The sequence below is a fragment of the Calypte anna genome, chromosome 11 (genome assembly GCF_003957555.1).
Source record: "Calypte anna isolate BGI_N300 chromosome 11, bCalAnn1_v1.p, whole genome shotgun sequence".
Taxonomy (NCBI): domain Eukaryota; kingdom Metazoa; phylum Chordata; class Aves; order Apodiformes; family Trochilidae; genus Calypte; species Calypte anna.
In genome coordinates, this window is record NC_044257.1 from 3,301,251 (window position 1) to 3,589,608 (window position 288,358).

The 288,358-nt window shown below is 38.2% G+C and overlaps 6 protein-coding genes and 2 long non-coding RNA genes across 17 annotated transcripts; 5 read left to right on the plus strand and 3 right to left on the minus strand.

The window, feature by feature from the left end:
• Positions 1-24,082: 24,082 nt before the first annotated feature.
• ESRP2 (epithelial splicing regulatory protein 2) lies at positions 24,083-69,360 on the plus strand. Of its 4 annotated transcripts, none has more exons than XM_008501286.2 (17): positions 24,083-24,211; positions 24,447-24,599; positions 25,493-25,621; positions 44,613-44,726; positions 46,592-46,706; positions 47,409-47,507; positions 47,629-47,683; positions 48,523-48,633; positions 49,442-49,574; positions 49,754-49,796; positions 50,311-50,612; positions 52,103-52,324; positions 53,572-53,758; positions 54,966-55,158; positions 56,140-56,317; positions 65,307-65,418; positions 68,004-69,360. In XM_008501286.2, the coding sequence occupies exons 2-16, from the start codon at positions 24,465-24,467 to the stop codon at positions 65,394-65,396; spliced, it is 2,106 nt and encodes a 701-aa protein (XP_008499508.1). In that variant the 5' UTR covers positions 24,083-24,211; positions 24,447-24,464; the 3' UTR covers positions 65,397-65,418; positions 68,004-69,360. The 4 variants fall into 4 exon arrangements, with proteins under 4 accessions (XP_008499508.1, XP_008499507.1, XP_030313766.1 ...); XM_008501285.2 differs by having other exon boundaries at positions 53,572-53,770; positions 68,004-69,351; XM_030457906.1 differs by having other exon boundaries at positions 48,526-48,633; positions 53,572-53,770; positions 68,004-69,351.
• Positions 69,361-86,485: 17,125 nt separating this feature from the next.
• Positions 86,486-151,892, minus strand: NFATC3 (nuclear factor of activated T cells 3). 2 transcript variants are annotated; one of them, XM_030457493.1, is made up of 11 exons: positions 151,600-151,892; positions 134,540-135,671; positions 128,469-128,631; positions 115,669-115,868; positions 114,365-114,537; positions 113,449-113,589; positions 111,383-111,438; positions 110,644-110,770; positions 107,861-108,913; positions 99,266-99,367; positions 86,486-89,962 (listed from the first exon to the last, which is right to left on the minus strand). In XM_030457493.1, the coding sequence occupies exons 1-11, from the start codon at positions 151,697-151,699 to the stop codon at positions 89,844-89,846; spliced, it is 3,366 nt and encodes a 1,121-aa protein (XP_030313353.1). In that variant the 5' UTR covers positions 151,700-151,892; the 3' UTR covers positions 86,486-89,843. The 2 variants fall into 2 exon arrangements, with proteins under 2 accessions (XP_030313353.1, XP_030313354.1); XM_030457494.1 differs by lacking the exon at positions 99,266-99,367.
• A 461-nt stretch (positions 151,893-152,353) lies between these two features.
• LOC115598928 lies at positions 152,354-187,291 on the plus strand. 2 transcript variants are annotated; one of them, XR_003988018.1, is made up of 4 exons: positions 152,354-152,556; positions 158,081-158,213; positions 167,965-168,070; positions 187,254-187,291. It is a non-coding gene; the product is annotated as an uncharacterized LOC115598928 (long non-coding RNA). The 2 variants fall into 2 exon arrangements; XR_003988019.1 differs by lacking the exon at positions 187,254-187,291 and adding an exon at positions 172,157-172,227.
• On the minus strand, positions 179,121-196,837 carry DUS2 (dihydrouridine synthase 2). The gene is made up of 16 exons (XM_030457637.1): positions 196,640-196,837; positions 196,103-196,242; positions 193,068-193,113; positions 191,369-191,460; positions 190,509-190,552; positions 189,843-189,903; positions 188,817-188,864; positions 188,392-188,457; positions 187,201-187,271; positions 186,664-186,750; positions 186,182-186,350; positions 185,379-185,500; positions 182,642-182,785; positions 181,397-181,484; positions 180,756-180,829; positions 179,121-179,620 (listed from the first exon to the last, which is right to left on the minus strand). The coding sequence occupies exons 2-16, from the start codon at positions 196,223-196,225 to the stop codon at positions 179,383-179,385; spliced, it is 1,473 nt and encodes a 490-aa protein (XP_030313497.1). The 5' UTR covers positions 196,226-196,242; positions 196,640-196,837; the 3' UTR covers positions 179,121-179,382.
• Positions 196,754-202,321, plus strand: DDX28 (DEAD-box helicase 28). The gene has a single exon (XM_030457636.1). The coding sequence runs from the start codon at positions 196,755-196,757 to the stop codon at positions 198,390-198,392; it is 1,638 nt and encodes a 545-aa protein (XP_030313496.1). The 5' UTR covers position 196,754; the 3' UTR covers positions 198,393-202,321.
• A 9,309-nt stretch (positions 202,322-211,630) lies between these two features.
• Positions 211,631-217,621, plus strand: LOC103535281 (dipeptidase 2-like). Its single transcript, XM_030457997.1, is given in 10 exon segments — positions 211,631-211,717; positions 211,719-211,768; positions 212,473-212,599; positions 213,062-213,191; positions 213,485-213,561; positions 213,770-213,857; positions 214,487-214,500; positions 214,502-214,563; positions 216,073-216,217; positions 217,436-217,621. Coding segments are annotated over 10 exon segments (966 nt in total).
• Positions 217,622-223,483: 5,862 nt separating this feature from the next.
• On the minus strand, positions 223,484-227,203 carry LOC115598923. The gene is made up of 3 exons (XR_003988012.1): positions 227,121-227,203; positions 225,597-225,771; positions 223,484-223,921 (listed from the first exon to the last, which is right to left on the minus strand). It is a non-coding gene; the product is annotated as an uncharacterized LOC115598923 (long non-coding RNA).
• On the plus strand, positions 227,084-273,202 carry SLC12A4 (solute carrier family 12 member 4). 5 transcript variants are annotated; one of them, XR_003988011.1, is made up of 25 exons: positions 227,410-227,652; positions 247,105-247,199; positions 249,262-249,393; positions 254,291-254,437; positions 254,998-255,052; positions 255,310-255,440; positions 255,871-256,112; positions 257,938-258,152; positions 259,059-259,223; positions 259,309-259,407; positions 261,430-261,487; positions 261,993-262,167; positions 262,430-262,548; positions 263,039-263,137; positions 263,396-263,515; positions 264,271-264,375; positions 265,226-265,394; positions 266,423-266,618; positions 267,291-267,460; positions 267,642-267,773; positions 267,868-267,975; positions 268,743-268,927; positions 271,633-271,766; positions 272,036-272,211; positions 272,934-273,202. XR_003988011.1 is itself a non-coding variant. In XM_030457452.1 (25 exons), the coding sequence occupies exons 2-25, from the start codon at positions 239,488-239,490 to the stop codon at positions 272,125-272,127; spliced, it is 3,189 nt and encodes a 1,062-aa protein (XP_030313312.1). In that variant the 5' UTR covers positions 227,568-227,652; positions 239,433-239,487; the 3' UTR covers positions 272,128-272,974. The 5 variants fall into 5 exon arrangements, 4 of the variants coding, with proteins under 4 accessions (XP_030313310.1, XP_030313312.1, XP_030313311.1 ...); XM_030457452.1 differs by adding an exon at positions 239,433-239,533 and having other exon boundaries at positions 227,568-227,652; positions 272,036-272,974; XM_030457451.1 differs by lacking the exon at positions 227,410-227,652 and adding exons at positions 239,449-239,533; positions 243,195-243,473 and having other exon boundaries at positions 272,036-272,974.
• Positions 273,203-288,358: the final 15,156 nt, after the last annotated feature.

The following is a 288,358-nucleotide window of genomic DNA, read 5'->3' on the forward strand; positions in this document are numbered from 1 at the left end:
AAATAATAACAGAGAAAGTTACATCAAAATAATATATTAAAACTTCAAAATTAACATTTTTTCAGATCTCTAAAATTTTGTTTCAGATTGGGTGTATGTTTTCCATTTAGATATAATGAGCACAATAGTACAAGACAGATTTTTTGTAGATGAGTTTAATTTGGGGCAATTTACACTTCAGAAAAGCCAGAGAAAGTGAAGGCTGCATCTCTTATATATCCCTCTAAAATGGATTTCCTTCTCAGTCTACAAGGGATTTATCTCAGGTATTACCTTAGTTTCAGACATTTATCATGGACAGCTTTCTTCAGGAGTTTAAACACTGTCTCCAAGTCAGGCTGTCCATTGTGAATCATTGAATTTAGAAAAGACAATCCAATGGGAAGCTAGTTTTGATGCTTATTTTGATGCTTATTATTCATGCTTTGCAGGTCTCTTATTTTTCACCCTCTTGCTCAGTATGTTGAACTGGGCAGATGCTGCAGATGACACACAGCTTTTCCACTTGAGCTTTCAGTTTTATATAACACACCTATTTCATTGCCTCTGGCATTGATCTCTTTTATAACCTACAATATTCACATATTCACTGATGATACATATTTAGGAAAGTTTTAATGAGCTGATGAATTGTCATTTTACTTTTTCTCAATCAACACAAGGAACCAGTGTGCAACCACAGATTGTGAGTCCACATCTGTGTGCATGCACATCCACTGTTAGAGATTGTGTATAGAGAATGTTTCATGTTGTTTCACAGGCTAAAGAAATTATTTTTACTAAAGCTGTAAGTTAAAGAAATTCATGTATTATAAAAGCAAGCAAATTCCTTAATTGTGTGAGGAGTTTTTTCCTGCATAACATTATTTACTGTCACTGACTTTAATATGACCACTCCCAAGCTTAACATTAAGCTTAACATTTTCAGAGGAACCAGAGGATAAAAATCTACCTAACTGGAAAGCTGGTTCCAACAATTTTTTCTTTTGAAAGAATTTCCAAAGATGTATTTTAGTCTGCCTGATATTTCTGATACCCACAACAGTTTCTTCATATGTGTATTCTATTGCCATGTGTATGTGTTTGAAATAAGAGATGCATCTACATCTAAATATATTTAAAAGTTCCAACTGCCAGAAGGAAATAATTTTTTATATTAAAAAAGGAAGGTCCAGCATGGTCACCTGGTCTGACTATGCATACACTGTACACAAGTTCCTGTTGGCTAATGAAGTATCATAAAATCTGTTTTTGTGTAGTAATAGCATGTAATAAACTAGAGAAAGAACAGGTTGCAGATAGCCTCTGCAGAGCATGTGACGTGCTACATGTTCATCTCATAGCTTGTTTGTACATTTGTACCTAAAAGCAGCTGAATCCTTGTGTCACCTTTTGCTCAATTAGGTTATTAGCTATTGTTATTAGGTACAAACAGGCAGAAATTTCTATTTCTAGAAATAGAAAAAAAATAGTATGGAGTTGACTAAATTCACTCTGAAGTGAATACAAAGCCTTCCTAATTAAGGTAACAAAGTATGTATAAGGTATGTGACAGAAAATGAGAAATTTTAATATATAAACTAAGTTTCTATAAACAAGAAAATGGTGAGAAATTAAAATTTGAAAATGCAGATTCTGATCTATTTGCATAATGTAAGGTTTTGAGATTTTTTGCATAATGAGATTTGCAAGTAAGAAAACCATTATACAAAACCAATGGTAGCTTCCTCTTGAAAGCATATAATACTTAAGGTACTAGAATAAAAAAGCAGTGCTGTGGAGCAAAACAGGAAAGTTTGGAAGTTGAGAACATCACTAATTTTACTTGACTTAAACTTTTGGGGGCATGATTTTTTTAACATGAGTAGAACAGACATTTTCAAACAGAAGAGATACAGCAATAGCACCTTCCCATTTCATGTTCTTAAAGCAGTCTATGGATATTTATTTAATTTACTATATTGAAATAGCTGTAGCAAATGAATTTCATGGAATAAGTAAGAAACAACACAGGGCAACAAGTCTAGTTATTTGCATACTTAGTAGACTTCCTGAAGCTGAAGGTAAACAGTGTTTATGGTATTAAAATTCCCTACCTTCAGTCTTTCTCTCCACTGCTGACTGGCAGTTTACTATAAGCATCAAAGTAACAGCATGTCTTAAGGGTGGATTTTAGCTTGAATACTAATTAATTTGAGCCGTGTTTTCTATGTTTAAGTGATAGTGAGAAATGCAGATTTTTCCATAAAGAAATAAACAAGCAGCACAATCTGGTGTCTAGCTGGAAATACTGGGATGGTGGGTGAAGATGTTTGTGGAGGGCTAACCTGATTGAGGCCTGCAAATGTAAAGTTAAGGTGGGAGCAAAAAAGAAAGATGTTAGCAGAACCTCTGGCTGATTTTAGCAGCATTTTTAAAATATATAATTTTAAACATTTTGTACATGACTAGTGTATAAATTTGTTTTGCATGCGTTCTGATTAGGTTTGGTAATGTTCTGGTTATTGCCAAAGCAAAAGAGAGCTGATTTTGCAGTCAGTCCACAGAAATGCTTAAGAGATCAGGAATTTGAACTATGGATACAGAGTTTTTTCTCTCAGTGAAAGAGTTTTCAAAGTTTGCTCTCTCCTCTCTCCTCTCTCTTGATTGTGATTGTACAGTTCTGGTGTGTGCACTCTTGCATTGCCCAAATTAGAAGATTACAAAATCTTGGTAATTACCACCCTGTAGAAAAGACTATTGAACAGTTTTGTCTTCCATGATCCTATTTACATACAATTCCATGAGAGACCATATGTGTAATAATTTCATGTCCCAGATCTTGGATGACAGACTTTCCTAGCACTTCCTACCTACGAGTCTCAACAAGAACAAAGCAATGTCAACAGAAATGTTCTTCACCTTAGTACAGGTAATAATTTTGAAATTATTTACTCTGTATTTATGTTAGATTATCTAGATTATCTAAAACCATGAAGCTTGTGTCACCCAAAAGTAATTTTGCATTATGGGTGAGAGTTAACAGCCTCAGGCTGCATTGAGGTCTCAGAAGCTCAAAAGAAAACTATTTTTTTAAGGGATTCCCTGTCTCTTTTATAGAGGTGTAAGATTTTGCAAATTTGGTTTCCCACTTTTAAAGCCTGTCTTTGGCCAGTTGTTTTGATCTCCTGAAAACGTCCCTTAAAGTAATAAGAAACCTTTATCTTTCTGTTAATGGGATCACAAGCTTTCCAGTGATTGTGACTGAACATACCAAACATACTTGCATGCTGACAGGTGGGATAACTATTTTCCCCTCAGGGCAGGGTTAGTGGATCTTGGGTTTTGAGTAAAAACATATCTGTTGGAGTGAGTAATTACTGCTGGGAGGAGTTTGCTAGCACAGCAGTTTTAGCCAGGCTAGCAATGAAGCTGGCTCTTCCCTTTGTGTCAATTTAGGATGAAAATTAACAGAATCAGCTGAAAAATCTTATGTCAGAATCCTTACCCGGCTGAAGAAAAATGGTTGGATCTTTCAAGTGTTTAGTTTCAGGTAGGCAGAGGAACTGTTAAGTAGTACATATTTCCTTTTTCACTGTGATGATTGCTGGTTTTTACATGTGAACTAGTGCATGTGGGCATAAAGTAGAAAGTAGAAAGAAAATTACTTTGTTCTGAGTTTTGCCTCAGGACTTGGTTTAATGTTCTGGGCCAGCCTAATTTCAGCTGGCTCCTGAGATCTCTAGACCTGCATATCTGCTGCTGGCTCTACTCACAGTCACAGGCAGGGACACTCCATTTTTGGTGTGTTGTTCACACCCATCGTCTCTACCTTGCTGGTCTTCACAGATGCTGCAAACACTCATGCAGCAGTTGCTGAATTTTTGCATGTTTTTGGACATATTTTTCAACCTGCCACATTAACCACCATAATCTGTGATGCTTATCTTCAGTGTGTTGGATTATAAATTGCAGCCTGAAGTATTTTGGTTAGAAAATAACACCAGTTCTACATTCTCACATTAAAAAGGATGTGGGTAGACAGATAATCCTGATTCTGTGATGGGGCTGTGTTTCATTCTCTCATTGACTCACTAAGGTAGTACAGGAGTTGCACCAGTATTAATAGGGTGTTCAAAGCAAAGAAAATTCCCAAATAAAAATGCTCACTGTTTTAATAACTGATATTTTTTCCTAAGCAAATCATGATGTTTTATATATTGTACTAAAAGGCCAGTGCCACCTTCTTTCAGCCACACATGAGGATCCAGATCTCCCTGTGCAATGGAGAATGGAATGTAAAGCCCAAAGACCTGCTGCCTGACTCTTGTTTTCTTGATCTTTAGTGGCCAAAACTGGTGCTAAGGGTTGAGTCATACTCATTATATCAGGGTATTATCACAAAATAATTAGACATCATGGTTTTGTAAGTTTCAGAAACCAAAATTTCTGTATAAACCTAAAGGTCTTTATGTTAAATTTCCAAGCTGATTTAAAAGTTAAAGCACCAAGTTTATGTATGTAAATATGAACAGTGGCAACATTTAAAAGACCCTTGCCATTAATTTGGTAATTATAAACAATGTAAACAATTAAAAGGCCCTTATAATTAATTTTGTGATTGCATTTTACATTATTAATATATAATGTTTCATATGTTGAATGTTCAATTTCATATATTGAGTATCTTTTGCATGTTAACTCTGCAGTATAAATTGTATGGCAGCTTTTTGGAAACAGGCATATCCCAAATTTTTCTTGCCTGCATTCATGAAAAAAGCAATGGAAAGATGAGCTCATGATGTTATGAGCAGAGAGTAGCATGGGAGCAGAGGCTGGTATATCATTTCATATGATAGAATTCAGTAGTCTGTAGTCTGTAGTAGCAGTACTACTATTTCAGTAGTATTTAGTATTCCAAATATGACAAGGTAACAAATACACTGGAAGGCAAAAAAAAAGTGCCTAATAAAGGGCAGCTAATATGCAGATACCTTAACTTGCAGGAGATGAACCATTAAAATAATAGAAGTCAGTTACAAGTTTTCACTGGTAAACTATATGACTAGGCAGGGGGGAGAAAATAAATAGCATCTAGACAGCTCAGTCTTCTCTGTCTCTACCCAAAGGCTTGAATGCTGATAGGAAATGTCAGCTTTGTTACAAAGCTACTATGATCCACAGTTCTTGGGTAGATAAAAAAAAAAACACTGGAATCTCAAAAAAAAAAAAAAAAAAAAAAAAAAAAGGAAAAATACTAGGTAAAATTAAAGGAGTTTTGCCACAGACCCCTTTGATCCATTCTGACTGATGATCATTTTTTGCTGAGTAACACTCTGTAAAGAAAGAATAGTTTTTTGTTGTTGATTTTTTTAATATATATACATCAATAACTTTACATGGAAGATCAGGACCAAATAAACATAATTCCTGTTAAGAAAAGGTTGTCTTTTTTTTTTCTTTGTGTACACACAGCTGCTCTATCTGAGCTCAGGGTTCCAAACCATCAACAGGGCCACAAGAGTAACTACAAATTAATTCAATTCTTACTCATAACAAAGGACCTAATGTCACCTTTGATTACACTTATCTTATGATACTCAATAAGATATGTAGATGAGCACTTCAGATTGTGAAAATCTCTTTTCTTCTGTACTTACCAGTTGTTGTCCAGACCTCTGAAATCACCTGGAAGCTTTTTTCCTATAGAGCTCAATTAAAACCTAGAGGTGAGCTGAGATAGATGACTGTCAAGCTTGTAGAGTGCTGTTATCAGTGCAGTGAGCAGCAGTGGTTTCGTACTGAATGGCCTTGTCTCCAATTACTGTATCATCACCTGTCTCAATACCCAGAGGGCTTATTCCCTTACACCAGTACAGGAGATACCTTTATCCTTAGGCCCATGAAGGAAAATGTAAGGAGTGTTACTATCCTTTGTAAGAAAGTAGGGGAGTAAGACACAAAGTAAAATAAAATTAAATACTTACAATGCAGTTCTGGCTTAGGTAGTTCAAAAGCAAACTGAGTGATGCCTGTCTTGGTAATTGGGGTATGTGTAGTTTGTCTTGTTTGTTTTCTTTCTAGGACAGATAAGGGGACTTTGTATTAAACCCTTCTGTAACTTTCCTGAGGTTCAAGGAAACTCTAGGTTAATGCTCTTACATAATATACACACAGCTTGCTCAGAGTTGTACAGTGTAAGTACAGTATAGTAACACATTTATAAGAGCAGTTTTTTAATATGAGCAAAAGGTGTAGAGTCTGAGGATTGCTTTCTATGACATAAAGAGTATTGGGGGTTCATGACATGTTTGGCACATAGAATCAAAGAAAGAACTTTGCTTGCCTCATCATAAGAACTAACTTTGGGTCTGAAGCAGCTGATTATTAATACTCTTGTCAATCAATCATTTGATGCATTGTTTTTTATCAGCTTTCCATCCTTGATTTGGTAACCCTGGCCAATCTTGGAGATCTTTTTATTGATTTCAGTCGGATGGTGATACCTCTTCTGACCAGCCTAGGCCACAGGGAAGTGTTCAGCTGTTCAATGATGCCATCCTTTTTGCCTTCCCAATCTGAAAAAATGGTTGGTTGGGGTTTCTTTCCTTCTTTTGTTTGTAAATTCCAAACATGTAAACAGAAACGAAACTTTAGAAAAGATTCCTCAAAGTAGAAAAGTTACAGACTTTGGGTTTCCAAGGTTGACCTCAACTACAAGCAAGGTTGGTGACTGCTTTTTATTCCCTGTATCTTGACACTTCATTTAGGAAGCTAAAAGATACAGTACTGTCACTGAAATTTCATCCCTATGAAGCCTTCAGTTTAATTTTTTTATGGTTTATTATCTATTCCAGTGTCTTATATCCAGTGCCTGAGTGCCTGTGACAGAGGTTCTTCAAGAATTATCCTCACAAAAAAGGAGACAGAAAAATAATCTGATTTTTTCACCACAAAATGCAGAATTCATCTTTCCTCAGCAAATTTTACTCCATATGACGACATGATCCAAGTCATTTGAGGCTGCTGAAAGTAATCAGATAAATTGCTACTCTTAACCTCTGAGAGCTCCTAAAGTTGTCCTGAGCAGTACTACGTATTAACTAAAAACAAAAATACTGGATAAACCAGTTATAATGGTACAACTGGAGACAGATGATGACTTCTGGTCATCTCCTGCTTCGAAAGAGAAGAGCACCAACGATGTATCTGAAGATTATTTTTTTTTCTGTACCTGGTAAGTACCAGTTTCAGTTTCATTCCTAATCCAGAAGATGATGATGCATTACAGGTCTGTTATATTTTGGAAAAAAAGGATGTATCAGGAAAATAGATCTGCATGCTCAACTTCCTTCAACTAAATGTTAATTGAGTGTCACTCTTTGGGGATTATTGCATATAATCATTCTTATGTATTTTATTAATAAAAGATTATAAGTAGCATATGTTGGGAGGGACCTCTGGAGACAATGTACCCTAACCATTCTATGATTCTATAAATATATTCAGTGCTAACATTTAGCATAAGATCATAATTTCTTACAGAAGGATGGTCATTTCCAAAACTGAAGAGATTGATTATAATATTTATTTTATTTATAATATTTATAATATTTATTTTTCAAGAAGAGCATTATCAACAGTCTGCAACTGCAAATCAGTCAAGGAAGTTAATCACTTCGTAGGTCAGCACATGCTACACAGTCCTGGGCAGGATTGTGCAAGGTATGAACAGGTACAGGCTGCAACACAAGAGTGTGAAGTTACAACCTAGAGTAGCTCCTATGGTGAACCACTAGAGGCTGCTCAATAAACGCAGCCCACAGCCTCACCCCCTAAAAAGGGTGGAAAATGTTACTAGAGCAGTTGACTAAAAGACAGGATGTTCTACCTTTTTTCATCCTTGGCCATCCTTCTGAATAACTGCTTGGACAAAAAAAGTGTGTATATGTACTTACATGCATTTTAAGTATGTATGTGTGAGTATATAAATATATATGCATGTTATTGGGAAAAGGGTTCCTAACAAATCCATTGATCTTTCTGTTCTCTTTGTTACATCAGCCACTGAAGTTTCTTCTCGAGCTCAGAGGAGGAAGATAAATTGTTTTCTGTTCACTGGAACTGCTCTCCCTTCAGTGGCTCTACCAACAAAATATTTTGATGTTTAGTAAGATCACACAGGGAATCACTTAAGGTATTCTACTAAATCCTGAATACCTGAATTTTGAAGACATTATCTTGAAACTTTCCAACTAAGAATAACAAAATCCATATAGGTGTTATGTTCTGATAACCAGAATGAACTACACCATAGAAATGAGTTGCATTTATCAGCATCTGGAGACAAATGCACAGGGAAAAAATATCAGAAGCAAATGTGGGCTCTCGAATAAGTTCCCAAAATGGAACTCATGTGAGTCCTGACACTTCCATCAGTCAATTTAGTATTTTTGAGCTGAAGGAACTGTACTGCTCAGAAGCATACTAATAGCTCAGTGCTGATTGATCTGGGATGTTAAATGTTGCAGTAAACAACAGCAGTTGAGAAAGAAACTGTTTCCTGGACATTAACAGGTGATGGGGAAGGCTCTATGGCCTTAGGCTGCTTTTGTTATTGAAAGGTGGGATGGGGAAGCAAAAAAGCTGGTTGCCTTGTCTTTATTTATTTATGACCAAATCTGGTTAACAAATAGGACAGCGTGTTTCTAAAATTACTATTTCAGGCATCAAATTAGAGTCCCTTCTTGAAAATCCACATTACTTTGTAGCAGACTGAAATCACACTTTAAGAAAGCAACTGTTCAGAATATGTTAGTGCATACTGCTATAGATGCATGGTAAGAACTACCCAAAGGAAACACCCAAGATACATATGTTCTCTTACCTGTTACGTTGATAAAAATCTGTCCTTCAGACCACCAGGTATTTGTGTTATTCTGGGAAACACACACTGACATTCTTGTCCAAGATCTGTTTCTGTCTCAAACATCAATGGTACAAAAAGTTTAAGGGTAGTGTTGTAGTATTGTTTTTCCTCAGTTGTTACATCTCTGCTTTAACAATGACTAAAAATTAAATGACAACGGAATATTAAAAAAGTAATTTGAAAGACCCAGAGGCTGAAATAGTTGCTGTGGGTATTTTAAAATACTGCTAAGTAGCTACAAGTGCATCACCTATTAAGTGATGAAGAGTTTGGTTGCTTGCTGTTTAATCTGACTTCATTGCTTTGTCTCCTTCTGTACGTGCATCTGAAGGAAATATGGTCAGTATTAAAATGATAGGGATGTATGTCATAACATTTTAAGTATGACACCTTAAGGAAACTCTGGTTTAGGTGGTCACCATTCTCTTAAAGTGACCCTATAAGAGTATAATATAATTACCATCCTGGCAGCAGTACTTGCAAAAGCAGCTGAGAATGAAGGCTTCTGAAAATTAATCTAAAAATTTACTTAACAAAACAGGCTTTAACCTCCCAGTGAAAAACACAAAATCAACTTTTATAATGTGTAAGTAATGAGGGGGATATTGCATTAGATAGTGTGTGTCTATGTTTTCTGACAGTAGGTGTAAGAAGTCAGCACTTCCTGCTTAGAATCTCTGGCAAGTAAATATTATTGTTTTCAGCAGAGAAAACTGTTCAAAAAGCAAAATTCATTCCAAGTCTGGAAGCATTTCCTGTATCTTTCAAATGCTTTTGGTAGGCCAGCTCCAACTATTAGTACATACTTCTGTGTTAAGTGGTTGCAATTCACACAAAATATGAAAAGTGATGGTTGTGGGCCACATGGGAGCTGAATTAAGTTGCAAATTCTGTTTGCCTTCTGAATCATATACACATGATACTTGACTGCACTGATGTACTAGAAGATGTTCAAGCAGAGGATCCCATATGATTCAGCTATAGGGAATAATGTTCTAAAGATGAAAGCTAAACTGAGCTTTGGCTATTTACTATTTAACATACATGATGTAGCTTTCTGTTAACAAACACTGCTACTGCTGAACTTTCCTATATATTCCTCTATGTTTTTGGAGCCTGAATTCAACACGAAAGACTTCTTTTTTTATTTTTTTTTCCCCCATTAAATTGCAATACTGCTTTTTCCTCCTGTCTTACTGGAACAAACTGTACAACTATGAAACTGCATCAGCAGTATGTTTGTCCTTTTCCCTTTGGGTGTACTGCACATTCACTGCCTAAGAACACTTTCAAGGTCACATAATTTTGGGTGGGTTATAAACAAAAATGCCTTTTAAGGAAGGGAAAGAATATCTATGGGCTCTTCAAGGCTTCTGTCTACAACCTCTATATTATTTAAGTCTTGTATCTGATTCCCACGTCATTATTAATGTATATAAACATACATATTTTATATTTAAAATTGGATGTGTCTATTATCCTGTGGTTTTCTTTGTAGTGCATATGAAGTGTGAGACCTATTACTGTTTGAACATGCCTCCTGTATTTTTCAGATACATCTACTTATTTTGACACTCTTGTTTGGGCTAAAAAATTTAAATTGGTACAGACAGACCTGGGAGAAAAGTCTTAATTGTTGGGTGGACTTTTACTGTCATCTTTCCAAGACATTAAGGAGAAGTATTGCAATTAACTTGAAGGAAGTGAAGAGAAAACGAAGACAAAAGATCTTGTGCAACTGTTGAGCACAGATTTCTTCTATAATGTTTCATGAAACAAAAGCAAGAATATCTTCATGTGAAGTTAGTAATTTAAGACTGACTTTGCAAATCTGAATGGTGTTTGATCACCACAGTGGTCTAGCAATAGAAGTCGTCTAGACAGAGCTTAATGTTACATCATTTCTACTATTTCATAACAACATACAAATTATGGATAAATTTTGGAATGAATCCATGGGAGAAAACCCATGATGAAATGTTGTTTCAGTTCATAGCACTTAACATTTGATTTGTAGGTAAGAGTAACTGCAGAGCACTGATAGAGGATACTGTGCCACCACCACCTTCCAGAGCATTTCTTAAAAGAAGGTCACAGTTTAATGGCAAATCACAAATGCATCATGATATTATGTTTACTTAAAGGCCTCCCACACTAATTTCAGCTTTTTTAGAGAATACTTCACTGCATGCCTAAGATATGGTGTGAATTAGATTAAATGGCACTTCTGTTCCAGTAATATAATTCTGCCCCTTAGTCATGGGCAAAGGATGCAGTTCTGAAATTTTCAAAATCAAAGTGAAGGCAACTATTACAAATAACTGAAAGCTTGCATTCACTGTATGTCTTACTGTGGTGGAATAAAGTGCATCCAATCTCTGCATAGGCACAGGGTACATCAGGCATAGCACTGGCAATGCATTCTTTATTCAAAATTAGTCCAGAGTCTAGGAAGTAGAATATAAAATAAGGGCAATAAACATCTTCTGTTCTTGCTTTAACTTTCAACAGGAATTCACCCATGTATATTCAGGACTAGTAAACAAATTTTTACAAGTCCCACTGGAGTCTTTTATCTCCTGTTTTCTATTGAATCTTTATAGCAGGAAGCAATAGTTGAACTTGAATATAACAATTAAGCTCTGTGCTGAATGCTGCCTTCATGACTGACATTTCTCTTGTCACAATGAAACTTCCTGAGGAGCTGTGCTAATGAGATTTTTTTCAGGAATGTGTTTTACATCACATCTGGGATCTTTGCATAGCCAGGGAAAAATTCAGTCGTGATCCAGCTTGGGACTAAAGCATTGTCATTGACTTGATAAACACAATTCTTTCAATTATTTTCTACACTTTTAATGGAAGCATATCCCCATTCCCTTTCAAAGGCCCTGTAAAGGAGATGTCTTGAGAACTGTGGCTACAGTAAAATTTCCTGCTATTTTCAAGTACAAAATAACCTGAGATTTCTGAATGCTCACAGAGATTTCTGCCAGCCCTTTCTTGTATCAAGGATATTGAATTGAGTCACAGGTACTACAACTGTGGCCATGCGTATGACACAGAGGAAGTAATGACAGAAAAGAAAAGAAATCATACACCCATTCTTTGTATTTCTAGTTCATAACCAATGTATGAAAAACAATTGCTTTCAGTCAAGCAGTTTAGAAGTAGTCCTTGCTATAATGGCATGAACTTCACTTTATTAGGGTTTTTAAGATGCAGCCTTATGCCAGGTACATGTCAACAGCATAATCAGGATGGAAAGAAATTATTAAGGGTTTCACAAGGAGTAACAGTTCCATAGCTTTAGTAACTTCAGAATGAAGCTCCCCAAGCATTGCTGAGAGTGGGAAGGAAAAGTATCCTAAAGAAGTGTTTACACAGAAGGAGCATGTCTCTCCCAGGCAATCTTAAAAAAGTGTCCTATGTACTGCTGGTAGAGAAGTGAGAGAGTCATGTTGAAATCAAATGTAAAAATATTAAGTGTATAATGGCATTAAAGCAGGTGTAAATTTCATCCTACTAAGGAACCTTTTATTTGAAGTGTCACTTCCTTTTATTGAGATAAAGTGGGCGACAGTAATGACTGTGTTCTGATTGATGTGCTAAAGGATATGTGCCTGATTTATACCTGTAATGCTGTTGTGGGAAACTTGTGGTCTATACAGACATTTGATCATTTTGGGTTGTTATATACTGAACTAATAATCTGAATTTTCAGATACTTGAGAGAAAGAGAAAAATATAAACTACGGTAAGATTGGAGGAAGCCAGGAATACTAAAAGAGAACAGATGAGGAGTCTGTCTTTAGCCCAAATTTGAAAATTCTGAGTGTGCATAAAGGTGAGGAATGAAAATTAATATATAACAAGGGATCTATGTATATATGCATGTAGCTATTCATACATATTTGTGTAAAACATGGGAACAGATATTTTTGGTGAGCTTGCAATCCAAACATTAGCATTACCTTGGTTGAAATAAGATGTATTTTGATCTAGGAAACAGATTAGGAAACTAAACTGTTATATTTTGAGTCCTTGAAATTTGATGTAGAAGTCGTTGAATTGTTTCAAACAGTGTGTAAATTAGCTTTATATATGTCTTCATCCTCTAAAGGCCTAAAGACATGAAACAAATCCTTGAGCTCTGGTTGTCCTTCATGTATAAACAATGCTTTAAAAATTATTGGATTTTGTCTCAATCTTAAGACAGTGGATCAAATAAACTTTTCAGTGTTTCCCCTCCATACTCATAATTCTTGATAAATGTTGTAGTTTTTGTTTTTCATTAAAAATGAGGGTAGCCACTAAGTCTTTGCAAGTTTGAGGACCTTCCTTGCCTCAGGGTGTCTTAACCATTGCACAAACTGCCATGCTCTATGTGAAGCCAAGTTTCCTGTTGAAATGTAACAAATATTTTTTTTCTTGCATAGTGAGAAGACAAATGTAGACTGAAGAGCAAATTTTATATTAAATAGTGGCACCTGACAATGAATGTTAGTTGCCCAAGAACCAGGAGCTGTGAGCCTGACTTACAGAACTGTTTGATTAATTATCCCTTTTCCTGAAACAGGCTTAAGACTTTTTGTCAGTGATCATATGACTTTTCTTCATCTGAGTCTGTATAATCCTGCCCACTAAACCCATGTATTACCAGTCCCCTAGCTTTCTTCTAAAAAGGGGGTTTCCTTTCCTACATGAGAGGAAAGAAGTCTGCCTTATGCAGCATATTGTCAGACAATAATGAAGAAATTACTGTATGACTCTGACTGTGTGTTTTGTAAATCCCTCTGAGCCAAATCTTGGGAAAGGCAACTAATCCCAGCAGAAGTGTATTGCTTCATGTGAAATTTCTGCAGACCTATGGAATCCATTCCTCCACCCCACTTGACCAGGCTGTTTGCATACTGGGGCTTTGGTTGGTACTATAGATAAACTGTGCAAATAGCTGAAACTGCCTGTTGTTTTACACCCACTATTTTTGTTTCACTATGTATATACCCACAATCTTTTTTCACCCCTATCTTTGCCCACAGTACTACGTTGTGACTATTATGGAGATTGCAATTACTTTGGAGCAATGAAAATGTATCTCAAATGCATTATTTGTCTCCTCTATTGCTTTTAGGCCTGTGCAACCCAATTGTAATTCTTAATAGTATGAATCCTTTCCCATTGCAGTTGAGCCTTCATCAGCCAATGTCTACCACAGGTTTCATTCTCTGAAGAGCAGATGTAATTATAAAGTAACTTATTCCAAATTTTTAATTTTCTATAGTTGTCTGCTTGTAAATATTTTGCTCTTTGAGAGATCATGAAGGAAACCTGCATTAAAATGCTGTTGATTTCTGCCTTTTTTTATAATTGCTGTGATTACAAAATACTTTCACGCCCGCTTGCTGGAGGGTTCTGATTAAGTTCCCACAGAATACAATTACGCACATCTACTCCACCTTACTGCTGTGGTAGAAGCTTTACTTTATTAATCATTGTTACTATCCACCCAAAGCTTGAAGCTTCTGTAATTTGTAACATGTTACCAATACTGTAAGATATAGTGGTAACATGAAGTGCCAGTCCTATATTACATTTTCTCTGCTGTTGCACAAACTCTCTCTATGGGCTCAAACCAGCCCATTTGCCATATGCAGTGGCAATAAAACAAAAGAAGGTTTTATATTCTGAATAAGAAAGGTAAAGGGGTAAATCTGTGAAACCATGAGAGTGATTAATCTGTAAAAAAATTTTTAATATGAGTGTTCTACATGCTCTAGGCATTTCTAGGAAGCTTAAGTTTCAACAGCACATTCTGTGCTTTGGAGTTTGTGTTTTGGTTTGTTTTTTCCAGTATTGGATGTGTGTGTTTAAAAATCGTTTACTTAAGTATACACATTCAAAAAAACCCAAACAAACCCAAAAAGCAAACAGAAAACTTCTTGAAATTCATATAACTTCTGAGCATTGATAAGACTGATGAATATATTAATATAATGATTTAAGTTGCAGATGATCCAGAAAAAGGAGATTGCAAGTGATCCAGCAGTTACACCATGCTGCTGCCTCGGAGCACTGTGAGGGTTGTTAACATGGAATGAACTCTCATCCTGTCTGCTGGAGCTGACAGTCTGCCTGCCAATACAGCATACATGTCAGCCCAGAGGGACTTGATAGGAACCAGCAGTTCATTTTCTTCTAGTCACAAAGCAGCCACGAATGGAAGAGCTGGACTCAAACTGATGAAAGGGTAGGAAACATATTATCAGTCTTGCTAAGCATTGAATACTTTTGAAAATACAGCTCATGGGAAACACTTCCCCAAAACCTTCTGTGAACTATTTAACAACAGCACAGACAGGTGCTATGCACTGGCTTTGCCAGATAGACAAGATCTTAAGATCTAGCTGTTTATGCTTTTTCACTTCCAATTATCTCTCTGGAGTATAGGAGACTGCTTTTAAGGCTGTACTATGCAGGAAGTGCTAAGTAAGTTCATAAAGGTGTGGCTTAGCTCCCTAGCAATTCCATAGTAACAGGGGCATAATAAGTATGCCTTAAGTAAAAGGAAATCAAAAGTTGAGAACACAAGCTCTTCACATCTCTTTGATTAAAGCAGCTAATCTTTGACTGAAGGTGGAGGGCTCCTCCTTGTTACCCCACAGCAAGCAGATTCTCATGGGATGAATAGATAAAGTCTTGCACTTTCCATACCAGTTCAAAGGAATGTTTTGAAAAATATTTTTTTGCAATATGTGTAATGAAAAAAAATATTGAATTTACACACTATTTTATCACAAACATAATAATGTTAAATAAGAGGAAAAGCCATGTATTATTCATTAAAAATCTCATCACCCTTTACAGGATGGCTCGTTTTACACTGTACTCTGAAAAGAAATCTCCACCATTTGTTATTGAGTCCTTTTGCCTTGCATTCCCTGGGGGAAGTTATGTGTTCTTTCCAGGAGCTGGTGAGCTGACCAGCACAAGTTCAAGTCTTACACAAGTCAAAGCAGATTGCCAGTACTTTCATCTGGCTAGCAAAAATTTTAATTTATAGACAGTGCTCCCTTCTCCAGGATTCTACACTGAAAAAGCACAATTTATTCGTACTGTAGATACACCCTCAGACATAGATTCTTGCATAGTTAGAAAGTAATCTAGAGATCTGAAGAGAGAGGATGAGATCTTCACAGTCTTACAACTTATCTGTGCAAAAGAGGTGTAAAAAGCTACCTTTAACAGTGATAGCCAGCTGGTGACAGCTGCAAGTGTTCAGGAGTAACTGACCATAGAAAAGTTCCATGTGCCCTAAAGCCAAGGATTCATGATACTATAAGGCAGCAGTACAGATCTTGTATTCTGTGAGTCACTCTTGTTTTTCCCAAAATAACTGTTTCTGGGACCAACCTCTGAAACAAATGAGGGAATGGATCCATCTTAAGGCATACCCTACCAAAATGAGGTGATAAAGTTTCTGTTTGGTTGTCACTGAATCAGACCCAGCTTTCTGAGCCTGCATCAGTATTTCGAAGCTGATTGACAGTGTAGCCCTGGAAGCAGTAGTGCTGAAGAATCAGAGGGGATGATGAACTAGGGGTGGGATGAGAATGAATATCTGAGGCTGGATTAATAAGGTATGCCTGAAATTTATGTCAAACATATTTAAATCTATAGCTTAAATGCAAACTTCATCATGTGTCACAGACCCAACCAACACTGAGCTATTTCCTCTTCTTCAATGTGGAAATGTTTGTTTATAGTACAGACTAGGATTCCATCAACCTGAAAAATAACTGAGTAGATTGAATTCTTTTGCCTCCCTGCTTACACACACACAAAAAAACATTACAGAATTGAAATTAAAGTTATGTCCTAGACATCCACTTTAGCCAGAGCATTATCAGTGCAGTCACTACACTGTGTAGCCACTCCTAGAATGTGCCAGGTGATGTTCTCTAACATGTGCCCCAGGCCTCTTTTTCTCACTACCATATACTTCAGTGTAGAAAAGGCAAAATCTTAATGTATGTTAACTGTGTCACACTGTAACTGAAACAATTACTTGGAAAAACCAAGGAATGAAAACAAGGTGACATTTCCTGTCAAACATGGGTGTGCCACATTAGCAGAGAGTTGTGGGAAGGAGGTGTGGTAGTACTGGCATTTATGGAACAGCTCTGTCATGGGACATTATCACAGCTCCAGCCTATGTGCTTGCCATGTGCTTGGTTATTATTGATGTTTATAAAGCAATTCTGTGGCTATTAAGTGATAAAATGCACTGAATTGCATCATGTATCATCTTAAAGTTAAAATTTCTGCACTCTAATAAAGGGAAGAATTTAGGCAGAGCTGTCTTTTTTTTTTTTTTTTAGTTTCTTTGTTTAAATACATTTACTGATTGTGCAATATATTTATTTGAGAACCTTTCCTCATAGCATTCTAGTATCAGCCAGAAGTATCAGTAAGGACACTACTTCTATCTTACTGCCACTGTATATTCCACATTTATCATTAGAACAAAGGAAGAATATTTGCTTAGCTGTGTTCAGAGCTTAAAGTGAAGAAAGGATTTGTTTAAAAGAAACAAGAATACTTATTTGAGTGAGAATCTGATTACTGACATAACTGTAACTCCTAATATAGCTCAGTATAAACTCAAGTCTTCCATGCAAGCAATTGCATCTAGAGGTGCTGTAGAAAAAATGAAATATGCAAAAATTGTACTTGTCTTATCAAGTTGAAATGGTGCAGTAGAAAATAATCTAATAGAATCTTACTAGAAATTGGCATATTAGTTCTGTTAGAGTCTGGTAGCAACAGACTTTTTCAAGACAAAGAAAGTAAAAACAAAAGCACCAAAACTGTAATAGAGGCTTGATTATTTGGGGAAATTGTTCTGTCCTTCTAACTGGGTGGAACAAGCTATAGAGGATGTTTGAAATCCCCCTGTTAGATCCTAAGTATGCAATAATTAGTGGCAGAATTGAAGTGGAGCATAATAAACATTATCAAGGTGAAAGAAAAATAAACCATTGAATGACAGGTTTTCTGTCATCTCTATTTTGGGTGCACATGCATTCATCAGTTTATCAAGCAAAATAATTTGACAAAATGTTTTTAAAACCTAAGTACTTCAACAGATAAGTAGTTTTGCTCAAATGTTGAATTTATATTTTACTTCTATTTATATAAGGGTGAGAAAAAGATGTGTATTATCATATCTGTATGCGGAATAAGTTTGATTCAATTATAATGAAGAAACAGGTTATATCAGAGCAGCTAAATCAAATGGGAATTGAATATTGTTGGAACACACCTTCATTTTATTTTAATCAAGGTTTTTAAGTCAGCTGAGAGCTTGTGGTACAATTTGAATAAAAAGCTAGAGTTTAGTGATCACTGCAGAGATACTCTTCATGAGGGCAGTATCAGCCAGGTGTCAGTAAAGCCTGAGAAAACGTAACTTGCAGAAATTAATCATTAATTTTGTCATTCATCCAGTTGTTTTTAATTGAGGGATTTGGACTTATAGTATATATATGCAATCTTTTGTATTCACTTGGTCATCACTGCTATATTGCAGGATTATCAACTCTCAGTAAGAGTAGCATGTAGATCTTGATTTAGTTAGTGACATTTACATTTCTTATGTTATCTAATTGTTTTTCATGTTTGCATGCAAGGTGACTGGTGTTGGGTATTCAAAGTTCCAGATGGCTTTAACTGTTTCACTTTGAAACATCATTGATCATGTGGTGCAGGGAACTTCTGAGAACTTTCTAGATCTGCAGTGTGAATGTATTTATGTGTGGGAATATGTGTGGGATGAATGTCATCAGTTCATTAAAGGAGTGAAAAATTATTTTGAAAAAGTTAAGGATGACTAGATTTCCTGTCTTGCTGGACTGGAAGGTCTCTGAGATGGTCTGTCAGATATAAAGTATAAAAGGGTCCAAACTGGATGCTTCATGTAGACATCAGGCCACTCTCATTTTCTGTTATGAGTTAAGCACTTGATCTTTTCACAAGGGGATAGCAAGTTTATCCTGTTGAGCTTTACACATGCAAAGTCATTTTAAATGTTATTGTTAATAAGATTATTTAATTGAATTTAAACAGTAGCAAATGAAAGCCAGCATTTTGGCTTTTAGCTGTTGCAGTGAATTGTGTTATCAATTTATGTATTATACCTCAGACTAGTAAAAAAGTGACAACTGCAATGAAAATTATTTTAGGCATATTTTAGAGACTATTAAGCTTCACACAAAGTGAATTTTCAGTCACAGGTAAGGTAGATAGAAAGGTTCAGGAAGTACTTGCATGTTCATCCCATGAGATAACAGAAATCCTATCACATGGCTTGTCTAACTCACTACAGCTTAAAGATCCTGTCTCAGCTAGTTGCAGTGAATTATTTTAAAAATGGCCACTAGGACAAAGTTTCATCAATGCAGTGCAGGTTATCCATGGATATTTGGAATGTCAGCCCTTGGAGGTATTGAAGGCACTGCTACACAAAGCAGTGGCTTGTTTGCTCTAATGTTGGCTGTAGTCCAGCTGTAGGCACAGTGTTGGACAGGAGGACTTGCAGAGGTCTCTACCAGCTAACATTTCAATGGTTCTAATTCCAGAAAACTGTTCAGTAATTTATTTGGAGGAAAACATTATTTCTGATGAGAGAAAAATCTAAATCTACTGTTAATGTTAAAGTAAATCTATAATAATATTAGTGAAAGACACTACTATGCATGCATGTTGGATCTTCCCATAAATCTGATTAAAAAGTTAATGCTTAGATCATCAAATCCTGATGCTTGTAATCTGGAGAAATCTGGCTAACAGCATACACCTGTGCTCCAATGGGAACTGAGCATGCATAAAACTTTTCTAGGATTAAGACACTGGATTGTCATCCTATAAAGGAGAGAAACTCTGTAAAATAATAAGAAAAGTAATTTCATTTTTATTTATCTTGGCTAGTCACCAATTTTTATGTTTTAATTTGCCTCTGAGTCAATAGAAATTAAATTCCAACTGATAGAGGATTCTAAGGGTAAAGCTTTCAGTACTGGTTGATAGAGCAGAGTAACAATCTGCTGGAAACCACCTTTCTGAAGACCTTTTGCATATTGCCTGGCTTCTGTGAATATCCCAGTGGAAATGATTCCAGGGTTTCTAGACTGAATTGTAATAATGACAGACCTACCTGGCAGACCAAAAAATCAGATCTCTCCAAACATCTGGACAGCAATCAAAGAACGCTGTTAAAGCAGTTGTTCCCATGCCCTTTCCCACTCGTTTGCTGTTAAAGAAAGGATGCCAGGAAATTCTTTACATACAGGTTTATGTTTCAGGAGTTACAAGAAGCTCCTCCTTCAGAAAATATTGCTAGAGTTACTTATAATACCATCCAGGAGCCAAGGACTGAATGGATATGAAATTTAAATATCTTTTCACATTTACTTACAGATCACCTACAGATCTTTTACTTTCTGTGCCAGCTTAGTTTGGAGATGGTGAGGCACACAGAGGATTTACAGCTATCCCTAATATGCAAACACCAACAATCCATGCTTATTTAATGTAGCATCTCTGTTTCTCAGAATCACAGAATAATTTTGGCTAGAAGTGACCTCTGGATGACATTTGGTCAAACCTCCCTCCTCTACCAGCATGGCTAATTTTGAAGATAGAGCCAACTATCTATCTAACTTCAAAATTCACTTTTCACAGAGCATTTGAAACCATTTTGCAAGGTTAAACATGGTCATAAATTGTCTTCCTCTATACTGATGAGTAAAATATTCATAATGAAGACAAATTCTTAATACCATACAAGTTTGCCTAAAAGATAGTTGAACTATTGCTGTAGATCTGAATATGGCCAGGATATTACTCTAGATCTCAGGTCTCCAAGTTTCATACTCCTTTTATTAGGCTATAACAGAAGGACTTGAGTGATGTGGACATCCAGTTCACAGGATTTTTAAATAATAATGCAGTAAAGATAAAAGGAGTGGTGGTGTTTTGGTTTGGTTTGGATTTTTGTGCCTTTGTTTGTCATAATTCATGAAACTGCATATAGTAAGGATAAAATTGTCACATTTGTCCATTTCAAGTACAATGCATTTAATGAGCTGATTCAGTGCTCTCATGTGATCTGTAAAATCACTCTATTCTCCAGTTTTGTTTGTTTGGTTAAAAAAAAAAAAAGAACAACAAACAAAGCAATCACTATAACTGGTCGTCTGTAAAACTATTCTCCACCCAGTTACATTTATGAGACCTTATCCTTGTATGGAGCCTGCAAACAAGAACATATATAAATATGCTTGCCAGGATTAAAGCTAAAGGTAAGCAATAACTATTTCAGCAAGACCTTGGTTACAAATTAACCTTGCTAATTTTCAGTGTACAAAGGCCTGTCCCACATGTTGATTCAGGAAGTGGATCCTGTTGCTGTTCCACGGAGACATATGATGTCATTCCTTTGATTTTTTTAGATCAGTAAAATTTCAGAGACTTGTATAATTAAAGGTTGCATGCAGAGAGATGTAGGGTTGTGGACAGACAGTGAATAAGGTGAATCCAGCTGCTTAATCTGATCCTTCAAAATATCAGAAATGCCAGAAAAGTCACAATTTAAATTTTCCTTTTAAAAATTTTAGAATATGTTTGAAGTTCATTTAGCTATAACAGTTTTGATAAATTAGTAACAGTGGCACTATATAAAATAGTCTAAGAGTAGAAACCAGATAGGTTTTATAGAAAGATATACTACATTTTATTAGCTAATAACTAATAGAATTGTGAAAAGCACACAGTCTTTTGGGCTTACTAGTGTTTGATACCATGCATAGATTTCAAATAACTTTTCAAGGGTCTTTGGCACTGATATGAGTAGAACTTCTTTAATTCGATGTGTTGCTTTAAGTCAATTATGATACTTTTTTCTTTCACACTAGATTCCCAAAGGACAATGTAATTCTCTGTGCCAATTTACTGAAAACTGTAGCAACAAAGTTTTATGTGTATTATGTGATCTTCTACATAAATCTAATTATAATCCATAGTTATATATATTAGGTCTATGAAATAGCACCCTCATGAAGGTAGCTAAACAGTAGCAGACTGGTACAAGTAAAATCTGTTTGCCTTTATATGTACAGACACTGCCTCCCCCCAAACACTTCTGTGATATGTGTGTGGAGGGGAGAAATGGGTTGGGATGAGAGGAACAGTTGTCATGATTGAAGTCACTGTATTTTTTCTGGTTCTTATTATGAACTGAAGAAATAAGAATCATCCCATACACAATGATCAGGCTGTTAGGCTGCTTCATTACCACTACATCTAAAGGATATAACTAACCAAAAGGAATATAAATGAGTTTTTATTCTACCATGGACTTCTAGACATGGATTGACAGAAAAGACATTGCTGAAAACATTATGAATATGTAAATATAAATATGTGTTAACAGATTAAAGTTTTCACTTCTGAGTGCTGTCCCTTTTTATAACAATGATCTCTCTGCATGTCTGCTTTTCAGGCAGCTGCACATGTGGGCTGCAGAGACCACAGCTGAGAGGCATTTATCAACTGTCTTGTAATGTTCAGTGAGATACACCTGTGCACTGTGAAGTTCTCTGCATGGCCTCTGCTAGGTAAGTACTTTCAGTATGTGAATTCTAAGATAATTAATGTGAGACAGCATCCTTGAACTGCAGTTTCCTTTCTTTGAAATAAATGGATATAGTCTTGGTGATGGTGTCAGCATGGGAATCTGTGTTTGCTGAAGGAGGTCCATAAGAACCACTATAATTAACCATTAGAAAATTAGCACGGAAGAGGGAAAAATGTTATATTTAAACCCATCAGATATTCCCAGTTAAATGTTCAGCTCTTCATTTTCTCATCATAGACATCAGTAGCTATATAGCAGCATCATTTTTTGTTAGGTGAAAAACATATTTCAACACAACACCAATACTGAAGTACAAGCTGAAGATTAAATAAGCAAATAAAATTATGAATAGTCTAATTTGCAGCATGTAGCCTTTAAGAATCATTAGTAACTTGTCAGATGTTATATAGTAACTATCAACAGGAAAAACAATAACATGGTCAAAACTGTTTAGAGGTTTCTTGATTTTCATTTATGCTTTAAAATAAATTTAGGCTTGACAGTGTCTTCAAAAACTGCCTCAGCCCCTAATGACAGAAATATTACTGCTGCTCCCATTGAGCAGCAATGCTCAGAGGAGTGCATATTTTTATAGCAGATAAACTAGTTGTGAAGTCTCAGCTGTGAAGTGGAAAAGAGGTACAGAGAAAAACTGCTGATCTTGGACTACAGCTAACACCCAGAAGATTGCTCTTTATTGAGCAGTTATGGGGTAGACATCACAGGGCTTTGTATTTCCATTTTGCAGAACATCCTAGATAGGTGGTTTCTCAAAAACCAAAATTGTTTCGCTCAGGCCCACCCTTGCAAGCCATGTGCAGCACATGGCCTAAAATGCAAAGTACTTTATGCCTGCAGTATTCTTTAAAAAACTCCTGTATAATACCACACTTTTATTAGACATTAACTGTGGCCTGGGAAGCCCCAAAACTCGTACACAGCAACGGGCACGAAAGGCAATGAGAAGCAGGTAGACTTTTGTGCGTTTCAATGCTAAGTCATGGATTGTGTTTTAGTAACTTAGTGTATATTAATCAGATTTAAAAAAAAAAAAAAAAAGGGTGGGTGTGGGTGGAGACCTGTGCTGAGTGCCCAGACCCACAGCCCCCCATATCCCCCTCGTACGCCAGCCGGGAGCCGCGTCTCTCCGCGGGCGCGTAGTTGGAGTGCACATTGCCCGCGCCCGACGCGGACGGGATCCCGCAAAACTGAAAGCAGGTAGAGGCACTTCCTGCAGGCACAATTAGCGAGAGAGAAAAGGAGTTTTCCTCTGATCTCCCTCAAAAACCAATCAGGCCAGATCAGCCAGGCGTTGATTCTCCCTCCGTCCCTCCTACACCTTTTCCAAAGGCCCAATGGCCTTGTCCCTCTGGGAGATTGACTAGAGTCACATGAGCCGCACCGAGGGCAGGTAACTCAGGAGAGGGGAAGGGGGAAGGAAAAAAAAAAAAAGGGGGGGGGGGGGAAAGAAAAAAGAAAAAAGAAAAAAAAAGAAAAGCAAGCCCAAGCCCAGGCTGGGCTTCTGCCATGATGTCAGAGGCAAAGAAACCCACAGCTTGCTAATTTCACCTCCCAATCAGCCCCGGAAAGGAGAGCACCGGGAACAGGTAGAGATGCAGGTTTTCTCCATTTTTTTTTTCCTCGAACACTCTTCCTCTTAAATAGCTCTTTCTCTCCTCTTGATATTTTGACTCCTCGTTCGCTCCTTTCTCTTTTGATCACTTGGAGGTAGGGGGTAAGCCTTTGTAGGATTTTGTTTGTTTGTGTGCCTTTTTTATTTTATTTTTTCTTTTTTTTCTTTTTTTCTTCCTCTCTTTTTTTGACCTCTGCTTTTGATTGTAGTTGTTTCCCCCTGTGGTCATGACGGCTTCGCACAGTGACTCTTTGGTGGTGTTGTTTGGGGCAACCGCTGGTGCATATGGGGCTAAACTGGGTTCGGATGAGAGGGAACTAATTCTCTTGGTGTGGCAAGTTGTGGATCTACACAGCAAGAAGGTATGGCTTCGACACCCGGGCCGAGGGCGCGTTCCCCGGGCGCAGGGCGAGGAGGCTCGCCCGGCCGCTCGCCGCCTCCCCGGAGCCGTTTGTTCATTTCACAAATGCACCGAGGGGAGGGAGCGGGGCCCCCGTGCCTGGAGGTCATTCACTCCTCGGGTTCACTCGAGAGAACGTCCTTTTTGTTCCTTTCTAAGCGAAGAAGTAACTTTTTTTTAAAAAAAGTTCAGTCGCTTCCACCCCCCTTCCCCATCCCACTTAAAACATCCTGAGCTTCACATTTTAGATGTGTACGGACTTGTGAAGCTTTAAAACATAAAAGCTGCCTCGGTACGCGCCTAACGTGCATGCTTTCCTGGGAGCTGGCTCGGAGTAACCGTTGGACCCTTTGCGGCCTGCTGTCGGAAATCTTTTTACCTTTTTTTGACCAATGTTTGGATAACCTTTAAGAGAATTCCTTTAACTTTTAGGCCAATTGGGAATTTCCTCTGTTTTTTTTTTTCCTAAAAACCCTATCATAAACAAGAACCCCTTAGAGATTAAGAGGTTTGATAAAGCAAACATGAATATCCGTTTCATAAAGTAGACTCAGCAAAGTGCCTTAATATTATGTGATCTTCCCTTTACAATTAACAACTGCAAAAAATCGGTGCTAGCTGCAAAAAGCGTCACACAAAAACCGGCTCCGATTCACCGAAGCCGAGAGCGTGGCCCTCTTGGGTGGGAGGGAAAAAAAACGAGGCAAAGTTTCGATTTGTGAAATCGGCAAATGCTTTTTCTCATTGCGATTGTTATCAGGACCTTTCTGATTTTTCTGCAGTCTGAACACGTTATCCAAAGTTGCTTCCTCGATTGTTCCTCACTTTTGCTCATAATTTCTCAAATGTTTTTAGGTAGGGACTCTGCATAAATCCCTGGTGAAAGCAGACAATTTGGACTTAAGTGACCAGTGTCGTGAAGTGAGTGGCTTAACGCCAGAGGGATTGGGCAAAGCTGAACCACTGGACCGGGTTCTTCAACAGGTGAGGAGCAGGGCTGTTCAGGGTGAAGCCTGGGGACGAGATTCTGTTGACTTGATAACAGGAATAATCTTCACTTTTTCATTTCATTTTGAAATCACTAGCAAGATTTTATGCTTACTTTAAAGCTAACCCAAAAGAGACCTGAACCATTTGCAACTGGAACCCTGTAAATCTGAAACTCTTGTATACAATACCAGAATATTTTAGGTGGCCTGGCTTCTGATTATTTTGATGGGTCTATTTTAGTCCAGATTTCTCTTACTCTAGGCTTAAAAGAGCAAGCTGATAAGAGCTCTACTTGATTTAGCACTGTTTAATTTGACAGTGCTAATCAAACTTTAAAAATGTAGGTACGTGTGTTTTAATCTACAGGTTCACTGATGACATGTGTGTTTAAAAACTGGACCTTTTTTTACTTGTTATTCTTAAAGTTAGCTGAAATCTTCAAAACTGTACATTCATAAAACATCATCAGTGTTCATGTATCACTCGAGGTGATACAGGTGAGCTTTTCAAGTTTAGTGGGTTATGAAGTGTGCTAGGTTTTTTTCATAAAATTTCTGTATTTTGCTCTTCGTCTCGCTTAATATTACACTAAGACAGTAAATCTGTAAATTTGCATGATCCTTGTGGTTCAAGAGGCCCTAAGTTACCTAAAAAAAACATAGTGCAAGTAATGTATACATACACAGTTCCTCAAAGTTTGCTTGCTTACACTGATTTTTTCTATATACGAAATGTGCTTGAATGGAAAAATACAATAGTGCATTTTTGTGTAACATATAAAGCTGGCTTTCCGCACCTTGTCTGAATCATTTGTGGGTGTGTTTCAGCAAGAAACTTGCTTAGGCAGTAGAACAGGTTCATGTTGCTGTAACTTCTGGTGACACATATAACTTGGCAGACTAGTTCCTAACCCTCTTCCATAAAGTGGTTAACACTTCACTCTGTAGTATCTCTGAAAACTGAAATGTGTGAACTTTGGTGTGTCTCTGAAAACTGTCAGTGTTAGTTACAGATGGCATTTATTCTATTTAAATTGTTTTTTCCAGACTCCAAGACCAAGAGGTAGTGTTTTCAGGTTTCTTTAAGCTTCAAAATAACCTATGAGAAAATGTGCAGCTGCAGGTTTGATCTTGTCCCAGATCTTGCACTAAAGACATCTGGAACAGTTTAGCCTGGTACACTCTGTTTACCTTTATAACAGACACACTTTAATTATGCTCAATACTTTATGAGAGATTGTATCTTATTGCTCTAAATTGCACTGTAGGTGGGTCTGCTTTAGCAAATAAAAGGAAATACAACCTTTGTGTGTAGGTGGGTAGAAACTCTTGAAAAACATAGTTTTGTGTTGGGTTTTTTGTTTGTTTTTGGTCTTTTCCTTTTTTTTTTTTTTTTGTATGGTGTATCTATACAACTAAATAGTGATTCTGCTGTCAGTTATTGTCTGCCAGTTGTGATATGGCCAGTTCCATCATTGGTCTTCTGGAACACACTTTGTGTAAGCTCATCTCCCTTCTCCTCTGTGTCCAGACTTCATGGGAGTTAGGAGAGAATTATTTCATCCTCCCACGTGCAATGGTGGCATTAAGCAAAATTCCATATCCCCTATTAGTAGGTCTGTTTCTGCAATTTTGAGAGGAGTTCATTAAATTTTTATTTCATCAAGTATTTTAAGGATGAGTCAGGTATTTATCACCACATACTTTTTTTTTTTTGTTCCTCAGTTAAGTGTTTGGGTTAGCAAAAGCACAGGTGGGTGAAGTGGTTATTTGAAAAGGTGGAGGAAAAGGAAGTAGACTTGAACCTTGATTTGAGATAATGTTATGTGAAATTAGCTTTCCACACCCACCTTGGATTGTGATAGAAAATTTGATGATGCAGCTAAAAGTTGCATGCTGTACCATGCATCTCAATCGTGTAACTTCAAGTTCCAGTGCCTGCTTCTGGCTTTTGCCTTGGGTTCGCAGTCTCTATACCTCAAGGGATGTGAGAATCGCTAAGCACAAATCCATTGTAACTTTTATCTGTGCTTCACATGTCTTTCCCAACCATTCAGTAGTTTTCATTTTGTGATTCACAACCGCTAAACAACAGATCGGCTACTGTGGGTCTGGAGTTTTTTCCATTGACCACAGAAAGCTGCCTTCTGTTGCTATTTAGTTCACTTCCCAGCAATAGCAGGGGTCTACCTTTCTGTGCTTAAGTTTTTGCTCTGCTTGTAACAGCACTTCAACAAGTGAGCATCATTTCTATTTTACTTCATGTTTGTAAGAGTGTTAGATCTCATGTGACTTACCACTTGTTTGTTTTATGAATATTCTGATATATTCTGGTATATTTTTGCTGTGTAATTTTACTAGGTGAGGTTTTGAAGCACAGTACCTCCAAGTGATTGAGCTGAGTGCATGTTATATGTATACATTTTGCTACAAGTTAAATACTGTACTTGTTCAGGATAACAAGCATTCCATTCCACAGATGTTAATGCATGTATGGGATCCAGCTATATTTTCTGACCAGTGTGATGCAGTGTTGTCACAGGTAGTCTTTGGATGGGGAGATCCTGGTAATGTACAAATATTAGGGAAATAGTAAGCTGAAGGAAAAAATGTGGTTTTTGGAAGCAGTCTGCTTGATGTGTTTAGCTCAATATAGTATTAATAACTTACTTCTGTTTTGAGACCTATAATGGTGAACTTATAGCTGCTGACGGAGATGTATTGTGGTGGTTGCAGAATGTAAGGGTTTGGTTTTTTTTAACAGGATAAGCAGGAGATCTCTTGTTTAATTGTGTATGTGGAACAGTCTTGAGCCTGTGGCGCAGGACTCTAACCATGAATTACATACACTACCTACTAAAGGGAATAGTGTCCTACTTTTCATTGTTCAGATCCCTAAATCACAGTACTGGCTTATTCAGCATGTTATTTACATTTTTCTAAACAACAGCTGTAGCTTTATGGTTTCCCAAGGTATTAAGGGAGAAAATTATATTCAGATTCCTCTCTGGAAACTTGCTTTTGAAGAGCAAAAACAAAATGAACTTTGCCTTTCTCTTGGCTCCATTACTCTGTCATCAAAAAGCTGACATCTTCCTGTGCTGCTCAGGTGCTAGCCATGTGGATTCTATGTTAAAAACTGAATACGAAGTTGAAAGAGTTGTTCCTTCCCATATGGAAAGCCTGGCTGAATCGGCATGACTTGCCTAGAGACACTTCTCTTCCCTTGTAAGGCAGTATTTGCATGTCTCCCTAACAAAGGATATGTCTAAGAAGAGCTAATAATTTTGGAGAGCTGTCTGTAGTATATAGTCGTAATTACCATTTTACTTTGAACAACACACATTAAAAGGGAGAGGTTTTAATGAAAGCTGAGTCTGCTTTTGGAGTTATTGAAAGCATCCAGATTTCCTCTATGGATAGACATTTAAGTAATAAAAAAATGTTTGAAAGCCTATCCTAGTCTTGTTCATCTTCGATTGCATTGTGCATTGGATGCATGATGTCAGTGGTAGATTTGTTTCATCTTCTTAGACACAGAAAGAAAGAGCTGAGTATTTTCCTCTTTCTTCTAAACTGTGTGCAAATTGAAAACCCTGAAGGGTTGTCACTTCGTCAGGTGATAGTAAGTTACCAATTCCCTAAAGATGCCTGTTGATTATCCAGCTGAGCTGCAGGTGCAGTTTATTTTCTTACATATCAAAAAATTCAGCAAGAAACAAGCTGGTTAGATGAGCATTTGGAAGCAAATGGGATGGGGGGGAGAGGCAGAAGAACCAGTGAATTCCTCTAACCTGATAAACCGGTTACAACATTCTTTTTTTTTAATTTTAAAAAGAAGAACTTGTTTTGCAGCCTCTTCTTCACAAAGTGGTAGCAGAAAGTTTTCGTGGTTCACTTGCCAGCTGTCACACCTTCATTTTGGATAAATTATTTTAAAATATTTTTTTAATATTCCTCTGGATCTTCAGACTGAAAAAAGCCTGAAAATGCAAGGTGTTTTTCTTCTTTGAGTCTTGTGATTGCTCTTCCAACTTCACTTTATTTGGTGACTGCATCATCTCAATAAAACTCCTGACAGAGTCTGTATTTTGGAATATTTGCTGGTCTGAGTTCTGAAGTTCTGGAGCAGGTGTTTGGCAAACCTTTGGCAAGTGTTACTGAGCAGGCTGTTCTCTCCACAACAAATACTTCATTTAGTTTGACAAGATTTGGCTTCAGCAGTGAAGCCAGCTTCTTTCTTGCCCCTGCACCATAGTTTGGCATCTTTTTGTTGTGTCACTAAAACCCTGTGAAGCTGTGCTGTAAACAGCATCAGTGAAATTAGTAGATAGGGTGGGATCTTCTAAACTGCTTTGCTGTCCAAGCTCACATCCCATGAAACTACACCCTTTGGTTGGATTTTCATGATCCAACATGTTTGGTGATACTCACTTAAGGTATTTCTGCCCCCGCATTGTCTTCTCAGGCTGCAGTTGTAGGAAAGATTTTTAGTGGTGCCTTTCACTAAGGTAGGTGCTGCTACAGGGACCTCCCTCGCTTGCATTCTGCTAATAGAAAAGTTTTGTGAGCCTCATATTAAACTAGAGCAGGGCGTTGTTCTGAGTTAAATACAGCTCTGGTTTGGAGCAGTTGTCTGATGTACAGTGTGGCACATTAGGTGTTTTTTCTCAGGGTAGCCTATGGCACCAAGATGTGGACAAGCAGAGCAGGTGGAAGGAGAGATGTTTTAAAACAACATGAAGCAGTCTGCATTGTGAAACCATGGCCTAGGTTTGGTATCAGCAGTGACAGATGAGGATTTCTTGACAGACACAAGGTGGCCTTCAGGTTGTCAAGGCAGACAGGTGATAAACTCCTGCTGTGTCTATGTAGCCTTGTGCAGGGTTCTCATTACATATATTAGCATGGAAAAAACTCCCTATTTCTGTTGATAATTTAACCATTGATTATGTAAGTTTGTTTGCCTGATATTGTAATATTCTCAGTCTTCATTGTGGGGCAGCAAGGATGTGCTAATGTTTCCTATAGCTGCAGGCTGTTACAGCATGCAATTTTTTTCATTATCAATGAAAATAGATGGCTAACTCTTGCTTCAGAATCCTAGTCCTAATTCTGTTCTTAAGGAAATAGGCAAAATATATTTTCCCTTATAAATTTTCTGTGCTACCCAGCTCCCACTACATCATTTTAAACACTCAAATCTGTTCTCTCAAAAACAGAGAAGAGTTTATAGCAAAAACAGTTTCTCTGGTATGTAAACAATATATATATATATGAATACATTATTATACATATGGAGATCATGTGAATTGTTATTGGCAGCATTTATGTTCAGCCTTTTATATTTAGGTGCAGCACACTTCTGAATGAGCAGAGAATTATGTCTAATGCTGCATATTCCTTTTATTTTACAAGCATAAATATGTGATTGTGTTGGCTAGCTGGTTTATTTTCTTCTCTTAAAATTAGAAATGCTAATATTGATGAGAAGTTAATTTGGCCCAGTGGATTGAGGATGAGCATGAGTGGACTTTGTATGATAGGAGATGGTGCTGCTTGCTCTGGTGAAATTAAACAGTAACATTAGATCTCTTTCTGAGTGGGGGTGGATTAGTGTACACGGGAAAATAAACTTTAGTATGACGTGTCCAAAATAGCTTGATATACCTGTCTTCACACAAAGTGATGCTCTGCAGTGTTTGAAAACTGTGCCACCAGCATATTTGGATGTTCTCACAGCTATAATATTAAATCTGATTACTTGAATTCTCTTGAAACTATGCTTTCAGTTTTTTAAAACTCACTGGAAGACAATTAAACTGAGGGCAGTAGCCTTTTAATACAAAAATTGCTGGGTTTACATTATCCTCAATGACTTTGAATTAATTTTCTCTAGGTTGCTTGAAGTAGGTACTGATAAAGCTCCTGGAGGTGTGTTAATTAACTATTGTCAGGGGTTTCCACAGTGGCTAAGAAATAATAAATGATGAATAAAGGATTTATATTGTACCATTTTGACAGCAAGTATATTTGTGGTGCTTCTACCACTTCTTAAATGTTAACATGGAAGCACTTTAGAGAACCTTGCATGGGTATTCTGGATTGTCTGTAAACCTCCACTGTTTCCTTCTTGCTCTTGTAGCATTTTATCTGGTTCTTGTCACACCCTTTGAAAAGGTTGCGCAGTTCTTGCATCTCTATGTTGCTATACTTGGAGGTCTTCTTCCCTGTAACAAAAAACCAAAAAACAACCCAAGAACTTGACAGTGTCGAGTTACATGCAGAAGCTCTTGCATATCCAAGTGCTGACAAATGAGGGCAACATCTCTGTCAACCTGTTGCAGTTCTTTGCTGAACAGTTAGGTTTAAGAGTGACACATGATGCTGGAATTGATGTTGCTAGCAAAGCAGTGTTGTGGCCAAATGTGAAAATGATGATGGGAGATGAATTTTTTATTTTGAATTTTTTTTTTTTTTTATAAAGTAACATAATGGTTGTCTTATTTCTATGGTTAAAATTGGAACTTTTGTGTCTCCTTATTGAAACATCAACAGTAATTCTCCCTCTTCCTTGCATTCAGGTTTTTCTTTCTCCTGTCTGCTCTGGAAAAGTTTTTTTTCCTTGTAATAGTTTCCACTTTGAATAAAAGCTGCAGAGATAGCATGTTACTCTTATCCTTCACGGCCAATTTCTACTAGCTACAACTTTATTTCAAAAAAGGAGGAAAATACTGACACTCTAGGAGATAACTTAAGGTGAATGTCGTAGGATGGTACTGAATAAAAAGTCATGATTGCTTTACCAACCATTTTTTAGTGTTTTTCTCTGATGTGTTTAAATGATCTTTAAACGGTTTACAAGTCACTCCCTTATACCTTTGCAAAATAAGGTCTGTTCTTGCTTTGTGTATAAACAGATGCTTTACTAATCTGTCCCTCATTCATTAAAGCCACATGCTGTGAAGGTAGATGAGAATTATAAATATTACACAAAAAAGTATTGGAAATTGAAATTTAAATGTTCACCACTTGTAATGAGTGACAAAATCAAAACCCCACAGCCCTGCCACTTCCCTCAAACTTCCATTTAAAAAGGTTAGGTTTAGTTTCCCCCTGCTGCCTTTCTTTATAGAGATAGAATGGGCAGAGAAGGACAAAGAAGTGTTGAGAAATAGATAGTGTTAGCACTAAAATATTGGAAAGAAACTTAATTTTAACATTTAGAAGGTGTTGTATTGTTTTCCACACAAACTTGGCTCCTGTGATTATTTTGGACAGATGTTAAAAGTTTCTACTACTAGAACTCCAGGGCGGTCTTGGAATTGTGTTATCATTCTTACTGAATTGAAATAAAATTAATTAGCCATGTTTCCATTCTCTGTCTCTAGTTTTAGAGAAATTTAGCCTTTTCAGCATTATAATGAATTGTGTAGTCATGGGCAGGGTGTGAAATTAAATGACTTTGCAGAAACTAGGGCAGAATTACTTTCCCTTTAAGTAATTCTATTAGAGTGAATTGTACTTAAAGGACAGGTGTAGTAGCCAACTTGGAAAATAAAAGTGCAAAAACCACTGGGGAGATTTTGCTTTGTAAGTAGATCTTTTTGTTGCTGTAAATCTTAAAGCCTGAAAGTTTATTTACGAGTCCTTTGCAACTTAAGGGAGACACAACATAGTGTGTATAACACATCAAACCTCTTGAATTAAACAACTGTTGGTTGGAGAGGTCTGCATGGTTGTGACCTGGAAAAGCCATAGCAGTCACAAGAATGAGTGTAGAAGTTTTGATTTGGTTGGTTACTTGATGTTCATTCTTACAGCAGAATTAAACTGTTACTGTCTGAACTTCTGCTTATGGTAAGCATGTGTTATGGCACTGTATAAATAAGAATAACAGGGGAAGAAAGTGCTGCTTTTGTGGTATGCCTAAAGAAATATAAGAAAATCTAAATCAACTCCTTCTTCCTATTAACCCCAGCCACTGAGCATTGGTTACAAGGAGCTATGTGGCTTCCTTCATATTCCAGATGACTCATATCAAGTGTTTTTGGGTTTTTTCAGTCATAATGGAATGAAATTCTTTGGAAACAAGAAGCTACCTGAAAGAGAGGATGTAGCTCTGTAAGAGGAAGCAACATTTAAATGATGTCACCAATAATGTCCTTGTTCTGTATTGGGCAGGTCTGAATCCCATAGAGGGCCAAATGCAAATTCTGATCTTACTGTGTTCTCTTTTTTTTTTTTCTCAATTCTGTGTGCGTGGGGTTAGTGCCCTAATATGTGCCACTAAAATTTCAGAGATTGAAAGCAAGCTGATCTAGGGATCTACTTCCCCTTCTTCTTTATGTTTGTGTGAAAGTATGTTGAACAAGAAAATCTCCTTATTTCTGAAGCAGAGTAGAGCTGGGTTATAAAAGTGACTTTTTTTGCTGATATTTGTAAGGTTTTGAGCAAGAATCACTTGGATTCTTATATTAGCAAAGATATTTCATGGTTCTTAAGGTTGTTATCCAGTAAAGTCCATGACTATGATATTCTTACAGGGTAAGTTTAATGGAGAGGCAGGACTATGAAAGAATCTTGAGGGAAACCAACTTCTGGATGATAGATAGGTATGCCTGCTTTCTCTTTGTCTCCTTTTTACTTTCCCTGGTTATTACTACAAAAACAACCTAAAAACCAACCTAGTAGAAAAAAAATGCTTTAATTTTGCAAGTATTGGCTCTTCTCCTCCATCTGGTTAAGCTTGCACTACAAACAATGAAGTAGTGTTGAGTAAATAGAGCAGTACCATGCATTACAGTCAATAGAGCCAGTGCTAAAGATCACATTGCTAATGAAAGTTTGTCCTTGAAACAGAGGTAGGTGTGAGTGGGGGAGGTATGGAACACTGAGAGAGAGCTTATGCTTATATCAAGATTTTAGGGAATAATTCAGTCATGACATTAATTAAAACCTAGAGTTTGGAAAGTATGTTCAACCTTTGTCTTTCAGGCTGTAATGACTTGCTCTGCAAGTTCAGCTGATAGCAAGCAGCCTGTGAGGAGCATGAGGCACCATTGTAATCCTGCTTGAAATGTAGGTAAAAGGTTGACAGAGTATGGATTTTTTTGCGTTACTAATATTTAGAGTTTCCTTTTGTTTAAAGACAGCCTCATGAATAATATATGTTAACAAATGCTAAGGTGTTCTGCAAGATAAGTTTGGTTTTGGCTTTGTTTTTTACATTATTTTGTTGTTTTTGATAGCTAGTGGCCTCCCTCATACTTGTTAATTTGAAGGTAAAAATTTATTTTTATCTCAGTGCTTCCTTATTTAGCAGTTTCCTGATGCATCATATAGTAGTAAAGTAAGTCCAGAAACAGTGAAATTCTTAGCTTGCTGGGCTGGGGTGCTTTATCTTTCACAAGGCTAACTTCAAGTAGCTTATTTGTGGAGTGCTCTGAATATTTCAGCACTCTCTTATTAAAACAGATTGTGCTTTTGAAGATAAAAGCTGTGACCTGATTGCTGTGACATTTAGATGGCCTAAGCCATGGTCTTGCCTTTTATGCTTAATGCATTGCCTGAATTAGATGCTGTAGATACCATAGCTGAAAAGCGTGCAAATAGTCTGGGGTTGCAAACTTCCATCTAAGAAATAACTAACCCAAAATGATCATAAAATTCTAAAGTGGCCTTGCTTGGACATCTTTGTCTTAGAAGACAGTTAGATTTTTGCATTTTTATGAGGCAGAATTATAACTTTTAGTTAGCTGTTGTTTGTTTTGTTGCAAAAAGACCTAGGCCAAATTAAAATGAGATAAAGAAAGAAATAATGTGGAAGTTTCAACCTTAAAGACTGTTTCAAAGTCCTGAATCACAATGATCTGTTTTCTATGTTCTACGAACAGTTATTGGACAGGCAAAGCATGACAACTGTTGCTTCATTTCTGTATTTCATATCTTACCTCTTCCTGAACCATAGTAAACAAACCTACATTTATTCAGCAAGTTAACTGTAGGCAACCCTCACCTAAGCTTAGTTTCCAATCCCTCTAATTCTGAAGGTATATGGTGAACTTTAAAGTACTTTCTTTGTTTTATTGAATGGGAGGCTGTGATAAACTTGAAGAGCACCTTCCATTTTTCTCCTTGTTAAGTATCTTAAATGGCTTTACAAATAATACTAAATGTTAAATAGCTTTACAAATACAATTTTGTATTTTTAAACTACTAGTTCTTTTAAAGATTTGCAGTTGGAATTCTATGTCAGAACCCCAAGCACTGGATAGTTGAGACCTTAGCCCTGTTGCTTTTGTTAGCTCATACCATAGCTGCAAAATAATTACTTTTTTTTTCTATATGAGATAGGCAGCTTATGTCTGTGCAGACACACAAAATATATGAAATTGTTTTGGAACAGCTGCAGAAACAGCAGGGTGTATGGACCTCTATTCAGGGAAGAAAACAGAATTACAAGATTACTAGTTAGTAAGAAGCAATGCAGATACTTGAGGAGAAGACAGTCTCCAGTGTTTGAAGCTCAGTGCCACACCCTGCATCTCCTTCAAACTTGCAGATTCCAAAGTTGGATGGAAACCCTGACTGGATTTGGGTAATATGTACATATCTCTCACTGTTGTACATCTGTGGTGGCCATTGTGACTGATTGGTTTTTCAGTTTAAATAACTGAGTAAATTAATACTACTACTAGGGACATAAGGTGATACGGAGCCTGGCTGGTGATATTAAGCAGTTGTATTGTCTATGGCATGCTGGAAATGAAAACCATGCTTTTGTCCAAGCTAGTCCTCAATCACTAAATCTGGGGCATTAGTGTTCAGTAGAGCAAAAAATTGCTTTCCTCGTAATAGGAGAAATCAAACTGGCAATATGGTTTTTGAACATTTCCAGTCAGTGGGCTTGGATTGCCCCTGTCATCTTCAGTGAATTTCCCCTGCAAAGAAAAAAAACACCAAAGGACAATTTCTTTGTCATGTTGGTATCTGAATGGTATGAATACAGTAATTTTTCCTTTTTTTTGCTAGAAGGAAAAAAAAAGTTAGCTGCAGCTTGTGGCTGCAGTAACTCACACTTTTTTCTTTCTATTTTTCCATACAGTGATCTCAGTACAAGGTCACCATGTATCCATTATCACCCATGTGGAATAGCAGTTAACAGATGAACAATGGCAAGGGCTTACTATAAGGATTCTCTGTTTAAAAAGTTACCTAGCACAATAAAGGGTTATCATACTTGTAAATACTGCTGAAATGCAGTCTGTGCACCTCCCAGTTGTATTGACATGCTTTAAATTCCTCCATTGCATGGATAAGGCTGACATTATCACCAGGATTTGAAGAGTGAAGGAGCAGAAAGCTGCCCATGGAGAGTATTGTAAATAATTATGAAACCCTCATGGCTGTGGGGTCTGAGGCATGAAGTCCAATTGAAAATATTTCCCAAAGTTGACTGGTCATAGTATGTTGTGTATATTCAAGCTTTGTATAAAAATCCATGTTTTTTTTACTCCTGAGATTTCTTAGGCGCTGTTAGAGCCTTTAAGTCTTGAGAGACTTCAGGGTTGCTGGGTGTTTGTTTTTCAGGGGTGCTCCAATCTTGCTTATATTTTGGTGGCAGAAAGTTATGTTAATCAATTTTGGCTGCATCCTTCCCTTTCCTCCCATCCCAGGTGGCAGGTCCTTCCTCAAACACACACACATGTATACACTGTGATGGCATTGATGTAATGGTATTTTAGCTACACTAAAAGTAGGCAAAAGAGAGAGAGACCAGAGAATCACATCATATCAGGTGTTGGAAGGGATTTATGGGTGTCTTATAGTCTAACTAGAAACTAAGATCAGCTAGAGTAGGCAGCCAAGGACCATGCCCAGTTGGGTTTTTAATTCCTCAGAGGAATGAGACTTGGCATGTTCTGTGGACAGCCTGTTCTAGTGTTCAGTCACTGGAGCTCTCCTGGAAACTGCACCTGCAACTGTATAATTGGTTTTGGGTGGTCTCTGGCAATAAATTGTAGAGTACTTCCTGTAAAATCAGTCTTTGAGGCAAGGACTGCAATATCTTTGCTTGTTGAAGCAGAACTCGGAGTAGAGAGTCTGCAAAGAGACCTTTTTGGGGGACTGTGATTTGTTTTCTGTGCTTCTCTTACCTGATAGAAGACAGGTCATAGTTACAGGCAAAGAATGACCCAAGCTAAAGGCCTAAAGGGCAGTCTAAAACTCTAATATAGCGAGTTACAGGAAAGTCTAATAAGTAGGAGTGGGGCTTTTTTAGCACAGCACTGGGTATTATACATGTTTATAAACAGCATGGCTTTGGTCAAATCACATGAGATGTTAATTTCAAAGTGGTAGCAATATGATGTTACAGTGTGAAGTATGTGGTCTCATTGCTAAGAGAGCTGCAATTAGAAAAGTTTTAATGTCTCTTTTTTCAATCACATTGTGAATTTCAATCAAATTCACATATGATGAAGTGTGAGAGCATCCATGAGAATGAATACTGTTATTTCTGGATTGAAAAAGAGTTGCTTCATGTGGTTGCTACTTAAGATGTTTCCACAACATAAAACACTGTATGTGTGTGAATCTAGAGATCTTAGAGTATTATTGACTTGTAAATTCTATTTGATAATCTGTATGATAGACTATGAGATGTAGCTCTCAAACTTCAGGGTGCTAATAAAATGTAAGGAAGTTCAGGACTTAAAGGAAATGTTGAAGAATGTAGTGAATTGAAATTTAGAAATAATTTTATAAAATTAGAAAGTCTTGTAGTTAGATGTGCAAACATGAAAGTTCAGTTGATGAGCTTTTTTTGTAGTATAATTTGGCATATGTTAATGCATAGTTTTATATATGAATGTGTACATAGGGATACATGTATCTGTATATTAGAGCTGCCTGCCTGTAGTGGTTTTTACACTGCCTTCCATGTTTTTTCCCTTTTAGTTAATTGCTGGAGGAAGTCTCTTAAATAGGTAAATAATTTGCAAAAGATCTAGAATAGATTGCGAGTTTCTACTTTGCATGGAGATGTGTGCTGGTCACAGTAGAAACTCTTGATTTCTTAAAATCAATACAGGAAAAAAAAATCCCCATGTAACTAGATTTCCAGGTTTAATCAAAAGAGATTTTACCAGTTCACATATGTGTGCCTCATGAAACTTTTTGTCTCAGACAGTGTATTTTACAGATCAGTGTAGTAATAGTTATATGAATACTTTCAGCTCAAAGGAACATATTAGAATATGTGATCCAAAATAACTTTTCTAAGTTATTCTTTCAAGTTTTCCATTTAATAATGACTAAAAGATATCACTCCTGAATAAGGGTTTGGTTTTTGGTTTTGTTTGTTTGTTTGTTTTGCAAAAAACTTATCTAGAATGCTAAGCCTGTTCAGATTTTTTTGACAGGCATCTTGCAGTCTCTAAGTTGGGCTTAATGTGTGATTAGTCTTCCCATCTAGGTGTAAAGATGACCAAGAACTCAAAATGAGCACTTTTTGATACTCTGATTTGGTAGAAATTTCTTCATGTATTTTTGTAATCACCAAATTGTTACCTCTGGGCAACAATTCTATGATAGAATCATAGAATGGTTTGGGTTGGAAGGGGCTTTAAAGCTTATCCAGTCCCAACCCCTGCATAGGCAGGGACACCTCCCACCAGCCCAGGTTGCTCAAGGCCCCATTCAACCTGGCCTTCAACACTTCTGGGGTTGAGGCAGCCACAGCTTCCCTGGGCAGCCTGTTCCAGTACTCACCACCTTCACAGAAAAGAATTTTTTCCTAATGTCTAACCTAAATCTCCCCTCTTCAAGTTTTAAACCATTTCCCCTTGTCCTCTCACTACCCCCCCCCCCCCCCCCGTGTCCAAAGCCCTCCCTCAGCTTTCTTGTAGCCCCTTCAGATATTGCAAGGTTGCTCTGAGCTCACCTGGGAGCCTCCTCTTCTCCAGGCTGAACTACCCCAATCCCTCAGCCTGGCTTCCCAGGGAGGTGCTCAGCTCCCTGAGCATTTCAGTGGCTCTGCTCTGGCCACCTTCCAGGAGTTCTGTGTCCTGCTTATGCTGGGGACTCCAGAACTGGACCCAGCACTGCAGGTGGGGTCAGAGCAGAGCAGAGGGGGAGAATCACCTCCCTTGACAGGCTCTCTGTGCTTCTTTTGATGTAGCCCAGGACACGGTTTCTGGGCTGCAAGTGCACACTGATGGCTCATGTTAAGATTCTGGTCTACCACCCCCTAGTCCTTCTCCTAGGTCTGTCTGTGTTTCTTATTTTGAAACGAGTTCCCCACAGAGTGAGGACCATCCTTTTTGCAAAGCATATTGATAAATCTAGTAAGTCATCTTTCTACTTGGGTACAGATCCATATCTATCTTAAGCATGGGCTACAAGATAGGTTTCTTTCTGGATTTCTATGGTATGTTTTAGCATAAAATTGCAGACTTTGTCAAGTTGCAGGGATGCCTTAAATTCTGAAGCTGTGTGAGTAATTTTGTGTCTTGTCTGGTCCTGTTAGCTGTGAGGGGTCTGTGAGGCTAAAAGAAGCAAAACAAGAAACTTTTAGTCAATAAAGGAAAGGATCTCATTTTGAAGATGCACTAGGCACCTGCTGCTGGAAGCTTAATGATTAAGCACCCAAATTTATTGTTATTTTTTGGAGGTGAATTTGAGACAGAATCCCCCAGAGTACCTTGGGTGTTTTAGAAATGGTTCTGTTGACAGCATGGATGTTTTCTGCAGCAGAATTATTTCAGTATTTCATTACTACATCAGACACAGATATGACACAGATGCAGTGGCCTTTCTCAAGGAGGAATGCTATTTTTAGTCAGGGAAACGGGAATATCCAAATAACCAGAGGTTTATTTTAGTGCCTCATAACTGTAGAAAGAACTTAATGAGGAATCTTCTTGTTTCTCTTAAGTTTCAAGACTTTGTTCAGTTAAGGCAACACGAAAGGGGGCTGTGTCATTTCAGCCACTTGGGATTCATTTGCAGAAAACACAACAGTTTGTGCTGGCTTTGATCCAACTTTGCTGCTGGGGAAACATGTCTCTTCGCTTTCTTTGTACTCTCAGCTACATGACCAAGAGCCTGTTCAGCCAGTTTTTCAAACTGGTGCTCAAACTTTGTCCTTCCCTCTCACCACCTTTTCTCTAAGAACTGTTTTAGATTTCACGGAGGTAAATGTACAGAGCAACTTGCTTGACTCTTCCTCTTCTCTCTGGTCAGCTTTCAATCTCAGTATTGAATTATTGAAAGTATTCCTTTAAATATGGAATGATTCATCAGCACTCTGTTAGAGACTGATGTGATGGAATAAGCAATAAAGGGTGGAGGGTGATGCCAATACACTGTGGTTCTTGCAGTCAAAATGAGGTCTGGCTGCAAGATGCAAGCAGTGGTAATTAACCACCCTGTGTAACTCTTGCTATGGAGTGAGTAGATTAACAGGGGAGACAGGGTGTGTGAGCTTGGGGGAAGAAGTTGTAAGGTGGGGCAGCTTTGCATGCTAAACTGGGGGAGTGCTATGGAGGGCAGCATGAAGATGAATGACAGCAGGGGTAAATAGCTGAGATGGTTTTTATTAGTGGAGTGAAGGAGATGGGGATGGAATTTATGAAATGACAGAGTTGTGGACAGGTTGTTCATCATGTCGGACAGAAAAATGTAATGTAAATCTGGTACTGGTCCTAACTTGTCCTTAGCTTGCCACATTTGGGTGTATTCTGGTTTGAGTTTTTTTGAGGTGCTGCCTGAAATTTGTAGTGTGAAAAAGGAGACTGAAGCTTGCTTTTCTGCAGAAACAGTGATTTGCCCAGTTTATATTTCAGTGTTACTTGTAAACATACCTGCACTGGTTGCTTTAACTCCTTTTGATACATATAGTAGGCTTTATCTGTTGCCTGAAAGTTTTGAGCATCCAAACTATAGTAACGAGCTGATCCAGAGCTATGTTTTTTATACTTAACCTATCCAGAATTTGGAGACATCTCATGCAGCTGAAAGAAACCAGTTCAGGCTAAGCTCTAGTATCTGTTCCTCTGTGGCAGTGTTTTGCTCTCTTCTCTTAGATGAATCTTGACATTCACACACTGCTATCCTGTTCCTCTCCTCAGGTAACCCATGTGATAGCCATGCAATTTAGGGTAGGAAGGATTATTTATGTCTCTTAAGTATTCTTCCCACCCTTCTTCTGGCTCCTGCTGGAGCAGTACACCCCAAAGTTTTAAAAAGATGGTTTTAAAATAGAATTTTCTAAATAAGCACTCAGCAAGGCCTGCCCAGTGGTATTTTCTCTAAGGCATTTTAAGCTGCTAGCCTACAGTCAGAAAAGAATTGATTTGACAAGTACATTATCCCATTGCTAGGACTTCGCAATATTGAATGTAATCACTGATATCTAATAAATTCCCTGTAAAAATACTTAAGCTCCATTAGAAATAAAAGCAGGTGGTGCCTCTCATGCCTTCTTTAAACCTCAGTACACTTTGAGTATTGGGCTTCTTTTTGTTCTTATGTAATTGTTCACTCGATGTCTTGTCACCAGGGGCTTCTGGAAGTAGCTGTGTTATGTATACATCTTTTCAGCTGTATGTCATGTGGGAAACACTACCTTTAAAAAAGTGAATATGTCAGTGGAGCAGTCTTAATTTTTACCAATTTGACTTACACTGTTTGGCTTGAGTATGTCCTCCCTCCAAACAAATTTGTTGTTTTCCTTTCTAGGTTGGTGAAGACTTTTGAAGTAAAACTCATGTTTTATTTGTAAAGCAGGAGACTGCATACTTTTGCTGCTTCCCTCAGATTTTGTATGTTGGATTGCTTCTTTTATCTGATCAAAATAGGTCCCTAATTGCAGTCTTGATATGGGCTCTTGTGCATCTTCAGAAGCACAGGGTACAAAGTTGAAGGTTTGGGGAATGTTTTATTGTTGTTCATCAGGAAGACTCTGATCCTTTTGGTACCAATCCCTGTACACCTTCTGGAGGCTCATTCCTAGCACCATGTCCAGTCTTTTTTTTTACAAATATTTGCTCTTTACTGTGCCTTGAATCAGAACAAAAAGAAATAAGGTGCTGCATTTCGTAAGGAAGCAATTCTCCTTATTTCTGTTATTGTGGTGAGAATATTTGTTTCTGCTCTGTGACTGGGGCAGTCCCCAGAACTGCATTTTTAAAGTGGTTCCTTTTTAGTCCTCTGGAATTCTTCTTTTTCTGGTGTTTACACATCAGCTGAGGTATTTTGAGCACTCTCAAATCTCAATTTTCTGACTTTAAATCATCCTTAAACAATTACTTGCTTTATAGCCTCAGGTTCTTCAAGACTTCAATTTGTGGTAGAAACATAACCTGAACTAGGAGTCAGGAGGAAACTGGCTTTCTGAAATAGCAAGACTTCGGGTTGGTTTTTTGTTGTTTTGTTTTGGGTTTTTTTGGCTTGGTGTATTTCTGGGTCTTTTTTGGGGTGCTGGTGTTTTGGTAGTGTACAAAGAATTGCATTTTGAAGGGTTTATTTTGGGGAATATTTAAAATATTTTCTGTTTGATGCAAAATAGCTTCATTTTATAGATTCATTTGTATGTATATCTGTATATATTTATCTGCAGTTTAAGCAACTTTACAAAATGCTTATTTAAGTACCTCTTCCTACAGAGTTCTGCCTCTAAGTTTTCTGTCTTGTTACGGAGTAGACACTGCTACAGCATTTCTGAACTCAAAAAGGTAGTTGAGCACTGGTTAGATGTCCAAGCATAGAAAAAGGCCTGACCTGGATCTGAGCAGTTATTTTGAAATAAAGCCTGGGTAATCATGTCTTTTGCTTCTACTAAGTCACATACAATAGGTGATCTCTCCTTGTGGAGTGTTACCTTGGGGAAGCTGATGCTTCAAGTTTTCTTGCCACAGTGAATACTGTGTAGCTATGGGACCAGATCATTAGAACATCATCTATCCTCAGCAACCTCTGCACTATGAAAAGTGTCACGTGTTGATAAAAACCAACCTCTTTTCCTCCCATACACAGGCTACAAGACAGCCCAAAAATATTGTCTGAGTTTCAAATCAACTTGTAATTTTCTTTTGGGGGATGGTTGTTTTGGAATTGTAAGCTACTGCTGAGAGCAGTGGGTGGCTACTGCATCATGTTAATTAGTGCTTTGTTTGTGAGGTGATGTTTTCCTGGGAGGGGAGTAGCATCAAGAGGGAAGCTTAGAATAATTATTTGTCCCCTTGAAAGTTAACTAACAAGCTACTATTTACTGATTTGATACCTGCAAGTACAGTAATGCATTAGTTGACTATTACGAGCAAGGAATTTAACACCAGTATGCAGTCATAAAAGGCCAGAAGCTGTTGAATAAGGATTGAAAATAACTTTGACCATGACAGATGGAGCCCCTTCCTCTTGGGAAATAACCTAGTGGGGGTTATCCATCCTACAGGTAGGGAGTAGTTTTGTTTTATCTGATAACATAATCTTGGAACACTGAATTGCCACCAAGACCTTTCATTGGTGTGGATCAGACTTGAGTATAATTTCACTTTTGAATGTGTTGAGCCATAATTTATTTAGCTTTTTTTAGCATACAACCTTTGAAACACTAAAATCTTTATGGTTATCTCTTTTCTTTTTGACATTCAAATTAAAAAAAATTAAAATTAAGGACATAATTGAAGTCAGAGATGCCTTAGGTGAAGAAAGGCTATTGCAAAATCAGTACTGATTTTGAAACCTTTTTTTCTCTTTCAAATTTTCATAGCTTTTATTATAGTTAATTAATATTTTGAATGTTACCATTACAGTATTATGAGTTTTCATATGAGCTCTGTTATTCCAAAGGGCCAAATTATTTTATCTTCTTTAAAAAAAGAAGAAGAAGAAAAAAAAGGTTTTGTAACAATGATAAATGCTCATTTTCTGGAGTTACCTGTATCAGTTTGTACTCTGACATTTATCTCTTTATTTTTCAGTTTAGTCAGCTGGTATCCAGTGATTTGAAAGTACTTGGAAGGAGCTCTTACACACTCTGCAGTGATGGCCAGTTACTCATTCGACAAGTCCTCCACCCAGAAACATCTAAGAAGGTGAGATCAGAGCTGATGCAGAAAGGCAAAACGGGGTTTTAAGGACATCAGAGATTTGTAGCAAGGGAAAAAATTCTTTTAGGATCACCAACATGGTTCCTCACACAGCCCTAGCAAAGTTTCTCTAAAATAGCTTATGTGCATTTGAGATGAGCAACAAAATTCAACCTTGGGAACTGTAGTATTCCAAGAATATTTAAGATTATCCTCTCCCTGTCTCAGTGCTGAGTAGCAGAGAAGTAGTTCTTGGCACTTGCTCTTGAAAATGAGTTACAGTATGTGAGGACTCCCAGATGAGCATAATGAGGAGGAAAATTAAGAAAGACAGGATAGAGACAAGAACAGTACAGGTACTTTGAATTCAGTGTCTCAAGAAATGGAAACAATTGTGCAAATCTAAGCTCAGCAGAGGTGACAGAGCTTTGTTCAGGCTTGAGTTAAACAATAAGTTCTGTGCTGAGCCATGGGTTTCTACCAACATCTGAAATTGGTAGGAGTTGTGTGTCAATGTCCTGTATAAAATAAACACACAGGCAGTGACTTGCTCTAGAGAATGGCAGTGGTTTGTCATCCACATTTATTTCCCAGGAAGTACTGCTAGAGTTTATTTGCTTCTCTCACATGAAGCAGCAGTTTCCACTTCAAGTTCCTACGAGGGCTTAGACCAGGCTGGTTTGCACAGGGAGAAGAATCTTGCCTTTGTGCAGGGTGGAGGCTCTTGAGTTAGCCTGTTTGGCTGGGTATGCAGGAACCCCACAGGGATGGGAGCTGCTGACATGGAAGGAGTTGACTGATCAGTTGTATTTTTATCTCTATATAAGGATATTGGCTCATGCTGAGTTTCTGCAAATATTCATTTGACATTTGTGATATATTAAAATGTAATGTTGTGACTTTTCATGAAAAGTGCACACTTATATAAGGAAACAAGAATGATATCTAACATTCAGGCATGATAGTACTGGTATTTTTGGTGGGTAATTACTTCCCTCTGGAATAGGTGGACTAAACCAAAAGAAACACTACAGTGTGGCAGAAATAATTGTCTGTACTAGATCAAGGAATGTATCTGATCAAGTGCTGAGTTTCTTAATACTGCATTTCTTTATCTTTTTTTCTTATTACCTTTTATTTTGTGAGAGTTTATTTCTCCCTGCGTGTGAAATGTTACTAAGCCTCAGACCATAGCTTTTGCTTTTCCTAGCCTTCTAAGAAATATTACCTTGTGACTTTTCTTAATTCTTTATTTTGAAAGATGGGTGCTGTTTGGCTAGACTGAAGTCAAACTTGTGTATAGTAAAACAGATGAAGAGTATGAGAGAGAAAGTAGTGAATTAGACCTCAATTATTTTTTTATTTATTCCTTGAAAAAATAAACTAATGCCTAGTGAAGAGCTGCTTAAAAGTTTAATAGTATTATATAATTAAAGTTCTTATCCAATGAATAAATGTCTTTGGGTTGCTGGATGGTATTTTTTGTACTGTGGCAATATTTATTTAAACTTTGTTATCAAGAATACTGCTTTTCAGTGTAGCCACAAATGTTAAAATACATTAACTTAAATGTGAATATTTATAAAACAGCAAAACCTATATATATAATTTTTTTTTCTTCCTCAGCCATCTTCTCTAGCTGCTTTGTGCCTCTCAAGCTATTTGGGTTTGCTCATATAGAGCATCTAGAGCTAATTCTGTAAGGCTATGGAATTTGAACTGTGTTGCAAAGGGACTAAACTGGTCTATCACAGACAAGCCGATGACATGCAACTATGTGCTTTTTTGAGACTGTCTCATTCAGTCCAAAAATATTAATCAGAATTTAAAGGAATGGTTTCTACAAAACAAACTTTTTGCCTTCCTTGTAGAACTTCCTGCTGTCAGACTGCTTCTATTCCTTTTATGATCTACGCAAAGAATTTCACACTTGCTACCCTAGTTCAGCCGCCGTGAAAGATCAGACTATCAAGACCATGGCAGAATGTATCCTTTTGCTGTAGCTTTTACATCAGAATCCATTACACTTCCCTAGGATTTAGCTCTGATTGTTACAGGTTTTATTCTTCTCAACGTGATGCAAGTTGTGAAAAATCATGGGAAAAATGGAAGGAGTTTTTGCTTCAGTGTGTGTTGGGAGGAGTGGCTCTGCTTGTAATTTTTCATTTTTTTCAAAATTTGAGTCAAACACAGAGTTCTAAACCAGATTTAGTAAATCCACTTAAGTAAAACATCACTTGTATTTATATCTTTTAGTTATCAGTGGCCTTTTGAGCACCAATTGACATGCAAGCTTCTACTGATTGCAGGTAGTAGTACTTGTTTTGTATGAACCTGACTGAAATTAGTTCAAAACAAGAACACACACAAAAAACCCCAACACCCTACATCTAATTTTAGGAGGATTGTTGTGATCCAGATGAATGTGGTTAAAGTGCAGGTTTTTTGAAGTGAAAGGAACCTATTCAGTCTTCCCCCCCACTGTTAACACTGAAATGATGCAAGCTATCAATATTTCTCAGACTGTTGACTGTTAAAGTGAGTATTAACCAGTTTATGAGCAGAGTAACAAATGACCCTGCTAAGACCTGCAACTTTGAGTACCAGATCTGTTAATATCAGGAAAGCCTTATGACTTGTTTACAAATGGTTGTGCAAGTCTGTTATTTTCTGTAATCACCTGTTTAGATCTAGGCTTAGGGACAGATGAAACAGAGGAGGACTTCGGCGTGTGGCAAGTGAAAACCATGGTGGCTATCGTTTTCACCATGCTCTCTGAAAGTTGTAGTAAGTGAACTATTTATACAGAGTGCTGAAGTCTTTCCTTTCTGTAAGGATTGGCAGTGGTACTGTCATTCTTAAGTCATCTCTGACCCTGGTTATATTTAAACTTCCTGTTTTGTTGCAGATCGCATATTTACTGAGCCTGAAACTGTGAAATACAAGTATGAAACAGGTCCTTGGTAAGTGCCCTTGTCACATTGGCTTACAACCAAAGATGAGTCTTGTGTACATCAAGGAAAGCTTGTGAATATTTACCCAGTGTCACTGTGGAAGTAGGTTGGTTCCTGAGAACAGTATCAGTGTATTTCAGTAGCCTAGTGTAGGCAGACCATAGCTGCTCTCCTGAATGCTGTACTTTAGTCTGTCTTTTTAAAGTCACTACAAGTTAAATGCTCATTGTTCTCTAGTTTCTGTTTTGCATGGCAGTGAGGCTAACTTATCTTACCCAGTGGTGAAGAAATATTTGTGAACTTTCCCTAAGTCAACAGGAGAAATGGCTGGTGCCCCCTATACACGGCTGAACTGGAGGGTGCTTCTGAAGAGTGGTCTGATATGCTGCATTGCATATTGGTGTTCAGGGAGAGAGGAAACAGAGTGGTTCTTTGTTTTCAAGTACATTGCAGTCACTCGAGAGTGAACCATCTTAAGCATAGTAATACATGTTCAAATTTAGGACTGGTTTGTAACCATCTGTATTGGATTGTTAGATCTTTCAATTGAAACCAGTCTGGTTCCTTATTCACTTTGAAACAGTCTTTCTACCTTTTTTTTTTTTTTTTTTTTTTTAAGCATTTGCAGTGTGATGACAACAGAGTGCACCTTAGGCATTTCACATATAAAATGATCATCCCACTTCTCCTTTCTTTATTGAAGTGTGTAACAGTTATTTGAATTAGAAGAGTCTCAACAGCAAAATACTCCTGATTTACAAGTTAAATTTGGTGCAAACTGAGGTTTGGTAACATAATAAAACAAATAAATTAAAAGCTCACTTTTGCTTTTTCTTCTTTCTTTGCAGTAGTAAGTCTGAAACAGTGGACAGTGAGACAGTAATACGTGCCAGAGGTTTACCATGGCAATCTTCAGACCAAGATATTGCTAGATTTTTCAAGGGACTTAACATTGCCAAGTAAGATAATAAGAATTTGTCTTGCTTGATCACTTTGTCTTTATTATCAATTTCTTTTACTATTTGTTTTACACACATCTCCCACACCCCCAGTGGAGTCTTCATTTCTACTGTCTTTCCCCACCCTGGCCCCTTCCTGACACATGGTCATGGTATCTGAACAGGTTTACTGGTTTCAGGTATGCAAGAGTTTTGAAGTGTTATCAATTGAAAACCAAATTAAGCTCATTTATTTCTAGTATCTAAAAGGAAAATCTGTTACTGCATTACTCAATAGTCCAAGATACAGCAGAAAATTTTATTTTGTTTCAACTCTTTAGTATTCTGCTACATCTCCAAAGAGGCCAGATTCAGAAGCCTCCAAGTGCTGTTTGGAAAAAAATTTCATATGACTGTGATGTGTATACCTCTGTATTTATGTGTGTATATATAGAGGGACCATGTATAATTTAGCACATTGGTCACATAATAAATATTTCTGGTTCTCAGTAGTGAGAATTGTTTTTTTTTTAATTTACTTGGAGGTCTGAAGACATACAGATATGCATGTCTGAGATGATAGGAGGGGCTCACAAATGTACATCTGCATGAAAGCTGGGAGTGTGGTGAACAGTAAGAGACCTAGGGTCTATCTGAAGCACATTATGCAGTATAATTTGTTAAAAATGAAATTAAATTCTGAATAGTAACAGTTTCTTTTTCGGTGTGTAACCTTCATGTTAAAGTCTGATTTCTATACCAGTCTTCCACAATTGTTTATTAAATGCATTAAATATCCAAATATGCTTTTGTTGGTTTTGCCTTCCAGAGGTGGTGTGGCTCTTTGTTTGAATGCTCAAGGAAGAAGAAATGGGGAGGCATTAGTTCGGTTTGTGGATTCTGAGCAGAGAGATCTTGCATTGGAAAGACATAAACATCACATGGGTAGCAGATACATTGAGGTAAAAAGCAGTGAAACAAATCTTTGGAAAGCAACCTGAATATTTATGCAATTTTAAATAAGAACAAACTTACTTGTGTTTTGCCAAATAGTTCAGCAAAATAAAGAGTGTGTGTTTTAGCGTTGAATGTTGTAATTTTCAAGTGTGATTTTTAAATTTAATTTTTGTTTTAATTTAAGGTTTATAAAGCAACTGGGGAAGAATTCTTAAAAATTGCAGGAGGTAAGTGATGCTGGAGTTCTGTGTAATTATTACATTTCATAAGAGTGTTCTAGTTGATTTTTTTTTTTTTTTTAATTTGGCTAAGGACACAAATAGATAATGAAGTAGTTTTTCCTGTTTTGCCTTCTAAGAATACTTGACCCTGTGGAGTTCTGGCTTCAGGTAGTTGCATGTAAGCTGTGAAAATTTGGGCTGTGATGTTCACAGACAGGTCTTGGTGTCTGGGAAGAAGATGGTCCTTTGCAGTGGAAGCATCTGTGTGCCTTGCATAAGTTCACACTAATCTCGTCTTTGTTTCAATTACACTAAAATGCAAAATCCTTTCAGGGAAAAGGAGGTTCACTTCCAAATAGGTTACTGCAAGTTAATAGTGTTTCAGGTCTTATTTGGGTCTGTTCCTAGCTACTTGCCTGCAGTGTTGCTCCTTAGTGCTATGCCATTCCTGTGTCCTGTGGAACTGACTGACTGGTGTCACCATATGTTGTTGGCTGATTGGTTGTTATCTTCCTACCAGGTACCTCCAATGAAGTGGCCCAGTTCTTATCTAAGGAGAATCAAGTTATCATCCGGATGAGAGGCCTTCCATTCACTGCTACTCAAGAAGATGTCTTGGGCTTTCTGGGGCCAGAGTGCCCAGTCACAGGAGGGAAAGAGGGACTTCTCTTTGTCAAATACCCAGATGGCAGGCCCACAGGAGATGCATTTGTGCTATTTTCCTGTGAAGAATATGCACAGAATGCACTTAAAAAGCACAAAGAAATACTTGGGAAACGTTACATTGAACTCTTCAGGAGCACAGCAGCAGAAGTCCAACAGGTTGTAACTATGAGCTCTGAAACTCTAAGCAGTTAAATCACTTCTTCTAACACTTGCATGCAAATATATTGCAGATGACCATGACATCCATGGAAATCTGTTATATGTTAAGTTCTACAAAGGGCAGTATGTGCTTCCTGATTGGCATGGAAGATGACACAGCATCATTTTTTTACTGCCACTGTTAGTTGTGGTTTATTTTAACATTTCTTAGAATTGTAAAGTAAAAGGGAACTTTTATGAGGTTTCATCTGGTCTTTGCATAACCACTTGCTATAGAAACTTAATGTAGTTACTGTTTTAGATCTGTCATTTACCCTTGGTACTGTGATATGGAGATAAGAAAAATCAAGGATCTGTTGTGTACATTGTGAAACACCCTGGTCTGTCACAGAAACCCAGAAAGTCTTTGCTCTCACTTTTGCTAGGGAGACCTGGATAAAACTTGTTTTCTATCAATTATGTCATTAATTCTTCCTCTATGACAGCTGTCCAGGGTGACATCCTAATTTTTTTCCTGCTTGAGCAAGAGATGACATTTTTAGGGAACTACAGGCTGCTTGTTTGAGTCATTACAAGAGGTAAAGCCAGGTCTCATCTACTGAGTGTTAATACAAAGTACTTGCAATATTCTCCACACAACTGAGGGAGAAGGTTTCTGAACTGCAGTGTGCTACAAGTAAATCCTTGAAAAAAGGCTTCTTTTGAGACAAACTCTCGAGGATGAATTATTATTGACAAAACTAAAGCTTTGTAACACCTTTTTTGATTCTTCTTTCAGTAGAATGTGTTTTGGTTTTGTTTATGACAATCATCACTAAATATGTTTTTCAGTAGTAGGCTCCAACAGTTAATTTGTTTCCTTTGTCATTTGGGAATGAGTTGAGAGAATAAAATGTTGAGATGAAGGTTTTTATCCATTCATAGTTCTTACCCCTTTTTCTATTTCTTTTTCCTCCCTCCTTCCAGAAGCCCCATACTTGGAGATGAGCACTCAGGTTAAAAAACAAGGGCCCTCACTTTACCAGTCAGACTTTATGAAAGAATCAGCACCAATATTTTTACCTACCTAGTTATTTCAGGTCTCAGTTCTTTTAAAATGACTGTTGTTAATTTACCCTAAGAAGAACTGTATGTGACAAAATACTGGTTTATTAGCACAAATTTAGTTTTCAGATGTTGCTTTTATTTTGGTGGTAATCTAAAATGAACTGTAATCTGGTTTTCATTTTTTTTCATGACAATATTAGCTCAGTTATTAGGGTCTAGAAAATTAAATTCTTAAGACTTTCCCTCTCACCTCTGAGTCTGAAATTTTCAAATGCCCAGCTGGAAACTGTCTACAATAATTTAAGAAAGTTTTGGGGTTTGGTTTTTTTTTCATGTTGGAAGTGGTTTTATTTAAATGAGCAAAGTAGTATCGTGATAACTGGTTTGTGCTTAGACAGCTGATGTGTAAATATCTATCAATGTGCTTTTTTTGCCAACAGGTACTCAATCGATACATGTCAACACCTCTAATTCCCACTCTCCCAACTCCTATCATTCCTGTCATACCCCCACCATACACCATTGCCACAGGTAGCATACGTGACTGTATTCGGCTCAGAGGTCTGCCTTACACTGCTGGTATTGATGATATCCTGGAATTTATGGGAGATGCCACAGGTGATATCAAGCCCCATGGAGTTCACATGGTCCTTAATCAGCAGGTAACAGTGTTTGACATGGGAGGACCAACTTCCAGTGATTGAAGGAGGTTAGAAGTCAGGGTAGCTTACGTGTTCTTGGCTGTGCTTTAGGTCTTCCATAACCTGGGCAAAATACTGTGTTCTGTTTGTCTGTCTTCTCCTCCCCTTTTACATACACTGTTGCTTTTCTTTCTGTATATGTATGCCTAAGACCAAAGAGGATGAAGTTTGTTATTTTAAGGATGGCTTTATTCTAGTGTCTTAAATATTCCCTCCTGTTTCAATCAAGTGCTGGAACTACACAAGACAGAAATGCCTTGGGTAACATAGATCCTCTGTCAGCTTCAAGGTTTCTGCTCAGTGGTAGCTGTTTTCTTTCATTGGTATTTGTGGGAAAATTAGGTTTTCCTGAATTCTAACTTGATTAGAGAAGTCTCAGGTTTTAAAGGAAATTGATAATTAAAAATTGATTTGAATGTATTTTAATGACATAGTCATAGTGATGTTTTTTTCCTTACTGCATTGTTTTAAAAATAAACTCCATTAGACACAGAAATATCGAGCTACTATAGTAGATCTTGCATTTGGTTTTTTGTTTTTTGTTAAGAAAATGTATAATATTTTATACATACAACAATGTCTGTCTGATTGCAGGCAGAAAATCATACCTGGAAACAAATTTTTAAGGTAGCTATGGCCTTTACAAAAGCATGTCTAGAGCTTTATGATGTTGTATTGTTACACAAAGTAGTTACAGTGAAGGCAAAGCCAGACTATTCTTTAGAGCTTCACAGCAAAAGAATAAGAGACAGTGTTAATGTGCATCAAGGAAAATTCCAACAGAGTGAATAAAAGAAAGGAAAAAACATCTCAATGAGAAATTGGTTAAGCACTCAAACAGGTTCTCCCAGATGCTGTGGAATCTCCAACCCTGGAAATGTTCAGATTTCAAACAGAGAAGGCCATGAGTGGCCTGATGTAAAGTTAGTCCTGCTTCAAACAGCATTTGGATTAGGGTCCCCTAAACTTTTGTTTCCATGCTAAATTATTCTGTTTCTTCCTACAGATAACACAAGTAGTGTTCTGTTAACTGGGTGCTGGTTACATGAGTCTTGCCTTTCTGCTCCTAAAAATAATTGTTATTAGTCATTAGTGCCAGATGAGAAAGAATAAACTTTTAATAGATATTTGGTCTTGGTACTTTCTGCATTTCTTATGCTCTGGATTTTTAATAACACACAGACATGATTATTCCCCCCTTCCACCAGGGACGACCATCAGGTGATGCTTTTATCCAAATGAAATCTGCTGACAAAGCCTTTATGGTGGCTCAAAAATGTCACAAAAAAATGATGAAGGACCGATATGTGGAAGTATTCCAGTGTTCAGGAGAGGAGATGAACTTTGTTTTAATGGGTGGCACTTTAAATCGTAGTGGCTTATCCCCACCGCCATGTAAGTTACCATGTAAGTCTCCAATTCTTCTGCTCTCTGCTGCTAAAGGCTGATATGTGGTAGGTGCTGAAGCTTTGTGGCCTTTCACCTTTTGACTTGGGTTTTGCCATGATCAATAATCATCCATGTGTGTACATGCTGAGATTGGAATTGTTCCCTTTGGGCAATAATGGGACTGATCAGAGGCATTTATATTGTATTTTCGGTGGTGAGTAGAGGGCAGCAAGGCCTTGCCAGAGAAATTGTTGCACACTTTGCTTTTTATGGTGTACTGTTCTTCTGAGCTCTGCAATAGACTTGCCTTTAGTGAAACCTACTTTGAATTAGGGTTTTTTTTTAAAAGGGGGAGAGATTCTGTATTCTAGCTGACAATGAATGCTCTTGCTGTCTTGCCTTTAGAGCATTGAGAAGGTACTCTATGGGCTTATTTTTGAAAGGAAACATCCACTGAGATAATATGCTAACAAACCATAGAGTGTTGAAATTGGATTTTTAAATTTTAAAATTTTATTTAAGGTTGTAGTGAACCTTAGTGTGGAACTATGATGGAACTTTACCATTCTAACTAGTCTCACTTCCAAGTCACCAAGCACATACTCATGTGAACTTGCAAAAGAGTAAAAAGCTGCCAAATATAGTATATAAAAAAGCTAATTTGCACACCAAGCCAAGCTTAATGTATCTATACAAATCAGGTGTTTGCTCATCAAAATGTATTGGACTAGTCATCATAGTAGGATATTCTTTTTTCTATTTGCTGTATCCTAAAAATACTTTTTCAAGTCTCAGGAGGGTTATACATGAAGACTCACAGTCAGCAGTTGTGGATGCCCATGTGTAGCTAATATTATGGTACTTTAGTCCCACAGAGTACACCTTCTGTTAGAAAGGACAGAGTTTGTTGGTGTGCACGCCTGCTTTCTCTATGCACATGGCTTTATGCTTTCTTTCAATAACTGAAGTTCCTGACTTTCCATTTACGTATAGACAAGGCTGCTCAGCAACAAGAGCTCTCAAGAAAATGCCCCAGTTGTCACTCATGCTGGTGTAGCAGGGGTCTCCAGGGCAGAGGCTAGAGAGCAGTCTTTGCAGAAGTGTTCATTAATCATGTCCAGATGGTATTGATCACATTGGAATTAATAACTTCTTTCCTATAGCAGAGATCTCCATTCTGATTGCTTGTTGCTGTGCCCTGATTTTGTTTCAGGTCTCTCTCCACCAGCCTATGCTGCTTTCCAGACAGCAGCTGTGATCCCAGCTGAGGCAGCACTTTACCAGCCACAAGCCCTCTTGCCAACCACCAGGACTCCCCAGGCCTCTGCTGCTGCTCCTCCAGCTGTTACCTACTACCCAGCTCAGGCTGCTCAGCTTTATATGAATTACACAGCTTACTATCCCAGGTAACACTGGTCTTTTTGCTGCTTTTCTTGACATTTCATCTCAGTGGAGCAGGCAGCTGTGCAGTGACCTGTGAAGAGCTCTTGGAAGTTGCATTTCTGGTGATGATAATCCTGGGAACTTGATGTTCATCAAGCAGAGGCAGTAGCCATTTTAACTGATTCTCTGTGGCCTTGTAATAAAGCTCAGCTTTTCTGTAGTTTCTGTTTGCATCTCATGATAATGTTGGTCTAATGTTTAACTGTGGTTTTGGCACTGGGGCAATGTCATCAAGGAGGTGCTATTTCTAGGCCAAATGGGGAGCTGTGCCAATACGTGCCTCTACCCTCATCCCTTAGTTTGTTCTTGTACTTAGAATACTGTTTCCATACTGAAAGAATCATCATAAATGGGTCCTCGGTTTGATTTCCTTATATCAGTGAGACTGAAGGACACCTTACATATGTAAGTTGAACAGACCTCCATCTTTTCCCTTCCCACAGACAATATCTCTATTTGTGTCTGTAGATTGTTCATTGATAGATCCTAGGCTTGTGAAAGTAGCCTTAATACCTGGTAAATTGCTGTACAGGCCCTGACCAGAGATGCCACCTCCCTCACTATTTTGTGACAGAATTGCCAGATTTGGGCCTCTGCTTGCTTTTTTGTACTGTGATACTTCCACTTTTTTTCTTTAAGGTTTTATTAACAATCTTAGAACAAGTCATTGAACAGCTATTCTTTTTTTCCTCCACTGTAAAATAACAAATGACATTCCTTGACTTCAAATTTTAGCTATTTTCCTCTCTCCACTTTCTCTAAATACAAATTATCAGATGCTGAGGAGAAGTGAAATCCACAAAGCAGTTCACATCGGGTCCGCTCATCTTTGTCATTTTGGGGCTTATTCCCAGATTTACACTTTTGGTTTAATCTTTGCCTATTCTGAGTGTTAAAACCAGTGCTTTGGTTTTGTAACAATTCTGCTCCTGTTTCTCTTTCAGTCCTCCAGTATCCCCTACCACAGTGGGGTATATTGCAGCTCCTCCTGGAGCTGTAGCTGCTGCCGCCACTGCCACCCACACTCCGATTCTGCCCCAGCCTGGAGCATTGGTCCGTATGCAGGGCTTGCCATATAACACAGGAATGAAGGAGATACTCAGTTTCTTCCAGGGGTACCAGGTTAGTATGCAGTCCTTCTCCTTGATTCTGTGTTTGGATCTCAGAGTAATGATCAGTGGGGATCAAGCTGAGCAAATGAGTGCTTTTGGAAATTGAACTTGCACGCTTGTATATTTAATGGGCAGACTGAAGTGTAATATCCAGCTTGCATTATTTCTTATATAATATACATCCTAATTTGAAAACAGTGATTTAGTACCTGGGGCTATGGTTTGAGTTTGGAAAGGGAGAAAGTGCAGAGCTCCAGTGCTTGTCAGGCTTCCAGAGGAAGGGGAGGGCTGCCAAAAGCTTTCAGAACTGATGGATTTTTGGTTGGAGCTTTAGGTAGGGGTCAGTCTTTGACCTCCAAGACTTAAGTGTTAAAGTCTGCTGAGAGCAAATTTCTCGTACAAAAGGCTGTGTTGTAGGTCTGGTGACTTGCTTGCAGAAGAATTGAAACAGTTGCCCCTGTCAAACACACAAGAACTAATTATTTTGGTTACAGGCACAAATATTTTCAATTAAAACTGCATTGCACTGCAAACTAAAGAGAAACTAATTTTCAAACCATTTTATACTGATGGCAAACATTCTATATAACTTCATATAGTATGTGCTGATACAATACTTTATCAGTGAACAAAGACATACAAACATTTTCCTGAGGAACATTAATAAAGAAAAGGTACCATGTACAAATGATTTCTCCAGCAGCATTTACATGAATTCATGGAATGGGTCTTTTCATGTCTTCTGTCTTTCACCTTGGAGCATATTTGATATGTATCCTTGTTTTTTTATCATGTTTGTTAAATGGAAAGATAATTGAATGTGGTATATTCTGGTGAGTATTTGACTTCTGTGGATAACAGCACTTGCACAGATACTAAATCTGCATTTTTAGTACTACTCAGAAGCCCTGACTTAAAAATGTCTTGGTGGGTTTTAAACTACTAATCAAGTTAAAAGACAACAGATTTTTTTATTTTAATCCTTCAGAAATCTTTAAGTTGGATAACAGTGTTATTGCTAAAGGATAAGATGCAGATGGATTCTTTGTAATGCATTGCAGATGTTAATATGAAACATTTGGGCATGATATGATTTCTGTTTTGTTCTTTTTGTCTTTAAGATTCTTAAAGGATGGCAGTGGGCTTTAATTTTTAGAGGCAGATGTCTGCTGTGTAAATTAATGTAGACTGAGAACAGATGCTTAAATGTATGTTTTGAGTCTTTGGAAGATACAGTACTCTACCTGTTGTGGCTTCTTTTCAAATGTTACATTTATGTTTGAAAGTGGTTTTGCATACTTTTTTTTTCAGTGGAAATATTTGAAAGTTAGCTTATAAAATGAGTGGACTTTGACAAAAATTAGAAGAAAACTAAGCTTCCTTGTATTTTAGGACGTTTTCTTCAACAGATATTTCCAGAGTTCAAACCAATTTCAATTGCTTCCATGATTTTGAGACAAACAGTAGTAGCTGTTCATCTGTTGATTAGCTATTGATACTTGACCTTTTTTCTTTTTCTCTCTTTTTCTGTTTTTGTTTTTTTTTTTTTAACTGAATGTGGGTATTGGTGGATTAATGGTGGGTGTATTAAAGCCTTAAGTGAGGAAACTTATTTTCTAAATGGAAATTCAGCCAGAGGTGTAAGCACACCTTTGAAAAATGTGACCTGAAGATGTCTGTGCATGGAACATGTCAGGGACAATGTCTGGTAGCTCTGTCTTCAATTAAATCTTCAGTTTAATGAATCTGGACTTTGGGTCTAAAGCTGAATTTGCCCTTTGCCTTGTTTCTGCATTTGTTCAGCAGCTCATAGTGTTTGTATTGCACAATTAAATGTTTCAAATTAATAGTATTTTTTGTGACAAGGTGAAAACTACATATTCTTCTGCTGCAACCACCTGTCATCATCAGTCACTGTTATTAAAATTATCACCTCTTTGGTTTCTTTAGAAGATGTTGTCCAAATGAGATCGTGTTCAGTATCTTATAAAGGAGCCAAGGAATTATTTTGAATTGTTCTTGGGACCCCGCATGTGGTAATGCTAGTTTTATAATTGCTCATTCCTTCAGAGGGAAAAAAGAGGTGGTGGCTTACTGTCTTGGGACAATACTACGGCTCTGGAGCATCACTTAAAATTTTTTTCTGTTTTCTTCCCCTTTCCTCTCTCCTCACATTATTTTTTTTTTTTCTGCTGCTGCCCAAGGATTTCATGCATGATGCTGCTTCTCATTTATAAAGTGAGCCCCTAATAATTGTCAGTGGTTTGGGAATGGTTTCAATCACTGTATAACAAATTGATGTTAGTATTCAGTAGGCTTCAGTGTTGGTATTCTGGGATCCAGATTGGAGATGTTGAGATTGAAGGGTGATTTTTGTCCTTGTATGCCTTTTGTCTGAAAAGAAGAGGTTTTAAGTTTTAGTTCTTTCTTCTCTTTTCTTCTTCAGTCTTCATGGGCTCTGTATATTGCATGTGTGCACATGTTGCTACTTAAGTGAATTAAGTGAAAGCACCTTTCGTACCAGACCTGCCTCTTAAGAGAGATTTTGCTTATTATGGGCTTCAGCAAGCTGGTCTCGTCATCAGTACATGCTTCTAGTAATAAGTAATGTAAATATCTGCAGAGCAGCATTTTAATTTTTGTGTAGTTTTATCAACACTAGCCTCTTGTTTAGTGGTTGAGAAGCTTGATTTGTTCTTGTAGTTCTGCCTTCCTGTTCTTCTTGTTGAAAATTCTTTCCACTTTGCATACTTTAATGTATCTTGCATTAAACAGTTTTTTAAAAACTGAAGTGTAGTAGTATATCTTGCAGATGGTAATTTTCCCCATCATCTCTTTCGGTTTTGTTTTTTTAATTGTATTGCAATGCAACAGGACCATTGATTTGATTCCTCATATACTTGATAAATAGCTAAAGGATACTTTAAAAAGCAACAACAAAAGCCAAAACAACCCGAAGGACAACAAAGCCCCCCACCATACAATTTAGGACAATGGGATGGCAGTGGTTGCTCTGAGAGGTGCTAAAACATCAGCTGCTCAGCTGGAGTTTATGTTGAAGAAAGGCATCTGTGGATTGTTAAAAGAAACTTTACTTATAATTTAAATAGTATATGATTGTGAAGAGACCCTTCTAGAATCAAGAAAAATATTTCATATGTCATATCTTATGGGGGAAGTGTTTGATAAAGTAGTGCAAAAATAGTAACTACATGCAGTAGACTTCTCAGTGTTATTTTAGGCCGCTGCTCTGTACAATTGTAGAGGCAGTGAGAGAAATCAAGTAAATAAGGAAGGAACAGGTGGAGCAGTTAGGTGATGGATTTATGTGAAGCTGTTTGTGTGTGACAGAAGCATTTCTTTAACCACTATCAATGAAAAATATGTCTAGCCTCTGAATAAAAACCTAATCTGTTTTTCTTCTTATGAGAACACAGTTTTATTGCTAACACTTGACAGACTTGGTATTCTGACAAGAATTAGGTTTATGTACAAGTAGATGCAATTTAACTGTGCCCATGGTCTTAGCTGACCAAAAGCTAGTTCACAACTGCTCTCTTAACTGGGATTCAGCTTTAGTAGAAGTTGACTAGTTTCTTGGAGGCTGGCATGAACATAAAATAAACTCCTGTCTGCCTAAAAAAGATCTGGCGGTTTAGTCTGGAGAAGAGGAGGCTCAGGGGAGACCTCCTCACTCTCTACAACTCCCTGAAAGGAGGTTGGAGCCAGGGGGGGGTTGGTCTCTTTTCCCAGGCAACTCTCAGCAAGACAAGAAGGCATGGTCTCAAGTTGTGCCAGGGGAGGTTTAGGTTGGATATTAGAAAGAATTTCTTTACGGAGAGGGTGATCAGACATTGGAATGGGCTGCCCAGGGAAGGAGTGGATTCTCCATCCCTGGAGATATTTAAAAAGAGACTGATGTGGCACTCAGTGCCATGGGCTGGGAACCATGGCAGTAGTGGATCAAGGGTTGGACTTGGTGATCTCAGAGGTCCTTTCCAACCTGGCTGATTCTATGATTCTGTTCTTAGAAAGCAGACTTGCTGTTTTGGTAAGTTGTAGAAGTATAGTGAGATGTTCCATTCAGAACTAGTAATAAAATAAACTAGGAGAAGAGTAAGATTTGGGAACCATTATCACCATCTCAGCTTTAAATAAAGTCTCAAATTTGCTGAAAAAGACTAGGATGGAAATGAATGGGCTTCTTTGTGTATGTGTTTTTATTTAAGAAAAGCTTAAAATAAATATTCTTTAAACCCGTACTGAGCTTTAGGTGCCTTTTAGCTGCACCTAAATAGAGCTTTTGCAGTATAATAATCCTCCAAATCTTCAGAGACCCATAATTCAAGGCTCATTGTTGGAGAGGAAGGAGGGTGGCTTTTGCTTGAAACAGTAATAAGGAAACAAAGGGAAGTGGATGGATGGTTAAATTCCAAGAGCATTAACAACATATTTCTCTTGAATCAGGACAGCAGGTTCCATTGTTACTGACTTTCTAGGGATTAGCTTTTTTTTTTCTGAAATGCATGCTTTAACAAAGAAGTATTCTCTGTTTCCTATCGGCTCCTTTTGAAATTTGATGCTCTGGCATGAGAGGGATACCCCTGTCCTTTGTGTGCCAGTTCTAGGCATAGCACCTTCTTACTAGGGAAGGAAGAATTCACAGTTACAGGTATTTGGAGTCACCTGGCAATATAAATATTATTGCATGCTGTTTGTTTTGTTTTATTCCAAGGTCTGTTTTCCACCTGGGATATGTCTGTGTGGAGAAAGCATCTGAGAGACTAATTCACTGAGTCTACTGAATTAATGGTTACTGGTTTTGTCTGTTGCCTCCTGTGCTTGAAGCAAGGAACTAAAGTGGCAACATTTTCAAGCTCTTTACTTGGGAGCTGGCATTACGTATTTCACAATCTCTTCCAAAAAACATTTGGGTGATGTCTTGATGTCTGTTTCACAGAGCATTCAAGTGGTTACTGCTGCTTGTATTGGCACCCTTAAGGTACCATTAATATACTTCATTAGCATTGTCATCAAGTCAGATGCTGCATTCCGGACTTAATTTATCTAGACTTGTTTCTCCAAAGTCTGAGAGCTGGATTTCTTCTCTTTGGGAACTGTTCTCTGATAGAGTTCATTAGGCTAGAATAGCAGCTGCAAGGCTGAAGTGGCCTATGATGTTTTCCTTTCCCAGGGGGAAGTACTATTATGTTTCATTTCCCCTTGGTTTTTTTTCCACAGTTGGGTCATACTTTCCAATTTTAATCTTGTTTTTTAGCAGTGTTCCCTCCCCCATCCCCAGATTGCCTTGCATATACTGCTTTAGACTAATATTTGAATGTCCACTGCAGTAAATGCAAAAGTTACATGGAAATCAATGACTTGGTGGTTAGTGACCTGGTTAAATCTGTGCACAGTCAGTGAAGGGACAAGGTCAGTCCCATTCCCTTCAGTGTAGCAGGTATTTCTGAAAGAAATAATCTAGCTTGAAGAAAAAGATAAAATACGTGTACAAGAAGAAAGTTTACCATGCTACCTCTTCATTAACCAGCTTGATTCCTGATCATCTTAAACAGCTTTGCAGTGGCTGTAGCCTGGGAGATCGTACCATCCTGGAGGTAATCATTGGTCAGAAATGGCCATGTTCTTTAGAAAAGAGAAATTAGTATTTTATTTAATATTACAAAGTTATTTAATATGCATGAGTTCAGATATCTCTGGTATCTGAAGGCAAACTGCTTATTCTGTGAAGAAGCAACATGTTCTTCAGGAAACATCATTTTGCCATTATTAGTAAGTTTTGAGCTTTAGAAGTCCTCTCTGTCACGGGGGAGATAACAATATAGGAAATGGGAAACACCACTCTTCACTATTCAGTGCAATCTCTGTTTTAATTGGTTGTGGCTTTTGTTTCAGTTTATTTGTTTCAGTATGTTGTTGCTCTCATCTTGCAGCCTGCCTTGGAGCTAACTGTTGACCCCAGCATCTCATTTAGTAACCACTGCCAAACATTTTATCTTGCTTCCTTCTCCTAGTTTAGGTTCTAAATGGAACCTAACCTTACTCTATACTTTGTTTCCATAGTTTCCATCTATCTTGATCCTAGCTCCTGTCTCTGATCACTGGAAGAAGTCAGTATAGCACTAGAGTATATGCTGAGACCCATATCTTGAGGTCCTTAACATCTGAGTCTTACTTTCCTAATGGAGCTCTTAATTTAAAAATGCTGTTTGACCTGTTCTTCCTTATTAGACTAAGATAGACTTCTTGATGTCTGCTTCAAAGGGAAAAGAGAAAATGCTTTATTGTCTGAATTAATTTCTGCACTGTCCTGCAGTCATTCTAGGAAACAGGTCTGCCCTGTTCATAATCTGTGAACATGTGAGAGTATCCTGTTTAATAGGATGAGGTGAAGGGAAACTTTCAGAAATTGTATTTCCTGGCTTAAATACTAACTTAAAAAGTAGGATTGCTTCTTCATAATTCCAACAGACCACTATATTTTAATGCAACTTCTGACATACTGAGAGCAGGTGGAAGCCACTGGGTCACAAAGAATCACAGAACCTTTTGGAAGGGAAGTCCAACTCCCCAGGAGTTGTGAACTCAAAAGAAAGAAGGGGGCAACACAGCAGTTCTGAGGAGAGGGGCTCTGTTTTTGTTCAAGCAAGGAAGTTGGACATGAGATAAGTGGCATAAGAGGGGAGGGTAATGGAGGCACTAGCAGTGAGGTCTGCTTTTAATTTTATTTCACCTTAATTCAAGGAGAACCATTGCAAATTTTGGTAACTTCTTACCAGTTACTTGGGTGTTAAAAGTAAGTATTTGAAAATGCATCATGAAGTTTTGTGTTATCTCAGTGTTGTCATACTGTCTCAGATCTCAACATTTATACAGGAAACAAACTACTAGAATCTAGCTCAGTGAACTTGCAGTAGGTAATACTAAGGGGTTAAAGTACTCTGTGGTATTTTTCAAATCTAGGTGAAAGCAGAACTTGGCTTGCTGCATTGCAGATGAAGCTAGCAAAACTGTTTCCATTTTGAATAATGAGTTTATAGGTTTACCCTTGGCTTTGCACTATTTATCCTATGTGCCTGTGTGGTTTTGTTCTTACGAGTCTCTGAAATGCAGACAAAACAGAAGTATTAATGATCAAGCACTTACTCAGGCAAGTTAAGTTAGGTTAGTTTCCATTTCATTCACAGGGAATAAGGATTCCTCCACGTTATTACTTTATTTTCTAGCTTGGTTTGCAGTGCTACTTTTTGACATCTGTAAGTTTGAATAATTTACTCTTCCAAAACTTAATTAACTCCAGTATCTTACCTATCTATCTTGTGATTAGTAGTTACTTCAGTGTTTCCTCATTGTTTATGCATTTCAAGTATAACCTTTAAAGCACTGTCCCTCCCAAGAGACCTTTACCTACTGTACATCTACTGATAATCTAAAATGTATGTACTATCTTGAGACATTCCTTCCAAAGAGTAAACTTAAATTTCATAGCTTTGTTTCAAGGGCAGGTCTGGGAACTGATAAGTCTAATATTTGCATGGTCTGGTTGCCCTGGCAGAGACTATCTAGAAAATACTTCTTATGTTTGTCTTTTACTTAATGGCATGGGTCTGGATGTGGATGTGGCTAGAATCCAGTAGTGAAAATTCTGGGATGTTCTTTTCTTTTATGTTCTCTGGTCTCTTGGTTACTGTTCTCTGTGGAAAGTGGATACTGTGATGGTTTTGGTTTTTTGTTTGTTTGTTTTTTTTCTTTTCAACTTCACTTTAAATGGATACAACATGTCCTGTATGCCTGAATGTAATACCTTTTTCTCCCTAAGCTGGCAGGAGACTTTCTGAGTTACAGAAATGTCAAAGGAAGACAACATAGAGTGTCTACATTGTGTGCAGTTGGCAGTCCTCAAAAATGTTAATGCTAACCAGCCATTTCAGGGCAGACAGGAAAACTTCTTGTCATGGAAAGAAGATTCTATAATTTGGGTTATGTTAACCAATTTTTCTTATGAATTATGAGAGCCACTCCAGTAGTCTTTGTAGCATGTGCAAATGTGGTCAGCCCCTTTCCAGGGTGTGTAATTTTGGAAAGATTGAGGTAGATACAAAATGGTGATTCGTATTGCCCGAGATCTGTTATAGATTTCACATTTGTATCAGGCCCTCCAACATTATGCATGATTACTGTTCAGATTCATGTTCTCAAATATTTCTTTGCAATGATCCACAAGTGGGTTGTTCTTAATCTGAATTTATTGGTGTGATTGTACTATACAGTCCTTTTATTTTAATCTTCTTCTACAGCAAACCTATAATGATGCAGTTACACTGTATAGTTTATTTCTTTTTCCTTTGTGGAAACATACTGTACTAGTATAAATGCTATTTGATCTTTTAAGTGCATGCATGCCAGGACATTGTTGTTCTTTAACTACACTGACGTGTAGTCAGTGTAATTCAAGTGTTACATGCAGATGAAGTGTTTATCATACTACCCTAGAGAAGCTGTAGTTTATTTCCATGACTGCATAAAAGATCTGAATGGGATCCAAACACCTCTTCTGATCCCCCACTTCAGTATGAATGCTGGAAGATGCTCAGCTTTCCCAGCAAGAGCCATTACTAGAGTATAATTATGCAAACGAGTTTGGTACTTGATGGCTGTCTCATGAATGGAAGGAAAAAAAGAGCATTTCATGGTCTGAACTATTTCCTTTCCTTGATAAGGAACAGTTCAGATACATAGTTTAATACATTCCCCATATTTGTTTACTTTAAATCTATTTCTACAACTGGTGATTCGGTTAATGTGGGTTGGCTTTTTTCTTAGCTTGCATAAATATAGTATCTATGAAATTCACTGTCTCCTGCCAGTTGTTATAGGTGATGCTCTTAATTATGGTTGCAAATGATCATCTGTGTGGCTTGCTGTACCAGAACTGTTCCTTCTCTTGCTGATTATCATATATCACACTTGTACTGTAGTATGCACCTGATGACTACAATGGCCTTATTCAGCTGAGCGATCAAGCAAGGAGTGTGTTACAAGCACCGAAAGAGTGGGTCTGTTTGTAACTCTTTGTAACTTCTGAAGAAGGTAAGATGTGACTTGACAGAAACTGTGATTGGGAAGGGAAAGCAGAGCTTGATGGTGCAGAGGTTTTTGCTTATGGCTTTTGCTGCTTCTTAGCTTGCATTAGGACCCTTGCTTTAACCTTTCTGCTTTTGTCCTGTTAAAAAATCAGATAACCCAAAGAATTAGGTCAGTTGTGATCTGTAGTTGCTTGGGTAGCAGTGGTGGAGGTAGCATGATTGCCAGGTTTTGCTCAGATGGTGTGTTTAATCTATGGAAGGGTTTGTTAGTGTTTCTCATGCAAAGCTTTCAATCCAAAATTTTATCTTTAGCAAGCAGTAGATTTTTTTTTTCTTGGTACAGCTACAAAGTGCACACAAATGCATCTGCAAAAATCCACAAACCTCTGGCTTTTTCTGTTTTCAGTATCACATAGCTGTCTAGAGATTAATTTAACTTTCTGTTGTCCCTAATGCAATGTGAACTATTATGGTTTTTAAAAGATGTTTCTTTGGCATAGTGGCTTTCTAATGCAACTAACTATTTGCTAAGTGTAGCACCTAATTGTTAACAAAATTTTTTTGTGACCCATGTTAAGTTTGTGACTTCCAAATAGTACTGTATTCCAGTCAAAATACTGCTGATTAATGACTACAATTTTTTGGCCTGGGGAAATAAAACAAAACAAAAAAACCCAAAACAAAACAAAAACCACACACATACCAAAAAACCCCCACAAAATCACAAAAAACCTTGCAAAACTTCCAGTAGAAAAAATGGCAATCAAATACTGTACCTTGACAGAAGTACCTTCAGAGGTAAAGTTACCCTCACACAATCACCAACAATTCAGTTGTTTTCCAGTTGGTTTTTCCATACACTGTTAGATCTGCTAAGGAGAAGATGGATTAGAAGCTGCATGATCTGGTGGTGTACAGAAAAACACCCGTGATTATTCTGAGCACGTACATATTTATGTAAGCTTGGACAATCTGTTTGACTCTCTTGTTTTATCCAGATTAACTGGAAAAGGAGATCAGCAACAGGGCTCTACTATGTATGAGATGAAAACAGTCTTTGTTAAGAAAGTTGTTAGTGAAGTAGCTCATCCTGAATTCTAAGCCATCCACAGTAGTATCAGATACTTGATCCCATATGGATTAATAGCAAAGAGATGGTTTAGAGCATACCATCTTTTTTCTCACATGCTCAACATGTGTACATCTTTCTCTTTGAGCACAGTGTTACTCAGAAATAAACCAAGCTTCCAAACCTGAACTGGGCTTCAGACATGATATTTTATTTGTCTTCTGAATTTCTCTCTGCATGCTATTTCTTGACCAACTTGAGTTCTTTGAGAAGAACCTATACTAAATCCTTCATACATGCTTTTAGTTTTTAAAGTGTACTGTTGCTTATGCCTTATTAATACTTCTACTGCTTTTTAAGTGTTTGGACAAGCAAAGGTCTAGTATGTACTTCTGATTGGTTTTAATATGGTTGATTGTAAAGCTGATCAGGAACTGCTGCTTGCTGGTAGTAACTGAAGTGTGATATGTCTTGCAGTATAGCGGGCATGTATAAATTCTACAAAAGATTGAAACTCTTAAAATATTACTTCAACCTTTTTATAAAATCATGGGGACATATGTCACATGAACTTAACTTGAATTGGGTTAACACTCATAAAACTGGTTGGTTTTCCAGTATAGACTATACTTTTTGTCTGACACTGTTTTCTCTGGCAGACTAGTCTTGCACACTGAGCTTTTGATCCTTCAACCTTTGCTTTTGAAAGTTCGCAGAGATCCATTTCTGAAACCCAACAAATAGGGTTTCTGAACTTAGCATGGAAGGACTTCCAGCATTTTGTGAGAAAGAATTGGCTGGGATACCACAGGGCAGACAGAGATGTCTGCTTAGTTTGATATTTTGAAGCTGCCTTTTAAGAAATCACAAGGGCAAATGCACTTCAGTAAAAAGAGTCTAGTGACTGAATAATCTAATTTATCATGCTTTTTTTTTAGCCTTGTTACAAATACAGTAAAGGCTTCTTTACTTCATTTGGACTGCATAAAATTTTGCTTCATTTTACCAAACTTTCTTGACCTGTATACCTGTGTGAAGTTCAGTTCATCTTCCCAAAGCAGAACTCTGATCCATAATTTTTTTTCTAAACATGTGCTCCTATGCCTTACAGTCTTTGTCATTTGGCCAGTAATCCACACACTACAAGAATTATTCACTGAATGCCTGGACTTCCTTACTCCATTTACCTTTTATTAACATCTAAGCCTTTTTTTTCCTGTCAGCCTTTAATCCAAATTACTTCTCTAGCAAAATCTTTGCATGGAAGTATATCTACATCATTCTGTTCAGCACAGAATAAGAGCTGATGCTGTTCTCCAACCCAAGCTTTTAATCTTCAGTTCCTTTTCTTCCTTTCTGTTCTTACATCCAGAATGATCTTACCGTAGAGACAGGAATGGAGTGAATCATATGTGCAACATGAAAAAATTTGTTTCCAGGTGTGGTCTGTGGTTTCAATAGGTTTTTTTTTGTTTGTTTGTTTGTTTGTTTGTTTCTGTTGTCTTCTTGTACCATTGCAGCTCCACGCAGATTCCATCCTTGTGCTTTACAACTTTAGTGGCCAGCCCAGTGGAGAGGCATTGGTGACTTTTCCAAGCCTGGATCTAGCTAAGAAAGCAGTGGCTGAGAAAAACGGACAGCTCCTGGGAAGCCGCTGTGTAGAACTGTACCTGGTCTAACTAAACACTCTTAGGGGGATGGGGAAAGAGTGTTGCACTAAACACCGTGCCTCTTGCAAAATAAAGTCTTCCCTTGCCACCTAGGAAGCAGCAAATGTGCCTTTTCAGCATAGTATGTTGAAATGTAGAGTGGTACGTGTCCTGTATTTGATTTGAAAACTGGCGTGTCCTATGCCAAAGGTAAAGTGAAACAAAACAGTTATGCAGTTAATTTACTTAATTTCTAATGTACTTGTTTAAAAATAAGCAAATGTGCTCCTGGCATCTAGTTAACTCTAAAGACAATCTAATAGCACTTCAGCTATTGCAGCCTTGGGAGAAACCTGTTCAGTAGCATTGGAAGTGGAAAGCGAAGCTTGAGTGATTCAGATTTGTCTGTATTTAGTTTTTAAGAGTTTACGCTTAACAAAGTGTCTCTTTTTGTAGAGTTTAAATGTCTTTAGAAAGGTCTTTTGGAATGCATAGCTTTCCCAGTTCAAAGTGTAGATCATATTGATTTGTTTTGTTTTGTTCTTGACTGGAAAATACCAGGATACTGGACCCCAAATGCAGTTGTGCTTTCTCACATTTTCATTATGCAATGTTTCGCAAAAGCCATATTTGTCTGTCTTACCAATGTACTGCTGCCAATGTGTATAGCAAAAATAAAAAATAAAGGCAAATCCAGGAAAAACCTCCCTGCCCACATATAAACCCCTGCCCCCATCCCAAACTTTTAATCTATACAGGACAAAAATGGCACATAAACCTGAGTACTAATAAGTTATATTTTTTTATTTAAGCATAATAGCTTTCAGATACTGTATTAAAGATTTTGCTCTAGTTTATGTGCATGCAATTTGTTTACATCTTTAAACTACTTTATTTGTATATTATGAAACAACAAGATGATGAAATCTGAATCCTCTAGTGCATGCTTTTTTCTTTTTCCCTGTGTGTGTATATACATAAGCTAGAAGTACTTTTATGTCATGTAGCATGTGTTTAAAAAGACATCTGCTGTAGAAGCACTAAATGACTTTGTTTTTACTGTGCCTTACTTCAAAACCATTCCAAGTGCAATACCAGCAGAGCAAAATGTAATGAATCCTGTTGTGACATGTTCATGGATGTCTGAATTGATCTTTTTTGTTAGTGTACCATTTGAACTGAATGATGTATGCTTCTTTATATTACAACAAATAAAAGAGATGCTTACAATGTGTATTGGCATTTGAAAGTAACTTATGCTTGGTTTTAAAGTATTTTCATAGCCTACCATCCTCTGATAAACTTTTTTTTTTGTGCCTTGCTGGAGTGGTGGGATGTTATTATTTTATTATTTTTGCATAGAATCAAAGAATATTTTTGTTGGAAAAGACCTTTAACATCATCAAGTCCACCACTAAACCATGTTCCTAAGTACTGTCCCAAGGCCTGACAACCCTTTCAGTAAAGATTTTTTTTCTTATATCCAGTCTAAACCTGCCCTTGCACAACTTGAGGCCATTTCCACTTGTAACTTGCAAGAAATACACTTGATACATTTTTGTAGTGCTGTGCTTCTAGGTTAGGTGATGCAGCCATTTACATGCATAGTTCTCTCCTCCTAGTGCTAGGGGAAGCAAGGTACTGAACTTCATACTGTGTTCATGTTTGGATTAATTGTCCTAGCAAGCCACTCACTTTTCTGTGCCATGCAAAATCCTATGGTGGAGTCGTGGTGGAGCCAGACAACCTTTCTGTAGTAAAAATGGAGGCAGGGTGAAGGAGTGATATTAAAATAATATGTGTCTCTAGTTAGAAGCATCTTGTGCCATTTGATTATTAAAACCTTCCATCTGAAGCTTTGCCAGAATCAAGTGGGACAGGAAAGAAAGCTTTTTTTGTTTAAAACCAACAGTCTCCCTGTAATTAATCTGTTTCTAAGATTTGGTGAAACTGATCTAAAATTTTAGTTTTAAAGGAGAGGACTGCATCATAATTACCATTCTCATAGTGCCTTTGAGGAGAAAGCAAAGCTCTCCTTTTGATGATTTTTTGGGGGGAGACTCAATGCTGAGCACTACAGGGTCTGTGCCAGTTACCAGTCCTCACTGGTGCCTTTTGCCATGGTCCAGCTCAGCTGTTCACCTCTTGGCCATGGGCTTTGCAATCAATTGAAACATTTTTTTCTCTTAATAGCGTGTTTAGGAATTGTTTTCTATTAGTTAAAATGATGCTTCATCTACTAAAGCTTTACAGTTCTTTTAGAGATCCCTCTGCTCTTGTTCTTGTGTGATTTGTACCTTCATTTGCAGTCTGGGAAAACTGAGCCAGGGCTCATGGAGCAGCACCTCAAGTAACATAAGTAAAGTGTACATTTGCCAAGATTTATATGTACACATTCCCCTTGCTTTTTAACACCTTTCTGGTTTAGTCAGCACTGACTGCAGCTTATAACTCTTGAGTGCAGTCCCAGGCTAACTTGAAATTTGTAGCAGCTCTGCCATGTGCTAGGTCTTTATCTGCTAAAAAAGTAATGTGGCTATCACCAGCTGCTGTTTTCATACCTGTTTAGCATGGGATGACGGAAGCTAATCCCCAAAATTGAGTATTTCATGCTGTGTGTTTGTAGGAAACCTAACAAGTGTGACTTTGTGCACTGTGGATGTTTTTTAGAGCTTGCCTGAGCGAAGCAACTGCAAGGCCAGATAGAGCATTTTGGTGAGACCAGAGACCCCCTGCTGGGTGTCTCACAACGGGCCCGACCTGGAGACAGTCGTTCTCCGAACTTCACTGCGTGTACTGAAAACACAGCGGGGTTTTGCAGCACGATATGAAGGAACAGCAGTGCGTTTAAATGCATTCGTGTTGCTCCGATTTCAAAACCTGAGGGGGCTCAGGAGCGCTGCGGAGCCGCGCGTGCTCTTCCCGCCCTTGGGGCGCGGGCCGGCGGCTCGAGCTGCCAGCGGCCGTTATTCACCTCAGCCCCCACCCGGCGGCCGTCCCTCATGTGAGCTGGGAAGGGAAGGCGACCTCCATCTGCCTCCTGGTGTCTCACCCTTTTTCGCTAGGAAAATGAAACGGGCCCGCAGAACCTCTCGGCATGTGGAGGTGGTCCTGGAGGGTCCTTTTCTCCCACCCAAGTCAGCTTATCTCCACCGCGTCTTAAGACCTGACACCTGATAGCAAAGTTTTTTTCCCTCACCACTGGCGCTGTTGGCGTTTGAAGTTTTCTTGCAGCAGTCTAAGGAACAAATCCCACGTAATTAGAATTAGGCCCTCCTCTCCCGGCCTGATGGCTTCGACCCATCAGACAGGCTGCCCCCCTCAGGGATGATGAGGCTCAGCTGTGAGGGGTTTTTGCTCTGAGAGCAAGAGGAGGGGTTGTTCTAGTCATACTTCTTTTCAGCATTGCAGAGCTCAGGCATGGAAGCTTCTGGAATTTAAGGTGTGATGACGTTTATACCTTAACTGCTTAAAAAACTCATCAAAAATACAGTCAGGAGCTATTAACCTGCAGTTTGGCAGGAGAGGCTTTCTAGCTGATAAACTGGCTTGCAAATCCAAGTGTTCTCCTACACAAATGGAACATAAAGATTTGGATCATGCATCTTTGAATGATGGCTTACGTGACTGGAAAAGGCTGGGCACTTGGGGTAAGGCCTAAGTATTTTTTATTCTCTTTGGTATATGCATTTATTCCTTGTGATTGAATTTTGAGACTAAGCTGTGTTACAGAAGGGATTGCTCTTTGCGTTTGTATGATTTAATGGATATGAAAGATAAATACAGAAAATGTTAAGCTTTAACTGTTTTACCAAAGAACAAGTAACATTTGTGAAAGAATTGTGATTTGGTTGTTACTGTTGTTAAAAGAATTCTCGTGCTGTCATCAGCCACAAAACTTATTTCTCAAAAAAGCATCTTGTTGTGTTCTCACAATCACCAAAATGCCTTACCTGCACCTGTATTGTATTATTCTATATAGTTGAAGAACACAATTAGCTTTATTTTTATTTCATCTCTTTGATTCATACTTCTGAGAATGCTAGCTTGGATGTGATACCTTTATTCCTGTAATTTCTTCTACCATTTTCTTGATACTGATAGTTTCACCTAGATATGTGTATCTTGGTCAGCCCATGCGGTGTTCCTCCCTGGTTTAGAAAGAAGGTATCTTATTCTTAGTACTTTTGTTTGAGTTGTTTGAGCTAAGGTGAGACTGAAGAGTTTGAAATGGCAGTTCTCTGATCGTCAGTGGCAGCTGTGTTTCCAGATCAGGTGTTCTGTGTTGGAACTTGATCACCTGCAGAGCAGACTTGTGCTAGACAGGCTTGTAAGTTTTGCTTGTTTATGTAAATTAAGATATTTTCAACATGCTCGGTTCCTGTTTGGTTTTGTTTCTTTTCTTCTGTAGGAAAGAAAGCCTTTCAGCAGTTCCGTTTTTGAAATAGTATCTGTTTCATTTCATCCAGTTAAAATTAATTACAAGACTTGTTAGAGTTGCTGTCTAACAAGTTTCTTCCTGTTTTGCATACATCTATATTTGACAAAGTCCACAGTAATGATTTTTGAGTCTGACACTTAGAGTATCTTATATAAGCTGATTGCAGCTAAAGATTGCCTGAAATATTCTAAAGTAGAAAACCCTTCTGATATGTGCCAAGGTTTGCCACTAGTCAGTTTAAAACTTTGTCTTTTTACATCTATTTTTATATGGTTTTTAAATAGACAAACCTGAAATAAACTAGAGGATAGGTTTTTTTTCTTTTTTTTCTTTTTATGTAATTAGGTGAGGGCTGCTATTTTATTTAGCTGAATATGCAGTTGGAAAATATAAATATTCAAAGAAAGATGATTTATCTGGACTTCCTAATGGCTGTTTCTTATGTGGATGTGTTATTATATTCCTCTTTCATTTTACTTTATATACTTGATGATTTAAAAAAAATTTTCTATCCATTTGATGTTGCTTATTCTGTGATAATAAAAAAGTCAAGTTTAAACAAAATACCTTCCCTTCTGTAAACATTATTGATTTATTGTTACAATTGTATCTATTTAACTGTGTCTTCGAGAGAGCATATTTTGCTTTGGGTTTGTGGAGTTGTTTGGGGTTTTTTTTGTAATCTTTAGTCAGAGGTGGGAGTAGGAGTTTTTAGACAGGAACAACAGAGACTTTTTAGTTTGGTATTGTACTTTTTTTTTTTTTTTAACAATTGATTCAGTGTTTATTGCCTGCACTAATGTTTGCTACCAGCAGATGTCCCCTTTTAATCAGATTTTGAAAGCAGTGTGCTTAGAATACAAATGGGGGCCTGGGAGTTCCCAACTGCTGTAGAACCTCCTGTATACTGATGTTTGCTAGCCTGAAAATCGGAGGTTATTGTGTTTCCTAAGAAACAGCTGATATAAAAGAAAAAAATTGTTCTTTTCCAGGTTTTTCTGTACTAATGTTTTCTTTGTAGTGTAGTGTGTTTCTCGATATTTGATAGGGTTGTTTAGAAATGTACACATTTACTTTAAGTGCTGAAAATTACAGTAGTATATGACTAGTTAAAAACAATACACTTAAGTCGCGCTACAAAAGAAATCATTAAAATATCTATAATAAATCCAGTGGTAATGATGGTACAAAAAGAGTGCTTTAAGCATGACCCAAATGTGAAAAAATATTTTGAACATAAACTAAGGAATGAATAAACACAGGCAAAATGACTCAAGTCACCTGTCTTTAAGAAAGAAAGAAAGAGAAAAAACCTTATACCAATAGCACAAAGTTAAGTGTTCATGACTGGTTAAATTTGCCAGGAAAACACATGATCTGATTGCATGCCTTTGATTGCGATAGCTCTCTGCTCCCAACTGGTAGATCTAAGCATGGTGTTTATGCTTTGCTGATTGATTTACTTGCTTTTGGCTTTGTGGTTGGTTCTTGGTTTCCTTCTGCAGTATAATGTCCTCAATATTGGCAAGGTTTCTCTTTGAGATGTAGTGACTTTCTCAAGTTGCATGTTCAGCTCCTCCATTGCTGGGAGTTGTAAAGTACTGTTGACAGAGAGCAAATCTGCTGTTCTTGTTTGTTTGGATCCTCTCTACAGCCTACTCCAGATCCCGGCGTGGTGGCCAGATACAGACACCAGCACTCACTATACTCCTGATGATTCAGAGTTCAACATGAGGAGAACTGGACTTGACATTTACTTCAGCCTTCCAAAGGCCCATGTATGATGATCTGAGTCACCTGTATAGGTTAACTTTCCCTCATAAGGAAAAATGTAGGCTTGTTTTTGTTTTCAGCCTTTCCTTGCACTAAGTTTGTTGAGGTGGCAGAAAGTACAAAGGAATATTTAGAGACAAGGGAGAATTTAGTGAAAGGCTCAGCCTCGCTGAGCCAGTACCAAGAGAATAAAAAATTTAGATTTATAAGAATGCAGCCCACCTTGTGTAAAAAGCATAGGAATGTTCAATGCTTTTAGACCTTCAAGGACATTGTTACTTTGTTAAGCAATAAGTAAAAATGTGAACAACAACACATTGCTTTGCTTTCATTTTGTGAGAGCAGGTTTTAAAATAGACCTGATGAATGTGCAATTGTTCTGGTTTATATCTTGTACTAGTTCCAACCTTATAGCTGTTACAGCATTGTAACTTTGTAATATTTTTGTTGGTGGTACCAGAGTCTTTTTGTTTGTTTTCAATGATTACCTGTTTTCAGCACTTAATTTTCTGCTTGCTAGAACTAGGGTGAAAACTAATGTGCCACTTGCAATGAGACAGTAGAAATTTTTTTAAATGTTTAATTTAATGTTCTAATAACTGAGGATGCTTGAAATTAATGCAAATGTAGCTTTTAATATATGTTCTCATGCAAAAAGCTTCAAAAGCTGGGTGCTTTTAAAACAATATTAAAAAGTATGCAAGAGCAAAGTCAAGAAAATAATTGTTATATTTCTTACCACAATCCACAAGAACAGACTAAAGGAAACCACATCAGAGTTAACTGAGGAAAGGAAGAGTGAAATGTATGATGGCATTTTGTAGATGGGAAAACTTGCAGGAATTTTCTTTTAGAAGCTCTGCAAAACTGTTGAATATTGAACAAATCTCTCTGATGTGTGCAGTGGAGTAGCAGTAGAATTTAGTTTTCTTTGCTGCATTCAAAACACCTGTGCCCTTGTCATGAAGAGTAGGATCTGTTCGTGATGTTTTCTGTACTATTTTACTGTTGGGGATCTGTCTTCCTAAGTCCAGCTGGGCACTGCTTTGACCATGGATGGCAGATATACAAATACTTGTGGAAAAATGGGAAAGGTGTGCTGTAACTGAAGAGCAGGAAGGCAGGCAAGGATTAGGTGCTTCCTCAGCTCTAGTCAGAGCTTGAGAGGTTAAGTGTTGAAAGGCCAGTTTGAAACTCATCTTAAGTGTGATATTTGTTGCTACAACTTGATCCAATGAATTCTTATTTAAAAATACTCTGAAAATGTGGGTCTTGTTCCCATTGGATTAGATGTGTCTTTTGTTTGTTTTGTCTAAGATGTGTCTTAGATTTTGTTTGATGCAATGCAGTCCTTGTGTGAAAATCCATGCAAGCTACACTGAATATTAATTGTAGTAATAGCATCAAATGAAAATGTCCTTGATAAGGCCAGGATTATTTTTTTGAAAAGCAGTGCAGAAACCGAAACCAAATCAGTTTTTCTTAACTTTTACTGGTGCTGAAGTAATCTGTGCATGATGAATATAAGTTGTAAGATCCCTTATGTTGATTTATGTTTTCTGTATGACATTAATTTTTTAACAATTCTAAAATTACTTACCAGAAGTCAAGTACATTGTATGCCTGATGGTATCTGGATCTGTAGGTCATAAGGTGATATATCTAAAAAAGGCAGATAGTTCTAAGCAAGCAATAAAAAGTTGGAATTATACCTGTTACTGCTCATGTGAATAATAAACCATTTGTCTTGCTTGCAATGAGGAAAAGGCTTAAGGATGGCAGCTGCCATGTTTTCAATGAAATCTGACTTCTGTTTGTCTCCTAAATTGAATTTTTTTCTTGGCTAAAAGATACTGGTACCTGAGAGAGCAGCATATCAGTGTTTTTTATTAGAGTCACCCAATCTTACATTGTAAGAAGTAAATGACCCTGGAAAATAAAGGATTCTGAATTACAGAATTTTCAGATTGTGGGGAGAGTTTTGGAGCTAGTTTAGAAAAGAAAGTGAATTACAATGCCATGGTCCTAGACACTGATAAGGGCATTGCAGAGAGGCAGTGTGCTAACATGTGAAATTGGGAATGCAGTGAAGGCAATATTGAGGGGTGGGTTTTTTCCCCCCCCCTATGTTGTACACTGTCCCCAGGAGATCATCTAATTGTTCTTTCTTAAACACAGCCACTCTGAAAAAGCATGGTGATTTTGTAGTGTACTAACTTGCAACAGAAATGGGCCTGAAGTCCTTTCAATTTTGGATGTTGTTGCCTCCAGTGGGTTTGTAATGACTGTACTATTTTGGCTGGTGGCATAGGGATCAACATTACTTTTCTGAGGATTTAGAAGGTGGGATGATTTTCAGACCTGTTTTGAACAGGAAAAGCAAGTTGGAAATATGCTGAGGAGGCAGTCTGCAGAATTAGCCAATACTGTGAATAAGATGGGCTGGGGTGAGCTAGAGACAAAAAGCATTCCTGCTGGCAGACTGTTCTTGGGAAAAAACAGAAATGGAGTAGAGAAGGTGAGGAGAAAAATCGGTCAAAGCATTTTATAGATTTAACTAAAGCTGGGGAGCTCTGGAACTGCCATCAAAGCAGCCTCTGCAGCACTGCGTGTAGGGAGGTCAAAAAGCTGGACAAGTAAGAGTGCGGTTAACAGCACAGAGATCACTCTGCTTATGTTGCTAGTCTCACATACTGCAGTCACAAGTGACTATCAAAGGATAAACTATATTTATATAGAGAGAGAGACATGAAATTGGGGGAAAGGTTGCTGGATACAATTGCAGTTCAGTGTATGTCATTGAGCATAAATTAAGGTCTGGCTTCTAAATACTGAATAGGAAATTTGGTTTGAAATCAGAAGAGCTAAAGAACAGCTTTTTTTAATGCCAGCACCTCAGTTTTCATCCATGTAAAACAAGGCTTGTTTAGCAAGAGGGAACATGTTTACAGTGACATCAATACAGATATCGGTATTGATGTCTCTGTAAAAATCATGTAACTTTGAGTGTAATTATGGAGCTGGCAAGGAAGCAGGCAACCTTGTATTTTAGAAGCCATCAAATTGTGACTCTGGCATTTGAGTCAGAAATTCTTCAGAAAAGAATTAAAGAATAACTTTTGAAATCTATTGAGCAAGAACAGCACATATCTTCAGAGTCTTCTTTTATGTATTGTTACCAGGTTCAGAAACATTTAGTATCATATTAACTATAGATACAAAATTTATGGAATATACACAAAAAATATGGTTGCTGTTTAAATGACTATGCGTCTAAAAACTGAACTCTACAAATTCTTTGTGTAAGAGGACTTGCATTTTTTTCTTGAATGCTCAAAACCACTGCCCTCCCTGCCCCCATTTGAACGCTTCTCTATTGTTCAGTGTACCCAGGAAAAAATAAGACTCTGTGGTTTATCATTCATTTTTATTTTCTACCCACAAAAACCATAGGATGTGGGGTTTCTTAAACTTTCATATGAAAAACACTCCATCCTTAGTCCTCAAAAATCAACAGTGGAACATTGATACCTAAGATTAGTCTTTTGGGACCTTTCTTGATGCAAGTATCACACAGTGCTTTGCAATCCATGTTGTATACATGGTATTGTGAGTGAGTAGTCTGGTTGTGCAGAATGGTAACTAGTATGACAGTTATTGCCTTTTCTGTCTTACGTGGGTTCTGTTGATGTGCTTTGAGAATTATATGATGCTTCATGCTTGTTGCCTTTCAGTCACCCTGGATCTGATAGATTAACAACAGTATGTTTTTAATGAATGACAAAAATCTAAGATCTGAAACTCAACCTCATTTCTTCACCAATGTCAAGGTCTGTAAATAGATGATCATGAATAATACAGAAAAGAATTCAAAATACTCCCTGTCCCTCTGGTGGCTTTGCAGTGGTACAAGGAGTAAAGCATGGAAGGTTTGTTTGTTTGGCTTTTTAAAATATGAAAATGGAAGTGGTAATTTATACTAAGTGTGATAAAATTAATATGAAAGGAAAGCTTTTTTCTGACCTTTTGATGCATATGCTCCTCAAATTTTGTTTCCAGAATGCTTTTATGGCACAGCCTGTACTGTGTTTCAGATCTAAGGGTCTCTGGCCTGTTCTCTGTATCTTCCATCTTCAGAAAATACCCCAGCACTGAACAGTGGACACTTTGTAAACTCTGCATAATGAACATTTTATATTGAACTGTGGTGTGATTTGTCTTGAGCCTTTCTCTGAATATATTGCACAAACAGTGTAGGCCAGCAATCAACCCAAAGCAACTTCCACCACTGCCCAGGTTTCTTCTGATCGACCACTGCCCAGGTTTCTTCTGATATTCCCTACTTCTACAGTTTGTTTGTAAAAAAAGCTCATCTAGTTTTGGGTATATTTGAACCATGATATCATTTATTTTAAAATTTTCTTTGCTATGTGCTTTATTTTCACATAAGATCTCAACACTGAATAAGATCTGTAACTTGTCAATTTTTTATCCTTCCCTTCCCTAATTGTTCAGACTTTCATTTGGAAGCACAAAGAAATACCTTTTTTAAAAAAAGCTATTTTTTGAGGTGCATACAGTAAATGCAGTCCACTTCAGACCAATAGTCAAACCACACGAGTAGCCTTTTGACTCAAATGTATGAAAGTATTGAAGATTATGTCATCTTGATAATGCTTCATTATGGGAAAGCATTTCTTTCTTTCAAAAAGTGCCTCTGCATTTATCTTACTGCAGTCCTCCCTAAAAGATAGCTAATGTGGAGCTTGATAAATAATCCTTTCTGCACAGCTTCTAAGAGTAATTTAATGGACATTTCTGAGTGGAGGTACTGATGGGAAGATTTTTAAAGGAAGTATCAAGGGTTGTCTGACAAACTAAGGTGAATGGTTTGGCTTTTAAATCAGAGCAAAAAGTAGGGAGCTGATTTTGGTGAGTACGTAGTTTGCTGCTGTGCTGTGAGAGCACACTTTGTGCCTACTGTTCCCAGCCCACCCACCATGTTCTAAGAAGAGCTCAACTCTTCAAGTAGTGTAAACATTGCTCCAGCTGTGTGAATTCAGAGGAGTGGCTACACTACTTGCTGGAAGGCCAACTAAGGCCAGCCTTAATTATGCAAACATTTTAAAGAAAATAATTTAAATATTCCCAACACTGAGAAAACAAAGATTTCCTCTTAACCCTGCTATTGCAGGAAGGTGTTTTCCTGAAGGACAAGGTTTTTTCTTTTGAAATGGCTTCTCTTTCTAAAAGCCCTCACTGAATCATCAGTCCTATCTGGCTGTGCCTCTGAATCTAGTATCTCCCTTACATAGGGAGATTTCTCCATACAAAATTCTGCAGTTCTTCCTAGACAAATAAGGCTGCAGGGGGGGTTTTGGTCTCACTGAGGGTTTTTTGAGATATGTACTTTTGCGAGTTTTGGCATACCAGAAACTTGTTCTGTAAGGTTTAATGCTATCTTTCATAAATACACCTTAATGTTTCCTTTTTTTTTTTTAAATATGCATTTTTTCTGTGGTAACAACCAGCTGTGTAATACTGTCTTTCATACAGTTACCTTTTTGTGGTAAGGGGCTACTGAAGAGTTTCTTAGCCGTTGTTTGACATGGCTGGTGTTTGAGGCAATTATTTCACGTGGTTTGGATGGTTCTGTACTGTTATAGGAACACAAGAGGGACACTGAATTAATTCTTTGTATATAAATTATTGATTACTTTTAAATTAATGAAACTGGGGAGAGATGCGTATGTTAAAAATTTCTAGGGTTCATCAACCACCATCTGTTACTTAAGAAAATTTGAGGTTGAGGCATTAGGTGAACCTAAGTCTCTTTTAGTAACACAATTTTGGAAGACTGTAAATATGAAATAATAGTAACAGAATGAAGTGAGGTAACATAATCAGTTCTAACCAAAGAGCTAGCAGAAGCAGATAATATGAGCACTTGTTGCAGATAATGTGAGGACTTTACTAACACTGTCCTGCCCCCTCCTCACACAGTTGCTGCTTAGTAGCTTACCTCCTTCATGAGTACAAGGGGACCTGTTGTGAGAGCATCATCTGAGCCTGTCTAATCCTGGCATTTGAATTAGGCTTTCTAACTGGGAGGAATTGTATCACCAGTCCTTCTTCTCTCCTCCCCAGTGGTATCTGATATGGATTCAATAAATGGCATGGAGGGGGAAAGAAACCATTATTTTTCCATTTGCACCTTAAATTTCCTCTGGTTTGGCACTGAGTTTAAATAGCCACTCTGTCTGGAGGTAGGGAGGGAATTAACTGAAAAAGCTGTGGATGGTTGAAGGTTTGAGTTACGGGAAATATCAGTGGTGGAACAATTCATGATCAATATACAGTATGTTGGAAAATGCTGAGACTGAAAGGTGCACATCATAACCGATAGGACTCTAAAATGCTTTATATGCATTACCCAAAACGTGTTGAATTGTGGGAACCAGGGATCAAAGTACTCCACAGATATTTGATGCTATTTCTGTGGGACATAGTGAAAAATAACTTAATGGAATTCAAATTATGATTGCTTAAGAGAACATTCACCTTAGTGGCCTGTACAAACTCAGATAATTATATACTGTGCCTACTTCAGACTCATCTGTATTTCAGCTGGCTGTGACATTTATTAATGTTTTGACTTCCTATGACTAATATTAAGCACTTGCTGCATTCAAGCTGATTGGAAGTTTTCTTCTAAACATGAATTTTTTGCATTAATTGAAATACCTTGTAGTGTAAATTGGGTTAAAACCAAAATTAGAGCACAAATTGTCTATGATGCAGTGATACTGAAAAATTAGTCTATTCCAAGACACCTTTGTCCATTCAACCAAAGCTTGTTGGATGCTGTAATTTTCTGCCCCTTGTGAGCCTTGGGGTTCAAGTATGTGACTAATAACTGACAGCACAGCAGAGAACCTGAAGTGTGGCCAAGACTTACTAGAAGTTATTTTTGTCTCTCTGTCAGCTGTTCCCCAAGCAGTGGCTTTTGAACTACAAACCCTCTCTGTTACTATTTCAGCGCAGTGGGTGAAGCACTGGGTAGCCAGTTCACTTGCTAGAGGGTCTTGAAATCTCAGTTTAGAGATTCACCATGTGTTAGGATGAGGGATACCTTACTGTTACCCAGATTACTTTACTGGTATGAGTGAGCTGTGATTTAGATCGGTTTTTTTTTTTCATGAAATGCATAGGTGTAGAAATAAACAAAGAACCCCATATTTAGTCTAGTTGCATTTATACTATGTGAGAAAGCTTTTTGCTCTTTTTCCTTCTGGTAAGAGCTGCTAAAGGATTTAGCCTTTGTGTCTTTTGTCTCTTTGCTGGGACATCTTTAGCTTTTACAGCCATTATTCCTTTTCAAGAGAAGCCTTTCTTAGAGGACTTACACCAGTCAAATCTCTCCTGCCCCCCTTCTTCCAGATCCTATTCTTGAGTAAGAGAAAGCTAGGCCACCCTCTGAGAATAAAAGCTGGTTCCCTTCCATATGTATATAAATATTTCCACATATTAAGCATCATTTCTTTTACTAAACTGTTTAGGTTTTGCCTAATGAGGTGCTAAATTCTCTCTCCTCTGGTTTTGATGGATACTACTGCTTGCTGCAGAACAGTTTCTCCGAGGCCCTGTATTCTTTATCAGCCTGTATACTCAGTACTTGATGGAAGCAATGAAGGAGGGCAAAGGCACAAAAAACTTGAATAATAAATGCAGGAATATGCTCTGCCTAGCCAGTGGTATGTTTAACTCTTTATTATCTAAAATGTATTTTTAACAGCTTAACTGCTATCTAAAAAGTATTGGTAAATTTGCAAGAATTTATCTCCTATGAAGTAGGAGTTGAGGTTAACTTTCTGTAGTAGTGGAACACTGAAATTGGAGACAGACCTGCTCAATAACAAATTTTTACTTCTTTTTTTTTTCCCCTTTATATATTTTGTATGCCTCCTTTGATCTAAGGAAACCTTACTGGTCTCTAATGTCATTTTGGCAGCTGGATTAGTTCTAAAGCATTTAGGCTCAATCAGCATTTTAGACTTTTGGTGAAACTCTGCTGACAGTCACAAAATGTATGCCTCTCTGAGTGTCTCCAAACCACCATGTCATTCAGCCCAGTATTTGGCCAGTATTGGATTGCTTGTTTCCTTCATTGTTTGTGCAACTTTTCCATTATAGTTTCTGTCAGTGGTGAGGTCAGATGGCAATGATGACATTCCTGGCATAGCTTCTTTTTTCATATCCTTAGAAAAAATAATCCCATAGTAGCATTTAATTTGGTTTCAGTATTGCCTTATTTGTCCTACTGACTTGATGACTTGTACTGCTCATCCAGCAACTCTGACTACAGGCAGGCAAATGTCACAGGGTTGCATTTGCTGTTCCTTGAATAAAGTTATCCTCAACCTCTTGTTTTTGCTTTTGGTTAAAGACTTTATAAGCAAATTTTAATTCTTGGTAAGGGAAGAAGTTGTGAGAATGTGGAGTTGCACAATTGCCTGTATTAGCAAAACAGTAAGTGTGCAAAATAGTGCAGCTAGAGACAAGAACAATTACTACAAGGACTTAGGATGATCATGCTGCACAGATCTGAACAGCAATTGTAAGCCAGTTGTAAGGATTACTGTCTATGAGCATACAGTATACTCAGAGACAGTGCCTGGAAAGCTCAGTGTTTGAATGGCCTTCCAGTGCTTTGGAGCAGGCTGTGGAGCAGCTCTGAAGGCACTTCCTCAAATGACAGAAGACTGGAAAAAACTGTTCGGACATCGTACTCACAAAATTTCCTACTTGGAAACAGTGACATGCTGATTTTAAAAGTTTGTCTTGTCCCTTTCCAACACATTGTAAAAAGGCTTGGCTGGTGGATACAGCAGGAAGTTAATGGAATATTTACAGTCAGATCCTTTTATTAGTGAGGAAAAACCTATGCCTGTACAAGAACAGGCAGAACACTCAGCTATTGTGTGCTGTGCATGCTTCTTGCAGAGTTGTTGCTGCTTAGCAGAGAGAATCCATTGCACCTTTTGTACCAAGCTATATCAAATCTATGAAGGCAAACCTAACCTTTCATGCCTTGTCCTAAAAGTGCTCAGTACCAGATTAACTCCAAAAGCTGATGTTAAAGCCAGCACTGTGCTAACTTCACTTGTGCTATTTGCTGATCTAGGATGTTAAAAATCTAGGCTCAGGGACTTGTGTGTTTGGTGCTAGAAGCTAGAGGTGCTAAGGTATAGAGGTAGCTGTTATTTTTTAAAACTACCTGTTTTCTTAGAAACATTTGCCTTCTCATCTGACATGATTTTCAAAAATCTGCTTCCTTGTCTTCTCTGCTTTTTATTAAAGAAGGACCTTTCCAAGTCATGTCATTTCTCATTCCACCGGCAATAGAATTTGTAAAAGTAGTTACTCCATTTTCTCTCCTGCTTAGCTCGTGAGATACCACTGATTATCCAACACTGCATCCCCAAATATTTTACTGAATGTCTGAGTCCTCTTCAACTGTATCACTTTTCTTTGAAAATTATGACATGCTGACCAAAAAACACAGACAAGGGCAGAATAGCAGTAGCTTTTCTCATATACAGAGGTGAGGTGGTGGATAGGATAGAGAATGAGTAGGTGGGAGGATGGAACTAGAAACAAAAATTGGAATCTGATTATTGAGATTAAAAAAAAAGAAGCAGCAAGAAGCAAACTCTTAGCACACCTGGGGTTCCAATACTCACAATTATTTGTAGTATTAACTGTCAGAGAGTTTACATTGAGCTTCTTGATACATGGGGCAGAACCTTTTGGATCAGAACTGATTATTATTTTCAGATTGTCTTGCCTCTGTAATTTTCAGGCTCTTTAGCCTGTACTTCCCACCCTCTTACCTGGGAAATCAGTCTGTTGAAACTCCAGAATTTTTCCATGCTTTACATATTTTTTTATTTCTTCTAGCGACCCAACTTTTTATACTTTCATTGGTTCCCCTTTATGGATAACATAGCTTCTACATACAGAAGGGTTTACTGTAAATATATTCACCTTTTTAATTTTCTTTGTCATGGTGGATCTTTATGTAAAAAATGTTCAATGACAGCATTTTATTTTCAAATACATGTGGAAAGGCTGGGCCCTTGGGCTTCAAATGGCTGATTTGAGAAAGATTTCTATGTTTTCTAGATGTCACAAAATCTAGTTATGATGAGACTGGAGGGTTAATTAATGATCTTGCAGAAAACACGGCCTTACTGGCTCTCAAAGGTTTTTTGCTCTTTGCTTATTTGCCCACAATTTTATTATTCCCCACTTAAAAGCCTGTGTTCCATTATCACCAAATAAAAATATATTCAGTGTGGCTTCAGAGAGCTGTCCTGTTTCTTTATGTAAGGTTTAACTCTTTCTGTGGTGTATTAAGAGGTCAGGGCTGAATTATTAATAGTGCACAGAAGTTAACATAGCTTGCTAACAGGTTAAGCTGTGCATGGACAACTTCATGGGACTATTAAGGCATAAGCTGCTGAAATTTTCTTGTACCTATGATCATATGCATTACTTTAAGATATACATCAATTGCACCAACACTTACCTAGGTATTTTGTATTAGTAAAGGTGTCGAGAAATGTCAGAATGATTTTTTTGAGGGAGGCCCTGTGTAATAGCAACAAGCAGACTATAAAACAGTCTTCTTGCTCTTACCAGCAGATGTCAGAACAATGACAGTAAGATAAAGTTTAATTATTTTATTTTTCTTTTTTATCCCAATTTTCAGACAATATTTAAAGATAAAATATTAACGAATAATAATAAACCAACAAAAACTTCACTCTAAATCTTCAGAAACAGCTTGGAGAACTTGTGTAGCTTGACTTCTCTAGCAGATCAATCTTTTCTACAACAAAATACAAGCCTTTGCAAAGCTTGTATTTTACTTACCCGTATCTTCTTACTGATTATTTACCTTGCAGTATGGTTATTTTTTCCTCCTGTTGTATTTTACATGTAGCAAATGTTACTGGTAACAAAAGAAACAATAGTTTATTGTAAAGTAAATGTTTCTTAGAGAATCTCAGCAAATGACAGTGCTTTTTTGTGTGATAAGAATGACTGATAAATGTTATCCTTAGAGAAGTCTGGATAACGAGTGGACATTACCAGAGAATGTTTTGTATGCAAACCTATACATAAATTTAAATATATTAGGAAGCTTTTTTCTTTTTCATGTTGGACTGTGTACAGACTGAGGCCTTCTAATGGCTGGTCACATACCTTAATATTTTCATCGCTACAGCAGTGCCTAATTTCTGAATAGTATTCTTGTCAATGAATTAAACTCAAAATGAAAACAAACAAACAAAAACAACAACAAAAAAAGGTGTGAGGCTATTTGGAAAAATCTCAGTCCTTGCCTAATTCACTACAGTGCAGTAAACTTTGGATCTAAAGCATATAGTTGTATTTTGAGTTAGGCTGGTAGAGGTGGCAGGGAGGAGGGATAAAAGTCCAGAAACAAGAGGAAGGAAGCAGATAGCACAGTATTGGTGCAGAATATCGTAAGGGAATAAGAGCTACAATAAAAGAATTAAAAGTCCTTGATTTATGCCAGCACTTCCTGAAGGCTTGGGTCCTAGCTGAACAGAAATTTCGGGTTACCTAATGTCACTGAGAGAAGATGTAGATTTTAAGACCTTAATCTACTGTATCATTCCCAAAGGCATTTCCCTAACTATTGTGAGATCAGCCAAGATTCAGCAAACAATTTAGATTTTGTAGGAATTCTACATCTAATTCTGAAACAGTTTACTGCATCTTGCCTATGATACTATACTTCAGGAATGGACATTACTGTTTATGATGTATTATCCCATTAGTAATTTCTGGAATAATTTATCAAAATAATCTGCTGGCACTGCTGATCATTTATTACATACGCAAAGGCCTACTGTTACTGGCTCTAGGTTGAGCCCCAAACTCTTACTATATTGCTTCAGAATCTCCACTCTTCTAGGGGGAATATTAAATGTCCCTAATTTAACACATCACAACTGAACACAGCTGTTTACCACTGCACTGCAAATAAGGAGTTTCTTCTTGCTATGCATTTGGGCATGCATTTTAAAGAAATGACAACGTTTGATTTTCTTTTTTTATTTATTTGAACACTATGATTTCAAGAGCCTAAATGCAAATTCTTCCCTTTCTTTCTGCAAGTAGCACTGCAATCATAACTTACAAAAATGTTTAAAATACAAAATGTACATGAAATTACAATACAAGGCTCTGTAAACATCTAGAACTTAATCTTTATTGTCCCACATTTTTAAATATAAAACTTCAATTTAAAGGATTTCCAAACCTCAAGGAATGACATCCATTGTGAGTATCAAAAATAGAGTTTCAAACCTTTGTTTTTATCAGAACAAAACTGTCATGTTATTTTCATTCTTTGGTTTAAAAAGGATGGCAGTTCCCCTGATAACATGGAAGTTTTACAACAGAAATTCAGATTGCTACTTTGTGGTAATTTCAGAAATCGCCCCACCCCCCAGTCTGGATTAACACACAATCCCTTAATTTTTTTGCTTTTACCACTCATCTTTGACCGTCCTTATAGAAAAACACCTTTATCATTAAGGCTTTCCTTCAAGATAATCTAAATTATTAAAAAATTTGGAGAAGTACTCAGGGAGAAGACATAAGGGCAAGGAAGTGGATGCCCACAAAATATCAACAGTTGCCGGGTTCTGTTGCTTACTTAAATTTGCATAGTCCAATAGAGATTGTGTGCTTTTTATATCACTAAAATTATATAAGATTAACAGTCTTTACCTATGTTATCACACAAGCTAAAATAAAATTAAGACCCTTGTATTGAAGCTTTTACAAGGCAAATACAAAACTGCTTTAGTATCCAAAGCTATATTTTTTAAATTTAATTTTTAAATAGGAAAGCATCTCTATGTCTACAGGCATCAAGGTATTTAAAGGCATCAGAAAATTTAGTGCATAGCAACTCCGGATTGTTTGGGCTCCTATATTTTAGGTACAGTGTAAATTCCAGCTACTTAGAGAACTTGCAAGGGGGATCTGTACCAGTAGGATAAGGAGCATAAATCCCATACAGTATGAACAGCTTTTAAGTTAGAATTCTGCTACAAACAGTGGTTTAATGCAAAAGACCCAAAACATGAGTGAAAATTGGAACATGCCATGCCACCAACACACAGTCTGAAGACAATTACATAGTTTATGGTGTTGTGTGGGGTTTTTTGGTTGTTTTTGAAGTGTTAAAAAATTAAGTAGATGGTATTTCTCAGCATGTGAATCATTTTCTAGGATCTTTAACATAAATGTGTAGACAACAGAGTAAGCACCATAGCTGAGGGGCAGTATCACACTTTTCAGATTGCAGCCCTGCCATCTTTTTCCTGCAAATTTTAATATTTGAACAATACATTCACAAAAAAGGTGCTTGAGATTTCCAGCACACACATAGTGGCCTTGCACTACAATGTTTGAAAAAGCTATGAAATATCAAGATGGTAGCTTTAGGCTGTACTCTTAAAAGGAAGTACATGATAAAGAGTTAAAATTTCACCCACTTAGTGTATGGGCTTTGCAAAAGTTCATGATTGAGCTATTAAAAAGATGTGATTATAGCTACTTTAATGGTATTGCTTGGGCAGTAACTTAAGTTTAGGGTAATTTTTTGCCTGCAATAGGCTCCATGGAAAGTTTTCCCCATGACTGTGTGTCAGAAAGCTCTATCAATAGAATCTGTGTTTACCCTTACAGGTATTATAGATCATACTTTAAGACAATTTTTACCAATTTTGAGTATGTAGTAATTTTCTATAGAAAGAGGAGTGTGTTCCACCTGTGTTAAACCACTAAAATATCCAGTTATCTGAACACAATTATTGTATTCAATGCAAATATGATTTATCTCAAAACTTTTGAATGTATTTACTCTTAATTTTTGTTTGAGCATCACAGCTCACCCAAATGAGGAACTAAAATAAACCTCTTCAATATTTTAAGGTTCTGTGTATTTCTGCTCTTTCTTGGCTGTGATAGTTGCACCCTTCATGTTCCAAATCAGAAAGCTGTGCAAATGACCCTGTCATCTGAGGGAGCGAAATCGCTGTGGCCTAAGCAGGAAGTTTCAGATCCTCTCCTAGGTTTCTAATCATAGAGGCTTGAGATTTTTAGTAACTATGTAAACAGATTGTTTCAACTGTATCAGGTTACGGGGATGACGTGCTTTTTGAGCACACGTTACTGCTGCTATCAATCTTGTGTTTCTTTGGTAGCTTCTGGTTCACACATTTACAATTAAACATGGACAATTTATACTACCTAGTCACTAATTCACAGGAAATTACTTTTTAGCAAACTGATGTTTATGAACAGATTAGATTTAGGGAACTGTAATTGTCATCTCCTTGGGACTTTCAAGTGGCATGGTCAGGCATACAGCATATAAAAGATACAGATGTGATCAAATGATTTATTGCACTGAAAACTTGAATGCCACTGATCTGGTGATTTCAAAACCATATTCTGTAGGGATAATAGTAACACTTAAATCCTCAGCAAATATTAAAATTTTTCCTGTATTTCTCTAACATGGCTTTGATGTTGCTGTTCTTTCATTTAAAATCCTACTGCTCAAATTTGATTACAAATGCAACTTTCTAAGAAAAAACTATTTCAAGAAGGAGACTGTGCTAATAAAGAACAGGAAGATAATCCACAAAGTTATAAAAGTTTAAATTTTGGAATGTCATTTCTATCCCAACACTTTCATGATGGAATGGTCTTTTTGCAGCCTATCAAGTAACATTTTTCAGTTTATAAACAAGTGCAGATCTATATTTGGCTTTGCTTCCTATGAATCTAAGAAAGAAAACACTACAGTTTTTGTAGACACAACGGCTTCCATGGCATTGGCTTCAGATGATGGGTATGATTTGCCGCTGGAAGATCATATTAAAAAAAAAATGAAACAATATAAGCTTAAAGGCTTTCCAAAACGACCAAAAGGTGTTACAAATAATCAGTTACAAACTATACTATCTCTAAGGGAAAGCAGCACACTGAAGATGTGTATTAAATCTTTTCCCACATTCAGTACTGTGAATATTATAAGAGCAAACTAACATCTCCACACATTTGAAGCACTTACAATATAAAAGTATTCTATTTAAATGCAAAAAGCAAAGCTTATTTGTAACTTTAAAACAGTTAAAATATCTGGTGTAGATTCCGTGTGTCCATTTTAAGAGTCTCTTTACAGCATCTGAGGAACTACAATTACAAATGCTCTGTCTCTACATCAAAAATGTAACCCACTAAAAGGGCTTTGCAAGGATCCACTGTTCCAGTTCATAAAGGCCACAGAATTGGAAGCACAGTAAATCTAAAGAGGAAGAAGATGAAGAAATACTCAGAAACTGTTGAGTTTTCATGATGTTTAGTTGTAAGCTTATCCGTTACTGGATTCCATCAGATAGTCTTGTCTCCAGAGATCCAGGACTTGCAGACTGGCTGGCCAGTGTTGTTCCATGAGACACTGAGATCTGTGACATATCTCTTCCTATGATCTCATTCACTACAAAAAAAAAATTTAAAAGTGACTGTTTTCATGCTTTCCAAAAGATAGAGCTCCTTAGTGTATCCCGTTTAAAAAGAAATTTTTCACTGCTAAGCCTTGATGCAATTAAGTAACAGAGGATGAATGAGGAACCTGGCTTCAGTAGCAGTTCAGGAAGGGGGAAGCCCTAGTTTCTCTTAGTATTATACTGTGCACTTACCATAATCCATGCTGGAGAATCACTAAACTGTGAAGAAAATAAGCACATACTTATTCATAACAACTACGTAATGGGAGGACATAGCATAGGTCGGTTAAGTACAATTTCCCCTCAGAACTCTTTCTGTTTAAGAGTGTTACAGGCACAATAAATAGTAATTCTTTGCTCTTTTCAGGCTACTTACAGAACTTCCTTAGAACTTGGATTTGGATTAATACAAAATTAATATTCTTTTAATATTATATACCTATTTAATTGGCCAGATTTATGAGTAGTTGATATTCTGAAACTGCAGTAATTAAATCTTCCTTAGCTATCAGCCAGCTTTCCTATAGTCAAGAATTAATATTGAGTAATATGCAGGTCACATCAGCTTGAGTGTCCATGTGTGTCGAGTTCAGCCAAGATTAGTCAACAAGTGAGGAATGCCACTATGAATTTAACAAATTAACACTTAGGTTATCAACAAGTGGCAACTTTGAAGTGTTGCTCTTAAAGCCTACATAATTCATGGCGGTATAATTGAGTTTGGAAGATGATATAAACAATGATTTTAATGGGTAAGTGTAAATCAAGTCATGTCCATTTTCCAAAATGGGCAATGGTAATTTTAACTAAGAAAACCAAGTAATCTAAGCAATGATGAAAAATACTATACTGAATAGTAACAACAAATTTTAGATTAATATTTTATGATAGTAAAAATATACTATTTAGTAGTTAGAAGAGGCAAAACCAATCATGTTGTTTTCCATGACTTCAGTGGCAGTAGGTATTGAGTATTCTCTTACTTTGCAAGACTCTGATTATGCTGAATTATAGTAATTAAAAAAAGCCTCTGACATGAGTTTGTATGGACCTTCTAGAAAGAGGCACTGAATGGGATCCTTTTGTTGAGTAAGGACCATTCCTAGCAAAAGTAAGAGTTAACTGTTTTGCTAGTAGTCTGTTTCTATTGAAAATCTTCTCAGATTTGGAACCTAGGCTTTTGCTGTTTTGTTCTCCATTGGGTAACTATACAGAATAATACTGATATACTTCTCCACCCTTCTTAATGCTTCCTTCATTCTCCATGGCAGGATTTAGCTTCCTACTAACCATTCCTGTCTGGTAGAAGTACAATAAGATCACTCTACAGGCTGTGTAAATTGCTCTGTAATAGTGTTCAGCAGTGTAAGCATTGCCTTTTGCTGCAGCAGCACCATAAGTGGGTCTGAAAGAAAATGTAGTAATACTGTGAATGCTCTCAAGTATGTATAGTGCATATAAAATCCAACTAGGAACACAAGCTTTGTCTATATTAGTTTACTTAGGAAAGTCTTAAAAATCACCTGATTTTGTCATCTAAAACTCAATCAATGGCAATGTTATTCTCCTGCATGAATGCAAGGGCAGTTTCTTAAAAATACACATTAACCAGTTCTCTCAAACATTTCAAGACTTGCAAGTTATCTGGCTTCAAAAAAAATCTCTCATTCAATGAACTAGCTGGACACTGAAAACTGTGTCACTTTTTCAAGTTTCAATTTTATTATGCCAAAAAAACAAGTAAGTAAACAGCTGTTAAAAAAGATGACTTTTTTTTTTTAGATTTAGATGTTCACTTTTTAGAACTATGCTCCAGCAGTTTGTCAGGGCACTCCTTAGCTTGCTGCAGCAACAGGACTGTGGCAGCATACAGCAGTTTATAGCAGTCAGAACAGTTGCTTTCTGCAAGTCAAATATGACAGCTGTTTAGTACTACTAAAACTTTGAGTGATCCAATGAAAAGCAATATAGCCAAATATCTTTCAATTTTAAATTTATTAGATGGCTACTTCCTTTGATAGATGAATATATATATATATATATATATATATGTATGTAGCAGGCAATATCAGTATAAGCTGGCCTATGTTGTTGCAACATTTTGTAGTTCCCACAAGCAAAGGTGTTTATTAACTGAACAGCATGTAGCCATGTGGCACTGAATTCTCCTTAAATCACATTACAATGTGAATACAATGGCAGGTCATGTGATGCTTAATATGCCAAAGTTCTGCATAATTCATTATGTAGAGTATTAACATTACAGGTCAGTTTGTGTGTTTGTTTTTTTTAAGCAATGATTGATTTGTTTACAAGAAGCTATTTTATAGTTCAGCGTGATAGGTCTATCAACTGTAATTATGCGTTGGATAACTTTTTTTTGGCAACATCTTTAGCATATGGTCAATAAAGAATTCTCTGGTTTATATGGATTTATATTAGAAACATCTACGACTTCTAAGGGAAATGCAGTACCAACAGAAAATTCTAGTGGACTAGTTTTACTTGCCATAGTGATTCATTTAGGATTACTGACCTTTAAAAGCAGCCAGTATTCAAATATGGCTTGGTTGTGGTTACTGTGTTTGGTGTTTTTTTCTTTGTTTGGGTTTTTGTTGTTTGTTTTGGTTGGTTGGTTTGGGTTTTTTTAATTTTTTCTTCAATAAGTATCTGAACTGGTGTTTTGTCAGAGCATTGTGAAGGCCTGAATGAATACAAGACCAGAATCCTTTTTCTTCAATGTCTGAAAAAGGTGTTTCTTCACTTTTTCACAGCCCATAACCTCCTGACTAACTCATCTTCCTATTTTATACTTCCCATGAGTGTCAATTTCAGCTGTCTGGAAATCTGTAAGCAACAGATGTAGGGATGATGGTAAAGATGTTTCACAGAAGCACAGTCTGCAGAAGCCAGCAGCTGCAGTTCTCTAACCTTTTGTGGTGCAATAGTTTGCCTGACAGGTTTGAGACAGGTGGGATGATGTGCTCATTGAGGCATGGGCCTGCTGTCTGACTGACTGAGCCCATCACACTTGTGAGGGGTGGAAGGGCTGAATGGGGACAGTAGGGAGCTAGCATGGAGGCTAGCAGATGGAGGAATGGGCATTATTTATACCAGGAAAGCAGCTTTTCTACAGAAGGCTTGTCTTTTGAAGCTTGAAAAAAACCCCAAACACTGTAAAGAAGCCATAGTCAATATTTACCAACATTAAATAGCTTAGAAGTCTTTGGAACAGCTCACTGAAGAGATGCACAGCTCTGCATATGTGTAAATTGGGAAGCATTAGGATTTATATGAAGGGCATCCTGTCTTTCCTAGCATCATTTTAATTAACTTGTGTGTTCTGCCACTGGAGGAGTATAAATTAAGGAAGTTTAAAATGTAAATCATGTAGGTAGTAAGAAGTTAAAATCCTGCTTAGAAAATTGTAAAACTGAAAGAGTATCTCACAGTGTTTTCCTTTGTATATTAATTTGTAATGAAGAAAATAAAATTAGTTTAAATTAGTTTAAAGTCCAAAGGTTAGTATTTTGAATCCATGACACATTTACTTTCTTCCACAGGGTCAATCACAGACCCTTTAGTCATCTGTGATTAAAACTGAAAACTATTCATAAGCATAAACACAAGTTTTCTAAAATGTTGTCTAGCAAAATCCAGGTTCTTAGGTGACAAATTGGGAGAGGAAGTAAATTTCAATGATTCTGAGAAAGGAGAGAGCTCAGACTATACTCATGATGCTTTATAAGCAAAAAAACCTTTTCTATACTTGCAGAATGCTTCAGCCCATCTTTCCTACTTTTGACTATGGGGTACATGGGCACCTGGAATAGCAAGAAGTTTCATCTGCCCTTTTGCTTACCCTTAAAAGCCATCCAGTTAGCAACTAGATACAGGGAAATCAAGATGCATGGATTTTTTAAATACTTGCACTTATTTTTTATAAAATTTTTTTTCTTCAGCAAAAATTTCTGGGGGAAGGCTGCAGAACTTGTTCAGGATTCAGCAGTACAGATCTTAACTATGTTGTTAAATTTCTCTATGCCAGGTTAATTTGTGTAGTGTAGTTTATACTAAGAGAGGAATCTCATGAGACTTAAGACGGAGATAAACAGCTGTTTGAGTAGAACTTTCATTCTTTATCTACTATTTTATTTTTTCCCCCCATGTATTAAATCACTGCCTGTTAGGTACAAAGTGTTCTGACTGCAAATTCATACCTGTAATGTCAAGAGATGAGAAACCAGAAATATTTTCCATACTGATATGGAAAGTCTAGTTAATATTGGAAGTTGTTAATATTTAGTATTCATTTAATACCTACTGATCACTTAAAATTATATTGGATGATCAATGTCAGTTGAGTGGAAAACATCGAGTGTTTTCCAATGTTTTATGTGCTAACAATCCAGGTTTCTAATCTTGAAATAATGGCTGGTTCAAATCAAAAGAGAGAGGAGTGGCACACACCACTCTTTATGAGTGTAGTGTGAGATTGAGTGTGTGGCAGATTCCTTCACTACAAAAGTGGTAACTGCATTTTGAAAACTTGTTTCTCAGATAATGATGCAAATGCAATACAGTTTTTTTTTTCTTTTTTAATTGGTCTGGGAAAGACAAATTATTTAAACAACTTTCCTATGTCCATTCAATTGACCTCTTTGGCAGTTATCCCAGATCTAAGAATTTCAGCTGTTACTTTATTTACACTAGTTTCACCTTTTTCTTCTTTAGTATTTATACACAGTATAAGCTGGCTGGTAAATTTATATTCATAGTTATAAATAGACTGTACAGAACTTAACATGGTGGGGAGAAAACCTTCTGCTAGAGACATTAAACTGGAACCGTCAGTACTGTTGCATTGCATTGTAAAGGGTTTTTTTGTTTGTTTGTTTTGTTTTATTTTCTTTCTGTTTGTAACTCTGATGGTGTGAAAAACCCATGAATATGCTCCACTGGAATAGCACTCAAGTAATCTGGGGGCTCAACCCCCTGCAACACTTTTTAAAAATTAGTGTGCTGCTTATGTCAATACCAGCTGTGCAGGGCAGAAGATAGTTAACTGACTTGAATCTGGTGTGAAGCTTGTAAAACAAAAGCACCCCCATGTTCCATGTTATGTTTTACTGGGTTGTTCCCACTGCTTTGGTTTCACATAGTATTCTGTTTGCTCTTTTAAGTCCCTACTGACTGCACACATGAAAGACAGTAGAGCCATTGAGATTGATAATAAATTGGGCCACAGCTCCTTGGAAGCCTCTTCTCCCCTTCCATAACCCTTAATCTTTAGGCTGAGGCCTTTGCCTCCTGGTCACTGAAGACCTGCACTAAGACAGCTGATAAAAGTTATTGCTCTAGATGTTTGCTGCATGAACAGCTAGACTGCTCATGAGGATGTCTTAAAACTTTTGCAATCTGCAATCCAGAGTTTTCAGATAAACTAAAATTAGGCTGAGTAGCTCATCCATTTGTGCAGTGAGTGAGATGTAGGGTCAGTAATCTTATCAGCTGCTCCAATGGAGATGTCTTGTGAGCAGTACTGACCAGCCTCTCAAGAGAAACTAACCTACAAAATGTTATCCATGTTACCTGATTTGAACAGAACAAAGTTCTTGTGTTATGAAGCATGACAAGATAACGAAAGATAATGCTTCAATAATAAGTAACTGTCTTAGATAAATTAAAAACTTTACAAATTTAAATTTTGAGTACACTTAAGAGTACAAAATTCTTGACAGGAAGTGTTGCTTTGATATAAGATCTACACTTTTCCTACAATGTCATCTTAATCTCAATGTGAAACTAATGATTTGTCTGTCAACACATATACTTGTGCCACCTTACTACTTCATACTAGAGTAAAAATAATTTAGATGTAGCATGATCTCTAAGATAAGCGTTTGCAATTATAACATCAGAAGTAAAGGCATTATCTTTTAAAATCAAAAGCCAACCAAATACAAGCACGCTTCTACATGGCTCTGTACTTAGTCCCCCTAATCTCTGTGAATGGTAAGAGACAAATATTTTATACTGGAGAACAAAAGAAAATAAGCAATACCTGAACCTAAACTCCTTTCTGAAATAGTGGGTGACCTGTTTTCCTATGAAGGAAACTGGTAATGTATAATCAGGACAATAGAATATTTCTACAGGACAAGGGAATATTTCTAATAGGCAGTTACACAGCATTTTAGGTTTTCATACATCAAAAATACTGCCTGAAAACCTTCACAGAGAATTACAAACAGTCTTGTTCAGATTACAGAACATTAGATATCTAATGGGCAATAGTAGAGACCTAAGAAAAACACATCATGATGCATCCCAAGATGTTCTACCAGCCTCCAAAATACATTTATCCTAGAGTATTTCCAAGTCAGAGACATTATCTTCTGTGTTGAATGGTCCCATTGGAAATTTTCTCCTTGAGGTCTTTTGTGCTTGAGCAAAATTCTGTGATCTGCAACATTCTGAGACAGTAAGTTCCAACACTTGACTAGGTATGGCTGTAGCAATGCTTTTTGTATGTATTCAACTTGCTGCATGACCAGCTGGTGGATACTTTAGTATTTGCTCTCCCAAAAAGTATTTTAGTATTTTCTATCACCTATTCTGTGTCACCCATATATTTCATTATACTTAGCATAATTTTCTCATTAATTTTTTTGGTTGTCTTAGCTGATTCAACTTTTTGGTCATGCTAGTTCTCTGTAACCAGAACATCCAACAAAATAACATGTATGAATCTAATTCTTCTGTGACATCACCTGTAGAGCAGCATTTCTTCATTCTCTGCTACTTTCCCAATTATTCCCTGTATTTATTCACCCTTTTAAGAATACTTTTAACACTACTGAGCAAGTTTTCATAGAATTGTCCATTTTAAATTCAAGATGGTTCTAAATGAGAATAGCTCAGACAAAGTATCACTGTATTTATGGAATTAGGGCAGGTTTTTGGTTTTGTTTTTTTTTCTTTCCTTACCTTAATTTCCACTCCTTTTACTGATTGATTTTCTTTAATCACAGTCTTTCTGTAGACTTTTCTAAACAGTTTTTGGCTTCTTCTACTCTGAAGACCTGAGTAGCAGCTGTGTCATGTCTGTTTATCTATTCTGAAACCTTTTTACTGACACTTCAACTTGAGAGAGGTCCTGCAACATGTCCCTTTCTCAAAGGACTTCAGCATGAGAATCTCTAGTTCCTCAGCCTCAATACAAAAGGACGTTTTAAGTTTGTTTATCTAATTTTAAGCAGATTTCTGATTTGTCATCTGTTGGCCAGATTACTGAACCTAATAATTGTTATGTTCTTTTCTGTATTTGGAAGCAGCCTGTAGTCTCACTTACTGCAGAGTAGTTGTACACTTAACCTTCATAAATAGTTCACAGACTGCTTGCAAGTATTTTAGCCTTTTGACCACCTATTTTTAAAGTATGGGTTTTTTAGTTATCCTAAGGTTCCCCTTTTCAAATCTGTCACAGCCTGTCATGTTGAAACTGCTACAAAACAGTTTATTATTTTATTACTTTATTTTTTAGCAGTTCCTGTAGGCTTCTTTGGACCAAGTAAAGAGATGTTTCCCCTTGTGGGTTCTTATGATGACTTAGAGCTCTGTGAAGCAGTTATCACACTTACCCATTCTATAAAGGATGACTCAAGTATTCCATTAGTATATTTCCTGCCTTTGCAGATTGTCTGATCTTCTGCAGCACACTATTTTTACAGTTGCTCTCCTGTTTAGCAGCATAATTTAGAAGCTATGCTCTTTTTAGAAGATAAATCTGTAAGCATTCTGTACTACTAGTTGTTAGCCTGCCTGATTTGGCACTAAGCATTCTTCAAGGTACAGAACCATTCTATTAGCTTTCCTATGTAAACATCTCTCATGTTAGTATCACACTATCTTTCTTAAATCAAGTAACCAAAATACTAAATTTTTTTAAATGCCAGGTTTCTCAGCTTTATTTCTCAGATTCTAGCATTTCTGTGTAAGCATATTTCTGTCTGGGTCTGGTTTGCTGTTTGTGTGCCCTTTTAAAAAGGGACCTGTCAGCATACGTTTCAAAATCCTGCTTTTGCAGTCTGACAGCCTGTGTGTCACTCTTTAGCTGATATTGTACTATTTGGTGGTTATTTCATTATTAAATTGAGTCTTCAGTTTTCAAGAACTCCTGTTCTTCAACAATTACTCTGTACCTACCAAATTTGGAGTTGCACAGGATATAGTCTAGAACACAGAAGTAATCTGAGACATAACTGATATTTTACTAATAATTTTGCTGTTTCAGTATACAGAAATGTCAAGTTAGTGAACACAGTTCTTTCCCTAATTCTGCCATTCTAAACAGTAGCTACTTACCTTACTTATAACATTATGGTATGTAAGGAAAGCAGAACTAAGTTTTTTGAAAGATGCTAAAAGACCAGTGTTCATGGGCAAACTGAGAATCAGTCCACACACTGATGGTGTCAGCATTTTATTAAGGCTATTCTGAGTCAGTTTACTGTTAACAATCACAAATCTACTCTATACTTACAGGTATTCCTCTTTAAAAATCTATGGTTAAAGTGAAGTGGTTTATGTGTTTATATAAATGTGTGTGTGTGATTATATATATTGAAAAAGGCAGCATAGTTCTTTGACATTTTAGGCATGTTTGTAGTAAAGTAAAAAACATTAAGAAGAATGAGTATAAACACAAACATGACCAATATGCCATGTGTCTATTTCTAATACTACTACTGAAAAGAGGTTTGGTGCACAATTATCTTGTTTGTATGTGGAATACAGCTGTGTAAATATAGGGAAAACTCAACTAGAAATCTAGTTACAAAATCCATATTCCTAATGATCAAATTGGCAGTGTGCACCACTGTGTTCCATCTATTTAAATTGACATTTCTCCATCTTTTTAAAAAAGGAAAACATACTAGATTTCTCATAGTTAACTACTCTGGCCCCTCTACAGCCTTGCTCATATTTGGCTCAAGATCTTCATATCCTCTTCTGTTGTTTCACTAGATCCTACAGCACTCAGGAAGTTCTGTGGCAGCTATAAATATATATATATACTTTAAGTCTATTTTTTACTGTATGAGTGTACACCTGGTTCACAACTTCTGAATTTCCAACTATTTCAGAATAAACAGGTGTCCAATTATTATAGCAGTACTTCAGTATTACATAGTGCTTTTCACTTGTAGATATTAACACTATTACAATACTTTCCCCTTTACTTTGTGCTCCAATTTCAAACATTGAAGCATTTCAGTAAGCAGACTCACCCTCTAGATTTTCCACATAGGAGTTGGACATGAGTGCTGAATGTTGAGTCCATTTCTCTGTTGAACCTGATGGCTGGTATTCCAGGTCAGAGATAAAACTGTCTGTGTCAGAGAAGAAGACAGACATAACTACTGACTGGACTAAACCAAGAAATTACAGTTCACTCAACCAGGAAGTGACTTTCAGTTTTCTATTAATAAGTTTAAATACCCGGTTTCAATCACAATTACTACATATGGTGACATAAATAACTATTTATAAGTTATCAGAGTGCCTAGTAAAAACAGTATCACTTATCTTGTATATTTAGTTACTTTTCAGTTATCAGCCAGAGCCATAAGGGTTATGGTTAATATTTCTGGATGCCTACCTATTTGTATCATTGTAAATTTTATACTGCATAGATTTTAGTATTTGTGTTAGTTTAGAATATTCCTGCTGCAAATTTCTCAATCTGCTTTACTTACTGTGGTCAAACTAGAAATGCTTGTGCCCCTTGATAGAACTTCCACTGAACAAAGTAGGCAAAAGAATACTCATAAATAAACTGTTTATTTTAATTTTTCCTGTCCTTTAAACAAAGGAAATTGTTGCTGTAAACAACTGTTCCCTTTTACTTGTCAGGCTAAATATTTTGCCCAAAGTATAGATCTACAGTCAGGTCACACTGTAGGTGTTGGAAAACTAAGTATTATCTTAGTATAGGTGGCTCTATCAGACCAAGGTAGATGTGGAGAACTGTATCCTGGAGGACAAATGAACATAGTAAAGTATATTGCTTTAGTAAGTGTGTGTTTATGAAGTCTGATTAGTTACTATGCAGAGCTTACAACAGTAGACTTGGCTGGGTTTATTTTGTTTGGGGTGTGGTTGGTTGGTTTGTTTTGTCTTCCTTGCCCAAGACAGAGCTGCAAGTTTAGTAAATTAAGCTTTAACACAATTAACATTACTCCGGAAACCTGCTAATTTGTGCCTTCTAGGTAGAGCCACACATTTGTTTCCCCAGCGTTATTTCTAAGCCCTGCTTAAGGATAAGCAGGAGAATGAAAATCTATTGTTTCTTCCTCTGGAGATTCAAGCAGTTAAAATTACTTTTTGGGGTGGAGATGACATGTTTAATTGTGTAAAGTGTGAAGTTAAATTTAATCAGGAAGTAAAAAAAATTGTCTGGGTTTCAATGAAAATGTCCACTGCCATTTTGAAGGAAATGAGTATATAAAGGACACATTCTTGTCAAATAATAGGAGATTAAGGAAAGAATGCTTTTCCACCAGTTCTGGTAGAACCAAAAATAAAGTGACACTAAAATAAAGATCTAATGAATCCAGGGAGATGGGCAGAAAAGTACCTTGGGATGAATCAAATTAACTTTTAAGAACAATCCTCTTTACAGCTAAGGCTTTCAGAGGCACAGACAACAACAAACATACTGACAAAAGGCCTCCAGAGAAAACAGTGGAGTTAATCAGTTCTATTAAGCAACAGCCTCTGCACCATAAAGTCTGCATAGCTTATTCAGTGAGGATCATCTATCACTTTAGCAGAGAAATATGATTCTCAGGAATTTTACTAATTAATTTCATACACAGAGGGACTATGAGGTTCTTGATGTCCTAACAAAGCTGCAGACAGTGAGTTTTTGCTGTTACAAATTCTGGACAAAGCGTGGCATGCATAGCACATGTAACTTGTCTCCTGCCAGCAGCTTCACCTGCCAGCACCCTCTAGAATGAAGCGTGCACTTGCCTTGGGCACACAGTAGTTGTTTGTGAAACGTGGTAAATAAAGCAACAGCTTTTTTAAGTGTGTAGTTAGCATAAGGAATTTCATCAATGCAAACATAAGTTCAATAGACCTTGGGGTCCCATATAAACATGTATTAAAAATACCTTTCTACCTCATAATTTCATAAACATTTGAGAAAGGTTTTTACCTTCCTTAAGCAATACTAAAATGTGTTTTGTACACAAAGAATGTTACATTAAAATTAATATGGAAGTTAAAAAAAGAAAACTGACATCCTGGAGAACTATCTATTTAACTTATCAAAATTTGTTTTATGATCCACCTCTTTGTCATGCATCCTCCCTTAAGTAAACAGAAGTTATTATTAATCTTAAAACCTCAATTATCTGCATCAGATTTGGGTCAAAGCAGTAAGTCAACTTAAAATGAGAGTTCTATTACAGACACAGGCAGACCAAAAAGCTACAGGAGTTACACCATTTGGTTTCCATTTTGGTTTGACCTCTTCCTACAGGAGTCAAAGTTCTTGTATCAGTTTCTAATTAAAAATTTAGCCTGTGTGTCCTTTACTAGTACTAAACTCAAGTAGGATGTGCAGGCAGTTGGATTTAAAATAGAGTATCACAGAATTACAGAATGGTCACTGTTGGAAAAGACCTCTAAGATCACTGCCTCCAACCATCAACATCCTTCTCACCGTGCCTGCTGCCTCCCTCCCCCAAGAAAAAATTATCAGTATCTGTATCACCATGCCCAGTAAGGCATGTCCTGAAGTGCCTCATCTACACATTTTTCAAATACTTCTACCTCCCTGGGCAGTCTGTGCTGATCCAAGAAATATTCTAGAACATGATTATTTGTAGTGTTGCTGGACTAAATAGCAGGGTGGGTTTTTAAATATTATTTGCAAACAGAATTTTGATGTAATAGTATGGCAGACTGTCTCAGCTGTCTACGTTTAGTAGTATTGCTGCATCCACCTAGGAATTTGTGTGTTTCAGAGGACAGGTCAGTGATTTGCTATATTTACAAATGTAAAGAGGGTAAGTAAGTCTCAAAACCATTATGCATAGACTGTATAATATACTTCCTTGGATACAAGACTTCTTTTGTCAACTTTGGAGAGAGTTCTACCAACTGCAACTATGTTAAGAATCCTTGCAGCTACGTCACATTAGTTTGTGCAGTATATTTAGCCTGGTTTTGACTCCATGAGGAAGCAGTACACTGTCAGCCTTCCCTAAAAAAAAAAAAAGCTACCAGGCTATAATTAACCCTCAGTCTTCTCTGCTGTGGAGCTGCCAACTGATTCTGTTGATCTGTGGTCAAAAACACTCTTAAGGCAATAGCAAACTAGGACTAGGATGTGGTGGGTTGTCTTGCAAGCTATTTTGAGCCATAGGACAGTCTTACTTTTAGAAATTTCAGGGTTACTAAATGCTTCTTTTAAAAAATTGACTGATAAGGCTGTATGATTCCTGCGTGCATTATGTTTTATAGCTGTGCCTGCAGTCTGAGCATGAGCTCTGCAGTTATTTGGTATGGTAAGATCCCTGTTCATGTCATGGTGATGATGTCTGCATTTATATACCATAGTGAAATCAACTCAGTTAAGTCATATGTTTACCCCCTGCCCTCACACAAGAAGACAGATGAGTCTAACACAGTCAGCATGAAGCTTGGGGCCAGAGGACACATGCTGCGCAATGGAAAGCGGTGTGAAAGTGTCTGAGCGTATTTTTGCCAGGGTCACAAGGGCATGCCTGACTACTTCCAGTTCTGCTACTATTGTAAGCATCTGCACCATGACGTGAATATGCCACTTGCATTCACAGAGTAAGTTTCTAAACTCTTCTAAGTCTTAAATTGCAATCTTTTTGCAGTGGTGCAACTACTTGAGCTTCCTTACAATTAGTGTAAGGTGTTCTGTGGCTCTCAGAGGCACATAGGAAGTTTCTTACATTATCACAGCTGCCTCACTAGCAGAGATTTATGAACACACTAGTAGAAGGTCATAGTATCCTTTACCTGTTGACAATGCCAGCTGGATAACATCCTCTTCACCCTTCCTCACTGTTCCAACCTTCTTTTAATCTACTGCTCAGTGTCTGTATCTTTCCCCATTTCATTCATAACACCCATTTCTAAAAGAAGATTCCTATTCTCTTCAAATACACTTCAGGTTCTGCCTTAATGACCTAACTCAGCCTCAGGGTCTCACTTCAGGAGCCCATAAGCTTATGAGAAAAATTAGAATTGTAAACTGCTTTTTACTGCTATCTCCATACTGTTTATATTCTACATACACAGAGAAATAAAATCTACAGTTGTTCTCCAAAACTCTTTAGTTACTACTGTGATTCTCCAGAAGTTAACCTGAAGCTACAGTAAAAAGCTACCTGTAAAGACACACATTTCCTAGCAAAGACCTGAATAATCTCTGAGCTTCCTGGCAAGAGAATTTTACTGGAGAGTTAGCACAGAACTACTAAAATGAATGAATGCAACAGCTTAGAATTCTACATGGAATGTATCTGACAAAGCAGATTTACTGCTTTATGTACACAAACCAGTTAGAGGATTTCTAGTTATGATTTATAGTAAATTCACATACTGGATTTTCTAATCTCCAGCTTTATGTAATGGAGATACAATGAGTAAAAAATGCAAGAGGATTAGCAGAAGGTCATTCTGATTTGCTGAATACAGCCTAATATAAGAGCTTAAAAATAGTGACATACTGTTTTACTTGTTAGAAATCTCACTGTATAAAGTTATGAAATCCAAAGTAAACTCACTCCTAAACCACAAAATACAAGAGATAAGATTTTAGAGTAACAGTATTAGAACAGTCTTAAATCTAAAACATGACAGTGGGATAGGTAAACCATCACACCAGGAGTGCTATTTAAGAACAATGTAGAAGGAAAAAAAATAGCAAGGCCTCATCATATAAGCAGATTAAGTCTAACTTTGACTAGATTTTTTTCAATAGTAGAAGAAACAGGACCTTTATTTAGAAGAGTTCACAACAGAACCTGGTGTGAATTATGAATATGGACAAGGATGGAAAGGACCAACTACCTGATTCTTGTCATTTCAGCTGCCTTGTTTACACCTATTTGCAGCCCTAAATCTTCTGCTGTCTGTCCAGGGATGTTTGTGTGGGGAGTTGGGCTGAAAGCAGACTTGCTAAAAGATGTTAAGAAGGGCCAACATATCAGGGGTGGGGGGGCTTGGAGGAGGAAAAGCAAGGCATACAAATAAAGAGCAAGAAGCTGCTTTTACATAGTTACAGTCCAAAAGTTTACTAGCTTGTGCAGATTGACTATTGCACAGATCTAAGCAGAAAAAAGTACTCTTGTTCAGAACACCTTTTAAGCAGTAGCATACAATACAAATTCCTTTGGAACTGTGTTATGATTCAAATGTTTTCTGCGATATAATTTGAATTTCATATCTAAGCATCTTTATGCATTTTGATCCCTGGTTTCCTCAAATGAATTAGAAAGCATTTCCTGTAGGAAGAAAGGATGGGGAGAGGGGAAGCCAAAAGAGCGAACTCATAATGGAGATTCAGAAAACCTAAAGGCATAAACCAAACCCTGCTGAAAAAAAAAAGAAAACAAAGAGCCACACAAACTTCAAAGGAGAAAAAAAATTGGGGGGAGGGGGGGAAAAAAGGTGCATTTTATGCAGATACCCAGGTAGGGGTAGCTAACCTTTCCACTCATAGTCTGAGCAGAATCCTATTTGTTCTAACTGGCAAAGGCCTTAAACAAGAGAAGTATTAAGCAGATACTCCATTCTGGTCAACAACCATACTAGACTCTGCAGAGAAGCTGTAAGTGATGAATCCAGATGTGTTATAGCTTCCAGGAGATGCTGGATCAAGAGTAATACAGATGGGTTTGGCTTGAGCATGGATGGATGAAGCAGCTTTGTAGTTCTGTATTAAGTAGTGGATTTGGGGGTTTTATGGTGTGTTTTGAAGAAAAAGCCTGAATGTTGTCTATTCACTTTTAGGAGACTTGCTTAAAGGAATCTGTCTAATATCCATACTGCAACTTTTTAACATTTATTGTTTGCATTTTTTCTGGGGGAGGAGGAATGGGGTGCCATGGGATGATATTTAATGTTTGTTTGTAGTAATTTTAAATAATATTATATAAAGCAAAACAGCTTAGTAATTCCAGGACTAGTTTTTTCATGAGGCAGCACTTCATACTATGATCAGATTCTGTCAATCTAGTGAAAATATTTTATTTTCTTAAAGAAAAGGAAAATATCTACACTAAGCTAATTTTGTACACGTTATTTAAATAATCTTTCTTTTACGTTTTAAGTGTTTTTTAAGAGTTTTTGTTTACTTTTTTTTTTAAGAATACTGACTTAAATATTTAAGGTTAGTATTCCAGGCCAGTTATAAAATTTTCAATTTATTTTCCTTTGTGTTTTGAGAGTTTTATTCCCTTTCACTGGTAACCCTTAAAAACCTTTCAGGTTTGAAATATTATCTGGGAGAATATGCTGTATCAACATTCATTTATCTATGCAATTACATTTGGCTTTTTTCCTCAACTGTTATAACATTCATGTAGAATAACTGTTTTGCTATTTTGTGTTCTAGCTTTACTTGTATGGAAACTAAAATTGAATTATATATGAAAGAAAAAAACTTGGAAACTATTTTTTAAGCCATAATAATATTAGATATATTATTAAAAACTATTCCTGTCTAAACACATTTTTTATTTATAGCTGATTAAGCAGAAGTATTTACTCATGTTGAGAGAATTAAGCAGCTTGCTTTTTGTCATTATTCCTTTCAAGATTTTTGGAACAGAAGATTTCAGGCTAAACATCTGATTTGCATTTTCAGATTGGAAATAAAACAAACAAACAAACAAAACAAACCCCAACCCTCTAAGCAATCATTAATTGGCAATAATATTATACTGGAAGTAAGACAATCTCTACGCTTGCCAGCGTATTGTTGCTACCCAGTGCTGGTTTATCAATTAAAACTTCCATTTTCCATATAGGAAGAGTATATTTTTTTCATCATCTATCAGTTCTTCTTTTAACTTGTATAGCAAGCATTCTTAAAAAAAATAATTAATAATTAATTAAGTATTAGAGCTGTGTCATTTGACTATATATTGATTATACTGATATACATATTCATATACACATACTATATTTGTCTAAAGTATTAGCAAGTGGTAATGCTTTGTGTTGCACTTGCAGCTTTTACTGTGATTTGATGTCTTTGTCAGCACAGAAACAACTCAGTAATTTCATTGTATTAAGCAGAGGAATTAGTTTCTAAAAGCAACTAATATTTGTGATATAAGAGGAACAGTCTTTGATGACTGTGCATTCATTTCAACTTCTGAACAGGTATAACAAACTACCAAGATGCTCATACTTAACACTTCTGCTTATGTTGTGAAAAGTTTAACTAGAGTATTTAATTGCATTTTATTTATTTCTACACCTTTTTTTGTGGGAGTGGAAGGAAAAAACAGTGAGAGAAAGGTATGTTCTAATATGACACTTCTTGAAATGTTTGATTTCTTTATCACTCCTCTAGTACTGAAATGGAAAATGCTTTTCTTTTTTGTTCTTGTTGCACTGTTTCATAAAATCTTGCTCTACTCTCCTCAGCAAGTCCTTGGTAGAATCTCTTCCTTCATTTCTAAATGAAGTTGATTGACAAAGTGTTTCTAAATGGAGAGCTTTCTATGAATACTGTCATACATTAACATACATACATTTAACTGAATGTCCAACTGTATGATCAGGTTCTCTCATTATCTTCCAAATCACTCTGTCTTTAAAGGTGTTTCTTACTACTGACTGGAGGCAGCAATCGCAAAGCTCCATTTGTGCAAAGAACTGGGACTGACATGGATTTTTAACAGATGGCCTACACTTAAATGTTTACACTATTGCTGATGCAATCAAGTAATTATTAGGGATGATTTTAAAAAGCCTGCTACAACACTTAAGGCTATTGTAGAAAAGAGATACTAGTAAGATTCCCATCATCTATACCTAACACCTTTTAAAGTCAGGCCTTCTTCCAATCTTGTTAACAGACAAGTTCTTTAAATTGCTTTGCATCTAAGTCTCAAACAGATTAACACTTAAGATCTGATATGTACGTCTTTTCAATTGGTTGGATGAGTTTTGTGAATTAACACTGTCCAAGTATTTAAAGTAGAGAACTTCATAGTCTGGCCTTCAGCAGTAGAATGTTCCTTGTTCTGTTTATGTTAACCAAGTGAGTGTCTTGCAAAGGTAGCCAGAATGGTAAGGAGACAGGTAACAGCTACTGTGAGTAGAGGTGCTGAATGATGACAGCGCTATCTACAGCATGTCTGAAGAGACTGAGACAGTGCCAAAACAAATGTGATTTTTCTTCAAAAACTAGCCTACTCTTCAAAGCTGGGACACCTCCAAGAAACACACTCCAAACTATATTCATGCAACTTAGATCTATTATTATGATTTTTACTAAAACATACCAACAAGACAATCAGAAAAGGCTTCACATTAATTCTTTGTGCATAAGGTACCAAATGTAGAAGTTAATCCTCAAGCCCTGTTCTTTGACAGGAACAAATTCTGTGGGCAAATTAAACCAGAGTACTTGAACTACGTAACTACAGATTTGCAGCTGATAAGTCATTATTTGTGACACAAAAATATTATTCCATTTTAAGTATATAAATTAACTTCTGTGGAGTGTGTGTTCTAAACAAAAGAAAGCAACCCTACCACACCCACTTGTTTTTTAATGTAGATTTATATCCCTGTATTAAAATAGAATATTCACTTACCATCATCTAGTGTGATGTCTTGTAGTCCTATTGTTTGGAAATTCAATTCTCGATCTTCTGGTTCAGGTTTAATGTTAATAGCTGCCCCCTCTGGTGAAAATGGAGATGAATCGCAGACAGGGTGGTGTACGAGGGATGATGCTGTATTCAGACCTCCCAACACGGGGCTGTGTGCTTGAGGGGAGTGCTGTCCCGAGTGACTCACAGCGGCTGGTGGGGGCGGTGAGGCAGGTCCTGAGCTAGGAGATTGATAAGGCATAGGTTGAAGCTGGGGTGAAGGAGGTCCAGACAGGGGTGAGTGGACCAAAGGGTGGGAAGCTGTTGGTGATGGGGAGGAAGTGGATGCTGGATTTGTAGAATGGTAAGGGACTTGCTGCAGCTGAGGAGAAGGCTGCCCGAGGGACCGACTCATTGCAGAAGAGATGGAGCCCTGCCCAGCGCTGGGGCAGTGGTATCCCATTGATGGACGGTGAGAAGATGACTGTCCTGAATGAGCTGGGTGTGCTAGTGGGTGCCCTGCTGTACTTGATGTTGACACAGAACCTGGACTTGAAGAATGAAACTGCATTGGTGGTAGAGCTTGGCAGCTCAGATTTATCAAATGAGGTACAGCTGTGTCTTGCTGAAATGAAATAGTATCAAATCCTTGGCTGGGCACAGAGTTCATAGGAAGACCAGACTGTCCATTGAATACATCATTAGACTGCATAGGCTGGTAAGAAGGCCTCACAGGAGGTGCTGATGTTACCTGAAAAGACTGAACCACAGCAGGAGGCACAACATGACACTCTTCACTTGGACTAAGGTTTCTACCTTGCATATGTGGCAGGTGGGATACTGCTGAGGTCACCATTGCTGTGTATGGTGGCTGAACTGGACACACGAGGCTCCTGGGTGATGTAGACAGTAAATTGTCATGTGGATGCCCTTGCTCTGGTGAAGGCAATTGAGTTCGCATAGCATGCAGGCCCTGGACATTGCTCGTGTGAGGCAGGGCCAAAGATGGAACAGCAGACAAATCCACCTCATCCCGGTGCTCTTGCTTCATTATAACTAGAAAAAGTAAAACACTGTATTACAAGTCCAACCCACTAGTATCCTGTGATAAATACACACTGATTGCTCTGCCCTTTTTTTGTCTTGTGCCTGCTGCACTAACTCTTAAAAGCCAGACAAACTCTTCTAGCATTTACTCAAAGGCAGTTATCCATCCTAAAATAACTTCCTGTGCAATATTTGTTTTTAAAGACATCTGCATCCCAGTCTGAAAAGGCTCAGTGCATCTAAAGGATTAAGCTCAGAGGCATGTGCATGGGGGCTGCTGGGCTGCTGCTGGGCTCCACTGAAAACGGGCAGGACAAGAGTTCAGTGTCAGGCACCAGGAAAAGGTGAATTAAATTTTTAGATGGCTTCAAACTTTCTTTAGCCTCTGATCATGCTAACAGCTGAACTCTGGCAACACAGGGAACCAGTCTGCATAGCACATGTGGTTTTAATTAGAGCAGCTCTTTCAGCATATCCCCCAGTTTCAGTGATGGTAACAATCATTCTTAACATACAAAGAGTTATACATACAATCCTGACACAGTTTTTGTTACAGGATTTTTTTTTAAGCTACTGGTAATGAAAATATAATGATTTTAAAATACAAATAATAGAAAGATGCTAACACTTTCAACAGCTTGCTTACTATTTTATACAATACAGTGTTAAAGGAACAGATATATTTATAGATCAAATGGATTTCAAAACGTCTGTGCAATAACAGGTGCAGTTATAAATATACTTGTTTATTTAAGCTGTGTCATAACTTCATTTCACTATCTAAATATGGATTTCTCAAAAAATATAGTTGAAGATGTCTAATAACTATCTTAGGAACTGATATTCTTAAGAGTGGTTAAAAAATAACAAAGTTGTTAACACAAGTAGCGCATACTTAAGTGTACCAAATGCCTACGTGTAACACTTCTTAATTAGTAGGCAATTTGAGAGCCTAAGTGAACCAAACTTATTTAAAACAGCATAAACTAGTAGTTTACAGCAATGGTAGTTGGCCTTGTCAGCATTCACACTAGCTGTAAGAAGTCCGTATCAATATCCACATCTGACTTCATGGACTCCTTCAGATACCTGATTCAAGTCCTCCAAAAAATGCACTACTAATCATAGCTTGTGAATTTCCGCAAAAAGGGAATTGCTTAAAATAATGTAAGGAGCAGGCACTGCAACCTAGTAGTCCTCCTAGTAATTTCCTCATACCAAATAGAAGGGATTAAGATGTTTTAATTAAATGTAAGGTTAAAATGTATAGGTTTTGCTAGTGGTTAAGCTGCAAATTATTTTCTCTCAACATGCTGCAATGTGTCCAGAAAGGGGAAAAATATTTTACCTTTCATGTATCTAACCTGGTGGGCTGTTTTGGTTTGGTTTTCTTTTTTGACAGGGGGAGGGGGGCTGTTCTATGATCTCACTATTTCCATGTCATCACTGGGGTTATTTAGAAAAACAGATGAGATTCATCATCATTCTTAAAGGAAAGTAGAATGCAAACTATTCTGTAAAAGGAGTAACAAAAAGACATGCCTAGCTGTCATCATAGCACTGTAGCTTTTTACTCTACATTTGAGCTTTGTAGTCAGACAAGCTTAAGTAAGCTGTTTAACAAACAATTCAAAGCTAGTCTTACCTGCCTTCTCAGAGGTATGAGGCTGTCTGAATTAGTTGCAAACGTCTACTTTAAAAAACAATAAAATGCAAATTTAAAATTTTTTAGTTAATACCTGGTGTGTAAGTAAAACGTTGAGACTGGCTTTTTTTCCTCTTGCCATTGCAGAGATAAAACTGCACCTGAACTGCAGCTGTAATGTTTTTGTTATGGTATGGTGGAACTTCAAGTATGATGTTTGCCTATATGAATGTTGCAACAAAAAGTTTTATGTATCAAATTCAAATTAAACTGCTACTAATTACAGAAAAGCTACAACACATCACAAAACTAAAGCAAATCAATATTTTCAAATTGGTAAACTTCAAGTTCATGCATATTACATAGTAAAACAGTACTATAAGCAATATTTTCTTTGGAGACCTTTTGTGAGCACAAGCCTTCTGAAGGTAATGTTTTTAACTAAACAGACACATCATCTAAAGGATGCTATATTTATCTGCAAAAGCATAAACTTCTAGCAATGAAATTGCATTTTGGATCATTAATATTTTTTTTTAAATTTATTGCACTGGAACTTATTTGCCATATTAGAAAAATTTTCTTTTCAATTTCTTTTTCGATTTTTTTTTATTGCTTTCACAACCAACACACTATTTCCAATTCCTTCAAAGCATCATCTTAATGACTACTTTATAGTACTAAGGCAATTTAGAAGTCTCCAGTTCTCTGTCTGAATCAGCCAATGATTTACTTACTTTAGCAAATGAAGTCTAAATTTAAGAACAATGAAAATGTCTATCTTCTTATTTTAAGACTGAAAGCTTTCTAAAATAATAAAAATTGCTTCTCACCCCTTGACACTTTTCCCTAATTATCTTTCCTTCTACCTCCCACTGAGGTCGTCCATCTGTTGAGAGAAATTAACAAATAATTCAAGCAGAAAGCACATTGGAAACATTTAAATACTTAATCTTAAAAATACATAAAATACTTGATATTAAACTACACTTATTTCAGTCATAAAGAGGCCATTCAAGTGACAAATGTGTAGCATAAATAAAGTGTGAAGTATAAAGATTCTTTAGGAGTTTCAACACTACAGACATTGTCCAACAAATTGACTGTTGTGGAAGATTCTGCATTTTAACAGAACCTGCTGATTATATTGTTACATTCAGCTCCAAAGGAGGCAGTGTGTACTGTAAGTGTACAGAGGGATTATTTTTCCCCATGTTTTTCTAAAAATATTTTTGAAAGGTAGCTAAATTACTGCTAATATTTCTGATTATTCAAACAAAGGCACAGATGACTTAACAGGTTAAGTCACCATGTGAGAGACAACATACCCACAGGTTATACAGTTAAAACAAACACCCTTCCCTGAACCAGAAGACCGTGTAGTTCAAACATCAGACAAGATGTCTGTGCTGGGAGGGAAGAACATCACCTTGGTGAACCTCTCTGCTCTGATCTAGCAGAACACATTATCCTTAACCTAACACTCAGTTCTCCTGTTATTGGGATTTGTAGAAGTTTACAGGAAAACTACTGTCTAGCACAGCAGCACTTCTTTAAAGGCTGTTCAAGGTTTGTGCCCAAATATTTTATTACATAAAACTCACACTTAATTTGCATTTGCTAACAGTAGAGCCCAAACTCTTTAACTCAAATAGTTAATGAAGATGGAGAAGAGCTGTATTTGATGGCAAACTTTTCTTTTTAATGCCTTTTGCTACTGTTTTTCCAGAAGTTCAAATCAGGTATACAAGTCACAGCAATAATATTTATGTTGTTCCAATTGTATGCTCTCTGTATTAAAGGGACAGTCAGGCAAGAAAAGGAACTCTTAAGACAGCTATCCTTAGTTTTTCAACTATTCTTCATGCATTTGTCTAAGTAAGAAACATTAAGAACAAGATGTATATTCAGAAGAGCAGAGCCAGGAAAGAAAGCTGAACACCTTTTTAGAGTAAGAAGTACATATGCACCCGAGCACCTGTGCATACCACAAAACAAAAACTTGTACAACTATATCCAGTTGTAGCAAACAGGAAAAAAAAATTCAGAGAGCTTTTTTGGTGTTGAATTGTCTAGCTTTTCCAGATGTTTCTAGATGTAGATGAAGGAAACACTGACATTATGATACCACAACTGAAATGCATGTATACAATATAATATTTCACTTAGCTAATAGATAAAGGCAAGCCTGCTGCAATTCTAACCCATGACTAAGAACCCTACAACACCGAATGTGGATTCTAGAGAATGAGAATCATGTAAATACAACTGACTGTAACATTTCTGATTCCCTGGCAATTAAATATCTGACTGTCTTGTCAAGCACACAAGAGTCTACTACACCTACAAAGGGTCACTGTTGTTCATGCCATCTTATTGCCAGTATAGCACATACATACACACCTGCACATCTCATCTCAGCCAGATCTTGAGACCTCTTAAAAAGTTAATCCCATAAGAGTAACTTATATAGAAAAATCTTGTCATTATACTGAAAAAATTTAGTATTTTCTAACTTTTAAATCATGAGCTTAGTAAGTCTTTTCATATGCAATGAGTAAATAAAATGTAACATGACATGGATGACAAATACATTTCCTTAGTTTCCATTTTCAGTTTAGTTTTTTTATAATGAGAAGAAAATAGTGTGATCTGTCAAAAGCATCTTTCAACTATACACAACTCCAATTTAGTTAGGTTGTAATTGTCCTCCTGCATCAAAAGTACTGTTTCATTAGTAATTGCCAAACAGCATGTACATCAGAGGGCAAATGAAGTTTCAGATCATTACTTGTGTTTTAACTTATTGTCTATTTTTCTAAACATCCTTACTTCCTACATTCAAGCTCAGGTAATGGTTGTGGTTTTGCTTTAAAGGAAAAAGTTAGATAGTATTTACCTTGTCCTTTTTCAAAAAATATAATTTTGGATTCTGGAAGAAAATTGGATCCTGTCACTACCATTTCATGACCTCCATTTACTGAGCAACTATTGATGCTGTACTTCTCAATCTGTGGAAGTTCTTGAGCAGATCGCTGAGCTTTAAAAAAAAAAAAAAAAAAAAAAGGGCAAAAATTATTATTCACAAATAATTTAATCACAGAGGCATTTCTTTTATGAGGCTAACTTCAAGAACCAGAGGTGGCACTAAACCAACCATTTATTTACATATTAACATAGATCATGTTCGTGTATGGATTTATCTTTGCTTTTAAAATTATGTTGAAATTATCTAGTTATATAAAAGAAATACCAAGACAACATGAATCCCAGCAATCACTACTGTTACAGCAGACAGAATTTTTAGTTTAGAAATATTGGTCCAAAAGTTAAATTTTTTATTTTATAGACAAAATGCATTCTAGGAGAAATTCAGATTGTTTGAGGTCCTGTTTTCATTCTTTCATTCTTTAGTGCCAGCACTTAACAAACTCAATAGAAGTTCAGCTGCTCATTAGATAGAACTGCATAAGACAATTAATGGTACAGTTTCTTGTAAATGAAATGGTATTAGTTCTTCCTGAAATAAATACTTACGTTCACAGAGATATATCAGCTGCCTTTGCTCATATACAGCTGCTTGATATGACTGCCATATTAGCTTAAAACCTAAACCACTGTTCTTCCTCCAAACCTTCAGGCTGTCATTTGGCAAGTACCATGTTTAAATACAGATAGTAGCTCTTTACACATAATGCTTTTTACACACATCTGTAATACAGAATTCTGGCAATATATATATTTTTGGAGTAACAATATTACTGATACATGCAGAAATCATGAATATAAATGATGTATAATTGAAGTAATCTTACAGCATTCAACAGGTATGGAAGCGGTCTGCAGAGATAAGACTTTTCCACTGGGCTGTGGGATGTGAACACGAAACACAAGTCTCACTCTGGTGTTCTTCCTCCCAATGTCTGTCTCTCCTTTACGAAGCTCTATATCTGAATTGCGAAGCTTCAAAATCCCAGCGCAATCGATACTGGAGATGGATGGATTACAAGAGAAATGGAAGAAAATTAATCAAACTACTGCCAAAGTACACTCTGTAAAGCTTTTCTTTTGTTCAAGCATTCTCACGTTTATCTGTTTTAAATGTTTGAGATTAAAAGAGCTGTTAGGATCAAAAGTGGCAGCAAGTATTTTCTCATCAATACCTAACTACTGCTCTTTTGAACCTTTAAAAACATCACTTTACATTGTTTAACCTTCTAAGTAAGTTATTTAGCATAGTCACCATCATTTACAAGGAACAAGAGACCTATATTTAGTTCTGCATAAGGATGGACTAAAGAATGAGGAAAGTGCAGCCATCAAATCCCAGCTGCCATTCTACATAATTACTGGTAATTCATATGATACCCACATAGTTATTAAAGTAACATGTATACATAAGCTTTTGAGGAGTATTATGCAGCACATCATCATGGGTTCACAGCATTCAATGAAACTAGAATTAAGTCTGTAAGGAGGAAAATCTAGACTGACTTCGGAAGTCTAACATTAGAAATAAATATGCTATATAAAAAAACAATCATGCTTTACTCTGTTCACAGATCCTCCATGCTAAAACAGAGCAGTTTAGTTGCTGCTATTACTAACCATTATACTAGTAATTAGGACATTCTATCTGGCAAGACCTAAAAAGTTAGAATAATGCAACTGCTAAAAATTAAAAAAATCACAACAAAAGAAAGGCCTGCAATGATAACTGAACTAAAATCACCACATACAATTAAGATACAAGCAACTGAACTGTATGACTATGTTTTCACAGAAAAAAACAGATCCTGTGTCTTTCAATCAAACAAAAACTCTACTGGCCAGTAAGTCACAAGCAATTGTACAATGTGTAGTCATGTATGTGTATGGATTTTATGGGGAAGTATAATTTCAGAAGCACTTATCCGTCTTCCTTAGGAACTCCCCTGTCTTTCTGGTCCTTCATTCTGATTACCTGGACATTTATTTTTTTCATATTGGCACATTTAAACAGATGTGTCTATCTTAATCATGAACCACACTTGTGGAAAATATGCTAGTCTACAAGATTTTTCTTTCACCTTCGAACAAATGAAAATAATAAGAAAAGAGACACTGTGCTGGAATGTACCTGGCTGACATATTATTTTCTGGAAGCAGTGGTATTTCCAGAACCTTTGTGCTGGCAATTATTATCTCTTGACTGGCTGTTGCAACTGTTTTTCCAGTGATTCTGTGCACCTGGTAGAACGCGTGAGGTCGTAGGTAGCGATCGTCTGCTGTTCCGATGAACATCTGTAAGTTTACTGGCTTTTCACTGTAGCCCAAGAGCTGAGGAAAAAGCAGATGAAATATTTTAATATTAGTTGACATTCAATGCATTTATGTTTGTGCATAATACAAACACACAATTATTACACAGACTTAAAACTCACACAGAAATGTTTAACTAAAATTTTCTTCAGTCTCTTTAGGTATCAGAGTACAGATATCTGTGCTGACTACAAATATTGGCAACAAGTTTTACCAGAACAAATTCATTAGCAATATACTTTTCTTAGTTTTGAAGATAAGAGAAAGGAATGATTTTATCTACAGAATGTCTACATCAAACAATGCTGTTATAGGTGTGTTTCTGATATTGTTTATAATCAAAGCTGAACTGTTAATTTTACTAAGATACACTGTTTTTAGAATCACTAAAAATATTTTAAAGCTTAGTTTTTCTACTAAGTGAGTGTCTTAGTGAGTTTATGAATGTCAGGAGGGTTCTGTTGAATGTAAATGTGTTATGTTAGGACAAACAGAATTCAATTCATAGCTAGAAAATCAACTGCATTTTGTTCTGACCAAGGAAATGTTTTAAAAAACAAAATTTGATAACTGTTATTTCACATATCATTCCTTTTCTCAAATATAAGACTAACCACCAATGCACTCAGTTGTCATAAAACCATCTGTTGCTGGAGCTAACAGTAGTAATTCTAGGCACAAAACTCATTGAAACAGGGGAAAAAAAAAGAAAAAAGAAACGTACTCTGAAAGAACAAGCTAATTTTATGGTAGTACATTGGTAACATACTATCCAAAAGATGTAAGGAAACAAATGTAACCAACAGTAGCACACAAGCTGCCTTCAGCCACTGCAGTTTTAGATCCGGTGCCTATAAAACATTTCTTACAAATCTATTAAGTTTATTTCACCTTCCTGCATTTGGCAGGTGATGCACACTGCAAGTTACATAATTCTTAAAAAGCAATGGAGCAAATGTGCATTTAATTGACTTGCAACATCAACTTATGTTCAAACTGGAGGGAGGGCCAGACAGTAATTCTTTAAATGTGGTTTGTCATGTCAATATTTTTGTCTCTAGGGAGAACTCTCCAGGCTTTTTACACAACTCACACTTAAAAAACCCAAACAAAGCCATGTCAATTTAACCTACTTACCAGAGTAAGTAATTCCCACAGTCAGCAGTACAAGAATCCAAAGCAAACTCACACCCAGAAATCAGAGGCAAGATGAGGGATTCCATGTACCTTGATGCACTACTATTGGCAGTTTAATCTAAGGTACACCAGATGGATGCCTGTTTTCTACACCCAGTTTACACCTATGATTGTACCTACCACTCCTGTCACTTTTATTAGAACTTTTTCCATCAAGAACAGAAATCTGGTTTCCAACAGATGTCTAAAACGTCAAACATCCATTCTCAAAGCTTTTGGCTTTACATGAATTCTTTTGTCCAAGATATGATATTAATTAATCTATATAAATACAACAGTATGATCATATTTTAGGTAGTGATTAGTTACTCAAAACCAAGCTTATGCAAACAAGTCCAGAACAACTGACACTTGTTTTTCACCTTTATATCTAGCACACACACACAAAACCATAAAAATTCCAGAAGAGACATCCTGCAGAGTAGCTACAGCATATAGCTGTTACTGAACAACATATGCATGAATAGAGAGGAAAAAAAAGAAGAAACGGTTCAGAGTATTGCTTCTGTCCTTTTCTAGGCTGGGAGAGTTCTAGACAATTACTGCAATACAGATGCTGTGCTGCTTTTCACAGATGTAGACAAGGAATTCCCAATTCTGTTGTCCTCGAATTTCCTTTGGAGGAACCTTTCCTGGGAGATGCAGAGCACCTCCCAGCTGCTGTGGCTTTGCGAGGCCAGTCCAGTTCAACTTCTGCCATAAGATGTCTGCTAGGTCTGCACTACATTGTACAGAAACTACAAAGTTGCAGATTGGTTCCTGTCCTTAACTCAATAAATTCTCATCTGTCTGCCCACCCCATTCCAGCTACCATGGAGAATTCACACATGGGCAAGCAGAACAAACCAACTTGATAATCCTAAATCAAAAAGTCACATCTCCTCATGGATTCCACATTCCTTACCCCTTCAGACCCTAATTATAATGAAGGAAAAATATCTGTCACAAGATAATTGTCACAAAATACGCCAAGAGATCTTTAACAGCTATGGCAGCTTTTCTCAAATACAATGTCCTGTCCTATAAATGACGTATTTCCAATTAATTTCTTGCATGACCTAATTTACTCTTATTTTAAATGTATGCATTATTTGCAGGCTTTTGTTCTGTCAAATACAGAAAACATCTTTGTTTTCACTGGAGTTCTCAGTACAACCAGACCTAAACCCAAAGGAAACAAAAAACAAAAAAACCCAAGCAAACTTTGGTGCAAGACTCCAACATCTTTCCAAAAGTTTTTTTTTTTTAAAACCAAATGAATATTGTTTTCCTAATTTTTCTAAGTCTGAATAGTAATTCAAACTTGGGAAAATGTAGGAGTTTAAAGAAAACTGAAGGACATGTATTAGTTTAGCATTTACAGCAACCACCTTGTCCCAAGTTCTCAACACTGTGACTCCACCTTCCATTTTCTTCAGAGTTAAAATTAAATCTTAACACAATGGAATACAGCCTGGCTGTGACGTTTGTTAACTGTGATCGCTCTAATTCTGGGAATTATATAAATTACAAGCTAGACCTATTCAAAAATTTGAATACCTTCCAAATGGGGTCACTTTGACAAAGCTCATTTCCAATGAACGCTACCTTCCCCTTCCCTAACAATGGACATGTACACAACAAGTCTGAGATACTAACGATACAAGATAAGGGCAGAGAGAGGTGGGGGGGGATACTGATAAAACTAAGCTAGAGGCAGATCTAGAGGCAGTGGAGAAACTGCCCTCTACAGAAGCCTACAAGAACAGTGAAGCAAAATGCTAGCAGTAGCAATGGTACTGCCTATGAGAATCTGACTACATTTGAATTACTCAAAGCTGTGTACAACACTACTTCTGCTTCCATCACTGCAGGGCATCAGCTGGATACCAAAGCAGAACCTGGAAACTATGTTACCAGTGTCAAAAAAATAATAATTGCCAACCAAGACCCCACAGAGTTGGTACCACTTTTAGTCACTTTCCTTCTGGTTTATATGTTCAAGTAAATGAAAACAAAGAAGAAATACAGTGTCCCCAGGAAATTACATGGAAGAACATGATAATGAAACAGAAGACACTTTTAAAGTAATTTAGAAGAAGCCAATGCATATCATAAAACAGAAGCCTAAAACAGAAGCACACAAATAAGGCATCCCAGAATTAAAAATATTCTGTAATAATATCAGAACAAAAACCTGAAAATTTCATACATAAGAGCCACAGTAGTTTAAACCACTGTGGAAACAAGCAAGCCAACAAAGCCCATTTGGATGCTCACACTATGACTTCGGCTCAAATGAACTGCTGTAGAGGATCTACAATGAGGTCTCTTTAAAGGTACTGGAATATATACATAGAGAGGCAGAGTAGTAACATAATAGCAAGATAGCAGAGACTTCAGAAATTTATACATGGCATTAGAGATGAATTATTACATTTATTCATGGTTTAAAATAGAGAACAGCATAAAAGAAAACCATGAAATGCCATAAATATAACCTATGTGTACAAAAAATTATGGCAATTAAAGAAGTGGTGGGGTGGAGTGGAGAAGAAAAGAATAACCAGGTCTCATGTATCAGAGTGTAATTCAGGGCCTGGCAACCGTAATGGGACAAACAGGAAACGTGTATCAAGCAATGAGCAGGTTGCACAGTGTCCCAATGACCCCAACAGCCCTATTTACAGCAAAAAAGACAGTGAGCTTACTAGACCATGAATGCTAATGAGCCAGCCTTACACACTAAAACTCTGAAGCAGCTGGAGAGATTGTTAAAAACCACTGATTTCACAAAACCTTTATAAAGTAAGCAAAGCAGAACTTTCTGCCCACACTTATTCCCTAATGGAGACGGAGTTATCCCAGAATTTGAACTGCCTTTGGTCTCTGAGGAATAGAGACAAAAGGAAGATGGTATTTGGGACCAGACTTGCCATTATTGGTGTAACACCTATCTTGTCAAACATCAAGGAGACCTACTACCCCAAATCAACTTCAAATCTGGAAAAAATGACATATTTCAGAATTTAATGTGCACACATTTGAATAGCTTCATTCTCATTAAAAAAACCCAAAACCCAAAAAAACCAAAAAACCTACCTTCTCTGCTTTATGCACAATTTTGTGTGCTGAACAGCCCAGACATTTAAGTCAGTAAAGTTGTTAAATACCAATCTAATCAACTTGAAAGAAGCTCTGTTTTTTCAAATACCTACTGAAGTCAAGGCATTTGTACCTTTAGTTCCTTGTAGTAAAGAATATTCAATACATACAAGTAAGAACATACTGTCTCTATACAGCCCATAGGTATTTAAATTTACAGCATTTAACATCCCATGGGTAAGTGCTGCCAGATCACCACGATGAAGATGCATTACAAGAAATTGCTACAGTGCCAGCCGGCCCAAGATTCAGTCATGGGTCACAGAAAGACAGTAACTTAAACTATTGATTGAGCACTAGGTATATTTTCAATGCCTTCCAGCATTTACTCTATTAATGTGCAATCCTATATCTGCACAATACAAAAAAGAAGTTACAGATTTTACTTAAAAAAATAAAAATAAAATAATAGCACTTTCCCAAGACAAGCAGCGTGCTGTAGACAACTAAGAAATTACTGCACACTGTCACTATTGACCTCTAGAACCCTCCTCTGTAACAGAATCCTGATACACCACCCACCGCTTAGCTGAGGAAATTCAGCCAAGTTGTTTCTGTGTTTCTATATTGTTTCCATAGCAAAGGTCAGTGCATGCGTAAGTTAAACTAAAGCTGGAAGGCTAAAGACTGAAGGTCACCACAGGATAAGCTCAAGAGCTTCACGTCAAAGCATTTCCAGCCATATTACTATACTGCATACACTAAAATCATGCATGCATGTCAATTCTTAGGTCACAATTTCTACCACGTAACTTCAAAGACAGTTAATAAGAGAGCTTTATGACCACTGAGAAGTTGCATTTTGTATTATAAAAACATTCATACAATCCTGCACATATGTAAAATCCTTAAGAAATGTGTAACATTATACTACATAGATTAATTTAATCACTAAGGACAGCAGCACTTAGACTTTCAGAGAGTGCCAAAACCCATTCAGTTGTATTTTTAAAAGAAATTTTCCTGCAAAACTTTCCAGCATTTATCAGGAAATTGCCATTTCAACCAGACTTTCACTGGGGTTTAATACTTGTGTTTTATGTGCCTTTCCCTCACTTGCTAATCGAAGATGAAGATTCTACCAATACTTCAGTGCTTTTTCCTGCACCATTAATTAACTACTTAGGGCATTACTGGATTGCAAAGAGGAGGCTGATTAGAAAGAAATCTTTTACATTCAAATAGAGCTCCCTAAAAATAGGGCATAGTCTCAAAATCCAAGCCATGTTGGGGGAAAAATTTTTGAAAGTTCAGTGAACAATTCTAACTTCAACAAATGCAAGAGTAACTATATGAAAATCCTCAGCTCCAGCATGAACAGAAGAAGGAAATGCACAGTTGTGTGAAGAACTAGAAGCACTTACTAAACATTTACTTCAGATGGAGATTTCTTAGGCTTTTCAACACCTTGACATGAAAAGCATCTTGTAGCTATTTCCCCCTCAATAGTTTCATGGCAGCAGGATGCGTTTCAGTGACTATTCCTCAGAACAACTCCCAAAGTTACAAGCTAAGGAGGGTGAAATAGGAGACTGAAAGCCCCGTTATATGAAGGTGAAAGCAAAGATAAAGCTGTTCTCTTGAATTAGGTATTTTTACTTTAATTTTGAAAGGCTATATGATTAAAGCTATGGTGTAATTCCACCATGAAATTGAAACAATCCTATAGGAAAGGAACTTTTAATGATCAAATTTTACTCCCAAACAGGCCTGGGAATAAAAGCAAAGGATGACAAAGATCATCCAACAGCATGAAGATGAATACAACTGGAAACAAGAGACACAGTGACTACACTAGTGGTACAATTTATCATGAATCTATGAAGAGTTGCATTTTGAAAAGGACGAAGCAAACCCTACCAAAATCCCCCAGAAATTAGTGTTCAGATTGAGTGCAGTCATCCCTTGTGGCCTTGCAGAGATGCTGTGAGCTCTTGACCTATAATCTTCAACACTGTTTAAAAGAAACTGGAGAAATTAATGGAAAAATTCTCCATCCAGATTTATCAGACAATACCCAAACACTGGCTCATAAAGTCTTAACATCATATAGGAATTTAGAAAAATAAAATAAATTGATTCTGCAAAGGTTGTAATGTCACCAAAAGGTACATGGCTGATCTTAAAAATTAAATATGTTAAGCCAGAACAACACCTACTTCCCTTTCCTGAGATGCAGTACTATTTTGTCACTTGTTTATTTGATGTAACTTTCCATCAACTGAGAAGAAAATGCATGCACATCAAAAAAAGCATCTTCCTTCTTCCCTTGCCAAATAAACTGATGCAGTAGACTGACTTTACAAGAGTACAGACCTTTGCAATTCTGAAAAAATAGTGAGATGTAAAAGGGACTAACTCTAAAAAACTGGCACAAGTCCAATTTTAAAAATGTTTTAAATGTCACCACAAAGGCAAACAGGTTCTGCAAAAGACCAAAGCAAACTAATAATTGCAAATATCAATGCATTATTGGGCATGGTACCATATGTTTACAAGACACAGGGAACATACTTCAAGGTTTACAAACTTGGATTTCTGTTTCTGAAACCTCACACTCACTCAGTGCTTGTAGACAGGATTGCAAATGTTCCAAGTACTAATTTCAGGCATATTTTGAAGAGTATTTTAGCTCAGAGCCCCATCCCATTCTGTGCTACTCAGAACAGGAGATAAATTCATAGCTGAAATGATGCAAAACTAATAGTTCAGCTTCACACTGTGAAGAATTGCCAGTGACATTTAACTGGACAGCACAAGACACTGTCTGCAGTTTGGTTTATGCTCTTGAAAAAAAATGGCTTCTTAAATACCAGCTCCCACTGTCAAATTATGTGATAAACAGTTTTTGGACAAGCATTTTCAGGGCAGAAATAGGCTATCCCCACAAAACCTATATTGAAAAAACCCATAAATTGGTTTTACTTTGGAAAAAAATTATTTTTCCACATTTTAGTTAACATACAATACAAAAATACTGGTGACTGTGTCACCAGTGTACCATTTTTAATGTTTTTCACATTAATTACTGCATTTTCTCGATTAGACTCCCATCCAGAGGCCAGTGTTCTTCCCAATACAACCCACTACATGATTTGCATAGGCTGAGACTCACCTTCTGTCTTTTAGATTTATTTTCAGGTGGTTGTCACCAAAGAGCTGGGATAGAGCCTACTTTCTGGTGAAGTACAAAATAGGGAGCAATTCAAAACAAAAATAAAAACTGAAAAGTAAAAGGCAGTAAGAATGGGAAGAACAAAACACAGAAAAAGGGTGCTTTTGCCTGAGCTTAAAGAACATGGACAAATCTACCACTATACCTGTTATTCAAGTCCACACAGAACATTTGGGGAAAGGTGACAGAATTACAGGCCAGGGACACACACTCATTTAGACAACCCTTCATTAATTTATTTTTATCACATCATCTCTGATATTGCTCAGTTAGATTCTCTTGCAGGTAATAGTTTATTCCACAAGAACACAGGCTTTTTGAGGACACATTCCTGTTTCAGAATTTTCTAAGTAGTTCACAATTAGTTTACTTTAGCTCAATGAGTTTACCTTTTCTTCCACTGCAGCTTTTCAGTCATCACTTCAAGCTCTGCAAACACCTTAAAGAGAGCTGACATTCAGTCTCTCCCCTTCATAGGGCTCCATTAAACTTCACATGGGAGGTTACTGTTTGCTTCCCAGTGACTAGAAGCACATAACCCTTCAAATAAACCCGTTTTTACTGAACATTTCTTCAGTTCTTGATTTTGCAGCTGTCTTTAGCTTTAATACTCCTGAGTTGTCCATATGGCTTACATGATGCTTCCCCTCATATTAACTACATAATCAACTACAGTAACAATCTTGCTTGCAGCAGAGGAACTGATGAATTATTCTATCTATAAACTCTCCGTGGTATGGCAAAAAGACCCTTCTGGTACAGGCAAATTCTCAAAAGATGCCACTACCCTAAATTTGGGTATCCATAAAATCCAGAAATCATTCCCACTGTGGGAAACAGCCGTAGGACAGACAGCACTGTTCTATATGCAGAAAGAAGCCACAAAGACCTATTAGCTTCATAGTCCCTCACTACATCACTTTGTACCCTTATCAAGAAAAACATCAGAGATCACCTTCTTCATTAGTAACCCAACAAAAGAGTCAAAGCAAACATTGTGAACAACAGCTTAGGGAATTTACTATCAAAATACATAAATAAATTTAAAATACTTAAGAAAACCCAGAAAATTAGAGAAGGTAACCTGTAGAATAGCAGGAACACAGTCTATAAAACAAGTTAGTTTTTAGGAAGAAAAAAGTAATTTTAGATCAGAAAACTAAATTACAAAAGCAACCATAATAAAAAAAACCTATCCCCAAGAGATCCTTACGGTCTGTCAGCTTGCTCTAAAATGCTTATATGGGCTTGATCACAAGTGTTATCCAAGTGAAGTCTCAGGAAGAACCCTGACCATTTCAGGTAACAGTGAAAAATTCATTCTAGCAAACTGTAAGTGTAAACACTATTTTGTTTTGTTATGTACAACTTGATCTATGCAATGATGATCACTCATTTAGAGTCAGATGAAAAGCAGCAGCAATTTGTAGATTGGTACAGTAAGTACTCTCATGGATTGCATTAGAGAGTGCTCAGAGGCTTTCCACATCTTCTGACAATGCAATACAAAGTTTCCACATAATCTGAATAATGAAAGTTCTATATGCTACCTTTCTCCTTGCTAAACATTCTGCAGTTATTTCTTCCTTCTCTGTGAAAACTGTCATCATTATTTTGCAGATTCTTTACGAAGGTAATACAAATTTTTCTGGACAACATGGATTAGCTGGATCATATTCCCAAGACAGCAAAGATTAAAATGACAGGAATCTGCTATTTAGAACATTTTGCATTAACAAAGCTGAAAACAGGTAATTTCATTACAGAATTTGATTCATTGAAGTCAATTGACTTAAGCAAGCAGAGGATAATGCTCTGCTCATTTCATTTCCTCACATTTGGAAATAAGCTGCTTAAAGGTACTCACAACAGATGATGCCAAATTTGTCAGAAGCTTAGTCTCCTAGCAACAGGTACGGTAGAGTGTTAGTACATAGCTTCAAGCAATTAATCTATTAGTGCATGTCATTAATCTATTACTATCTCACAATCTTTATATTAAATAATATATAAATTACTCGTGCAGAACTTCAGAGGTTTCACAGTCTAGAAATACAATACTCTAGCCTTCTGTAAAATAGAGCAAAAAACCAAACAGTGTAGCAAGCAAAAGTGCACAAGCAAAAGCCTTCAGGCACCCAGAGATGTGGCAGTTGTATTGATAATCTCTGTACATGCCTCCCAACACCCACATCCTTTCCCATCTCTGACACAGGTTAACATACAGCTACTTCACACCAGAAAATGCTGAGTACTGTATTGAAATTATGGAGGCGAGTGGTGCAAAGCTAAGAGCACCAAAAAAACCAGTCAGAAACAAGAGTAATACAAGTTTTTAACTGGATTTGCATAGTAAGCTTCTGGAAGTGCTAGAAAAGATTTTACTTTTGTATTTAAACAAAGTAATTTTCATCTGCTCAAGCTATTTAGTATTTACCTTCCACCAAACTTGGCCCTTAGCATACTGTTTTTCCCAGCAGTGAGTAAAAAGTTGATACAAATCAATGTTTTGTTTCATAACAACTTCCTCTCTCCCATGAAACACAACAATTAATTTCTAATCCAGCTGGAAGAGACCAAATCGCAAAGTACAATATTGATTTGCATTTGTATTCATTTTAATTTAGAGAGACAACAGTACAATCCATGTGTTTAATCACAAGACTGTCAGACACAAATACTATCCCCATTTTTAAAACAGCATTCTTGTCACAGCAAGGTATTTCACACTTCTAATGCAAATAAATAGCCTTTAAAATCACTGGTCTGAGTCACATAGATTAGAGATGTTCTTTCTAACTTGAATCTAATACTGCAGCTGAGAAGAATCTAGTACTATAAACAAAAGAAAGCCTACACATATTTGTCAAATCCTAAAAATCTCAGTAAAACAAGTTCCCTTAATGCAAACACTAGTGCAAGACACAAGCAGGGGGAAAAAAGATTTTAAAATTCAATGCAGTTCAGAAATGCTCAGCAGATACTGGTTCTGTCACCTAAAATCAAGTTTCTGTCCTCACTAAGGATGTTCAATTCCAGTGCCAGTCATGTGAAAGTTTTATCTACCTTTTCTCCCCCAGATAAAGAAATGCAGTGCTCCACATGGCTGGTTAAGCCATGGTATTGTGATGAGAAGGAAGATATCAAGTAGCTACATGGGCAACATGGAAATTGTTGGATGAAGAGCTTAGATGAAGAGTGGAAATGGAAGGATAAGGAAAAAGAAAGAAGAAAGAAGGCAGGATGCACATAACGAGCCTCTTTCTTGAGAGAAAGGAAAAGTACATGTGAAGAGGAAAAAAGGAGGAATGAAAAAGTTCAAGGTAGGAAACAGAGTTTGATATCTAGCCCAAAGAACATGATTAGGAGTGAGGCTGAGTGAATAAATTAATTGGATTAAAAGTTTGGAAGGAGGAGAGTGCTTAGATAAGGAAAAAGGAGCAGACAGTCCAGGACATTTAGATTTTGTGGGTACATCTTTACTGGTGTAGGTAGAACATTAGACTGTTCCAACTACAAAGCATCCAGAATTGCCAGAGAAAAGGAATTAACTACAGGGTGAAAAAGCAGTAACACATTTAACTACTCTTTGAGTAGGAGAAAAGCAATGTGGAGTGATTATGTGAATCCTATTAGCATCTAGTCTCAAATTGTAATTAATTACTTCCAGCTATTGAATTAGTTAGAATAAAAATATAATTTTTAATACAAAAACTACTACAGTAAAAGACTAAGAACTGAAAAAGCCTGACTGCCATTTTGCTTGGGAAGAACAGGAAATATCCTGGATTTGGAGAAAAAGACAAACCATCAGATTAATTTTTTTTTTTTTTTCCAACTATCTTTTCATTATTTTGTAACTGTTGCCTGATTTGACTTACATAAGACCAGTTAAATTTGATCTTAACCTGGTTTGAGATTAAGACCATTAAGCAAGACTGAGGTGAGTAAGTAGAGACATGGCCTTCACCAAGGATGTAGCAAACTGATAAATCCAGGCATCTTCAGAAGTTCAGAAGTCCCCCAGTTCCTCAGCACAACCTTCCCCACATTTAGTGAACGAGCACAGGTTCCCTTTCAAGCTGCATGAGCCAGCTGGCTCCATGGATACAAAAGGAGTATCACTAATCCACAAGTTCCCAGCACAGAGTGAGGTTTCTGTGTACACACACCTATACTGTGAGAATCAGACAGGAGCACAGAACAGCTTGTGCACAGAGTTACACCCACAATAACAAACCCAGACATCTTTCCCTCTAAAGAGTATGATGGCAAAAGTTTCTCATGGATATCAAGCCTAATTTACCAGTTTACATCTAATTCTGAGCTCAACTATTAATCAGTAGTCAGCCAGATAAGGACTGCTTCTGCACTCCAGCATTTTCTTTAGTCCTGACACTGATCTCAGCTGTTCTGAGAGACAGTAAGGCTTGTGTGAATTCCATTCAGACAGTATCAATTATGTCAAAAAAAGAAAGAAGTGCTACTTGCCCTTACAGATTACCAGTCCAAATCTAATCTAACTAGGTGATGCTTTACTTTTTAAGATAACTATGAGTAATAATCTTTGGTTCATGCTAAAGAAAGAGTCAAGTCTAATTTACTCCAAATATTTAAGTGAAAATTAAATGGAAAGTTAAGAATTTATGAGTACCAATTTCACAGAAACAACCTAATAAAACCAGAGGCATTTGTAGTATTCAGAAGCAGCATCAACACCAAAAGAAAGATATTTCTGACAGAAATGAAGCAGTTCTTCAGTACAGCTCCAACTAATCTATTATCATTACTTTTTTCACCTGCCCCCATGCACACTCCTTCCTCTTCAAAGTTAATTTTGAATATATTCAGTAATACATTATTGCACTGTGTATCCATGCACATATGTAACTGCATACAGCATAAAATTGTGACATGTACTGTAACTGTAGCAAACTAGATTTTAAACATCTAAAAACTAACTGTTGCACTGAGCAAATTGTATTTAAGGGAGGAAACTGTTACCCAGGAAGGACTGTCAGCTTCATTCAAGGAAACAACTCACGGTAAGAACCAATATTTGAAATTTTAAAAGGTCTATTCAAGAAAGGCAGGCTTCCTACCTTCACTACAGGGTGTCCTCCAGTAGATGCTTTTACTGCTCCTCTGCTTCCTTCTGTTTCATAGTGAGCTCTGTGATGAGTTTTAGGCTGGACTTCTATTTTCAGTTCACACTGTCCATAATGACTTGGTAAAGGCCAGTCAAGAGGTGGCAGTGAAGATGTGCTGCAACCAAGACAAGCACACTATGGTTAAATCAACTATGCCCTTTGGCCACAATATGAGAAAACAACTTCACTGTATTGTACAGATGATGTCACTTTCCTAACAAATTATGACAAAATAAAAAATAGCTGCTAGCCTAAAACTGTTACTTGAAACTTTAGCTGGTTCAATAAAATTTTCAAATGAAGTACTTCTTTTGGGGCTGTGAGAGAAGAATTTCTTCTCTGCAGTATCAGATTAAAAAGAAAGGTACTGACCCCCCTTGCCCCACATTAGCAGTGTTGTTATATCATGAATTTATAATTTTTTTTTATTCTTCAAGTGCATGAACAAGTAAGTTCAAATGTTTTTAAAGGGAACATCCTAAATTCAATCAGAAAGTCTTTAAGATTTAACTTCCTGAATTATCTTCCAGCTTGTTCTTGTTTTTCTAGGATAGGTAAGCACTGCACTTTGTTAACTATCATTAAAATGAACACCAGAAAACAATCTAAAGTTTTACAGCTCATAGTCCTAAGCATAAGCAGTTACTGCAACAGACAACAAAAACACCTAAAGTACACGCTTAGCTCATCCACAGATGTATAAACCTTCACACACAGTAGCCAAGTCACTCCAGGGAAGAAGGTGAACAGAAGTAATATGAAAAACCTCAAAGGGAAATAAGCCACATGGCATCAGCAACATTTTCACACCTACCCTTTTTTTACCTGCATAGATTTACAGACTTATGATTCTAATAAGAGGAACAGTCAGAATCAAGTCAGCAAGTACCTGATAGAGCAAATTATTTATGAACACTTAAAAATGAACGTTTACAGCACTGGGTACCAAATAAGAACATCTGCAGTAAAAATAAACTTCTATTAAAATAATTAAGTATTATCTTAATATTCTCTGTCCAAATAGTTGGCATACACAGTCAACAGATAGGGTCCCTAAGAGAACTTAGCATAAGGTGCGTAGAATGAATCACATACCGATTACTAGGAGGTATTACTGAAAGTTTAGTAATAAACTCAGTCAAGAAAAAAGTATTTGTTGCTTGCATCCAGTCTCCCATACAGCCTCTCAGAGGGTTTTATTTCTTCTGTAATTAACTAATTTTTTTTTTTTTTGAGACACAAATGCTGTAAAGATACACATTAAACTGGATTAGTGGTCTAACTTTATACAGCTTCTTTAAACAGAACTAGTAGGCAAGAGGCACAGCCAGCACTGTCTGTTCTGCAGAGCAACCACAACCTTGGACACTAAGCTGCTGCACGTGGGAAAGTAGGTCTGAAGCTGCTACCCTTGTGCACTTAAGGATCTGTTCTCAATAAAATATTATTCAGCCTGCACTGTTAGCTGAGGAGCAGCAGCAGAACTACTACACATCACAGTTACTTTGTTTACCAGTTGTAAACTGTGCATGGAGCTCCAATGATCTCTGAGAGTTCAGAATTTACCTAAATTCAAAACTCATTGATGGATTACTCTTAAAAAATACCTGGAACATGTTTAAGAATAAGAAGCCCAGTGCTTCAAAAATGAGCAACAAATAGGTGTTACAAAAAGATTTATTCTTCCCCCAGCTTTTACACATTAGAAGAGCATTTGCACTATTGATCCAACTTTGCATTCAGAACCCTGAATCCAAATCAGCTGCTGACTTGGGGTTTTTTTCAAGTAGTTTTATATCAGAAGAGAAATAAGAACCTTTTTTATTTAAAACCCTTCAGTCTTCAGACTTGCTGGGGGAAGAACACATTTGTAGGCACTTCCACCTGTTTCATTACAAAATTCTACCTGCTTCATTGCCAAATTACTTTTACAGTAACTTGTGACTTAGACTTTTACAGACGTTTTCCATTTCTGTTGTTTTCTCTGAATGAATAAAAAACTTATGAACCATGCAGCACCTACTAGCAAAGCAACAAATCATATGTCAGGAAACAGAAAAAATGAGTGATAGTAATTCTAAAATTTTCATTAAGTAAGATCTTAGCATGTTGTTGAAATGAGCACCAATGTGTAAACCTTCCAGTAACACCAGAGAGTTTTATAATGTAAGTTTTTATACTGTAAGCCTCCAAAAGATCATACTCCTATCACATCAAGATTACAGGCTTCAGAGAACAGGAGCTAATAAAAGAAACTACATAGTAAGGGAGGAACCCTTTGGTAGCATCCTCAGCAGAAACCACTGCATTTGAAATTATCAAAGTGATAATTTAATAATATTAATTTAACAGATACTGTCTTCCCCTACAACCATGATGTCTAAACCAGGACTGATTCAGGCTGCACAGACTGATGGGGAAACATCCAACGTTCAGCTCCAAATCAGCCAAACATGTCCCTGTGGCATTCAGACCTATAGAAGGGAGGGGGCAGTTCATGAGCTGACTCTGCCTCTCTCACACAAGAAGAGACAAGATGGCTTGGTTGCATTTAACTGCCCCCACAGCAGCACGTGTGGGTCAGAGGGAATTTTAACCAACAGATGGGGGTCTGTGCAGACAAACAGCTAAGGTACCAGCACACCTGCTATTAGCTCAGTTTTACTCTAATGTCCTCTTGGGCTCCTCCCTTGCCAAGTTTTTGAACACAGGTAGAACTGATGCCATTTTAGCCACTCTGTCTGAAGATGTTCCTGCCTCTCTATAGTCACTAATTCTAATAACTACCTTTGTCTGCTGAGATTCACAGATCTCCTAAGATTGATTCTTTTTTTATTACTTAGTTGCAGCAGAAATAAGATTTTCCACTTGCAGCTCCTTCCAACACATCAAAATGTGTTACTGTGGGAAAAAGCTCCCTGAAAGTACAATGGATATTCCACATCTTTTCCTCATTCCAAGTTTTTAGAGATTAACTAACAGCATATCCTGGAGAAGTCAATGTTGCAACACAGCAAACCCCCAAAAATGTCAAATTGTAACTCTAATCCAATACCATGGTCCTTTACCAGAATGCTCCTAGAGCCAGAATACTGCTGTGGCTGCTCTTCACTACCTAGAACAAAGCAACATTTTCCCCTGGTGGAATATTTTAAATTAAGAAGTTTGTGGCATTCCAGTTGCGCCAGTGGCTTGTCAACAGGCTGCTCAACTCCTCTTTACACTGTTACTGTTGTACAGCCCTGCAGTAACTATGCTTTCAGAGTACTGATACAGTGCACTGCCAAGTAATATCTACATCTATCATTTCAGAACGAAGCAGAGAGCTGAATCACATGTATGGCACAAAGGTCCCATATCAAACATTACCTAAATTTCTCTGGATTCATTAATGATGTGTAAACATTACAGCAATAGCCTAGCTTATTAAAAATCAAAGAGGTTCAAAGTTCTCTTACTTGTCTTATTTAAGTGTGTCCTTATCTTCAAAGCCAGGGATTTGCAAATATTTCCACTTTAAAGGCTTTCCACACAAAGTATAGTTGGTGTTATTTCCATTTATTAAAATAAGATGACAACTACTTGGCAGACTAAGGTCGTCTGTAGTCCACCAACACTGAAAATTTTATTCTTAAAATTAAGACCAAAGCCCTAACAGTTATGGTAAAAATAGAACATAATTCTGTTCCTCTCTGCTGCTCAGACTTCCAGGAGAAGGATCCAGACAAGAGAAGCAACTTTTCCAAGAACCTGGCCATCTACCACTATATTTGAACTATTTTTTTCTCAGAATAAGCAACACTGTCAACAATTGTAATAACTGCAGGTAAACCATTCTCACATTGCCGAGTATCAATCACTAAAGAGATTTCTGAACTGTAAATACATCCAAAGCTTGTTCGCTCATCACCACTGGAACAAAGAAACTACTCCTCATCAGTTCGCAGTGCACAAGATTACATTTGTGACACAAAAGTCTGAAGACATCAGTTTATATAGTGGCTTTTAAATCAATGCATAAGCCTCTAAGAATTCCACAAGGGAAGACACAGTAGAAGAAAATAGGTTTTACCTCAAGATTTTATGAATATTTATATTTATTAATATTGCCTGGTTATCTACTGGACACAATAGCACCATTTGCTCCCACCAGATACTCCAGAGGCTGAAGACAGGAAGAAAAAAAATTACGACTCATTATATTTACTACCCTATAACCCTATATTTACTACCCCTTGCTTGAGACCCAAATTAGCTTCTCAAGATCTACTTTTAACACACTGACAATGCATAAGCTCATAGCACTTGGCTACAACAGGCTACAACTGCTCAGTAATTCAACATTTCACTGAGCATATAGCTGCCAGTGTGGCCATTTCCACTAATTCAAGTCAGGCTACATTTTTGGCAGCAAATGTATACATTTTAATGGTTTAATTTAGTTGACTTGTGAATAGGTGTAGTCTTTATGCTTCTCCCTGATTGCCTATTTTATACTTAGAGAAGTTCTTCAATGCCAGCTTCTAAATAAATTCTGGAATAAAAAAAAAAAATTAATTCTTAATGAAAACAGTAAAATATATTTTTATTCAGTTCTGTTCCATATAAGAGGAAACAGGTTCAACTGAATATCTATTTTCGTAACTATTTTGGCCATCTCACAAAAGAACCAAAAAGCTACACTCAAGTCTTGCCACATGGCTATATGGTCATGTGCTTTTCCCCTTCAGTAGTGCTCAACATTTATGAACTATGCTAGCCTGTGAGATTGAAAAAATGCCAAGTTAGGACTGCTGAGTATTTTACATAAATATAAATACAACTCCAAAATACAAAATTAAGGAAAAATAGCTATCTTTGTTTTAATTACAATGAAAAGAATCTAGTAACAGACTGAATGCCTTTTATTAACAGATGAGCAGACTTCAACAGATTTTTTTTTAAAAACACTTCAAGACAGTTAATGCATCTGTTAACACAGTAGCTTCAAATCTGATAAACCAGAATTCTCCAGCAGTTGTATTAATACAAGGCAGAAGTTTTGTATTAATAAAAATGAACATTCTGTGCAACACTGATCTGCCAACATATGGGTAACTTTACAAATATTAATGTAATGTACTTTTCTTACAAAATTTCCACCAAAAAAATGTCTGCAGCTTCCTTCTCTCAGTACCTACCTACCCCAAATTTTTAAAACCTAGCAGAGGAAGAAAAAGGCTGAGGAATCAAATGGATAATGCAAGCTGAGTAATCACAGTATCTGTCCATCCAGCAGCACTGCTGTTTAAAGAGTTCCGATTTCTACTCCACCCACTGCATTGTACTGGCAAAGTGATTCCAGAAGCTCTGCGGTTGAAATGATCTCAGAACTCTTCCATTTAAAATGCAACAGAATGGGAAGGAGGGTGAATTTTTCCCCCCAACCAAACTGGTTCCCTCTTCTGAGCCTCCACAAATCATCCTGCTAGCATGTGACAGGACTACAAAAGGAAAAGACCTAGTTAACTGGACACCATGATATACACTGGGAACTACAGCCCAGAAATCAATTATTTCTCCATGATCTTCAGTATGGCAAGCAATTTTTTTTTCTCTATTCCAGTTCTAGAATTCTGTGAGCCCAAAGAAACAAGGAAAACCAAAACCCAACTCCCCACCTCTTTTGTGGTCTCACAGTTTTATAAAATCATCTAAGTCAGGTTTCTTTAACTATGTTAAAATGTTAACTGCTCAGATTAGATGCAACTACATCAGATGGGCTCTGTGCATGTATGCAAACAAACTTCATTTAACTAAAACTGCTCCTATGTTACAACACATCTAGTTGCATTTTTAAAAGAGGAAAACGAAGGGTATTTGGTGTCTCGACTTGTTTTTTTCTCCATTATATAATCTGCCCGCCTAAAAGAAGTTTTCTTTAAGAAGTATTAATGCATGACTGCAATATAAGCACATTTACATGGCTATTGGAGATGTACAGGAGAGGAAAAAGAGGAGGGAGGGACTTTCTAATCACTTACCGGAATATAGGAGTGTGACCAGGCTTTGGTTTGTTCCAAGTAAAGTGCGAAGGAACAGAAAGGAATTGGTCTCCAGGCAAATCTTTTTTCAAGGTGTGCTGAGATCCAGAGCAATCATCAACTGCAGTTTCAAGGGATGATGATAAGTTCCCCTGTTCTTCAGGACAGATATCTATTTTTCCAGATAAAGTGGCAGTCTGATCCTCTGAGGTCTTTCTTGTTTTTAGAGGAATATCAGTGTCAGTACAACACTGAAATGGTGACAGGCCAGAATTAAGGCCCTGTACATTATGGATTGAAGTGTTCAGCCACGTGTCTTCTGTTATGCTTCCTCTGGGAGAATGACCGGGTGATGGAGTTGGAGAATGGTGAGGAGAGAGAGAACCAGCATAGCAAATCTCAGCACTGGAGTGTCGTCGTTTCCCACAGGGGGATGTAGGTCTTGATGAGGGCCTTGATGTTGGTCTAGGGCTTAGCCAGTTTTCATCTGTAATACTAGTTCTTGGAGAGTGACAGGGAGACTGTCTAGGAGACAAGGCATGTCCAAATCCATAAGGCTGCTGCCAAGATTCATCACTGGGACCTCTTGGAGAACCACCAGGAGATGCCAAAGGAGACCCAAGGGTAAATCGAGCAGCTGCTTCATTTAGTTCTGAGTCTACATCATCATAAACATGGGAAATGGATTCACAAGAGGAAGCATCTGAAAACCAACTTCTGGACGAAATGCTGCTGGCAGGGCTTGGACTAAGGGATGATTCCCTATATGATGGCTCAAGAGGAAGATAGAGGTGGTCCCGTGAAGGCCTTTCCATATACTCATTTTCTGTGCCATTTGTGTGCAATTCATCTTCATTGGCTTCAATCCCTTGGTGACAGTTTGGTGAAATGGATGTAATTTGAATACTAGGGCACTCAAATGGTTTGGGTCCACCTAGTGGACTGTATTTGGATTCTGGTACCTCGGAAGTTCCTTCATAGTTCTTGTGAGACTGAAGTCTTGTGGGTGGTGACAGAGGAGAGGTGTGAGACTGCAGTCCATGGCGAGGAATACAAATTGGCTGATTTACAGAGGATGATGGTTGATCTACATTAAAGATGTATATGGATGCACAGTCATCTGACTCAAGATCTGAAAGGAAAATTTAAAAAAAAAAGGAGGAACAGAGTCAGAATACAATACAGAATGTCAGAAACAAAACCAATGTATGTCCTGTTTTCAACATCCTAGACATTTCCCATAACACTAGCCACACAAAATAAAACTAGTTCTTAATTTTAATTTTTCCCAGACATTTTAAGGCTAGGTCTGACTACAGCATACTTTTCTGTCATGAATCTTTTTTCAACCAGATTCTACAGTTTATACACATCTTCAGTGGCTAAAAATGCAATAAAACAGAAAATGGGTTTAAAATCTTTAAAGTATCTAAGCTGGAACATTAAATTAAAAGTTTATATTTCATATCTAACATTTAAAATCATAATTCATTATATATTTTGACATTAACAGGACTATGGTACTTTCTGCAAGCCTACAAGTCAACAGTTACAAAACATTGGAATTTCACATACATATATATCTCCTTTAACACCAGAAACCATTTTACAGTGACTAAAACTTAAATGAAGATTGTAAACAACTAAAAAAAATTAAGAGTCCTAGTGAAGAATGTTATTAAAGAAATTATGAATAATCTTATTTCAAAGATCTTTTTTGGTTGCTTAAAAAATTCTCAAGCACCCAACCAACAGAACAGCATTTTTCAAGTGCAGGGTCACAAAATCTCGGCAGTAGTTGCTCACTATATAAAAGGCAGAACAGAATACTCCAAGATCTCACCAAAAATTAGCCAAAACACAGGAAATATTCCAAAGAAAAGCAATTAAGAGTGAGTGCAAGTCCAGTTAACAAAATCAGCAGCTTTGTCTCACCAAACTGAAGCAGATTTCCTCACCCTGCTTCTCAATATTGAATTTACTGCCAGTATGAGACATCTGTCTGAAACAATAGTAGAAAATGTATCTTTTTTCTTATATTGTAACCACTGATTTTGCACTCTGGTTTCTTTCCCTTTGTAAAATAAAGCTTTCCCTCTCCAATTACAGAATGAAAGTATACAGGAGATTTCAGGTAGTTCACTGGTCTATGATGTCCTAGCAGATGAAATTAAACATATTTGAACAATGCCTACTAGACACTGCAGCCTGAGTAATTTCTTTTAATGCTGAATAACTTTCAGAACTTTTTAGCCATCACGAACATTTAACATAATAATTAAAATTATACAGCTTCTAGTTCTTTGAGCATGTTATTTTTTAAACTGATTTTTTCAATAGTAGGGGAATATTACACAGAAGCATAAATGTTTCTCCAAACTAAATGCTCCTGTGTCAAATGTGGTAAGACACCACATACTCATACATTTATTTTCCATAAATCCAGATGGAATGACACTAACTGCATCTCTGGGTATTGGCTTATTTTTTTAATTGTTTTTTATTCTAGGTATTAGTAGACTTAATACTTGTTTCAAAGTATATCTAGCATCTCTTGCAATCACATGAAATATCCAGACAGGAAGCCAGGTATTTTAGGCCTTTCCTTGATGAAAAAATTAATGAAGCCACTCTATTATCAGTTTCAGTAATAACAATCAGCTGAAAATTAACTGAAACAGTAACAAACAGCACCTCCTCGCAGCCAAGGAAGCATTTTGAAATGGACAGAAAGCATACTGGTACAAGGAAAGGACTTAGATTAATTATCTATTATTCTGTGTGTTCAGAGTGAAAAATTGGTATAGATTAATTTCTAAACATGCACACACTGGAAGGATCACAATACTGAGGAAGGACTATTTTGTACAGAATACAAAAAATCAACATCAGCTCTGTTGAACACTATCAAAATTACATTTTCCTGTCCTTTCACTAGGATACCAAACATTTTTAAGAACTTTAATTGGAGGACTCTCTTTTTACTGCTTCCCACCACAAAACATGAATTGCAGATGGCAGTTAACGTTTTCTGTATCTATCAGTGTATTCATATGCAAGATCACAGATGTCCTTGTTTCCCAATTGATTATTAGTATTAGAAGGATAGATAAAGGGCAAAAAAGGCACTACTGTGAAAAGCAATTGCCTAGCTATTTAAAAATTTATAAGTAAAAGTTGCAGGTAGAGAAATTGTGAAATTATAATAAAAAAATGGTATAAAAAACCAACAGTTTGAAATGATCAAGTCCTGTGTTTAAATATTTACTGTTGTTAATGGCTTCAGAAACAGTAGTAGCACATTGTTTATGCTAAAACTCTCACCACTGCAAAGAGCCTTTATTTCTCTTGCAACCACAATCAAGAAATCTTAAAATATATAAGATAATCTGTCCGCTTTCATTCGCTGTGATTTACAAAAAGCAGATGTATGTTGAAAACTTCAGTTACATGGAGCTGAGGTGATGAGAGCTGGGTAGAGGAAGAGGAAGAGAAGGCAGGAGAGCACTCTTCTGACTCAGGCTTCTTTGGTACCTCTCCATGACAAACAACTTCTAATGAGTTTGGCACCATGCTCTCCCACTTCTCCTCCCCAGCAGCAGACACACACAAACTCAAAAAACAGGAAGCTAAAAACCTAGCATAACAACTATGCATCTAATGAACACCAAATCCCAAAAGTACACTCAAGGCTGTGGAAACAACTTATTTTGGATAATTTTTTTAATTTATTTGGATAAATCACCCAAATAATTTTCAGACAGGACCAAAAATCAGGTAGATTTATTTTCCTTTGTGCATGCAAGCCCTCCCCCTTAAAGTCATGTGCTAAAAACCCCTGTTAGTTAACTCATACAAAGGACAACACTCACTACTAAGACCTTTACAAATCATTCTACTAAACTATTTACCAATTATTATTTTTGTCCTGTTAAAGACTGTAAGGAGAATCTAATCTGGAAGAGCTCTCTTACCAATGTGAAGGAACTAGAAAACATAGGAAGATGACTATAACTACGCCAAAAGAAATGGGGGACAAAGAAAACACCCAAAAAGCTGACAACCCTGAAGATGAAGGGAAGTGAGAACACCTGAAAAAAAACCAAGAAAGCAGAGGGTAAACAAACACAGGGAAGTCTCACAACAGGCAAGTGCAAGACAAAAAAAGTTATAGAGAAGCCCAAGGCAAAAAATGGAGCTACAGAAATCTGGTTACTTAATAGAAGAGCTAATACATCCAAAACAATCCTATTAGAGGAGGAAAGTCAGTAAAGAATTGAAGTTGGCCAAGTCATGAGGCTTTCACCAACTATAAAATATAAGAAAGAACCATTCAAAGAACAGAAACTAGGTCAGACTACTATAGTAGAACATAAAAACTACCTCAAGTACATGGGGGCAAGCCACCAGACAGGATAAACACAGCCAACACAAAGCTCAAGAGAAACTGTGCCATTCACATCAAGTCTGCCATGACCCTGAAAAGGCAGGTGTGTTAAATAGCAATGCAGAGTGAAGAAAACTGGACTAAATAAAAGGTTGAAGAATACTGAAGACTTATGGGTCAGTAAGTTTAACTCCAATTTTAGAAGTAGTATTAATAGTTTATTTGTTCCTGTAAGCATTTATAAAGAAGACAAGGAAACAAAATAAGTCAGTGTTTGCTTAGAACAAAACTCCAAAATTTGGTTTACAATTGAAGGAGGAGGTCTTCTGGATAGCTAGCACAGAAGGAATATCAGCTTTGTTCTAACTTTTTGAGACTTTTTAATACTACCATGCATGGCAAAGCCACTGAGTCTTCAGAAACTTAACCAAGTGTTCTTCCCCACACTGCTAGGATCAGGTTTACTACAGAGGTATCACAGAAGTTATCTGAGGCCTTGTATTCCTTTTGTGCATATAATCTATATAAAGCTACAGACTTCTACTGCAATCTTACATTAGGCCTCTGTGCCATCCTTTATCAATGAGAACCATTCTGTTCTGTCATTCTGAATGCACATTTGCTACTGCCTGGAAACACACTACAGTACAGAAGCTCCTGTTCAGTATTAAAACAGTGGTGGCTCATCCCTTACTAAGCTGCTAACTATGCTTCAATATAAGCTGTCTAATCGGAGACTATAGATAAATGAATAAAATTTTGCTTGCTGTTTGCCATCTCAGACTGCACATTCAGGACTAGTAAGGCTTTCCCACCAGTTGTTCACTCCTTAAGGATGTACTGGCCCAGGCATATGTGCAGCTGTGCAGTGAGCCAGATTTCTCCACAGAAGGAAGGTCAATTACTATCAAATGTCTGAACACAAGCGCCACATCAAAATTATCCAAACCACTTTATTATTCTAGATTTGTAAGCCCAAAAAAAACCCAGGTTCAGACAATAGGAGTTGCTATAAGGTACTGAGAGCACAACATGTGCTAGGCCTTACAAGAATACTACTGCAAAAACAGATCAGTAATCAAGTCCTTTAAATAGCATGAGGAAAGACTTGAGCATTGCCACAGACATCATGTGTGTTCTCAGGCAAGTCATATAATCTGTTTCCACTTCCAAACTTTAAAAAGAATTACAACGTCTTCTGCTTTTCAGTTCTGTCATCACAGTTACCCATATCTCTTTCTAAACACAGTGGTATTATAAGGAATGCCACAAAAAGTGCTGTAAATAAGAACAAAAGGCATATGCAGCTCCATTTTTAATGCCATTATCCTGCTGAATTGAAAGAATTTGTGTATTTATTGGGATGAAAGAAGATCCTTGATTTGCACAAAGAACCAAAATACCCAATAGTCATAGTTTTCCTTTTGTGCACTTGAAAAGACAATACATCAGATTTCTTGCTGGTAACCTACCACACTAAAGCTCTATAATTGGATATTTAACTCCAGTTTTCCACTGCAACCTCTAAGTTCTCCAGAGACACTTCCTACAAGCTTATATATCAACCTAAAAACCACAACCCCCAGAAAACCCCCACAGCAATGCATTATTTTATAAATAGTATAATTGACTGGTAAGCCACCAAAACTGGAACTAAAAAGTACAAACTGTGAAAACAAGGTAGCAAAGTAGAGCAGGGGGAAGACACATCCTTATAGACAAAGTTTTGCAACACAAGGAGCAGGTTTAAGCTTTCCGAGAAGAATTATTTACATCTACTGTCATTTTAGGAATGTAGAAGTAGTTTTCCCTCTTCGATGACCATATTCCCTCTTCATGGCCGTATCAGATAACTCAAAACAGGAAAAAAAAAAATTTTACTTCTGTCAGCCATGTATACAAGAGGAAGCCCTGTTGTGCCCATCAGAATTTCACTCATTTTCTTGTGTTAAGCAAGAAAACTGGAAACACAGAAGAAAAACAATCTTCTCAACAGCAGGAGCTTTTCAGTAAGTCTTTTACAAATTCTAATCTGGATGAGAATTCATTATTCTTGGTAGAAATGCAGAAGAATAATGAAGCTGCACTAGCTCAAGCAATTTAAGCAAGAGAATAATATAGCATATCAAGTGTTTACAACCGACACTGAATAAAATAAGAACACACTGGCTTTCAGGGCGTAACTACATGTGATGTGTTATGTTTTTTTCAGCAGCAACTACCCTCCCACACACACTCACACACGAAGGGGGAAGGGGAAAAAAGAAGAGCTATTTTAAACTCAGGCCATTTTGGCAATCAGATTTGCAGCGCACTCATGTAAACACCTGTATATATACAACTGATGGGATGGCAAGCTCTAGGACACTGGGAGAGACAAGCAACCAGGACAGGAACTGAAGGTGTTTTCACTATGAAATAAAAATGGAACATGCAAGTAAACAGGCCACAACCTGGTATGCATTTGGCTGTCATGAGTGTACACCCAGCTTCCTGCTGAAGTAACAGAATTAAGTTCCAAATAGGGAAATAACAGTCACAAAATTTCACCTGGTGTGTAAGAAAAACAGACTAAATGAACACAAAGATCAAATGGATCTGCCTAAGTCATATGCAGTTTTCAGAAAATTATGTACTCAATTTCTTGCAACAAATTGTTAATCTCAAGTTATTTTTTTTTCTTCCTTTTAAACATAAATTCTCAGTCTTTCACATCAGAGTGCTTTGAGGTATGACCATAAAAAGTGATGTACAAGACAATTAAAGAGGCCAGCTTGCAACTGTAAGGTTCAAAAAGAATTAGTCATCCTAGGTTCAGTTACAAGAAAGAAAGTAGCAACTGGAAGTGCTAGGCAATGTTTATACCTGTGCCTTCTCCAGCTCTGTTATTTCAGTTGATTACAAAGAATGTCTTAATTTAAATTTTATAGACCTTGTGGTTCCGTATAAGTGTTATGCGGTAATACTCATAACACATTAAAAAAGCAAAATATTTAAATTTTGCTTTACAAAACAAATTAAATTAAGTTTGACAGGTTCATATATGCTTCTGTTTTTAGTTTGTGGGTATGACATTCAAGAGCATTTTATAGTGTTGTTGCCCTCCAGTTTGATGAAGCCTCATTGTCACTCAGTGTTAGACAGAAAGTCAGCTTAACATGACCCAGTAGTTGAGAGACAAAGAAATACACTATGACCTTGGGGACATTCTTTAATTGACACAATACATCCATGCAGAAACTAGGACCACATAGCATTGAGAGCCTATTTGTCACTGCTATTCTGGAGGTGCAATACGTTAGACTAAGCGATCAGTTGTTAAAATTTGTGAAAGGAGTGAGCCCTGCAGTTCCAGAGCATTTGGTATGCTTAGACCTAGGGACTGAGAGAACACTGAGCACTCCAAAACTGATGTGTTGTGCATGAGCCACAGGAAGAAGACTGATCATATAAAGGTATGTGAGGACATCAGGCAAATACTGATGGAAGAGAACAAGCGAACTGTGTGCTTGACAGTCAAAGATTTGTCTAGATTCTTGGTATTCCAGGCCAATTTATAACCACAACCTAGCTCTTCCTTTTGTGGGGGCAAAACTAACAGACTCCATAAAAGGCTCTTCAGTTACTCAAAGGTTTATGCTGCACCTATAAAATGAAATCCTCACTTAAACACCTACATGGATGCCTTTACTAGTGACCAACTCCTAACACCAGTGAAAGGATTAAAAGCAACTGCTGCTCTGTACAGGGACACCTCCAAGATCACAGACTACTCTACTCCTGAACCAAGCATTGTTTGGAAACCCAAGTGGCCAAAAGCAGAATGCTTAATAGGGCCACAGCAAATAAAACAAGATAGGAGTGTGCAAGAAAATGGGTATTTTAGTTTTTAGACAGCATAGTGCCATAGGCTGAGGTCTTCATCAAAACTGGTAGAAAAGGAACATGATAACCCAAGGCATGAAGTTTGAGTGGGGAGATGTCACACAGTAGGAGGAGGGGAGATCAAAATGGAGGCATGTCTCTTTCTGTTTACCAAACAGTGTGACAGAGGCTGAGAACCAGTATTGATAGGATCTGAACAAACCAGTTTGGGAACCATTAACAATTTAGCAAAATTACGCCATAATTCTACAGCTGTCCTGACAGCATGACAAAAGGCAAACAATCCCAGAGCAGACAATCCTACAGTATAGAACTCAGTATTTCAAACCATTAATATTGCAGCTTTTCCCTAATATAATTTATGATACAGCTTCAGAGCAGACTTCAGGTGCACGCCTCTCAAAGGCTGTGTACATGAAAGGACTAAAATGAGCCAGAATTATAATCTGAAACTTCACTGTTTTCCCAGCTGCTCACACGAATTTAGAATCAGAAATATCTTGAATCCACTTTGTCAAGATTGACACAGGGAGCATAACAGGCAGACACAGGAAGCAGCCAAATGAGAGAGGGAACACGGAAGCAGACCACAAACACCATTTTTTCAGCAATTTTCAGAATGAACCCCCGAAACAAAACACAGACAATGTTAGCCTGCTGTGCCACATTCAAGCCCTGAACCTTTGCATCTCATTGTATAGAGTCATATATAAAGCTTGCATTTATCCCAGCAGGAGCAGAGGTTTCATCACATACTGTACTTAATCAGCCCAACCTCCCATTACCAACCAAAGAAGCCAGGCAATCTGAAAGACAGCATTTGCTCTCAAAAGACTAAATCTGACAAATTACAATTATGAAATACAGAGACTCTGACCTAACCTAAAGAACCTATGCAAAATGTTGACATTTTTTCTTAGTGATTCTTTGGATTAAACCCCACATTCTCTTGTGTCTCTCTCATTTGAATACAGTTATCCTGAATGACAAGGTTAAAGCCTTCTGCAGTCATATAGTTACTCCACCTCCTCATCTCCTTTGTATTTGTGATTTAGGGAACAACTACTTGAAAGCATCTAAGATACACACAAATACCTATAGAAGATGGAAGATGTTATTTCAGCGCATTATGCAGACATCAAAGGCAGTGATTATCACTAATGGTTAATAAATGCACCCCCAATGTATTGTCAGCTCATCATTCTGTTTTGAGAGTATTTTTTCATTTGGCTTGTGAAGATACAAAGGGTTGGTTACACTGTAAAACAAGTCTAGTTAGAAGCTAACAGTTTGCACCATATTACCAAGCAAAATCCCATTCCATCTCTATCACTGTACAAATGCTCTTTGCTGCTGAATTTGTTTAATTTTGTTTACCAGAACCACTTACACCATTTTTCATCACAGATTTTAATTTCTTATCTCACACCATTTGTTCCTAAAAAGCTAAATAAGCAGCCACCAACACACAAAGACTCCAATTAAGCAGTGAATTCAAAGGTATTTGCCTCCTGCAATCTTGAATAACCTCACACATAAGAAAATTTCAATCTCTATTTGAAAAGATCTAAATGAGTCCAAAGAAAAATATTTACAAGATTTCAAAAGATAATCTTCTCCACCAACATGTTAAAAACAATAAGCAAAATCCAACTCCATCCAGCAATTTTTTGTTTTTCTGTATTAAAAATTTCTCATTTTTAGAAGTGATGACTAATCTTTAAAATACAGTTTGATAACCCACTCATATTTCTGCCTACAAATGCCTTTTATGCAGCCTCAAATGTAGTTTGAAGCTCTGAAAAGCTCCAACAACAAAAATGCAACACAACTCCAAACCAGATGTGTAATTTCATGAATTTACTGCTGAAAGGTCACGGGTTTGTAGTCAGATCCTCAGAAAGTTAATTCTTCACTCCTTCCCCTCAGTACATAAAAATTAGGACTGAGCCTTCCAGAGAAAACTGACCAAAGTATCTTCTATTACACCTATCATCCTTTCTCTGAAAAGTAAGCACATGCATTCAATGCCACTGAGACATTTAATCAGAAGAACCATGTAAATGATTAAGTTCAGCTGTTCAGTAAACTCATGCTATGTGCAGGCCACAACAAAGCCTTAAAGCCTGCTTATCAACCAGTTCAGCAGTTCTTCAGATTTAAACTTATCTTCCCTGAATGACTTTGAACAGTTCCACTTTTTTTTTTCTTTCCTTTTCTTTTTTTTTTCCTCTTATCTTTTTTTTTTTTTTTAAAAAAAAGTTCTATTTTGCCAGTATTTCACAAGAATACTCACAGATGAGTACACTAAAGGTAGAAGAGAATGTTGGCTTGTTAGTAAGCTTGCTCCCACCTTGCAATTTTATGCAGACTTAATGATCATTTCACTCATCTTAAATTCCACTGTCATTCGAACCCCACATGGCATGCCTGGACAAATGCAAGGACTTGGATGTTGTTTTACAGGCTGGGCTTACTGCCAAGTCTGCTGCACGTACTTCCCTGGCCCACTCGGGCAGCTTTAGGCAACAACATTTACATTATTGCTGGGAACAGCCGAACTGCTGCTTACTATTGACCTAGACCCAATATACTCTAATTTCTCACTCCTTCACAGCAACATTACTTATTTGGCTACTCTTTGAGTGGGGTATGATCAACTGCTTGCAGTTGTACAATACAAACCAAGGAAAAAGACCGTCCTGTTTTAAACAGAGGACTACTTTTTACTTTGAAGAAAGAGCTTATTTCTAATTTTCATAAATATGGAAGATAGAAGCATTAGGCACAAATGCTTTTATACCCTGCCCATCTTCCACATTCCAGCTCTCAGGATTTGTTTTCACTTGCACTGTGCCCATAATGAAGAGGAGGGAAGTGGACAGAGGGCGAGGTGTGACTATAAATTCAGGCTCAAAATAAGTGACATTTTCTTAGACTAGGGATGTTTTTCAAGTCCCTGCACTACACGGTCACTATTCTGTAACTCACAGAGTGATTCTCCATGCAGTATGTAGTGATCCAAGAGCCACATGTCAAACCATTAAAGAAATTACAACAGGTACCACTACCACTACCTCACAACAGCTCACAAGACAATTCGGTATTTTTCCAAATGGTCTCATCCTGGTCAAGCTTTATGCAAACAGCCTTCACTTAGCCAGCATACTGTAAAACAGCACAACACATTCCAACACAGTAGCTTCCCAGGATTACAATCTTAACAGCCAGGCAACTTTGACTCCATTGATCACAGATTTGACTTTAATACACATTTTACTTTGGGTCTTCCTCAGTGTCTCTCTATGTTATTTTGAAGTCACAAGGTTCTTGCCACAGACCCTCTATTTTTGGCCAGATGCAGCTGTTTCATTTTCCCTCCTCCCTTCTATCAGCAGATTATATAACCACAGCCTGCAACTGATTTGCATTGTGCCCCTGCATGTCAATCTTTTACATGCACAGATACCAGCATCCACTAGATTGTAAAATAAAATGAGTAACTAAACCTCCCTGAGGTGGTGGTTCATATCACAACACATTAAATGATCAATACTTTAAAAATAAGCTAATATTTCTGTTAAAAAGTACCATTTATGTCAAAAGATGAAAAATGACACAATCAACTTGTCTATTCATTCCTTTCTTAAAGTTCTACCAGTTGACCCTAGTCTTAATCCATACATGAGCAGTCTTTTGTATAGCACCGACAGCTGTATTTATATATATGTTGCCAATTATATGTATTACCCACAGAGTTACCATCTTGTGCAAAGACTTGCTCTCCTACCCATTTATACAGGCAACCAAATCTACAAAGCAGACTTCAAAAAGGAATAAAATTTCAGGTGAACCATTCTGGTTGATTGACTGTTCTGGCAAGATTGACTGTTAAAAAAGACTTTCAAAGATCGTGTCACAGAGGTTTCCCTTACTTGGCTAAGAAAGGCAAACCCTGTAGTAGTTCTGCATTAGACATACGTGATTACAAAAATTAATTTCACCAAGGGCAACCCTCAATCAGCTCACATCTCAAGTTCACAATTACTGCCAGCATCCAGCCCTTAATTTGCCACTGTCTGATTCTGAGACTACTCTATTTCCTACAAGTTGACTTTCTTAGTATTGCTTACCTTAACAATCACCTCAGGGAAAAGAACAAAAAAGTTCAAGCACACTGCAAACTTCTGTAAACCACTTATGCTGTTTTCTGCTCTTTATCAACAATCCCTGACAGCACTACCAGCCATGAATACATATTTACCAAGAATACATAATCAAGTCAAAGCTATAAAGACTAGTATTGTGGTGGTGTTTCAGTAGAAATCATTGGTTTTAAGACTTTTACTACCTATCTAAATCAAATGACATATTTTTAGTGCCAGCTTTTCCTGCAGAGAACTCTGCCTACCTACTGAGGAAAAATTCAGTGCCCACCATGGCTTCAGAGCATGTAACATATGGGCAGGAGGTGACTGCTGAGTTTCCAAGCAGCTCACAAATGCTCAAAGAATAAGAAGGCCAGACATGGAAATCTTAAGAAGAAAAGATCAGGTTATTATTTTGACAGTCAGAAGGGCGAAATGTTTATGTCAGTCTTAATATTCAGTAATGCATCAAACCAGTCAGCTAACAACTTGAAGCTAAAGGCAAAAAACTCAAAGGAGAATAAGATTATAGAAGTTTCAAATAAACCAAATATCCAAATTCAGATACACTGTCCTTATCCAGAGCAAGGCTCCAGCTTACAAGGATGTTTCGAATTGTCACTAAATGCATCACAGAACACGGATATTTTTAATACTACTTATTTCAGTCTTTTCAGGAGAAAAGTACAAGAGATTGACAGATTCATCTGTAACAAGATTACTAAATAGAATTACCTAATCAAATATTATGTCACAGGAAGCAGGAAGAACCTCTTTTCAGCTTGTTTCACAGTTTCCAAGAAAAATAAAACAGATACTATGAACCAGAAGTCCAACCAAGGAGAATACTTGTATCAGCACTTTTAAACCATTCATATTTTGGGAAAATAAATGAACAAAATCAGCACAAGATAATTACTTATACTGAAAGGCAGTATGAATTTCTCCTCTTCTACTTCATAAACCAAGAACACAAGGTGGGTGTTAGGGCAAAATTCCACATATTAATTGGTTTTACTGGGTAACAAAACCTTAGCTCCTCTTTCTCTCTTAGAAGACAATCAGAAATAACACAAATGTTTTAGACTGAATTCTGAGCACTAATATCAATAGCTCATCTGCCAGAATTTAGTAAGTAATGAAATTATTCATTTTCTGGATACTGAACAGTTTGCAGTCTAATTTTAATTCAGTCCCCATTTCACATACTGACAAGAAATAATTTTGGATGTTACAAAACTATATGAAATCCTGAATTTACAGCTTTGTACTACACCAAGTTCTTTAAAGAACCTCATCTTGTAAAAACTCATTCTTTAAAACAGAAGATCAACCCTGAAAATAAAAATTCAGCTAAAGAAACAATGTGCTCCCCTTTTGCACAGTCTGGCATTTAAACAGCATACAACATCGTCAGAATTTTTAACAGTAGTGTGAAGACCAATATGTACTCTATTTGCTTAATGGTCATTAAATTCTGGGCAAACTTCCCAAAATTATACTAAATAGCACGGCAAACTGAGTGAGTGAAGGATACGGGGCATCATTTAAAAAGTATTCAGGATTAATTCAAACATTCAATGTCACACATTGCATCTCAAAAACATCATGATTAAAAAGACCAAACATGATGGCACTGTGAATACCTTAACTGACAAAGTTAGTTACATGAGGCCTGAATTATCTTGTCAGAAAAACGAGGCACACTAGTACGTAGTCCTGTACCACTTGTTTTGAGTGCCAAACACCACAAAATCAAAGTGACAGGGTTTTTTGTTTTAGGGACAAGGACAGTAAACCATCAGAGAAAAAGAGAGCAAGATTTTATAGAAGGTGCTTAGTACAGAAGTTCCACTTAAAAGCAGCTGAAAAGCTTTTGACCATCTTTCACTTAGCAACCACCTGAGCAAATTTTTACTTCAGTTCACAAGCTGCCTGAAATGTGAAATGGGCTATCCCTTTTATCTCAAGTGAATTGTGATACAAATATTGCAATATTACACTACAGATTTTTCTAAGCATCTTTAAATCATCTTTCACACATTCACCTCTGCAGCAGGAACTACAACTTTCAAATAAGCAGACAAGCACTACTGCAGAACTTAAGTCTCAATTTCTGCCACTTAGGACAAAACTAAGCGTGCAAACCACTGAAATTGTTCTGCATAACAACTTGGAATCCCAGCTGATTTATCTAATTGTCCTTTTAATGCCATAAAAGTGTAACTGACTGTCTAGACTAGTCTTTCAGAAAACAAAAATATGTTCAATGAAAGAAGTTTTTTCTAGCTTTTGATTAAAAATGCAGTTAAAATATATATATATCTATATAAATACACACACACACCACACCAGTCCCAGTATAAAAAAAGCATTAAGGTAGACTTCCATGTTATTTACACAATAACTCAATACTAGATACCTCTTCACAAGTGTGCCAGTCCCAAACTTCTAAAGCATGAAGCACAAGAATGCATTTTCAAGTATTCTCCATGATCACAGATAACCTCTTATTTTAATATTACTTACGAGCAACTTTACCTGTGACCTCCATGCTTTATTATCACCATATATTAGAAACAAACAAACAAAGAAACCCTGATGCTTACTTTGCTGCACAACTGACAACATCACTGAAGCAAGTGATATGTGATTATGACATCCATGCTTTAGGGAGATCAAAGAACTTTTGCTGATTCAATATATTTTCAAGAAGGGCAAGGGAAATACGTAACACTTCCAGCATGGGTCCTCTCATACAAAATCTAGTTCTTCATATGTGAAATACATGGGCAGAATAAACAGCTAAACTCAGAAAGCCTTTAAACACAATACTTTAAGGTGAGAACACCTCTAATCCTTTTCCCTGAAGACCACATCTGTGCACAGCAGGTGAGATCATCTCTAGTATTCCACAAAACAGTGAAATTACTGGGTTACAGATGCAGGATTTGTTACTGACAGCTACAACAAACTAATCAGTTCATGGTCTGAATATCACATTTTAAAATCTACCTTAAAAATAGTTTTAAATAACCAATCATAGAAAATTCTCTAAATTCAGAGAAGTACCTGATCTGCTTGCTTAAGGAATGCTATCAAAACACAAATACTATAAAAGGGAATTGAGTATCACTGGTTTTTCCAGTTTTCTGAAGAATATTCTTTTCTCATTTACATCCATCATTAGCCAAGGAGTTTAGACTACTGATTTTTATGTAAAAAGGACAGAAATAGGGGTGTTATTTTAATTTTTGTTGTAACTTATTAACATTCCCAATTGTTTTCATGTGGTACTGCAATGCATTTAATTGGCTAGAACAACTCAGGCTGCCTTCCCAAAAGCACCATCTGCTATTCCACTAAGTTGGAAAATAGGCAAAGAAAAACTCCCCTTATCTGAAGGAATCTGTAAACTAAATCTTAGCATCAAGAAAGTCTGAAATCTTAGAAGAAACTAATACCAAGTGGTCACACTGGCTTATATACAGAGGGTATCAAACAACAGTTTTTTTTCTCATCTACTTAGGCAGAAAACCGAGTCAGAGAACAAAACAACATGGCTGCATCATCTAGCCTGGATACAATCATGTTTCAGAGTTATCTTATCATCTAGCCAGTTAGACTTAAGACAGTGCATTACCATTTAATACTTAGTTCAAGTAGGTCAGGAAAAAAGCATGCAGCCATCGAAGTCTGGTACAGCTACACACTGCACAGCTGGCTCTTATTGATTCCCCAAATTGTAATTTACAGGGAGTACTTTATTTTCTGCACTTTTAAGAAACACGGGGTTTTTTGAAGAGGACTTTCGGGCTCGAATACTACAAAACAAAAAATGGAAGCACGAGATGCTCGCATAGATCCATACATACAGACCCCAAAAATCATCACACGTATACACACGCACGTACACAAAGTTTATGAGAGTACACCAGTGTAACTGTGCCTTTTCCCGAAACTTTCCATCGCAAAGAGCCCTCGAGTCGAGCCCAGCCCCGTTAAGGTTTCGTTGCTCACTGCCCTGCGCCGGGTTTGGCGACACGCGGTACCTCACCGGGACCCCCCGCCGATCGCACTCTCCCGAGCCCCGCGACGCCTCCCGTACCCGGGCCGGCAGCGAAGAGGATGACAGGCGGGTCCCCCCGCCGCTACCTGCGTCAGAGGCGGCGGCGGGACGCGGGAGAGGGGCCGGGCCCACCAGATGTAAACCGCTCACTCCCTCCGAGAGAGATGGAGCCTCCCCCCGCAAAGGCCCCGCGCCCCAGGGGAGGCTCCTCCCGCACGACGCCAGTTCTTGCGTTCCTCTTCCCAAAGAAAGTTGTAACGGCAGCGAGAGGCCCTGAGAGCCCCGGCCGAGCCCTAATGGCAGCAACGGCCCCTCAAGCCCCCGGGTCCCGCCAGCGAGCTGAGGGGAGCGACGCGGGAAGCGGACGCAGCCTGAAGGAGGAGGGAGGGCGCCGCTAAAACGACCCCCTCACAGCCCCGATCGCCCGCCTCCCGCGGCGGCGGGACAGGCGGCAGCCCCCCCATCGCCGCCTCGCTTTACTGGGAGGAAAACAGGAAGCCGATCCTCCCTCTCCCCGGCCCCGGCCCGGCGGCAGAGGGAGAGCCCACGACGCTGCCGCGGAGGAACGCACCTACAGGCCCCAACGGTGGCCCGGGGCCGGGCTGCCCGTCCTCCCCGAAGATCAGCCTGAAGTCGAACTCGTCGGTGGCGCCGCAGTTTGCCGTAGTCATGGGTTTGGCCGGCGAGGCGAAGCGAGTCCCCGTCGCCCTAGCCGGGCCGCGCCGGGCTCCTGCCGGGCTGCGCTCGCCGCCGCCCCTCAGGGCCGCCTCATAACACCCGATGGCGCCGCTGCCTGAGGGGAGGGGGCGCGCGGGGAGGCGGCGGCGCGAGCGGCAGCTGCAACCCCAGCTCGAGCTCCTGTGCCCGGGCGCCTTCTGTCACTCGGGGGGGGAGGGCGCCCACTACGGGCAGCGGGTGGCCCCGCCCCGGCCCCGCGAGGCCGACGGCCCCGCCCCCGCGCCGTGCCCCCGGGCGGCCCCCGCCCTCTCCCCCCCCCCCTCCTCTTCCCGCCCCTCGTCGGCGTTTCCCACAGTCGGGCTCACTCGCGCGCTGACGTCGGCGCCACCGTCGGCGCCTCGTGACCCTGACCGGTGCCGCCGGGGTAGGCCTGGCGGGAGGTCACGTGGCACGGAGAGCCCGCCTCGCACCGCCCCCGCTCCTCGCCCCTCCCCCCACCCCGCCTGGCGCGAGGGCCGCCGGGGGCTGTAGTTGGTTGGGCCGCCGGGAGCGCGCGCCCAATCCGTTGGAGCCAACGGGGCAGGGAGGGGCGGGGCCGCGCGTGCCACGTGTCCCGCCGCAGCCGCGCGGGGGCCGCCAAGAGCGCCGCGTGGCCCGGCCCGGCCTCGGGCGGGAAGCACCGGGACCCACCGGGACGCGGCCGGTTCGGGCGCCCCTGAGTGAGCCCCTTCCTGCAGGGCACGAGTTGCCCCCTGCGAGAGCAAGCGGGGGCTGCTGAGTTCGTGTCTTCTAAAACGCCGCGTGTCGGTTGGTGGCGTGCTTAGCACCAATTAACGGCCCTGGTAATTAGGTAGGTTGGCGAAAGCTGAGGAATGCCTCTTGGGTAACAGCTGCCGGCTGAAGGACTCCAAGCTGGCAGCCTCGTGCTTTCCAGGCTCCTCGGAAACTGGTGTTACAGCCACTGTGAGGCGGCTGATAAAACACCTGTTGGCAAGGTGTGCCAGTAGCCAGGTAGCCACTGGGAAGAGCACAGATGCTTCAGGAGACTGCCTGCACGGTAACCTAAGGTTAGAGGCTGTGCCTCTTGTTGACAGACAAAAGGGCAGAAGTAAATTCCTGTTGTGAATTAGAGGTGTTCATGCAGCAGGAGCATCTGTTCCCAGCAGGGATGGATGGCAGTGTGGAGACTGTAACTGGCCCAGGGTTGTCTGGAATTTGTAGCCTAAGAAATCCAAGAGCAGCTTAATAAAGACATCACTGGATGTGTGGTATCAGTGAAAGATTAATCCTCACTATCTGTTATCTAGCAAGACTTTAGGTCTCTGCTGAAACATGGGCATTGATAGTAAACAACTACTCAGTCATTTGTTTATAGTTCTTTTATGAGATTTATGTTATGTAGGGCTAAAAGTCATTAACCAGGAATATTCTTGCTGTATATTTTAAACACTGAAGGACCAGGTTTCCTAACTTAGTAGAAAAACCAACTGAACTATTGTTAGTATGTCATGATTACACGGCAGTGTGGAAATTACTGCTTTATCTGTCACTATTGATTCTCAAGTAGGTCAAATTGTTTCTACACACGGGGCCTTTTTGTGTTTGTATTTATTTAGAGAGTCAAACAGGCCTATCCTAAACCCATGTGTGCATTTGTATGTAGATGTTACCTTTACAGAGGTGAACAAAAGGAAGAAAAGGCTGCCACTAAGAGAAACTTGCTACAGTGGAGAATGCTGGGTCTAGGAGGCTTTTAAAGGGCTCAGATAATTCTGGCTATTTGCACTTATAAGGAACCTCAGCAGTCTGCTGAAGAAAACGAGCCTAAATTAAAAGCTGCTTTGTGATTTTGCAACTCTAGTGGAAACAGAAAGCAACACATTAAAAAAAAAATACTATGCAGTACTTGGGGCAGGAGGAGTTTGCTCAAGTGACCAGGAAGCTGCTTCAAGTGCCCAGAATACACAGCAGCATGTTTGCCCACTACTTAATCTTGTAAGGCACCATCCTTCCCACACACCACGAAGCTGTTTCTTTACATAAAACACACGAGCAACTACAGCTGAAGAATCATATACTTAAACCAAAGGTCGATGCTCTTCTCAGGGTAGCCAATTCCCTCTGCTGAAGGAAGCCCAAACCTTTATAAGAAGCTCTCACCCAGTTGGCCTGTAGCCTCTTTTTACCTCTAAATCCAAGGTCATGTAGCAAGACACACTGGAAAAGAATGTGTAATTGGATTAACCATAGGTAATAAAACCTCCCTCATGCATTCTTGAATGAAAACAGGCCCACAGTGTACAATTCAGAAAAATATATGTAAAATAGCTCTTAGCAGCTGACTTTTGCCTGAAAACTTCTAATCTTTCACATTTTCAAAACAAACACTAGAATTTGCCATATTGTTAAATAATTGTTGTGTCAGATTACAGCACGTGAAGTAACCATAGCAGTTTCCTGTTCTGCTATACCAGCAGATAATTCATTATGCATGTCCCTAGAGAAAAATACAACCAAACTTGTGCTCTCTGTAAGGGGAAATTTGAACACAACCAAGTGTTTGATCCGTGTTCTTCGATAAGATGCCCAGAGTTTATTTCTGATGAATATGCTAAATTAGAAACCTGTATACTATTGTCTTCTTCCTTTCCCCTAACTGTAAACGAAGCCTTTTCTCCCCTGCTTGATAAAGTATTTATCCAGAAAACTATGATACTTGTGGGTCATTAGGCGGTGCTTTTACTTCTACTTACAGCTATCTGTTAAGAAAAGGACTATATATCCTAAAAAAAAAGAAAAAAATTTAAAAAAAGGAATTGGTTATGTTATGACCATCTAGATAATAAGGCAGCAATTTATAGAATATGTAGAAAGTAAGGTGGTAGTGTAAGCAATTAATAGCTATTAACAGTAATCTTCATAGAGCTTTTTGCATTAAAATCAAGTTGTATCTGTTTCAAAATCAGTTAACTTTGTTTGATTTCTGAATTTCCACTTTGTGCCAGCAATATCTTTTCTTTTTGTCTTGTCTTCCCCGTATTTTTCATTTTGCAGTCTCTGTGCTACTGCACTGACACACACATCCTTTCTGCATCTGATTTTCTAAAAAGAAAAATGCCTTCAAAGCCTTTCTATACAGCTAAAGAGTAACTGGGGCGTGACTGAGTGAGTTGGCAGAAGCCATTACTGACGTGGGCTTACATCAATTTCCAGGGACTTATGTCAAGCTTTGTGCTTGATGTCCACTGCATGGATGGTTGATTTGGCTTTTGCTCTCACTATTGAGATGAAACGGTGGCAGTTACAAACACAACTCTATTTCCCTTGTGGTTTTGAGAGGAGGGGGTGCTTTTATTTATTCATTTAATATGCTTGGTGGTTTCTGTCCTCGCTGCTTTTAGGCTGTTATTGCATTCAGATGGGGATACACCTTGATCTGGTAAGAAGCTGGAGTTATTGCATGTGCCATGAGCAGGAAGGAACGTGCTTCCTGTGGTATTTGAATCCTTTCCAAGCTGGGGTTATTTTCTAGGCGTGTTGTGACTTTCAGCTCCAAAAACCTGGGGGCTACATTGTGCTGTGTTTTATTTTCCACACATCATCCTATGCTGGATAGCTAGGAATTCTGAATCTGCAGCCACATCCCAGATCTGTATTTGTCTTGGAGTAATAGGGATTCCTCCCCCTTTTCTATGGGCAGCAAATCAAACCCAGATGTGCAGTTGTAGCCAGAATAGGCTTTGGAAGAAGCATGGGTAGGCATTTGTTCTGCATGATTCAATAAACCAAAGAGCCTCAAATTAAGAATATAACACATAAGGTTGTATTTCATGTGCTTCATCTCATTCCCGCTTGTGGTTGAATCTGGACCTCTTCAGAAGCCACACACATCAGTGTGGCAGAGAAAGGGTAGATGAGAAAGCACAGAGACTTCTGGAATCAGCAGATAAGTGTTCCGTGGCTGCATCTGTGGTTATGCCTTTTACAGCTACTATGGGGAAAAGCACAAGGGAAATTTTTTGACCAGTGTGACTGCATCCTTACACACTTAAACTCATTTGCAAGTGGCATACAAACAAAATTATCACAGCCTTTGTATCTCTTGCAGCTAACAACACATCCATTTAACCATGCAGAATGGTGTTACGTAGGAGAAAGATACTATTTCAGTATAGAGGCTTTGTTCAAGAAAGTTAAATTCAGCAGCCATATAGGAAAGGGGCTTGCATTTTGCACACAAGGTCATAGGTTATTTATATTTAATATGTGACATCTGGCATTTTAAATAATTTCCCTGGCTAATTACCAGCGCCTGGGTGAAATGTGAAACTTCTACCATTGGGGAATTAAAAGGAAAACAAAAATAAAAGTAGGTTGCATAGCACTGGAAAGTTTTATAGGAAAATTAGGATTTGTTCTAATTCAGGCATTAGAATACATGGCAACAGATGACAGACTAAAAGGGAGCAATTTGACTGGATACATTGAACTTGGATAAATTCTAAGTTTTTAGTGAAAATCTGCAGTCATTCTTTTAAGACTCCTTGTGCCATGACTGTTAATTACAACACTTATCTAGATCTTTTGCCCAGCATCTGATCAGTGGGGCATTTGTAATAGCAAGATTACAAAGTTTTTTTTTAAAAATTGCCTACAAGGTGTGTGTTGACAAAAACATACCTACATAAAAACTTAATGAGGTCGCAGTCTCATTTAACCATTTTACAGTTTTCCCCAAAAAGTTTCATTGCTCTTCTAAACTTACTGCAGTCATATTAGTACACTTCACTATATTTTTCTTCAATATATCTTTACATTAAACAATCATTGCTTTGCTTTATTGTTTGTTTAACATTCTGTTGTGTAAAGCAGACATTACTTCATAAAGTTTGCTGCTGCTTTATATTTATATAGTTATATGGAACAGGTTGGAATCCTCCCATACAGAGGTTACCATTACACGTTAAAAAGACTCAAGGGGTCTAGAAATCCAGCCCTTAACAGCATGAATTCCTTCACAGGCTTTATATTCATAGTATTTTGCTCTCAAATCATCAAGTGAAAGCAAAGTAAAATTATCAGCTGCATTATTACTTGTATCAATATATAAGGATACTCCCGGCACAAGTATTTGCTTCCAAAGTGATTACTTATGCAGATACCTTAGAGTCAGCTAAAGTGGTTTGTGAGTGAAATCAGATGACAACTGAGATTGCTACAGGAACAAGAACAAACTCCTGTAATGCACAGTGATGTTTGCATAAGATAAATATTGGTGGAAACTCACATGAGGTTTCAAAAAAGCTCTTAGGCTTGATACAAAAGACTAAGGTGGCATTTTACTTAACTTTTCCATATTTCAACTTTCATTTTTGACTTTTCAATAGCCAGCAGACAGTTATCTTGTACAGGACTGGAATATAGAAAATAGATGTTCTGTTCCAAGCTTCCAATTTCTTGTAGCCTAATTTTGAGACTTTCTCAAAGCAGCACAAGTAACTTACTATTCATATAGACACTTAAAACACTGCCTTTGTTTCCCTCTACGGTGAGAACAATACAAATTGTGTTCCTTTTTTCAGTTAGGATTGCAAATAGTTCTGAATAAAGACTTTCAAATCTGGAATATATCTTGTACACTGTGTATGAACATTCAGGGTGCCTGGCTAGGTTAATACTTCTCTTTATTCTGGGAAAGAAGAAGCATCCCACAATTGCTATAGCAAAATAGTCTCAGCCTTTAGCTCTTCTGTTCTAGGATCTATATGTACCATGATACTCCTCCAATAGCCTTCTTTTTTGTTCAAGTGTAATGCATGTGCAGTTTAAGGTGCACCATTTTTTCCGCATTTCATATATACATTTGAAGTCCTTTGATTAGCTTAGATGTCACCACAAAGTCATTCCTTCTTACATACTGTAAATTAATAAATGATACATAGCATTTGCTTATCAGTTAAGGTTAAGTTAAGGTTTATTTATCAGCATATTCGTTATCTTCAGGGGTAGCAAAATAATATTTTTCCCTCACTACAGCCTTTTACCCTAGTTCATAATAAGTAGCCTGAATAAATGTACTACACTACCATTTTCTTGAGATGCATATTGTCAGGTTTCTGTATGAAGCCTGTTAGGCTCATTCATCAAGTGAGGACTGTCAGCCTTGTGCAGATCATCCTGTGTCCTTGATTCAGATCAGTCTAAGCCAACATAAAACAAGAGGTTCTAATGCTGTGAAAAACTACCTGGTAGTTTGGATCTTGGATGTCTACATTTTCTCTGTAGAACTGGATCCATTTTGTAGTTCTTAGATCCCCTGCTTAGTCTGTGCCTAATGAGTTTTCTGACCCAACATCTTCATTTGGATCCAACAGGTTTCAGCTGAGAGGCAACAGGTGTTAAGCAGGATTGCCATATCCCAGCTGTGGCAGGTGCTTGTGTGGGTTTTTTTTTTGCTGAGATCCAGTCCAGTGTAAAGTTAAAAATGCCAGCAAGGTATACAGCAAGGTAAGAAATGCCAACATTTATTTTTCCTTTGCATTGGAATAGAGCAGTAGTTTTTATTAACAGCTCTTGCCTCTCAGTTTTTTTAGTTGATTGACTTTGTGCCTGGTTTGCTGTCTGGAGTGCATGTAAGAGTTGATTCTTCTTTGACAGAGCAGGGGCTGGGAGGTTTAACTGTCTGATGGAGTCACAGAATCAATCCTCACTGGAGTCAGTCATCTGATACTATGCTGTTGGTCCTGGTCCTCATCTTTCTACATTAACCCCTTCCCAGGCATAGCCTTAGCTGCATCCTTTGGCTCCTCATTTATCAGACTGGATGGGGATAAAAGTGTACTGCTGTATTCTGACTAGAAATATCATCCCAAGGATTCATGCCATTTAGTTGGTGAGCAAAACCAAATCAGTTGATCAGTTCTTTTGCTTTCCTTATCAAAAAGGCCACAAATGTCTGAGTATGCACACAGTCTTTGACCTGATGCTCACTCCTTTGGAGATCTGGGCCTGGTGCTTCTGTATCAAGAGTTTTAGCTATGACTGCTATGAAACAAATATCTAGATGAAAAATAATTGAAGATCTAAAAAAGTTAGAACTACTGCATGGCACAGAGTAAACTGTTCTTTCATAGAGACATAATAGGCTTTAAAGACACATTTTTTAAATGATAATACAATGGGGGAAAATTCACAAAGAGTCTGATGACCATTTGAGAAAAAAAATCATGAAAACATCAAGAAAGTTGGGAATTCATTTAACTGTAAGAAGGAAAAGCTGGAAGACTCTTGTTTTGCTTCTGTCTCTTTATAGATTAAAAGCCAAGCAAAACCATATCAAAAAGATGAATAATTATTCTAGGTAAAATATCTACTGCTGATATGATATCTAGCTTTTATCCTATTTTAAACAAAGCAAATAGGTAGACAGTAGATATAAGTGTTTTAGTGTAAACATCTAGAAGAAGAAGATGTTATAAAAAGAGAGTAATGTAAAGAGATAAGTAAATACACTTATGTGTAGCCACCACTGACAATACCTTCCACAGAACCACAGCAAAGAAGCTGATGGAAATAGGTGCTATATATACAAGTCCTTACCTAGTCAGCCATTGAGGCAGCAAGAATAGTGAGCAGCACTCACTATTCTCCCACTAGAAATCTCACGTGGGACAACAGAGGAATAATTTTTATAAGATGACTGTGGTATGATTGCAACACAGTCCCTGTAAATAGATATTCACGGTGCACTAGCTGGTGATACTGGATACCAGCATGGTATCAGCATATTTCCTACTTAAATAAAACTAAACATGCCCATTTTCTAAGTCTTGCTCAGCTGGCAGCTGAACAGCCCCCAATATTTTCTGAAACAGGTAAAATATATTTTACTTGAGAGGAGGATCCTGAGGAATAACTTGGTTTAGCAATAGTGTGCATAGAGGTAACAGGCATTTGGGTGAGTTTCTCTTATAGGAGGAGGTTATGGGTTGAAGCAGTTAAAATGAAAATATCTCAAAATTCAGCTGAAAAAGGAATTAATGAACCCACAAAACCACCAAAATGCCGAGTTTCTAAACAGGAAGGTGGAACTAAGGTACATGATAAAAAGGCAATATTTATAAACTACCATAAAATTATGAAATACAGGGAGGCACTAGTTGATGAAAATTCATGAAAATTTTTTCATTCAGTTAATAAACTATTTTGCTGGACTAAATGTCCTTACAGACAAAAGGCAGAGCCTCTGAAATCTGCTACTCAGTTTCCATTTGAATTAAAACATACACTTCTCCAGGTTTGCTAATTAAAAAAGAAAAAAACAGTCAATCAGCCATGAAGTGGTTTCTGCTGGGCAGGGATTCAGCAGGAAGTAGTCAGCAGGACTGTCTATACCCCCAATCACTGTAAATGCATGACTTTTTTAGCATGTAGTAGCATTAAGCTGTCCTGAACACTTTGACATGCTTTTGCTCAGCAAAAAATGCTAAAGAGAACAACAGCTGCTCTTCTTGGTGCTCTCCTGCAAGCTGACCCTAATCCTCTGGGCTTATACAGTTGTTCAAGAAAAATTAGAAGGAAAAACTTTCTAATGCACCAAATGGGAAATGGCTTGCCTAAAGTTTCACCTTTTAAAATTTTTAGAGTAGCTCTTTCAAGAAAAAGTCAAGATATTTAAGATCCGTATCACAGAATACTGCTTCATATTTATTATCACAAAGGCAAGGGTGTGTCTGCTACAGTCTGACCATAAACTGGAAATAAATCTTTTTCCAGTCAAGACAGTACATGAAAGTTACTTGTCTAGCAGCTTCTAAAGTTGTAAACCCAGTTCAACTGGCTACTAGACTCTGAATGTGCTTAGCACAAAACATTGGTATGTACCAGTGAATCAGACAAAAGATCAAACTAAAAATAGTTTCAATATTATATTTATATACCTTCAGAGTACTCAGACCAATCTTACTGGATTTCCTCAACTCTTTCTCATTGGGAATGCCCTGACAAATTATTATGAGACTGCTAAAAAATTGACTGTAAAAGCTTAAAATTAAGCTTTAACATTAGAGTAGAAAAAACTATAAGCCAAGAAATGTTACTGTTAGAGTAAAACTTGAAAGAAATCCAAACTTGTTAAGGCATAGAACCTCATATATATAGTATATCCAAGCAATGTTAACTCTTTCCTACAGCAGTTCCTTAGTTAGAAAATAAATTTGATTTGTCTTTTAATATGCTTTGAATCTGGGATTACAATTCTTATTACAGTAAATGATGTCAAACGTTTGGTATTAATGTACAGTGTTCTTGCTGTCAATAACTTTGTGAAATATCTAAAACTCTTCCATTATTTAAACATCAATTCACTGTGTGAGGTTTCATCTTAGGAAATAGTAGCTATATGTGGTTTATATTGCTAAGAGAATCACAAATAAGAAAGATACTAAAAGGAAAGGAACAGTTGCCAGTAAACTGTACAAGACCAAAGGTTAAGTAACTCTCAGAACATGAGGTTATGGGTCGAAGTAGTTAAAAGGAAAATATCCCAAAAATACATTTCAGAAAATGAACTAATTAACCCATAAAATCACCAGAATGACAGGTATTTAAACAGAAGGGTGGGAATGGTTCCTTTTTTGGGAAGTCTTCAATATTTAATATGGCCCAAATATGACTTAAAAATTCAATTAGAGTTGTGTAGGATTTAAATTCCTTTGTACATAATCTCTCTGCCTTTCTCAGTAGTGGCTCCAACACTCAAGAAAAAACAGTCTTCTTAAAGGGAAGTTTTTCTATTTTTGCTGCTTCAGCTTAGGGTGTATTTCTGTAACACCTTAAGCCAACCTAATCTAGAGTTGCCATAGCCTGTCCCTCCATCCTACCCTGAGCTACTCGGTGATTTGTGCTGATGTGAGCAGAGTGCAGTAAGTCAGCTCAGGGATCTGAGCCAGTTACAAATGAGCTCTTCAAAGAAAGAAATTTTCTGTCTTGGTTCCCTCAACTGGCTCATTATATGGTAGCATGAGTAGAACAAGGGAGGGACCTCAGCTAGTTCTGTTTTATACATGTTTAATATAAGGTCCTAGAGAACCCCTGGGACCATCAGCTGTCCAGCAGTCAGTGGCTAACCAAGTCTAGTGACTTAAACTATGATTAGCTTTAGGTTCCACTAATATGACAGGCACTAAATTAAACAGATGAAACCTCACTAAATTTAAGGCTTTTGACAAGGGAATAGTAACATCTTTCAACAGAAAGTCACAAATCGCCTGGTATGACTTGTTATAAACTCTTAGTTGGAATCAACAGAGTGAAAGTGCAGGGAGGTAGCTGGCACCACTTAACACTGCCCTGTTTCAGAAAGGAAGGTGTCTGCATCCTTTCTCTCCTCTGACCCTCAGAACTGACTTAACTCACTAAACCAGATGGAAACATCTCACTCACCTCTGCTGTGGTAATTTTCTGCCTAGGGCAGTGTAGGAGTGACATCACTTTCTTTTGGCAGCAGGAGGTTTTTTCAGCTCAGCCTGGCACCTTTGCCTCTGAGGCTATGGATGCACGTCCTGGTTGGATGGCTGCTGGGCTGGATGAAGGGGTTACGTCTCCCAGACTCAGCTTAGCAGCAAAGCAGTGAACACTCTCTTTTCAGATAAAATAAACCACGTTAGCCCACACATCTCAAACAGCAGTTCTTCCATAACTCCCTTTGAAAATCAGGGTGGAACCTGGATCTTCATCATAATTACCTTATATTCTTCACCAACAACCTGCCTCCCTATGCCCCTTCTCTGAGGTATCTTTGAGGTGTATTCCAGAGCTTTCTCATTATGCACCTATCTTGCAATTAGGTGACAAATGACATGTGAAAGACAGAGCTTTGCATATAGCCCCTTCCTCTCTTGTGCCTTCTGCATAGCTCAAAAAAACAAAAAAACAAAAAACTCACACCAAAACAAAACAAAAAACAACCCCCAAGTAAATTGTACCAATTGAACACACCTAGTTTCAGTAAAAATATGGTACTGATGATGAAACTGCTGCTTCAACAAAAAACAAAAAGCTTTTAAAATATGGGGTATCAGCAGGTTGGGTCAAAGCAGAAACTATAGAGAATGAATGCAGGGCAGGAACTGCACAGTCACAGGTTTCTGACTACAAGACTTGCAGAAGGCAGCCCAAGCCAGGCACGGTACAGAAATAACTGGAATCAGTTCAGTTTGACTGAATGCCAGAGCACACTCTAATCCAGGGAAAAGCCAGACCTGACCCCATATGCAAGATCTTTGTTGCTGTTTTAAACATGTATCTTTACTGTGCCAGATAACAAACCAAAGATGATATTAATTTAGCAATTAAATAATTAGTAAACGATGCAACACGTTGATCCACACCAGTGAGTCAGACTGATGTTAATGCCAACTGAGTATATTGTAGAACTTTCTCTAACAACATTTTAATCAATTTGAATAAAATTAATTCAGGCTACATGATAAATTATAACAGCTATGTCTCATACCCCCCTACTTAACTCCTTTACACTTAGAATCAGCAACTTAGCCATTAAGGTAAATTGCTTCTGTAACAATAAGCACTAAGAAATAAGTTTAATATTTGCATGTTTGTACTAGTAAGTGTTAGGTAATATGGTTTCTTCCTTCCCTCTGGACCAGAGAAGCATGCCATCTGCTCAGCTGTTTTGTCACAGGCATTCATGAGACCACCCTGTGAGCCAAACCAAGGGAACTGACCCAGCTTCACTCTTTATTTGGGGGGAGTGAGGGGATTGTTCAGGTCTGCTAAGTTCCATGATGTGGCCCCACAAAAAGCTGTGTCAGCACAACTCTTCAGGGATCGTGTAGTGGCTGCAATAGGCATAGCAGACCAAGGATATCTGAATTTAGTACAGCTGCCAAATGCTTTGTGTCATAAGTGCAAGAACAGCAGTCTCTGTGCTGTGCATGCCCACAAGGGGCAATAAATCAAGAGAAACCCTCTAAAACACTGCAATTGTATCAATTTTCTTTACAAATGCCAGTAAAAAAATCTGTGAGTATATGAATGAATAGATCTTAAAGATAAATGCTGTGAATACATTGCCATATAGTGACTTCAGAAGAAAACATGCAATAAGGTAGATGAATAGTGGAAAATGGAGGAAGTCTAAAAAGTAAGTAATAAGGCTTATTGCAAGTGATAAAGATGGGGCTATGGAATCACTTGCTGTAGGCTTTTCTCTGGTTAACCTTAGTTCCAGAGATATATTTTCAATTCAGTGCAGAGAATAATCACCTCAGAGGATCATTGCCAGGAATAAGTGATATGCAATAGTAAACCATCAGGAAAAACAGACCAAAAATTACTTCAACTAAGAGAATCTTTAAAGCTCTTAGACAATTTATCAGTTTATCCCTCTCCCCACAATTCACACCAGTAACTCTGAAAACAAACACTATTGGCTGTTCTAAGCCATGGCCCTGACAATGCATTTTTTAGTCTCAGATATAAGAACTACAGAAAGTTTAAAAATGTGGGTATAGTTCAGATAAACATCTAAGGGTTTGGAAATTCATCAGAACAGTTTGTCAGAAAAAAAATGTGCTGTCTGTCTCATGAGAAAAAGGCTTATTTGTGATGTTGCTGGCACTTTTCTGTTCTCAGCTGGAATATGATGAGAGTAGTCAACTTCTCACATAGTGTTTTGTCTTCAAGGGCTGTGGGGAAAGAGTTCAGTTCTAAAAATAGAAGATTATACTGAGACTCTTATCCTATGTAAACTGACTTTGTCCCTTGTTAAAAGAGACAATGGGATAGTGAAGTAAAATCTGGGTGAAAACTGAAGAGTTGTGTGCAGTTAAAGAAGAAATTGTTTTCATTTTACAAGTTAAAAAAATCCCCACATATTCAACTTCAAAGGCAACTTGTGATTTTTAGTTACATAGCACTAAATCAAAAATTCCTCTCAATTAACTTGAACAGTAACTCTGACAACCACCAAATTCTTATGGCAGTGCCTCTGTGATGAAGCTTGGCTACACACAGAAGTAGGACTTGGGTCTCTGCTGTGGATGGAGTATATTGCCTACAGTAGATAAATTACTTCCAAAAACTAGATTTCATTTCCAAAATGTCTTAGAAATTTAATAGTCTTCCATAATATTTCAGTGGAATATGGTCTCCAAGTTTAATTTGAACGTTAAATTTCCATTTTAAGAGCTAAACTTGTTGAAAAATTTTTTACCTACAGTTTTATGTGACAAATACAGTCACAAATACAAATACAGTTTTATGTGACACATCATGGCTGGGTTAGGCTAAGGTGTACAAATGCACAAAAATTTCCATGCTGTAGGTTTAGCAGACCACTCTGGCTCACTACAGGCAGCTACAGAAACATCACATCACTTCCATAACAGCAATTATCCCCTTTTCACAGATGAGGTATTTTTTTTCTGAAACGTATGGGTATGATTTATACTTCCTTGGATTAGTTCTACTGGGAAGTCTTGAACAGATTTCTGATGTCACAGACATCTATGTCAACCAGGTCGTTAATACCTATGGGGACAGAGCCTGATAAACACTGCTTTTGTCAGCAGTGCTCATTTAAATCATCCTGGCCTCCAGGCTCCTTCTTCTTTCTCTCTTTTTGCCCCTGAACAACTGGTGAGCTGGTGGAAGGGATGTGGGGAAGAGGTGGTTTTTAACCTGCATCAATTCCCTAATCTGTTTTACCATGAACAATTTTACTGCCACACCTGAGACAGTGACAAAGGTGTACACCAAACTAGAGCAGGAATCCTGTCTGAGCACAAGGTGTTCCTGCTATTTATCTAGGCAACCAATCAAAAGAAAATTATTAGAATGCAAAAAGGTGTTAAAGATGGCAACAAAGCTTGTCCTTTTAATAAAACTGTCTAAAGTAAGCCATGGGGAGGGGTGTTTAAATAGTCTGAGTAGAATTGAGGGACTTGCTTGCCTGCAAACTGGCACTTTTGGCTGCTTCTTTGCAAATCCATATTGTAGCACATTTACTAAAGGTGCAAAACTGGGCTTGTTTACACAGGGCTTGAGTGGTAGAGGCAGTTCTTATTAAAATTTCAGAATTTTTAAAGGGTCATATCTCTTAATGTTATGTCTTCAGAATTCGTTGTTCAGATGACACTTTATCTGTGCACACAATATGCTACCCTTTTCTTCCAAAAAAACCCCCACATCCACTTATAATTCAGACTTGTGTTATCAAGACCAAGGAGATATCCACTTAAAAAGGGTCACACATGGTTAAAATTACATTATCAAACACTCTGCTTAGTCTCCAAGGGGGTTACCCTCCTTCTCCCTCCCATCCCAGATACTGTTGCAGTTGCATACTGCTTTTGTATGAACAGGTTTCTTGTTACTGACTCTTGAAATTTATTGGAAAATTAAAAATTAAAATATGCAGACTATTTAATAACCACACATACATTTACAAACTTCCCATGTTTGCCTGTACCCCAACCAGATAACACAATACAGGCATTTATAGGGAAAAACCCAGACAGATTTTTAAAGGCTCTGTAACAGTCAGAAAAGAACTGTTAAGCAGCTGCTCACTCTCCACTTTTATGAATACAGGGCTGAGTTATTACCCCCTATAATACAGCACTTATTTTGGCATATGGGAAGAGGTAATCCCTAAAGCTTATTGTGTTTACAGGTCCTATCTGCCTCCCCAGCAGTGCTGCCAGAGTACCTTTCACATACTGACCACTGTATATGCTCCCTGTACAGAATCTCTAGAAAGATATTTCAAATAATTTACTTTTGTTTTAGGGAACAGAGGGACATTTTTTGTTTGCTCTGACCCTCTCAAATCTTTCCCTTTAGAAATGACTCTTGGGAGTCCTACAAATGTTTGTAGTTTTTTAATCTATAGACAAAAATATGGAGTCAGATGAGAACTAAAATGCATAAATCCTTTTAAAGCAACTTTTAACTTATCTAGGCTTACACAGATGTGGTAAGAACATGGAGCTAAAACCCAAGTATTATTTTTGCCAGTATGCCTTAGGTTTCAAGAGAAGTCATGTCAAAAAGTTAATATGCTTTCCCAGATATATATTATAGGGTTCACAGATAATAATGTCTAATTTGTCTGTCACCTGTCTCAGCAGCTGTAAGAAGTACCTGGATTCATCAGGAAGACGTACTGCAGAAAATGTCATTACCTAATTAGTTTAGGGAAGAATAGCTTCTCAGCAACAGCATTAAAGAGTAATGAAGAAAGGTTAGTGTGGATCCTGGAACAAGTTCTCTTTCACTTCTTTCCCCTGAACCCTTACATTTTTCCATCTCTTACACTCTTTAGGGTACACTGGAGTGTAACATTGGAGTATATTTGGAGAGAAGATTTCTCCAAATCTTGGCCTCACTCAGAAGCAAAGGATCAAGTTCATTTGCCTGTCTAGAGCAATCAGAATTTCAAGTTTATAATTGAGAAATTATATGGACAATAGACTGAGCATTTATTTGGAATTCTTTTTTTTTTCTTTTTTTTCTTAAAGAACTGGTATCACAAGGCACCTTAAAAATGGAGTTTCCATTTTCTCTGTCTTGATCTGAGAGGGAGTATTACTGAGTATTACGTATGAAGAGGTGAACTCTTCCATATCATCAGTAGTTGCCAGTCACAGAATAATAAGAGTTGGAAGGGACTCCTAGAAATCATCTAGTCCAATTCTCCCACTAAACCAAGATCATCCAGAGCACATTACAGAGGACTGCATCCAGGCAGCCCAGTCTGACTACACATGGAGCCACTCCCTAACCTGGTTATGTCCAAATAATCTGCTTTTTGTGGCAAATGATCAGAGAACCAAAAGAAAGGAATGAAAGCAAAGTACTTCTTTTTGTTGGCTCCTGTTATTCTAGAGACTGCACAAGGTTTTCACTGACAGTTAGTTACTATGGCTATTAATATCCTGAAACAAAGTGAATGAATACCATGATTTGGAAGAAAAGTGAAAATTCACTAGGAAACATGAGGAGTATCATAGGAGTAGGCAACTGTATAGCAGTTTCTTTAAAGAGAGAAACTGATGACTATTTGGAAAAAAGTCTTTATATTTTAATGATCTGCAAAGTTTAGCCTCTGGCAGTTCTATTTTTAAAATAAGCTTTTACAATTAAACCCAGTTAACTCAGAAACTGCTGCAAGATGAAATATATTTGATCATTTGTTCACGTTTTGAATTGCTACAACTTTTGTTTTCTGCAGGCTAACCTCCCTTCAAATATTAAATACTGATATCTTACATGCACAGAGAAGAGGCATAACATCTGTAACACCATCAAGAAACAACTCTTAGCTGCCTTACTTCCAGGTAAGACAACTCAAGTTTGTACAAGAATGCTATTAGTCTGTTAGGTGTGGAAGAATCCACTTAGCTTCCATCTCAGCTTATTTGTAGTTGCCAGTATCTATCCTATACTTAGAGCTACCACTTTGTGTTGAAAAAGTATCTATTTTCATCTTTCATTTAGAAGTGAGACATTATCCACAGCATCTGCTAGGATGAACTGTGGGGCTATGGATAGCCCAGGAACTATATATCCTGGTTCAAAGTCATCCTATATGGGAACAGGAGTGCTTAATCAGCACTTCTTCTGGTGGCAGTGGGTATTGGTTATCAAAAAATTCTGGCCAACAAACCCACTCTATTTTGCTGGTTTGTTTTTACCCTGTGTCAGTTCCCCAGATGCCTTAGCCAAATAGCTGTAAGCATAGCTGTACTTGCAGAACTTAAGAGGATGGGTGCAGGGGTGGGAAGAGATGGATCAGGGTTACTTTTCTAAAACTGACTGCACAGGACACATTTGTAAAACTGACCTGGCCACACTGCATCTGATATATAGGCTAAAGACTTCAGTCTTAACAGTCACTGATCCAAACCCTTTCCAAAGCACTAATTCCAGAGACAAGCATTTAGAAGTGTGCTAAGGAATCAATAATTATTTTAAAAATATTCTTTGTTTTCAGGAAACAGTAGTGGGAGGGGAAAAGAGATAAAACAGGGTATTTATTTTTAGATTCTACACTTGATGGAGTTGTTTATCAGCTGCCATGATCCACATTGTGGACAAGTAGGAGGCAATGGAATGTCTAAGCTTTAAAAGATAGCCTGCTCTAAAATCAAAATCTACACTCAGAAATGGAAATTTCCATGACAAATATTGCTGCCACGTGCATCAAAATCAATGGGTAGCCCATCAGAACTACAACAATTTTACCATTAAATAATACAAATACTGGGCCAGCAACTTCTCTCAATGTGACTCAGAATGCATGTAGACTGTAGGCATTGTAGGCACAGCTCACAGAGGACCAGCCAGCCTGGCTGCACAGCAGCTCTTAGAGCTGTTGCTAACTGAACCCTTGCAGTGGAGATTTCATTGCAGGGGTGCATGGCATTCTACAAAACTGAATACTTGAGAAGTTTAGCCAACACTGAGATCTGTTTTGGCCTGGCTGTTCTGCCAGTAGCCAGTAATTTTAACTGGTATTTTAACAATACAACTTCAATTACTTGGAAATAACATTTGTCTTAACTGCCCTCAGGATTCACAGAACTTGCAAACTGGTTCCCAGAGGACAGTGTCCTTATTCAGGAGAGCTGTATTGCCACAATTCTCACTATTTGTAGAGATTATTTGTTGCAAAAAACTGCAACTCAGATTTGACTAATATGTACCCTGCTTCTAACAAGATCTGCAAGTGCAAAGGTGAGGCTGCCAAGAAGTACTCCTTGGGGCTTGAAGCTTATGTGGCTATACTGACTTTTCCTAGGTGATAAACACTGACTTCAGCAGACCCATTTCCCCTCCTTAGGCACTCTCCACTTCCAGGTACCCCTTCTTGCCCAGGTGCCATCCTTGCTGTTGGGCCATCACTAACACTTGTGTGGTCCAAGAATCAGATGAGGCAACTGATTCACTTGAAAAATAGAAGTAACCATAAGCATGTGTCTCTGCTGGCCCAAAAGAGAAATGTTATAAAGTGATGGAGGTTGTGACAAGAAGCAGGAGGCAAGGACTTGATAACTTGGTTTGATCCACAGCCTATTATGTGAGCCGTGGTAACAAAGTCTCCTATGATAATAGAGGAACTGGAAAGGTAATGGGATAAAATTACTCTTGAGCCTGGATAGCTCAATGAAAGAGCTCAGAATAGATGTCAAGTCAGCTTTGATAGTCCCTTGCTTTAGTTATATCTCCATGCATTCAAGTAAGAAAGTGTTTAACATTTTTAATTTAATCCTCCACCAGTCTATTTAGTAGATTTGAGTGTCTCTAAAAATTATGTAGGGGTTTTTTTGGGAATAATTAGTCCCAAGAATATACTAGCAACATAAACAGTGTCATTCACTGACAGGTAGCTGACAGGTAGCAGCTCCTTTTTTGGCATTCTCCAGTTCACCTCCTATTCCAGTAAAACATAATAGATTACTTGAAAAATCTCATGCAGTCCCCATGAAGCATTGGACACCAGTTCCTTTTTCTTAAGCATACAACTCAAAAATTTCAAACAGAAAAGGGCTTGAGGCAAAATTCCTTGCCTAAATAGCTTTTAAGTTTGTGAGAACTTAGATCCAAAATATGTTACTTTAATCCATTTAATTTACCCAGCATTTCATCCTTTATAAGTAATTCAGTCTAAAGATTTATAGTCAACTAGTGAAAACTTGAAACAATGCTGAGCTCCGTTTTTAATAATGTCCTATCAAGATTCTTATATAAGAAGGTATGTCACTGCTTCCCATATTTATAGATATGTGGGTAGATCTGAATTTAGGACATTATCCAGCATCTCAGAACTCTATCTAAATAACCAATAAAAGCACTCAAGTACATGGTAATTCATTTTACTCCATGTAATCCCTGTTCCAGATGCCCTACTATTTTAACATTCTTTTTACCAGTTCATCCAACAACACATTCTTTAAGATGCTTTATATGAATTTTTTTTCTGCCATGTCTTATGATACTCTGAGTCCTTCAGCTTCCTGCTCCTTTACCTCATCCACCTTTTTCTATCACAACACAGAAAGCACAAAATTATGTACTCCAGCTTCTTCTCTACTCTTGTAAAAAATGGGTCAATCAGCTTTGTGCTCCTTCCTACCTTCTCCTCTTTGTATACAGTTATATCCTGTCTGCCCTGCCTTTCATGTTTGTTCTCTCAGACATGAAATTCTTCATAGCTCCGTGTACTCTTAACACCTGGCCTTCTTCAGATCTTTCTATAATACAAAGAATAAAACTATACTCCACACAGACCTGAACTTCATCTCACAACAACAAATAAACCCAAACCCTGTGCATAATTTTGTTTATGACTTAAACATTAGCAATGTTCGAGTCTATTTTTAGATGTGTTAATTTTCACTCCCTTTTGATAATATGCACTTTCTTTTTGTGGAGTTATCTTTTGTTTATAGTTTAGAAATTGCATGTTAGATCTCACATGATGACCTTTAAAATAAACCAATCTTAGCATCTTGATATCCACAATGGTGTGGGAGTTTAAAGATGTGGTTGAAGATACTTGTTTCTCGTTAGGAGGAAACTAATGACAGATCATGCCACTTCCTCACTTGTCAAGGAAAATCTGCTTGGTGCTAGTTTTATGTTAAACTACAGCTTTTCATGATGCACTGTGGATATATTTATAATACATACACGTTGTTGACCTGTGCTCAGTATTGTACATTGCTCCTTGACTAATCTCTACCAATTAGCAGAAAAAAAATTGATAGCTTTTCTTTGCTATGCAAAGATTGTAAACTTGTCCACAAAATACTAGGCAGTAAATAAATCAGAAGATGGATAGAAATATGCCAGATATTTGCCAGTTCCATTTCTTGAATCACCAGGAAGCATATCAGTTAACTGCAGATCCAGTTGGTCTGTACCTTCTCACCAATGTCTGTGCTAATTTGCATACAAGTGTCAAAGAATGCAAGAAAGGCTTGCAGTGGAAATTCAGGGATTAACAAGGTGACTATTTATGTTCACATAAAAAGATTGGTCAGCTTGACATGCCTAATCTAAATATTACAATGGAAGAAAAGAATGGTATTTACAAAAGCTAACTTTAGCTTAGCAAGGCTAAGAAAACAACTGAGCAGAAACTACTCTGGATTATCATTTGAAAGAAACACTCTCTTCCCAAACCACACTAGCCTGAGTGAAGAGTAGACTTAAAAAACTAATCTGTTAAAAAGGTACAGACAATTTTCTTCTCCGAAGGCTGAGCTGCATTTAGTTAAAATCTGTTTAAGTCAGTTATAGAAAAGCCAACCAAACTTACAAATGCAATAATAATACAGCAGTTGCCTTCTGTGATCCTCCTAAAAAATGGATTGTCACCACATGCTAAACTGATGAATATCCCTCCTGTTTGCTTCTAGGCACTTTTATCTTTATCACCAGCAGGAATAAACTACAGACCTCGGTGAGGTGACATGGAACAGAAGCATTTTCCATTTGCCTCAGGTACCTAGTTTGTAAGGATATAATTAGAGGATTAGAATGTCCTAAAACAAAACAACTACTATGATACCTCTCATTTTCCCACAGGGAAAGTTTTTATAGCTTGAGGATCAGGCTTGGCTCCTGTATAATTGTAAAATTTGTAAAAGGTAGCATTCACTTTTTGTACATGCATTTGCACAGAAACACCACCAGTGCCTGTTCTGTTGGGCCATATAGGAGGTCAATACAATGAGAGTATGCATGTGGGGTTCCAAAACACAAGGAAAGTGAAAAGAGTGAACTGTGTGTGTGAAAGGTTCTCTCTGACCTGGTGAACCGGTGAATTCACAGCTGGGCTCAGGGGGAAATAGTATGCATAATGGAGGTCTAGCAGTGGTAAGTGTAGATGAGAATTGAGTTTTAGCAGGATGAGGTTAGCTCTTCCTTTCATGGAAATATATGAACCCTTTCTAGAAAATTTCCCTTTTTATCTTTTTTTTTTTCTAAGTTAAACATTAAAAAAAATAAAGTGGGGGTGGAACAAATCTGTCTTCTACATGTTTCTCTCTACAAGATGAAATGAAATGGAAATTCTGTCCTCCATCATATTTCAAGCTGTGTTTGCTTCCATAATGCAATAGTGTAGGGCATCATTTTAAATAATTGGTGTGTTGCACATTTTATCTCTAAGAAAGAATGGCAAGAGCTTAATTACTGAGCATGAACATGAGGAAAATGTGTAAATGCTGAATCTATGGCTAAATGTTGAACCAATACCACTGTACAGAAGGAAGTCAGTGACTTGTTTTCATTTGTTTTGCTCTGCTTATCCCGTCACTCCAACATTACTGCCATTATAGGATATGCAAACATCTTAGGTCAAATTGCACAATACTGCAGGTTACCTATACCAGTGAGCAAACTACCATTGATTTTACAGTCTACTGTGCAACATCTGGTACACTGATAAAATTAATGGGAGAGAAGATAACTTATTCAATTGATAATTCAGTACTCATAATGCAGTATTTATATAGCCTAAGGGTGACAAACACTAAGTATTACAACTGTTTTCCATGCTCAGGGGGACCAAAATACAAAAGTTGGTATTAGATGTAATAAGAGAATGTCACAGGGCAGCAAGACACTGAACCAGAGTTACCATGGCACTAATATGACAGGTAGGCATCATGGGCTAATTGTCTAGTGTTTTACTGGCTTAATCCTTCAGTCTGAATATTCCAGCTTTCTGATATCATATCATTCCAGTGCCCCTGCCAACACTCCATCTGTCATACCCTCTCACCTAAGGATCTCAACACTGAATGTTATGAACACTGAATGAAAAAAAAAATTAACAACAACAACAAAAAGCATTGTATGCCATACAGGGGAAATAAACACATGCTTCAGCTGAAGTGAAACCATCATCCCATACTGTTTTTAACACTCTTAAGATCTCATGGGGTTTATGGTTCATAGATGCCTCTACCCAGACATGTTTCCTTGTGTTCTGTCTGGTGTCCAGAATTTCACTCTGTTTCAGAACACTGAGAACAAAAAACAGCAGTGGTTTTAGCTTTTGAATTGTTTGCTGCCTGGGACTCATGAGTTTGTAGCTGGAGCAGACAAACAGATGGCTGAGAAATTTGCTTTAAACTTTATAAAGACTCTAGTGAAAGCTAGTGAAACAGTAAAGTACTAAGTGGCATTCATGTCTTTGCTGCCTGAGAAACTTGGGAGAAAATAGCAGTATTTAATTTCTAAAGTAAATAGGCATGCACTGAATCAAGTCATATGTCACTGAGAAGCTTCCCAGTGAAGTCTGATTACAGGCTGTTACTTTTTCCTAGCTCAAAAGGATGTTTTCCAACACTTGAAATTAAAGAAGGTTAAAAAAGTACTCTCTCTGAGTTTAGTATCTTTGTAGCTCTTGCTTTTCTCAGTAAGGGAAACCGTTTTATCAGTTTCAGTTACAAGAACTTTGATATGACCAAATGCTAACAATCCTTGCCAACACCTGTGCACAGAATAGGCAGTGGCAAATACACAAGCATGCATGGCACATGCAGCATTCTAACACTGCATAAATAATTTTACAAATCAACAACAAAAAATCTTATTAGGAAAGGTAAAATGTAGATACAATTTTAAAACAGCTAAGAAGCACAGACTGAAGATATGTTCTCAAATCCAGTTCTGTCAGCTCTGTGCAGCAGAATACTAAGCAAAAAATCCATGTTCACAACTATAAATAGAGTATAGCCACTTCAGTTACAATTAAAAAGCAAGATTTTTTTTTAAAGGCAGGTAAAGCAGAAGCTCATTTTTTCATATCAGACAATGAGACACTGAAGAATTAACAAATTTATGGAGATTATCAAGGAAAAGCAAGTTAAAATGAGCCAAGTGTCAGATTTGTTCTACAATGCTTTGTAAACTCTCACTAGAGGGTCTGGGACAATAACATCCTGAAAATGCAAAACAAAAACTCTCCCACTGTGCCAGAGCAAATGAGAATATTTATTTATCTAATAGATACTTAACAGGCAGATCCACAATAACTCTTACAACACAGTTTCATTTGTGAGCTACGTGAACACCACAAATGTTGTCTATTTTTTAAACATCCTCTTATAAAACCCCTGAGTTTAATACTCCTTTCAATAAGGATAACTAGACTAAACTCCCTCTGGAGCTCATCAGTTCTTCTCTTTACCTGACCTAGACAACTGTTGTTCAACAATACAGGAGGCACTCCCTCCTCACCAAAGGCTTTGCATCTTGCTTTTAATGTTTTTCATCAGCTTTGTCATCAGAAACTGAATAAAAGCCTCAAACACTGGCCTGATGCACTGTGGTACAGACAGAAACTGCATCCTTACAGGCCACCTCATCAATACAGCTTCTTGACTTGCAGTCCAAATAGAAGCAGACTCCTGTTTCATATTGAAACAGCTTGCAAATATTTTAAACTTGTACGTTTGATTGAAGAAGTAGTGAAAAAATGCTTTTGTGAATGAAGACTTCTTCCTAGCTAACACCTGTTTCAGTCCTCTTGCCATCTTGCCAGTTGATGTCTTTAAGGAGAAAAGCCTTCTGCGGGCCATAACCGGTAGGTAAAAACCAAACCAAAACAGAAGACATCCTACCTTCCCCTCCTCCCCCAGCAGCACAAGGCATGCTTTCTCTTTGAATCAGAGAGCAGCTGAGCTGACATGTGGTTCACTTGCCAGCTTTCTGAAATTGCAGTACTGGGGAACTCTGGGATTTTGAAATTCAAACTCTGTATTTGTGCCGCCAACATTTAACCTCACATTCCAGGGTGGGGTTGGGCTCAGAGCCTGGGACATTCCAAAAAGCATTCCAGCCAGCAAGGCCCTGGAGGTAGCCCCACAGTGAGCATCCATGCTAAAAGGCTAGCAAAAACATCTTTGCTTTCCCATTACATGTTTCCCATTACATGTAAGCAGAGTACATGTAGGCTACAGGGAGGACAAGGTAGTCCTTCCCATCAATCATACTCTGCCAGATATTGTTGGGGACAGTTTCTGTACCTTCAGTATCAAGAAACAAACCACAGCTGCTTTTTTGTTTGCTTGCTGTAGCCCTGTGACAGAAAAAAAACCCAGTTGCTTCATTGAATTCCATAGGATTAATAGTGAAACATTTTCACTACGTAAATACTTAAAACTGAGCACAGATTTGGTTGGTATTGACTGAGGATTCCATTCACACCACAGTAAAATAAATAAATAAACAAAGTAATAACTAAATCGATAAATAAATGTCTGAAGAGTGGCAAGAATGCAGAAGTGCAGTGGCTGGATCATTAAAATACTGCAGAACTCAGCCTATTTTTCTGAAAAATAAAAATCTGCCACCTTCTGTTTATGAAAGCTACAGCAGAAGAGAGAAGCATGGGAAAAACTCATGCAGTGTAGTTTTCCTTTTAAAACTGATGTGAGTAGAACAATGTCTAGAAGGAAAGCACTGGTGACTGAAGTAAGTACTCCAAAACTAATGCTGAGAACGGAACACACACAGTAAATACAACCATCCTACCTGTAGGATTAGTTGGGATGAATCCAGTGATCAATGTAAGAAATGTCATGCATTACTTGTAATATTTAAGAGGAATGAAAGTATTTAACACAAAGTCATTAAAATAAAATATCAACATGCATACACACACAACTGTAGCCTTTCTGTAGTTCTTTTTGACACCGATCAAGGATATAAAATATGGTATGCTTTCTAGCCGTTTGCCAAAATTTACAGCCCTTCTATATTTAGCAGTGAATACTCATTCCAAATGAGTGACTCCTCACTCTCATTTTCACATGCTGTTTGGCCTAGCTCTGGCTATCCATAATTACAGCACAAACAACCTCAATGTGTACAGCTATTGCAATGAATTAAGAGGAGTAAACGTAAGCATTGATGATCATATAATTTCAATAAGAACTTGAAAGCAAGCACTTTTTAGAAAAGAAAAACACCTCCCCAGCTTTTAGCACCCATTTAATATAAACACAATACTATGCTTCAGAGACTAGCATTAATAGTGTTTGTTTCAGCCCATAGAGAACTATATATCCAGTAGGATCCAATTTGCTCCATCAACCAAACCAAGGCACATATTCTGTAACATAAGACAACTTGTAAAGCATCTACATGCTAGGATATTCATACCTCTATTTAGGCATCTATCTTCAATTATAGCTCCATGTGGATTTTTGCCAGCTTGCTGCAGAAATCTGCTCAGCTGTTCAACATAAAACCAAATTATAAACTTTCTCAACTGTCAGTGGAGTCACTTGTCTCTCACCATAAATATGTGCTCTGAACTGCATTTTAAGTCAACTGCTGGAAGGAAACAGTGGGAAAAGCCTACACCTCACTAAGGCAGCAAAAAGGATGCACGTTCATACCATGTGACAAAATATCAGGAGGAAAAAGAAAAGGTACAAATACTGTTATGAAGGGCTTGGCTCCTAAACTGAATGAGTATGTCTCTTTTCTGAAAGATGTTCATATCAACTGTGGCAGACTTTCTCCTGAGTCATTTTTCTTTGGGCTTTCCTATGAGCAAAGAAAGAAATTGCGTGAGCTCCACAGTTTGCCAGTCCCCATCCATGGGAATTTCCCCCAACCCACAGACATTGCTGTCATACAAGCCTGTGTTGTATTTAGGCATAGCACCTATAATAATTGGGGTTTATCCAAAGGCTCAATTTTAAATTTTAGATGGACAATGATGACAAGAGATTAAGCCAGATTCCTTTAAGTAGCAGGACAAGAGACAAGGGGTGCAAACTGACACATGGGATAATCCATGTAGACACAACAAGAAAAAAAACCACAACACTTTTTTACCAAAAAAGTGATGAAACAGTGGAACAGGTTGGCAAGAAAGATCATGGAGTCTCAGTCCTTGGAGATACACAAAACACTGCTAGACCTAGTCCAGGGAAACTTGCTCTAGTTGACTCTGCTTGGAGAACAGGGGTTGAACCAGATGATCTCCAGAGGCCCCTTCCAAGCTCAAACATTCTATGATTCTATGATATTAGACCTTTCAAGCCTCACTGCTAGCAGGACCTGGGAATGAATTGTTCTGTTATTCCACAATCACTTCAAATATTCCTGAGAACAGCAGGATATTTAGATACTACTCACAAAAGGCAAATGGCTACTTCTGAAATTAATACTACAAATTAATACTACAAATGCTTCTGCTGCTTACAGTAAAATTCTAACACTAAAAAGTTGTATAAAATCTAAGTACATTTACCTGCATTTAATGCAATGTACAAAATAAGGAAAAAAACCTTAAGACTGTATAGATTTACTATAAATTACTCTGATGTAGGCAGCACACATTTTAAATATGAATAAATATCTATTTCATTTTACTATTTTGAATGTTATTCGACGAGATATTGTCCTTCCATTGTCAAAGAATTGTTTAATGATGGCACAATTACTTGAGATAAAAAAGATTCAAAATTTATGAGCTACTCACAAATTAATTATATTTTTAATTTCTTTATACAAAAGACACCTCGCCCTATTGAGAAAAACTAAACCATTTCAATAAGCTGTTAATGACTGAAATCCCTGAATTCTCTTAATCCATGAAGACATTCTTTTGGGAATTTAAAACTCCAATGCAAATTAGACAAGCTCAGCTGGATTGCCATGAAATCAGACTGGGTCTGTATCCTCTCTTGGCATATACCATGTACTTAGTTTGCTTAGTAGGAAGTTATGATGATGGTAAATTAAGACAAGAACATGAGCCTTTGATTAAGGCCACCAGTATCAATAACAGCTAAATTCTGAAGCAAACTATGTCACATTTCAAAAACAAACACATCGGGCTATATTTGGATGCCCATTATTGCAAGTAATAAACATGTAGACTTTTAATAGAGCTTCCACATTCAAAAGAAAACAGGTCAAAGTACCTTCATTCAGCAAATTTATGGATACAAGACTTGGCTCCAGTTCCTTCTAGGAAAGGCACAATTGTTATATCTAAGAGCAGGAAAAGGTGGTTAATTCTGCTGTCATATTTCTGAGGGATAAAATGTAGTAGAAATTATGAAAGAAGAATGTTATTTGGTGCTTACTGTTTTAATTTCTTAATCCTTCTCTCTTCAAAAAACCTTCTTGATAGATAATGCAAGCAAATAAAGCTTGCAGGACATGCATAAAACTCATTTGACAAAACCATGTCTAGCTGGGTACTTTATATTTTGCTACAGGTATTTCTCTAATTACACAGTTCCATAATTAATCCATCTGCTTATGGATGATATATTCATACATTTCTTACTGATAAAATTGTGGACTTCTTAAAAATAAAAACAAGTAATAAAACCAATGACAAAATTGCTTTGAAAATATCCAATATTTTAAAAAAATATTATTTGGGAAAATTTTCTGTAGGTTCTTTAAAATCAAGTTGCTAACTTATCCTATCTGAAAGGCACCATAGGGACAGTGAGTGGTGAACAGTAAACACTTCATTGGCATTTTTCACAGCTGAGGAATTTATCTGCCTCCAAGAGAATCCAAATTAAATGTGAACAGCAAGATACAAACATTGGAGCTATTTTGTGGCTGCATAGGCATGAAACCTCTCATTTCCATGCTATCGTGGCATCTTAGGCACATTCATGTCAGAAGTTTCTTCAATAAAATTAGCTTTTTTAAGGGAAGGCTCAGCACCATCTTCTCCATGGTCTCTGTTATTCAAGTCATCTTGGTCTTCCCTCTTACGTTTGTTAATCAAGTCATTTCCTCCCTCACCCAGCTTTCCCTCTGGGACACCCAGTGTTCTCAGACAGACAATAGCTGCAGCCTGTTCAGCTAGTTTCTTGGACTTGTCCCTGAAGAGCAAGCAGACAAAGCACAGATAAAAGTAGAAACTGAAGTCTCCAAGCTGCCAAAAGACAATTTACTGTCTCTGATGCAACACCATGAAACAAACAGCATTTTTAGTCAACTCACAGCAGGATAACAAAATAGGTCAGTTTCAGAAATCATTTGTATCTTTCTAGGTGTCAATGTTGAGGCATCTTCTATCAGGTCTTGTGTCTTAAACCATTTCAGAGGTATGAAGTCAAAGCATGTTTGGTTCAAGTGGTCACAATGCTCAGAAAGGTAACTTTTGCAAGTATAATCACTAAACAAACTGAGTTTTGAAGGATCACTTTCTTGAAAAACACTAAGGCCCAAATATAATCTCTGGTAGATGCACAAATATGCTGGTGCTGACAAATGCCAGAACTACTCGATAATAATAGAAACAGTCATTTCTGAGAGGGACTACAGACTATGTACTGAAATTCTGAAATCATTGATTATGTGAAATTCAATGTTTGGAAATATTATCATTTAATGATAATTATTATCATTAAAATGTGCATTTTTCCCCTTTACAGTGTTCAAGGACAACCTCTAGCCTTACATATAAATTAAGTTTACTTAGGTGCAAATTCCTGAAGTCAGCTTCACTGTTAATAGATGATTGTATAAAATACCATAGTGAAACTGTAGAGCTGCCCCAGATGTAACTGTTGATAAACTGATCTCCAAGAAGCCACTAAATTCTGCTCTGGTCCACTGTATATAGACTCTCCTAGCCTGTTATTGAGAAAGGATCTGCTGTAGTGGCTGAAGACTTTACCTCCTCCAGTATTTCCCTTGGTTATTTTCTGAACTCTTCACGGAGACAATTCAGCCAGCTCACTGATTTTCCCCCTTTCTCTTCACAATTTGTGGACTAATCTACTAAGTGAATTAATATCTGGAAGGTTTACTCAATCATGCTAAGTCTTCCTTCCTCTTGTCACATTCAATTCTCATATTTTTAATCCTTTCTTCCTTTCTTTAGATTGTAGCTTTTAGCCAACTTTTATCAAAGTCAACTGGAATAAAATGGAGTACACTTTCATCACAAGTTTTAAGCAACACTTCAGAAAATGTTACAATACAGCTGCAAAAACATTAAGGGTACCTTACCACAGAGTTGATCTGTATTTTTGTTCAGCTACCGTCACTACTGAACAGAATAACCTATCCAGTGGTCTTTGAACCTGGAGGAAAAAAAGAGAATTAAAAGGGAGGGAGGTGTAAAAGAAGTCATGACATTTACAGAACAAACAACATTGTCAAGCTTCCTTGTTATTCTTGTCTTCAACCCAAAAGTATGAAGAAATTGTTCAAACTGCAAGTATTTTTGCCTTAAAAAAAAACCCAAAAAACCAAATAATGATACCATCTAACAAGGCAGTTCCTTCTGTCCGGTGTAGTTCCTACCTATAACAGCCTGCAACAACAGATAAAGCATTCTGCATCCAGATTCTTTATTTCACAGAACAAATAAGTCAGTCAGTCATGGATTCCTATATAAGACCCTGTAGTTACAGCAACTTCTTTCATATAGGAATCAAAACCAGACTTAAGGTCTGAGTACTAAATTTTTATTTTCTGGTAAAGTAAGCTTCTAGTTTCATACATAGGTGTATTACCATTTCTGCAGCTGCTTACTGAATAACTGTGCTAGACTGGTAAGCACAATTTCTCACGATCTTGAGTCCTAAAATACTTAATTTCATAAACAAGAGAGAGGAAGAGGTTTGAAAATATTTTCTTTGACTCACAGTTTCATAAACAGGCTGAGGATGCTTTTCTTTCCTACACCATTCCAGAAGATACATTTTTGGAGTAATCTGTGGTGGATATTCTCGCCTAGACAGAAAAACCTGTGGTCAACAACTGTGCAATTTTCTATTCTAAAGCAGATAGTGCTGCTTATTACATGACTTCTACCAGGTATTCTTTGAGGTTTAATTTTACAATGCAAATTATGAGAAAAATGCTGCTTATTAGATAATTCAAGTAGCATGTCTGACATAACATCTAAAATGAAATCCATTAATTCTTCCCAGACATTCACATTCTGTAGTAATACAGCCAGAGAAAAGATTCTTCCCAGAAAGGAGATTCTAACTATGTATACGACAGAGAACAAAGGTACAGTTTGGCACTGCTTATTGCAAGCAAAAATAGAACAGGAAATAGTAGAAAGAAAGAAAAGAAGCCACTTCTGTTATGAGACAGAAGAGTCATCAAATAAAATAAGGGACATGGAATTACAGGACCTTGTAAATGGCAGAAAAAAGAAATCCTGTAAAACCATTGTATTCGGTCCTCAGGGAGTCAGGTTATATAACCTATAAATATTGAAGCATTATGACTGGATTGGAGAAGTATTTTATATCACACTCTTCTTGAGCTGCTTCATAGACTTAATAGCAAACATAGCAAAAATAACAAACACAGGTGTAACATGGAAAGTAGCAGCTGTTCTATGGGTTTCACAGATTATAATCAAAGATGACTTAAAATAATATATTGAATAATTCCATGAATTAATTTTTCAAGGAATAGTTTATGAGCAGAACATGTTTAGAAGATGACAAACCAGTATTATGAAATTTATATATGAAATTTGTGCAGTACTTCTTAGAGAAACACTATTGCATTTTAGCTAGATTTCACCAAAAATAACTGAACTCTATAACTTTGTGTAGTCAAAATTCTTCTTTAAAAATTTTTTTTATTACTTTTTAAAAAACCTCTCAGTACCTTTAGAATGTTAACTGAGAGAATTAAGCAGTGTCAGGAAGCCTGGAACTAAAGAACATCTTAAAGCATCCAAATAGCTCAGGAAGCGTGGTGATTCTACTGATTATGTAATCATGTACACCAACTGCTTCACAGAAATTGACTCAGTAAGCACTGTTACGCAAATTCTTATTTTGAAAAAACTGTAAGGTACTATCAAATTCACAGGTTTTATTTACATATGCAAGAAAGCATGCAAATTTAAGTTTTCCACTTACTTGTCAAATCTAACAGACATTTTTATTACATCTGGATCTTCCACTTCATCATCTTCAATTTCTGCCTCGGTTTCTACAGATGTTTTCTTTGCTTCAAAAATAGCTGCTGTTTCTTCATACAAGTCAGCCATTTCAAAGACTTCACTATTCAAACAGAATTTTTTTCTATTAGAGATCAGCTTATAAATTTTTGTATCCCATAATAGCAGAGAAAAGTAAGCATAGAAATAGATTATATAGAATATATATGTACATATATAGAGAGTATGTATGTACAGGGAATCACATGAAAGTGTGGCTATATTCTGCACAGCAACATTATATTCTTTCTCCTACAATTATTATTAGACACTATTGAGCTACCAGTTTAAAAAGGATCTTCACATTTCCAGTACTGTTTATTCAATTTGAAGCCTGCAAGTCCAGGCAGAATCAGAAATACAGGACCCACAATGTACAAGCTATTGGCTCAATTAATAACTTGCAGGTGGATGAATCAGCAAAGAAAGTCTCCAAGTGACTACAAGGACAATATGAAAAGTATAAAAGAATAATGTTCTTTTAATTTTAGTATTTTATAATGCTCTAAGTAATAAACACTGTAACACCCAAATACCTCAAAATCTCAAAATTTCTGACTTCAGAGTATTATCCAGAAGCCCTCATCACAAGAGAAAGAACAACTAGGATTTTTGTCAAAGGCAAGAGCCTCACTTATTTTAAAATTTCAGATCCATGGCAGGATGCATCTACTATGAAAAAAATGAGACTATTCATTTCTATATATGACAATAAAACCTGCAGCTTAAGAGAACTTTTACTTTGACTGTTATGAGCTCATTGCTACAAGGCTGTTCAAGAAAAGAATTGTAGCCTGAAAGGCATCTCCAGTTCTCTCAGTGGGACAGCAATAAAGCTACTGATGCTTCTAAAAGATGACAACTTATTATGTGCAGTTATATAAATTTCTGTCTGAAATGCAGCAGCCTGCTTTCTTGCATTCAGAACAGAGGTTAACATCTCAAAGGGCTGTAACATGCCATCACCACCAGCAGGCAGCAGTATTAAGTAACATTTTAGTCCAAAAGTGCAGAGGTGGATTTTTAAAAGCTGAATATTCAGTCACCTGGAAGTTAAAAGTTGTTAAAAATCTGACAGAAAGTGGTGTAATAAATTTTGAAGTGGCTCTCTGTCCCTCTCTCATGCACACACGGTGCTTATGCCAATTCTGAAACTGGTATTGCATCACACATACAAAAACTGAATATGTTTGATTTTGGAGGCCCCTGAAGAATTATTAGACACAACACATCAAAAAAATTTTTTTTTTTACTCTAGAGCTTTATCCAGCATTTATGTGTATAAACTGTGACTCTTCTAATTACCTGTTTAAAGGCTTGACTCTTACTTTATAGTTTTTTATTTATATATTATCCATTACTATTCATTCAGTCATCATTTTCATTACATCACCACCCTTTTGGTTTAAATTTATCCCCAGCTGTAAAAGATTGTTTCAAACTATAGCACATCTCTTCCAACCTAATGTGAAAACTATAAACAACATAGTAATGAGTTACTATATCAAAAATTGTTCATTTATTTGCAAAAGTGAAAAGTAACTTGAAGAGCAAATGTTGTTCATGGGTTCCACTGGTCCTTTATGATTAATGAAGGTGAACTACTTTTTTATACAAATTCTAAATTCCCTTCATGGCACTGAAATATAATAATTGTGGACAGCAGTATTTACAGAGAGCCAAAACTGTTAAATTGCCAATTCCATTCCGTTTGAACATGAGCAGAGTGCAGATTGCTGATTAGGGCTTCCTACAAAACAATAATTCCATTTGAAAAATATTTCAAATTTTCAATATTTCTATCCATCTTTATAAGTTTAAGATAACAGCTGCAGACTGTTTATTTTATAAAAACAAAGAGACTCTCATCCCCTCCATTCTGCCAGAAGGATAATTATAGCACACAACATGGATATGACACATGTAATTTCAGACCTTTATTATGGTCAGTTTAGGATGGGTCCAAACCTGAATTCCCCTCCATTCTGTTAGAATTCTTTCATCACATGTCTGTTATGGTTTCTCCCCAATTTTTCCTTTTCTCTGCCCTTTGAGAGATTTCATCCAGACTGTTAACAGATGTCCAGAATGAAAAGATTCATTTAAACTAGTATATTTCCTCAAAAAGGTTGTCATTGTTCATTAGGTTATTTTGTGTATCAAAAGCGACACAAAAGAATTACATCTAAGTAACATTCATACATTGTTTTGAGTTTATCTCTAAGCGTTCATCTAAAACAAACATCTTGTCATAAAAGTTCCAGTAATATTAAAAAGCCCACCTGCAAAAGGGAAAGTAAAAATTAATAAGTATCTCTGGAAGACAAGCTCCATGCTATTAACCTCCAGACAATCACCAGAGAATGCTCAAACTTTTCTTAATCAGTTAATGCAAAAATTAGATGCTGGTCACTCAATGAAGCACCACTCAACTTAGTATGTCAGATTTATATAGTTGTAGGCTTAGTGCCTTAACACCTGAGCATGAAGGAAATCTGAAAAAGTTTACAGTATTATTCCACATCTCACTACCTGGTTTTTTTTAGTATTATTATTTTTACACTTTTTTTGAATGAAATGCCAAACAGTGTTACAGACAGGGAAGTGGTTTTAAAGCTTGACAGACTACAATTCCTCTTTCTGAAGTACATGCTTACCAGATCTCCTGTGTGGACTGTGCAGCATGCAGCTTCTTCCCCTGAGTAGTCTCCAACTGTTCTCTTAACATCTGACACAAACAGTACTTTGTGTTGGTATAGTGATTATCATATCTCACTGCCTGAAGGAGAGAAACAAAATACATAAAACCACACCAAACAAATTTATCTTGCACAACGATTATCTCTTGATAAATTTCAAAATAATTTTTGAAAGGCAAACCAAAACATCCAGTTTCTTCAGTGACATACTCAAGACTACTTATGACTGGGAGTACAGTCTGATTATTTTGGCATGCTTTCATGAACAGAAGTTCAACTTATTCATACACTCACATTCACTCACATTAAAAATTCTAGACAGTATATGTGAAAAGCAATTAATTTATAAAAATTAATTTAGCAGTAACTGAGTTTTTAATATCCTCTTCAGTTCAGTGTTATTTGCAGAAATGTAACATCAAAAGAGTTGGCCTATACAGCATTACCTTTTCAAATTCCTAGACATTTTTAGAGAGCCTTGTAAATCTCATAAATGTCCCAAGAAACTGGGGCTAAGAAGCAGAGTACGTAAGAAAAGAATAATTGGGGAAAATTCTCTTTTGAATACAGATTTCTGATTTTTTTCTGAACAGAATAAACCAGAGGAAACAGTGGCTGATTTCCAAGACTCTTGTCATATGCAGTATGTTAAAATATATTCAGAGCCTAAAGACTTTGAAATGAAAAGCAATTAAAGTACTTTACAAAGATACAGATTAACAAGTATAAACAACTGCAACTACAAGTTCCAAAACACATACATATTTGATGTAATCTTGCATCACTTTCTTCAAGGGGAACAGGCCCTCTTTTCTGAAAATAGATGGGTTCCACATGGCAGCACGAGCTATCATTACTGATGAGGCAGCTGTTGCTTTCTGGAAGGTCTCAATGTCCTTATATTCTTTGATGAAGTCATGAGATCCTCCACTGAAAATAACATCACTGTTATTATGGAAGTTTTATTTGCTAGAACATGTACTTTAGCCTTGCTGTGCTATGCTATGCTTCAATGTCCTATTACATCATTAATGGTTAAAAGAACATAGAATTCAACTACTAAAACTCAAAGTATTGTCTTATTTCAGAAGGCCAACTTCAGTCAGTGCTGCCTCTCTTTAGCTTTGATCTTTGGTAATAGGTAAAGCTGATTCACCCTACACGAAGGATTTTTTCCCTGTACTTGCAAATCTTAAGTTAGGCACAAGCATCTTGCTGTAACAAGCTAATTATTTAAACTTACTTTGCTATTACTGGAATGGAGACTGCTTCAGATATAGCTCTGATCACATCACAATGGACAGGGTGCTGAGGTCTCTCCTCCTTCTTCCTTCCCAACAGACAAAAAAGACAAAGCCAAAGATTTCCTATGGAGATTATAGATATCTGAACCACAGCAGATGTGACTCCAGGATTATTGGGAGATACTTGTTTCTGCTTATTTACTTTATATATCTGATATTTACATCAAACATATTTTAAAACATTGTTATTGTCATTCCATATCCAGCTAAGCAGCATTTTTAGATACAGAGTACAACACATGGTAATTTTAGTTTTATTTGATCTTAGAGATAAAAATTTTAGAAAAATAGCAGGAGGTGTTAAAATTCCCTAATTACTGGCCTGATTTTCTACACCACCAATTTATTTAACAGCTGAAATCAGAACCACATATTACATGTAGAGTACACTCTAGTCATATCTTACTGTGCTACATTCATCAGCAAACTAAAAAAAAAGTAAAATTTAGAGTCTCTCTTGCCTAAAATCAATTTACCTTCCATGGACTGCAATGGCAGCAATACCAGTTTTTTCTATTCTCTTTACCAGATTCACAGTATCTTCAACCTGAGGGATAAGAGAATGATAAAGAAAAAGAAAGAACAATCATGTGGTTGTTGTACAAAGATATGTTGGAAGTCTATTTTTTCATCAAGAAGGGTATGATTCCTGTACTTCAAAGGTAATGTACTTCAACTCATGACATGTATTTCCATTTAATATATACTTCAATTAAAGAACTACACATTATGGATAAAGTAAGAATCCATTTGCAATACATCCTTGAAACTACAGATCACGAATCTTCCTAAACCAGGTAACACAGTACTCTGCAGTAGAATAATATTTTCCTACAGGTTTTTTTGGCTGTAATTTGGAAATGATACAAAACACTCAAATAACAAGTCCTCTCTAGCAGCTACTCTATAAATTGGAATTAAAAATCATCTTAATAAAATTATATCTTCTGAAATAAATGGAGTCACAGACCTACACATGGAGTCACACACCTATAAATGTTCCTTAGATGGACCTCACAAAAGTTAACTAGTATCTAAAAAATTCTGATGCTACTTGTAGATGACCATCAAATCAAAAGATACAGGGGGAATAGGAGACACTCCCAGTTTAGCTTCAGAGAGGTGAGATGCTGTTAAGGAGCAGAAAGAAATCTGTCATGCTGCTGGATTAGCATCTTTGGAGATCAGGAGATTGAAAAAAAGATCAGGCCAGTTTTCTCTTCAAAAGCTGAAGAACTATCTGTGGCTCATCACAAAAATTGCACATTTACTCTTTGAAAAGTGCTTAGTCTTTGAAAAGCTGGCATGGACACAGAGACAGAAGCTCACCTGCTGTTCTGCTGGACAATATTATGAAAAAAACAGCTTGAAGCAAAGAATGGGCTGTATGATAGAGGCAGAACATGAAAAGCAGAGATGCCACTTCTTTGATTTAATATTTCAGTACTTCAAAAAAAGAATGAGCTTACAAAGAGATACCAATTCTATTCACACAAGCTTCATTTGTTCATTTAATAATTTTAAGTGCACATGTGACTTGAATAATAGCTGGCCCACTTACAGTTCATCCACCTGCAGAAATATTTATCCCTATCCAGGTTATATGCAATCACAGTATCTAAGGCAGGCAACTAAATACACTTTAGCATAATGATTTATGTTCTTACTGAGGGCAAAATGCGGATTTTGCAGGTTACTGGTTTACAAAGTCCTTTAACAAGAGTAGTCAATATCTGGACAAAAAAAGAAAGACAAAAACATGATCACAATGATGACATTAATAAAGCTCTCCTCCTGGAGTCACAGGTGGTGGGGGTAGATGCCCCATGATTCAGACCCGTATAAAAGAGTAGACAGTACAATGGCTCTGTAGACACCAATCTTTGTGCTTTTCTTCAGGTGTTTATTGCTCCAGACTCTTTTATGAAGTCTTCCAAATGCTCATACAAGTTCATATAGGGTTTTACACAGATGCACATACATATACGAGTTCTTACAAATTTGGCTTCCATTGATTTATTCCTGCTTTCAGCAGTGCACAGTGCATAATAATTCCCAAGGCAATTCAAAACCCACAAGGTGGTGTACTTACAGATTCTATTTTGTCAGGATCAGATAACAGTGCTGCTCCCATACCTCCCTGGGAAAACATGCAGAAAATGTTATACACTAGGCATCAATTCTTTTGGGGTTTTTTGCATAATAGCAGGCCACAGCAAAAGTACAATGTTATATCATCAAAACAAAGAAAAACAAAACTAAACTAAACTAAACATAAAGAAAAAAAAAAGGAAAAAAACAAAAGGAGAAAACTGAAAATTCTGAAATTCTGGAGTATTAGTGAATACTTTGTTGAAACACATTTCCAAGAAATTTATCAGAATAATTAAGAAGAAATTCAGAACACCAACTTGCTAATACAATCAAGACTAGAAGAAACTTTAAATGCAACAATCAGGCTTCTTCCCTGTAATGAAATTTGAAGTCTTCTTAATCTGTCATTTTCTTTGACACTAAGTGCAGAATTTCTCTTACCTTTTCTGCACGAACATCTGATATCAAAATAGTGCTTCATGGTCTTATTCATTGAAACTTTATCACTACACTAACTGGCATAACACTGGTAACAACCAGTTTTACTACTCTGTTTTAGCCACAGAGGACAGAGAACTATTGCATGTGCTGCAATACAAAATAAAGTAATAAAGTTTTAACTGATCCATCCTCCTCCCACTTAAAACTGTCCAATTGAATGAACTCATTGAATTGAATTCCTAAACTGCAAATGCTTACTAGCTCAGATGACAAACTGGGATTTCTATTTTTATTACAGCTAGGGCAGAACATATTTCACACATCCAACAGATTAGTGACCTCAGAACACCACCAAAAAAAAAACCCCAAACCAAACACTTTTTTATCCCATCTTACAGAATTTACTTTTAAATATAATATAGCCTGCTAGAGTTTTGAGAGCTTTACTGTTAATTTCTAGCATTTATAGGCATGAAAATTATACCATTAGAATTTGTTCAACCTGAAAAAACAGACCTCGTATTCCACACTCCACCCCCCAGAAAAGAAAAAGCTTATTTAGGAGCAATCAAAATTCACTTGCCTTAGTAGAATATTCTTTTGGGCATCCCATATTGATATCAATACCAGCTACGTCACCTTCTCTGAAAGAGAAGAAATAAAAGTAAAAATATTTTTCAGCATATTGGAACAAGAATCAGGAAATGGACATTTTCCCAGGAAACTTGTTCCATCACCATTCAAGGCAGATTTTATATTAGAACTTGCACAGTTTTAGCTTCTCACTTATGTATCTTAGATGTTTAACAGTGATCTGAAGATCAGTCTGTACACAGGTTTCAATGACCAATGCTGTGGATAAGATGCAAACACTCATCTTAAGTATGTTTGTAACTAAGTATATCCACCACTAAATTCACCAGAGTCACTAAAGCAAGTCCTAATGAAACTTCCATCTTTCCATCTTTTTTAAATTGAGGCTTAAAACACCTTTTTAAAAAGGTAAATATATATATATATATATATATATATATTTCTGCATTATATTTATTGAGGGGTTCACACCACAAACAGGAGAATAATGCCATTTCAGGCATATTGACTTTTTAAGAAGTTACAGTCCTTGGTCCTATCAAGGCCTGCCTTGATCCTTTAAATCATAAAAAATGTATCTTCCACAATAATTCCCCTATAAAAAAAAAAAACCCCAAACAAACCCACAGTGGGAAGGGAATAAGAGATGACTTACACAAGTTTAGCTACAGCCAGGGCTCTTTCGGCATCTGCTGAACCCTGTTGGTAAAACAAGAGGATTTATAAAATATCAACAAATTAATTTTAAAAAATAGGCTCATCTGCACATGTGTATAACTATATTTGCTCTAACCATTTAGTATAAGGTGACAGAGAACTATCCCACAGCATAACAAATAGCTAAAACATGAACTAAATCATCCACTGAAAAGAGATCTGGCAAGGTCTGCCCACGCTCTTGACCTACAGCAGTAGCAAATCATCTTAGCCCATCACTGTTAAATATTGATTTATCATCTGCCTAAGAAATTTCACTAATAACAATTCTCCAGCCTCTATAAGCAACCTATTTCAGGACTACCATTACCACTGAAAAAGTTCTTCAATATCTAATCTAGCCCACACTTCTCCCTCTCTCCCCATTACCTCTTACTCTACACAGAGTGGCCTCACCAAATTTCTACATTTTTGTCTCCAGAAGCTTTCAACCATTTGTGCAATGGTAATGCCCAGAGTAATTCTCTCTTATCTACACCAAATAATCCCATTTCTTTCAGTCCAGTGAGACTGTTTACCAGATGGTACAAGATCTTAGCAGGTGATCACACAACAGCAGAATTTATTTTTAGTATCTATACACTTGAAAAGGTATAGATACAACAACTCTTACAAATATAAGTTGTTGTCACAGAGCACAGACCTCATCATTTTACAACACACTTGGTGTGATATTTTAGAGTCAAAAAATTGATAGTCTGCAATATAGAGAACTGCTTTAGGCTCAGATTAATGTTTCTAGCACTACCTTGTTTAATTATGTTGCCATTGGAGGGGCACCTGCAGTTCACTTCTTACCATTTGAAAGACAACACAGTGCCTCTCTCTTTCACAAGTTCTGAAAACAATTCTTTCATTAGGTGCAACAAAGTCCACTGTGCCAAGTACTTCTATATGAAATGAGAAACAGATAAAAAAGAAAAATTACACACAAATGCAATCATAAAGTAAGCCATATGACTATATAACTTGTATATAACTGAGATGCTACCAAATAAGTCTTCCATGCACAGCAGAACTAATGGCACAATACCCCATATTTATTTGCTCAAGTAACAAATGTGATTCTTATTTTTATTAAAGCTAAGCAGGACATATTTCACTCATCCAAAAATGAGTAACCTCAGAAAAAAAGCAAAAAACACCACCCAGAACACTTTTTTTATCCCATCTTACAAAATTTACTTTTAAATGCAATATAAAACATAGCCTGCACATTACTGTTTCCCTCCCATACTGATACCTAATCACCCCAAGCTTGTTTCTTCATCAGCAGCACCAGAACAAGTCTAATGATGAATGAGCCAAAATGACACAATAGTATAACTTTTTGGAAGGGGCAAGAAGGGAAAGTAGGTTTATAGTGGACTTCTGTTCCCCAGCAGGAACACTAGAAAAAAGTATTGCTCATGCTACTCAACCAGGGAGGTCTCAAAGATAACTATTTAAGAACTTGTTGGTGACAATCACGTTTGGTCAAACCTAGCCCATGGACACCACATTAATAAAAGAAGGATAAACTGTGAGGTCTTCTCTGTCTTGCTTACTTACTGCAGTACACTAAAAAGTGTGTATATTATAATGTCACAAACAGTTAACATTTATAAAGACTCATGGTTGGAAGCTGTTTCTATTGCATTCCAAATTAATTTGTTTCTTGGACAGTATTGAAGTCTTTCTTTAAAAATGAAAAGGTTTTGCAACTAATATTAGTAGTTTTGCTCACAAAATTTGATTTTATATTAGCACATACATGGGTAAAACTTCTGCAAAAAACTGATGAAAAATAAACCAAACCTAGTTCTTTACTGTTTACTCTGAACATAAAGACATAAACAGAATTAAGGAGGACTACCTGATAATGACAATTTTATTATTTGTCTTTTTAACTCACATAAAACTAAAAGCTAATGCACTAGAATTGTATTACCTATTCCAGTAACTACTTTATTTCATCTGGTGCCAGGAAGCATAACACTGAAACATCAGTAGTGTATTTTCTACACTGATCCCATTTTTCTTAACAAGGAAGGAAAAACATAATTCCAAGAGCTGGAATGTCTTTCACATTAGAAGGCCTGTTCCTACACACCTAGTGACCTGAGCCCTGACAACAATTTTAACAGAAAATTCAAGTTGTTTTAATAAACTAAGTAAACAGTGGAGAGAGACCTTGTATTTGGGCCCTAAAAAGAATAACAAACTGTCAGATACCAATACATTAGCCCTATCACCCAAAAATATTTGTGGTTTTCCTCAGAGACAGTGACTGAACTGCTGAAATTCCTTAAGAAGGAAAACTGATAGTTTGAAACTGTGGAGCAGCAGACAAGCATAAGGTAGAACTTCAAAACACTATTTGAAGTCCTTAGACACAGTTTAGAGAGATTATACATCCTGATACCTCATTGTGCAAGCTATAAAATTACTTCTGAGAAATAATTATCTTTTCTCAACAAGAAGAATGCTTACAGATATTAGGAAATGCTATACTTGCCATTTACAACCCTCTTACACTGCAGCATCTTTATGTCAATTAGCTCCTGAGAAGAATAATAAAAAAAAATCTCAGTGAGTTAATATGTTTAGGCCACCCATCTATAAACAGTTGCTAATTTTATTAAATAACTGTTAGAGATATGAAGTATAGAAATAGAATGCAAATGAAAACCAGAGTTAACAAGGGTTTAGCTACACAACACAGTCAATTAAAGATTCAAAATACAAACAGAACACATGAACATTAGAATATTATATGCTTACATAGTTATTGAAGAACCATTTTGTTCAACCACCTTTCTAGCAAGCTGGAAACAAAGCAGAATTGAACCACCTAGACTGGAAGGGGAAGATATTGCTATAGCAATGCACCACCTGAATAATAACATGGGTTTGTACTAACCAGACATACAGAGGAACAAAACAGCTGTGTTGGGCTTTAAGACTTCTTTACCCTCATCCTGAGTTTTAGCAGTTCTCTACAGCTATTAGTAGATAAAGTGAAGTTTTGTGATAACCATTGCTGGAAAGCCTAAAATGCAGTCACCAATCTTCTCGAATTTGTGGCTTTCCTTTAGAAACCAACAGAACTTCAGCCTGTGTATATTAATGGCAGATTTATGCAACTCTATTTATTAGGGACACCATTTGACCCTTTTTCTCATTTGTATCTCATCAACTTGACTATAAGTGACCTTCAAGCCAAACTGACTGCCTTTAATTGACAAACAGCTACAGTTTAAGCCAATCTAAGTTCTTAGCTGCTTAAATAAATACATAGCTGTTAATCTACCGATGATATAAATCAAGGAGAAAAAACAAAACAAACAAACAAAAAAACAACCATAAAAAAACCCAAAACAACAACAACAAAAAAACCCCACCCAGCACTATGCTACAGTGCTAGTTACCTGAAGATGTTTAGTCTACTATAGGCTCTGTTTCAGCAAATAAAACAAGATTTAAGACCTGATGATTTACAGGTAAGTGATAAGCAAGCAATATATTAGGCTAATTTTAACTCACTTGCATTATATCATAGATCTAATGAGTGGTATTTTCAGCTTAAAGTTTTAACTAATATTTGTTATCAGTTATGGCTCACTTTAAATTCTGAAACAGCTTTGAGTTCCAAAATGTTGAGGGGAAAGGACTGGTAAACAGAAAGATAAATTGGAAAATGAGATTTCAGCATGCAGGAGTGAAGTTACACTTTGCTGTTGTCCACGCTGTTCTGTTCTGTCACCAAAGAACTAGGGTACAACTGCCTAAAACAACTGTACAGAGCACATTTTCTCTGATAAAATCTATTAACACCGACATCTAACTACAAACACTAAGGCATATTAACTCTTGTCTCTCCACATCAATATGGAAAAGAAACCAACAGAATAACATAGGAGAAAAAATACGTAGGAGGAGGAAAGTAATTTCCAGGTGAGATGAGAAAAAGTACAAGGTTTTTTTGGCAACAAAAGTAACTTTTACACTGCAAGTCTTGTTACAAACTGTAATTTGTTAAGTAACTTCAAGCGTCTCTTCTTCTGAGGTAACAGTTTCTCTGGAATTCTAGCCCAAAGTATGAGCAAAGAAAAAATTGCTTCAGCTATGCAGCTCACAGTGCTTAACTAATTTTCTCATCCTTTGTGACCTCAGTGAACTAAGCAAGACCTTACAGATGTGGTTTGATGCATATTTTGGATGTGGTTTGTTTTTTTAAAAACATTCAAAGATTTCTACATTACTATCTTCCACTAATTTTCTATACCATGGCCCTGTCAAATCTGTGGTTAGTGAAATTCTGTAGCTGCTCAGTAACAAGGTCCTTTGTTACTACTAAAAAGTGTAAAAGATACTGGCAATGTACAAAGGCTTTCAACACTTGTAGTGTTTAAGATTTCTAGACTCTATGCTTGTGACTTCTGTGCATAAACTAGTTAACCTCCAGAGAAGGAAAAAACATATATTCTTACTTAATCCTGTATAAAGAAGAGGTTATAATTAATAAACTAGGAAACTTATTGTTTGTCAAAGAAAAATACCGCATTACTCCAAATTTTATGGCAGCAGCAACTATTCTAATGAATTTTGATATTTCTTCTGAATCTCCCAGTAATAAATTATTTCACATGAAGCTGATCAAGTTAATTAAATATCACATAATTCTAGAAGCTAGAGAAAAAAGGTAAACTTAGCCAAGATAAAACCAGCACATAGTCTCTCTGAGAATCAATCTTTTAATTCTTTTCCCTCAAAAAGGACAGTACGCTAACCCACCATAGATCTGTGGAGATTCCTGGAGAAGGCCAGATTCTGACAGTTTGTTTCGTTCATACAGATGAAAGATTCTTCAGGAAAGCCAGAATTTAAGCCATGTTTACATATTGTATAACTCTTTACTGTCTGTTTTTATTGAGGATGAGTCATGTAACTTGTACCTGTGCCTACATTTGAGAAGAGCTAACAACAGTACTGAAGATGAAAATGGGAACACGGTTGAACTGCAACATTAAGGATGGTGAAAACCAAGTATCTTGAGTGACAGAGAAGCCCTACCAGTCCTATTTGCAGAAAACTGGAGTCCCAGCTTCAGGCAGCTATAAGAAAAGTGGTTAAGATACAAGGATAGGAGTGCTGTGGAGGATATACATGGATACCCTGGGTTACCACAGCAGAACATTCTGGGTAATTCAGATGATCAGATAGGTCAAAGACTTCCATCAGAATTAATAAAAAACCCAAACACATAGCACAACAAAATCCAACAAAAAACCTGCATGAGGAAATTGTTATAGTTAATTTTTTTTTCCCAGGTTAATTGAAATTATTTGACAGTCTTGAAAGAGGCGTTTGCCATAACTTAAAGACTGCTCAAAAGGAAATGCTTTATGCTGCAGGGATTCAGTTTTCCCCATTTTCCTTATGAAAGATTTATGGAAAAGGAAAAATTCCTACCATGAACAAAGTCTCTCCGTATTTTTGTAAATAATTATGTTACCAGATAAGACTTCCTTGTCTGCTCATCCTTCATACCTCACAGTACACGATATCAGCACCATAGTCCAGAGCAAGAAGACGCATTGGCAATGTACCCACTCGCACCATTGGAGCCAGGATCTTCTTTCCTCTAAAACACAGAGGTGTGTACACCGTCATCCCTGCTGCGGTACTGCCTGAAAGGATAAATCAAAGAGAATAGCCAGGGAATGCCACTTCCTGCTCGTAAACGCCTAAGCTCTCCTTCAGCGAGGTGTGGTTCCCTGTCACACCTGACAGGGTTCCCGCCATAGCCGGCAGATCGGCACCGCCGCTGGCTCAGCTCCCGCGGTCCTGGCGCCAATTGCGTGGAGCTATGAGAGAGCTCAGGGGCGCCTCCGGGGGCTTCTTCCCCCGAGCGAGGGGCGCCAAGGAGGCTCTGCCAGAGCACCCCAGGGCCATGCTGGCTGCTGCGTGGAGGAGCAGGAGGGTCAGCTCTCAGCCGACAGCTGAAAAGGTGAAGGTGAAGGGGCAGCCGCTACCGCCGCCTCCTGAGGTACCAGGCACCCCCACACCCCCCTGCCCCTCACTCACGGTCCTCGCGTGGCTCCGCCGCGTCTCAGGAGGGGCGGGGGGAACCGGGAGAACCGGGGGGCAGAGCCTCTTCACGGCGTCATCAGGCAGCGCCGTCGCCACGTGAGAGGCCGCCATGGTGCTGAGCCGCGGCGGGATGGCAACGGTCCTCCTGCTGCTACCACGGCGGCTGGCGTCCACCGGGGCGGCGGCAGCGAGCGGGCAGCCCCCCGATAGCGTGGTGCGCATCCCCTGGGCCCTGCGGATGCGCCTGCAGCGGGGCGCGCAGCGCCGTCGACGCGGGAAAGGGGAGGCGGCGAAAACCGTGCGACCCGGGAAGCTGCTGCTGCGGAGCCGGCGGCCGGAGCTGAGCCAACCTTCCTGGCAGACGGTGGGGCGCTGGGAGCGGCCGCAACTGGTGTCGGCGGGCTGGAAGCACAGGAAGGCCCGCGGGGACTACTTCCAGCTGGAGCCCTCGCAGGAGGCGGCTCCCGCCATTCAGGCGCAGCAGCCTGACTCGGGGCACGGCCCGTCTTTCGCCGAGATGGGGCTGCAGCCGGCGCTGCTGTCCGGCCTGGAGCGCCTCTCCGTCGGCCGCCCCACGGCGGTGCAGCGCCTCGCCATCCCCGCGCTGCGCCGCGGCCGCAGCGCTCTCTGCGCCGCCGAGACCGGCAGTGGCAAGACGCTGGCCTACCTGCTGCCGCTGCTGGACGGGCTGCTCTCCCGCCCCGAGGAGCCGGCCGAGGGGGCGGCGGCGGTGGGGCCGGCATCGCCCCGCGGGCTGGTGGTGCTGCCGTCGCGGGAGCTGACAGCGCAGGTGGGCGCGGTGGCGGCGGCGCTGTGCCGGCCGGCGGGGCTGCCGGTGTGCCGGCTTACGGGCGGCAGCGCGGCGGGCGGGCTGCGGAGGCAGCTGCGGGCGCCGCCGCCGGGTCCCGCCGTACTGCTGGGCACCCCCGGGGCGTTGCGGGAAGCGCTGCGGCGGCGCTTCCTGGCCCTGGAGCGTCTGCGCTGGATGGTGCTGGACGAGGCGGACGCCCTGATGGACGAAACCTTCGCCCAGTCGCTGGAGGAGATCCTGGCACACGCGCCTCTGGCCGCCGGTGCTCCCGAGCCGGCCGGCCCCGGGGAGGCGAGGACGCAGGTGGTGGTGGTCGGAGCCACCTTCCCCGCGGGTTTGAGCCAGACCCTAGAGAAATTCACTGATGTAGGCCGGTTCGTCACCCTCGGCACCCGGAGCCTGCATCGCCTGCCTCCCCACATCCCGCAGAAGTTTATGCGCCTCAAGGGCCAGGACAAGCTGCCTGAACTGCTGCAGCTACTCAAGGAGCACCCAGCATCCGGCGGGGCTGTTCTCATCTTCTGCAACAGTGCCAGCACTGTCAACTGGCTGGGCTATATCCTGGATGACCACAAAATCAAGCACCTGAGGTTGCAGGGGCAGATGTCAGCAGATGCTAGAGCTGGCATCTTTGCCTCCTTCCAGAAGGGTGATGTGTCAGTCCTTGTCTGCACTGACCTCGCATCAAGGGGGCTGGACACCAGTAGTGTGCAGCTGGTAGTCAACTATGACTTCCCTGACACCCTGCAGGACTACCTGCACCGTGTGGGGAGAGTTGGACGGGTTGGCAGCAGGGCACCTGGAGCTGTGGTTAGTTTTGTCACCCATCGGTGGGATGTGGATCTGGTACGGAAAATAGAGACTGCAGCCCGAAAAAGGACAGGTCTCCCAGGCATGGACTCCTCTATTAATGAGCCTCCACCTAGAGGAGCTTGATTCAAGTTGCCAGGTAGTAACAAATCATCTGGTTGGGAATAATGTTGAAGTCATTAAGGCAATGAATTTGTGTGTGTCAGCTGGGCTGAAAGACAATTACATTTCAGAACCAGCTGATCAGGTTAACTTTGTGGATTGTTTTAGAAGCTACAATAATAATTTCCACAGGCATCATAACTCATGGCTTTCCAAAAGGAAGCTAAGAAATGAGTAATAAAATGCCTTTAGTGAAGGCTGAAGAATGATCTCAGCTACTTTTGTTTGTGTTGAGGCTTTTAACTTGAATTCAAGCTATGTTGAAAGTATGCCTGTGTGATGTGCAGCTCTTGCATTTCACACTTCCCACCAGATAAACATTCATTATTTAAACTTAGAAAAAAAAATCCTATCATTGTTACCTCTTTCACCAATTATCTGTAGAAAGACTAAGAGACAAATTATATTTGGTGTTCTTGTGATACAGCAGCTCTTTCAGAGAATTCTAGACCTCTAAAGTTTGGTGGAAAGGAGAAGACAAAACTTGAGGCTTTTTCAAGGCCTTAATTTGCCATTTTATTGCTATCTTTCATTGAGAAAGGAGATCTTGCTGCTTCATGTTCTATAAAATAGTAATAATAATAAACCCTCTGAGTGTTTTATGCTCATTTTCTCTGCATGCTGTAGCAACATGTTCAGTCTCTGAGCTGATTGTAAAAATAATTAAAAAAAAAAAATATTAAAAAATCCCAAACCAAACAAAAACCTTTTGGCACTTTAGATCTACCCAAAGCTTTTTATTGTATATACCCAGAGAATATTATATTTACCAACAAAGCTTTTTGGAAGAATTTCTTTTAAAGCAAAACTACAGTTCTTTTAAGCATATATTGAGAAATACAAGATTCTTACTGTAATTATATTCAGGATCACACAGACATTAAAACCCTGGGATACATAAGGTGATATAGAGACATCCACAAATGCAGACATCCACGTGACCAATGTGTCATGGGAAGGGTTTTAGTATCCAACAGGTAAATACTGTAGGTAAATAAATACTGTAGGTAAATAAATATTGTAAAGACTTTAAAGGAATTTAGAGACTTTATCACAGCTAATGACCTACAAGTATTTATAGCTTGCACATGGTCAAATTTGTTTAAGAAACCCATTCAAAGACTTTTTAGTTTGACTGTTCCTAAACTGCTTTTCAGTGCTCTTTAAATATCACATTGCTCATTATTCACATCGTGGTGACTATCTACACACATCATTAACTTCTTGTCTGTCAATATACTACCTTCTGTGTAATTTATTTTAGACTTTAAGGGTGTAACTACGACTGCATGTGAGTTCTGCCCTATAGGCTCCACAAGGACATTCAGGTACTTCTGTAGCACATAGCCCAGTGTCTAGCAGAGTACCCTAGGACAAGCTGTGTCAAGTATCCTAACAGCCAGGTGGAAAAATGTTTTATCACTCCAGTATTCTGACGGAGTCTATGTTTTTGCAGAGTGCACTGTGCCCTGAAATGTACTTCTATACCTCATGTCCTCAGACAAAGCTCTTTCCCTGCCTCTTCCTGAAATGTATTTGTGAGTGCAATTTACGTGCTGGTGGTTGAGAAGTTCTCCATAGATGTTCTGACTATTTTCTTTGTGGGATCTGGCCGCAGGAAGAACTTGCAGTAAAAGTCTTGCCTGCTGGCCTTGTGGAAATTTCCTGAGAGGAAAGCATAAGTGATGCAGTTGATGCAAGAGTTTCTGTAGGCTAGGCAGTGAGAAATGATGTGGAAGGTGAAGGAGATATTGTTTAGAGGAAACTGCCCAAAGCCTGGCCACATGTTGATGATGTTGTGTGGCAGCCATGAGAGCAGGAACACAGTGACCATGAGGAGTGCTGTCTGGAAAAGGCAAGATCACATATGACATGGTTGCAGTGATCGAGTCTGTGGTATGAGTGAGAACGCCTTCCTCTGTCAGTCATGAAGGCAGCAGAGCACAGGCAACACAGGCAACTGCCAGGTGGGCACATTATGATAATATGAAAAAACCCCAGCAAAACAATCAACCCACCTCCCTGGGGAAAAAAAAAAAAAGATTGCCTGGTTTTGGCTCAAGCAAATAATTCTATAGGTAATGGAGACAGTGCCCATGAAACTCCAACAATACAAAGCATGCAACAGTAGTACTATATAATATGGAAGAGTGGCAGTAATATTCCTTAAGGTTTGGAGGCTGAGGAATGTTAAAGCAATCAAAAACAGTTGCTGAGGTAAACAGTCTGGCTACAAGGAAATGTGTAGTGTAACACAGGCTGATCTGAGGAGAAAGATATTTCTAGTAGCTTCCATCTTATTGGAGAATCAGTAAAAAAAGAAACCAAGGGAAACGGCTCATAGTGGATTATTCATTTTAAAATATTTATTGCTCTTTGGTTATATTCCTCGCTCAATGATGACCTGAGGGAGACTCACTATGCCTGTGCCGTGCTCTCCAGTCAGGCAGCTCAGCCACTGCCACAAGCTCTACTTCATAAGTTCCAAAGCTTCACCTGAGGTAAAATTTTCCTGAAAATGGTGTGCTTCAAAGTCACCATCCAAAATGAAGTTTACCTTGAGGTAAGCTGCTGACTGCAGCTGTGGTAGCCCCACAGCTGTGACTGGGGAAGAGGATAAAAGGGTGGAGGCAGCAACTTGAAAGGGCTGAGGAAAATGGTGGAGCACTGTGAGGGGGTTGCTGGGTGGAGGAGAAGGTGCTGCCAGGAGGGGAAGGGTGGAGGGAGAGGCAACCTTGAAAGGTAGGTAGGAAGTAAGTAAGTAAGTTTAAGGTACTTGAAATTTTGGAGTGAAATTTAGCAGGCTGCTTCTGGAGATTCTTTTCCTTTTGTTAAGGAGAAATGGTGGGTTGAGGAGTTAGGCTTAGGCTTTGAGGAACTTGGAGGAATGGGAAGATGGTAGGGGCTGTGTTTTGGGGCTGTGAGTCCAGGCTGTTGGCTGTGCCTGAGGCAGGGAGCCTCATTGATGTCAGCCTAGTGCCTTACACTATAAATATTGCTATGGAGTTAATGTCTGGGGGACCTGTGGGATGCATACCAAGAAATAGCTCAGTCTTCATTGCAGATGTATTTCCCCTATTGAACAAAACTTTCTCAGCCTGGTATGGTTAAGGGTGTGAGTTACAACAAAAACAGACTTGTAAATATTTTTAAAATTTATTTTATTTTTGTGGAAGCCTTTGAAGATGTTGAAGAATGAATTTTATTTACTGTAAACTACAGTAAATAAAATTAAACTGTAAGTCAATTCAACTTCCTTTCTGTAAGAAAGAAGCCCTGATTCCTGTGGAAGTAGGACCTCAATTTTCAAGTTTAACAAGGCTGAGGGTGTTGCTTTTCCTTTCTACCACTAGCCCACTCAGGGAATACCTAGCAAAGCTCAGAATTTACTGACCTAGGGCCTCAGAGAGATTTAATGCCTCTTTTTTGGATGACTGCAGTAGATACACAGCAGGTGACCACTGTTTCCAGCAAAACATGCTTTTCAACTTATTTAGTGTTTCTCATTTGTATTTTGTCACCTTAATAAATACAGCAATTTGCAAATATGTATATTGTGTCCTTAGAAGAACTGTTGTACAAGTAGCAGAAAAGCAATGGAGAAAAATGAAAATTTAGGCTTCATTTCAGCTTAAGGTTTACAGCCTTACTAGTATAGGTTGGTGCTTCTGTCTAATTCCCTTGCATGATTTTGTGTGAGTGGTGTGTAATTACTTTCCTACAAGAAGGATACTTTTCTAGTGAACAAAACTTCATTTATGCTCTGGTTATAGTGGTGACATCCAGCAGCTGTTTTGTCTGAGAGAGAAGACCTGCAGGATTTTGTGTTTTATTTTAAAGCACTGTATCACTGTACCTGGTATGCTAAAATGAATAAATGGAAGTTATAAAGGCTCTGTTTTATTTATATCTAAAACCAAATTGCCTAAGCTAGAATGATTTTCTAAGAGAGGGGTTTTTCTCAGTCCCTCACAATATACAACAAATATAACAGCTATTCTGTGTATTGAACATATCTATCCTTAACTAATGTGTATGTTGGGTAGTAGCTTATGCTCCTTCAGAGCAAGTGCATCTGTTAATTACTTCTGAAACACATTTTGCTGCCCTCTGGTCTTCTATTATTACACTTAGTTCTAATACTACTCTTCAGTGGTCTGAAAACCACACTGAGAGTGTTTGGGTTTTTTACTCTGAATTTTTTTTCATACAGTCAGAGATGGCAGTTGGCTGTCAAGAAGAGGGACTGAAGCAAATAGATTTTCAGTTGTTATCAGTTTATTTTGGTGACTTGCATTGTGCACTAGACGTGAACTCTTCATTTCCCCAGCAGCTTGCTTGTGGTGTTTTAACTGCTCTGCACATCTCTCATTATGTGGTTATATCATTAATCTCCTCTGTTGATGCCCTTAATACTGACTGATTCTATTATTCATAAATGCCCATGAGCATTATGATATTCCTATTATCCACTAATAGCTAATGATGCTTTCTGTTCCTGCTGCCCTAGGCTCATGTTAGCAAAACAACTTGCAGGATTTCACTTCTGGTTAATTTCTTTGGTTAGGTTTTTTGTTGGCTTTTTTTTTTTTTTTTTTCCAGGATGGGTCACAGGTCCCATAGTCCTTTGCTTTACTCACTGTTGTTCCAGGGCCAAGGCTTTGACTGTAGCATTATTTAAGTCTTTATGAAAGCCTTCAATTTGTGTGGGCAGAAGCCAAAGAAATAGTTCAGTATACAGGAAAGCAATGCAACTTTTGTCTGCCTCTCATGGCCAACATGTTCAGGAATACATCTCTACCTAGAAGGAATTCCTTATGTTTTACCTCATGCTGTTCTATGTCCTTCAAAATGGCAGTGCTCCGTGGAGAGTTCCAAATCAACTCCATATGAACTTGCATTTTCTTAGCCCTTGGAGCAGTGAACAGCTAAGTTTTGTGTAGGCAAATGTAAGATGGTAAATACATGAGCTGAGGAAGAGAACAATCAGCTTCATAGATGGGACGGGATTTGAAGTGACCATTACAATTTTGGAGCAAGATCTTGGAGTGACGATAGTTTTGTGAACAACTTGGTTTTAAAGTAGTAGCTAGAAGAAGGGAGATCTTTTAAAAAGGAATAAAATAAGGCAAGTAAGACTCTAGGAATTATTAAGAAAGAAATAGAGAACAAAACAAGAGATGCTGCTCTCCCACCAGGCAAGTGTGGTTCACCTTTCTGTTGTAGCTAAACAACAGAAAAGCATGGTACTAATTCATTAGCTTTAAATGGCTCAAGTGGTCTGTTAGTTGGAGCTTCTGGCTTCCAAGTTCCACAGCTCCTACTGTCCTTTCAAGGGAGCTCACATGATAACTGTAAAATTCACATTCCCAGAAACACTTCTGAACTTGAAAAAGCATTTCAGATTGTTCAGTTTACAAGTCCTGTTGTTATTCAAAGATGTACAGGACAAAACTGAGTAAACACTGAGGAACCCTGGTGTGCTTCAGAGGCTGGTACAACACTGCAGGGCCCTTTCATAAGCAAAATAGACCTTGATTTGCACTAATTTCCCTTGTTAAATCATCTTATTTACTGCAAATGTACACTGAGTCCCTAGGGCTTAGTTCTTGTAAAACACTTTTAAGCTCTGTTAGGGAATTATTAACTTTCCTTGGAGCCATATTATAGAGTTTTTGTACTCTGCATGATGCAGAAAGGAATTAACAGAACTGAAATATACTTTGTTATAGAGGATCCTGTACACAGGATTTCTTAGCCTATGGTCTTGCTGGCTGGCCTCAAGAAATTATGACCCAAAACAGCAAAGGGGAGTCCTGAAGCATCACACCACTTCATTTTTAAGGTTGTTCTGTAAATGTTTGCCTTATCCAGATTCACATGATGGTTCAAGATGCACAGGATGTATTAGCAGCAAGCAAAATACTGTATTTGCTGCATTTAACATAAGCAGGCTTGTTAATAGGTCTTGGCTTCCTTTTCTCACAGTAGCCATTAAACACAGGACTCTTATGCCTTCTGCTTGTGTTCTGCAGTATCTACCCAGAGATTATACTGCTGGCTCTCATGTTTTCATACACAGTGTATCTATGGCAGCATAAGCATTCATCAGAAAGTAGGGAAAATAAGAGTTCTTCAACATAGTCTGTTTCATCTTTGTCTAATGGTATTCTTGCAGCAGTCCATAAATAGTCACTAATTTTGCATAATTTACTGCCTTAGAAAAAGGTGATTAGAAGAATGTTTATCAGAACCTGCTTGGGTTGTTTGAGATGCTACCATAGCCACTAAGTTGCACAGTTGACCTCCTCTACTTTTTCCTGAGTAGGCTGATCGTGAAGAAATCCATGTTGATGGGAACTGTACATTTGTCTTTGGTAACTTAGCTGCATACAACACATTAACCTAGTAAGACTGAGGTGAAGGACAGGTGCTTATGTTATGCTTTGACACTAATTTTTGTTATAGACAGTGTGATGGCAACATCTTGTAGGACTTCTCTGATGTGACAGTGCCTTGGCTGAGAGCAAATCCAAGCATTGCCTGCTCCTCTCCCCTGGCAGTCCGACCTGCTTGGAGGTGCACACTTTGGTCATTGGGGCTGTACAGTTGCAGAACTGATTAATAAAAGTGATAATGTATTTTTTATTAAACAGACGTGAAAATTAATTTCAGGGGAATGTTGTTGTTTGGCTTGTTTTTTTGTTTTGCCAAGAAGGTATACCTGCAAATGAATAGTGGCAAGGAAGTCCAGCCCCCAGCAGTTTCTGCACAATATGGTATAAAGTCAAATTTTGCAGAAAACTTCTTGTGCAAGGTTGCACAACTCAAAGATTTAGCATCATTGTTAAACACACTACAGATCAGTAAGGGGAAACCAAAAATTCAAGTGATAGCATTCCAATATGTGGAAAGTGAGATGTCTTGTGGCCTAAAATTGTGATCATAGAGGTGTCTTTTTGCCAATCTTTTCAAGACACTATCTGAGCTTTGTGGGTCCTTTTTTGTTTGGGGTTTTTCTGTGTTGGTTTTGGTTGTTTTGTTGTTGTTTTTAAAGGGAAAAGAAATCAGGGTAATGTCTTTAACACTGTTTCTGTACACTCTCTGGGTAGTTTCTCCTTTCATGGGGTTTTCCTCTTGCCAGGAACAAACACGTATTATTAAGAGAGAACAAATTGAAAAATAAGGAAAACAAGAATCTTGAAGGGATTTGGGTATCAGGCTGGGTGTCAACTTAGCAGTTGTAATCCTTTTTGTGAGCTAGTGTAAGTGCACTGTGTTCCCTCCCATCCCACCACTCAGCCCCACCTCAGCTCAGAACTGTTCTGTACCAGGAGAGAATATGGAAAGTATTTGACCTATTATTTCTTGGCCAGGGAGCTTGAGTGTGCACATCCAAGCCACCAAGAGTTTGGAAGTAATCTTTCCCTCCACTTAGATGTTACTCACCTCTCTCTCGCCCACCTTAGCATAGCAGGATCAGGGATAGGCAACAACTACTGTTGTCCACAAGGCTTTTGAAGGGATTTCTTAAGCCACTGTTAGACATCACAATGTAAGTGTTGTAAGGAGGAAAATTTTTTAACTTATATTTCTTCAATTGCTTTAGTAAAATATTTTTCTCTTTATTTTCTTGGGGTTTTTTTGAGGAAAAGCAACAAGCCATGTGTCTGAAGCAAACTAGTTTGCACCTTGGGTCATACAAATGCTCTTATGGTCCTGACTGTTAGAAATCTGTCACTAGATCACAGATAAGGTATGATTATAATTGGGAAGCTCCTGCCACCTTGTGGCAAGAACTTTAACCTTTCTTGAATTAAAAGAGAAAATAGATACCCAATACCTTTGTAGAAAAAAAAAATTGCTGAACAAACAGAAAGAAGAAACCAGATGCTTTGTTTGGTTTACTGCACTATTTTGGCATTATCACGTGTAAATATTAATATTATTTTAAAATAAACAAATGAATAGGTAAATTTATTGCAGCTTTTTTCCTGTAGCTGCTTTCTCCAGCTTTCTTTCCAACACACCACAGAAGTTAATTGTGTGGAAGTAGAGTATTGAGACAGGAGAGCCCACAATAGCTTTGGTATTTGTATAAAAATTGTCAAGAGTCAGGGGTGGGTGTAAGTGCAGTATTAATTTCTGTTTATAGAATGGTTCATACAATGATTTCAATTGGAAGGGACCCCAAAGCCCATCTAGTTTCAACCCTCCTCCATGGGCAAGAACTCCTCCCTCCCACTAGACCAGGCTGTTCCATCCAGCCTGGCCCTGAACACTATCTACAACCTCCACTGTATGCAGTTTTAAAGCATATTCCCACATAAAACTATATCCATGCTAAATACAGAGCAGATGATGCCACAAGCTGGTAGAGCACAAGGAATTTATGGAGAAACCAAACTGCAGTTAAAAATGGGTGCCACAATAGGCATCTGCATTTGCAAAGCCCTGTTTTCCCAGCTGTAGTAATCTATAGTTTAATCTGTGCTGGTACTAAAACACTTTGAACACCTAAGTATTGAAATTCCTGAAGTAGCTCTGAGGTTGGAACAAGCCTTCCTCGTGTGAAAAATAGTTCCAACACAAAATGTTATCCCTCTGTGTTCTGGTGTCAGCTGATATAAGTGCTGCAGTTATTTTATAGCTTCTCAGCTAGATCCAAAATATGCCCAATATTAATACAACATGATATAAACACCTAGGGAAAGCTATTATCAAGCTATTATGCTGTGTAACAACATTCTGGACAATAAAGATAGCTCAGGATATTTATTAAGAGAATAGTTCTGGCAGATTGACTGTGCAGGAAGGATATACAACACAAATGCCACATTATAAGAATTATTATACACAAACAGCTGCTAAGGCTTACCCAGGGCTATTGTAATAAAACGATAGAAGAAACCTGACTGAAATCCAAAGGAAGAATGGGCTTTTAGTAGCTTTAAATCAGTTACATTCTGAATCCACAGGGGTAAGCTGTTCAAAGTCTGAGTAGGAGCTTAGTGACTCTGCAAAAAATATTCTTGAAAAAGGGGTCAGTGAGCTTAGTTTTCCTGGAGGCATGTGGAGACAGTTTTAGGCAGAAATCAGATCAGAGATGAAAGCTGACTCTTCAAGGAGGCAAAATTTAAGAAAATAGGAAGTGTAAATTGCAGGTTATTATGGTTATGTGATACTACTTAATTTGGAAGAAGAGAATAAGAATTTCAGAAGTGAAAAATTAACAAGGAAATGTGAGCCAAAACTAGACTGTAAGTGGAAAATTAATTTGGTGCTTTGAATGAAATTTTGTAGACAGTTTCCTGTCCATAGCAATGGACATGGCCTGGGACAAGCTTCAAATTAAGTAGAGAACTTATTCTGAAGAAAATGTCTTTTATCTTGTTACTAAATTAGTGATGTTTAGAGTTCTTCAGTGCACTTGAGTTGATGGTAAATATTTGTCGGTGAAGCTCACCAAATTAGAAATGTGCAACAGAATTCCAAGTGATGTGGAGGTTTCTGTTTAAGTTTTCCAGTTACTTGGAATTTGAGGATTGATGACAGACATACTTCCAGTGAAGACATAACTTGTGCAGTGGCTCTGTGGGAGTTTTAATTGTGAGACTTTGCTGTTTCTCTGCAATGAAGCCAAACAAAACCATGATGCTCTCTTAGTTGTCTGTGCAAAGTATGAAGTGAAATAAAAACAACATTAAGCAAACCTTGATTCTTGCAAAACTGCAGGATCATGTTATTACATGTATTTCTTTGTTTCCAAACTTTGAGTCCCACAAAGGGAATGAAAAGTCCCAGTAGATTCAGAGATAAACATATTTTTGAAAAGGTCACCTGTAATTTGTGAGTATTTTGATAACAATGGCATTGTAAGTTCTGATCAAAACCCAGCAGTTCTAGTAAGAGGGGGTAGATATTTACTGGCCTAGGATAGTCTACATGGCAAAATCAGGTCAGCAGTAAGGTGTTTACCTTAAAGTCAAATCCAAGACTCTTTTCAGAGTAGGTCAGCAAGAGGATGAGAAGCAACCATTGCAGATTGCACCAAGGGAGATTGCAGTTGAATATATTTTTTTTTAATAATAATAAAAAAAAATCAGTGTGAGTCAGCAAGCACTGGAATAGTGCCCTGGAAAGGTTGTGGTTTTTTTCCTTGAAGATATAAACCTGATCTGACTTTGAAGTTACCTTAGCTGGGATCAAGTGTCTGGATTAGATGACATCCCACCAGAAATCTCTTCCGACCTACACTACTCTGTGATGACTGGCACCTATTTCTAAAACAATATGCTTTAAAAAGAGCAGTGTTAAACACATCCTACATTAGTGAGCAGATGCATGATGGACTGCACAACCAACCTGCCACAAGAGAGAGGAAATGTCAGGGTTTGAACACCGGCAGAGCACAAGGTTTCTGAGCTCTGGGATGGGTTGTAGCTGAGCTGAAAGCTCTCACAGACCTCATGAAAGGGGTGATCTCCCAATGCCTGTTGAGTGTGAAGCCTGGGAGGTGAGCTAAAGAAACAGAGGACATTTCTTGGTTGCTGCTCTGCTGCCAGGAGAATCTGGTGCCAAATTGTTGCAGTGACTTGGATTTTGAGTCTGCTGCATTTTCCTAAGAAGGTAACCTGCTCCAAGGAGCTTCCAGATAAACAAGAAAATAAATCTGATGTCAGCTACCACTTTTCAGCTTTGCTCAGTCAGCAGGGAAAAAAGCTGTGTGATTTAATTTTTTTTTTAATATTATAAATGGTTTCTAAATAGGGAAGCATTAATATGCTGTGTTCCCAATTTTGTGTAGGGCTTGCAATACTCCAGTTTTCAAGAACTTTTTTCTGAATGATGATATACTTACATGTCTTTTACTTCAAAAGTTTCAAAGGCAAATGACTTACTGTCAAAGTATATTTTTCATAGAACCTAGAGGGTACTTCTAGATGGCAAATTCTTGTAGCTACTGAGAATAGCATTTGTGTGCAAATACATGCAATGGAGATTTGGCTGTCTACAGAGAAGCATAATTTCTGTTAGCAGGCAATCCACTGAGAGAACATGTAAGTTCAGTTTCTGCTTAAAAATCTTCCTGATGATCACTATATACTCCATATTGAGGGGAAAACAGCAACTATTTGGACCAAAATTTACAACATGTAGCACTTTTTGTTGCATCAGAACAGTCCTATTGTATGACCAAAGTGTGGTGCTTTCTTGTTAAGAATTTTGAACCGACAAATTGTGTGGTTTTCTGAAATAGCAGTTATACTTTGCTGTGCCACATAGTAAGATATGAAATCTTAATGTTTCTTTTAGAGTAATTTTGTCAGAGTTCTGGAGATAAAATTTGTGGATCTGATCTTTATTTTGTTTTGAGGAACTTGAAACAAAAAAATACTAGTAGAAGTTATTTGGCCTTTGCAGTGCCACCTTGCCACAATGCTGATGCTCGAGCCATTTTTTTACATTTCCTTTTCAGCATTTTGCATGCTGTAACATTGCAAGTAATAAGCCTGTAACATATCATGGGGTTTTGTGACCCAAGTGTAGGACCTGGCACTTGGCCTTGTTGAAATTCATACAACTGATCCTGGCCCATTGATCCAGCCCATCCAGGTCCCTCTGCAGAGCCCTCCTACTCTCAGGCAGGTCAACAGTTCCACCCAACCTGCTGTGGTCTGCAAACTTACTGAGGGTGCAGCTTATCCCCTCATCCAGATTATTGATAAAGATGTTTAAAAAAACTGTGAAAGCACTTCTGTCTTCCAAGAAAGCACCAGTTTTTCTTTCCAGGAAAGCAGTATCACCACATCTGAGAATGAGGAGGTTATGCATCATCAAAGCAGCCATCTGACTTGCTGCATCCCACACTCCAAGCCAGCCCCTCCACTGAGGTCAACACACAGAAGCTGGGTGCAGTTTTACCTGGTGGTCTGTGCTCTGCTCAGTGTTACAGAAGCAGTTTTGCTTTGTTATGACTTTAGGAAATTATGCTCTGAAACATAATGGTCTTGAGGTCAAAAGAATTTCAGAAACTTAAGTTTTCTGAGAAAACAGTCCTCATCATTCCTGATCAGATAAAAAAACCCTATAATGTTAGCAGAGCTCCTTTTGTGCCACCAGGAGGAAGTTGATAAATGTAAACTTTGCTGACTCCTAGTGGAAAACATGAAATCAACTTTTCTATTGGTTGTTTTTTGGAAAAAATGAGCGTTGGCTCTGCAATATTAGAATTCCCAGAAAACTTATTTGCTCTTTAGTCACAGGGCATATGCAGCTAATTAGGATGTCACTCCAATGAACGAAGGCAACTGTTTCTCAGCCTTGTAAGTAATGCTGCCAGTAAATCTGAATGGGGAACCAACCTTTTCTCTGCAAAGCTATTTCACCTTTTAGCAGGTCTTACATTTAGTTTACATAGAACAGGAGGTACATCTAATCTGCTTTTTGACTGGCTCCTGAAAGGCTGTTGTCCAAGTGCCTGAGTGGTATATTTAAAAAAAAAACAACAACAAAAAACCCCCAAACAAACAAAATCCCCAAAACAAAACAAAAACGCACACACAAAAAATCCAAACAGCATTTGAATTACTCTTGAAATTGCTGTCATACCTATTTCCTCATGGAAATAAAGTGACCCTTTCAAGTTTGACACGTTGTTTTCTTGCATAGGTATGAAAAAGTGTTGGATTTCAATAGCTTTTCTCTGAAAATACTCAGATACTCTGTGTTCTAACAATATTGTTTGCTCCGAAGAAACTGATTTTTGGAATTTCTCAGTAACAGTTTGTGTTAATTTCAAATAATGAAACCAAACAAAGTTAAAGTGATGATAACAATATCTTGTTGTGCTGGTTTGGGAGCTGCTTTTTGGGAGGTGTGAGTCTGAGTCTGTGTGGCTTACCCTACAAGCACTGACTGAGAAGTTGGTTCCCTTCAGCAGTCAGCTGGTGGCAGCAGCAGAATTTAAGGAGTGTTTGTGCAAAATTACAATAGCCAGAAGGTAGCTGGTTTACAGTTTCTGCCACCTTTCCCTCTGTTTGCTATTCTCTCTGTGTCTTTCCTCCTGCAGAGTTCACTCCAGCATTACCATTTTGTCTCTGCTTCTAATATTAAGCCTGCAGCCTCTGCAGACTGGAAATTCTGCTGTTTCATTGCTCTCAGCAAATAACTGTGGCATCTCTGCTTTAGCAAACTGGAAAATGGAAATGAGGAGAAATACAATGAAGCTGCTGTGGCTGTTTATGTTATTCTGTGATACTGTGCCATTCAGCTATGAGAAATCTATGAGAGAGAGAGAGAGCTATCAAGCTGATGTGAGATGCACCTTAAATCGATGGGTATATAAAATATGTTCAACTCAACTTTCTTTGTGAATCTTGACAAGTGAGAAGAATATGCTAAAATGTGTTTGCATTAGACACAGGTTGTTACTAGTTGCTATGATTTATCCACAAGGAATTTGGTTCAGAGGGTACTTACTATATGATTAGGTTATTCTAAATGTGTTTGTGATGTTCTGGTCAGGTTAGTTATAATTTCCCTTTACATACTGCCCTTGTCTCTTTCGTGTAGTTTAATGGTAGCTTTCATCAGCAGATTTCTGTGCAGAGCCAGAAAGTAGGTATCCTATATTGAAAGGGAACCCTTACAACGTGAAAGCAGGGTGTCTGTGGTGCATGTATTTTGACTTGGAAAGACAAACACTGATTATTCTAGCAGAGGCTGCACTGGTTATTCCACCATAAGTACTTGCTTCTAAGGAGCAGAGAGGCTGATATCAGTTCTTCCATTCCTTCAGTAAAAATAGGGGAAAAAAAAAGACTGAAACACAACAGCTATAAATTGGAGAAGAAAAAAAGGTTTTTGCTGTCCTAATTAAGAAACAGAGCTTATTTGCAAAAGAAGTGAGGCTTTTAAACCTAGTTTATTGCAAGGATTATTGGTAATAAATAATCTAAGGGATTAGGCAGAAGAAATTACATTTGCATTAGAAGGGGAACAATTTATTTCTATCACAAATCCTATTTGCTTTCAATTTTAGCCACAATGACTTTGTACTGCAGCTGAGAATTTTTTACCAACATAGACTCGCTAGAGTTAACTTAAGAGAACTCAATAAGAAACACACAAACCTTGCAAAACTTCAGGCTGGTTATGTGGGAGCTCGGGTATGTACTGCTGTGGTTCTGAGTCTGAGAATGTATATTTACATTTGTCTCCTTCACAATCTCCACAGTACTCCTGGGCCTTGGTATTGGCTTTTGCTGTTGAAAATGAAAAACAGAGAAACTTTTCCATAACATTTGTGTTGCAAAAGTCTGTGTTTTGCAATCCAGATTGCCTTAACCAAAACAGTGGCATTTGTTTCGCGATAAATTAAGCTTACAGCTGCTTTCCTGCCTGTACTGTGGAGTAGTTGGGAAGTGTATCAGCAGGCTTTAACCTTGCCTGGAGTGGACGTTCTTGCTTTGCATTTTAACTCTTCCTTTGGGTGGTGGAAATTGTAGTCACAAGTCCCTTGTAAACTGTAGGAAACTCTTTCAGTCTGTGCTTAAACTTCACTATTAGCACATGGAAGTTTCCAAGGTGAAACCCAAGTTATCTGGTTTACTTCTCAATTTCTCTTTCAGTTTCGGTCAGTGTGTGTTCTTTGCAGCTCTCAGAACAAGGATGCTGTGCATCTGAGTTTAGAACAAATTCATGTTGTCAAGGGGATGTGTAACAGCTATGAAGAGCTTGAACTTGTGACAACTTCCCAAGGTGATGCTCTTTCTTTCAACAGATTTTTTTTTTTAAATGGGATTGAAGGAGGTATGCACAAAAGGCAGAGCTGCAAGCAGGCAAGTTTTCTGCTGAACCACATTAAGAGACTGTGCACAGCCCTGGGCTGCTGCAATTGTGAGAAAATCTGCCATATAAACATGCACTAGTATAAGCCCCTGTTCTATTAAAATCTCACTATTATTGCTTGCAATTTACAATAAGAACTGTTACTCAATAGTGCAGGCTTCTTATCAGTCCTGTAATTTGGAATTACCTTCCTTTGTTTCCAGGTATCTCTGACAGTAGCAGGATTGCATTTTTGATTGGAATAGAAGGTGGTCACTCCACTGACAGCATTTTCTTTGATGTAGTCACTGGACTTCTGTTTGTTCAGGCTACATGAGTATATAATGAATCCAGGACAGAGATGCAAAGCCTTGTGTTCCCATCTGAAGTTTTACTTAGTGTAATGTTATATTCACTGAGGGGAATGTAGAAGAACCTGTATGAGATGCCTGTGAGGTTTGCAGGACACTCAAGTGTCCACTCATCATTTGCCTTTTCATATCTTTCAGAAAAAGAACAAGGGAATTATCATGGTGACTTTTAAGGCAGATGTACTGGCCTGTGACAGAAAAGTTGTTAATGTTTCTACCCTTGGAGGTTTGAAGGTAATGCTCTGTAGTTTTTGGGGGTGGCTTCTATGAATTTCCTGGTTTCTGCATAATTTTTGAGATTGTGTACATTATACTGCTTGTTTGTTTCCTTCCACACATTACCTAATATTAATTAAACAATAACCTAAGCTACAAGGTGTGTAGCTTCAGGACATGATGCACCCCAAAGAAGCCAAGAATCATTCATCCCAAAGTAGTTCTTACTTCCTGGAAAACATCTTAAGCCTTTGTAATTATGAGTAGAAAACATAGGTATGTCACAAGTAATGTAAAATCTGTTGATATATATGGGCTACTTGTTGGGATTTACTGTGCTGTGATGATCATGTCTTTTTTCTCATTGACATTTCCTCAGTGTAGCTGTTATTTTTAAGATTGCTGCCTCATGTGCTTAATAACAGATAACAGTTAAGCATCAGAAAATAACCAGAATACCTCAACTGCATTATTAAATTTTAGCCTGTATTATCAGGATGTCTTTTGACTTTCTTTTAAAAAGATTTGATTAAGAATCCATGATTATGGAGAACTGGTACCTAGTGCTAGTATGTCTGAACTGTGTTATTCCTTCTTACCAGATGGTTGGATACTATTTTCTTTTATATTTTCTTTCAGATCATTTTGACCATCATAAAGAAAACTGCAGGTTCAGAATCAATAGGAATTGTTGGTGACTATGATGTAGTAAAGTGGTTAGTCAAACTGTACATACATTGACAAATTATGAAGATTTGGGGAAAAAAAGGTAGACTAAAGGTGTTGTAGCAAGTACTAAAACAAGTTTTATGAAATAGGAACTAATGCCCTGTGGACTCTGCAGTTATGTTTTCTAGGCAGTGAGTTGCTTATACAAAAATAGTGATAGAGGTGCTTTCTTCAAAGATCAATGACAGAAAAGCTGCCACAGCCTTTAGATAGTAAATGTGTTAGCTCAGGGAAATGCTGCAAAACTCTTTGCCTATGACTTTCTAGTTAGGAAAGCCCAAACTATTTTGGGCTTTTAAGCCCACTGTTAAGCCATTCCTGCTTTTGGGGGCTTGAGAAGTGTTTGAGGCAAGCAAACCATGGTGAACAGCCTACAACATAAACACTCCTTGGCTAGTGTTGTTACAGCCTAAGAAATTAATTCAGACTGCGTGGCACTTGCTGGCATAACTTGAAACCTTTTTTAGCTTTTTATCTTTCTATTGAATCTTCATCTCTTCCTTTTATGAAAGTCACAGTCAGACTCACATCTGTAAAGTAGGACCACAAAAACATCAACTCTCATGAGAGTTAGCTAGTCATAGCTCTGAAACAATAATCTCCAAAATAAGAACACAGTTTGCAACAAAAGGACATATTTTATTGCCTGCATTTTCTCAGAGTATTACTTTAATTGGTGGTGCAGCTGTTAAGGTCCCAAGTCCCATCTGAACATAATGGCACAGATTTCTTTAGATATACTTACGATCACAACTCCACAGAAAAGGAAAATAACAAAAAAAATCTATTATCTCAAAATCAAAGACTCTGGAAGCAAATTTTAAAACAGCTGTTTAATGCATGCCTTGCAGCTTCTCACTTCTAATTCCTTTTTATTCTGATAAGAATAAGCACAAGATATAGGTCAATTTTGTTTATTGTACTTCATTGTTTAGAGAGTTCTCAATTACTTTCTTTTTGCTGTCTAAATTGCTGCAGTCAAAACAATGTTATTATACTTATGGTATTTTCTTTGGAAAAACTACTTTGCAAACAACAGAGTACCCAAAAGTGCCTGCAGCTCCTTAGCTCATCATATGTTTGCAAGTTCTCTTTTGTTCTCAGTTACACAAGTGGACTGCACCAAGCCCATCTGTGATGCAGCTGTTTCCTCTTACTCAAAAGGTCAGATATAAAGAGCGGATTACTCCAAGCATGAGGATTTTTTTGTTTTGTTTTAGTATTCTCCTTGTGGTTGTCCTGTCTATAAGCAGATACATCCTCATTCCAGAATACAGTTTTGTTCTGCTAATCCTCTGTGCAGAAATACCTTGCATTATGTCCCAGTTCTGCTTCTATTTGTCAGTTGAATTCTTGATTATTTTTTTTAACTTCTCAGAGGAAAATTTGAGTCCAAAGTGAGCTCACTCCATACATGCAAAAGACTAATTGAAAAACTTTTTCTACATTTTCTCAGTGATGTGTGTTGAATGTTCTTATGTGACTCTTGCTGACAGTTTCCCTGAAGGACTGAAGGAAGATGTTTCCAAATACCCTTCTTTGATTGAGGAACTTCTTAGAAGAGGATGGAATGAAACTTAACTGAAAGGGGTTGTAAGAGAGAACTTTATTCATGTCTTCAGGGAAGTGGAAAATTTAAGACTGAAACCTAAACTGAATCTTGATTGAGGGAGAGAGGAACTCTTGGTGACTTGCTGGGTTTTTTTACCTTTTTATTATTTTTTGGTTTTTTCTCCCTCAATAGGTGCATTATGAGGGAATGTAAGCACTTAATGCAATAATTCCAAATACTGGGAAAGAAACCAAGATGGCAAAGGAGTGCTAGCAGAATAAAGCAAAGTGAGAGAGAGCAGACAAAGCTCTTTGGAACTTTTTCCCTTTGTGGTAATCTCATAAGTACACATCACTGACTCCTAAATAGAATCACTTCATGGTTTGGAGGAACTGCGGATGTAGCAGCGTCACGGTCTGGCTGTGTTCGCTGGTGCAGTAAGGAATGCTGACTCCTGCAAATCTATTTAATTCTTGTCATGGGATTGGGCTGCTATCCAAAAGGCTCCTGCCATGACCAGATCACCAACAAGCCATAAACATAACAACTAGGTCACAAGGAGTTTTAAGTGTAAATGGTAGAAGCTAATCCAGAAGGATGATGGAAAGGAGGAAAGGAGACTGCATGAGCGTAAGGACTCCCTAAATGGTAATTTTTTCAAAAACCTCTGTTGAAACCTCCAAACTGATATGCTGTTTATATTTAGAGAAAAGTAAGCAGATATCAGACACAGAGCCTTACTGACAACATGTATTTCACAGTGATCTCTTTTCCTGTTGACTTTTTGGGGTATGTTAGATGAACAGAAATCAGGGAATTCTGCATTGTTTCAGTTAATCTGCCAAAATATCTACCTAATGCTGCACATGTGGCAGACTGACATTATATAGAGGCTGAAATTCATCACACCTGACCAATCTGTGAGATTTAGTAATTTTTTTTCCTTCTAAATTATAGATGTTTGAAGCCCTGTCCTGAGACTGTGAGATGACCTCAGGAAAGAAAGTTCACAAGTTTGTTTGCTTAAGGCTTTCCAGGTAATCCATATATGGAGGGAGCCAAGCCAAAGACCAGCCAGATCTGTGACTCTTGCCTGTAATGTATCCATACTGAATTCTGGGAAGTGTTTCATAGGAATGCAAACATCAGAATAATTATATTGACTTTGTCATATTCAGGTGTGTTTTTTGCATTACAGTTTTGAGTTGGTCCACTTGGCATAGTACTGAATTTGCACGCTACATAAAACTTTCTGCTGTTGTGACATTCTGACCTTCAGGGACAATCTGGACTTTTTCTAGGTGTGTAACATTAATGGGCTAATGGATGTAGGTGAAAGTGACATTCTTCAAGAAGTACAAAATTCCTGTCGCCTGGACCTACAGAATTATCAGCTTCAGACAAACAGATCCTTTGGATTTCCTTCTGTGGCCCAACCTTTTATTCTTATACTTGTAATTGCATCATGTTTAACACTGTATCATGAATGGTAAGGTCTGTAGACTCTAGAGAAAGATGGAGTAATCTGCAATGCAACTAGTTTTGGTTTTGGGGTTTTTTTGTTATTGTAAAGCTATGCTAAATTTTTAAAATATAATTTCTATAAATTCACCTGCATATTTGAAAGTTAATGGAGATTTTAAATGGTGTAACAAAAGCATTTAGAATTTCAACTGAAAAGTTCTGTATCATGTTGGCCAAACTAGAACCAGCACTGGAAATACATGAATAAATTATCTAATACAGGACATATGGTTTTGGTACCTGTATTGTGGCACTTGGTACAAATGCTGGAGTCCAGAATCAGCATTTCCACATGGGGAGCAGAGAATATGATTAAGACAGCTGTGCCGAGATGTTTTCAAGATACTACTTCTTGTTAAATAATTCAGCTTCCACCATCAGTCAATGGCTTAGTCAGAGAAGAGGACCTCCCTGCCTATGTAGAAGAGTAGCCTGGTGTTATTTGGGTTTTGTTGTTGTTTCCTGGGGGGTTTTGTTGTGAGTTTTTTATTTGTTTGTTTGTTTGTTTTTAAGATGACAAGATGGATGACATGGCTATTCCAATTCAGCTTTCATGCCTACCATGAGCTCTAAGGATCTATTCCATATTACTAGACTCTTATTTTTGAACCCTAACCAGGAAAATGGGCAGCTGTAGAGTTACTGAAAGGTGGAGGCAGGTGTCTTGCATTCAGGTACAGGTGACCAGGCACTATATAGATGTAGATACTTTCCTATAATTTGGGAACTGCTGTGTGCTTAATGTTCTTGAAGATGAAAGAAAGAACAAGCCAGGACAAAGCAAGAATTCTAGCTACCCAGAGGGTGAGATCTTCTTCTGATGTTTTTATTGCAGTTTGAAAGTAGAAAATGAGTATTTAAATAAAATTCATTAGAATCCACAGGTTCATTGAAATATTTTTCATATTTAAATAATGATCCTTGCCAATAACAAGTTTTATTTTACTTGTATTCTAGCTGGCTAAAATCAGACCATTGCCAAAGGATTAAGAGGCATGAGATTAGAAATAAATCTTTATTATAAAACTGCTGTTTCAGCTTTTGGAACACATTTTCAAATACACAAGATATGTGAGGTTAGAAGCTACTGCTATGCAGAAGAGCATATATTGTGATAAGTCTATTCTTGGTAGGCTCATATGGCTGAGATCTGGAATTTTAATCAAATATCCTGAGATTAATGATGAAATTTTATAATGGCAGCACTACATCTTTGTAGGGTCATTTCCTTGTGCTTGCTGGTAAATGCCTTCTCGTTGTACTTGCTGTTAATTGAGATTTCTAAGCCATGATATGCACTTTTATTTACGGATATAATATCTAAAGAATTTAGCCTTAGTTTAAACTTAAAGTACAGTAATTGATGGAAGAAAAGCATTCTAAACACACAAAATATTTAACAGCTGAAAGATACAAAATGGAAACAGCAAGTCAATTGTTTTCTAGAGTCACTTGAGATTGTTCCTGACATCTATTTTTGCATTCCATGAACAAGAAGGGTTTCTGAAAGAAGACAGTTCTTTTCTTGCTTCAAAATGAAGCTTCAATACTTCTGCTAAGGTAGACTCCTTGATATGTATATTCTGAATATACTACTGAATATACTACCGCCACTTACTGAAGACTTAACAAATCATGTTAATACTCTAGGTGCATACAAGCAGAGTTTTTAAGAACAGTTTCTCAGTTAATCCTGATTCTGGTTATGCAGTGGGGAATTACTGCACTGACTTGGAAGTTTTGCCTTCCCGATACCATTTGATGGGTATCAGAACTTGTTTTACTGGTGAAATGATTCAGTTCCATAGGGCAAATGTATACTTCCCATTAGCACTTCTGCTAATAGCTTCACAAGCCATTAGAAAACTGCCATCTTTGGTGTCTTTTCACAGAATTAGTGCTGTGATAGTAATTTCATTACAGATTTGAAATTCCTTCCAGCCTTTCTCCTTCCATGGTGTTGGCACTTTCCTACCTGCTAGTTTTTCACATACTACAACATGGATTAAAAATATATTCATTTTCTTAAAGAAAAGTACTGTCCTTCTCCAAACTAATGGGCTGTAGCATCCACAGGAATAAATGACTTCAGTTCCCAGGACTCTCATCTGGGTAAGTGGTGATGCTGGAAAACTGAGCCTAGAAAGTTTGTTGCTGGTCTAACATAGGCAGCTGATCTCTTACGTAAAATCTGAGTAGTTCAGTTAATGTATCTAACTTCTACTCAGTAGGTGACTTGTTTGGGCTGTGAAAGGACTTGTACATTTTCTATTGGATATGGAGGAGTGAACTCTGCCAGTGCTGAACATCTGCATTCCTTGCATATCAAGCCAGTCAAGCAGCATGTCAGCATATTTCAGTGTTTCAACGTCGTAAATGTCATGCCTTACCTCTACCCATGTATATTAATGTTTATTAGCTTCTGTTTGATTTTAAACATAAGGTTCATTGGCCATCTGCACCACAGAATCAGCACTGAGAGGCCAAGTATTGGTGCATATCCATCACCTCCTGGAATAAGGTGCAGAGCCATTGCAGTTTATACCAGTCTGAACTTCGGCTGCTGCAGCCCTACCCTGTTTCCTGCTCCATGTTGCCTCAAAATCCCCTGTGACAGAGCTGTTGTTTGTGTAACTACATGGTAAGATGATTCAGGTAGCTGATCAAGGTTAAAACTAAGTGCTTTCCTCCTTCAAGTGATGGATTTCCTGCTGGTTGTGCCAGTGACTATGTTAACCATGTTCAGTTTTAGTCAGGGGAGAAGAAAAGCAGAGTGAGGCTGCAGCAACTTGGATTTCTTACTTTCAATAGGAAAGCAGCAGCTCCTCTGCTCCCCTGGATATACATATATGGAAATGGTCAATGGCTTCAAATTATGAAAATGTAACATGTCTGAACTACAAAAACGAAAAACAACCAAAAACCACCAACAAAAGTCCGAAAGATGCTTCCCACTAATCGTGGCTTTCATTTACTCATTTTCATTTAAAATTTGTTGGATTTAATTTACAGACCCAGAGAGCAGTGTGTTAGTATATCTGCTGAACTGTTCTCAGGACAGGCTGTGATGCTGAATAATCCCTCTTGGAGCATTTTGGAAGGCCTGATTCAGTGTTTCAAGACATCTAAAATATAATCTGCTCTGATTTTTGCATTAATATTTTGCCATCTAATCTTACATTTACACAGAACTACTTGAAATGGTGGTGAGTGTTTGGTGCTCTTATATTTGTTCTTTTCTTCAAAACCAGAGAAATATAAAAGCTTTTATTAACATTCATATTTATTTATAAGCTCATTATGTAATTTCTGTCAGAGGAGAAACAAAAGTTGTGGCAATGGGAAGCATGGTTGTTCCATTTGTGTATTTCATAGATGTCTGGGAGCTTCAGTGATTAAACTCATAGTCACTTGGTTCAGTATTACCAGGTGTGCTGCTGGTGGCCTGTTTCACTTCCCAGCACTAAAACTGCAAAGGTGGCAATTCTTTCCCCAATGTCTGTGCTGTTTGAGGAATAATTACAAACTGTCAAGTTGTTTTTTTTTCCTTGACAAGCAAAAGCAACAAACAACCCCTCTTTCTTAAAGCTGTGACCTCAGAGAAAGATGTTAGACTTAGTTCAGCTGCTTCTGTCATGAGTCAACAAATAGTGGAAAATAAACAAAGTTCAGCATTTAGCTTACATCAAAGTAATGCTGATGCTTCTAATAAAGGCTCTAGCTTTAATGATCAGAATTCAGAATGGGGGGCACATAATTTTGCTCTATTGCTTCTCCCCAGATTGTTTTTATGACCTTCACTAGGATGATACTTAATCCCTATGTATTTTTCTCTGAAGCCCTTTGTCAGCACCTGGTCTCAGGGTTTTCATAAAGCATTTCTTTTGCCAGTTCTGCAATGAAAGAAAAGCACAGAGCCTAGAAAGTAAGAATTCAAGTTCTTCTGTGGGCTGCTGCTGAGAAACAAAATAAAGATTAAAACCAAAGCTAATACAGGTTTTGTCTGACATATCAAAAGATGCCTTTAGTTTGAAATAAAAACATTTGAAAAAAAGTTTAATGCTGAACTGAAAATCAATCTTGAAAAAAAACTCCACAAGAAATACTGAATAGTATTTTTCCAGCATCTTCATCCTACCCTGAAAATTACTGCATTGCTAAACAAGTTTAGTAGAAAAAACTTTGATCCAGCTTTTCCTATTTAAATTTACAGAATCTGATTGTATAGGAAAAAAAATCTCTCTCAGACTTAGTGACTTTTCAGTCTCTAAAAATAAGATTGGATATCTTGTAGAAATGGCAAGTCTATGCATCAGATACAGGTATGAGTCATTTTTCCATGTGAGACAGATGCTCATTACCTAATTTCTGAAGATAAGCAGCACTATAGTGTCCTCTTGTGGTCTTCTAATGCCTAAGCCAGGACACGTTTTTTTCTAGAACAGCTAAAATCTCAGTTGAAGTTAGTGTAGGAGTACCTGTTACAATGTGACCTTTCCTTGCCTAATTTTTCTCTGTAAATGGCATTTGGAGGACTGCAGATTGCAACTTCCATAAGCTCTCACTGATTCTTTACACCTGGATGTACATGTTGTGGTCCTCTCCAAAGGACTTCTTTCAGCACCTGCTTATCTTTGCTGTGGATGACATAGATCCTGAGCTTTGTAAGTGAGAAACTTTTGCAGCAAAGTTGACAAGTTTCTGGCCTGCTTTGTCCACAAGACTGGTGTGGACACTAGGATATGGAGAAGCAGGAATGTGCTGAAAATGAAAGCTGACTATGGTGAAATGCTGGCCATAAACTTGGAAAATTTCTGCCAAGCCTCATGTCCAAGGAAAAAAAAAACAAACCCAAAATTGGCAGCTCTGGGCTATTTGTCACTCAGGTTCCACTCTCGTGAAAACAGTCTTTCAAAACAATAAATAACAGTTACAGATCCACTGCTGTGGAGTGTTGTCCCAGCCTTTCTCTTTACAAGTTTTAAATATCTGTACTTATGCTTTTTAAAACCACGTTGGCTTCATAAGTACTTAATTCTTCTGGTGTCAGGGCTTTCTGCCTAACTGTATTCAAGGACTTTTATGTTTTGGACAGTTACAGAATTTACCTCTAAGGCTTCTAGGGCAGTGCATCCTGTGAATATACTTCTAAAAAGGCTATATACTGTGTCTGGGGACAACAACACTACAGTCAGCAATGACAGTAATGACTGGGAAGGTTACTCCATCAATGAGGCACTTCAAAGCTTCATTTACAGAAAATTAAACTTTCTACAAAGCTTCTTGAGGTATAATGCCAGCATTCAAAACAATGTTAGGTAGGGGCAACACAATTCTACAGATATATTAAAAAAAATTCAAAAATCAGAACTGTAATTTTATGACATTTATTTCTAAGGATATTTTCTTCTTGGCCTTGATTTTCTTAGTTAGAAAAAGTAAACTAGTTAATTTAAAATTAGGCATATCCCCATGAAATTCAGGAGGAAAGGAAGGTAAGAAAAGCTGTCTTCCAACAGTTTCAGCTGCCTTTAAACATCACACATTGCATATCCATAAGCCAACAATACTCGAGCTCATTTACAAGGGCCTTCCAATGTGTGTACTACATCCCCTTGTGAAGGCTGAGGAAGCTGTTGCCTCTTCTATATCCTTAAAAACTATCACTTAATGCTGATACTAATTCTATGTTCACTTTCTAGGATGGCTGCATGAGCACTGAATTGTCTGTGGATTGCTGTCAGGAAAGGGATGAAACTCCTCACCCGAGCCCAGTCTGTTCCTCTAACAGCTGATGCTAAGTGCAGTAAAAGCCAAGCTGCTTTTTTTAATGCTGGAGTCATGTCACCTGTAACAAGCACTCAAGGCAAACCTGACCTTGCTTGCCTGCTCTGAGGATTTCTCTTCAGTAGTTTACCACACTATTCTCCCAGAAGACTCAAGAGTTTCTCATAACACCTCTTTCTTGGAGCTGAATTGCATAGCAGTTCCAACATGCTGACTTTTCAGCTAGAAGGCTGTACCTGCTTAAGGTAGGTCACAAATACTCAGTGGCTTACTATGTAAGAACTGACCTGTGGTTTTGCTTATTATGATTTCTGGGTAACAAACAATATAAAAGTTGTTCCTTATGATGTATAAGAGGAGATCATGGATTTGCTGATCTTCACGCTGATTTCACTGATGCTATTGATGTACACTGGAAATTCAGGCCTTTTTTCCCCATGATCTCAAGAGTTTTCCACAGTGAAATCACCAGACTTTCTCTTCTGTTGGGGGTAGGGTGTTATGTGTGGTGAATAGAGTGGGGGGAAAAAAAAAAAAAAGAGAGAAAAGGAAGGTTATTTAGCTTTGTAAAAATCAGGTAATTTTCATCCCCATTATATCATGAGAAATAGCAATGCTGTCTCAGATAAATGCTGTTGTAAAATCTAGCTTTGAAGAAATCTAGTTTCACTCCAGCCTCTTATGAACATCAGACAACTTCTAAGCTTGCTATGTCCTCTCATACCATTCAGAAGTAAGTCAGTATTCATACTCAGAGACAAAAACAGTCAAATATACAGGTTGAGATTTCAGTTCTCTTACAAACAAGATGCTAAACAACAAAGTTTGATATGAGCAGATAACTTTACGTGCTTTTTGTAAGTTAGTTAGGAGTCTTTGACTTTAGACAATATTTTTGATTCAGTGAACTTGAGTAATTTCCTAAGGCTAAATTATCTCAATACATTTGGATACAGCTGCCATTTCAGAGAGGGGAGATGCTGATATATAGGCATGAGCTTGATTTTATTTATATTTCCCCACATGGATTACGATTTCAAGGCCATTGATTTAATTACACTAAAACACTTTGTGGTGGCACAGATGTATTTTTGGTGCCTAAAGACAGGTCCTTGCCAGACCTGCTTTCAAAAGCAAGGTGAGAAAGAAGTGCTCACTTTAATACTTCTTCCTGAATAAGCATGACTCCAAAAAAATGAACTGAGACTTAATTCTTATAATCCTTGTCTCCTTTTTGTTGGATATCTTGCTTAGACTAGACACTTTCATCCAGAAGTTTTTTAAAGTGGAAAACACAAAAGAAGATGACAGAAGAAAGAAGTAATTTGCTTAATGCTCAGTTATCATCGTGCCCTTTTTCTATATATAATTCTTTGCCCCATCACGTAATACTTAATTTTCCTGTTTTCTCAGTGGATTCTAGCTTACTAGGTCATGCTTATTATGAACACTATTTTGTTCAAAGAGGTTTAAACAGAAAACTCTACTTCCTGGACAACTGTTCCACTTTCCCCTGGGTAAAAAAATATTGCTGGAGGCAAGGTGGTAAACTAAGTGGTACACATGAATGTTTCCTGTCTGCCAGAAATAATGCTTCTAAAATTAACAAAAATCCTGTATTGAGTATCAAAATCAGCCTAACTTGCCCACAGGATTTGCTGGTAGAACTTTACTACCTCAATGGGATTGTATTTACAAGTGTGCTCATTTTAAGGCTACTGGAGAAAAAAACCTCTTGCCCCAGGTCTTCAAGATACTGTGAGTTTTGAGTGGAGGAAAATCAGGGCCTTTTTTATCTCCTTCAGAAGTAGTTAAACTGTTAAAGAGATACACATAGCCACATTAAGATCATTGTTGTTTTCCTTCACAGAGCAAACAGACAAAAGTGAAGTATTGTATGAAAACTTTGAAGTCTTTCCACCTGTCTTTCTTACTTTCCACCTTAGTATTGTCCGATCAATACTAAGAGGTGTAATTGCTCTGGCTTTCCCCAGAAGTGGTCTACCAGCACCTCTGTGTTAAGTGAACAGAGAGACTTGTACCTCTTTGACAGCAGTCACACCACAGCATGGATCCTTCTTGTTTATTTCAAAACCCAGTTAGTTAAAAGTAGACTTATTCAGTTCTTGTGAATAAAACATTCTCCCTCTTGATTACCTCTCTTCCGATCATTCTTCTTTCTCCCTTTTTTCCCAAGTGACCTGGAACTGCTTTGTCAAAAAAGCAGGACAAATTCAGAAAGCTAGGAATAAGGTTCTTCTGAACACAGGAAATGTCTTCATCCTCTTCTTCTGCTCTAAGCTTTATATCCTCCCAGAGACTTCTATGCCATCTAAAGACAAAAGCTTTATCATTACTGTATTAACTTGTCCTTGTACACAGATTCCTTGACTAAGGAGTATTTTGGTCAAAAACCTACAGAACTAGTTTCAGTTAAAATTGCATAGGAAAATGCACAAACTGTGCCCTATAGAGTTTTTTCTCACATAATGCATTAAAAGGGGATCCTTTTACTTACAAGGCTTGCCTTCAAATAGACAATAAATACCAACTATTAATTCATGTTTAAACTTCACATGGAGGCTACCGCATGTGAAATGTAAGGCCAACTTACCAGCCATTGGCGCCAGCTTTTTCAGATATAAATGCAAAATTGAATTTTGCTCCCTGGGGACAAAAGGTTGAGCCAGGAGTGCCCCAAGCTTTATGGACCCTGCCGCCACCGAGGCGTCCGTCCTGGCTGCTGGGAGGGGGTGGCAAACCCACTGCCTCCATTAGCGGGACAAAACAATGGTGCAATCCCAACTCCCAGGCCCCTGCTTGAGCAGCAGGGCCACAGTTCACCTGCCCTCGCAGTCTGCTGCCCTAGCAACTGTCTGCTTTGCATATAGCTAGAAATACCCTTGGCTCCAGCTGGCATTCAGATTTCCCCAGTGCCGTGTTTTTCCCCCCGCTCCCCTCATGCCAATTGTGCAGCCATGTTTCTGTTTCCCTTGGGCTTGCTCCTCGTTATGTCTGAGGGTTTCATGCAGCCAAAGAGAAACCACCCCGCTGCCACCACATACACAGGAAGTGGGGACAGCTGCTGCATGTGAACTTAACGATAACTTGCATAAAAATAAACCCGGTCTATGGGTGACAGTACTTTGTTGTTGATCAGCCGAAGCCCAACGTTAAGGTCTGTTGGAAGTCGTGAGAACTGTTACTTGTCTCCCTCTGCTCCATCACAGCCGGGAAATGCGGCTCCGGGTTTATCTGCCAGGGCCCCACTTGCCCTTGTTTTCATCAACCACCACACCCCGCGGTTTCGCGACCACCTGCCCCAGGGAGGAACCCCACAGACACCCCCGCCTCCTCCTCCCGCCGGGGAACCGCAGCTTTTCCCCAAGCGGCTTCTCACGCGGCCCGGCCCCAGTACGGAGGTTCCCCCCACACAATCCCCCACGGCTTCGTTCCCCCGCGGCCGCGCCCCCCCTCGGGCCTGGGCGCGCCGCTCCAACGCCCTCCCTGAACCGCTCCAGCCCAGCAAATGGCGGCAGGGGGGAGGGGGCCGGAGCTGGGCCCGGGGCACGGCTGAAGGAAATTTCCTCCCCGAGGCGCCCAGGCAGCGCCGGCAAGGGAGGGCCGCGGGCAGAGGGGGTCCGCCCCTCAAGCCCCCCCCCCGCCCCGCTCCCAGCGCACCGCGGCTCCCGCCGCCCCCGGGCCCAGCTCCGTCTCTTGTCAGGATGACTGCGGGAGGAAGGCTCTCCCTTCCCGGCACCGCTTCTTCGCCGCCTCCGGCCCCTCCTCCGCGCTCCCGCTGCTGAGCGAGACTGCCTGGCCGAGAGACCCCCTCCCCCGCGCCCGTTCCTCTCTGCCGAACGGCCCCGGCCTGCCCGCCCGCCGACTCCGGGCGAGGCATCCGCCGCTCCGCCTCGCCGCCCCGGCGCTCGGAGGGGAATGGGTGGAGTTGAGGAGCGCGGTTTCCTGAGAGGAAGTGACCGCACGGGGCAGGAATGCGCCGCCGGCTCCGCGCCGCGTCCCGCCTGCCTCGCTGCGGTGCCGCGGGGAGCCCTCGCCGCCCCGCCAGCCATGCCGCACTTCACCGTGGTGCCGGTGGAGGACAAGCCCCGCGCCGAGTACGACAGCGTAGAAGGGCTCAGCTGGGTGGACTACCGGGAGCCGGCCGCGGCACCCGTCGCTGGTGACTCCTACGACACTGTCAGCTCCGACGGTGAGCGGGTACAGCCGGGGCGGTGAGGCGGCGGTGCTGGCCGCTCCCTCGGGGTACTGGGCCGAGCCCAGCTTCCCTGCTCCGCGTCGCCACCGGCGGCCGCGGCAGACAAAGGCGGCGGCGCTGATAGCGGCTCTCGGGGGTGGCGAGGGGCGCCGCGCCCAGAGGAAGAGTCTCCGCGGGGACCTCCGGGCGAGCGGTGTCTCCGCTGTTGCCAGGGCCGGGACTTGCCGCCTTGGCGAGGCCCGCGGGGAGCCTGGCCCGGCGAATGAACGCTGTCGCCGACTGTCAGCGCTGGCGGCCCGCGCCGAGCGGTGGCAGAGCAGCCCCCCTGGGTGCGGCGGTGCTCTGGGGATGCGGGTGGCCGGGGTGTCCTCCCGCTATGCGGAGGAGGCGAGCCCGGGTATCTGTCCCGGGGGTTCCCTCAGGTCCGCCGCCACTTGTTGATAGCCCGGGGTGCAGCGGGGAGCGGGGCGGGCGCAGGGGGACGGTCGTTATCGGTGCTCCCACAAGCAACAGTCTCCACAGATGATAAGAGTGTGTGGGGATTCGCTCGAGTATTTTCAGTGCTTCAGTGCCAAAATAAACAAGCGATAGAGAATTCAGTTAAAGTAGCCCAATCTCAAGTGGCTGCCTTTCTTATATCATCTTAAAAAAATGCCTCTGCTCAGATAGCGCTCTCTCTCTCGGACTGGTCCCTTGAATGCTACAGCGTGTGCATTGTGTCTCTGTGTCTTTCACAACTGCTTCTGCAAGGCAGAGCTGCTTTTTGTTAGCGGTTAATTTATTCCAGTTACAGAAGAGGATCACGTAAGTAGGAAGGGATGTTGGGTGGTGAGAAGTACATTATTTAATTGTGCAGCTAATACCGGTGCTTAGCCTGGCTGCCAAGCCAAAACACCGGTTTTGTTGTGAGTTGTAAAAAATTAAATGCAGTGTTTCGAGTGATAAAATGAAGGACAGATTTGCAAAGCTAAGTAGTTATGGTAAAGCGTTGTTCTAGCTGTATGGGGTATCTGTTTCTTTTTTCTGCCTTGGTTTTGTTCTGTAAATTTTAGGAAGGAGGATCTTCTCATGGGTTCAGCTGGTGAAACTGACTTACCCTCTGTGAATCATGTGTAACTCTAGGCAACAAAAGAAAAATCAGTAAACACCTGACCTGTTCTTCCTTGCCCATACAGTCAAACTTTGCAGATTGCAAGTGTTACTGGATGCCTGAGGGGAGCCTGCATTGCTCAGGCTTGTGCTTAAGGAAGAGAACAAGGTGAATGATACTCAACTGTTGTGAGATCGAGGTCCTGTTCCTGCCATGTCACTTTGTTCAGTTCTCTTTGAACCTGTACTTCAATCTCCAGTACATGCCATTTTTTATTTTTATGTATTAATTCTGTCTGCTTATTTTTTCAAAGGAATTTTAAAGTAGCTTACATAGGCCTAACTCCCTTATGTCAGTTCTTTTTAGTTCTATTGTGGGCATTTTAGAATGATGAAAAGTAGGTGCTTTTCCCAGGTTGTTTGTTATCACAGACAGTTTGCAGGTCCTTGGTGTCATAAAGAGGTCTGTTTTTCTCTTGGGTTACTAAACATTTAGCTCATGTGTATGAAAATAACAGGTGTTTTTCACCCATCTCAGAGATCTGGGGGAGTACTGTTTTCACTAGCTGGCTTTGGCCATGGTTTGGTAAATGTGACTTCTGGAAGCTACTGCTTTGGTGGGTGAAGGAAGATCGACTCAGACTGCCTGTTACTTGTCTATGAGGCTGTCTGAAGGATGAAGCAACACACTTCAGGGTACTCGGCTCCCTGTCACAGACTTCTCAGTAGCTTGCAAACTGTGATCTCTTGAAGTACTGACTGCTGTTCCAAGTGCAGTACAGAACCAGGCTGCTGAAAGTTAGCAGAGTCTCTTTATTTTAAACTGATAAACATCTAGTAAGATCTCTATTAATATATGGTAGTTAGTTCTGTTTCTGTTTGAACTATAACTGCCTTCTATTTTTTAATTTACTTTCATAGTAATTAAGTGTTGTTTCATATCCTCGGGGTGTAGCATAAAGATCTGCAGTCTTGCCTGCCTGTACTGACAAGCATGTTCTTCCCCCCTAGCTTTTTCTGTATTTTACTAGGTTTCTTGGGTTTATGGCAGTGCAGAATGGAGTCTGAACTCCCTTGTGTTATTCCTCTGGCTTCTGGTGCTTCTTTCTCTACATCCTGTACAGAGTACTGCAGCCTCTTGTGCTGGGGAAGCCTTGGTAATAAGACATGGTGGAGATGGAAGCTCCAGAGGAAGAGTTTTTTCACAGCTGTTTAGCAGTGGCTGGAGCCTGCAGACTAGAGGGAGCAGAATGACTCTCCAGAGCCTTTTTGTGGCAGCTGATTGTGGGACTTGTGGAGAAATTTATTGGTATTGGTGATGCCCCTGATTCCAGGTAAGGTAAACTTGGTTTGACTTGAGTGTAGAGTTTTAGGTTGTGGTACTGAATGCACCTTGATAGGCACATCTTGGCACTGCATGAATGCTGACAGAGCTGCCTGAGCAGAGCCCATTCTCCAGACTTTCCATGCAGTAAGTAGTGCCAGCATAGTCAGTATCAGGAATTGTGTGCAGTTGTTCTGTTGAGAATCTTCTTCATGGAAGGTTTTATTTTATCAGCTTTCCTAATCAGAACGTTATTCAAAGAATTCTTTGGATTGCTCAGTTTGGTCGGAGATCGTTTACAGTGACTCAGTAATTATATGGATGGAGTATGGTCTGTCCTGGTAATGTAACTGTTTATAGCTGGTCTGTAACAGTGCAAAGCAGTGGTTTTGTTGTCTGGCACTAATTGCACAATCTCTTAGGCCGTTACTCACGATTCTGGATCTTATTTCACTCTGACCTTTTCACTCCAATCTATTTTTCATAGCTTTGTTTGTGAATGGTGTTGGGGTTTTTTTCTGAATTTTGCTCTATTTAGGACATCAACTGATATGGTGTCATCTAAACACTACAGATGTGAAGCCATCCTGCAATAGAATTTCTTGTCAGCCATTTACTTAAGAAGGCATTAGTCAGTGTGCAATAATTCAGTCTTCCCACATAGCTTCAGTGATTGTGAATAAAATCAGTCTTTTTTTCTTAAGCAGGTTTTCACCAATTGCCACTGTCTGTAATAGATTTTGGCACTTCTATTTAGAAAAAGAAGTACAAAGAATTATCTTGTGATCCTATGATAAATACGTGATCCCTGCTTTATGGATGGGCAGGGATGAGAAATGTGAATTTGGCATCTCTTCAGTCTTTGAAATAATGCCAGCATGATAGTTTGGGTACACAGGGTGAGAAGAGGGCCTGAATAGTGTTTAAAAAAAATAAATTTTGCTTGAATAGGAATCTCAGCTCCACAGTGACTGTGCACACTGTTAACTGAAGTGTGGCAGTGTCATGTGTCCTGTGGGAAGTTATTTATCTTCCTGTGACTTTTGTGTGTGGAAATGAGACACTAATCAGCTTGGTGTCACTAACCAGCTTTGGTCAACTGCCACTCTTGGGTTTTGCCAATGAATTTCTCTGCTTATGTTACAGTTATCACATGGCTTCCTCTCAGCCTGGAGTTTTCTGGTTGGACTTGAGACCTTTTCTCCTCATTCTTATAGTCTGCATCAGTATGTACAGTGCCCTTGTGCAGCAACAGGTTATGCTGGTCATTTGCAATAAGCTGGTTTTGAGAAGCTGTATTAGGAAAGTTCTGCAGTAAGTGTGCTTTAAGCTTCTTCTTGGTTTATTCCTTTTTAATATGTGGTAACTTGCTGGTAAAGTTTTAAGTCTTTTGCAAGACTTGAAATAAAGCTTACATAAAGTATGTCTGAAGACACTTGAAATAGGGATACATAAATAATTAAAATCCCTTTCAAAGCCCTTACTTTGTGTATCTGTGTGTTTTGGCAAAGTCCAGAGATAAGATACAATTAATCTTCTAATGAATTAGATACTAGAGGTAAATAAAAGTCACAGAAACACACATCCAAATGTATTTTAGGTTATCTTTAATTAAAAAACTTTTACTGGCAGCGGTGTGGATAAGTGGTGCTTTTAAATAGCAGAATGATAGCAGAATATTTTTGCATAACCTCTGTGGTATGTGCATCTTAGGCATTTTTGATTTTGCCTCAAAACTGCTGAAAGAAGTTATGGGAAGGGGAAGCCTGAAGGGGGGGGAGAAACTCTGAATTGTTTGGGAGGAAGGAAAATAACTTGAGAACAGAAATACATTGATACTGGTGAGCTGTCTCATTTAGTGATTTGTTTACTATTGCCTTGCTGGAAAAGATACAAAGACTGCACCTTCAATTTAGTTGCATTTTAAGGAGCAAGGTTTTGTGGTGTTTTTTTTTTTTTTTCCTGATCTTCTTAGGTTGGCATCTGTCTTTTTTCTCCATAGATTAGTGTGTAAATTTGGAGATACGAAAGGTGTCCTTTCAGTGCTAAACATGTTAATATTTGTTTCTGTTCCACAAAGTATTCTTGTGAGATACTTGTAGGATAGACAGCAGTGTTTATAATTTGAAATACAGCTCCTGAGACGGATAAGTCTTGAGAAATCCTGTATTATGTTTTTTTCAGTTTGTGCACGGGGCTGTTAGCACAGCAGTGGTAGCAGTGCCAAACTCCAGAATACTTCTTTCAGTAATACAGGTGTATAGATAAGTGAACTCTTGCTTCAGATAAAGAAAGGTATGAGATAGGTATGTGAAAAATGAGAGTGGAGAAGTGCTTTGTGACATGGTTAGCTGTTTATAACACTTGGGTGGGGAAAGAGATAGCTTAATAGCCTGTAAGCAAAAGAATTTCTCTGATAAGCTCATTCTAGCAGAGTCCACGGTGGATACTTAATGTTTCTTTTAGCAGGGGTCTTGTAAGGTTAAATAATTCTATTAATATGCTTGTGTAGGGAAAAGAACAAGTTGGTGTTACTATAAACTTACTTTTGCTAAGGCTGTGTCTCCTACCTCTTCTAATTTGTGCAGTGATTAAGAGCTGCAACTGGGGAGGCTGCAGCAGTCCTGTACCAAGTGTATCTTGGTGCCAACTGCTTGTGGCCAGGAGACTTACCTAAATATAGAAAAACATGGGCCTTTTTGTGGGTTCTCTGGCATTTCAGTTATTTGGAAGCTCTCTGGGAAGGACATCTTTGTGATATGCCTAAGTGATTTGAAAGCAGCTCCTGTAGCTGTGCATGTGGCAGGTCTGTATGTTGCAAAAATAAGAGATTAAAAAAAAACCCAACCAATGCTCTGCTAGTCTTGTAGCTTCTGAGTTTTGGTGGTTTGGAGAACACGTGTGTTAGAAGGCTAGGCAATTGCAGTTGAAAAGACATGGATTTTTCATCTAATTCTACCTGCAAATGCTCAATTCTCTTGACATGCTAAGCACCCATTTCAAACTTGATTTGAGTGCTATATCTTCTCTTCAATCTCTGCTTTTTACAGAAGAAAGTCAACTAAATTTTTTTTGTTCCTTATATTGTGTTTGTACTACATATCTTTCTCATGTATAACGTCGACCCATGTACGTGTTACTCAATTTTCACTTGCAAATTTTTTTTGTTTCACTTCCTGAAAGAAAATATTGACATTTCCTTTCTTTTTCCATTGCAACAAAATGAAAGATTACATATTTGAATGCTCTTCAATGTACAGTTTGTATTTGGCTCTTGCTCCAGAGTTCTGTATAAAATGGAGATGAAGGTACTTTGCAGCCTCATTTGACTGGAAAATGTAGCCAAATATGATAAATGCTGTTCCTTGAAGTTAAAGAACAACAGCAACCTTGAGGTAGATCAAACTTAGTGATCACTGCTTTCTTGTTAAGTGCCTGTAACAGGATGGGGGACGCCCAGTGCCCCAAGGAAGGAAAAGCTACATTAGCAAAAAAGCTACAAGAGCAAGCTAAAGATTTATTACTGCTCTTGACTATGATGTAGCAAGTAATTTAAAGTGCAGGCTGATTTGTATAACAGAAAAACTGCTATTATCAACAATATGTGGGAGCAAGATTTATTTGATCAAAGAGTTTTTGTCTTCAAACTCTTGGTTCAAGGTTTTTTTGTAAATGCATTGATCTGTGACCTGAACTATGGGAGAAAAAAAATGCACCAGTTTAACACATGGTCTAAAGCCTATTGGAATTTCATTCTGAGGGTGTTTCCATTGTCTTCAGTAGCCTCTGAATTGTGAATTTTTAATCTTTTAATTGTAGTGTGCTGATTTTTTTTATTCTCACAGAAAAGATAGCTTCAGGTGTGGTTTGGGTTTTTTTCTGTATATGAGGTTTTTTGTGTTTTTTCTAATTTAGTAAGACCTCTTTCTTAATTTTTTCCTATGGTCATCTGTTTAAATGATGCGAAGTGATCTCTTAGCAATGAGTAGTGCTGTTTTGGTTCTTTCAGTTTAGCTGCTTTGGATTATTTTTTTCAGTATACTTGGATTTTGCCATGCATAGAGAACTGTGCATCTTTCACTGTGGCTGTTGTAGTGAATGCTAAGCAAACTATCTTCTTTGTGAGCAAGCAAAATAATGAAATGCCATACCCAAAAAAAGACTAGTCTTTTAGCAAAATCCAGTACTTGGCACATATTAAATATGTTCTGTCTTTAATTATAAAAACCCTATGTGACAAGGAAGAATACAGCTTTTCAAATGCTTGTAGGGTAAGCTTCTCTGAATTTTATATAGGGTATTTTGTATACAATTGTGTGGAATAGGTCCCCTTCTGCTATCCTCTGCACACTTATCTGGAGGTAAATTTGTAGCTTGTCTAGTCTGTATTTGTCTTCAGTGATTCTTATTTTGCACATTGTTTTCAAAGTCTCAAATTCTCACTTCTGAACCATAAAAAGCAGTTACTGGACTTACAAGAAGTGTTTTTTTCTAATAAGTCATGCCATAGGGGTTTAGGTTTTGTGGTAGGTATTAAGTTTACTTTCCAATGGTCATAATTCATGTCTGAGCAACAGAAGTAGAAGTTAGAACAGTTCTGAGAAGGTATTTTTTTCAAAATTTTTGTAGCTATTAAAGGTGGAGTATTTTTTTTAATCCATCTTTTCATCTTCATTCTGCTCTGTAGGACAGAGAGGTGGGGCTTGACATGCAGAATAAAGAGCTAATTGTCCAAAAAGAGCTTTGACTCAGTTAGTGTAGGGATGAATGGGGAAGGTTGATAACTTGGCAGTCATGCCAACTTAGCTATGGTTTGCTGAGTGAAGGCAGCCTGAGTCTTGTCATAAATGTAGATGAATTGGCATTTTGCTGAGCAGAACATGAAGACAGTGCCAGGCTGGGTTGGGCTGCTGGGGCAAGGGGTGAGGGAGGAAGTTGCTAGTATTGGTGTGGAGATGGTCAGTATCCCACCTTTGTATTGGTGGTCACAGTTTTCTTGAAGGAAACAGGAAACTCATTTGCTTAGAACATGGCTTAGAAGTATTTCCAAAGGTGTTCAAATTCTGGGTTTGCCTGATGTCCCCCAGAAGTTTGTCTCACAGGTCCATCCCCTTGAATCCAGAGTGCTTCATTTGCCTCTTCTCCCCATTCCACCCCTGTGACCAGCATTGTCCTAGAGGCCCAAATCTTTCATTAACATGTCTGTGATATAATTAGGGGGTGATCCATCGATTTAGAGTCAAAGCTATAAACTATGTTGGCAGCTGGGATGCAGGGAACTGTAGCAGGGATTGTATAACAGGATCCAGGGTGGGGAGGGATGACGCAGAGCTGTGTTTAGGGCATAGGCTGTACTACACCAGCTAACTATGCCTGAACAGAACTGTATGTGTTGTTTTTTCTTTCCTACAGTCTAATTGCCAACCTTCATTTTCACCTCCTACCAGTAGCCAGCAATTTCTTGTGTTTGTCTGAGGATGTAGAACATCATTCAGTCATTACAGGTACCTCCTTTTTGTGAAGCAGTTTAGACCATCCAGGCTTTAGCCTTTCACTTCCATGTCAAAGGGAAAAAGTTATATTTTTTTATGGTGTGCCATTAGAAGCTGCCCATGTGTGCTTTGAGTTAGAGTTAACTCCTAAGGAGGGCAGACTTGCTGAGACTTGCTTTCACATGCTTAAATTGCTGATTGCTGCAGTAAAACAGTTTTGATGCCCTGGAGTATAATTGTTTTTCAAAAAATTATCTATAGCATTGTTAGCTTGTGTTATGACTGTCTTTGCTTGCAAGCTGAGCAGCCCCAAGTATAGTTATTGTGTGCAAAGTCCACCCCTGGATTTCCGTGTAAGAGGTCAGATCTGAGTCAGGATTTGGAATAGTTGAAGAAAACTTGGTGGCTGCTGGTGTCTTGGATGAAGATCTTTGTTTCTACTCTGCTTTCTAGTTTTGTATTCAGTGGTTTTGCTTTCCTAATCCACTTCTAAATAACACAGCAGACATCACTTTTACTAGTACTTGCTATAGTATATATTTGTATCCAGAACTGATACAAAGGACAAAGGTAGAGTTCTTTAATAGTCTTGCAGGTCTGATTTAAGAACCTGCTGCTCTCAGTTATGCCTGGGAAGGTCATGGAACAGATTCTCCCAGAAGGTCTGATAGGGTACATGGAGGACAGGAAGGTGAACCAAGACAGCCAGCACAGTTTCACTGAGGGCAAATCCTGCCTGATGAACAGGTGGCTTTCTGTGGTAGGGTAACTACATCAGTGTACAAGGGACGACCTGTGGATGTGATCTAAATGGACTTGTGCAAATCCTTTGACATGACCCCCCTCAATATCCTACTCACCAAGCTGGAGAGATATGTATTTAATGAGTGGACTGTTCAGTGGATAAGGAATTGGCTGGATAGTCACATCCAGAGGGTTGTGGTCAATGGCTCAAAGTCCAGATGGAGCCCAGTGACAAGTGGTGTCCCTCAGGGGTCTGTACTGGGACCTGTACTCTTTAATATTTTTATCAACGATACAGACAGTGGGATGGAGTTTGCAGGTGACACCAAGCTGAGTGGTACAGCCAGAGGGATGGGATGTCATCTGGAAGGACCTGAACAAACTGGAGAGCTCAGCCCAGGTGAACTTTATGAGATTCAACACGACCAAGTGCTGGGTCCTGCACCTGGGTTGGAACAATCTGTGTTATCAGTACAGGCTGGGGGATGAGGTTTAGAAAGCAGCCCTGCAGAAAAAGACTTGGGGGTGTTTGTGGATGAAAAAGCTGGACAGGGGCCAGCAGTCTGCACTTGCAGCTCAGAAGGTTATTTGCATCCTGGGCTGCATCAAAAGAAGTGTGGTCAGCAGATGGAGAGAGGTGATTCTGCCATGTTACTCTGCCCTGGTAAGACCTCACCTGGTCTATGAGAGACTCTATGAGAGTAGTGTGATTCATGGACATCATGGTGTGATTCTTGGTGTGCCCTAGACACAGGGACAGGAATTGGATTTGATGATCCTGATGGGTCCCTTCCAACTTGACAGATTCTGTGCTTCTAGAGTGGAAAAATTGAACAGGTTTCCCAGGGAGGCCTCATCCCTGGAGATACTCAAGGTGAGGCTTGAGGAGGTTCTGAGGTTACTTCAGTAAGTGTCCCTGCTTACTGAAGGGTGTTGGACTAGATGACCTTCAGAGGATCCTCCCAACCCAAATTATTCTATTATTCTGTGTTGACTGTTGGTCCTTGAAGAGTTTCTCTAAGCTAATGTGCTGTAATCCCGTTGCTCCGGTGCTCTTACAAACTGGTGTACTTTTTGTAAATGATAACAAAAACCACTGAGGATTTTTCCAAATATCTTACTTAGTTTTGGTTTGTACTCTGTGTTGCACAGTGTGGGATACTTTGTGCTGTTTTGGAAGACATGTGAGCTCTTTAAAAATGGATATTTGAATATTTGTATTTTATGAGGACTGTTGCTTATGTACAATGTCAGAGTGCTTTTCACTCACTAAAATGTTCAGTGGGGTGGAGTTACTTTGGAGAAGTCTCCTGCTGACTTATACTTTTTTTTTAAGTGTTATGATCAGAGTTACAGAGAGTCTTGGCCGTTTGTTGCACTTTGCACTGAAAGGTCATCTCCTCATCCTTGGAGCACAGACAAGTTCAGTGCTCTCTCTCTTTTTTTTTTTTTTTTTACTTTCCTGTTTTCCTTAGTTAAAATTTTCACATGGAGCAAAGTACTTCTCAAATGTAATAAAAATCTGATATTCAGCACTTTCTTTGAGTTCCCAGAGAACTTTAAAACATTAAGGGCTTTGCAGTAAGCTGTGACCAATTACAGTTATCTTTCTACTATGTTTCAGGAATGGATAATAGATGGCTGTTAATGTACGTTAAATAGTATGTAATGGATTGAATGTATATATATCAACATTTTTGAAGTAATTAAGCCTTCTTTTCCTGTTACTTTCTGTATGTCTGGAGGTACTTAGCACCTTGGCTCATATGCTCTCTATTTCCCCTTGTTCCCTGTAGGAAGTTTTTTTCAGCTGGTGACTTAGTGGCCATTGTTCCCATCTGCTTGTTCTCCTTGGTTTGTTCCCGTACATTTTTTCCCTTTGGTACATGTTGAGCTGAAGAATCACAGAATTGTTTTGCTTGGAAAAGACCTTTAAGATCATCAAATCCAACCATTGACAGGTTTTTTGCAGGGTTGTGTTTTGTTGTTACCTCATCTTTTTTTCCTCTGCAGCTGTGGTCAGATGAACAAGTATAAGGCTGAAAACTATTCCCAGTATTTCTTATCAGGGAAGGTGAATTTTAAATATTGCATGGAATCTGCATGCTGCTCTCACAGATGTATGTTGCTGTCTCTAAGAGAAAGCAAGAACATTTTACCACAAGCTTAAGAGGCTTTTTCTGAGTCATGGAAAATGCTGGAATGCTTCTCCCTATATTTTGATATAGGATGGGCTGTATCTGAAGTGCCTTCATGCATGTGAAGAGATGAAGTTTCAGGGAGGATAGTCATGATAAATGACTGGGAGTTGTTCCACATGAAAGAACCTCTGAAGTGGATTACAGTGAAGTACAAAGGTTGTTTTTATAGTGTATTTTTTGAGCTGGCGATGACAAGTTGTATTATGAAAGCTTCTAAGTGATGTGAGCTTCTAAATCCAGTTTCTCAAAAGTGACTTGGCATTTTTAATTGCATAGACATTCTTGTTGATTGCACCTACTGTCTGACACCGAGAAGTCTCAGTGTTGTGTGTTGGTATCCAAAGGATATGAATGAGCAGAGTGGAGTGGGTTCTGGTAATTATAAATTGCTTAGAATCATTAAGTTAGTATTTTCTTTTTTTTTTTTTGGTGATCTTGTGTGTGATGTGTCCACTAATGGGTGGCCATATTAAAAAGTATTGAAGATGGAAAGAAATACATCACTGTTTTCACTTGAAAGCTGAAATGCCTGGAGGGCTCACATCACAGAGCTATACTTTTCATGGCGTTAGCAGGCTTAAAATGCTGTCTGATTCCATACTCAGCAAGCAGATTTGTTGCACACACCTTCCTGAATAAGTGTGCATCCAGCTGGCAGTGTGTATCTTAAACGTGGCCTGGGTTGGGTTTCAAAAATAGCTTTTTCAGTAAGATTCTGACATTTGTATGTTTTCCATTGTTGAAAGGATCATAATGCCAGGATTATATCCATGTCGTCTTAGCTTTCTGTGAGAAACTCTTTTTGCTTTCTGAAGAAGATCAGTCCCATTCAACACAGAAATAAATCAGCAGTCAGTTTGTTGGAGGAGGTAGAAAAAAAAGTGTTTCAGGAATACGATATTATTAAACTTGTCCAATCCTCAGGACTTCACGGAGAAGACATTTGCTAAAGCATGTACTAAGAGCAGAAAGAAGAATAATGGTAAACCAAATTACTGAAAATGGCAAAGAGCTATTGCTGAAGGGTAAGTACTTTGTGTTGATCTTAATACCTACATAGGACTATAGTGTTCTGAAATATAGTGTATCTTAACAGAAGGATAGAATTATTGCACTTTCTAAAACACAGGTTTCCTAAACATCTTTTGAGTTGTGTAGTATCAATCAACATGATGGGTAAGCTGTCTCTGATTTTGTTTTGTGAAGTGTCCTACAAGTTTGATAATAACTTCACACAGGTTTATCTAAGGATAAAGCAAAGATCTGTGTTCTGTTGTTCACTTAATTCTGTACTCTGGTGCAGTTTAACTGTTGCATAGGTGGTTGTCTGCCTAAACTTTTGCTGTTTCATGAAGGATGCAAACAAGTGCATTCTGCAGAAATCTGAGCTGTTCAGAGGAACTAATATATTGTGAATATTATAGCTTTTAAATTTACTTTTTGGGACAGCTGTGCTTTGCTTGTGTCACTTTTGTAGGTGCCAAAGTTGTTGCTGATTGTTAGCATATATGAGCAGTGTGCAGTATAAAGAATTTTAAGAAGCAAACCTTTACTTGCTGGGTAAGATTCACTTAACTCAAAACTTTAATGACTATATCAATTTAATATTGTAAATACTGTTATAAATTAGTCTTAAAATGGTGAATGAACACATTATAACCTTAAAAATACCCATGAATGTCCATAGTTTGATGTTTAAGCTGCAGTTTCTTACGGAAGTGTGTGGGTCTGGAATGTGAGAGTTTTGTGTCAGTGTAACTGATAGTTCAAGCCTGTGTTTGAAGTATAGAAAATCTTTTTGCTGCTTAAAAGTTATCCACCCACATTAAGATCTGTCCTTTTATTCTGCTGTTCTTCCCTCTCAAACAGCCTTTTTGCTGCTTGGGTTGTTATCTAGTGCAACTCTGCCCTTTATTTTCATAAAATACTGGGTCAGCTCATGCTTTCAGCCATCGTCAATGAAAACAACTGGGTAGCCTAAGGTCTTAGGTGAGCTGGCATTAGTAGATTTCAGTTAGTTATTTCATTACCAGTGTTTAATTTGTAGTGTGAATGAGTTTTATCTAACTAGGTACAATGCTATTTATTTCCTGTTTCTCCTGTTTTTGATGGAAATACAATACTCCTAAAAACCCCACAGTACTGAAAGCACTCCACCCCCATTGAGTGTTTTTACACAGTTTTAGAAATTATTTGAGAACTGATTTTTCTAATCCTGGAATGTTCCTTTTGGAGGGAACCAAGTTTTATCTCACAATACATGTGCTTGAGAAAGTATCATTGTTAACATCTGGAAAATGCTTTCTCAAGAACTGCGTCAAACAGTTATGGGTTTGTTTTGTTTTGTTTTTTTAGAAAAAAACCACACCAGAACTCAGAAGTGTAATATGAAAATTGACATGGACAGCTTTTAATATTAAAACTTTATCCTTAAGGCTGTGAACTGTCTTCAGAAATAGTGTTGTGACTAATCAAATTACCTGGTTATGCAAGGCAAAAATACTCTGCCTGAAATTAATTTTTGTTTGCAGCAATCTCATTGTTCCTCCAGGTTATTTTGCCTGTAGAATACCTACATTGGGTGTATTCATTTGCTTCTCTAGGTCTTGTGAGAACAGTAAGTGTAGCAAACCTGTTTTGTTTTCTTGGTCAGAAATTGAAACCAAATTTTGGCCTAATTACCAGCTGTGTTGAAGTTTGCAGATCTTGAGATGTGAAGGAAAATCTGAACAGAAAGAACTTATTTTCCAAAGTGGGGTAAATTTTGCATACCTTAATCTATCTATAAATTAGGCTTCAGTTTAAGTTTAGTTCACTTTAAAGGTACTTCCCAGCAAGCCAAGATGGGTGTACAGGAGAGGCTCTCCAGGGAGCAGCTGATTGCATTCTTTCTGAGTAACAAGCCAAGCTTGATGAGGAGTGAAACACAACTGCCTGCTGTTCAGGTAGCAGTCAGGTTAACAGAAGCCCATACCAACTGCTTGAGTATCCACTGCAATTTCTAATCCTAGATCCAGTGTTACCCGTGTAGGGAATATTAAAAATACAAAAGATGGATTTTTTTTTTCTATTATTAATTTTTTTTTTTTTTAATTAAAGAAAGACAAAGACTCTGCATGAAAATGGCTCAGTTTGTCTCCCTAGCCATCCTGGGCTTTGTGGCCAGTGATGCTTGTGAAATAGTGTCTGAATGACAGAAAAAAGTGGTGTTAGCTGCTGAACAGGCTATTTCATTACATTTTTTTTACTGTGGTGTACTCAAAGAGACCTGTACATGGATAGTACAATTGCAAGGGAGCTATTAGCTCTTACAATGCTCCAGAAATTAAATTAACATTGAGGGGAGGAGTGTTTGGCTGTCCTTCGAGCTGGTTTTCTAGTAAACATCTGCTGTTTGTCAGTTACGAAGAGGTGAATAAACCAACAGGTTTCTTCCTTTGTCAAGCCCATCATTTAATTTCTAACTTTGCTTTGTACTTGGACTTACACTAAAATTCTTTGGAGAAATCTAGTCCCTCAGGTAAGATTTAGCTCTCGATGCATCAGTCACGGAGGATTATGGCAACTCTGTGTGCCATTGTCACAGGTTGGAGCCATGTCTGGAGCTTTGTCCAGCTTCCCTGCCCAGCAGAGTGGGTCTGTGTGAGCACTGGTGTGTGTGCCTCTCCCAGTTTCTGTTTATTTAGCTCAGATTTATGCTTGTAAAAGCAAAGGGGCATGTGTTTGTTATCAAAATTCATCCCTCATTCGAGACTTTTTTAAAAAATGTTTTAAATCTTAGTGCAGTTTAATCAGCATTGCTGTGGTTTTCATTTGTTATCTCTGCTGAATGGGATGAAGTAGGGGCGTGGTGATTTTCTTTAAGAAGTTCAGAAACTGGCAATGTGGGAGAACAGAACCTTGACATGTTGAGTCATGCAGCTGCTTCTGCCACCTTCTCACAGGGATGAGAATTCTTTTAGTAGTCTGGCTGAGTAGACTTTTATCACTCCTGTTTTTTCTCTGCACTGGTCTTGTTCAACTTTCATTTATCCTCACTTATCTCTCTTATAGTTACTTTAATATATATGTTTTGTCTGTAGTTTTCTCTAAATTCTCTTTTTCATCCCTCAGTTACTAAAGAAAACACACTGGCTTGCACAGAAGACTTGCTCTTGGCATGCTCAACCAGTGAAACTGTCTCTCTGTCCTCACCCCCTTCCAGAAGGAAAGCTGTAGTGTGAACACTGTCAGCTGTGTTCTTATAGTTCTTTTGTTAAAAATAAAAATAAGATAAACCTTTTGGAGAAGAACAAAATGAAATCACTCAGTAGGCACAGTTTTGCCACAGAGTTTTTCTCTTGGCAATGAGATAAAAGCTAGGCAATGTTTTGGACATCATTTATTGCTTTTATTCTGTCTTGTTCTTACAGACCTGTGTCCGTACCTGAGTAGGGAAGTGCTAAAAAGTTCAGGGAACTATGGTGGAGATTATACAGATAAACTGTAGAATTATAGTGGTGGCTGCAAATAAAATAATTTGAAGAGAACTGGTAGAAATAAAATGCTTTATTTATTGAATGATAAAAACTGAGAAGAAATGAAATGAATGAAGAGGAAACATTAATCTACTTGCCATATAGCTTACCTGCCTCAAAAATGGAGATCAATTAGGGATTAAGGTAAATAAATTATTCTCTGTTGCAGAGTACATAGCTCCCTCTTTAAGAAATGTTTCTTTGCAAAACAGTCTTGGATGATGAAAACTAACACCATATAGCTACTGTCCAAGACCAAAGACTCGATAACTAAGAATGTCGAAAACTGTACGCATGTCCCACGATGGTGTTTGCCCAGGAGACTTCATTCCTCAGGATTTAAACTGTCCTCACGTGAAGCTGGGGCAAGAATTCCCCGGAGTAGCCTTCCGAGGTCACCTCCACTCTCTTCCAAAACTGAAGGAGATAACAAGATCTTCCCATTCAAGTAAGTCTCTTCGAAGCTGCTGGTGTCGGTCATTGCCAGATGGAATATACTAGACAAAGCTTTTATTGCAGTAGATACTGTGCTGCAGTCCATTCTGTTCTGCTTTGTGAAAGCACATTTGTGATTTTTCATGAGGAAATGGTGATCTGCCATAGGTTTTATTCATTAAATTGGAAACAGAATATGGAAAGGGAGAAAATGTGATATGAGCACTTTGATGTTGTGATTTAGGATATGTCTGAAGAATAGAAATGGCACTGACTGTGCTACTGTGCAGAAGGTGATATTGGCTGTCATTTAATTAGCTGTATTTGATTTAGCAATGTAATACTCATTGAATTGGCACAGACCTATACAGCACCCAGTGCTATGTGTTGGTGAAGTTAAAATAGGATGTCATTGTCAAGAATTTGAATAGGAACTTAGGTACAGAAGCTTTCTGTTAGAAGTGTATGGTGTTTGAGAGCGGGTCTAATGTGGCACTTCCAGGAATCAGTAGAATCATGCAGTTTGAAAGCTCACTTTTAGTTTTGCATTGTCTGCAGTAATTTGCAATCTGTATTATGCTTTCAGGGTAGTGGAGCTAGTGCTGTGAATGGGACAAAAAGCTGCCTGTACTTCCCTATCATCTGAACCTTTCCATTGAGAGAAAAAATGTGCTCTGGTAATTGAAAAAGAATACCCTGTTTCCATTTGCTAGTTCTACTGATCTTGCTGTTGCAGTTAGCTTTGCTTGAGCTTACTGTGTGCAGGAAGATGAATAAAGCAAACCACCAAGGAGTCAAATTTAGAAGGAATGTCTAATGGGAAGGAATTGGATGATGCTTGAAAGTGCAAATGGAGATAGAGAGGAGAGGGAAGCTGTTTTTAAGAGACAGACAGTGCTTCTGAAGAGTCCAGTTGTGAAAAAGTTACTGGAGGTAAACCAAAAATATATCTAAAAATAATCTCAGTTAACTCGAAGAGTCATCTGAAGTCACTGGTCATTGTCAGGCTCAGAGAGATGGGATGAAGTAATCTTTCTTAACTAAGGATAAGTTATACTGATGACAGCAATAAGAGGCTTGGTATTTTGAAAGAGCAATACAATTGTCAACTTATATAAGAATCTGTGATTGAATTTTTGAGTTATCTTGACAACAGTGGGATTCTATACATAGAAAAGGTGAGAGTTTCTGTAACCATTAAGGTCAAGGAGCACCCATTCTTTTTTGAGACCAATGGTAAGCTGTAGTGGGAAGAGCCTTTCTTGCTCCTGAGGCTCGACAAGCTGCTGGTCTCTCCATTGCCTCTCACAAGAGTGAGCTCCCTCTCTGTGGGTGTGTGTCCCACCTTTATTGGCCCCCTGGTAATAGGGGGCCTGCCCTAACCAGGCACAGGTGGACTCACACCCACTCTTTGGCAACTCGAGGCACCTGGTTTATCTTCTTTCTCTACAGTAAGCTGCATCTGTAAGGTTCCTGGTGGAAGAATAAGGAAAACTAATGCAGCAAAGAATTGATTTAAAAATTGCTCAGTGAATTTTAAAAAAATGTAAAACAAAACAGTTCAATTTTTCAGGCATTTGTTTATCTGAGCTGGTAAATAGGAAATCAGAAAACAAAGCCAAGTTGCTCCTGGCTTTGCTGTGCTGGGAAAGTGTAATGATAGGGTACTGCATAGACCAAAGAATTAAGTAGACAGTATTTCTGTTGATATTGTTATTATCACTTGCATCTGTGTCCAATTTAATAAATAAAACCTGTATGACAGATAACTCAATTTCCTCAGCAAAAACCACAAATGTACTTCAACCAGGACAGGCTAGAATTGGCTGCAGCACAGCTTCCAATCCATACTGCAACAAAATTGGTCTTCTGTACTCCTTCTGACAGCAGAGACATAACAGATACAGCAAGCAAGTAGATTTTGAAGATTTATTTTTGTTAGTGGATATTTAGCTGTAATGAAGTTGTGAAGCAACATTTTATTTTGATGCTGTGTTGCTGATATTTTTCTGCAGTGTCCAGCAGTGTGATATCTCTTAAACTGACACCCTGGGGTCAGCAAATAAGCAGAGCCCACTTGGGGAAGGCAGCTGCTAATTAACACTCGGGTGATAGTTGTTAGAGCTCTGGGAGGAGTGACAGGCATGTAAACAGCACACTGCCATCTAAATATTTTGGTCAGCTAAGTGTTTACTTCCAGAGCTTAAAAAGACCTCTGTTATTTGTGAATATTGTTTTCCCAACAGTTTTGTTCAAAGCATTGTCAGCAGTTTTCAGCAAAAATGCTTTTTATGCATCCCTTCACCTCGGTAGGAAAAGTGCTGAACTTTCTAATTTTTTCCATTTCAATACAGCAATTACTTTTATAGCTGTGCAATATGTGCTGCTCATTGTGTGCAGAGGAGGAGTCTCATTTACCTGTTAGGTTCAGTTTCTAAGTTGATACAGATTTCAGAATGTAGAGATACTTTCACTTCAAGTATATTAAAATAATTCAGTGTAGCTTTGTTGAACTTAGTACCTTAATGACTGAAAATACACGTGAGCATTCCAGTTGTGGTCTCTTGCTTTTTATGTATTCAGTTAACAATAGTTCTTTAACTTACATTATTTTCAATTGAAATTTTTTTCTTTAATTTTTAATTTCTTTAGTTATGTTTTTGTGAATAATACTGATAAAAAAGTATTCCTTGGATCGATCCTTTCTTAAGGAGATACTCTTGGAAATCTCTTTAGTTTGTATTGGCTGAAAGAACAGGGAGTGAAGAGTTACAGGCAAAAGAAAGGAATTTTTGTCAAGCAGAGTGTAGTGGGAGCCACAGGTCTGAAAAATTCTGCATACTGGAATAAATTTTTGTTTGTTTGCTTGTTTTTTTGTTACTTCAGAGCTTATATCATACTATAGACCTCTTAAATTAATTTTTTTAATTACTACTTCTTGTAAAAAGCTCTACTGATCTTTCATGTTTGTTGTTTGTTTTTATTTTTTTAACATCATTTATTGCATATGTGAATGCTTTTCTTCTACTGTATGTGATGTTAGGTTTTATCTTAAAAGCATAAGAGGAGTCTGAAGAATGCAGTCCTGAATGTTCACAATAGAATAAGGGTAAAGGCATCCTGAGCTCATTTGATGTCTGGGATTAGTGGGCACAGCAAAAAAACCAACATAAAGCCACCAGCATCATAAAATGGGGGGGCTTTGGTTGATATTTATCTGTACTATAATAACAGAATATGGTCTCTGAATTGTTCAGTCTTAATAAATCTACCTGATCTGTTTGGACATATTGCTCAGTTTTTCTGTGTGCATAAGAGCTGTCTTTTAATTTGTTCCTGTTCTATATAAAAACAGATATGGAAGAGAACATAAAAAAAAAAAAAAAAAGGTGCAGATAGTGCTGTTGCTGTGACCATACTTGTAAATTCGAGGTGATTTTTTTATTCTAAATAAACCAGAGGAGTAGATAAATAAACAACTCTACCCTGATAGTAACACCTGATACTGGTTAGGTTTCATAACATTAGCTACTAAAAAAGAAACAGATGCAATTGACTAAACAAGTTTATTCCCTATGGTTTCTGTCAAGGGTACAAAGTCTATCTTTCTGCTTTTATCAAAATCTGCTTCTTTTTCTTTGCAGGTCATGGCAATCATAAAGAAAACAGTCCTTTCCTGAACAATTCAGAAGCTGGCAAGGGAGGTGATTACTATGACAGAAATCTGGCCTTATTTGAGGTAATTTCTAACAATTGTTCATATTGGTAATGAGATTTGTGATCTGTCAAGTTGGGAGGTATTCAGCACATAGTATTAAGTAGAAGATAAAACATTGCAAAAGTCTGGGCAGTGGGTTGATACCTAACTCTCACTGTATGGCAAATCTAAGCCATTGGTGTCTTTAGGGGTATGTCTACTAAATAGAAAATTATAATGGTACCAGAGATTACCTTAATAATTTAAATAATGAAGCTGTGTCACTGTGGGATAAGAAGTGGAAAATGAGGATGGGCTGATTTACTGCAATAAGGAGAACATTTTATTCTTTAGGGGAGTGCCTAAATCCAGGTACTCTTGTTAGCCTGAGTGTCCTGTATTAGGACTGCACTGTATCAGTAGTACTGAGTTCTTACCCATGTGCTTTTTTGTGGGTGCATGTCTCCTGTCAGAGACACCAGTAGGCACAGATGCCCCGTGTGATGAAAAATCTATTATTATGATCACTCAGGACTGTGAGGCAGAGAGGTAGGGTTGCTTCTGTGTGGAAGTAAGGAGGCCCAGCCTGTCATGCAGGAGCTGTTGGAGCCACCACAAGCCCAGCAGAATCCTCCTCTACATCCTCCCCTCACTGGCACTGCATTAACTCCAGGTACACCATGGTGTGCTAAGACCAAGTTTCTAAAAAATGTTTTCAGAACCTCAGTTGCTGGAGAGTGGTGCAGAGAGTCTTTGTGTGCTTCTGCAACTGCTTTCAAGCCAGGCTTCTGAGTGACAGCTTCACTGCAATACTGGCAATGTGTCCCTGGTGCTTCCTATTCTGGGAACTCAGTGTAGGGCAGCCTGAGCTGGCTCTGCACCCTGCCAGGAGTTCAGCACAGAGCCTGGTCAAGTAGAACTCGCCTGCTGCTAGGTAGGACTCACTGGAAATGCTACAGCCATGTCTGCAGGCAGTGTGCTTGAGCCTGAAGCATGCTTCCAGCTCTGGTGCCTCCTTCCTCCAAGTCCTGCTAATAAACTCACTTGTAGGTCACCAAAAATTGGCCACTTAGGGGCTGGCTGCTGCTAGTCACACACCCACCTTTTTGGTAGGTAAGAAGTCAGTACCACAGCAGGGCTGCAGGCTCTTTCTGTACTTAAGAGGAGGAACAGCAGGTAGCATCCCTAAGGCCATGCTGCTCAACAGGAAGCATGACTTGCCTCAGACTCTTTCTGGAAGGAATTGTAATCAGGTTTTGAAACTCTGGATGAGATCAGAGGAAGGAAGAAGAAAAGGGACATTTGGAGTTAGTTTCTGCCATCAGATACAAAGCACATAATGCTATTGATCCTCCCATTAACTGTTTGTGATGATACATGAAGATACGATAGAACTCCAGACATTGAAATCTTTCTTAATTGCTTTTTATTTCCTGTGTAGAGGGTTGTTTCTCTTTACCATACATCACTTACTGTGCAGTTTGACATGTAGGACATTTTAGAGAGAAAGAGAAAGGAGAAGGGAGTAATTTTTTTGTTTGTTTGTTTGTTTTGTTTTTTCACCTTAAACTTTCTTTCAGAAACACAAGTTGTATAGTAAAGGTGTAAATCCTCTATAAATGTGACTTTTGAGGTTTTAAACTTAGATACACATGAATTAGATTACAGAGTTTGAAAGATGTAATGAAATTATTAGAATGCCTGCAATAATCACTAAATCTGATTTATTTGGCAACTTGACCTTTTGAAAAGTGTATTTGTTTGTGTAAGTTGACACAGAGATTCATGCAAGGTACACATCAATTCCCTTACAATCCGAAGGCTCAGATGACTTCTTTATTGCTGTAATTCATGCTTTTCAGCACCTAAGGAGAAGGATGGAAACCTGTTGCCATAACCATTTCCTGCCAGATTTTCCTCCTTTCAGAAAATTAAATCCTCTCATCAGTGGTTCAGGCACAACGAAATATTCTGTCATTCCCTGGATGATTTTCCTGGTGTGTTACCTGGCAGCCTCAGGCATGCCAAAGGGAGGCATGACCCCAGCCAGCCTTCATAAATGCTGTGAGTTGCAGAAAGTGACTGTTTTTATCTTCTTCCACAGGAAGAACTTGATATACGCCCAAAAGTGTCGTCTCTGCTTGGCAAGTTGGTCAACTACACAAATCTTACCCAAGGTGTTAAGGAACATGAAGAAGCAGAAAGTACTGATGCCTCAAAGAAGAAAGTTTCAAAAGTAAGTAAAGATTCTCTCCATGGCCAGATGATGAATGGGATGATTCCTTATGTAATTTTTTGGGGGAACTGGACTGCTTTCTGCTGTATCATAACTGTATTGCAAAGAAATAACACAGGAACTCTGTAGGTAACCAGCTGTTCCCAATGAATTGAGGTAGATGTAGTGGACAACCTCCTGTAAGTTTGTTGCAGGAGACAACAACCTTCTAGAGTGGTGGGTGGAGGTCAGATTGGACACCCTGGGGCAGCCAAAGGCTCATTCTGGTGTTAGGCACTTAAGCACCTGGGATCTGCCCCAAAGGATCAGTGTTTAGGTGGTTAGCCCATTTGGGCTGGCCTTGTAATAACTGGGTAGAAGGTTAGGTTTGATTGTTAGTAGTGAGATTTCTATCAGGAGGGCTGTGTTCTAACTGCTCTTCTTAGTGCTCTGGCAGTCAGGTAAGTGTTCCTTTCAGTGCTAAGCCCTTAGGCAGTGTTGTTGCATTTTATGGTTGTTGCAGACCTGCCAGTTTGCTTGCAAATTTTGTCAAAAGAAAGTTTTCCAAGAAACTAAGATAACACTTGAAAGCTACAGATTTTATAGTACTGCCCTGTAAAACTTTGAGCCACTTCAGAAAGAGATGGCAGTGATAACGTTGAAAAATAGGACATTGTTCTCAAAGAAGAATGCATGTTACCCCATGGTGAAAGCTGTATTCCAGCTCCCTTACTCACACTCCTGCTCCTTACTCTGCACAGTTTTACACTGGGGTTAGTAAAGTTGTTTGGTCACCAAGATTAAAACTGAATTTTATCAGAGACCATATGCACTCTTATACTGTATTATTGCGGCTGATATTTGACATAGTTACAAGACTGACTGAAGGTCGTTTGAGTGTAGTAACTGTGTTTCTGGTATTACAAGCTTACGTTAAGAGAGTAATTGAAACATTCTAACTGAATTCATTTTGTGTAGTACTTGGTGTTACCCTAATTGCTGAGTCTGTCCAAAGTTTCTGCCTTCTCATTACTGGTATAAACAATCATCTGTATCTCTGTTTTAGCATGCTCGGGGTGGGAATAACATCAGGCATCAGCTGTTTAGCATGGTGTTACTCTGAAACTGTATACTCTGAAATAAATTTCAGCCTCTTCCTATGAAAAGCAGATTGATTGTTGCCCTAAGAAAGATAAAATGGAGGAGGATATAATAGATCTTATTATTTTTAAAAAGTTCTGATTACTTTTTGCTGTTTGTTTCTGTATTAATTCCTGACCAGAACACCAGGGTAAAATGCAGTTTAATCAAAGCTATTCACTTACTTCCCAGTTGGAAAAAGCATTGGGAGATGTTGGCAATAGGTCTGTATTGTAAAGTTGGTTAATGCAAAGGCCTCTCGGCTTCATAACTTGAAAATGGGGGAAATAATAGACAAAAAAAAAAAAAAAAGGGACTGTTGTCCTTGTTAAAGCTATGCTTCTGTGTTAAAACAGTTTGGACTTAATACCTGTGTTGTCCTGAATTATGCTTTCCCATGTCCCAGAAATGTGAGTTTGCAGACTTCTCAAAAGGTTTTTTGTAGAATGGGTTGGGTAGCTGTTCCAAAAGTGACAGTATCATCCTGTGTTAATATCTCAGTATTTTCTGTGCAAACACTGCAGTTTCCTGAAGCCAGTCTTTGCCTCCATACCTGTCTCAGGGATAAATTACATCAGATGCAATATCATAACAGCAGTTTGAATTTCTTCTCCCTCTCTAGCCATATGCAATATGAAATTTTAAACATCTTGTAGAATGTAAGAAGGTTGGGTATTATCATGGCCAGTAATTACAACCATTAAACCCAGGAAATATGAAAGCAGTAACTGTACAATACTGTGGGTTGAAGGTATCCAGAAACTGTGAAAATGGGTTTCTTCTACACGTTTGTTTTCAATCATCTTCAAGGTATAAATCAGTGCACTGCAGTTACCTCACCCTTTGCATTCGAGCATTAGAGCAGAAGCAAGAGTACCCACCCCAACACAAGAGCCTCTTCTGCTTTTCAGTGCCAGGATTGTTCACTGAGTTGCACCTGAGTGCTACACTGGTCTTGCTCAGCAAATAGGTACCTAGGCAGGGTGACAAGCAGTAAGCTGCCTCCTGTGATGTGTCACTTACTGGAACTGGCATTTCATAGATGAGAACTGGAGCAAGGAGAGTGAGCAGGCTGCAGACTGAGTATTCTAAAACTGAATTAAGGAAGCAGTCCTCAATATATAGGTGTGTTACCTGAACTAGTAAGACAGTTTCTCAGTGAATGCCTTTCTGTCACTTAGCACAACCCTGCCCACCAAATCATATCCATTTGAATAACCAAAAACCCCACCCTAAGCACAAAACCCCATAAAAATAGACACAGATGTAAAAAAAAAAGACAGTGCAGTTATGTGAACAGGAACTGGCTAAATCTCTGAGATGTGGGCACATTAAAAATGAGATCTCACACAAAGTTTAAGCTTAAAGGACTAGAGAATAATGTGCTTGTGGCAATCGTTGCTGTCTCAGCACCTGCTTTCTACAGTGACAAGACCAAATGAAACTTGAGCATTTCCACAAGATCTGGAAAATACAGTAATATACCTCTTAATCTCTTTGAATAAGTGCTGCAGGGATTGTGGAAGGTGAAAATGAAGATGAGAACTTTGAGTGCAAAATAGATAAATATAAACATATTACCCTATTTCAGCATTCCCATTAAATATTTTTGGTAGTAGATAAACATCAGATAAAATTGACACTCCTCTATGTAGTTGGGTAGAAATTGGGTTGCTTTTTATCTTTTCTAAATATGATCTTGTATTAAAGCACTTAACAGTGCTTTAAAAAGAGTTCTATAAAAATATACCCTCCTGATGGAAAAAATTAGATTAACTATTTTAGTTCATGCATCTTTAACAAGGCGATTCATTTCTGTCCTGCTGTCTGTCCTCATGCTACAGGGCTGTCATGACCAATCAATGTCCCTAAGCCCTGCAGCTAAGTGCTTTGATAAGCCATCATGCTAGCACAATGGAAAGAGTGCCCTTCAGACTCAGATCAATATTTGTACTAATTTTGTGTCTGCAGCTGATTAGAGTGAACAGAAATATGATCTGCATCACTGAAATTAAGACTGGTTGCGAGATTTTTCTGTCCCTTCTTGGTTGATCTAAACTTTCTGCAAAATGTTTTATTTCCTTTATGCAGCATGGAGTGTGTAGAGTTTTTTCATTTAGTAGTTGTTGAGACTGAACATAATTCCCTTCTTCAGACTGCATTCACTTGAGACTTCAGCTCTGGTTTAGTATCACTTACTGATTAGAAGATGCTATAAAAAAGGGTCAAGTCACTTCAGATTACTGGTGTTAAATATTTCTGTGGACAAGCTGGTTCAAGGTAGTATTTGTAGATCATTCCTTCATACCAGTAATTTTATTCCACAGGGTAAGAAAATGCAGAGGAGACTCTTATGCCTGAAGTACACTTAGCAATCCTGTGGCTTGGGTTTTGTCTGCAGGCAGACACAGAGGCATTTGCTAGGCAGCTCTGCAGTAACTGTACAACTAATGCACAATTTCTCTTCCTCTGTGGCTGAAGTTTGCTGGTAACTTGATATGCTCAAGAGGCCACTTGAGAGGGAGGGGGAGAAGGTGATGAAGAGTGAAGCTGCACTGAGGACAGAAAAAAGGAAGGAGCTGAGTTAAGGTGAATTGTTGTGCAGAGGAAACACACAGAGCTTGGAAAACCTATCACATAGAATAGACAATATGCTCTGCTTGCTCCTTCTGCACAGGAGCAGTAGGTTGTGCTTTCCTTTTCCCAGGTGCCAGTTTTGACAAAATCCTAGAAACTCCTTTACCTCTGAGGTACCCATGTTTGATAAAGTCACTGGATGTTGGGTTCGGAGATGTTCTGAGGGGGATGGTGGATGGACAGATGATCAGTCAGTTTATTGCTTTCCGAGTAATATGCTTAAGAGCCATTGCTTTTGATTTACAACTAATTTTTTTTGTAAGGTCACATGTTACCTATTTATTTTTGCATTTGTTTGATGCTACACATAGTCAAATTTGAACAGGTGTTGTCACCTCTCTTTAACAGCTTTCTCAATTGGATGATTGTTCATGAGTTTCTTTAAATGCTGTCTGTCTGTAATATGTTTTGGAATTAGGGTTTATTTCTAGAAAGATGTATGAAAAGTGATGAACCTCTGAGAAGTTACACTCTATTCCTCCTATGTTCAGCGTTCTTTGTAATTTTAAATGCAAAAAAAACCCCAAAAACCCTCAGAAATCAGTAGCCATGACTTGTCTTGGCATGGAACCACAGAGATTTGGGACAGTGAAATGCTTCCATTGCCAGGCAGGTGTGCCAACACAGGGAGCACTTCTGCATTCTTTGAAATGCAACCCTTATCAGTGGCATTTTGATATAATTATTTTGAACATGATTATTGTCTGACAATGACGTTGGGCAAAGGGGAATTCTGCCAGATGATACATTGAATGCCAATGATGTGTGGTTCCTCTGAAGTCACATAAATTAATTGCATGTTCTCAGTCACTCAGGTAACTCAGTGATCTTACGTCAGGTCTCCAGCACTCAACAGGTTTCATACTTGTGGTTCTACAATAAAACAAACACACATATGTTCCATGGTTAATAATGCATGTTAAATGCTTATAATAATTACTTTAAACATGACGATGTGATAGGGTCAGCATTTTGATCAGAAATTCATGTTTGCTTCATGTTTTGTGGAAGTCCAGCACAGTATTATTTGTGTATACCTTATGTTTTCAGGTTTCTACCATTTGAAAAGCTGAAGTTGTAGGTTTTTTCAGTTACTTTGAATAATTCCAGTTAATGAATGTCAATGAACTTTTTTTTTCAGTCACCCAGCATGGGCACCCTGATGGGGGTCTATTTACCATGCATGCAGAATATCTTTGGGGTTATTCTCTTCCTTCGGCTGACTTGGATGGTAGGAATGGCTGGAGTTCTTCAGTCCTTCCTGATTGTATTACTTTGCTGCTGTTGTGTAAGTATATAGCTAAAATAATGTATGTGACATAATCCCTGTGAAACTATTGAGAAACTTGGAGAGGCTGTGTTGTATGTGTAAAGAAAACCTGGATTTATGCTAGGCATCTCTTCTGTGTTCATATCCATGTGCTTTCTCTTTTTCTTTTTCTTTTTCTTTTTTTTTTTTCCCCTAATATTTCTAAGGTGGCAATCTGTGTCCTGCTGTAGGTACAGTCTTAAAAATGTTGCTTGTTCATCACACAGCTTTTCTGTGCCATTCCCAGATCATGGCTGCAGGCTTTGCTGGAGTAGCACTTGCTGTAATTTCAGCTCTACAGATGGAGGGACACCTGCATTGTCTTACCTTGCATTGTTGGCAGACACCTATTATTTAACCTGATAAAGCAGTGGTCATCTCAAACTAAAGTATCAGCAGTCTGATGATTAGATTACTGCTACCCTTGTTTCACATAATGACCTGTCAAGGCAGAATAAATAGAGCTACTTTGTCAAGAACTAAGTTATGTTTTAAAAAATGTTGTTGATCCAATTGTTTCCTTTGCCTGTTTTCCTCAGACGATGCTGACAACCATATCAATGAGTGCAATTGCCACAAATGGTGTTGTTCCAGGTAAGTATTGCTAGCAAACTTTAAATTTATTTTTAAAAAAAATTACTGTAAGCTGTTAACATGGTTTTATTTAATAGAAATTTGTTTAAGCCAAGACACAAAGCCTGGCTGATTCTGTGATCAAAAAGGTGCTTCAGCTGACCACCCCAAAAAGCAAATACACAGTGTGTAATGTTTTTGTATTATTGTTGTGAATACTTTACAATTTATAACAATAAATAAGTGATAATTTTACTCTCTCTTTTCTTGTTTCATAGCTGGTGGCTCCTATTTCATGATATCCAGGTCATTGGGCCCAGAGTTTGGTGGAGCTGTAGGACTGTGTTTTTATTTGGGAACAACATTTGCAGGAGCAATGTATATCCTTGGTGCCATTGAGATTTTATTGGTGAGTAGTACTGGAGTATTCCTGCTGATACCATAGAAAAAAGACTGCATTTTTCTTGTCCCATATTTGTAAACACATAAGTAGAGAACAGAGGGTCTCCAGCTTTCTGGTTGTACAGGTGTGTACTACTGGTGCTTCCCTTTGGTAGCTGCATAGTCTGTGGGTATCCAAAATGAAATATCTTCTGACAACATAGATGGAACTATGAATTAATCAAATACTCATTCTTATCATTGATGAAGTTGGCTCAGTTGTACCACTGAAATAGAATGGGTCATTATTATGGGTCATCAAACTGAGGATTCTTAGTGAAGAGCATGTTGCAAACCGGGAAGTGATTTAAATTTATAATATAGGTCCAGAGTCACTATAGTGGTGTACACAGAGTTCTGTTCCTGTGTTCTTTCAGCTTGCTTTCTTCTTGTTTCAGACATACATTGTGCCACAAGCAGCAATTTTTCACCCATCTGGTGCCCACGATGCTTCCAGTGCCATGCTAAACAACATGCGGGTGTATGGCACCGTGTTCCTCATCCTGATGGCAGTGGTGGTCTTTGTAGGTGTCAAATATGTTAACAAATTTGCTTCCCTCTTCTTGGCCTGCGTTGTAATATCCATACTGTCCATTTATGCTGGAGCTATCAAGTCCATCTTTGATCCACCTGAGTTTCCGTGAGTAATATTTCTGGATGGGGGCATAGGTTTTGTCTGCAGGTTTGGAAGAGGGGGGTTCAGTGGAAGTTACTTAAAACTTGTGCCTAATACATTGTCAAAGCTACCTTTTTTGTGAATCACTTTGGATGTTTTTTAGCTGTATATAGTGACAGTGATAGCTTCCTTAACTGTTCAGTGTAATGAAGTCTGTGGGGAGTATACAGACTGATGGTGGCTGACATTTCAGTAGTTCTTGCAAAGTATCTTAGCCTATGGCTGTTGAGTTAAATTTTAGCAAGAATTATGCTGTGTTATTTATGGCAGTCCTCCTCAGCAGGAAGCAGTCTGACAGGTCCATTTTCCCCAGGCGAGTCAGAGATGATGAGCTGCCGCTGTGGTTGGAAACTGGTGCTGGTGTGATGCAGCTGCTTGCTGAGGAATGGGGCTTCTCCTAGGAGTGTGAGAGGTGTGATGATGGTTGGGCCACATTGAGGTTCCAGTGAGATTTGGCCTTGGATTGAAATCAGATGAATCAGCCATGTGAACAGCTCAGCCCTGCACATGGCACATGTTCCTTGTTGCTGGTTAAGATCTAATATGGTGTCTGAAAGTCAGAGCAGGAGCAACAACACTGTGCATTTGTGTGTTTATCAGAAGTGCAAACAGTATTTCCTGATACTGCTGACAAGAGACGAATGGAATGGAAATAGAAGAGTTGAGTCTGCATGGTTATTCATGTCTTAAAATGTTGTGACCATAGCCAAGTACTTGCAACGCTCACATGCTCCCTTTAGATATTCAGGGCTCAATGATTCTAGTGTTTTACAATGGTGGCAGGTTTACAGCAGCAAAAATAAGTGCACCTCCTACTCAGTATCTCTGGGATTGTTCTAGAATGTTCTCCCTGTCTTTTCTTCCTTGGCCTGTATTCCTTTTTCTTTTGCTGAAGTAACCAGATAGTTTATTTTTAATTCTGATGGGGAAATCTTCTCTGAAGTTACAGTTCACAGGCCTGCCAATGCTACAAAAACAGCCCTGTGTCTTCCATTTTCCTGCCTGTAGTGTTTCAGATGTGTGAAGCAATTAAACTTCATGCAATGGAAGAAACAGTACTTTTTTTTTTTCCTTTTCCTGTTGATGTTTTCTGGCACTGGAAAGAGAGGTTGTATGAACTTCTAGTGGCAGCAAACTGTTGTGTTGTATCAGCACATCTTGTGGAGCCACCTTTGGAGAGGTGGAATAAAAAATTTCAGTGCTGGAAGAAACTTGTGTTTGTGGTTAGGTGAAACACAACAGGTACTGGGGAACTTGAGCAGCTATGCATACTATCTTTTGACCAGAAGAACCTATGCATATTGCAATTGAAATTTATGTTCCTGATTCTGGAACTCAAGTGTCAGGGGTCATTTGAGTGCTGTTGTGCAGAAACTAAGATACTGGATTGCAGATATCTTCAGATACTCTAAATATCTAGTAATTTGAATGCTAGCATTCTTGAGTTCTCTTCCACTCCAGTAATTCTATTTAACTGAAAACAAAAATGTTGCCTAATTTTTCCCTTTCATTGTTTTGGGTAAATCTACCAAATAAAATCTCTCCCAGAATTTTTGGAAAAGTAGCTGTATGCTTCTGACCCATAAAGGAAACAGACAATCTTTGTCCAGCTACCACCATCTTCTTGAAGAAATGATAATTCTTGATTCTCGAAGAAATGATTCTTGAGAAATGATGTAGCAGACTAGAGCCACTTGAAATTTCTGTGATAGGAAAGAGGAATTATGAGGAAGGGTGGATCTTGTTTTCCCAGTACCATATAACACTGGTTTTCATCTTTCCCCTCCAGGATTTGCATGTTGGGCAACAGGACTTTGTCAAGAGATCAGTTTGATATTTGTGCCAAAACTGTAGTGAAGGATAACATTACTGTGGCCTCTAAGCTTTGGGAGCTCTTCTGCCACACTACAAATTTAACCACCGAGAACTGTGATGAATATTTCCTAATGAACAATGTCTCTGAGATAGCAGGAATCCCAGGAGTTGCTAGTGGTGTTTTAAAAGGTAAGATATAATATTTTTTGTCATTTAAATAGGAGGAGTGCTGAGCAGTTGAAAAGCGTTTAACTATTCCCTGCTGGTTAAGAAAGGTGGACTGAAGAAATGTAATTACAGTGAAGAAAATCATCTTCAGTAAAGAAATCTCAGCCTTACAGTCTTTAAAAAGAGTAGAGGACACTTGTCTGATAAAAATTGATAAATCTTGAAAATTGATAAAGTTTGCCTTGTACATATTATAATTTAGGCTAAAATGATGTGCTATATGAAGACCAGTAAGGTGATAAAATTCTTCACAACTGTGTATGTTAAGATTAACTAGGTTAAGATTATGTCCTGAAAGGTAAGAGTACTTGCATAAAAGTGTGCCTCTTTGTTTTGCCTGCCCCTAAATATAACATAATTGAAAAGTGTTGGTTGTTGAAATGAACTCCAGGGAATAGCTCAAATCCCAAGAGTTATGCTAAATAGTTCCCTAAATTAAAAAAGATAATATATAAAAGATTCCCTAAACTTCCCTAATTCTTCCACTGTCTGAAGAACAAGTCAGTTTACATCTGGAAAGCCTGGTCATATTTTTACACTGTGTGGGTATGGTGGTTCAGTAAAACTGTACATTGTCTTTCTCGGGGTTAAAATAAGTATGAAGTTAAAAGAATATTACATTTAGTAATAGGAAAAGATAAAAGATGCTTAGATTTCTGTAGACCATTCCTACATCTTCATTGGTTTTATTACAGATTCCCTTGAAAGCATGCAGTAGCATTTTTTCTTTCATGTAACTTGTATATGTCTTAATTGGTGTTGATCACTGAACTGTATTTGTAATATTCAGCTGTAAACCTATATAAATAAGAACAGGTTTGAACTGAAATATGCTTTCTTTTCTGTGGTGTGCTAATAACATTGAAGAAAATCTATGGAGCAATTATTTGGAGAAAGGAGAGATACTGGAGAAAGCACATCACCCATCTGTTGATGTAGCAGGCCAGAAGAACAGCCTTCATCTCTATGTGCTTTCAGATATATCTACTTCATTCATGGTGCTGGTTGGAATCTTCTTCCCTTCAGTGACTGGTGAGAATACTGGGATGAGAGAGCCTCTTGGGTCTCTCTGAGCTGTTTTCTCTCCCTTGCTCTTACATCCAAAATGTATTTTCAGGTATCATGGCTGGTTCAAATAGATCAGGAGACCTCAAAGATGCACAGAAGTCCATCCCTGTTGGAACTATTCTTGCTATTGTTACCACATCACTAGTCTGTATCCTTTTATAATTAGCAGAGATGAATGACTGTGTGTCTGATTTGTGGAACTGCTTTCAGGTAACTAAATTATCAGTGTGGGTATGGTTGGTCAGTGGGGGAAAACCAAACAAACCAGTCCTTGAGTTGAAGACTTTGGAAATTTTATCCTGTTGTTTTCTATCCCCTTTTTCGTGTTGTTTTTTTTATTTTGTTCTTTTGCATTTCTGTTGTTTTTCTTTGCTACACAGAGGTCCTCAGGCTGGTGGAATACAGATATATATATTTTTTTTAGGATCCAGTGGACCGTTTAAATTAAGGGAAGACTAATTGGGAGACATTATAAATTTCAGTTCCTTAAAAAATAAAAAAGCTTCTTGTTTGAGTGCCATGAAGTAGTACAGACTTTCTTGAAGATTTTAGGGCAATATAAGCCAGAGTAATTAATTAAACTAGATGTTCCCTAACTGTGGGATTTTTTGAAAGGTGGAAGGTTCCCATGTAGACTCAGCTGCTCACTGGTACCAATAAGTGTATGTATTTATTTTGAAATTAGCCAAATAAGATAATATTACATCAGCTTACAGGACTATTTTATTTTTAACACATTCATCTGATTTAATGCTATCCCATGATTCTTAAATGCATTCCCAGCTGGCATGTGTGGAAGTGTTACTAACACTGCTCAGCAGTGAGCTCCACTTAGCTGTGAATGACTTGTTGTTTCCCTCCTGTTTCCACTGAGACTGGAGTACTTCATTTGCAGAACATGAGGATGTTCCTCATAGCAGATTTCAGGTTTCTGAGTGTGTGTTGAGAGCAGCAGCCTTTGTCCCACTCATGCTGCCAGGTTTTGTATGTGGTTAAACTCTTCAGGGCTTAGGACTGCAGGAGCTTTGCTTGGGAAAGAGTATCTTAATCTCTTCTCTCCTGCTTGAGAAGAGATGAAGCCAAGGTCTTTCAGCTACATCTGTCTGTTGGTGTCCTAAGACTACAATTTATCAACACAGGAGATAAATGCAAATGCAAAGGGTGGTTAATATGAGCAAGGACTTCAAAACTTTGTACGAGCTTTCTGAATAAATCCCAACCAAAGGGCAGCTGGCCTGGATCATGACTCCTGGAAATTCTGTAAACCTGCTTTTTGCCAGACCCTGCCAAGTTGTAAATCAAGATCCTAGCTCACTTGTCCTGGCTTCTTAGGAGTGCAGCCTTTTCCAGATTATACCTTGGAAATAGACTCTGAATCGAGAAGTCTGCATTTCCTATGAATGTAATCAGTATTTTAACAGATCACAGCTACAGTGTTAAAATGTATTTGCAGCTCAAAACTTCTGTGGTGTTGGGTAGCTGTATATATATAGATATTAATACGCCACCCAGTGGAAGGCTTACACCTTAACTTTTAGGAACAATCAGTCTTTCCCTTTTTATTATTCTTTGTATTTTACAATTGCATTTCAGGGGTATTGGGTAAAGTTTAGGATTTAATCATTCCTCCAAGCGAATCTCACAAGATCAAAAACTTTACTAGAATGCCAGATCAAAAGAAACCCCTGAATTATTTTGTATTCCCCAGTGCTGAAGTAGGTACAGTTTAATGACAAACCCAATAAGCCATCAGAGACCAGAGCATGAGAAAGTGCAAGATAATTTTGGTGCATGTTCTCAAAATATCTTCACACACCAGAGAGAGAAAAGAAAGATATTTTAATTTCTGTTTTTATTCTATATGAGCGGATTAAATTGCTAGATTAAATTGACATTTACATATAAAATAATTTCTTTTGAAGTTTTGTCCTTTGTCATAACACTTAAAACTATCTTCTTTAAAAATTGAAATTTAAAATAATCCTAGGTGTATGTGAGTGGTGAGACATTAATTTACTCACCAGCTTTAGTGTGTATTTATGGAGATGCTGCAGGGCAAATGCTGTAGGGCAGAGGCAGACATTGAACTTTCCACAATACTTTCTATGGTTGCTTTCATATCTTCCAAGTCTAAATAAATCCTGTTTCCTTAGCTTACTCTGTACTCAAGACTTTAGCTGTGTACTACTATTTGGAGCCTGCATTGAAGGTGTAGTCCTGAGAGATAAGTAAGTTTTACTGCTTAAATACCCTCATTTCCCTTCTTTTCAGGGAAAGTGTGTTTCTTTCCCAGGACAGGCCCTCACCTCTGCCTTTTTTCTTGGCTTTTACTTCTGGGTGCCTTTTAGACCATATCTGTATGTAAAATTTGAACAGTGGTTTGGGAATCATCTTGTACTTGGTTTGAGATTTTCTGACACAGCTCCCTCAGGTCTTCCATCCTGTGTTTTAATTCCTGAATCTTTCTAGGTGAAAGTGGAAAAGAATGTTGGAATAATAACTTAAATGCTTTATACTCAAGGTTTTTGAATTGTTGAAATCAGGCTGTAGGGGCTTCCTATCTGCATATCAAAAGAAACTCAAGATGGTTTACTACTTATTTACTACTTACTTTCTGTATTTCCTAATCAAGGAGATACATAATATTTAAACAACATCTTAAAACTGACCAAAAAACCTAAATGTATCAAAATACTCCTTTGATTATGCCTGTCTCCCTGTGCCTCTTGGCAGGTATGGTGATGCAGTGAACAAGAACTTGGTGGTGGGCACCCTCTCATGGCCCTCACCCTGGGTCATTGTGATAGGATCCTTCTTCTCCACCTGTGGAGCAGGTTTACAGAGCCTTACTGGAGCCCCCAGGCTGCTGCAAGCCATAGCAAAGGACAACATAATTCCTTTCCTCTGGGTTTGTAATTCTTACATTTTTTAATGCTTTGCTTTCTTTTGTTAAAAGCTAGGAATATTTTTAAAGGACTTTGAATAGACATACATTTTATGAAGAAGTCAAATAGTTAATTCAGTGATGCACAGAAAGCCATTAGAATAATTTGACTTTTTGCCGAAGAGAAAAATGTGTAGGAAAATCACTATTTTTTTCTTTTTTTAAAAATATTATTATCACCTTACCAAATTCATGGAAGATATGCTTAATGTATTTGTTTCTCCAGATTTTTGGTCATGGAAAAGCAAATGGTGAACCGACATGGGCTCTTCTGTTAACAGCATTAATTGCTGAGCTGGGAATACTTATTGCTTCGCTTGACATGGTGGCTCCAATTCTCTCAATGTAAGGAACAGGCTGGTGGCTATTTAAAGGGGGAATGAGGGGAAAAAAAGTGATACTCCCTTGAGTTTTGCTGATTTGGCTTTCAGAACTGTATATTACATCAGTAAAGCAAATTACTGGAACCTGAGTTCCACTGTTATTTTTTTTTAATTAATTCTCTGACTTGAGGCTCTGCATATAAATATATTTGATTCTGCTCTGGAGTATTCTGTGAATAAATATGGTTTTAGTCTAGTCGAATTCTTACTTTCTTTGGGAAAATGTTATTTTTCTCACAGAACAAAGATAGGGCTGATGTTGTGGGTAGCTCTCACTTAAAAAAAAAACCTGTTCTAACTGCTTTATACTGGTAGCTCAGGCTACTGCAAATCAGAGGGACAGTCACAAGTGACAGGGCTGACATATTTTGACCGTAAATAGTTCATGTGATTATAGTGTGTGCCAGAATCTATAAATGCATGTGCTGAAAGAACTTTTTTTGCTTCTGCAGGTTTTTCTTGATGTGTTACCTCTTTGTTAATCTGGCATGTGCAGTGCAAACGCTTCTCAGGACTCCAAACTGGCGGCCCCGATTCAAATACTATCACTGGTAAGCAAGAGCCCATCATGCTCACTGCTTAGTCTGTGATCTGCAGTGTAGGGTTTGGAAGAACCCTCTCCATGAGGGTTGGGGGGTGTGATTTATTGCTCTGGATATCATTTCTAGATGAGAGTACATAAATGGAAGCTTTACTTTCACTGCTGGTTCAGTACACACAATTTAAAGAAAAAAGAGAATGAGAATAATTGACTTATTTTTACACTTTCCTACCACAGTACTTACTAATATCTTTGCTTTTCGTTTTAGGGCCCTCTCATTTTTAGGCATGAGTATTTGCCTGGCACTGATGTTCATTTCATCTTGGTATTATGCTTTGGTAGCTATGCTTATTGCAGGCATGATTTACAAGTACATTGAATACCAAGGGTAAGTATTAACTCGATAGAAAAGGCTTGGAAGGAGACTGGGTCTATTTTTTTGTAAATTATCTCTGGCCTTCACATTTGGAAAAGGAACTGTCCAGAGAGATGACATACAGGGCTTCCCTTATTAGTTCATTTTTCCGTTGTTTTACTGTTTCAGTGGTAAACAAAGGCCCCTGAGATGCTTTGTTGTTAAGCCTTTGAAAGTGTTTGGTGAAACTTCAGAGCCAAAGAAGCAGAAACCCTGGTTGGGATCTGTCCTTCTGTCACACGTGATAACTTCAGGTCCAGAACACCTGAAGGCAGCCATCTCATTCCAATTTATCTGCTATAAAGGTCTGTCTAGGGCAGTCCTTGACAAGCTGAACTTGCAGATTAGGTTGTCCAGAATTGTTAATATCAGATGGAGTCAGACTGTAATATGGCTGTATAACTTAATTTTAACAAATCAGGTATTGAAAGTGCCTGATGTTTGTTTATGCTTGGGAAGCATTCTCTGTAGTGGAGTGTTCACTATAAATTAAACACAGAAGGGTGGTGGTGTTGTGTAGATTCAACTGAAACATTTTCATTTCTCTCATGTGATACATGGTAAGTATCACACACACACATGTACAAATGATAAATATAGATGCAATGCATGCCATGGATAACATTAAACTCATTACAAGGCAATAATTTCTCTCTATAGCATGGCTGGAAGTGTGCAATGAAATGCTCATTAAACCATATGTTGGCTGAATTGTGTGTTCTTTGCAGTGCGGAGAAGGAATGGGGTGATGGTATCCGAGGTCTTTCACTCAGTGCAGCAAGATATGCCTTACTTAGGCTGGAGGAGGGCCCTCCACACACAAAGAACTGGAGGTACTGATTTTAGATAATAAAATGCACTGTCATGATGAGCTACACAAGGATTTAGACTGGGCTCCCAAGCAAGATGCTTTGGGCCTCTGTGAATTAATTTAAGTGGCCAGAAGATTAAAAAAAAAAAAGGAAAGTGTTGAGTTTGGGGTCAGATGCCCTGTTGCTGCAGTGGTAATTTGGCACTGAGGGCACAAAGAAGCACCTGCTATCATTCTAGGATGAAAAACTGGAAGAGTGGCCATCATTTTTTCCTCTGGCTTTTTGTGTTGAAGATAGATGAAGGTGGTGAGAACCCTCCTCTCAGTTATGCATTGCACAACTCCTGGGCTCTGAATGAGAGGACTAGGAGTCTACTGAAGAAGAGAATGTAATAAATATGTTTTATGCTTGCTTAGCCATAGCTTGCAACAGAAAATAACTGAATTGCTGTATAGCAATACCTTAAGGGACAGAAAGCAGGTGGCATCTGTGTTCAGATGAAAATACTCATATTTCCCAACTGCTTGGCACAAGTATCCAGACAGATCAGACAGGACAGCCTTGTAGGTATGAACATAGTATGTGCTCCAATAGTGCTTAAAAGAGCTTTGAAAATCAGCTACATAAATAACACACTAATGCAAGCCTCTTAAGCTAAGTCTGTGAAAAGTTTTTATGGCTGTCAAAAAAATGCAGCAGCAGAATTCCCTCAATGCTTCAAATCTGCTTTGAATCAAGAGAAAATATTAATTAAAACCCTTCTAAAGTGTGAGATGCAGAAAGGATGTATTGTTTCAGAGTTAATATTCAAGCACAATTAAAATTATGAAAGTTTTAGTGAAAAATGCATTCCCTTTTTTATTTTACCCAGGCCTCAATTGCTGGTGCTTCTGAAACTTGATGAAGATTTGCATGTAAAATACCCTAGATTGTTAACATTTGCATCTCAGCTAAAAGCTGGCAAAGGTTTGACTATCATAGGATCAGTGATCCAAGGGAATTTCTTGGAAACTTACGGAGAAGCCCAGGCTGCTGAACAGGTCAGTATCTCAAAAAAATTCCTATAGTAACAAGGATTGAATGGACAGAACCTAAAAGTAGTCATACATGGAAAAAAGTGTATCAATAAGGCTTCTATGGGATACAGGACTGACTGAGCAGTATTACAGGTGATCAGTAAGGGGCTTGCAAACCTGTTTCAGGTGCCAGTTGTGAAGATCAATGCTTGCAACATATGCAGACAGCCTCACTTCATAAAACTGTCTTAATTTATAAGAAATAACTGCTGAAGTTTATGTATGCTGATTAATGGAGGGAAGACTTCAGTTTTCTGAACATACCAAGAAACAGTTCAATAACTGTCAATTATTACAAACCTAGTAGATGTGCTATGTTTCTCTCTGTGGTGATAAATTTATTAGAAAAAGCATTAAAGGATGGTCTTGAAAATTTGTTAATAAATCATTTCATCCTCCTAACCATATAAACAAGACATTGTAGCCCTGTATACTTTTGTGTAGCAATACTGTTACAACAGTGTTTTCCTCTCCAGAGGCTTTTTATACACAAACATTGTTATAAAGGAAAACTAATTCATAGGCCTATGTGTTGACCAGGTTTGTTCAGTTTTTAAACAAATAAAGGGCATGGTGTTCTTCAAAGGTGAGGGTTGGTGCTTATGTATGTAAATTGAATACGATAACATAACATGTTACATAGAAATCTGAAACTGTAAATCCAAAGCTAATTAAAATTGGGCTTAAAAAACTAGAGTTTTAGGATTAGAAAATGTTAAGTGAGTCAGTAACACAGATACTTCTAAGTGCTACTATAAGTAAGTGGTTGTAGCACAAACTAGAGACCTTTTCTTAAGCTGTTAGAAATAATTATGTTTGGAAGGGAATTGTGTATATTAAACAAATATTCACAATTAGTGGGTGAGCAGAGCTTTGCCTTGAAATGTGTTTTACCTAAGGACATGTGAACTGGGAATTCACACTGTAATCACATGATAGAGAAATACTTGAGTTCCCTTTAGTTGTGAGGTTTTCCTTTGTCTGTCTTGCAGACTATTAAGCATATGATGGACATTGAGAAGGTGAAAGGATTTTGTCAAGTGGTTGTAGCCAATAAAGTTCGAGAAGGAATTGCTCACTTGATCCAGTCCTGTGGACTGGGTGGCATGAAACATAATACTGTGGTTTTGGGATGGCCATATGGCTGGAGACAAAGTGAAGATCCAAGGTCATGGAAGACATTTATAGGTGAGCTTTAAAGGTTCTGTGTGGTCAGACATTGTGAACAGAGATGTGTATTGCACAAATGGTACACACAGGGGATTTTAACAGAATCGTTGTGAAACTCTTTAGTTTTTAATCTGTTCTGTATAGTATTGGTTGTAAATCTGCTCTTTTTCACAAAACTGCTTTGTTTGAAATGCCACTTCTGGCAGGTAATATCTCCAGATTTTAAGCTGGCAGCTAAAAATCATCTGTCTAATACATTATTAGAAATTATGGACTTGAGAGAGACTGTTTTTATGGCAAACTATAATTTGTTCCCTAGATAATCTGTCTTTTCAAAGGTCCTAACCTAACAATCTCTCTTTAGTGCTGGAGCTAATACTCTCCTTGCTTATAGCCCTCTCTGTCCCCTGTGGTCCAGTTAGCTAAGAAAGTCAACTTCAAGCAGAGCAGATGCTTTTATTTCAGACATTAAGTAGGATTTATGTTCCTGTAAGTCTGCTTTGTCCTGGCTATGTCATTTGGTCTAACCTGTCCATGCCTGCCTTGCTGTACATACTTTTCTTTATGCAAACAATGACTTTCACAGTTTGATGGCATTTGCTCAGTGAATAACTGGGTTTTGTTTTTTTTTTTTAAACCATGGATAACTCTTGCAGAATTGGAAGTAACTGTTCTTCCCCTTTTGGGCAGGTACTGTTCGGTGCACAACTGCAGCCCACCTGGCTCTGCTGGTTCCCAAAAATGTCTCTTTCTACCCCAGCAACCACGAGCGCTACAATGAAGGCAACATTGATGTGTGGTGGATTGTGCATGATGGAGGCATGTTGATGTTGCTTCCTTTTCTCCTCAAACAGCACAAAGTAAGGAGTTAGCCAGAGAATGCTTGTCACCCAACTACTTGTGTATGTGTTTAATTTAAAGAAATGAGGTTCGGTAGTAGAGCCTGCATGGATAAACAAAAGTGGATATATTGACAAGTGTCTGTGTCATAAAGCAAAATGTTATTGGTTCAAATACTGAGAGTTTGCATTCTCTCACCAGGTTTGGAGAAAATGCAAAATGAGAATTTTTACTGTAGCTCAGATGGATGATAACAGCATCCAGATGAAAAAGGACTTGGCTACTTTCCTCTATCAACTCCGAATAGAGGCAGAGGTAGAAGTGGTAGAAATGGTAAGGGATTTGTGCCTGTTTTTCCCAATATGATGTGAAAGGTGATGTTTGTTTATGGTTTGATTGCAAGCACAATATTTTCTTATTTCTGCAGCACAATAGTGATATCTCAGCATACACTTATGAGAGAACTCTTATGATGGAGCAGAGATCTCAGATGCTGAGGCAAATGAGGCTGACAAAAACAGAGAGGGAAAGGGAGGTATGTCATTTGTGGTTGATTGCTATGGACTGCTGTCGTGGACAACAAAGTACCTTCCTGCTAGTGTTTTATATAGCTGCTGCTTAAATTTAACTCCAGTGTTCTCAAGATGTAAGGAAATACTTCTAGTGTAGATTTTTGTTTCCCAAAATTGCATGGAGTCACTGAATGGCCTGGCTATATTTGCAAAGCATTGCTAGAAATTATTTGTTTGGAGGCAAAACAGTGGAAGTGTATATGCTGTAGGAATGATTTGTGTGTTCCCCTTTGCAATGTAAATGACACTAGATGTCTTGAGGATGTAAGTCTCAACCCTTTCTTAACCTTGTTTTTGCTTTATGTGGAATGTCTGGGGCTTGTCTCAATTTATAGTATATCCTGTTTTCCTACTGAATATTCCATTCCAATTTCGACTGTTAGGACAGGGCTGTGAAAGGTACAGATAATGTAATTTTTCTGCTTGTATTTGTCCAGTTCTTTTTGTTGTCAGTTTTGATCCAGACTTGACTGATTTTCAGTCAGACTTGTCTATTATTTCCTGCACAGCTAACACTCATCTAAACTGCTGAAAATCATTTTTGAATATAAGATTATTGGTTAAGGCAGAAGCCTGATACCAAAATGCTAAACTGACTGTACAAAACAAACAATACAATGGAACAAAATGTCTTTTGTTGCTTGAACAGGATGTATAATGTATAGAGAATGTATAATGTAGTCTCACTTTTTTCTTTTTGAGTTCATCTTGTCATTTGTGTGCCCTCTAGGCTCAGCTGGTAAAGGACAGACATTCAGTAGGTCGTCTAGAGAGCCTCTACTCAGATGAAGAAGATGAGGGGGACCCAGTTCCTGAGAACATCCAGATGACCTGGACAAAAGAGAAATGTGACGCTGAGAAGCGAAACCGAGGCAGTGCTGTGGGGAGCTTTAGAGATCTCATCAGCATTAAGCCGTGAGTCTTGTCTAAGTCAACAGCTTGTACAGCCTGGAACTCTTAGACATGCTGTGCTTTTATGATCTTTTGTCTCCTAGCCCTTGGTTGACTTGTGCAATAAACATTGAGACCTGACTACTGAAAAGACAGCAGTTAGCCTCCTGAGGAATCTCTTCCCAGTTAAAATGTGGCTCACATCCCTCAACATTTTACTTGGTATAGTCTAATTGTAGGTTGGAGCTGCTAAATCCTTTTTATAACTTCCCTTCTGTCTCTCAAATACCTCAAGAAACCACACAGTGTTAAACCAGGTGGATAATTTCACTGATCTAATCAGAATTTAAAAAAAGGCATAATTTCACTATCTAATGTGTAGTGGGAATGTTTAACACAGCAAGGAAGAAGCTGTGGAGATGGTGATGAATGATTGTGAGTAGAATAAGTGTGTGATGAAACCCTCTAAGACAGACATGCTGCTGAAGGAGCACTGATGTGTAGTAACAGCCTTAGCATCACCATGTTTTGTACCCCTTTTGAATGGCTTGAACTAAAAGTCTGTGGCTTTGTATAAAAGGGTGTGAATCTCCCATGACCTCTTTGTACTACATCTTACCTAAGCATTCACCTAGTCAGCTTTGCATACTTGGCAAAGTTCCAGATTTCTCTACCTAGTGAGTCACTGAGAATTCCAGTTTGGTTTAGGATCAGTAATACATAGTCTATATACTGTAGAAATTCTGCTGAATTTGGTGTTAACTACCTGTACTTTTTCCTCTTCCATGCTTTCAGAGAGTGGGAAAACTTGTAAGTTTGTTATTTCACTTAGAAGTACATTAAGATGGTTGAGAGGGAAGACTTCATTTTCTCAACTAGAAGCAGAAAAACAATATGTAATTTTGGAAGAAAAGGAGTTAGAGTTGAGCAGTCTTAGTGTTTTTAAAGGGAGCAGGATTAGCCACTTATACTAAGTATCATTATAAATAGCTTGTAACAAACTATGAGACTTACCCTGACAAGAACTAAGTCAGGATAGAAAACAATTGCAAGTCTGACCCCATTTTCTGAAGCAGCATATGACACAACAGCTGGGAAACATGATTCATTTAGAGGAGCTCTTGTTCCACAACACTGCTATGATGTTAACTCTAGCAGTTTCTGGACACTAAATACTTTCCTATAGCCTACACCTACCTTCAAATTGTTGGGGAGATGCCAATTGTAAATGTTACTATAGAGAACAGCAAACCTTTAGTTTTCAATTAGTTTTCCAAAACTAAACATAGTTACTAACAGTATATATACAGTTTCTGGTGCTGGTTTCTTCCTCACTTCCTGTAGACATAGTCTGGCCTCTCTGTTGTCCCAGGCTTTCTGAAGCTGACATGGTAAAGACAGAGGATGTCCTTGCTCTAAATTAAATAAGAACATTAAATAAGAGAGGGGTAATTTGAAGTGGATACACTGTGCTGTTACTATAATGAACATTATTCGTACCATGGTATCTTCTGTTTTCTCTAGATACAAAATATGACTTTGAAAACTTAAGTATTCAAAAGAGCAACTATGTTACCAGACTTTTTCATGAAATGTAAAGTACAGATAGCATAACTGTAGTCTCATATTTGATTTGTTTCTAATACTTGTTTTTAATATATTAAAATGAAGGAAAAGAAGGCCAGTGGAAGTGCTAAGAGCTGCAAATATATTCTTCCTTTGATGAGTCTATTTCTGTATTGTTTTTCCTTGTACATTACCAAAATAGTGGTTTGGTTCCTATAATAAGGAAACATTCCCTGGCTCAGAGTACCCAAGGGATACTTTCCAGTCTGTTCCTGCATGAGTTGTTGTTCCTTTGTGCTGATATATTTGAATAATAATCCTGTTGCCTCTGTTAGCTTGGAATTCATAAGGAGCAGAGGCTTATGAGATCATGCTTGCATCTGTTCCCTTCTTTGTGTTAACTTTTGAACCAAGTGGCTGCTCAGATTTGAAAGTGTTTGAGATTTTCAGGATACTTGGGTCATAAGTGCTTCTTGTATATAGCCAGAGAGGTTGAATAGTGCCCAACTGAAGGAAAGGTTAAAAAGGTTAAAATCCCCATAAGCTGATCTACGTGGTCTTACATAGGCTGTGTTCCAGCCTACAAATCTAGGAAACCAAACTTCCTCTGGAGAGGTCAGCTGCTGTTCAACACACAGACAAGTGCACTTGTGGGAAGTGTGGACTGAGCATAATGGTGCCAGCCTTCTGCCTGGTTCTGAGAAGCCTCTGAGAAACTTTTCTAGCACAGAATCTAGAAAGGTGCATGGTCTGTGCTGCTGTGTGAGCAGGGGGATCTGTAGAGGGCTGCAGAAGGGAAGGCTCTGCAGCCACAGGTGTCCATAGTGAAAGAGCATGTCCCCTTGTGCAAGTGCATTTTAACTTATTTTGCAAGGCTAAATCATCTTTATAAAATAGGCTTTTTGAAGAGATGTATAACTCTGTAAGGTGGACTCTTGACTCCAGAGATCTTAAAACCAGGAGATAAGTTGCACCTTAAGAACTCAGTAAAATCTCTTTTTTTTTTTTTTTTTTTCATCACTAAGTTTGAAAAAAAATTCTGTGTGTTGACAATTAACAAGGTATTTAGGAAATCAAAGATATGCTTTTAATAAGGCCTTTTTAATAATTCAGTTTTCAGAGGCAGGTTTCTAACCTTAAGTCTGAATGTGCTTCTTCTACAGGAACCAGTCTAATGTCCGAAGAATGCACACAGCAGTGAAGCTAAATGAAGTTATTGTAAATAGATCCCATGATGCCAGACTTGTTCTCCTTAACATGCCTGGTCCTCCAAAGAATACTGATGGTGATGAAAACTGTATCCTTTCAGGCAAGGCCTGGTGCACATACAATATCTTTCTTTGGTCTGTGCTCTTGAATTTGTTTTGCCATAAATGCTGTCAAGCTGTAGTATGTGACAAAGCATCTACTGAGTGCAGGGCACTGGCTCATGGCTGTTCTGTGGTAAGTGATTAAAGTAAAATTTGCTCTGGAAGCCTTGTAGGTTTGATTTCAGTCTTGTCTGCAGAGGATAAGCACTGAGTGTTTTGGGTTTGTTACTTTTTATCCTTAACTTTACCAAAATAGACATGGAGTTCCTTGAAGTCTTGACTGAGGGTCTGGAGAGAGTGCTACTTGTCAGAGGAGGTGGCCGAGAAGTCATCACAATTTACTCCTGATTTATTAGAACCTTGTAACGCTGGTCTACATTTACCTTCTTGGTGATAACAGACATTCCAGTTTTAAATGGAGAAGAAAAAAAGGTTTTTTGCCTTTCTCCTCATCCAGTCCTGTTCATTGTCTTTTCATTTGCAACATACATATCTTTTGGGATTGCAGTATTGCTACACCATCTGATTAGCAACCTAAATTAATTATGAAGCTGCCACATTATTCAGTTTCTGCTTTGGTACTCCAGCATTTGTGCATGTAGTTTAACACTAAACCTATTTTTAGTCAGCACTGCTATGTGCACTATTTTTAGTAACTGTATGTAAAGTTAGGACATGAAAGCCAGTTACTGTAAAAAGACTTTAAATGCTTTTTATATTAGGTTTGGGAAATAGAATTACATTATATAGCAGCTAGTTTCTGCTGAAGTTCAGCTATAAAGCATTTTCTAAAAAGCACACTAAATTGTAAGAAAGAACTGAAAAAAGCTTTGTTTTTCTGGGTTTATTTCCAGAACCAAACTTGCAGTATTGGATAAGAATTTATACTTTTAATACATTTATTGATAGAGATTTAAATAAATTATGTTGATATAGTTGAAAATATGTATGTAGCTTGCTACACATTGTGTTGCTTCTGAGACTTGAGGTTCTGTGAGACCAGATCCCTATTTATTTTTGTATTTATTTGTCAGAAATATTGGATACGCAGATGCAGACTGTTTAGGACAACAGATCTCACTATAAATTTAGAGTCATCAGCGGATTGAATGGCCAGTCGTGTGCAGTTCTTCCATGCTTTAAATTTCTTGCAGACCATCCATCAAAGTACATTGAGCATGTTGGAGTCCTGTCTGTAGAGCCAGCGCTATGCTGCACACACAGCGATGGGATTGCACTTGCACAAGTACAGGGGACCTGCTGCTTCATTGTATGCTTTATGCCCTTAGAGGAAAAAAGAAGAAAAGAAGACCTATATATTAACTGATAAGCTTCTGGAGATTTTATCAAGCCCATTGAGTTGTACCTTATGTACAGAACATTCGTATTTTTTCAATAAAATGTTGCATACACTTTGAACCTACTCTTGTGTGCTGTGGTTAATCAGGCAGGCAACCCCCACTTCTCCTTCCCTGCACAGAATTCCTGTGATATTCCTGCAGCAAATCAGATCTACACTGTTCTGCACTGTGGAGGTGCCAGCTTGGTCTTTAAAGCAGCCTGGTGGTGTGAGTAAAGCTCCTGGTGTGGTCTTAATATCATATGCAAGAGCCAGGGAGAGCTTGGTACCCATAGACCGTGAAACACACAGGAGCTGGTAGATTTGCTCAAGATTTCCAGCTGTCTGTCTAAGCAGTATTCCTGTACAGGGGACGTGTGAGCTGGCCTCAGTGGGATGCATCCCTGTATGGGAATAAAGGTGGGGACTGACAGGTTTCCCTGCCCCAGGTGTTCTTGCCAGTTGGCACGCAGTTCTGTCAGCTGTGCTGGGGTTAGTGCTCCATGTTGTTTCATTGATAACAGCATGGCCAGTTTGTTAGAGAATGAAATCTGGAGAGTTACCAGGCTGTTATCTTAAGTAAGGATCCCATAACACATTATAAGAGTTTATAGTTAAGACCACCAAAGTTTTTCTCCTCTGTGAAGTAGGACAGACCTGATGGGACCTGGATGGTACCGGTGTGTGCAAGATTCCTGCAAAACAGCAGCCAGGAAGCAACTCTAGGGTGTGCTCTCCACTGGACAGTTTTAATTTTTTTTAAACAAGTCTTGTGCTTTTTTTGGTTTTCAAAACTAAATTAATCTCACATTTTAAAACCAAATGCAAGAATAAAGCTTGCTTATTTGTAAGTACTGTGCTGTTTGTAGAGAGATCATTTTTACATATTTTTAGGACAGAAGTGTAAAGCAATCATGATAGTTACCTATTTTCAAGCATTCTGTAGAAGCAGTAAAAAAAGTTTACAGAAACTTTTTTTGCTCAGACTCCTGTAGGTCTAACTTTCTTTTACCAAATGTAAACTTCTAGTATAAACATGCTCATAAATATATATAGTTATGAAATTTTATGTATTTCAGTGATGTAACTCCACCTCACTAGAGGACTTTCATGCTATCTGACCAAAGTAACCTCTTTGTGGCTTCATTATGTTTTAACATCAAATCAAGTGAATATCCTTCCAGATGCATGAAGTTAGGTTTTCAGAAGTGATTGTACCTTGTGAATTTAAAAACCTAATACAGCATTGTGTGGACCCTAAGGATTTAACAAGCTCTCAATATGTACGACATCTCCATATATAGAAGATTCAAAATGGGTTCCTCGGAGCATTATCTTACGTCAGTGCAAAGTTAAGTGGTGCAGGTCAGTGAAAATGAAGCAGCGTGGAAAAGATTGTGTAAGAAAAACATTAATGAGAATTTCTAGTTGAGACAGCTTCAGTGAGGGGGACTGGACAATTTCAATCATCAATTTCTCTCCCTCTAAAACTTATTTTTGGTAAGAACAACATTGCAATTTAAACACAATGCGACAAAGCTGATTTAAGCTTTTAGTATCTGGGTGTAGAGAATTATACTTAAAACCTCTATGGTATCGCTAATAATTAGCGAGTTATTAAAAAAATCCTGCCGTAACACAAAGATGTCGCTTTGTGCTTTTATCTTTAACCTGCAGGAAACTCCCGGTCCAGCCCAGCGCCGGTGGTTCCGCTTCCCCCCCACACCCCGCATCCCGCCGGAGCTGCCGTGCCCGGGGAGCGCCGCCAGAGGGCGCGCTATCGGCTGCCAGCGGCTGCGTGGGGCGCGGCGGGGAATGGGCCCGGTTCCGACCCGAACGGGGCTGCGGGATGCACCGGTGGTAGGAAGCTACAGGTGATAAATTAAAACCTTCCTATTAAACAATACAGCCCCGTACCCCGTTCTCCTTTTCTCATCTGCGTCATCCGTAACAATGTTCGCTCCTGCGGAGTTCCCGTGGGAAGCGAGGAGCCGCCTCCCGCCGTGCTCCGGACCTCAAACGTTCTCATTCCCTTCTGGAGTCATCGCCCCTCTGCACGGGCACGGCCCCGGGTGCTGCCAGTACGAAAGTGCCGCTTTGCCCTGAGGAGAGGTGTCCCCTCATGTATAGCGCAGGTGAGAGGATTTTTGAGGCAATTTCCCATCACAGTCCCACTAAATTCCTAGCTCAGGCAGCTCTTTGAACAGAGTGCACCTGCCAGGGGGCAGACAACTGAAATGGAGTCTCTGGTTGGCTTCCAACTTCAGCCCCAAGTTCTCTCTCCACCCTCTCACTTACGCAGGCAGTTCCCAAGTTGTGTGTGATGAGCATGCAACTGCCTATGCTCAAGATGTCTGGTCCCTCTCTAACAACTTAGTCATTTGCATTGTGCATCAAAAAAGAGGCAAAACCAGCAGTCAGCAGGGCATGGAAATGAAAAAACAATTTGTGGAAACATAAAAAGAAATAACTCAAAGTCTTGATTATTATTCCTCAATTTCTTGTTTGTAGGAGTTCATTTCTGGCTGGTTCTTTCAGATGTCAGAAAACTACTACTGCTACAGAAGACCCACTCAATCTGCAGGCAACAGTTAGGATCAGAAGAATTACAGCTTAAAATTGAGAGGCATAAATGCTAAATTAAAGACTTACTCTGTGGAGTATATATACCAAGGTATATGGATTATATCTATAGAGGTATGTATACATATGAAGGTAACAAGGTAGCAAGTAATATGAATGTGGTATTTCCTCACACTTGCCTGATTTATATAGATGAATACATAGGATTTTCTTGTAAAACCTCTGAAACAACTTCCAAAGTGTAACAATTAATTTTGTTCTGCTTTTAAACTTACAGCTATGATTAAATACCTTGATTTTCTTTCCATTACATTAAAAACAAAAACAAACAACAACCCCAAACACTTAATAAGGAATCAATTGCTGAGGCTTTAAATAAAAGAAACTCACTACAGAAACATTATAGATCTCAATGGAACATGTAAATATTTCCCATCAAAATAAGCTGGCTACAATCAGGACTTTATATATTTTTAGTTGGTTCCTTTCATGTCCTTCACCAGAGTCCACACAAGCTGTTCCCACAATGTAACCCTTTGTGGCTTATCTGCTCTTTTCTCTTTCAAGGACAAGTACAATTAGCTTCCTCAGAGACCAGCTGTGGTGGGGTGAAGCATGGCCCTGTTCATTGTTTATGGACTTTAAACTAGCACAACTCTTCTTGTCAGAGCTACTTCAACTCTATTTTTCATAAACATGTGTTTAGTTGGGCTCCATACATTACCATCTTCAACAACTTGCTTGCATTTATGGAGATATTTTTCACCTCCAAAGCTTATTGAAATAATGGTCAACCAGGCCAGCCAACTGAAGTGAACATACTGAAAATAAAAAAGCAGATTAATTTAGGCCTCTCAGGGGGAGTCAGTTTAACTCTCAGACCCCATTTTTCACACACTAAAGCTAAAGATAAAGCTAAAGCTGTGTAAGATTCAGCTGTGAGCAAAGTCTAGCAGTTATATTGTTCCCAGAGTGGCTCAGTTTCTACACTGAATTTTTTTTCCACAGGTTTTAAAAACAACTCCTTTTAAACAGGCACGATTTACTCCTTGCACTTGGGGACAGAACATTCCCTTCATTTACTTTTTTCTTTCTGCCAGCTGTTATGTCAGTAATTGAAACTGGCATAAAATCTACATAACTGAGTATCACAGAGGTGTTCACCTTAGCATCTGTACAACCCAGTAATCTGTACAATCAGTCTTAGGAATGCATACTGAGGGTGTTCATAACATTGCCTTCTAAGTCAGTATGGCTAAATCCTAACAGAACTAAATCAAACTGATGTTTCCACCTTCTGCCTCATACACAGAACTCCTTCTGGCTTCCTGCACAGACTGTACCTTAGGTACAATGGCACCCCAGAATGTCAGCTTTGGAGAAAGCAGGTTACTCTTTCCTAAAGATCTTTCACTTTGAAAGCTCCTTGACGTCCATGGATGTAACCTTAAATCAGGGAGATGATTCCAAGGAACAGCCTCTGATCTATAGCATGTGTCAATATTTAATGTACATACATAAACACTGTTGCTACTGAAAACTGTGTAAGACAGATCTAGTTACTTGAAATGTGTCTCATGGCTGTACAGACTAGCACTTGTTGGAGAAGAAGTGGAGGAAGGACAAATATGTGTGGTGAGAATGCCAAGTTGCAAGTTTTAGACCACATTCCCTCTAAGGCCATGGATTTATACCCTTCACTTTTGCTCTTCCCTTTAACTTTCTTCTAACACCAAGCATGGTGTGTTTTTTTTCCTGAAACCCTAATTTTGCACAATGTTAGAACAAAAATGTCAGTAAAAGTGACAGAGATGCTTTTTCCTGTTGCTTCTGATGTAAAGAAAACTTACCAGGAGGATGAAATTAGAGGTAGTCTTATTTCTGTGTTAATTTGCCTCTGTCAGTGAAGTCTGCAGAAGGAATAAATCCTGTTAGAATTCACAATGTTTGTTTAATTGGACATTTGTGATTATGCCAAGAGTTTATTCTAGTAGGAGTATGTGAGGGGTGCCCTTTTTCATATGCAGTTCAGTGCTGTGGGGTTACAAAATGAATAAATTTGTGTGTGTGATTTTATAGCTAATACAGCAATGTGCCAGCATTTTTCAAGTTACATTTAGTGTCACAATCTAGTTAAAGAGGCAGCTCCCAGTGCATAGTCTGTAAGGAGGAAAAAGTCACTACTGTAATCTCTTCAAAGTCTAACACGATTAAGAGACTGACCCTTCTCGCACCAGGCTTAAGTATCAAAATCTAATTACAATCTTGTTACTACCCATATATCCACAATCAAATCCTGGGTGCTCCAACTTGCCCATCAGTACTTTTAAGGAAACTTAATAATGGGTTTAAATTGGGCTTTCATTAGAAAATTTTCTAAGAAGCGGAGGAGGCACCTTAGGAAAAAAAAAAAAACAGTCAATAGTCCTACAGATAAAAGGGTTAGAGGAAAACATTTACATATTTTAGCAAAGTTGACCTTCTCTTGATGCTGACATTTCTATTGCTTTAAGGTGTATTTCACTGATACCAAAATTGGCCAAGAAATCGACCTCACCTTTGTAATTACAGAACTAGACATGCTTTAGCCCCAGATATCCAAGTAATTCTGTATACTGGCATCATCAAAGAAACTCATGACAAACACTCATATATAGAGTCCAAACCTCCTGCATTAGGGTACAAATTTCATGCAGACAGTAGAGCTCACATAGGTCAGACTCAGATGTCATCTTGCTAGGTTGGGCCAATTTTTGAGTCAAATTTTGGAGTTAAAAGTGAACAATTGATATTCAATTTAAAATCAGAAATTACTCCAAATGCAACACCACAAGTCTGAGTTACTGGATGATGTAGTAACAGGCAGTTCTTTTCTTGACTAACTTTCAAACATTTGTTTTATAGTTAGTTCCCATATAATATCATGTCCAACACTAAGAAAGTAAAAGGTGGCAACTTCTGGCTATATAATCAAGTTCTAGTTTGTCTTGAAAAAGACTAAATCAACAAACCTCAACTGCTTTTCCAACAGTGAGCAAATTGTATAAACATTCTTGTTTGTCCCTTGTGCATATGCTTAAAAGAAAATGTGAACAGCTGTAACTCAATTCCTTCATCTGAATTGGATCAGATGAAAAGCACAGGGAGGAATCTACTTCCAAAGTAGCACTCAAGCTTTTCAATGTGCTACACAGCATGCAAGAAAAGGAGAAACTGCAGAATGTATCTGCTAAAACTTGGCATTGCTTTCTCTGACAATATCTTATTCTCTATTCATGCTGCAGTGTCTAAGGACACTTGAATTTTTATTCTAGCTCCTCCAGTGCAGTAGATCTCATCAACTGAATGTAAATTCTAAGGGCCTCCAGCATAACTACACTTAATGTATGGAACTTTCCAGTAATGAGAAAACTTGACAATAGCAAGAGCAATAAAAATGGTAAGATATGCCCTCTTGGATGGAGCTGTATGACCATACCCAGAGTATTCACCTCGTTTCTGCTCTTTACTTTAAAGACAAAACGTTGTGTAATGGGATGTAAATAAAACAAAACTGTATCATAGTTTGAGAACAGAACAAGTTACCAAGAAAGCTACTGTCAGCAACAAGCTCAGCAAATGAGACTTTATTCTGTTTGAGTTTGGGCACAGATTGTGCAGAATTTAAGAACTTAATTTTTAATTGGGACACTTCTGGGCCTCTCAGTGATTATTCTATGGCAATTGTAGAGGATGGAGGGGACAGCAATGGCATATCAGAAGATCTGAAATACCGCCAATGCTAGCTCTTACTGAACTGTCTAAAAGTAACCTGATTTTTTCCACCAGAAATGAGGCACGAAGATGTACTCCTGAGCACTCTACCTCTAAGGCTGTGGCAGATCTGTTTGCCAGGTGGCTACTTGTTTATCTGCAAGCTTGAGATATAAATAAGCATTTACCTTTCCACTTGGCGACTTCTGCAAGCTCAGGTTAATTGCTGGAGCTCTTATCCCCACAGGACAACTCTCCAGTGAAAAAGTGCTTTGGAGCCTCAATCCACAGTTTGACATAGTGGGGACAAAGCTGCACGGCCCTTCCTGTGCAGTGCTGCTGTGGGAGACCACTGTGGAGAGAGGGAAGGTTTATTCTTCGGGTGGCACCGACGTCAGGAGCACTTTCATTTCTAAATAACTAGGGGGGCGCCTCGGTTCAAACCCCACACAGCCCTGTTAGCTGCAGGGCATGTGTTACTATCTGCCGCCTTCCTGTCGGGGCTACAAAGCATCTCCGCCTTCAGCCACGCCACAGGGGGCTCCAGGGCTCCGCAGAGGGAAGTGCTTGCCATGAGGTGGAGGGGAAGCTTGGCAGGGCCGGGTGTGGAGAAGAGGGGAGGAGGCAGCTGATGAGGGCGCTGGGGGCACCTGAGGGGCTGAGGGCGCTGCACACAAAGCCTCAGGGGGGCGGTCGAGGTGGGCACGCGGTGCCTCGTGCTTCCCATTTCCCGCTTCCCCTCTCTCACCCTGCCCGGCAGCCCGGGGAGCCTCACGGCTGATGAGAGCAGAGAGCAGCCCCGGACAGCCATGGGTGAAGGTCGGCGGTGTCCGCCCGGGCTGTGCCGCCTGCAGCACGCGGAGGCTGCTTGAGGCAGCGCGTGCGGAGCAGCAGGTGGCAGCCGCTCCCCTCAGGGAGAGGTGTGAAGGCAGAGCAGTGATACGGAGAAGCTGAGCTCCGTTCTCTGCCAGAGGCTCCGTTGATACTGGCAGCCCGCTGTTGGTTTATGTAGAAAGACCCTGAAACTGCCTTGCCCTGTGGGTTTTGTCCACTGGTGACGGAAAACACTCGGTGAGCTCTGTGGCTGCCCCAGGTAATACGTGAGGGGTGCAGGAGGGTGCGGAGGAAGTTCCTCACCCAGCGCAGGGCCGCGGGACGGCATGGGGGAGGACCTGCTCTGCAGGGCCAGAGAAACCACATTGTGTGCTTCATACAGAAGAGCTCACCAGAAGAACTGAAAAATAACCCTCCAAACATGGTAAATAAATTGCAATTTCACGCTACAACGTGTGTAAGCACAGGTGAAATGCTGTGTCGCTTGAGAAAATGCAGCTGATAAGTGACTGATGCATCGTGGAGTTCCCACCTTTGTTTAACAGATACAACTTTAGCTACCTCAAATACTGATTTTAATTTAAATCCTCGAATTGTCACGTAAGGGCCATGAAGCTGCCTAATGTTGTTTGTGGTGGGACCGACTGCTCGTCTGTTTCACTGGAAGTGTTAAAGCACAGCAGAAATTGACCTGTGTGCTGCTGCACCCAGACACCAGAGGAGCAGTTCAAGGTAATATCAGGGTCAGACATTTGCTATTTCTTCATTCCTCATCTACTCTGCAGCAGGCAGTCTAAGGTTGTGCAAACAAGGGCTGGCACACAGATTTGGTGCTCTAATAGATTATTTTGATTCTGTTGTTAAAAAGGAGCAGAATTGTGCATGCAGTAGCACTTCATATAGCTGGAGCTCTGAAGCAAAACCTAAGAAGCAAGTAATAAATCCAGATCTAGGGCCTAGGTTATTTTGGGGTGTGTGAAAGTAGAGATGGCTTGTCACCAAAAGCCAAAATCTAAAATGTAGTTCTAGGCAAGGGTCTACCAATATACTTGGCCATAAACCAGTTCTGAATCAACCAATTGTGGATTTTGGCTGGAAAATTCTGTGACTGTAAAACTTTATTTGTATTTTTATGAGTACTTGAATTATTTTCTTTTTTCATGAGACAAGAAAAGTCCTTAATTTTTGAGAGAAACTGCATTGATTTCTTTTAATTTTTTTCCCCTCTACCCATAGAAAAAGCTTCATTTCTTTCTAATTAGCAAATTGTATATAGTTTAGGTTACCTTTCATAAATAAGAAATTGGGATTAGGACAAGAAAATTTTGAGAACTTTGGTAGAGTATTGGTTGTGTAATACTTCTTGTGGGTTGCTACAGTTTTTCCTTCTGTTTGAAACCACATCATAAGAACATGAATTAACCTTCTAGATAAATATGGGCAAAAGTTATTGTTACAGGATTGTGTGTATTTTCTTTTTATTCTTGTGTTTTCATAGGAGGGGTTGTATTTGAAACTGTTACCTTTTTATGTAGGTTGTGGTCCCTAAAAATGAGACTTCTAAGTAGCTTTTTGTTATTTCTTTTAGTCTTACTGTTGAGACCTTGTTGAAATGACCCTGAAATTAATTTTGAGGATCTTCAAGGAGTAGCACCTGATATAATCAGAACTTAATCAGTGAGCAAGCCATCAAGGTAAGCCTAAACCATATTACTTGAATGAAACATGGGTAATACTGCAGAAACAAAATCTTAAGGGTGGCATGGATTTAATGTCTAGTTTTAAAAATATTTGCTGTTTTCAATTAAGAGCCCTGCTGTGATAGTCTGGCTTGGTTTGCTAGTATAACACCAATTTATGAGCTGTATTACTTACTCCGAAATGGTGGCTTTCATAAAACTATTCTTTCTGAGCTGTTCTGGCATCTAAGCAGTGAAGCATTTGTGAAGCCAAGCCATGGTGATACTCACACAAATTGTTCAGAGAATGTCAACAGACCACTCCTTCCTGATAGTTTTCAGCTGCACTTTTGGTTGTCTGACGTTACAGTGTTACGTGCTCTGAAAGTGAGAACGTGCTGGGTTTGTTACTTTGAGAATTGGTTTCACACTTAGTAAAACCTTGGCAGTTTGGAGTCTCTGCCCATTAGCTAATCTGGTAACATGGTTTGAAGCTCATCTGACCTCAGTCATCAGAGGGTACTCTGTCCTTGATCTTCTGCTCAAGAATGGCAGTGTGTGGGCCCAGCATATTGTTGAGTTCTCTTGCAGCTCACATAGTGATAAATTTGTTGGACAGTATTGATTGTTAATAGGAATTTAGCTTCCTAGTTTTGGCATTTCATTATATGCAAGACCAGTCATTGTAAAATGAAATTCCACTTCTTTCTGATCTGTTGGTGAAAATCTGGAGTTGCTCTCCTCCATACTGTTCGTAGCAAGGCAGTGGTAAGTTGGTTTTGAAGAAATAAAATCCCCTAAAAAGAAAAAGGTATAACCATGATGTACAACCATTAAATGTGGTCTAAGATCTTGAGGCTTAGTTCCATAGCTGAAGATGTTTCATGCTGGTTTATGAGTAAGTTAACTAGTATTCAACAAAGGAAAAATTAAACCCCAAAAGTAGAAACAATGCTGTGAAACTGACTATGAGAGTTCATGAATGAATGCTTTGAACTTGTACATGGCAGATGCTGTGTTGAGCTGCTTGAATTAGAAGGAGTGTTTTTATGTTCTGCTACAGTGTGGTTTAACCTGAAAAGAAAGCTGATACTATTTGAATTAATAATTTCAGACTAATATGTCTTGGTGTATTGCACTGGTTACTGTTTTGGCCACTGTCACGATCCAGCTCAAGAGCTGGTGATTCTTTAAACATCTTCCAAACTAAATTATTTTCTAAGGTTTTCTTTTTAAGTGTTCATTTCAAGTTCATTTTTGGACACATAGAAGTGACAGCTACATAGAAATGACCTTGCTAAAAACAATATATCGGGCAGTTATTTACTCTTAACAGGAGTATGTTGAACTACTGCAAAAATTTGGTGGGTTTTTTTGGTTTTTTGTTTGTTTTTTTGTTTCGTTTTGGTTTTTTGTTTGTTTGTTTTTTAATTGCTGGTAGACATTGGCTGCAGACTGAAGTGTAGCTGCTATGGAAAATTCCAGGAAAAGGTGTAATGATAAGTGAAAAATGACAAGGGTAGTATTTGTTTAATGTGGTTTCATTCATAAGTTTATATCCAAAAATATCTCTTTAGTTGATATGGGAGTTGTACTGATGAGTCATGTTAGCCCTTTTTCACATTCACTCCATTCTGTTTGTACTTCCCAAATCTATTTTATTTTTCTAATTTTCTTTTACCCTGCTGGTTTGTTCTTTCTTGGCTTTATTTTTAATTAGTTAAACATAAGTGGCCTTTGACAGAGCAAAGATTATGAAAGCAGTGGGACATTGGTTACTGCTTTGAAAGAGTAAGGCAAATATTTTTGTGTGTTTGTTCTCCTTTGTCTGTTACCTCTCTCCTGTGGTTGTATTGTCAGTGGGTGAAGTAAAAAGCCACTTAAAAGTGGGAAAGGGAGTTTATTTAGGATCTTACTTAGTTTTCTGTATATTAGGGCAAATGTATAGAGGCCTTAATAAATTTTAGGGTGTCCCTACTTACTGCAGGAGGGTTGGACTAGATGACCTTAGGAGGTCCTTTCCAAACCAAATTACTCTATGATTGTATAATTATTAGCAGGAGAAAAATGCCTGTTTATGTTACTGAAATGGCAGATAAGGCCCCTGCTTAGTCTCTCTATGAAAAGATGATCAGTTCTTAACCTAAACCAGTATCAGTCATGAGAGAAAAGGTTGCTGAACCTGTGAAGGAAGGCCAGAAAGATTGTTCCTGAGAACAATGTCTCACCATCCAGCTCTGAAGGTACTTGACAGAGAGAAGGGACGCAGAAAAACAGCTGGAGTACAAAAGGGAAGATTGTATAACTGTGATCCAAGCTTCAAAGTTTAGTCTTTCTGCTTAGTTGTTTTCTTAAATGCTTGAATAAGCTAACTCTGAAATGGTCAAGCATATGATTAATTTTTAGTCTAAATGTGGGCCTGGAAGAGTGGATTTAGAGCAGTGGAACTACTGTGGCTTGCTACCTGTACTTTTTTTCCATGATAGTTGACATAGGTGGATATTGGGAAAAAAGTTAGAATCTCTTTTTTAAGAACTCAATGACATGGAGACATGATCTTATTTCTTCTGTACTGAGGGAGGTAAGTTTGCATGTTAATCTATTTTTTATGTCTAAATAGTTGGCTCCTTGGGAGTAAACCATGCAAATGTACCATGTGCAAATGAGCTGTCCTCTCTAATGTTTTTACTACCAGGAAATACTACATTTGCATCTAAAACATAACCTGGCCCTTATTACTTTTAAACAGTGCTATTTTTGCCATTATTCTCCACTTTAGTTTTGTTATAATCTGAGGTTAAAGGTAATTTCAATGTCAGCTTTGTAGACAGAAGCAAGTACTCAGTAACAACTAGAAATCTGAACTGAGTATTACAGAAATGAAGGTAGAGATTGAGGCAATAAGGCCAGTTGTCAAAACAATGAAAATGATGGAGACAATTTAGAAGTGGCACTAGAATTAGGGAATGCAGTCTATAGCATTCACCTGTAACTTCATACCAAGGCGCTGCAACTGAGGATGATTTATAAGCTGCTTATCTAATGCAGTTAGTCACTCCCTGAAATAACTTTTACTCCAGGAAGATTTATTTTCATTTAGTTTAAAAACTAACACTAGATGCAATATAGGCCCAGTTATAAGTGGGTTGGGTGCCCTGGTGACAGAGGACACCAAGAAGGTGGAGTTACTGACTGCCTTTCTTGTCTCTATCTATCCTGCTGGAGACTTCTTAATGCACCCCAGGATGCCGTTGTCTGCCTTGGCCACAAGGGCACATTGCTGTCCCCTGGATAATTTACTGTGTCTAAGGTCCTTCTCCATGGAGCTCCTTTCCAGCAGGTCAACCTCTAAATCTGTACTGGTGCATGGTTATTCCTCCTCAGGTGCAGGACTCAGCACTAATTCTTGTCGAACTCCATTAGGTTCCTCTTGGCCCAGCTCTCCAGTCTGTTCAGGTCTCTTTGAAAGTCTGCACAGCCTTCTGGTGCATCAGCCAATCCTTCCAGTTTTTTGTCATCATCAGCTAGCTTGTGTCATCATAACTAGCTATAGGGTCCCTTAAGTGAAAGCTGTGTAACTTTTCTGTATCTTTCTGGCAAACTCAATTAGTCTGTCCCTTTCTTAAAGGAAAAAAAGCTTGTAGCATGCCCTCTGCACAGACTGCAGGGAGGAGCTGGTAGAGATGCTCATGAGTGGGCAAGGGGCAGTCTGTGTGATGGATGTCATGGGAGGAAGGTCATTGAGGCCCAATTCTCAAAGAAAAAGCTACAACTGAATCTCTGCTTTATACTGTTTGTTCCTTAATACTATTGTCCTTCACTTTTCTAAATTATTTGGAAGCCAATGCAGCTCTGCTGATGTGATGATCTGACTCTGATGTGATGATCTGACTCTGATGTGAGTGCCCTACAGTTGTAAGGGCAAGAGATATAGATCATAGATGGGGATGAAGGACTCCGTGGAACACCGTTTTGCACACACTGATTAATTGTGCTGTGTCAGTGGCCTTGAAATGCTGCTGGAGATGCTGTGGTGCCTGCAGGTTTGCCCAGCAGCTTTCGTCTCTTTGTGTTGTAGAAAGATTAATGCTGTGAGACACATGGCATAAGGGTATAAGCTGACCTCATGTGCCCTGTGCAGACTTTGGTAATTGGTAGATAAGTTTCCCCAGCTTTCTTGTTTTTTAATGTGCTGTTATCTTTCTGGAGGATCCTGCAAATTCTGCAGTGACTTCTCAGTAAGGTATAGGGGTGAAAAAGATGTACTTTTATAGTAATCTCTTGGACTTCATACAGTTTTTAGTAAGAATTTAATGTTGGAAGATTATTATTACTGCTAGAGTCAGTCACACAGGCAAGGTGATTTTTTTGTCTTTTAAGATATAGAAAGAGCAAAAAAGTTGAAGCAAAGTTCCTGCTAACATTAACACTCACATGACCTAGAAATGGCAGGCCCTCTTGCTGTACTAATGAAATCCTTCTGCAGGTGATGCATCATCAGTAGTTCTATGTTCTTCCTTTTGTTTTCTTTTGAGGGGCTGTTGGGGTGTTGGTGTTGAGACTCCTTTCAGAAGAAGAACTCTGAAAAATAAGGGTATATTTTCAAGGAGCCTTATCTATTGATTTTTAATACAAATCAGTAGCCTTTGTTTTGGTTTTGGTGTGTGTTTGGTTTGTTTGGTTTGGATTTTGTTTGTTTGGGGGTTTTTTTGCTTGTTTTTTCAAGATAACAAGTGGGAAGGAAAGGGTTTGAAAAACTAGTCACAGATCTTGCCTTGCTTCAAGTTGTCCTAGAACAGCTCTCTCCAGTAGAACTGTTTACAATCTGTATGACAGTATAAATGACACTTTTTCTTCTGGTAGTTTAGATCCCACACTCCCATTTCATCTATTTTATTTGTTGTTTCTTTGTATGAAAGACCAGTGGCCTAATGTCATGATGTAAATGCTCTTACCACTTGAGTGAGCAGGAAGCAAAGTTGTGACCCGCCTGGTAGGTCACACAACATACACCTTTGTTTTGAAGTTGAATGTTCGTTCCATAATCATTTTATCTGGAGCCCTGCTCCAGTATCTCTACTATTTCCAAAATGTACCTTTTGCTCTAGTATTTATTAAATAGACTGAATTGGAAACTCTTCTACTTAACTGAGCTCTTGGCTTGGATTTCAGAGTAAGCATTACTTAAATAAGGACATTAACTGGTCTGAATAAAATCACATTAAACTTCAGAGGTTATGGTAAAAAGTCTTTTGGCTTTTGATTCTCACTTGTATTTTTAGAGAGGTCAGGTTTTCCTTTGAAAAGATTGATCTTGTCTAGTCTTATTGTCACAGTTTAACACAGGCCTGACAATTAAACTGAATGCCAGATGCTCTCTGTTAATTGCCCTCCCAGATACAGGAAAGAGAGAAAATAAGGGAGAGAGACTTATGTGTTGGAAACTAAACTATAGAACTTTAATGAAGTAGTAATGATAAATAGGAAAAATTACTAAATATATACAAATATACAGGAAAATTGTTACCACATTCTTCCCCCCTTTCCTCCACTAACTCTCACATCACCACCGAGGCTGCAGGGCAGCCCTGGGGAAGTCCAGGCTGGACTCCTGGAGTCAGCAGCAGTTGGGAGCTGGAGGCAGGAACACACAGATCCAGGCTGGAATGGATCAGGACCACAGGCAGAGGAATAGATGGAATCCTCCCAGGATGCTGAAGCAAACAGGGACAGGCAAAGAAAGGGAAGTGGAAGGGTTTGACCCTTGTGATCCCTCAAATTTATACTGAGAATGACATGTATGGGATGGAATACTCTGTTTGGTCAATTTTGGCCATCTATCTTGTCCATTCCTCCCCAAAGGAAGGCTGCAGGTGTGACCTTTTACTCCCTTTCTCCTTCTGGAGGGCAAAATGTTCTTCAGAACTGAGCAGTGTCCTTGGCTCTGCACACCAGTCTCTGCCTGTAACTATAAACATTGAGTCTTATCAGTCCCAGAAGCAGACACTGTCTGAGAAACTTGCTGTTAATTTCAACAAGTGCAGCTGCTTACGAGAGATTTTGCTGAAAGCAAAAGTACAAGACAGAAAATTACCTTTATCCTGGCCCAAATCAAGCCACTTATTTTCCTGAAGATGCCATATTTCTGACCTAATAAGGCTGACAGAAATGCTGGGCAGAGGAAGGTATCTGAGTAATTCACCAGGAAAAAGGCACTGACAAGATGAGAGAATAATCTTATGTGTTAAGTGATATGTACATGACCAGCTGGCAAAGAGAAGGCATTGTGAAGACTTGGAAGTTAGGAATTGCAGCTTGTAACAGTCTTTGTGTATATATAAAAAAATGTCTGATGAATTTGAAGGGACATTTGAAATCAGTTTAGTATAAA

Bases quoted from the DNA above. Each gene is read 5' to 3' on its own strand.
- ESRP2 (XM_030457907.1), top strand. From the start codon at position 24,465: ATGACGGCTTCGCACAGTGACTCTTTGGTGGTGTTGTTTGGGGCAACC. The intron at 44,727-46,591 runs GTGAGATCAGAG...CCTTCCTTGTAG, and splicing joins ACCCAGAAACATCTAAGAAG to AACTTCCTGCTGTCAGACTG. The intron at 53,771-54,965 runs GTAAGTCTCCAA...ATTTTGTTTCAG, and splicing joins ACCGCCATGTAAGTTACCAT to GTCTCTCTCCACCAGCCTAT.
- NFATC3 (XM_030457493.1), bottom strand. From the start codon at position 151,699: ATGACTACGGCAAACTGCGGCGCCACCGACGAGTTCGACTTCAGGCTG. The intron at 111,439-113,448 runs GTAAATACTATC...TTCTCTCAACAG, and splicing joins ATTTTTTGAAAAAGGACAAG to ATGGACGACCTCAGTGGGAG. The intron at 108,914-110,643 runs GTATTAACTAAA...TACTTTTTCTAG, and splicing joins ACGTTTTACTTACACACCAG to TTATAATGAAGCAAGAGCAC.
- DUS2 (XM_030457637.1), bottom strand. From the start codon at position 196,225: ATGACGGTGTACACACCTCTGTGTTTTAGAGGAAAGAAGATCCTGGCT. The intron at 191,461-193,067 runs GCAAGTATAGCA...CATTTCATATAG, and splicing joins GTGTAAGAGGGTTGTAAATG to AAGTACTTGGCACAGTGGAC. The intron at 186,751-187,200 runs GTAAATTGATTT...TCTGTTGGGAAG, and splicing joins GCCATTGCAGTCCATGGAAG to GAAGAAGGAGGAGAGACCTC.
- DDX28 (XM_030457636.1), top strand. From the start codon at position 196,755: ATGGTGCTGAGCCGCGGCGGGATGGCAACGGTCCTCCTGCTGCTACCA.
- SLC12A4 (XM_030457450.1), top strand. From the start codon at position 227,379: ATGGGTGGAGTTGAGGAGCGCGGTTTCCTGAGAGGAAGTGACCGCACG. The intron at 258,153-259,058 runs GTAAGATATAAT...ATAACATTGAAG, and splicing joins TGCTAGTGGTGTTTTAAAAG to AAAATCTATGGAGCAATTAT. The intron at 265,395-266,422 runs GTCAGTATCTCA...TCTGTCTTGCAG, and splicing joins AAGCCCAGGCTGCTGAACAG to ACTATTAAGCATATGATGGA.